The 288,358-nt window shown below is 38.5% G+C and overlaps 5 protein-coding genes and 1 long non-coding RNA gene across 10 annotated transcripts; 2 read left to right on the top strand and 4 right to left on the bottom strand.

Annotated features, from left to right (window-relative positions):
* Window positions 1-75,839: 75,839 nt before the first annotated feature.
* LOC308062984 lies at window positions 75,840-123,632 on the bottom strand. The gene is made up of 4 exons (XR_013927782.1): window positions 122,705-123,632; window positions 121,210-121,346; window positions 88,298-109,121; window positions 75,840-88,261 (listed from the first exon to the last, which is right to left on the bottom strand). It is a non-coding gene; the product is annotated as an uncharacterized lncRNA (long non-coding RNA).
* A 439-nt stretch (window positions 123,633-124,071) lies between these two features.
* On the top strand, window positions 124,072-135,290 carry CTSO (cathepsin O). Of its 2 annotated transcripts, XM_080385311.1 has the most exons (8): window positions 124,080-124,422; window positions 125,446-125,551; window positions 126,690-126,823; window positions 128,025-128,192; window positions 129,694-129,815; window positions 131,036-131,199; window positions 131,659-131,751; window positions 133,383-135,290. In XM_080385311.1, the coding sequence occupies exons 1-8, from the start codon at window positions 124,159-124,161 to the stop codon at window positions 133,415-133,417; spliced, it is 1,086 nt and encodes a 361-aa protein (XP_080241437.1). In that variant the 5' UTR covers window positions 124,080-124,158; the 3' UTR covers window positions 133,418-135,290. The 2 variants fall into 2 exon arrangements, with proteins under 2 accessions (XP_080241438.1, XP_080241437.1); XM_080385312.1 differs by lacking the exon at window positions 128,025-128,192 and having other exon boundaries at window positions 124,072-124,422.
* A 135-nt stretch (window positions 135,291-135,425) lies between these two features.
* Window positions 135,426-159,584, bottom strand: TDO2 (tryptophan 2,3-dioxygenase; the record flags this gene model as incomplete). Its single annotated transcript, XM_080373796.1, has 12 exons — window positions 135,426-136,140; window positions 137,358-137,448; window positions 138,104-138,183; window positions 138,714-138,771; window positions 138,887-138,998; window positions 139,926-140,033; window positions 141,655-141,841; window positions 143,501-143,628; window positions 145,361-145,431; window positions 146,268-146,358; window positions 147,503-147,665; window positions 159,382-159,584. The coding sequence occupies 12 exons, from the start codon at window positions 159,582-159,584 to the stop codon at window positions 135,987-135,989; spliced, it is 1,446 nt and encodes a 481-aa protein (XP_080229922.1). The 3' UTR covers window positions 135,426-135,986.
* A 381-nt stretch (window positions 159,585-159,965) lies between these two features.
* On the top strand, window positions 159,966-190,790 carry ASIC5 (acid sensing ion channel subunit family member 5; the record flags this gene model as incomplete). The annotated part of the gene is made up of 10 exons (XM_080364716.1): window positions 159,966-159,981; window positions 160,620-160,926; window positions 162,883-163,114; window positions 164,204-164,323; window positions 165,294-165,443; window positions 166,020-166,167; window positions 167,734-167,790; window positions 169,935-170,103; window positions 172,854-172,945; window positions 173,564-190,790. The coding sequence occupies 10 exons, from the start codon at window positions 159,966-159,968 to the stop codon at window positions 173,761-173,763; spliced, it is 1,491 nt and encodes a 496-aa protein (XP_080220842.1). The 3' UTR covers window positions 173,764-190,790.
* On the bottom strand, window positions 189,995-229,692 carry GUCY1B1 (guanylate cyclase 1 soluble subunit beta 1). 2 transcript variants are annotated; one of them, XM_080385252.1, is made up of 14 exons: window positions 229,588-229,669; window positions 229,184-229,257; window positions 213,279-213,379; window positions 212,187-212,305; window positions 207,232-207,429; window positions 203,422-203,652; window positions 201,875-201,991; window positions 200,906-201,039; window positions 199,907-200,104; window positions 197,363-197,600; window positions 196,357-196,497; window positions 195,061-195,215; window positions 194,621-194,747; window positions 189,995-191,292 (listed from the first exon to the last, which is right to left on the bottom strand). In XM_080385252.1, exons 1-14 carry the CDS (start codon window positions 229,588-229,590, stop codon window positions 191,269-191,271), a joined length of 1,860 nt encoding a protein of 619 aa, XP_080241378.1. In that variant the 5' UTR covers window positions 229,591-229,669; the 3' UTR covers window positions 189,995-191,268. The 2 variants fall into 2 exon arrangements, with proteins under 2 accessions (XP_080241378.1, XP_080241379.1); XM_080385253.1 differs by lacking the exon at window positions 229,184-229,257 and having other exon boundaries at window positions 229,588-229,692.
* Window positions 229,693-236,361: 6,669 nt separating this feature from the next.
* GUCY1A1 (guanylate cyclase 1 soluble subunit alpha 1) lies at window positions 236,362-284,911 on the bottom strand. 3 transcript variants are annotated; one of them, XM_080385231.1, is made up of 9 exons: window positions 272,910-273,277; window positions 250,886-251,297; window positions 247,986-248,047; window positions 246,316-246,374; window positions 244,552-245,261; window positions 242,569-243,054; window positions 241,908-242,051; window positions 239,603-239,757; window positions 236,362-237,365 (listed from the first exon to the last, which is right to left on the bottom strand). In XM_080385231.1, exons 2-9 carry the CDS (start codon window positions 251,132-251,134, stop codon window positions 237,164-237,166), a joined length of 2,067 nt encoding a protein of 688 aa, XP_080241357.1. In that variant the 5' UTR covers window positions 251,135-251,297; window positions 272,910-273,277; the 3' UTR covers window positions 236,362-237,163. The 3 variants fall into 3 exon arrangements, 1 of the variants encoding a protein (XP_080241357.1); XR_013927760.1 differs by lacking the exon at window positions 236,362-237,365 and having other exon boundaries at window positions 239,619-240,047; window positions 240,498-242,051; window positions 272,910-284,911; XR_013927761.1 differs by lacking the exon at window positions 236,362-237,365 and having other exon boundaries at window positions 239,633-239,757; window positions 239,931-242,051; window positions 272,910-284,911.
* Between the last annotated feature and the right edge of the window lie 3,447 nt (window positions 284,912-288,358).

Below are 288,358 nucleotides of genomic sequence, written 5' to 3'. Positions count from 1 at the left end.
ACAGACCTCCTTATCTCCTAGGGAGAAAAAAAAAATTGACATATCTTGGGTTATTTCAGTACAGATCTGGGGTGTCTTTTGAAGCTTTGGGGGCTGGTTCCTTTTTTAAAGTTTTGCCATATTCATAGTGTGTGTTAGTGTGCTACACCTAGACCTATTGTTATGGACTGCAATACTGACAAAAAGGAGTTCACCTCTGTTTCTGAGATGTCAAAATAAACAGAACTCAACAGCAGAGAAAAAAAAAAACCTGCAAACACATGTACATGGCTATACCCTATGTAACATTTTTCCTTTCCTGATTGCAGACATACGATGCTTATCTAATATGTGCAAACGGATTTGTTACCATTGAGAGCTATGAGAGGCATTCTTTCAAAAATCCGAATTGATATATACGTATTTACCAATATTTTTATTTATTTAAACCAATGACATAATTGTCACAATAATAATTTTTTAAAGGAGTCTAACAGATAATTATATTTGCTAACTTAACAAATAGGTTCTCACATTTGCTAGCACTATGGGATTGCTTTATATATTACAGCTCATTCTGGAAGATTTTTGTTCTAGGTTCTTTTGAGGTCTGTGTTACTGTCAAGAGCCAAGAGCTCTGAGAGCTGTTGCCAGCTCTATGTGGTTTGTTTAAAACAATAATGGAGTTGCCTAGCAACATCACATCACACATTTGGTACCCTACAGTATCTCACATTCCTAACTACTCTGCACATCCTCACAACTTAAAGGGACACTGTCATCTTAATAACCTTACATGAAAAGTGGACTTACTTCTCTGTCCCCCATAATTAGATATATGAGGTGAGACAAGGAATATTGAGCTTATTTTTAAAAGAAATGACTTGAACTCTGTTTGCAGCAATTTTTTATTTTTATCCCAAATCAGCAATATCTGTTATCACCTGTGGCCAAATTGAAGTTTGGCTTAAAAACGATTTAGTAAAAAGCAAACTTTTCTAAAGAGTTTTACCTTACTAACACAGATCTTACAAAATTAAAACTTTTTCTCTGTGTACACACAATTCCCATCACAAACATGATAGCCATCTCCAAACTCTTCATAAAATATGGATTTACTGTCAGAAATTCATTAGCTATTATTGCTGTTAGGCATTTGTAATAAGGCTGTAAGACAGACTTTGTAGGGCCTTCAGACTTCATCTGATGTCATAGATGGTTTAGGGTCCTTTGCTTATAAGATCAGCAGCCCTAATGTGGGAAAAGGTCTCAACCTGATCTTATATACTGTATATATGAAACATTTCTGCAACAGCCAAAGAGAAATAAAGATTTCTGATACTTCAGTATTGCTTTACCTTTGAGAATGATATGACAAGTAAAACATTAGCAATCTTTCCTATTTGAAAAGTTCTGAAAACTTGGATTTGTGTATACTGGGGGGGGGGGGGGTGGGGTGGATTTTTTTTTTTTTTCCAATGAGATTTTAAGATTAGGTCTGTAAACATTTTCGGCATTGATCAAGTAACTTTAACTCTCGAGCATACCACTTTGAAATGTCTCATTGAATATTCCATAGTGAAACAACATGGTCATCCTTACTGTGCAGCTGGTCTCTAGGCTGACCTTTATGCTAGTCTTTACATACAGTGGCACTCCTGTGGTTCCAATTGTTGAGCATTTTTTCCTATTTTTCCTCATTCATTCCCCTTCTTTTCTCCTTTTATTAATTTATCTATTTTCACCCTTTACCTTATACTCTCTTGTACTTCCATCAATAAAAACTGGAGGGCATGTGTGCATTATGAGTTTACTAGAAACTCAACACTTGCCTAACTCTGGGTTTATTCAAAAGCCTTATTACTAAAAGCCTACTTGTTACTATTTTAGCAAAGCTGAGGCTAGTAACGCTTTGGAAATCTCTCTCTCAGAATAAGCAGTACATCCTTTCCTGGAGACTGTTTAGACTATTCAGTACCTCATTAAGTCACAACACATTATAGTAATACAGATTCCTTTAATTTTGAATACATTATCTGACATATTTAAGGGTTTTCTTCAAAACAGGAACTCCACTGAAATTAATGGCTTGCCATGATCTGTTTCATTTTAATTAATTGGAAATGTGTCTTAAAAAATCCCCTGTTATTGGAAAGAAATTCCTGAACAGTTCTAAGAGAAGGTCTTTGAAGAGAATCCAGAACAAAAACATTAAAGTGGAAAGGTATTAAGAAAAACAAAAAGGAGTAATGAGTAAGAAAGTTAAAAGAGGTGAGGAAGACAGCTCTACTCAAAAGAGAGGTGAAACAAGATACTGTAGATGAAAGATAAAAAAAAATACAGTGAAATAGAAAATGGAATATGTAAGTCATCATGAACATCACCTCTACCTTTTTTTCTAGCACATATTTCCATATTTTTTGGTTTTAGTTTTTTGTGCTTTTGTTTTTTAACTGCTGCAAAAGCACCAGAGAGGGCAAAAATGCACAGGATAGCCTTCAAAGCTAATAAACATACTGTCAGGCATGTTAAAGTATTTTCTTCTTTTTTCCATCCAGCATTACATGGTGAAAGCTCTTAATGCATATAATGGTAAAGTTTCATTTGCTTACAACAGAGAATTCAAATAGATGTACAAACAATGCAAAATTATGTAAATGTATATGCAAAATGTTGCAGCCCTCGGGCATCTGGAGAGTGGCCAGTACAATATTCAATCTGTTACTGTTCAAAACTTAATAGAGACTCCCTAAAAGAGAACAGAACAATTGTATAGACAGAAACACACACACACACACACACACAAGTTTGTGAAGCTGGGGGTCATTGTATTTCAATGTGTAACGCTGTTTGAGGAAACACTTGGTTCCAGAGGTTTATGGTCTTCAGCTATGATTTGGGATCAATTGAATCAAAGGGTATAGCTACACAAGCTCACTGTTTACCAGCTAGCTAAGGTATGGATTTAAAACATACTATCTGTCTCGGTATGTGCAAGAAATACCCTACTTTCACTATGAGGTACATTGTGCCACTTTCATGGCTTTTTCATGAATTGTAACTTTTTTTTTTTCCTACATATAAAATCACACATCTAATAACTTTTCTTATGATATTTCAAGTACATCAGACCTCAATATTTGTATTAATTTTTCTACAACTTGCATGCAACTTTAGGTACTGATTTTGCAATTTTACACTAATAGCCAAAATGCAGAGATAGTAAAGAAAGTAAGAGACTTGCTGTCACTTCTACATATCAAAGTCCCTTTCACTTGTTCAAACGATTCAATATCAATAACTTGGCTGGTAATAGGGATTTGGAGTTTGTCTCTTTTTAAATAATCATTGACATGAGAATGTAAAATGGCATTTCCTAGAACAATATATAATTGGCAAATAATGAGCTAAGACTGCTGAGAAACAGGACGAAGAAAGCCAACTGAAGAACTGCTTGGTTTTCTTAAAGACTTTTTCCACACCAGAGGTCTGGAAAGCAAGACTTGCTGCTACTAAGGAGCAGTCATAGTTCCATGGAATACCTCCAAGAAACAGCAGCTATGTTCCTCACCGTTGCCACAAAACCAGCAAGCCTCCCCTGTAGATCTCCCCTCAGATCTATATTTTGGATCTGCCTCTTTCCTCTTCACCTTTGCTTTCTGTCATACTAGCCAGGGCCTAATCTCTTTTCCTTAGGGCAACAATACTCAACTTTGTAAGCAGGCTGCTGAGGACCATGTAATTACAATGTCAGTTCCTCTACAGATAACATCAGTATGAGGAAAATGTCAAGATTCAAACTGTCACCCCATGGCATACATGAAGAGTTAATTCTGTAGAAAGATTATTCCAGAATCAAACATGATTCTGTTCAGTCTCTGACCATCCACCTCTTATATTTTCCCAATAAAATTTAACCAGTGGGTTTCACTACACTACGTATGAAAATTACCAGTTTCAAATACTAGAATTAAAGATATCACAGGATTTGCAAAGAGTTTGCAAAAATCCCAGCCAAAACGTAGCTCCAAACACTAATATCTGCTCTGCATTTCAGCCTACTCCACAGTAATTACATTGCAAGGTGTGCTCATGTCCAAGTTAGGATTTTTCCTTATGATGTCCAAAAAAGGGGAACAAAAATAAAATAAAATAAAAAAAAAAGGAAAGAAAAAAAGTGTTTCAGTTGTAACAGCAGCTCAAATGCTTGTGAAACTTAGAATACCTTTTTGCTTGAAAAAAAGAGAAATATTTGCAAAGAAGCCAAGGAGAAAGAAGGAAAAAAATTGTTCTAGCATATCAAATTTTATGAAATTTCTTCCTCTCTCTAGGTTTTTTTTGTTGTTTTTGTTTGGTTGTTTTTGGTTTGGTTTTTTTTTTTTTTTTTTAGGAGCTGTTATTGGAAGCCATCAAAGTGAAGTAGCCTTCAAAAAAGAAAAGACTGCTAAAAAATTGTTGGCAATCTGTTTTTTTTTCCAACCATTATCAGCTTCTACAAAAAGTATCATTCAAGCTCCTTAAACGTAACCATGGCACTATTGGATGGCTGCTCTGAGAACTACTGCCATGACTCCCTTCTTGTGCTCCCACTGTCCGATGCTGGATCAGAACCAGCTGTGATTCATAAAGGTTCAAAGGTCTTACCTGAATTAATGAGCAGAGGCTTGTTTCTGATCTGTCATTTGAGCTACTTGGTAAATGAACAACACAAATAGATTACTTTTTTTTTTTTCAGGTAGGCCACTTAATTCTGCAGTTATAGGACACATTTATTGGTGCATATAGGACAAGTATATGGTTTGTATCTAGACTCAGATTCACAACCTATTCAATGGCCAGAAGAATTTGGATCCAAGTACTTGATTCCAAGCAATCTCACTTTCACAGGCAATTATTAGAGTTATAGCAATGCAACATAATAAAGCAAAATTAATACAAGAATGTACACCTGCAAATACAAGAGTGGGTAAAGCTTGTCACATATATAATTCACAACAATTTTGTCTCTAGATGGACACATTCTGTAATACTATGGATCCTATATCCTTTCTCCTCTTCTTACTGATCAAAAATAATGCTATGAATAATAATTCTTACTTATAGCCTCATTAATGAGTTATAAAGAATGGAAAAATCAAGGCAATCTATTTATTTTAATTCCTAGAAAGGTGAGTGAGTTTCAGGAAGCAATACTGAAACTAAATAAAAGAAACTAAAGACCCATCACTTCTAAAAATAGCCATTTTCCAAATTAATTATAAATACAAGGAGACACAATTAAACCTGTTACTTAATTTTCAAGGTCTGAGGGCAGGAATATAATCTGGAAAATAATGGCAGAAGTCTGCTTATGTTCATATGATAAAGAAGCATTTGGGAGTGAGGAATTATATCACACTATATCAAATTAGGTCAGTAAAATGAATCCAGATGGCAGGAGATGAGGAAATAACTGAAGCTTTTGAAGCACAACGTCATGTAAAAGCGTCATGGATGCTCAGCAAGTACATAAATATCATTGAGGATGGCAACAATTGCTACTTCAGATGACACAGAAAAACTATCAGCATATTTAGCTATGTATCAAAGCTAATTGCATGGCATCTGGAGAACACAATGATGTGAGGAAAGAAAGGAAAGAGTTAAAACCAATGCAAAATTCAAGACTGATTCTGAAAGAAGGTAAAAAAATGACAAGAAGAGGTAGAAGTAGCAATGACAAATGGGTTCATGTCACAGACAGGAAAATTCAATGATAAAACATAAGACTAGACAAGCTGCAGAGTAAGAAAATACCAGCAGTTTTCCCTAGCCAATCCGTTATATAAAGCCTAAAACTGTATCCCTCCTACTGATGCCTTATTCAGCTCCTTCTTAAACTTTAGCAACGACAAACTCCATCCCCTTCAGCAACTAGCCACTTCTTCTCATCAGTTTTTCTTAAATATTTTTTCTTCTTTAACTTAACAAATTATGTGGGATTCTGAATATAGGATGGAAAGTAAATAACTGTAAGAAGCACATACTTAAATGGATTTTGGGGGATCCCCTCTCCTCCCTTCAAAATCCCTTTGATTCTATAACTCCCACAAGGGGCTGCTTAGCCACAGAAGTGCCCGGATTTTTAGATCTTATGATTTTTACTTCAAAGCTTCCCAGAGCCTATAATTATGTTTCTGAGCACACCCCAAGCTGCCGCAACCTTGGTAGGGTTGAGTAGCTCCAAGACTACCTTGCATACAAATCCATTCAATTTGTATTTATTTATTAATTAAAACAACACTGCTCATTTACCAAGCTGAACCTGTCCCATTACATTGAAAAGAAACGAACCTAGCTGCACTCGAGAGAGATTCTGCATCCTGGTGGACATTTACCTATGCAGCAACTCATACTCTAAAGGTTCTGTTCCCCATTTGATATGTTGGTTAATCTTTGTAAAGCATGTAAGACAGGAAAATGGCAGATATCACAATTTTAGTCAGAAAAAGGGAATTAAGCCAAGTCTGCCATTAATTTCTCCCCCCCCCCCCCCCCCCCCCCAGTCAGGATAGCTGCAGAATTAGCACATTTCTTTTTTGAAAACATAATCAATCCTGTTCAGCTTTCTGAAAGGAAGTTTGTGGTAGCTAGCCTGACTAGAGGGAAAGCTTTTCCTTCACCTCTGAATAAGGTTTTAAAATTATTTTTTTTTCTTCACGTTTCCTTTTAGTTGGCTCTAGGTGTAGGAATGAAAACTTTCAGTGGCTTGGTTTGTTGGCTGCTTTGGATCCCACTATGTTTCACTTAGTCTTTCATATCTAGATGGGAGCCTCTTTGTTCCACACAGCATTCCTAATACCCATGCATACTTCCAAATCTTAAGCTTCTGATCTTAACTTCTCAGTGTCAGAACAGCAGCGTATCATGTTTGATCAGGATTAATAATTGTCACTATAGGTGCATAAAACTTTACATAAAGAATTCTGGAAAGTCCTCAAAAGCAGTAACCAGTGGGGCTATGTATAATGATTTTTTGGTTTTATTTTGTTTTGCACATCTATTATCCTTTGTTAATTCACTTATAAACCAAACTTACGACTGTGAAGAAATAAAATTTAAGGATAAAGAATAGGCTTACACTGCTTCTACAATCACTGAAAAGCTTGGGAGGACTGCATTTACTGCAGTGAGAACTGATCTTTCCCTCTGGAGCAGACTGGTGTGAATGAAAGCCATTAGGCAACTGGCAAGAAATAAAGTGTAGAGATTAATATTCCATGCCCCCAATGCTGGCACCTGATCAAGCTGTGAGGTTTAATAATTTATGCTTGGCAAATGTACATTTCTTGCTTTGAAACTCCCTTTGAAATATAGGACATTTCACGTGAAGGCCAATAGTATTTATTGGGATGGAAAGAATGAAACAATCAAGCAGAAACAAAGTCACAAGCAGCAAAAAAATCACAAAGCATCAGTGACTTCGGTTACTTCTCCAGTGAAGTCAGTATGGTCTAAAAGCAGCCAGTGTTACAGATGAGAGTAACAGGGGAGGTATCCTGAAAGATTTTATTCTGTTGTAATATGACACAGTAAACAGAGGGAGTAACTTCTTCCCTGCAAGCTTTAGGGTTTTTTGAAGAATACAGCCGAGCTCATTTGCTAATACAAACAGAATTCAGAGGCTGTCACCAAGAATTCAAGAGACTGCCAGCAGTACCGTTTTAGAAGAGCATATTGGATGGTGTAGTTAAGAACAGCTTAAGTGGGCGATTAGAAGCTTAACAGAGATGATCCCTATTTGAATAGGTGCCCTGATTCAGATAGATCTGCAGTAGATCTTGAGCGATTTAGACACTCCTGAATGGAGAACTGCACTGCTTTCAGCGCTACTCAGAAAAGGCAGATTTCCACTTAAGTGCTTGAAATGTACAAATACCAATCAGGTGCTTAAAAGCTCAAAGACATTTATATGCAGCCACCTAAATAAAACTTTGTGTACCTAGATGATACTGGTGGAAGCCTTTCATTCTGTGTCATCTGTGATCCATTCTGGGGCTCACTTAAGGTCTCTCTCAGCTGCGCTGTTCTACCATGCGTGCTGCGGCACGGATGGCAAACTCTTCAGTGTAACTGGGTCTGTGGGTATCCACATGGTTAGTCTATTCGGTTATACCGTAAACAATGCACTTTGTTTTTTTCCAGGGACTGGTTATAAAGCTTTATAAAGTTATAAAGCATTTGCTGATGCTATTTAAAAGCACCAGGATGAATTGCTTTGCTGACGCATATAAGGAACTTCAGTTGATTGAAGCTCATCCTCTATTGATTAACTTCTCTCTATACAATACCTGGGAAGTTTTGCATAATGTGACATAGTTGACCTAGTTTTCAGACACACAAATCCACTCCTGATCACTAGCATATTCATTTGACTGTGCGCTGAGGCTGCTCCAATTTGACAGCAGTCAGGATCAGTAGCAGCACTAATGAATTCCTCAAAAAAAAAAAGATACAGAAGGTAAGTTGTTTTGGTTTACATATATAGAAGTAAGTTAATATACACTGACAAATTCTGCCTTTTTCTTCACATATTTTGACAACACAAAACTGATGGCACATTTGGATTGATATATTCACCTTCAAATGCTGCTCAATATAACATCAACGGTAACATCGCAGGAACTTTCAGAAAAGTTAAGTTTCCTGAAGTTGGTGGCAAAATTGCAGTTGACTTCAGCAGAGACACAGTTACACTAACACTTGGTCTTTACGGGGGAAAAAATAAAATCTCAGATCCAAAAAGTCATACAGGCACTGCAGCAGAATCCAGAGCCCTGTGATAGTTACTTAGTCCTTTTGTACAGCGTGTAAGAGTATTTCAAACCCTGGGCAAGGAGTCAGCTACAGTTGTTACATTAGGCACAGAGCTGCCTTCACCTAGGTATCAGAAACCAAGGAAAACCAGAGAATAACTCAAACCCCACCTTTTTCCAAGTCTCTTTTTTTCCTGAAGCTGCTGTAAGCTGTAGGGTGACAACACTGTCACCATTTTCCAATGAAATCCAAACCTTGCACCATTTCCAAACTTCAAGAGAGAGCATGACACTGTAACCTAGCATGTAACTCTGTCTGTGAAAGTTGGAGTATGCCTTTAAATTCCTAATTTTCTCAGCATCTCTCTCAACAGTTGAATCAATTAAAATCAACATCAATTGACTGATTAGACAACATAGCTATACATTTTTACCTAAAATAAAAATACAAAAAAAAAAAAATAAAAAAAATCAAACTGCCTCTTGCCCTCCTCCTCCCCATCAGGCTACATGTGTCATTAAGGCAAAAAATACACAAGGTTTAAGTCCCTCTTTAGCATGAATTTTTCCTGCCATGATCTGGATTTGGCATCAGACATGATAAGGACTTGAATATGGAAATCTATGATGAAAAACCAGGCTACCATCTACCTTTCTCACACTCCCTTTTCAAAATAAAAACACACCTAGCAAGCACATTTTAACAAAATAGTATATTCTAGCAAAGCCGTATTTCCCTGGAAACATACATCTGAGATGGACAGATAAATATAATCCAAATATTAAAAACATAGACTTTTTTTTTCATAAAGGCAGCAAATAAACTGATAATCTATTTTCTATTAACTATTACTTCTTTCAGTGTTTCCATCAAGACAAAGATAAACCCTCACCTGTATTTTTCTATAGTACCTAAAGGTAAAACACCTATTGTAAGCCTGTCTTCCTTGCATTGACTAATACCAAATTCATAACAGTCTAACTGCCTCAATGCATATTTAGATTTAATCTGTCTACTGTTGGCTCACTCTAAACATACAATAGCTATAAATATAAAATAGCTACCTCTTAGGACTGATACATTTTCATACTTTAAAAGAAACAACATTTATTTTCAAAGTCAAATTAATATAAAAAGGTGTATCATCTAGATGATCTTCAGAGGTCCCATCCAACCTGAATGATTGGATGATTGCATAAATTTGGTTTCTCAAATTATTTTTCTCGAATAGAGAGTTTCACAACTGTGCAGTATTTACTCTAGGACAGTAGAATCATTTTTATTTTAAGTTTGTATTAACGTGCAAGGTTAATATTTGTGACTGTGCTTCGCAGACAAGTAAGACAATGAAGACTAAAGTAAGCAAAAAGCGAAATAAAAGGAAGAAAAGGAAAACCAGTGACTGAACAATATAATCAGTTATTTCAAGGACAGATCACAAACCTTTCAAGGAATGGCTATATTTTGGAAAGAATTCCCAGCTCTTCACTTTGGTGAGATTTTTAGAGTAAGGTGTTGGACGTATATACTTTGATGAACAAGGGATGATTAGATAGTAAAAAGATGGTCAGCAAGGTACCAACACATTAGCCACACCATTCTGTGTTTTTATGTCACAAAAAGTTAAAATAAACATGCAGAGAACATAGACAAGGACATTCCTTAAGAACTTTTTGGTGACATAATGAGTGAAGAGGTAGTTGAAGGATAAATGGTGAGACAGAAGGAAGGACTATGCGATTAACAAAATAAAACAGAAAAACCCTCTATAATTTGTTTGAATACTAAATCGTGTAAATAAAAAACTGCAAAAGGAAACAGGTCTCTGCACATGTTCATTTAGAGTACATTGCCGAACATCAATCTGCAGCTCTAATGTAACAGGATTTTCATAATAATTTAAGGTTCCTGAAACAGCAAGGGCCTAAAAGGAGACTATTCAGGACAGTCTCTTAAATATCATAGTATTTATTTTAGCAAAGATATCACATCCTCTTTATTCTCCTCTTATAGCGTCCCATGCATAGTTTTCTCTCAGAATGTCATTTCATTTACTCCTTTGAGGGCCACAGAACTTAGTATTTAAATGCTAGATCAAGCAGTATAAGTCCTTCCCACTGCCAGGAAGGATTGCACCCTACAATATACATATGCCCTCAAACATATGCTTCCAAAGGCAGCAATTCTTAGCTGAGGGACAAAAAATTTGGAAGATCAAGACAAATGTCCCTTCAGGAGAATCGAAGAAGCCGAAACTGTACATGATTTCATACACTGTCACACCGTTATGCGTTCTTCAAAAAATATTTTACCTACCAGAAAAAGACTTTAAATCTCTGAATTTTTATTTCCCAGACTATCCAAAGACACAACAGAAAACAGGAGGCATAATGAATATGAAACTTTTTTCTGACATTTCCCGATTTCTACCTGCAAAGAACGGGGCCTCAGGTTTCTTCAGACAATATGACACAGTGCCTAAGAACAGATGCTGAAATACTATTATCATTATCGGTACTGTTATTTACTTCCCTGGTGAAAGGCCAAGTTTGCTGCTGTTACTGGCGTTGGCAGAATATATGGATTTCAAACACACAAACCAATTTGAAATTATGCTTGCAGCACATAAATTTTGAATGATGCTGCTGTTTAAAATGGTTCTCATAGCCAGGTTGTAGCATCTCACTTGCCACAGAGAGTGCTGAAGTATTTCATCTTCTGGACTGAAAATTCCAACCACTCAAACAAAGCTTTTTTTAATTTAAAAATGCACTCTGCATATATATATAGATAGATATGTATTCAACCATAATACATGCATTTCCCGGCCATGAACAGAAACTGTAGGCACGTTTCAATTTTCTATTTAAAAACAGTAAATGAAAATCAAATGTTCTAAATTTTGAATTTCTGAGTTCTGAATTTCCAATTTCTTAAATTTTCTAAATAAAATTGAGAGCCAGGTTCCTTTCTGAATGACATTTTTGTGATTTTTGAGCTGCAGTCAACATGGGCTACTCTGGCTGTCTTTTTATGATAAAAAATGTTCACAAATGCTCATTTGTTCCCAGAAATGTCAAGAATGTGCTCTAACTGTAAACACAGTTACTCTGGGATCTGTACACCACAAAAAGATAACACTACTGATAGACATCTATAATTTCTGGGCTGTACTTGAGTTCTTTGTACGTGCTGGCTAGAGAACAACTGTTTCACAGTAATTTCAGTCACTGTCAGGTAACAATGTTTATCTGTACCAATATTTGAGGATTTTTTTTTCTATATCCCTGGAAAACTTTGGATGGATATGCACATGAAGAAATGAGTGCTTTATTTTTTTCAAAATTATTCAGATGAAGCTGATAGAATCAAAATCTCCCTACCCTATGAAATGCCATTTACTGTCTGGGAGATATTTCATATTCATACATAAACATCTAAGGGACATGACGTCTGGTCATCTGACAATAAATGCATTCAAACATTTCATGATGACAGAGGGGGTAAGTTAGAACGTATTTTATAGGAAAATGAGTATGATAACTACTGTCACTGAGAGTTCAATAGAACAAACAGAACTAAAACAGAATTAAGACTTAATTGCTAAAGCAAATGATGCCATTTTTTATTATGCAGTATACTCCTATTTGCTTTTTAAGGGATATCATGCCACTGTTTCACTCATAGTTCTACTGCCAAGTTTTAATTAGCCACTGTTCTGAGAAAAGCTGGCAAAGAGAATTCTAAACTTAATTTACCACTTTAAACAAGTGAGTGAATTCAACATATTGGCCAACTCATTAGCAAAACTTCTGTCCTATAACAGACATACACTGTGTGTGCAATTAAATTTAGCATTAAATAAATGAAGTATCATGGTGTGCCAGATTTAAAGTTTTAAATTCCCTTCATTCATACTAGATATTAACAAAATGCAAGTAAATGCTCAACAACAAAATCACAGTTTTAATGAACTGCATCAAGACCTTTCTAAAAGAAAAGGTCCATTAGCAATTAGTTTGTAATTGCGTATCTCCATGTCATCTTAATTAGTAGCAGATAATAATTTTTGTTTCAGCCTATTAATTTCTCAGCATGAATGATTCTGGTTTATACTGCTTCAAGATAACTCAGTATTACCTCCTTCAGATTAGTTATAATTTAGTTCTTTAATCACAGTGCATTGCTCCAGCCAGTAGCAATCTCAAGAGAACTAACCATCATACTATAGTTGTGTTACATTAAAGTACACTTTGAAGGTGTGCTGTAATTTTTTCTGATATTTTGTTGAATATCTGAATCATATTATACATTGTGAGTCTAACTGAACAGTTCTCATTAAATGAATAACAGAAGAGTAATAACTATTAAGTGCTACTAAAGATGAATGGCATAATAATCACTAAAATTCCACTTGCCTTTTGGCTTGTTAACATACTATATACAGTGGAATGGTCAGGTTGCCTTTAAAAATTGTAGCTATAGGAAGCCATGGATAAGTAAGGAATTCTCTAAAGAATCAAAAATTTCTGAAGATAATTTAGTTAAGTGAATGTGGTTTCAAACTCGACTTAAATTTTAGATGCTAGAAGCAGTAAAGGTGATACTGGATAAATACAGATAAGGATTTGGGTGACCAAATTTTTTTGCTTTAATAAAATTAACCTGACAGATTATTACTACTCTCTTTCAAGAGACCACCCCTCCTACATATTTCTGTACTTTAATCAGAGTTCCACCAAATTGCTTATTAGAAAATTTTATATTTTACCTTGGTTCAGCAATGAGTGTCACTGCTGTATTGAATTACACAACATGAGCATCCAAGCTCATGACAGCACCAAAGTACTTCAAAAAGGAAAAAAACTCCAACCAACCACCAAACTGTAAACGTTCATCCAGGGAACACCAGTACAGCAGCAAGGGATGCTGGGGATATGGGATATAGTATACAGTAAGCGTAACAGTTCTGCACAGCCTCAGAAGAGTGAATAGTGCACGTGCACGCATCCTTCTGTGCCAGTACAGGAAAGGAAAAGTGCAGTTTTGGAAGGGATAAAATTTACCTCCTCTGCCTCAACTCATTTGCAGAAGTCATTCACTGCAACTTGTAGAACAGTTCTCACATAAAATACTGAGTTGTACCAAAAGTAGGTGATGTGAGTAGAGGAACCAGTTTGGCTACTTTAGTCTCCCCTTGACAGTATCATTGGAACAGCAAAAGATAATGCAGATGGGAACAAGTTACAGGGCTTTTTGCACCAAATGCTACAGCAGGAGTGTTGAAAGAGGCACTCACAAGGGAAGTGTAAAGAACCACAGTTCCCACAGGCTTGAGGAAGAGCTAGTGGACTCAACAGAAGCAAATCTGTATTTTGATGATGCTGACATAGATGAGTACTTTGCTATTTCCACCCTCCTTTGTCTTCCTTCTAAAACCCAGGTCAAAGAAGGAATAGGAAATTCCTGGAATTCAATCTAAACTCTGTCAAAACAAGACAATAGATTTTTCATGCAATGGAGCTAGTATTTAACCTTAGGGATTGAAAACACGTAGTGTTTACTTTCCTCTACATTCCTTCTCTCTGCAGGAGCAAAATAACGTCCAAGGAGAACACCCTTGATTTCTGTAACAACTGTTTACCATAATGCTAGTAGTTAGGTATGATTTAGCCCACTGTAAACAACACTGTAAGACTAGAGATTAAATCTCATTTATTAAAAACAGTATTTAAACTCTCTATACACTTTACTGATAAGACCTCTACTAGAAAACTGCATGTATTGCATCTAAGCAGATACATTAGAAAGGTTTTAAAACAAAGCACTGCAGAACTACCTGTGGAAAACAAACATGGAGCAGGGTCAGCATTCTGATGTACAGGAAGAAAAGCAACCGTATGCATGCCAGTGATGACATAAATATATAAGTGAAAGAGAATTCAATTAGAACAAAATGTTCTCATACACAGACTTACCGGTAACACTGTGAAGTTTAGTAAAACAGCAGCAAAACACTTCAGTGTTACCCAAAGAATTACTGTAAGCAACCGAAACCTGAGGAAATTATCTTCATAAATGGCACTGAAGAGTAATCTTGGCATTCATCAAAAAAAGGGAATGGATATGAAATTTGTCCTGCTGGTAGAGAGGAAGAAAATTATCTTCTAGACTTTCTTTACAATTCCCAGCTACCTGCTACTCCAAGCTCCACTGCTATGTAATAAAGAGTCCACATTTGAACCTCCCACCTATTACAACCAGCAATAACAATGATTTAGGTCTCAGTGTGCTTTTCATTGCAGCCTTTTATAAAAAGACTTCTGAGTAACGTGATCCTGGTGTTATAAATACAAAACTAACACACAAGTGACTTGCAGCACTTTGATGACAGAAGACAGGGGTACAGCTAGCACTCGTTTCCTCAGTTCCCATCACGTAACAAGAATATCAGACTGTGTTTCGGATTAGGTTTATGACAAACACATATTGACAGGCCACGAATCAAAAGTTTTATTGCTCAGTGCATATATCTGTGTATTTGGATCCAGGAAGCCTAAATCTTTAATGACAGTTAATGTTGTTTTCACACAGCTGATGGCACCTTATCCAGGAATGCCAATTTTTTCCATAGCACACAGACACAGCATATTTTCCTGAAAGCATAGGACAACCAAAACATACTTTTTCTTCTCAAGTAAAACCTTTGACATTAATTACTATGATTCTGTTATGAGATAGCCTGCTGTAGCATTTGACAAAGAGCAAGCTTTTCTCTAGAACAGCTAATAGTGATTGGGCTTTCATATTAACCAAGTCACCAGCAATTCCATTCAGTATTTCAGTATATAATGAATTTATGTTCTAGAAGATAAAATACTCTGAGCAAATGCACAAGGCTCAGAAAACTATCTTAAAAGCTATTTCCATTGTGGCCAGTGGAAACGGAAGATACAAGACAATGCTGACTTTCTTTTTTAGCTAAGAGACTGGGATGAGCAGGTTTCACTGACAGCCGAGGGAAGTGTTCAACACTGCTTCTTTCAGACCGTTGGAAAGCATGGCTGTGTCCCTTAGGTTCACTCCTTGTTTTGCTGAGCTTCAGGGACAAATGCAAGAATTACTATGTAATTACCAGTTGATGTGTGGGACAGGTAACTGATTGAGATCCTTTGTACTTGGAAACAAGACACCGAGGTCCCTCCTCCCCAAGCAGTGCTCAATCTATGCACAATATGAGACAAAATATAGACTGCAAACTGTAAGAAGTGTTTCCAGCATGCTAAGTAAAATAAGAGTCCTCAAATTATATACCCCCCTATTAAAATCAAGACTACATTTTCTGCATTTCCCTGACTATGGCTGGGAACTCATGAACTCCAGCAACGTTCCTCTTATGCTGTCCTATGAAGCTTGAGATGTCCAGCAAGACAAATTATGACATCCACGGCACCCCAAAGCTCCCTGGTGGTTCTGTCTTTTGTAACAAGACTTAGCCTGGAATGCAGTTGCCACAGCAAAAGTCCTTCTTCCCCACAGGGCACTCACTGATCCTTACAGCACTGGCTTCCATGGGTGCCTGTGTTGTGCTGAATGTAGCCCATTCCCCAATTTTGCCCCACTTCTGAGGTCTGGGCTGACCCAGCTGCAACTACCTCGGCTGTAGTGTACAGAAAGAACAAAGTGTCATGCCTTGCTATGCTTCCCCAGGTAAAACATCTAGTTAAGGTGAATAATAACCACCGAGAACCTTCTCTGTGAGTTACAAATTGTGTTTCTCCCACACACGGACAGTTAAACTTCTAAAGTGTTTGGGGATTTCTGGAGCTGAAAAGCACTGAAAGTGTCAAATCTTATAGTCCTCAGCCAGCCACAACTGCCATTAGTGACAGCTTTGAGAAGAACTTTTCCTAAACAAAAATAACAGATCTTTTTCATAACAAATGCATGTCATTTTTGCTTATTTTCGGTTCAGTAAGAATTTGCAAAAATTCCCTAATAACTGAAGGGGGTGGGGGGGGTGGGCGGTGGGGGGGGTGGGGGCTAGAGGGGTGGGAAGATAAGAGAAATCTGTTCTGAATCTAAGATAAATCAGTGGTAATGCAAGGTAGAACAAATACCTGCCTTTATTACCCGAATAAAGTTATAAACTTGGAAGCCTTGCTCAAATTAATTAAATTCAAGTGCCACAAAATTTGTGATATGCAAAGTTTGGAGACTTGCCCAGTTGTCTAGAGCACTCTCAACATAAGCATTCAGGTTGGAACGTAATGCTACCATAGATTTAAAAACAAACAATAAAGACAACAACTTATTTCACCATCAGCTGAATCTTTGTAGATTTCAGTAGAAGAACAAGTGGGCCATGTAGATAATGATTTTATAATTGAATATATTCTTAGAATATTTGTTTCTACATAGAATGTGATCTTATTTTTTAACTGATGAAATTACCTGTAGCTATTGCCTTACTTAGAAATTCTATGCAAGATCTCACATCGTTTGGATCACAAAACAGTGATTAAATCAAAGCCCTTCATTATATTACCTTCCCCACAAAAGGAAACATGCCCACTCTCCATAAAAATAATTCTTCATCCAGGACTAATAAACATAAGATTTGTAACAGCAGAAACAAGATTTTTGTTATGAAAAAACTGGACCCAAAATAAATAGGAATTTATAATGGTCACACTAAAACTTTAAACCATCAATGAGTGTGACATGACCCAGCTATCAGTTGAACCAAAGCCACAGTAGAATACCCAGTGCCCTTCTTCTCTTTGCTATGAAATCATGAACAAAGATTAATACTGAAGCAAACAGACTGATGGGGAAAGGGGGAATGAGCTCCTGATCCACAGTAACTGAACAGGAGACAATCTGCCAGCAGACTTCCTTCAAAGGGCTTCAGCTCAACAGCTTCCTCCAGTTTCTACTGAAAAAGTTATTGTATATCGAAGGCCACAAACAGAAGAATAAATGTATTTTTGATGTATCAGAAATGTTTTGACATGGGTTCTAAATAAACCATGTAAAACAAATACAAAGCCGTACAAAAAAACTTGCCTGGTTTAATGTTTCATTACAAACTGGGAACTCAGCCCACGTTCACTGAAAGGTTCACAAACTTTTTGTATGAACTCGAGCCAAGCTACTTTATAGTTTCACATCAAAACCAGTCTGAATTTGCAGGTTTTGCACGGTTTCAGTGTGAAATTGGGTGAAAACAGTATTTTGCTTGGAGTTCTGTGATCCAGCTTAATCCAAACTACCAAGTTTTGCACAGATATGAATGGCACCTCTTTTTCAGCTCATAAGCAATATCACACTAAGCAAATATCAAGGAAAGGGTTCAGAAGTCTTGTGGTCTTTAAAAAATCTGTATTCATTAAGCTCTGAAACAGTTCAGTTGAAACCGGTGCAAGTATATTTTGTGAACAGTGCTACTTAAGCTGTAGTGTTACTTTCATAGACTTTGCTTAAATGGCTTGGAAAAGAACTTAAGCTGAATTATATAAGGATTTTTTTACACCTAACTCAGTATAATTTTTACACACACACCCCCTGATCAAAATAAAAGTTTCGAAAGTTAGCTAAATTAATATAACTTCTTACAGACAAGACAAGAATACAAGGGAACGGTAAGACTAGAATGAAGAAGGTGTGACACATCAATTCTCTAGTGCTTAGTACGTTGCGTGGATACACCTATTAAGAAAGGATTGTAAAAACGGCAGTCCAATTTTAATAAATCAAAAGGGCAGGACTTTCTGGCCTTTTATAATTTTGCCTGAAGAGAACATAAATGCAAAATTCAGGATAGGAAAGACTGGGCTTCATGCTCACAAGATTACATGTTTCAAATTCTGGTAATCTACAAAGCAGTATTCTAAAACCATTTCATGGATACAGGAAGAGCAATACCAGTTTAAAAAATGAAAAAGCTAACAGATTTGATCCAACTGATTCAAAAAAATCCAAAACAGCGTTACTACTGAGACTGCAGGAAAACAATGCTTCTCAGACTGAGTTCACATGCAAAATCTGAACATGCGATAGGCGGTATAAGGGGAACAGAGGTCATAAGATTTAGGTTATTTACTAACTTCAGATTTTAGCTGACAAGACAGACCATTGCCCCTTAAGAAGTATGTAAAGGGCTACGCTGTATTGGGACAGGGGAATGAGTTAGGTAAGAACTTCAGTCTGTCATCTGGAGTTAAGAATGCAACTTTTTCTTCATTGCAGTGAAGATTATACAACCTCCTCCTCTCTCTTCACTTTAAACATACCAGGAAGACTGTTAGTCTAGCCAATACTTGGCCAGCCCTAAGTGAAGAAAATGACATTAAAATAATGCTTTTCAATGGAAACTACTGGAATTAAATATAATGATAACTGCCTTAGAACTAGAATTACATATATTTGTTTTCTTGTCTTTGATGCAGATACATAGCAAAATATTACTAATTCCTCAAGGCTTGTAAGGTTATATATTTAGCACTACCAGCCAGTAATTAATTACAATCATCAGTGCACATGATGACAACAAGATTACCCAAATTTACAAGTTAATTAATCAAAATATTGTTGTCTCTTCATTTAAGGTTTTTTGTAGAAAAGTTACCAAGAGAGGAAAAACTATTGCTCCATTTGCCTGGAAAGGAGAGGGAGAGAGAAAAACGGGATAACACAAAAGGGAATTAAAATTATCCTTAGTATTAATAGAAACCATATTGCTTACACCTGACAGAGAAAACAGAAATCAGCACCAGATTGCTGGCATGCCAAGAAATTAATTTACATGGAGGTTAAATTAATGCTCCTTCTTGACCAATTGAACCTGCCAGGCACGTTTGAAGAGTCAATACAGCATCAACCAAAGAAACACTTAAGAGAACCATAGGAGTGCAGCCCCTGTTCGCTAGTGGTGTCTGTGACTTGGCATGATGCCTGCTAGCACCGCTGTGCACAAGGAATTTGCAAGTTGAAGAGTTTACTAGTAAGCTTTGCAAGATATAACAACCATTAATGAAAACAGTAACTTTAAAAAGAGACAGTTTAATCTCCTATAGAAAATAGTAGATTTAATGGTGAATGGTGCATAACTTACAAGAGTAAGATATTGGTGCTTAAGAAGCAACCCTCGTACTATAAGGCTGGACGCTATTAAAATTAATGGATGGATGTGTGATTGCGCCAGCTTAAAAAAAGGCTGTTATATCAGAAAAGACTTATGTAGAAAATACTTTGTATCAAAGACTGTACTTCAGCCAGTCAAAAATCTCCAACTTGTCTACTGTGTCTCCTAACAACAGTCACTCATTTCAGCTGCAACACCTTTCACTGCTTTTAGGGGTAGACATTACCAGCTGGAGAATAAAATAAAATAAGACAAAAAGAACAAAAAGAGAACTGGCTTATGAATCCTCCCAAGATAATTATTTTCAATAACATTTTATTCTTTCATTCAGACAGAACCACTTCTTAGTTCTTAGCTTTTTTAGTCTGGTACAACAATACAGCATTCTTTACCAGCTGTGGTTAAAATGAGAGAGACATACTCATCAGTATAGCATTTATTGGAAATTAAAGGATCAGTTCGAAAGTGGGCTCAATAAATGTAATTTTCTACTGTATATGAAAACTGCTTTCATCAACTTAATGTACATGCAACTCCTATGTTTGCAATTACTTAGAAACACTGGAATTCTTCATTATTATTATATGTGCTCAAAACCACAATTAACCCTTTTTCTACTAAACTACAGACCATCAAACAGTAGTAACACTCCTGACTGGGCAGAGTACAAAGCCTTCTTTCATGTTGAGACCCATCTTGAAAACAAAAAAAATCCCCAACCCTGAAACATGCAAAATATGTAAATGTGTGTGTTCAGATAAACTTTTCTAAATTGCTTATTTCTGAACTGTAGCTGGTTTTCCCTTAAAACATCTACATTTTTCCCTTTAGAAATTGTATAAAACATTTCATTATTTCTGTACTTTTTAGCCAATTATAAAATGCAGTGGAACAAAATAACACAGCATGATTATGTCCCAGGCTTTTTACTGCCTGCTTAAACATGAGAATAATACAGATATTAGACAAAACAGAAAAACGCATTTTACTTCTCTTTGGTAGGCTTATGTAGGACATAACTATTCCCAAGCACTTTTTTAAATAAGAACAAAGAACAGATTCTGTCCACCCTCTCACCTCACAGTAAAGAGTTTGCTAAGGTCCCAGAGCATATACACAAGTATCTACAACATGATATACGTGTCTGGCCTTAGGGCTCATCTCCTGGTAATACATGTGGAAAGATTTTAGGTTTTGGAAAGTATTTGTGGTTCTGACGTAGAGTCACTACAAAGAAGTGAACTACAACGTATTTCTACAATGTTCTGTGCTTCTGTCCTCCAGTGCTGCCTAGAGAGATACTCAGGATACTTTGTTAGGTTTCCACCAAGAGATGACATGTAAAATTAAATGTCTCATTTTCCTGATAAGGAACCTTAGTCTGCTACTTCAGAATTTCATTTTCAGCTCTCCACACCCTTGATCTTAACAGATATTATTCCTAATAATGTGTGTGCATTGTTTCATGCTGAGATTTATCAGTGTTAACATTAGTCAAAAAGGATACTGAAAGTCAAAATCATTGATTTGTTTAGGTTGGAAAAGACCTTTAGATAGAGTCTAACCATTAACCCAGGACTGCCAAATCTGCCCTAATCCATGTCCCTAAATGCCACATCTACATGTCTTTTAAAATACCTCCAGGGATGGTGACTCAATCATGTCCCCAGGCTGCCTGTTCCAATGCTTGACCGCCCTTTAGATGAAGAATTTTTTCCTAAAATCCAATCTAAACCTCCCCTGGCACAACTTGAGGCCATTTCCTCTTGTCCTATCACTTGCAACTCAGGGGAAGAGACTAATACCCATCTCGCTACCACCCTCTTTCAGGTAGTATGAAGTAAATGATGTAAAATCTATCCCAAATAATACAATAAAAATATATGATCGTTGATTCTAACGTGTATTAACTAATACATTCGCCATTTTGCCTCCATAGTGCTTCCAATACTCATGCAACTGAAATTTGTGACTTTTTGTCAGATATATTGGTATTATGGCAAAAAAAGGGAAATCATAAAAGCTATCTAAGTTTCTTCCACCACAAGCCTCTAAGAGTACAAAAAAAAAAAAAAAAAAAAAAAGAACATTTACTCTTTTAATCAGGATGTCATAAAGAATGTATTCTCTGTACCTGTTTGTACAACCAAATTATGGTTTCTGAAGCCAAGCTGCTCTCAGATCTATTGGTGGAACAAAGCACTTCCTATAAACCATCAGTGACAGGACTGAGCCCAAAGGTTAATCAATTAACTAAAGTGATTAAGGCTTGCAAATCCATAGATATAAACATTTTGTAAAGATAAAGCTAATCTCATCCTGACACCTCCAATTAGAAACAACAAGAACTCAACAAATGGAAAAACCATCACCTCTTGCTCCCTGCTTTCCACCCACACAGTTAGCTAGCATTCCCACAGAGTTACTGCCTTTTTCAGGATTTACAGATGAGACTCACAGAATCAGCATCAAGATCTAGTTTATATTCGCATACCACACAGTCTTATAACATAACAATATTCAAACCCTGAAAATAGGATGGATGTATTTGAAGTTGCTCACAGAACTCCCACATGATCTAATTCACCTTCCCAAATGCCTTTGCACAAGTAGCCTTGAAGTTCTCTGAAAGAAAGAACAAGCACATTGCCAAGACAGATCCGACACAGTCATCTGGGTCATCTAAATGGCTTTTGACAAGTTCCCGTAAAACTAGATGTTAAGGAATCTAAGTATCCATGAAATAATGAGGAGGTCCATGCACGGACAATTACTTGCCTAAAACTCAGGGAACAGAGGCTGGGAATAAAAAGTTAAAAGTGGTGAAAAGAAGAAAACTTATACTTTACATAAATGACTGGGGTGGAAGGGGGAGGAAGGGGGAGTGAGGAAAAGTCTGAATAGCAAGGTGCCAAAGTTACCAAGAATAATACGTTATTTTGAGTAGAAAACATTATGAAAAATTGCAGAAAAGCCTTGCTGGATGGAGTGACTAGACAGCTAAATTCAATACTGGCAACTGTATATTGGATATACATTATGCAAAACTGTGCTAAACCCACATATAAAAGAATGGGATGTAAGTTGATGTAATGGGATGTAAGGTTATAATTGACTGTTTTCTGAAAATTTCAGCTTACTGTTCAACAGCAATCAAAAGGAAGCTGAAGTATGAATTACAGTTACAAATACAAAAATAAAATATGACTACCATCATACAGTCTGTAGTTTGCCATAGCTTCAACACACTGCACAAGCCTAGGCTACGTATCTTGAAAAAATGATACAGAATTGGAAAAGGACAATAACATACAGAGCTGCTTTAGTGATAAAGTTTAGATAAAAAAATCATTACTAATGTCTACAAAATCATGAGTAACATACAGAGAGTAGATTGGATCTGATTTTTCACTACCTCTCCAAATACAAATCTAAAAATGCATCAAAACCAACACCAGATGTACAGGATGCAGAGCTGACAAAAAAAGGTAGCTCATCATATGGTGTTCAGTTAAATGGAAGTCTTCCTGGTCAGGAACAATTTTCTATATTATATGGTATAGGTGTGAAGGAGCTACTAACTTTAGATTATTTCCTTTACTCTTGGTTCATATGCCATGCACTTGTGTGTCACATGATGTACTTTTTATCCCTGTACCTGCTTTGCTCCCCATTTAGATGGCATCTTCCCCTACAAGGCCAGCAATTGTCAGGATCAAGCTTTAAGTCTGGGCTTATTGCAGCCTAGTTCTCTACCCTGGATACCGATCACAAGCACTTTTCTGTTTATCAGTTGTATCATATTCGCAGAGAACATTTCCATGGCACTTTGCCTATGAACAGTTTGGTCCATTGGTTTTTGCTTACAGGAACATCCCTATTCCAATGAATATGGATATGATGAATATCATATTCCCTCTGTTTTCTCATCAAAACAAAACAAAAACAAATAAAAATAAAAAAAAAAACCAAGGGAGAGGGGGAAATGAGCTCATGGCTTGCTGCCCACCCCTTGCTGCCATCCATGCACTGAGATGTACTCAGACAGCTCTGCAGAACGAAGGAAAGGTATTTCTGGTGAAACACTGTGATCGGTTTCCCTGGTACTGTATGCTCTGAAAATCAAACCTCACTTCTAAAGTCTGTAGTGTGAGAGATATTCTGGCTGATATATATATTATAGGAAGGTTGGTTCACTGGAAAAAAAAAAAAAGTTTACAGTGACAAAACCAAGAACATAGGTAATTTTTTACTATATTATTGTGCAGCTCTGTTTTTACAATTTTACTTGGAAGTTGTCAGACAAGGAAAACATGAGAAACACTCAGATTACTTCTGCTTAGGGACATGGGAAGAAGAAAATCCATTTCCTAACATCAAGTCAAAGAACTGAATGTTGTAGATGTCTGTGGAGGCAAAAAGCTGTCATCTCTTCCCTCCTCCAATGGAGAGAACAGCAGTGCGGCTCCTTCCACAAAATGTAGAGACTCTAAGACCCTATACTGGGACATGACCAGGATAACTGCAGAAGTAGAAATTTAGCCTGCCCTTGAACATCTCTCTAGCCAAAGTTGAGCACATTTCAAACAGAAAGACTGCACACAGCCAGCCTACATGCAGTGGTTCTTCATAGCACTGAATGGCTTCTATAAATGTCATTTCTACAAAACAGAAACTGAGTAAGGATGGAAAAAGAAGAGTTTGGGCTTTTGTATTTCCATTAAAGCGTACCATCAATATAAGCAGTTAAGGATTGTTTCTTATCCAGTAGGTTTTTTCCCTTTATTTGCTTCTATAATAGTTTCTAATTTTTTTTGTTGTTGTTTTTTGGCTAAGTAACCAAGGGCTGTAAGAATTTTCATGCTACAAACCACAACTTCCACAATGCACATTCACAGTTTACATGCCTTGCTGTCAGAGTCAATAAACCCAGAAACAAGGGATAAAAAATGGCACTATCCTGTTTGATCTCTCCATAACAGTGATTCCAGCAGGGGACTTTTCACATGCACACCTACAGAGAGTTTTACTTCACAACTCTTGAGTTGTCAAAGTACAGGAAGTGCAAGAGCCTCTCTCAGAGGACTGAAACACACACAGATGCATGTCTTTGTAGTCTTATAATCACATTGTGATGATAAACCACACCAGAGATACATAACGCTTTTTTCACATTCCGGCAAACTGAAAGTTCTGTGTAATTGCTGCTGAGATGTTCCCTTTAAACACAGTTGCAAAAGAACTTGGTTCTGCGGTGCATTTGCCACAAATGTTTCAATACCATGAATTCTCTCAATTACTAGCTTCCTAAAATTAAAGTGCAAGGAAACTGCTAAGGATTTGGGTTCTTTGGTTTTTAGGTAATATATCTAGACTGCAGCAAGGTTTCCACTTTTTTTTTTTTTTTTTTTTTTTCACTGTATCATTTCAAACAATTATCCAGAACTAGACACTGCACCATCTGGAAGGCAGTTTGCCTAATTAGTGCTCCCTTGCCTGTGGCATTCATGTATCATGTGTTTTGTGATAAGTGTTCACAACTGGATTTTATGTGCATAGTACCTAGGAGGATTGTTTTACACTTGTATCATTTAAGTTTGTAAGGTCTATTAGAATGAAGGCCAGCCTGATGAATTATAAATTTCTTAACACAGTTTAGTCTTAATGTCCCAAATTTTGAAAAGAAATGCATGCCCAAAAGGTTCCTTCCTCTTGCTTTTTCTGTGTTGAAATGTAATGGTAGTTTTATAAAATAGGCAGAACGGGTAGGTAGAATTAAAAGATTTACTATAGTTTTTAATATTCTCATTTTGATCAAGGAAGTTCCCACAATGCTACAGATCTATCTATATTTCTAACAATACCTAACAGCTCTAAATAGATACCTAGATTTACGTATAATATGTATATATTTATAAACCAGGTAACTGTATATATGGGCTCTAGTTATTGGTATTATTATTTTAACCAAATATTTTAAGCCTCAGTATCTAAGACAGTGGAGTGAACTCATCCCAAGCAAGCTGGTACCACCCGAAGACAGTGCAGTTCTGGATTTTAAGGGAAAAGGACATGCTTCCTCCCATGTTTCAGTTTTATGCTTGACAAAATTCGTAGGGAAAAAGAAAGTTAAGGAAAATGAAAGTGAGCCTTTGCAGAGAGTTCAGACAACTATCCTTGGCTCTAATGTATAAACTGTTCGTCATTTATCTTCCTTGAGCTCTTGTTACCAAAACAATTTTCAAGTAACAGAGCATTACTAGAAGTATAATTCTGTTTTTTAAAGTAAGCTGGAAAATTTGGAGGCATGTTTTTACTGGTGTTTTCCAGTTCAATATTTTATGGAGATGGCTTGATATTGATGAGTTTTCCCAGAAAAAAAAACCAGTCAGCAGAATCCTGCCTTGCTTTTTTTTAGCTTGCTGGGTTCCTCGGCAGCTGCATTCCTACAGTCTGCAGCTCCATGCCAAAAGCTGTCACAGGGTCAGGCTTCCCGTATCCACGGCTGCAGAGGCAGCCTGCTAGACCGTCCTGGGGTTTCAGTCCCTCTTATGTTCCAACATATTTAGCTTTCATTACTAATGCATGCCTTGATGAACATTCAAGCTTAAGGCACAATTGTGACTCTTTGAACATTTTCACACAAGCAGGTGAAAGGAAATGTGATCTAGTCACATGGCAGTCCAGCAGGCAGAAAAGCATATTCCATAATGACAAAAACCAAAAGCATAAAAAACATTGACCATTGTCCTACCTCATGATTTACTCATAATTTCTTCCAGGTGTACCGAAATCATTGTATGGATTCCTCCGGGAGCAATGGAGAGCCATGTACCATACTGCTGCTCTCTGAAATGGTCAGACCACAAACAAGCTCCAGAGACATCTCACCTGTGCCCTAGCCTTTAAGTCTTGGGGGGGGTGGGGGGGGGTGGGGTGGAGCCCAAACACTGAAAAGAAAAATTTACACTACTTCAAATGTCCAACAAACCAAATTCAGACTTGACTTCACTTTCATATAACCAGCGTCTCCTGTTACAGGAATCTTTTCTTTACTGCTATGTTCTCTACTAGTTTCTCATTCACATCCATGATATTGTTTCTTCTCTCACTTTCTTGATTTCTTCTGTGCTTTCCCTTGTGCATGAATCATTTCTCCAAGAACATCACAGTTGCTTCATAGTTGCTTCTTTGCTGTTCTTAGCCACAGTTCTCCCATATGGCAAATCTCTTTTCTTCAGCCCTCTTTGGTTCCAGCTCTCCAGCTGACGGTTGTTTTTCCTAAATACTCATCTAGGAAGCTAAAGATGTTTCCAACACATGGTCCACAAATGTGCTTTGGTACTGTGCTGCTAAGTGCTGAAAGATACACAGGATCCACTAGGCAGCCTTTGCATATTCACACAAGGCTGTAGCACTGACACAGAAAAGTTCCCTGATATGAAAATTTAGGATGCCTAGGCATACTAAAACATTAACACATTCCATTTAAGTCCCTGAAAACCACCACACTACTGAGGTGTTCTCTGTTTCCCTTTTTCTTGGACATCCAGTCCCAACTGTTCAGATCATCACAGGTGTCCCTTACAATCTCCAGAGAACCACTACCAAGGGTTTGCCAGTAAATCTCCCTCTTTCCTGCAAACATGCACGAGAACATAAAATACAAAGGATAATACTTGAGCAACAATGGAGTTCTCAGTGGTACTATAATTCTATCTTCTCCGTTCCACATATTTATGTATTGATCTCACTCAAAGACTCTTTAAGAAAATAGTTTATCCGCTGATTTCTCTACCAAGTAAGTTTTACTAATTTGGGTACTGAAGTAATAAAATAACAAAATTATTTACTTTATAGTACAGAGCTTGGACTTCAGATTATTTGTAAACATTCAACTCGCCTAATTATAATGTAGTAAAGGTTAAATCAAAAAATTTGTATCCCCTAATTTTCAGCACTGGTGCTCTGTTCCCGTAAGTGCTTGATGTTCCCATAAAACGCCCTGGTCCTCTAAGTATTGTACTCTATAGCCTAACAATAACAAATGTACCTAACAGGTCTTTCTCATGACATTTTTACTCAACGTTCCCATTCCTTTCTTATAACTACTTAGAAACTTTAAGCACCTACAAAGGACCTAATAAAACTCTTTCAACTTAAAAGTGCAACGGTTAATGAAGTTCCAGAAAGCCATGGTGTTTAATCTTTTCAGTGTGATGAATGTGGAGTTTGACCAGAAACCGCAACTTAAACACTAAGGCTTTTTTGTACCCTTTAAGAATTCTTCTTTTCTCCACCACCCCCCTTTCTGTAATTCTCCCAATTATGATAGTTTGATGACTTTTTCCATGTGTTTTTGTCTTTTGCCATTTAGGGAGACTGAGACAACCAGGTACCTGGACCTACTAACCACTTCGTTGAATTCCTAGCTCTGACGGCACGGAAACTCAGCTTTTTCAACTCCAGAAAAAAGAGAATTTCCTATTCTGTTACAAGTGGATCAGTATTAGCAATACGGGTCCCATGAAACCCAGGAAACACGCTTTGTCACCAGCACAACATGGATTATGCATATCAACACCATCTAGCTATGTTCAGAGCACTTGAGCCCCAAAATCTACAAATAAGGAGTATCTTACTGTGAATGTGTTGAAATGTATCCGCTTCTCAAAAAAGTATCTAACATGATAAAAATAGCACTGCTGTATCTGTAAGGTCTGTCTCACTCTTTCTGCAGTCTTAAAGGGCCAGTCATTGCACTTTTCCTCTCCTGCAGCAATTTATACAACTAGACTATTAATCCAGAGCACTGCACAGATACCTGGTCAATTGACAGTCTGTACAGGCATACACAAACAAAGTGGGAGAGGGAGGAACACATCTTTGATTCACACCTCTGGCTCAGGAGATATTCTGTTGGAAACAGTTATGAAGATGTGACAGGCAATAGATGTCTTAAAATCATATTACATTCATACCATACAACAAATACAAGCATAAACTATAATAAACTTGAGAATTTTCAGCATCATGAATCTACAAGCAAGGGAATATTAGTATACTAGGGACTATGTGAAAAACTATTTAAAGCATATTAAGAAATATACTTAACAGCCTATGCCAACTTTGATATGCTATGAAAGGACAATGTGCTCTTATTTATTTAATGTACTTATAGTTAAAAAAACAAAACAAAACAAAAAAAAACAAAAAAAAAAACCCACATCACCAAAAATAGGCTTAGGTTGATTTAGCAAGTGCAGTTTAAAGAAGTTTAGAATCTTAAAATTCAAGGAGGTAAAGCTGGGAAAAAGACACAATGCACAGAAAGTGGCTTAGGAAGGTTATGGCTTGCACAATATACTTTTTCTACAGTTACTTTTCTTCAAGAGTTTTTTTAATAAAAAATATTTTAAATTATGCCATTACTCTTAGGCTTACATGCTTGTGACTTTTTAGATTTTGTTTGGGTTTTCTTTGCAAAGCTTTTCTACTTCCAAAGTTACTCTGTTAAGGGAGGGGGTTTCATCATAAAATTTGACATTATCTTTCACATTGTTGTCAAAGTAAAGAGCTAGTCTTGTACTTTTGGAGAGGTTTTGTTTTATTTTGAAGTCCTGAAATTCCATCTAATAGGTGAAGGTTTTCAGCAATTCACCCAGAAACATTTCCACTCAAAAGCTAGAATGCTATGCATGGAACAGAAGGAAGAAGATAACCTTAAAATACTAAAATTTTAACATAGTAAAACTAAAGAAAGGACCTTAAACTTCAGCAGACTAAATTTAAAAATCTAGTTAGGAAAGTAAAAAAAAAAATATTAGTTTGAGGAGCGACTAGATACAGGAATCAAAACTAGTTCTAAATCCTTCTTCACACACTTCCGAAAGAGCCTGCTAAAATGTCCGTAACACCAATTGATATTCATAGTATAAAGTCAGTACTGGGAAAGGGCAAGATTATTGCAAAGAAGCTATGTGAACTCTTTGAATCGGTTCTCTGAGGAAGAAACTGCGGAGATCCAAAGTTCTATAGAAGAGAGTACACACAGACCAAGTAGAGGGCAGCAGACCGCCAGAGCCAGACAGCACTCACTGGGAGCTTTAACAGAACTCAGTGATGAAATACCAAAGCTACCTACATACCGTCTGCTATATATGCATGTACACCTATCAGTACAGAAACACAGACAAGAGCAGAGATGGAGGGGTTGCTTCCCCTCTAAGATCACAAGTCACCAGAATTTTGGCTAGGTGGAGCTCAGTGTCCTCCTTATTATAGGGGAATCTCACAGGCAACCTTCTTTAGGATCTTAACACAGGAGGAGTAGCACATCTCGGCTTTTCTTTCCAGTCAGCTCCCACAGATTGCCCCAGTCTTCCCCCTGTTTCTGTCTCCGGGAAAAATATCAGAATGGTGCCAGAGCTTCCCAGTCCTTGGTCCCCGCCTTTCACTCCTCATCACATTGCCTGCTTCGAAGTCATTAGCTGCATCCACATACACAAACACAGCACAAGGCTCTTCTGCACCAAACATTAATATTGCAGAAAACCGTAATCCCTTGCCCTTTTTATTCCAGCCTTAATATTCTTCCAAAGCTCTGTTAAAAGTCATTTTATTACGTTAGAATTCCCCTAACTCTTTGAGCTGTCCTTTTCATGTACTATATGCCAGTCAATATTTAAATAATTAACTAACACCAATTCCTGTATTTCTTTGTAAAGGAGTAGTACAATGTAGTCCTGATAAAACTATGGGAATGATACACAAATCATGCGCGTGCTTCTCAGGGTGGCTGGTCATAGTTATTAGATTATATATTGCGAAAAAATATATGCATACATACACACAAAACTGTCTTTTAAATCATGTATCTGGTTTTAAGCAACAAATTTTCAGAAAATTTCTGGTGTTCAGTAGGCTTCTAAGCATTGAGCACTTAAGATTTTTTTTTATTAATAATAATATCCTAATAGTGAGTATTTTTCATTGGGAGGAAACAAAAACAATTTTCTTGCTTCTTCAGCAGTTACAAAACATTACTCTCAGTAGAGGAAGGAAAGAACAAATCCTAGGATATAAGTGGCCATGCAAAAAATTATAGCAGCTGTATAGTTGGTACTTTGAGATTTGACAGCAAGGAGACACTCAAGGACAGAGTTATTTGTTGTACACATAATGGCAAAGTTAAGGTCCCCAAGCAGAACACAGCATCCTGAAATTGCAATATTGTAAGCATGAGAAAAAGAAAACAAACAGGGCAAGGCAAGTACAAATTTCGCACACACAGAAGCTACTAGCCTCTTCTATATAAATATCTTCTATATTTACTTCACAAATATTGTAGAAAACTGTAATGCATTATTCTTCAGATTCCAGCCTTGGTATTCTTCCAAAGGTCTGATGAAAATATTTTTGTTACTTCATATATTCTTTAGCCTTCTTTGCTTTCAGTTATCCTCTGCTTAAGCTATATTACCAGCCACCAGTTAAACAAATCACAATTTTTTTTATGTCTCTTAGCTGAATGATGAGGTTTAACACACACACAAAAAAATAATTAAAAATAATTGCATTTCAATGCACACTTACAGCTGCATGTAAGCAGGCCTGGTCAATACACTTGTCCAGCTGTGCCCTGCACCTGATCAGTCTAATCTGTTCCGCCTTCTCATTAAACTTCATTGCTAACTTTTCCTGGGTGCGAAACATTTTGTTCTGTGGGCTTGTGTGTCTGTATGTGGCATGTTTGGGCCTATCAGAAATATGCACACAGCTTTGCTGCTGGCTCAGCCTGGTGACACGTTGCTGCAGGAGTCTTGCTGCTGTCGAACTATGAGGTTCTTACAGCTCCCCAGAGCATCCCATATCAGGCCATGGAACTCCCATTGACGGTCCAGCTATCTACACCTTTTAGTGCAAAAAGGTCAACAATTGTGTGTCAATAGAAACAGAAATACAATGGTCACATTTCCTGGGAAAGGCTGTATTTCAGTCATTAATTTAAATTTTGCTACATATTATGAAAAACGTCAAGGATCCTTCATTAAGAAGGCATCACACATATGTAAATCTCAAAATTGTTGCTTTGAATCAGGTATAGATGCTCAGGGAAATGTTATACTGGAATAAAGATGCTCAATTTCTTCTTGCTGTGGAATTTGGATTTCATTGCGGGCAGGGTAAGTATTTCAATAAGGAGAAAGGACTTACAAGATCCATGAAATATACCTAATACATATATACATAACTAATATATATAGTTTGTATTTTTTTCAAATCAGCTCTATATCAGGAGTACACTTGAAGTAAAATTTAACTTGTAATCTTTATATTTTTGCAAATGCACTGCTCAGTTTAAAATGCTGCCTTCACTGACAGTTGCTTTGCAAGCAGCTGGAGTCCACTCAGGAGTCCATGAAGAGTAGAAAAATATACTACCTGATTTACTGCCTTCACTGAAAGATCGTAAGACAAATTAGGTTTTCCAATTACCTTCAGGGATAGCAGTGACATTTGCTGTTATCCTTTAAGCACTTAGAGGATATGAAGAACAGAGAAGTCAATAATCAGTAGTAGCTATGCCATCCAATATCTAATTACCAGTGCAGTATTTAGAAGTACCATGCTACTTTCTTTTCTAAATTTGCCATATAATGGCAGATTGTATAGGCTTTTAAATTTTAGGGGGTTGCCATTAAGGGGAAAAGAAAAGCACTTCCTGAAATTAAATAAAATTTCCTGCATTTAAAAGTACTTTCTGAAACACAGATCCAGAACACTGAATATTTTCCTGCTGCTAAGAACTGGGTGAGACCTCCTGAATCATCTGTGCTCTTGTTTTCTACAGAATTTTCCAGTTCTTTTTAGAACATGGTAGAACAACTCTCCCCAGAAATTCTTTTTTGCCTTTCTTCTTGGAGTGAATTAAGAAAAAACCCAAACCAACAGCTCAAACCCCAAAAACAACCAAACAGAAAATCCAACCCCAAACCACTGTTCAGAAACACTGGAAAAAAGGGACGCCATAACAATGCCCATCAGAACTCCTCGAGCAGTATTCTCCTCAAGAGAATTACACAGCCTCAACAGTTTCATGAAGAATAGGAAATGCATGTTAATTTTACCCCTCTCATCCTTCCACCCCAAAATACCAGGTAAATGGAAGCTAAACTAGAAAACTCATGAGCAAAATCAGAATAATGTATCAATATAAGTTTGGTGTCTCTTAACTGCTTCCAATATTTTAAAATACAAAGAAGGCTAGAAGCAAGTAATAGTCACATTTCCCTAATACTCTAAAAGTTATTTGATTCTTGGTTATGATATGCTAAATTTCTTGTTTAAAGTTCAATTTATAGATTAAAGGTGTTTTCTTTCTTAGACTTCAGGCACTATTGTTGGTAGTAATAGTATGCCAAGTATCTAGCAAAAGAGAAATCAAAGTACTTAGAGTGGAAGAGGCTGAGATAGAAACATTGGTTGGAAATGCTTCAGGTTAATTTTGAAAGGTCCTGATATTATAGTAATGTATTAGAGTTATATCGTAATATTCATTTCTGAAAGCATCAACTTTGCTGTGATTTCTGTGCAATTAGGAAGCTTTAGGAAGCTTATTAACTACAGATACAGTCACTGAGTATTAAACATTTTACTAAACTCTACTGGGCTGCCAAGTGACATAATAATACAGCAAGATTTATCATTTACATACATAATCTACAACAATTTAATAAAAATAAGTGTAAGTCTTCCTGATTTCTCACTAGGTACCTGTAAAAGGAGAAACAATAGCAACCTTTTGTTTTCAGACAGTGCTTTGTAATACCTTACAAACATGGATTTATTTGCCTTCTGCATGTCTGAAAGTTACATTTTCAGTAACAAGTAGAAATGTTTTTGACATCCCGAGGTGTAAACAGAATCACCTCTGGGTTAGGATAAATTTTGGTATTAATCTGAGTTGAGCATAGGTATTAGAACTCAAAAATCAATTGTCTAATTTATCAAACTGATAATCTTCCTCCCTTCTATGAGGATGGGTTCTTAGCTGGCACGCAATGTCATGTTCACAGTATGGAAAAACATTTAAATTGAAGAAGAATTTCTAAAGGGACCTAAAAATTTATAGCATCTTCCATGCGTTAGTGAGGAGTATTACATTCAATAAATTACAGACAATCACCTGGAGTAATTATTTTGACCTCCCAACAAGAACCACCAATATTTAAGTGTGGTTTTAAGAAACCAAATACATGATTGCCACTTCTTTACTTACTTGTCACAGATAAACACTAACAATTTATTCTACAGCAGCTGATGAAACCACTGGTCCCCACTAGACCACCTGCCTGATATCGCATCACAGTAGAAAAGAATTGCTGAAAGAATCTGCAGCATGAAGGCAGGCTGCTCAGAGCTACGGCAAAACCCCTGAGGTTCTAACAGCTCCTTTTCCTTCCTTTCTCTCACTACACAGCTCTACTATGTAAGGAGGAAGGTCCCCAAAAGTTAATGACATATTTCTGTTACTATTCGGTTCAAGATCTAAAGGGACTATAAAATTCTTTTTCCAACTCTGGCTGGAACCACAGTCAGACACATCCAGAAAGCGAGTCCCTCGTAGCCTCTGGGAATATTCACGGTCAAATTATTAATGTGAAGGAGTGATAATTCTTTCAGAGATTACTTAACGCCATTTACAGTGGTGTTTAATGAGATGTGTGTTTTAACCCAAATCAATTTGAATACTCTTTAGGATGTGCATTTACATTATTCATACTTTGAATATTTTTTTCCATTCCTACTTTGTAATGATCATATCAGGAACTCTAGTTAGACGCCTAACAGAGTGAACGATACAGCTGGCAAAGGCGTATCCGTCTGCTCCCACCCTGTGAGACACGTACTAGAAGAACGCGAGGGGAGGCCAGTTTAGCCTCAGTAATCTGTATGCAGCACACACCAGCCACAAGATCTAGCGTCACAGCCAGTTTGTTGGCGAAGGATTATCAGACTGTATATCCTCTATCAGGAAATGCATCAAATAAATCCTCACGCTAATTATGGAAATATGTCATCGGACTCAGAATTCTTGTTTCTAGCTGCTAACTCTTCCACAGAGTCAATCTTAAAGATGTATGCAGCAGCTTCTCTACCTGCCTAAGTTTGTTTGCATCTCTGAATGGCTAATTCACGTGAGAACGGAAAGCGAGAGTGCCATTCTTTGACAATAATGTCTTAGAGCATTTAGCTCATCTTCTGAGTTCATCACACTGCAGACTGCTTACCCTACTCGCACAAAGAATTATAATAAAAGTATGAGAAAATAACAAGAACAGTGTTCCACAAATGGATACCTTGTATTTTCACTTTTTAGCTAGTATTATTGTAGCTTTGTTATTATCTACTCAAAAATATACCAGGACTATGTGATTTTGGTATCTTTGCAGAAGTCATTAATTGAACTAAAACGATTTAAAAAAAAATGCTTTATTGCTTTCATTTAATGGCTTCCCAGCTACAGACTATCACACATTCTCAAGTATGCTGGATCTGTTACCAAGTTCTGCAGCAGCCTGAGTCCAAAGAGAGATCCTGAACTGGATCAGACTACGTCCCTTCTAGGCACAGTATGTATTTATAGTAGACAGGTATTTTTTGGTGACAGTGCAAAGTGCTCCTCCAAATAAACTCCCCTAATACCAAGATAAAAAAACATTGTGGACTGTGCCCTTACCCTTAATTTTTTGGGGAAATCAGTGCCCATGTAGCAGAACAGCTGCTTCCGGTAAAAAAAAAAAAAAAAAAAAAAAAAAAAAAATCATCTCTTCCTATGCAGTGCAGAATCCAGATGTAAGAAATGGTCTGAGTCTGAGCTCTGACACTCTTAAAATGAGGTCATGAGAATCAAAAGCATGAGTTTCTTCATCTTCATAGCTGAAAGCTATACTGTTTATATTCATTGCGTACATTTAATTGGCACTTTGTTGTTGCTAATGGAGATGGTTATACTGCAGACTATGGTTCCAGAACCAAAATAAATATATTTATGCTCTGCATTTAACATTTTCTTTATTGGATTCAGGATATTCTGGGATAACCCCCCTGACATTCAATTAGCACACAGGTACTCTACCCTGGACTTTGTTCAGAGAACATTGCAGGGAATGGGGGCATGTGACAGGGGGTAGAGTGCCTACACCTTTTGTTTTCTTGCTTTACAATTATTTTTCTACTTACATGATCAAAACTTTAACTATATAGGACGACGTAAATTGCAGACAGTCCTTTCTCTACTCTGCCTAAACAGGAAGGCTTATAGGAATTTACTGTTACTATTATTAATAACGGTAATAACAATATCCATTACAGCACAGAAATGGAAACAAAATGTAACAAAAGGCATCTGCAAACTATGTTTAAAGATTGCAAATTATACGAATAGTCGATGAGCTGAAGCAAGCTGACGGAACACATACTAAGAAATTTAAGTTACCTTGTTCTATAAACACTAAAGAAGAGTGCTTTCCTGGCAATAACTCTATTGCAGGTTTCTCTAACTAGTCACTTTACAACATTCTTCATGTGATTAACTTTTTTTTTAAACCTGGATTTGTTTTTTTCTGGACTTTTAAATCCAGATTTTATCTTATCCCCAAGTCATTAGTATCTCTTCAGTCCCTTCACCAAAAGACAAATGAAAACTTCAAACAGTTACACATTTGAAAAGGAAGACACACAAGAAGATGCATGAAAACCATTTGGGTCTTTGCTGCTATATCAATTTTTCGTGCAAGGTTTTCTGATACAAAGATGATCAGCCGCCCTGTGCAAGGGCCTAGGACAGACAAATGAGCAGACAAAACTGAAGTCCTCCCTGTCATGAAGAAATGCATGTCTCTAACAATGAAGAAATAGTCATAATGATAAAAGAACTCTCTCCTTATTGTATTATATCATGTGTACTTGTTGTTAAAGTCACACACATTTGATACATCCACTTAAAAGCTGTTTTATAACTTATGCTCATCTTCTGGGCTTTATAGGTTTAAATGACCCTCTGAAGTTACAGAGCTCTGGTGAAAATATTCATCAGATTTTCATGAAAGTATTTGCATTTTCTCTGAAAGCGGTCTAAAAATCAACACCTTAAAGCATCTGAAAACATTTCTAAGTAATCATATATAGTCTCAAGAATAAAAAATACCACCTGTGAAGTTTTCCTTAGTTCAGAAATTAAGGTCTACTTCTCACCAGTTAAGAACAAGAAGTGAAACTGCAGTTGTTAGCCAAGTGGTTAAGTGTAGGAGGAGGAACTGTCTCAGTTCACAAGCCATATCCTCTGGTGGTTCAGAAAGAGACTGAATTTTCAATAGCAACAAACATAACTGTATCATCTTAAGTTGCACAAGATCAATCCCCTCCTCATCCATCAAATTTCATCCTCCTATGGAGCAGTACTGAAAAGAAGGGCATAATGATAAAGAAAACATTTTTTTCCCATTACACTAATACTTCCTATTCTAAAGTCTGTTAGAAAACCAAATAGCAAAAAATCTTTTCTCTTTATGCCACTGGCCTTTTATCCAGGGTCCATGAGGGAACCTGTTATAACTCTGATTCTCCAGGCTGGCTCCTTTCCTGATAAAACTTAGAGCAGCTGCTTTGACACCTTTACACTGGCTTTTGTATTCTTAGATTGCTATCAATCAGCTTAACTAAGGGGATCTACATTCACATCACTACAGAAGTATTACACACTTTTACATGGCAGTCCTTAACAAATATACAGCTGTCATTCTTCTACCCCAATTACTCTGTAATACAGCACTCTACATTTACTTTTAAACTGATTAAAATTGCTAATTAATAAATCTTCATATTTGGCTACAACAATATTTGTTCTTAAAGATCTGATTATTTCTGTTTTTTTAAAAATTGTCTATGCATGCCCATTTTCAATTCTCTTCGCATCAGGTCCATCCAGAAACAACAGTCCTGATAGCAACATTAAAAGGAGATCGACGATGGTATTAAATGTAGAGCAAGAAGTTTTCTCTTTCCATACCATATTTTCAATGTTCTATTTATATTAAGTTTTCTATCTAGCATATGACTTTGTCCTTTCTAGACATTTCCAACCCACTCAATAGCACCTGATTATCAGAAACAAGTCTATCTACCCATCACAGTGATATTACTCATTTACAAATGATGACATGGTTGAAAATTAAAAGATGCTGCCACCTAATAAAGGCAAAAAAATTACTATAAGAAAGCATATCTTCTGCATTAGGAAGACAAAACATCCAATCTTTTCTTGGGGATCAACAACAAGGGTGGGGGAATCAGTTTCAAGAAGGAAATTTAAAAAAATAAAATTGATAAAGGTAATAAAGGAAGTTTAACGAGGTCCATTTCACTCCTCCTTGTACCCTACATAGGTATCTTAGGCATGTTGGATATGTTAGAGAACTACATAATGCTATTACAAAACCACATACGATGAAGACTCACATCATTATAGGATACTGACTTTCCAGAGACAGACTGTAGAATAATCATGGATATGTTAGGTAAGAGATTTATTTTTTTTTTTTTTTTTTATGAAATAGACACGGAGAAAACATGACAAAGGTTGAGAAAACAGCTTATGAAAATTATCCCTATTCTGAGCAGAAACAGTTATTATAGAGAACACTGGAGCAAGAAAGAGCGCATACAAACTGCCTATTGGAAGAATATTTCTAACCATTAAAAAGTCAGGTTTGGGAACAGGCTCCAACTCACAGTGCTGGGGGTAGGAAGTGGGTGAAACAGAGGGAAACATCTACCATTTTCATTGAAAGCTGCTGTGAAAGGGTGCAATTGTGGTCTGAAACCCATGGCCTCCAGCAGCTCTTAGAGCACTTCTGTGTAGTCAACTAATACTGAAATGGATGACTGTTTTCTGCTCTTCTCTGAAGCACTCACTGGCTTAGGAAGCATTTAATAATAGAAACAAAACCTTTCCTCCATTCTGTAGTTGCTCTGTATCTGAAAAAATATTGCTATTGCATTACCAATCCAATCTTTTTATGCACCATTACCCTCTTCTTCTAATAGCATTCTAACAGGCTAACTTGAATGAAACAGAAATTGTTAGATTGGGCATTTTCATTTATAAAAGCTATTGCTTGAAATCAAAACAGAAAAATATTAGGCAGGGAATGGTACAAGGAATGCAAGGAAATATACACCAGAGTGTCCTACTGATTTCTTTTTGTTCATATGCACTCTTCATTAGAATGTCAGCATTAATATTTACCTCATAACACACTTTTTTTTTTCTTTCTACAGCAGTGTTTTCTTCCTTTTTGTAAAAACACAACACTTTCAAAAAGAAGGGAATTTCAGAAACGTGGGTGGAAAGATTAGATTTTGTCAGCAAAATCACAAAAATTCTGTTTAGTACTATACAAAAGTTGTCTAATGGACAATAAGCATTATGTTTCCTTCATATTTCACTGCTACTGTGCTTCAAGCACACATAGGGAAAACAGTTGCAGTAAGAGAAGAACACACTACGGCTATGATGAAGAAGATGTTCCTTAGTAATACAAGGTAAAGATAGACCATTGTGATAACTAGAAAGGGTAAGAAATTATTTACATTACTTATAAGACGTCAGGGGGAAAAAAAAGTCACCTGAAATGCCAAAAAAACCCCACTATACAATAATAATTTACCCCAATTTTTTTTTAACATCTATACATTCTGGTCAATGCAGAAACAAACTGCATTCATTTTTTTTTCTTTAGATTTATACTAAATACAGATTTAAATTATATCTATCTAAATCTTAAAGAAGAGCAAAGATGATAACAAGCTCACAAGTGGTCTTTTCCTTTAGAGAAAGATGACTTATTTCAGAGCCTATAGCACAACTAGTTAGGAAATAAAACATTTTCATGCACAGAAATGCACATCTCACAGCAAATGCGATACTTTCATTTGTTCTGTTCATATAAACGCACACATAGATTAAATTATTTTGACCAGAATTACCTTGCAGCTGAGCCTATGGACATACAGTAGGTACACGTGAATTAATAAATGCAATATCCATCAGCTTTCTCTAAAAAATTTCACTTAAGATAAATAAGACTCCATGGTTGCAAACAAAACATTTTAAAACCCACTGCCATGGCCAGGCAATTCTCCACCGTAACACTTACCCACATGGATTTAACCACTGATAACTATGAAGCAACTACTTCTTTTTGAGAGAATTAATGGAAGTCTAATTTAAGCAAAGACTACAGGGCGACTCAGTAAAACCAAGCATTGAACCTAGGTATCTATCCTCCTCAATAATTTCTTTAAAACAAAATAGATCAAATGTAGGTGCTTCACAATTTTTGGAAATAGGTACAATTTTTTTCAACAGTCACAGAGACCACCCGAGTCAAAGTACAAAATTCTACTATGGGTTTAGAAATTAAAACAGGCTAACTCACAACTATCCACTTTCTTTCCATTAAAAAAATCCAGGGTGAATACTCTTCTTCAACTAGATAGATTAAGTTATCTTTCTCCTGATATTGACTAATATGTAAAGAAGAAAACCAGAATACTAAAAACAGACTTACATGGGTACATGTTTTGCCAGACATTCAAAGAATGCCTGCAAGAACTGTTGCTCTTCTGTAGAGGGAATCTTTGCCACCAAGATCAAAATATTTTCTACCCTTTGAATTGATGGAGTCATGGCTCAACAGTCTTCAATGGAAACCCACTAAGATATCATCTGCCTTATTAACACATTCCCTTCACCTTGATATAACATCTATAGACCTGGAACAAAGTCACGAGCAATGCCCGAAGGATCTGGAGGAATTCATTACACCTAGTTTCTGTGTATTAAGACCTGCGTATTCCTCAGCCTTCCCGTTAACATCCTCTCAGTCCTGCCCTTTGCTCTTTTCCACTAATATTACATCTGTGAGATACAGAGTGGGAAGCCCTGGCATAAACCCAAGAGTTGTGATCAAGCTGAAGTAATGTCCCTGAATTCTAGGACCTACAGATACTAATGTGTGTTCAGAAAAGATGGCATGCCATCATTTTGAATGAGACATGGCTGGTATCCCCAGCCCAGAGTCCTGCCTCATTTGTCATCAACAACATTATCAGGAGCACATATAGGCATGGTTAGCCACCCACACTCTTTTAAACATAATTATGTTGAAAAAGATTTGACATACATGCATGAAGCTGCATGTTCTAGAACAGCGTTTCAGTAGCCACAACTTTTAAATTTACATGCTTACTGCCAGTACTACACAGATGAACTCACACAAAAAAAAAAAAAAAAAAAAAAAAAAAAAAGAAAACAAAACCCAAACAACCCAAAACCTAACCATTGCTGAAAATGCAATTTAAGAATGTCCTGTCATACTCAGAATTTATGTGAATAACCACTGGTTGTATCTCTTTTGTCACATATAACAGAATGGAGTATTTGTTTGAATACAATAAAATACCAAAGCTGTTAAATGGATTAGTGGAAAGAGGTAATTACAGAGTGCTATGATATTTTTCCCCATAATAAAATTTATTCATTTTAGGCTTATCAATAAGCCTATAGTTAAAGTGTAGGTATCTAGTCTAGATTGGCACAGAATGATAGAGAATGTTCCTGTGCATACAACAGTACAGCTATTAAAATTCCATGAAAGTCCATAAGGCTTGCATAAATAATTCTCAATGCAATAAGCTCTGAGGGAAAAGGGAAGTGCATTGTTCCTCCTGAACCCCCCACTTTTTTTTTTTAACACAGCATGCCATGGAAGAAACTGTGATATTCCCTGGGCTGTAAAATGCTTCTTTTGTTTCCTACGTATCACAGAAGCAATTTCTCAACAGAAAGTAGGTCGGCAACAGAGTTGTTCTTGGTTTTAAGGGAAATGAAGAAATGTATCTTAAGGGAACCTGGCACTCTACTGGATTGGGTTTGGGTTTTTTTGTTTGTTTCTATACCTGACAGCATATGAATATAGAAGGAAACTTAAAGTTACCCACATTGAGCTGTACTTCTTCCTAAGTAAAACAAGTATAAAAGGAAAGATGAAAAACCAAAAAACAGAGACTGCTCTCTTTCTTAAAATTCTCGCTATGAGATGTTAACTTATTCTTAGTAAGAATAAAATGTAGAATAGGAATAGAACCTTCCTACAAAAAAACCTTCTTGTGCAATCTATGTTTTTTCATTAAAATAAGTGTTTCACACCTTTTACAGATTTTAAATCCCATTTGAAAAATTAAAAAAAGAAAACAAACCACCACACCTAAGCATCCCTTAGCAGCAGCAAGATCTTTCAGATCTGAACCTAATGCTTTGAACATGTTCTATTTTATAGTGCTTTTTAGTTTAAGAACAATATGAATGAGATGTGGCTTGGAATTAATTAGTTTTAAATATGAAATTGACTGGTTTCAGAAACTTTTTTTCTTAATATTATATGGCAGAAATATAAATAGTTATTGCTTTTGTTCTTCAAAAATTCCACATTAAATATTCTTAACTGAGTTTAGGGGCTGCTATTTCAGCTGCCAGTATCATAATACAGACGCATATTTTCATCATCCGGAATTCTTGGTATTCTGTAATCTCCAGGAGTAAAATCACTGGGAAAACTTCTACATGGAGAAGCATCCTTGCAGTGCCCTAAAATATGGTGGTAAATTTATCAGTTGGCTGGCAAATCAACACAAACATCTTTTGTGACCAGTCATTGGGTTCCCACCCCCTGCCAAGCTCTCTTCATTTTAAAATGGCTTTAAGTACTTAGGGTAAAAGAAGAAAATTAAAAGCTGCTGTATAAATGTAGAACTTGCTTAGAAAAGTAAAAAGCTGACAACTGGTATGCAAGTTACCAAAACAATTACCATTTGCTTTGACAAACACCTTTTTTAGTCTGCTTATTTTCTCTGATCATCAGAAAAGTAAAAATAAATGCTTTGTGACATTTCAGCAGTGCAAATGTTATAGGAAATTTAAAAAGGGTGAGAAGCTTTAAATCAATAAATAGTTAGCAATAAATGTTAGCACATGTTTATATTTCTACAAAATATTTTACTTTGATCCTCTCTATCCTTCTTCAATCACTTATTCAAGAGCTGCATTTATTATTCTAAGTTACAAAATTCTCTTTTAATATTACATTTATTTTTCTAACTTAAGGATGAACAGTAGTATTCAAGGGTTCTCTTGATCAGTTATTCTGAGAAAATTGATTTTTGCACTATGGCAGGAACAGTAAGACAACACACCAGTTATTTCTAACAGCTATGTTTTCCAAAATATGAATCACAGAAAGGAGGAAAAACTATTTTTGCTTGATGAAGCCAAGTACAGAAACAACATCTCAAACCTTAAGTGTTGATAAACTCGAAGTGATTTAAATGGCATTCATTAAGGTGTTTTAGGGGGGGGGGTTCCATTTTTTGTCTTTTCCTCAATAGTCCCTCTCTCCCAGAGAGGAAATCAAATATCACGTGCTCACCTGAAATTGAGCAAACTATGAAAACTACTTTATTCCTTTCCAACCTCTTTTATTCTGAGACAAGATGATTGCCACTTTACATTTTGGCCAACCTGCACATTTTGTTTCCTCTCAATAGTGTGGATTTGGGAGCAAAACTTAAAAACTCCCAAAAGAAATTCTTTAGATTTGGCCTGAAATCAAGAATCAGGAAGACAAGCTCTCCCTGACCACAGCAAAATCCTCCTGTTGCACATGAGATAGAATATCAGTGTTAAAATTTGGTGCTAAGAATTACAAGAGCAAAAGGCTTTGTAGTACACAGTGTAACTAATGCATCTTCTAGCAGCCAGAAGTCTGATTCCACTCTGAGGCCAATGGGGACCTTCTTAAAGTGGAGAAGATTTACATCCTAATAGTCAGATTTGACTCAGTAGCTTCCTTCAGAAAACTGTTCTTCAGGTATCATGTAGTATGAGAAGCAAAAGCTCTGAAGCCAAACTTTTTCATTCTTTACTGCTTCAGAATGTCCCTTCTACACAGCAGTAAGAGGAGTGGAACCGTTACAGCCCCAAAGCCCGCCTGTGAACTCTGAGGGCTGAGGCCCCACGGCCTGCCAGACTATTAAATTGCATATAACATATACATTATTTAATTTTAATAAGGTAATCTGCATGGAAAGAGAGGCAACAATACAGAAGCATGTGCAAAGCAGCATTTATTCTGTTGTGGTTTTAGCCAAAAGACTAAGAGAAAATGTATTCTCTGAAGACATTTGCTAATGGAAGAAATATTATAACCTAAATTCAGGACCAAAATGGAAACATTAAACCACTAGGTATGGAATCAGATACAGCTGAAAAGTTGTATAATTCTTCCCTACAGTAAATGGCAAATTTTCCAACATTAGAACAAAATATTATGTAAATATTAGAATTATAAAAATATTTCAGATAAAATCTCTAGTTAAGAAACAGTCCCGATATCCCTTACAAAAAACTGTTCTTCAGCTTTTTCATCCTGCAGTCTGTGTTAAGTCTTCTAGAGCTGGTGTGATAAGTAGAATCAGGTAAACTAGCAAATACAGGAGGGTCTCCTAAAAAGACAAAACCAAACAAGGAAAAAAACCCAACCAAACAGGCTATTGTGCAATACTTTGTCATATTGACAACGTACACTGTTTACTTCGGCAGACCAAACACAAATTAACATGAGAAAAATGGTAGAGATAAATAGGCAAATTGATGTGAGCTTCCTTCAGGTTTAGAAATGCAGTAAACTCTTCATTAAGTCCAAAACAGCAGTGGAACATCTTGGAATTTCAAGGTCTTACATGCATGTAGAAGCACTCAAGACCCCACAAGCACCAGAGGTTTCTGAAATCTTTTTACCTGTTTAAAAAAAATCTACCCTTTGCACCAATACCTGGAACAATGCCTCTTGGTAGATCTGGCAGCTACTCTTTTCACTCCAAAAATCATTTGGTGTCCAGAAACTTGGCAATCTTTACCTACATCTCCTGAAGGGCTTAATTTTCTAGCCATGCTCTCTGAGCTTATCTAGCATATAAAGTTCAAGCCAAAACATTCAGGAAAATGAGACGGTGACCACCTTCTAACAACCTGGCCAAAAAGTACAAGTCAAACTCTACACTTCTTCAACATGGGGAGATAAAACAATTGTTCCCGTAATCCCAAAGAATGATCCAATTATGAAACTATGGGGTATTTCCTTCATTTGAAACTGGTCTGCCATGCATCTAGCAGTATCAAACTCAGGAGACCAGAAGGGCAGGTAAGAGCGATCCTCATACCACTGCCCGGTGGTCAGGAGGGATAAGGAAGCCCACATTCCACATTCCCAGGCTGGTTTGCATATTTTACATTGCTGGTTTGCATATTTTACATTGCACAGCATCTAGAAATAGAAATATATAGATAAAACTGAAGAAATCCACATAATACTAGCTCAAACCACAGGATTCTGCCCTTTTTGTCAAGCAGGGATCAAAGAGAAGCATACCCTAGCTTGTGAAGCTGTGGCCATCAGCCAGTTACATGAGCAAGAAAAGGTTATTCCAGAAACAATGATGAAAGGGAGAGCAACTGCCTCTGTGACTGGGCAGCAGGTGAGAAAGATGGATTTCGCACCTTCAGCCAGGCTGTTTATTTTCTTCCAGCTTTAGCTTTTGATATCATCTTTCCACGAAAAAGAAAGACTTGAACGGACTTTAAATATTTTTTTTGTTTTTACAATTTCTGATTGTAGAGCACGAATACTGTCGTAGCAATAGGACTGCCTAAAAATAGTTAATTTTAATGTTTTACTGAAGAACTGCATTATTTTCTTTTCTTTTTAAATAAAATGATAGAAATAGGCATATAAATAATTTTAATGTACCAGAAGTTTGCTGAAAATATTAAAACAAACTACAAGCTTTTTCTTAAGTCCTGTCAAACTCAAGAGGAAAATTTTAATGGTTTTAACTATGAAGGCCAGCTTCACAAACTAAGAGACAAAGTGTTTCCAAACAAGATCCAAAGTACAGCACCATATCCCAACCCATTGATACTTCCTTGTCCTTTGACAGTGGTAGGGTGGGATGCTTCGGTTCCTTAGATCAAAGCCTAAAATTCTAGACATCCTATACTGCTGCTTTATCACCAGATTCACAGCGTATGAGGTCCTGAAAGCATCAGTTTCAGGATAATTTAATATTTACTAATCCAGTGAGAATATCACTTTGTAGCTAGACTATTTTAAGACTGTCTGCCTTTCCACAGCTATTGCCAGTACATGAACAGCAACCCCCAAAACATCAACTCACTCCCTGGTGTTTTCCCAAGTAAGTTCGTTCTGAGCACACTGCATTGCTTGTGACCCCAGACATAAAGGCATGTTTCTTGTGATTCTTATTAGACCTTAAGCTTCAGAAACAACCATCAAAACCCATCAAAACTTGATGATTTTACTTACACCCACCAGAAAAAGCCAAACCAAAAGCCACACCTAAGAAACCCCAAAGCCATCCACTACGCTCTGCCTTCAAGGAAGGTGTATGCTGTGGGACATCCCCCAGCCTTGGTCCCTCAATTCCCAGGGGGAGAGCATGCCTGGGAGATGTCACGCTTCCTTCCAGCCAAATCCTCACATCCTTCATGTGGTATCAGGGTTTGGAGGGGAAGGGGCTGTAAGAGAGAAAATGATGCGCAGTTAAGACCCTCCCTTACATGCAAGAGGGATGCAATGCAGCATGCACCTGTGCCAGAGCAATGCTTCCAGGCACTGCTGTTGAGACAGCCACAGTAGCCAGAGACATAAGTGACTTCACCTTAAAGAAAAGAAGATGGTGGAAACGAAGACCACCTTTGTAAATGCCACCAACTGAAAGTTCTATTTAGAAACTGAACTACTCCTTAGTATGTCAGCCTTGTGAAGTCTGCACATGGTTAATCATAATCTCAATCAAACGCAAGCTATTAACTTCTAAGATGAGCAGGACTGGGCCCGTTACTGATGAGTCACATTTCTTTGGCTAATATTTGAAGGTGATTGCATGAAATGCTTTTATTTTTCTTGTCTCCCTTAAAGCTTGGTCTGCATGTTTCTGAGTAACCATTCAAAAATGTTTTTTCTTTTCATATGTAGATTTTAAGTACAGATGTAAAAAAGATTACTTCCTCAAAAGCCCCTATGAAAATAAAAAATATAAGATGATGAGTTCTTACAGTTTCCTTTCAACTCTAGTATCTCAGCAATGAAATAGAATTTTTAAGAAAGTAGATAAAGCAAAAATATTTCCATGCCACGACAGGATGATTATAAGCTACATCTAGAACATGTTTAATTATTACATTTTGATTCCTGTTGGAGTTTCTTTCTAATCAAAAATCTGGAAAATAAAATCATATCATCCTGTCATGATAATTGTGGTTCCATTTCTGAATTCAGATTAGATGTTGAATATTTCCAACAAAAAAATATACACAACTTCCAAAGCTCCTTCAGCTATATTGATTACATGTTAAGTAATGTTCAATTCCCACTCTAAATTTTTTGCTATAAAACTGTTTTCAGTGATTACTACTGAAATCCACATTTCCATTTCATCCCCACATAGAACAGACACATCTTCATCAACAGAGTTTAAGCTGTAATATCAGGTGCTGAAATTTTTTATCCAAACTTAAAATTTTAATATATGTTAAATCCAATCAGTTACAAATCAATATTCTTTGCTTCATCCTACCACCACATAGGAAAGTAATGAGTTTCTTTGAAGAAATGCTGAAGGAAGGAATTTGTACATATGTATTAATGAAACCCCTGGAGAATTCCAAGTATTGGTGAAAAGAGTTTACCACTTTACCTCTCTGCCTGAGCCACTCCCAGCTAGGGACTTGGGGGTGAAGGGAGGAAAAATGACGTGTTTTCTGCAAACGGTTTAATCCACAGAAGTAGTAGTATCTTGTTCTTGAATATTGGTACAAGAACTTGTAACCATCAGAGCTCAAGCAGATGATTGAGGACTTGAGTCAGAAACTAACGCGAGACAAAAATGCAAATAAGACGTTCTGGGGGCATGAGAGCCGTCCAAAATATCTCACACACATAGCTTTCTAAGAATATGCAGCCCTGCAGGAGATGCTTATATAACTTGATTATAAAGAAAAAAAAAATTTACACTTGAACTAAAGTGTGCACCACACAGATTCAGAACAGTAGAAGTCTTAACCTGGGATCATTTAACTTTCTATTTGTCGTCTTCTTTCATTTCCTTAGACATCAATCCACTAACTGATATTTCTACCTCTGAATTTATATGAACTTTGCATCTCTGAATGTAACAAAAACTAAAGAACATTGACAGCAAATCTCAACATAATCTGTAACCCTACTATTACTTGTATTTTCATGCCCCGTCTCTTTATTTCCAGTATTATACAATCACATTTGGACTTGAAGCAAAGAAATGGTAGATAAAGATTTTTTTAATGGCCTGAATGATGGCAATTGATTTAAGTTACACTAGAGGAGAATTTGGAAATAAAACATATGTCAGAATGGATCCTAAATCTGGACCAAAATAACCCTAGTAAGACAAGTATTAACTGGTAGTTAATTGTAATGGGAACTTTTATGCCATGGGTTCTGAATTTGCCCACAGCAGAGCTCTACATTAAACACTTGCATTTTCTGTTTCAAACAGAAAATCTTCCAAACAAATTGCTAAAATAAACCATGCCAGTGGAGGAATTGCATGCATTATATTTAAGAGTTTTTTTGTAGGATTGTTAGTATACCAAGATTTTGATGGAGTTGCTTCACATTTCAACAGTGAAATGCATCTCTTGGAACGCTCCCTCATTAAAAGCCATATCAACTGTTCCATACTTCTTCCATAAGGCAAATCAGTGTGTAATTTGATGTAAGCTTTCCTGATGGTTGTCATTTTGGCCCTTTCATAAATAGCATAAAGAGAGGCAGACAAGAAAATTCTCTCTGCTATAAAAGTAACATGAGACACATATACATATTGTATATGTAAACAGACATACATGCATATGGGACTATAGTACTTCTAAGTGTTACTTAAAGTTGTGAAATGAAGAAATGTCCGTGGGATTTTCCTTTAGCAATAACAGAATCTAAATTTTAGCTTAAAAACACTAGAAGGGTCAAACTTCTGTCACAACAATTTATATCCAAAACACCATCCATTCCTTAAGTAGCTACCCAGTATTAACAACTGTAAGGGATTAATTGCTATATGTGACAGTAGAACATGATATTTATGCCCACGATGAAATAAAACAGAGCAGTGACTAAGCCAAGACAGAAAACATTGAATCTGCAAAAATTTACTAATATCCAAAAATTCATACACTTAAGAACATGGATGCTGGCTATCTCAGAGAGAGAAAAGGTTAGCAAAGAATTCCTAGAACAAAGCAAAAGTCCTTCTGCCATTAAAAACAGAAATGAAAATTAAAAGATTAGTTGATCTCTGTGGTATTCAAACTGCTTGAATTATTTCTACATGCAGATAAAAGACAAAGCTGTTAATTATACAGCAAAGCAACTTATTAAAAAAAAAACAACAAAAACAACAAAACAAAACAACAACAAAAAAACCCAAACAACCAACCAAAACCCAAACCAAATCAAAACAAAAACCCCAAAACCAACAACAACAAAAACAGCCCAGGGAGATTAGGAATTACTATAGAAAATAAAAACTGAGGCTTACGGATTCACTTCACAGGAATTCAGAACACCTTGAACCTTGATAAAGGTCCTTCTTTCTCTAGTGACTTTGTTTTCCTCTATTGCTTTTCTTAAAACTAAAGTAAATTGTGTTTAGAAGAGATGCTAATGCAATGCAATCCTGAGTTTGGATTAAAAGGGTACAACCCTACACTAACATTAGGAAAGATTAAAGACTATCCATGCATAACTAAATGTATGGTACTGGGAGCGACACTAATGTGACTACTGTAGAAAAATAACCAATTAGAATGCTCCTCAAATTATTTTTTTAAAAAAGTAATATAGATCACCATATCTAATAATATTACTGTGAAAAAGCTTCAATACAGGGTTTACCATAACTGAATTCGGGGGGGGGGGGGGGGGGGGGGGAGGGGTGAAGAAGAAAAAGGCCATTGTCATGTAATAATAAGGTAGCAATTAAAAAGTTAAAACTGTTTTACTTGCTGCATTCTAGTCAGGTCTGTGACAAAAGGATGTTACTTTAAGTCTGGTAGTTTGCATCTTGCACTTTAGAGATTCTGAAGTTTGTTCAGTTAACATTGTGTGAATGCCGTCATAAAGTGAGTCATCAAAACCTGTTATTCTCATACCCTAGGATGTTCCTTAGAGAAAAATTGAAGTAGACTTATAATACTGATCCAATTACTCCAAAGGAAGGTTATCTTCTGAATTGAAATTCAGAATTAAATACAGCAAATACAGTGAGCAATGAAGTCATTAAACTCCTAAGGACAGCTGTTCAATTGCTTTAGGCATAGTGTGACAGTAACAAAATGAAATGACACAATTCAGAAAGAAATATTTCACTGTATGAATAATGCAGCCCTTAAAGATTAAAATCAACAACAGAAATTAAAAGAAAAGCCATAACATACTACAGACAGAACAGCTTTGTACACCAGGTTGTTGTAACACATTTGCAATGTTTTGAAAAATCGTCCAAGAAATAATAAAAAAAATTAGAAACCAAATGCAATTATCAAAACCAAGGCAAATCTCCAAAAATCACACACAAAAAAGCCTAACTTAGAAGACTATTTCAGGTGCAGTTTGTAATGAGATTAGCTCTGGCTTATTGAAGAGAATGGATGCAAACATGATATTCAAGTTGTCAGAAGATAATTCGCTTTACTTACAAAAATGTTCAAAAATTATGAAAGAGGTAGAGGAATGCTATTCCCATAAACACACATATATGCAACACAAACAACTTCCACTGGCCTTACTATGAGAGGTGAGTGGCAGGGGATAATTGAGTTAATTTCCTTTAAACATTCTCTTTTTGAATGTGATTCAAAATACAAACTACCAGCACGGGCATTATTTTCGGTACATACTGAGTGGCAAAGATGAGGTCAAGAGAGACACTAGTTCTCTTCATAACACTTGCATGGGCAAAACCAATTTCTATAACAACATAAGATTAGCAAAAGAATAATGACATGACAACTATTGTTCTGAAACTGTTAGGTTAGATTTGCTTACTGGTAAAGACCACAAAGAATACTGGAATACAAGTATTCTTGTATCAGTGCATCTGATTTTAAAGCTAGTGAACATCCTTGATTAAAACTGTAGTCAGTGAAGTCTAAGATTATACAAAAGCAGAAAATATTAATTCCTGCAAATGCACTTACAACTACTCGACGAGTCCATACCAATTAAACAGCAGTTAAACTAAGTTTTCAGAGCAAGTGTGTGTTTGAACACCAGACTTAGATGATTTGTTTCGTTACCTAAAGCACTGTAATTATAAAACAATCCCACTTTATTCATACATAACTTTCATGTCTACAACGTACACACTTTTATAAAAAATAGTTTAATACATATAGATCTGTAATGTCAAGACATCAAGTGTCACCAATGGCACAGAAATCCCTGTATTCTAAGTCATTGACTGTTCTGCCTGAAGATGCATGCAAGTCTAAACAGAAATATTTTGGTTCTGAAAAGCAACTATACAAATCCACGAGTCATTTTAAGTCATGATGAAGTTTTGTAATTAGGTCCAACTTGAGTAACAGAAATGCAAAAGAACATAGATTAATACTGTGCAAGAAAATAGGCTTTTCAATCTACATTTTAATGAAAATCATGAAGGTTGACATGAAATCATGAGGCTATTGGGTCCAACCTAGATATAAAGTTAGAATTTTCTACTATACAAGTTAAACACTCAAAAATATGTAAATATTACAACTACAGTTTAATTTTTTTCGACATAAAATGGAAACCAAGAGGTCATTCTCTTCTTACTATCTAGACAACACCTGTATTGGCATTATGTTAGAAACTTACAGTTTTCTGTTTATGTCAGGTTAGAAAAACGCTTAGCATAAAGGAATGCACTAAAAAAAAAAGGATTCCTTCACCTCACCACCCCACCCCTCCTTATTATCCTCAGTGTGTCATAAAAGCAAGGTTACTTTTTCTGGAAATTGTCTTTGAGGGCAAAAAAAAAGGTAGGCTTAATGCTTTATCACAACTATAACAATTTCTTAACACAAGCCAAAAGCCATGACATCTTTCTTAATTCAAGGTGTTAAACTTCAGAAACTAGATACAATTCCCTGGGTTTTATTGTAAGGGGTTTACGCTGAGCTCCCATAAAACCTCTCAAACAAGAGAGGAAAAAAAGGACCAACATTCATTTCAGAACCTGCAATAATTCAAAGAATTTACTCAGCAGGGTCTTCTCAGCGTAAACAGAAACAGTCCTGAAATTATATCAAATTTAATCTTAATATATTGTGTTAAACTCTGACAAGTTCCGTCAAGGATTTCAGATTCGGCAGGCTTTAATGTTTTCCTCAGATAGCACATTCCAGAATAATGCCAGTCGTAAGTATTTTTTCAAGCGCTGCGCTCACCGAACTCTTTCTTTGACACTGCCCATGGCAGCACCCATGACTAAAACCACACAAGAAACACCTGGGCAAAATATTCTGATTTTCATACTCCCCTCAAAACCACTACTGTACAACTGTATTTGGTGTAACCGTGAAACACAAACGTCTCTAAAGCCCCACTGATACATTTGTCAGCTACCTACCTTGCCTGCTGATCTATAAAAGCTCACCAAATCACAAAATGAAATAGAAGAAGTCAAAGGAAGAATGTCAGCAGATAGGACCACTACCTATAGGCTTCTTCCTGATTGTGCATTACCTCCAGCACTGCTCTGGCTTCTTGTCAGCTTCTCCAAAGGTTTACTCGTCAAACAAATGCCTCCTGGAAAAATAGGCTGCTAGCAGGCCTTTTTTCTTCAAAGGTATGCTGAATGCATTAGTTCTGATACGTAAAAAGCTATGGGCAGTACTGTTTCTACAACCCAAGGGTATACTATGATATGCAAATTAGGTTTTTTAAAGGATATCCAAAACTTCTGAATACAAAGGCTGTTGTCATACCCCTTCAAATCCTGAATGATACTCCACTTCATCTCACTTCTGTTCTTCTACTGCAAATAAATGCAGTTCTACTTCTGCTTATATCTACCACGACGACTATATTTACGGCCTTGGTCCACCATACGAGCCTAGCACAGCATGACTTTCCAATGTGAATACTTTCAGAACAAAGAGCAAGAGCAATAAGACCCAAAGAACAAACAAAAAGCCCCAAAATACCACTCTAACAGAACTTAGAGAAAGCATCATCATTAGCCTATCCTCCAACAATTTTTAATGCTAAATGAAAAATACTTGGTTTTTTCATTGCAGAGATGGAATGACATTATGCAATCTTGCCAAAGCAAAAAGATAATCCCATGTCATAACATGTAATTAAAACCACATGGTTCCCATAGGAACAGATCAGGCAAACAAATAATTTGGTGATGGGCATAGCAAAAGAGCATGAACAACACTGGGTAACTCAATGCTCAATAAATGTTATCTTGATTGTAAAGGCAAGGTTTCCAGAACTTTCAAATAGTGTAAAGATATTATGAGAACATCCTGACTGACAGAAAAAAATAATCGATAAGTGGCTTTTTTTCAGAATTACTTTAGAAAAATTTCATTATGTGTGTGATGCACAATTAAACAACTACAGATGTATTAAAACACTTTTAGTAGAGAATTCATTTTACATGGTTGTTTGGCTTTTTTTCCCACAGATCCTCCTTCAAAGACATGTATTCTGGAAAATCAGTTCACAGAACGGTATTCTGTATAGGATCTCTTCTACACAGGTGGTATCTGCTCAGCACATCTCAGATTAACTGTGCACCCACTCTATGGGCACAAAGTTCAGTACTTTCAGATATTCTACTTTCTGCAAGCATTGTAATTACTCATCCAGCACATATTCATCTAAACAAGTACAGTTGACATTTGTAGTTTGCCACAACATGCTGAAATCCCAGGAAAATGTTTCATGTTCATTCTTTCTGAAAATTATCTGGAGGAGGCAGTTGGTTGGGACCACAGGATTCAAAGGGAGGAAGGATAAGACAACTCCAGGAAAACATGGCTGTCATTTATATTTCAATTTTCTAATCATGTCAGTCTCTTAACATTATTAAACTATTCCTTTTAAGATTTCTTTAGACCACCATACAACATTGCTGGAAACCAGTGCTGCTCTAATAAACTAAAACATGACAGACAAAGATTTAAAAAAATGGGGTTATGTTTTGAGCATTTTATTCATTACTTTATCTGGACTCATAAAATACCAGTAAAGGCTGAAAAATGCAAGTGAGTCTGCAGTTCATAAATTTTATGGATTCTTTCCTGATGACATATCTTTGTCTGACAGAAGGGGAGCAGTATCTTTGTGAAAATAGGTTATCCACCTACACAGTTCTGGCAGAAAGACTGAAGAGTACAGCAAGCCCTTCTCAGGAAATGTTAGCATTAGTATGCTTTTCAGATATTCAAACCCTGTTGGATTTATGAACTTAGCCTTATTAGCCTGTTAGAAGCTTATTCAGCTCACCATCTTCCTTCTGCCATGGTTTTCTGATCACTTCTGCTGAGAGGATAACAAAAGTTATTTCTGACACCACCAGCCACTCCAATCTAAGCTTAGCTGAGCTGAAGCTGCCAGCTAGAACTGGTGTAAGAGAAGAAAGAGCATGGACTGAAAATGGCAGTTTGATTTTTAAATGCTGATATCCACAGTCCTTCTGAAAAGCTGAGCAGAAAGACAGAAAGTGCAGTTCTACAGCAAAAAACGAGAAGTCAGATGGGACAGGGATAGGAGGTTTATTTTGTACTCATCTTAATACTTCAGAACTCAACCCCTGAAATTTAGAAGCTTACCTATAAAACAGAAGAAGCATCCATAGAGGCATCCTAAATGGTACCACAATAAAGTCCCATGCAATCCAGTCCTGACAACTGGTAAGTCTGTGTCCAGTCACTTCTGAGTCTCATACCAAGCCCAAATTCATCCTCATCAATTTGGGATAAACTGACAAAACTAGTCTCCAAGTTCCAGCTAGCCTCCAATCAGTTTCAGGTAATTTTACGTATTGCTATAAGGAATTATCTTCCCTTTCTCAGAACAGACCTGAACCATTCAAAAATCATCAACAGCATGTGAGACCAGAACTGAAAACTGCTCAGAAACCCAACTCAGAGCACCTGAAAGTCATAGAAAACTCAGGGGTAAAGCAAGGCCACAGCTGCAGTGCTGACTGCACAGCCAAAGAATAGAAAACACCTGGGACTCCAGTTAACAGAGGATTCTAACAGCTGTTTTCATCAAGGATAATAAACATGCCCCTAAATACTCTGAAAAACACTAGGTAAGACAACCAACGCTCTAAGCCACTCAGACTAATTCCACAACCAAAGGTTTAACGCCTCCTCTGAGCAAGCTCATCGGGGGTGTGTGTGTAAAAATCTGAAAACATCATAATTTTCAGTCCTTTCCATTCAAATTTCAGGCCAAGGCATAATTTTTGTTATATCAGTCCACAACCTTTATTATTAAGAAGTAATATAGGATTATGAAATTCACTTTACCATTCAAGAACCTGACAAAACCACACAAGTTTTACATCAAAGGCATAATAATAAATATAAACCTTCCACTACAAAGCAGCTTTTCTTCAACTTCTTTATAGATGAACCTATAAAACTCTATCATGCAATCATATTATTTCTTCTAAATGCTGAGGAAGCAGAAGTTAGAGTTCATTTTTATGACATTTATGGTTTGATTTTTGATAACAAAGATAATAGATACAGAATTCCCATTATTTATTTTCTTTCTAAGGGTAAGATCTTCTAAATTAGCTAAGTATTGGGTATGCTTAACCAGGACTCAGATAGTCCAGGAGTAATCTGGGAAAAGGGAGGAAACAGTTTCTGTGAATAAACAGAGTAAGAAATTTTTTTTTCAAAAGATTATGTCAGAACTTCTCTTTTTTTCAAATAAAGCAAAATATAATATAGGCTTAGGGAAAACTGAGTTATTTCATCCAGCTGGAAATACTTTTATTCCAGTAATTGTTAATAACAAGAACTAGACCTAGTATTTAAGTGGAATTATCATTTATATCACTAAGATACGAATTAATGTTGGTGGTGGTTTTGACCAGTATATTCCAATGGCTAAGGTTACTCACCTCGTGAATTTTCTCTCTAGCTGAATCAATACATATATTGGAAGCTCATCCTAAAAAAAAGTTCTAAGTAACAGGTAAAAAAATAAAATATTTTGAAGGCAATGGGATTATAGGGACCAGTTCTCCCTAGTAAAAGCATCCATTTTTAACACGCAACTAAAGCGTCTGTTGAACCCAAGATTTGCACTTCAAAAAGGGAATTTGTCACCAGTTTTGCCCATGATCTCCAAGACCCCTTGCCCCTAGTCTAACCCCAAGTAATTAAAACGTTGTTTTAGAGTGCTGAAGTGCTTCACCATTCAAGAATGTTTATTTTCCATTTTTGTGCCAGCCAAAGCTAATTTGACCCAACTTTAATAATACTGCTGGCAATTAGAACCTGCATTTTTAAGTGAGTAAAAGTCTTGCCAAAACAGATGTCACCCAACTTAGTAAAGAATATTGGCTTCAAAATGTGAATCCTCTTCAATAGTACATAGGGTACCAGTGTGGCACTATGTATCCAGTCCATCAGACAGTCAGTCCCATGGTCGTGCTTCCCAATTCAGATTATATATGCTGTTCAGGGCCAAATTTAATTTCTTCTTACTTCAAGTAAATGCCATCCTTGGTTGAAATTGAGACCACCTGGATTTTTTAATTTTTTTTAACTCAAAATTAACTACAAACAGGTCATTTGTTACACCTGTTAAGAGAGAGGCTTGGCCAGATCTCTCTCAGTCTGGAGCAAGAAACATTTTAAATGCATGATATAGTTAACTTTTAAAGAATAATGATACCCCAAATCAAAGAGAAAATACAAGAGGGAAATGATTGTCACTTCCACAAATCCAGCTACAATAGACATTCATGGTATTTAAACTGATAGGTAAAAGACGACTAGAATAAATGAGTACTTGTAGGTTTCCCTCATTTTCCTTAAATGTGCCACCAATGTTTACTTTAGAGTATTCCTGTTTAACTAAACTTCACAATAAACTGACTTTGTTCATCTATGAGATGTATGCATTTCTTCATGCTGAAATGACCTCATGTCACTATTGTGTATTTAGCGATAAGAAGGTCTCATTCCAGCAACAAAGCCATATGGAATACATTACTCAAAGGCCTATTAAGTATAAAACATTCAGCATTTATTTACCACATTGCGAGAACAGAGTCCTTAAAAGGTTATTTAGACTACAGCAGAGAGACTAAAATATACCCAGCATCCCACTGACTTGACAGCCTGCCATAACTCTCTTGAATAGTCTTAATTAGAACACAATGCGCGCGCATACACACTCTCTTCTGGGAAAACATTCCCAATTACAAAAAGCCACAACAAGAATAGCACTGCTTTTGACAGCCGGTATGCGCATATTGTGATAATCCTGCTGGATACCTACTGGAAGTGAAAGGTATGCATCTTCCTGGATCCCTGAAAGGTAATGTCAGACTGAATGAAGATCAGCATTGTAGGTCTGTCCACCTGTGTAACACACTGCTGACTCCAGCTTTTGCTGAGGCGGGGGGGAAGACTGCTTGCCATTTTTCTTTGCCAATATAACCCATACATCTATTCAAATCAGAAAGATCTGGGGGAAGAAAAGAAAATGTTTTTCAGGTCTTCAACTCCATTTAAAATATAACAGCTCCACCTTGAGGCAGGACCCAGCGAACGTTAGCAGAAGATGTGGTTAAGCTGAAGATGTGTTAAAGCATACAGTCAGCCCCAACCACCTCAAACACAGATCGACATCTCCCAGTGTCCCTTCCCCCTTACCTTCTTAGCATAAAAAGAACGCATGTGTGTAAATTTGTGCATGTGTTTAGAGAGATTTACTGCCAAAAATTAAATGTATATCAAATAAACACCAATTTTAATGAGCAGCTCCCATGGATGACACAATTCAACCATAAGGAGCCCTGACAGAAGTACTCCTTCGGCAGCAGGAAGCATTCAAGTTTCTCTTTGAGTAGTGCACACAATCAAATTTCAGACCATTGATGTCTTCATTACTGTATTCTTCCTAAATAGGCGGTAAAAAGATGAATACATTTCAATCTTTCATTTGTTCATTTGAATCAATATTCAAATATTTTCAGATAATCAACAATTTCAATATGTTGCCAAGCATTGCTAGTAAGTAATCTGCTCTTCAAGTGTTAATGGAATTATTTATTCTTAAATAGGTTCTTTTAAAAACTTAAGGACAAAATACCACCTTGCATATTTTTCAGGCTACTTCAGGAGTTTTATTTTTAAGTGACAACACAACAGCATTTAGAACCTTTCTAATAAATCCAAATTATGCCCATTAGATCGGGAAGTCAAGACAGGCATAACCAAGCTCTGTAGCATGTAACTGGATGATGATCAGGGTACTGAGCCAGATTTGCTATGGCACTCGTAATAGATTTGGTTAAAGACTACCGGTAAGTGGGAAAAGTATTTGCACCAGGAAAGCAGAATGAGCTGTACCTGTAGAAGAAAATGATGATACAAAAATGGGGAAAAATTCATCATCAACGTAGTTCACAGCTATAAAGAGGGCACATGAGTCGTCAACTTGAGTAAGGAGTGGAATTAACCATTTGTGCTGGTTCTGGCTGGGATGGAGTTAGTTTTCTTCATAGTAGCTGGTATGGGGCTACGTTTTGGATTTGTGCTGGAAACAGTGTTGGTAACAGGGATGTTTTAGTCATTGCTGAACAGCACTTGCACAGACTCGAGGCCTTTTCTGCTTCTCACCCCACCCCACCAATGAGTAGGTGGCTGGGGGGTGCAAGGAGTTTGAAGGGGACACCGCCGGGACAGCTGGCCCCGACTGGTCAAAGGGATGACCACATGATGCCATGCCCAGCATATAAAGCTGGTGGAAGGAGGAAGGTGGGCACATTCAGAGTGATGGTGTTTGTCTACCCAAGTAACCGTTACGCATGATGGAGCCCAGCTTTGCTGGAGACGGCTGAACACCCACCTGCCGGTGGGAAGGGGTGAATTAATTCCTTGTTTTCGTTTGCTTGTGTGCACAGCTTTTGCTTTACTTATAAAACCATCTTTATCTCAGCCCATGGTTTTCTCACTTTTACCCTTCTGACTCATTCTCCCAACCCAATGGAAAGGAGCGAGTGAGTGGCTGTGTGGTGCTTAGTTGCTGGGTAGGGTTAAACCACAACACTGTTCTGGAAAAACAGAAAGAAAAAGTACTGGGGACTGGCAGCAGGATAAATTTGAAAACACATTAAGAAAGTTACTGTGCAGCTGTGATACAAAAGAGATTAAAAGAGGATGAAATTCTGTCTTTAGGTGAATGAGAGTTCTACCATTAAGATTTAAGGAAACAGTCTCACCTTTGAGATACATGGATGACTCGTTCTCTTTATTCTCAAGTGTATAGCAAATCTTGTCATGGCCTTACCAGCATTGCTACAAGCTCTCTAAGTCTGTAAGTAAGTATTGTAAAACAATCAACCCAATTTATAAATCAATTTTATCTAATAACCATTGAAACCAATAAGGAGGTTCATTAAAAAGCCCGTTGGCTAGTTCCAAGATGACCAGAATATGAAAGAAGCTTTCAACTTGGATAGACAGGAGATTGTTCACTAATGTTTCTTTTAAGTGAAGATTAACATACAAAACATATTCCAAATCTCTTAATCATTGATAGCCCAAACTATGACTCTTCACAAAAGCTGCAGGGTAAGCCTATCAACTTTCTTTGCCAAATTACTTAATTTCTAACTTTATTAAGGGAAACACCACGTTATCATGATGTGAAAATGCAGTACAAAAATAAGCATTTAGTTTTATTTTTAAATTCAGTCAGCATCTATAATTTGCAATGCTATCCCTTTTATGGTTTATTAAAATAAGTGTTAGTGAAACATAATTCTATACAGCTGAACAACCTCATATAAATTTATGAGTGCAACAGATGTTTCTACTGGCTCATTTAGACTGCTTCTCCTTACATTCCCCTCAGCTGATGAGGTGCCCTTCTATGTTACAAGGAATTCCTTTTACATCACAGTGGTACAGCTGGTTAAAAACACCATCTGCACTCGTAAATGCCTGGATTGTATTTACCCACACTATACAGAACTTGAGAATGCCTACTGAAAGGGAGATGAAGTTTTGCATTATATTGAATGACATTTGCACACATCCAATTGTTAAGTCCTTACATACTGTTTATGCTGTCAGAGTCAGTCAAAGTAGAATTTTACCAGCATTTGTTTTGTGGTGGCCGTTTGGACCAACACATGCTCAACCTGTGATTTAACTATTTTTTTTCTAATGAACGTAGCTTGCTTGTGCTGACGGGCATATCACTGTAGCGCTCATAAGCAAAAAGAAGAAGTCTATCCTCTTAAAATCCAGTAATTTATTTTTTTTAAAGCAGTTACATTGGTAAATCCTGTTAATAAGAGTGTAGTAATTCATATATAAAGTTATCCCTCTTGCCACAGTGCAGCAAAGACCTAACCCATACACTGGGTTCCCACTGCCTGGCAAACAGCATTCACAGCTTACTTCTACAAATAGGTTTTCAGAGCTCTGTTCCTCACAAGGCTCAATTAACTCCACTGTTAACCATGCAACTATTTCAATAGTACCGCCAGTTAGCCAAAACATTAAATTCTATTTCAACTTACCTCTACACCCACAGTACTTACTACTTTGAACTACTTCAGCTCCTCTTACTAAAATAGATCAAATAATACATTTCTACTTGACTGCATGAGCCTAAGTGCTTGCTTTCTCACAAATATTAAGCTTTTTTTTCCCCCTCTCAAAACTCATTTACTTTGGCAAACATTATAGCCAGTAAAATCACTTTGGTATCATTTACATGAGGAAAAAATGTTTATAGTAGTTGCACTGAAACACTATACAAAATTTAGAAGACATTCAAACATATTTTTATTGATCTGATATTCATTTGTTATTGATCAAGAGACAGCACTTGAATCTTTAAACTAATCTCTAGCCTGAAAGCAGCTTTACTTACATTTTAAGGAAGAACCAACTCATCTAAGAAAATCTGATATATATAATTTTACCCTTACTGTTACAAACAGATTAGCAGTTGTTTACATGTACCATTCACACTATCATTTTAGGCATTAACAATCTGCCACAAGAAGAGTAGATAAAGCGAGATGTTCAGAAGCTTGCTGCAGAACATAATGTTCTCTGACAACTAATACCCATCGCTCATGTCACAAAATATCACCGTGTTTTGAAGCATTACTATGTTGTTTACCTTTTTGTAAATATTACATCTGTTCTGCAGCTTCTGCAGATGTAAAAAAGCCAAACCTTACACGTCATAATTAAAAAAAAAACCCACAACATTATGTGGTTCTTCTGTTCAAATGTAATACTGAGTCATTTCAAAGCTGTTCTGGACTCACAGGTCTATATTTCAGTTTTAATTCACTAGAGTTATTAAAATTCCCAGAAAGAACCTAGCTTTACTTCTATAAATGAAAAAGAATTTTAAAAACACAACCTGTGGATGATTAGATGATTCACCTTTGCAATAATAGTCATTTCTGAAGGAAACACATGTTTCTAGGAGCTCTATTATATCTCTGGAAGTTAATAATACAACTATCACAGAGAAATCCAACTTCAGGAGAATCCACATACCCACAGTTTAGTTTGCTGGTTTATGCATTTTTTTTAACAACTAACTGTACTGAAGTTAGAACCTTCAAGGCTAGAACATTGTTTCACACTGAAGAGTCATTTTTATACTACTTAAGTAAATTGGGAGTACTAGTTTGTCAGTTTAGAAGGACTTTACTTTCCATCCTGCTCCACTAATGGGAGACTTTATTAATCAAAAGCATGACATGTAGAAGCAGAGGGAATAAATATGTATCAATAAGACATCTTCTTTCAGAAACTACTAGCAGCTATAGCAACATTTTTTTGTTTGCCTTTGTTTAATAGCAGAGATTAATTTGGAAATCATTATAGGAAGAGAAAGAAATTTATTGCAGTAATTAAACATTTAAAATTTTTTTAAAAAAAGCTTCTGGAGAAGGCTTGTAGAGGTTTATTTTTACCAGCTGGTGCACTTCATGTAACTTCTGAGTCCACACAGAACCTTAGAGCTGTGCTCTGGTCACTGCTGGTCACTCACTTGAGCTACTACATGATTTAGTGTCAAGTCATAGAGGGAGAAGAAAACAACTATCACATCTGTTATGAGTTGCACGCCTCAGTCAAAAAAATGTGTCCTTGGACGGGGAATTACAGTAGTTTTGTTAATTCTAGGAGTCTGATCTACTTAAATAAGTACCATTGGTGAGTAAGTGTCTGACAAAACTATCAAAACAAAGCAGAGCTAACATTAACATTTACAGTAGTGTCAAGATGTTGAGTCTACCCGTCGGATGGTAGTCTTGGCTAAGATGGATGCTTAAAACAAACCTACTTGTTCCCCAACCCCTTTCTTGGGGGTTCAAGCAATCTACCTCTGAGCCAAGAACTGCCTGTCCCATACAACAATCATACCTTGCATTTAATTTCAGTCATCGAGAGAAAGCAGACTACACTCCTGTTACAAAGCAGTTTCACAGTCAGCTTTTATTTGTCAGATTTGTTTCCAGCACAAATCCTCCTTTCCAGAAATCAAGTGTTCAGAAAAAAACTTACAGAAAATAAATACAAGATTTCCAGCAAATCTTTCATTGTCATAATTGTCAGTATACAGAACAATTCCACTGAAAATACGGATTTGATACTTAGGTGGCACAGATTTGACGCTGTCTTGTCCATCTCTCCATAAATATAGCTGATGGTTTTATTTAGCAATGTTCCTTATGTACTGACAGCTTGCTTATTATTTTGGGGACGCTGATATTATTCATAATAGTAACAGAATAAGGAAGAAATTTTTCTTTCATTTTCCTTTTAAGACATACTATTTCACATACAGAACTAAATTCCGAGATTATAAGAGGAAGATTGCCCAGTTCTGAAGTATTTTAACAGCTGGAATTCAGGCCACAGATGTACCACGTGTTCAGAGGCTTGTATGGTAAACTTAATACACAGGTGAAACCTTTAAAACAATTCCAATTGTCCCAAATTTAAGATTCTCTTCACACATAACTAACAAAATTCACTCTCTGATCATGTTTATGTAATAAGCTTACAAACTGTCATTAAATAATGCAACAGAGTCTCTTTCTGGGTCTGCTAACAGACTGAATAAAGCTATCAGTCTCATTACCACATTAAAGCTAAAACCTAATTATGACACACTGAAGAATTAGGTTCTAATCCCTGAAAATTCTACTCTAAGTGTGCAAAATGAAGTCAGCACAATGCAGTAGAACACAGGATGCGAAACAGGACAGATCTTCTAAACTGGAGTATTTAATTATACAGATGGTATTCAGACGAACAGCAACTTAAAAAAAAAATGTGGCCAAGAAAATAATTCCATCACATTTCATGAGAACCTTCCCATGCATCCTCAAAGGCTGTAAAATCTGATCACCTTTTTGCTAAGTGTGTTTTCTTTTAAATCCAGGAGAATGCTGCAGCAGAATTAGGATGGGAGATCAGTCTTATTTTTAAATATCTTACTAATTCCACTTAAGGACAGTACAATAAAAATAAAACTGAAATTCTGCTTGCAGCTTTTGTCTCGTTAGTTCCAGATTTAAATGTAGAGTTAATTAGTTAGGGTTTTGAAGTCTTGAAACAGTAAACTAAGTTTAAAAAGAAAAAATAAAATCAGAAAATACATTTCTCTGAGAGCGATCATAATATAAAAGGACCTTGCTCTAATATTCTGCATTTAAAACATTACTAAAATATTAATATTAATAACACAGCACTACAGGAAGAATAATCACTGAATAATATTGAATAATATTTTAATATTTATCATGTGCCTTGGGGTATTATTTAAAGCCTCTGTAAGAGACAAACAGTCTGAAGAAGAACATGTACATCCTTACTGAAGGAGTAGAACCCGAGCAAAATCACTGTGGATATCCAGGCAAGCAGTCACCTGCTGCCATCACGCTAGAAAAGAACAGTTACCTTGGCAACTGCTGCATCTCCTGCTACACCGGGTTACCCCGAGACAAAAACATGGTCTTAGGAGAGAGCTGTGGATGCCATGTGGGTTTTACATTTTCATCGGCAATATCCTCAGGGATATCACAGCAGACTTACAAAGCAATCGCTAATTCTTAATTAGACAGAAAATAAAATCATTTTCATCCTATGAAATGGAATTACATCCAGATACAGTCTCCCTCTTACTTAATAACATGGACCATAAAATTTGTAGAAAGGGTTTTAATTTGTTACCTTGGTATTAAAAATATACAAATAAACTATACACTCTAGAGCACAAACAATCCACAGAAAGAAGGGAAGGGGTTCAGTGACTTTAGAACACGTGCCTTCCACACACTGCAACATCCCATGGACTGAAGACGTTCTTGGCATTCTTTACATAGACCTTGTGTGTAGGCAGAATATATCTGCTTGCTTGGCCTGCCCTGTAGCTACAGAACCTTCCACTATGTTTTCCAGGCAGCAAGATAAAGTTTAACCAGCTCTGCTCTTCCTGCAGCCAGCACCTTCCTGACACACTCCAAGGTACCCAGAGGGAACTCTGGCCAGCCTGAGGTCCTCCTACCCCCTTGCTCCTTCCTCTGCCTGCACCCCAGTTACATACACCAACCGCTGAGCTTTCCCACCACATCAGGTATTCTAGCCATTTTCACAGCAAATGAAACATCACCCAGCAGGGTAATACAGCTCTTACATTTGTAGGCACTACATGAAAAGTTCAACTTTCTCAACTAGAGACCCTTTTTTGGACAGATATCACTTTAGCACGTGCACTTGAAATACAGATTTGAAGTACTGGTGCTCCTAAAATGAGGAAATAAAGCAGGCTGATCTAAACTCAAACTCCATCGCTTATTGATAATAATTTGGGAGGGGGGGATGCATTTACAGATACTCTTCCATCACTACCAACATGTCTGTATGTGAACTGTGAAACATCATCCCAACTAGTTAGCTCAAATCACCTAAGCTTCTTTTGCCCAGTTAGAGAAGAATAAAGCCTCTCAAATTTAATTTATATAAGGGAAAACTATTAAAACAGATCCTTTGGAGACTGATGTAATACCATCCATATTTTATAAAAAATATAGATGGTTACTATGTATTTTACACTTTCCATAGAATTGTATAGAATCGTATCACAAGTACTATAGGATACTACCTGTGGCATCACTTACTAACTGCATCACACATGCACATCAAATACAAGCTAGAACTGTTGAGATTTTAGAGTTTTGTAAAACATATTTGTTCTACTACTAAATTATGCAAGACTTTTCCCAAAGGACAACAATACACATATATAGTCCGACCTAAAATTAAGAAACTATGAAGAACATTTAAAAATGGTCTCAAAAGGTCACAACTATTATGAAAAGAAAAAATTAACATTTTTGGCATAGTAAGTATCTGTACTTCCATGCATACTATGTATTACATTATAACACCGGCATCCAGAAGCCTAATTAAAATTTCCATTCTAAACTTGAAGGCAAGGATTTGACATTTTGACAGAGTTTAAGAAATTGATTTAAATAACAGTTCCTAAAAAATATGGAAAACAGCAGCTGCTTCTATTCTTAAACAAATGAACGTGTTTGTATATCAACGTTTTTCAAAACAAAAAAGAAGGGAAAAAAACGCCAACAACTTATAGGGGCAGATACAGGGTACTTAAAGCAGAATTGTTAAGACAATGAGGTTGTGGAACATCAAGAATTATATTACAGGACAAAAATCATCTAGTCAAATTCTTGGGTAACCATTCTCCCACTGAATGACCAAAAATTTCCCATTTTTTGATGATATAGAAAATAGCTTTTGTACCTGGAATCTGTCAATGCTGTCAACTAAGTCTTTATCTGATGGACATGGCTTGAAATACTTTCTGTTTAAGGTCTGAAGATACACTTTGGACGTAAAAGTATTTCAGTAATTTTGTCTGTGAATCTATTCATTTGACAGGCTGCATCAGTGCTATTCAAGTTATTTCATCCTCATTTTTTCCTAGTTAATTAGAATCTCAGCCTAAAACTATTTAAACTCATCTTAAGAAAAAAACCAAACTACTAAACCAAACCAAACCTAAAACCCCTCAACCCTTTCACCATATGAGTACAGCAAAAACTAGAGTTGGTGGATGAATCTGAATGTTTTTTGTTTCGTTTTAGACACTGTCTTGCATATATACATTTTAGATCTAGAGACCTTAACTACTATTTTCCATTTATACAGTATAACATAATCATCTAAGTGTCTCTGAAATCATATGTAACCTAGCCTAAAGTAAGGTTTCTCTTACCTTCCTACTTGACCATTACACACTCTTTTCATCAGATCACCATACAGAACCTTAAAAAAAGGGAGTAAGAAACACAATTTTCCAGGAGACTGTTACAAGTCAGTGTATCATCATCTTTCAGGATCTTGCCTAGATGTCAGAAATCCTAGTTTCTTGATTACCACTGATTTGAAATAGGGATACAGTTCTCCCACGTCCTAAGTTACAGACCTACTTTTTGGCTATTTCTACGTAAACCTTTGTTTGTTCCATTTTCAGTCTTGTTCTACTTTATATAAATAGCAGACTTCAAAACATTGTTCTTTGTTCAGGAAAAAAAAAACACTTTATTATGTTTTCTGTGGTTTATTGATAGTTTTCTGGTTTTCTTTTATTCTATGGATAAAGTACCAAAGAAATTAATGATTCATGCAATTCCATTAATAGGGAGGTAATTTCCAGTGTTATTACATACTACTTTTATTATTACTCTTACACTGGCTTTATTCTTCTGTTTATACTAGAAAAACCACTGAAAATAGCAGCCACTCTGTTTTATAGTACTGCCACGCAGTAATGTAGCTGGAGACAGGATAATATCCCCTGCCCAAGCTGGTAAGAGGTGAAACAGAAAATCAAAGCTTTTATAGCCTGTGAGCAGAAATAATTGCCAGTTTCTCTTTACATCCTGTAGCCTTGTGTTTCAGTGTAGTTAGAGACTTCAGCATCTCTTGTACTGTCCTGCCAATCTTTGCTGGAACCTTGGTGAGCTGACAGCTACTGCAGGAGGCCAAGCCATCACCAAGTGAGGTCAAAAGCAGACTTTTTTTGAACTATTCTTTCCAACAAAGACTTAGAATTTTAAGTAGATATTCTTCATGCAACAAAATTGGAGGATCAAGAAGTAAACTTTGCACTACTTGTAACAGCAAGGCTATATTTGAAAGTATCATTAACAACAGTTTAATTTCATATTACTATGACTTACTAGGAGCACATTAAAGTTTGTATTAATGCTTTTACTTAGAACTGGATATTATTGGTATTTCACTAATTGTAAAACCCTCCTAACTCCATATGTGTGCTCCTAGTGTACAGACATAACTTCAGAGAAAGGGGGTCACCATCACAAAGGATTAAAAATTAGGGATGTGAGTTAACAACTGTGTATTTTATCTTTCTATACTTTTTGAGTTAAAGAGGACTGTTTGTTTACATACCAAATTTAGATTACTAATCTGACTTGTTTCACCAGGTTTTTCAAGTACCTTACCTTTATTTTTTTATACTACATGCTTTGGCTTTCTTTGAAAGAATACACCTACTTCTTGGTTTTGGAATTTTTTTTATATAGATTTTGATATAATTTAGATTATTCAAAATATTGCAGTTGTCTAACAGTCAGGTGGGATTTCCCAAACTACAGTGAGGACACACAATACAGGAATCATGCCTTTAATAGTAGCTTTTCTCCTATAGTGCTCTAAAAATCTAATGCATGCACTTTACACACATTAGCATAGTTATGCCTAATTTACAGGCAGGTTAACCACAGCACACAGAGATGAAGCACCTGTCTCATCACTATTCTGTCATTAGACCAAGAGCGAAGAGAAGCTACATACCCTGTATGCCAATCCGATACTTTACTAAGCCATACTTCCTCCAATTGTAATACTATTAGATGCTCCATTTCACAAAATCATTGATGCCAGAGAATTCAAAATCAAATGTAAAGTCATTACATACAAATGATACCACAAAACTCAATTTAAACTTCATTTAAGTAAGAAAATAGCTGACAACTGGAGCCATCAAGTCTGATGTGTCTTTTAATCTCAAAAAAACACATGAAATAATCAGTAATCCAGCCTTAGGACTACTGCTACATTAATGTAATCAATGAAGGATACAGATATCTCTAGTAGTGACAAGAACTAAGAACACTGAAGTGCAAGACTGCAGAACTAAAAAGTATACAGTAATTCATTAAATTAACTAACACACAAGTGTTGAAGGCTGAAAGAACATGATTAAGAGTCCATGGAATGATAAGCAGCATTTAAAAGAGAAAAACTAAGTCCTTTATTACTACAGCATAAAGCAAGGACAGCATGATATTACTAGTGCAATTATACATTCCTAAACACTTTGAAGAAGTTCTGAAACTGTTTTAGCAACCAATGAAACATATAGGACCTGTATATAGTAAGGTATGATCAACTAGCAAACTATAAAAAATTGTTTTCTTACTAGTTTTGTTTTGGTTTTAACAATAATCTAGTAACCACTAATTTTGGTAAATATTATTTTGTTAACTGTGGGTCATTCAGTCTTCTCTTAGTTATTTCATGCTGCATGTTTCCCAGTCATCCTTCTCTAGTGTTGCTATTACGCTAGTATCAAGCTGCTCTTTCTACCAATTTATACATTTTATAATCAACCCCATTTCACAGCTTGTATATCCTAAAGCCTATGATCAACCTCTTCTGTGGTGTATATTTCTATTTCCATACCCTTTAGCTTTGACTCTTTGAAACTCCCATCTAAATATCTCAAGTCAATGGCTTCAGAATATGACTTTCACAATTCAAAAGGCCGCTGATTATTACACACAAAGTGCTTATTAATCACAAAGCATTAGCACATTCAGGTGTTCCTATTTGTTTCCCCCCATGCCTGATCTCCTAAACTAATTACATTCCTTGCAAGCTTGAGATAAACTACATTTGTTATTAGTCACCTCTGGTAAGAAGTAAAACGTATGCCCTTTCCTTGTGTATTTCCTTTGATAGCTTTGTGTGCTCTTTAAATAGCACCAGCCTATCAAGAAAGGAGCCTAGCTTTGGTGGCAGCAGTGCTTCAAAATCATCAACAGAAAACAGCTCTTTTTCCTTATAAACCAGGAGTTGTTTCTTGAAAAACCTATTAACTCAAACAGTTTTGAACTTCAGTCAGTTTTACAGCATTCCTCAGTTTCCCTATCTCTTACACAGATTTCTGTGTGACTGCTCTCTGACACCACAGTTCAATTAAAAACATACCTCTAAGCTAAAGAAAAGTATACTTCTAAACCTGAAGCAACGTTATTAATATTTTTGATAGGTTTAAAGTTCATTATTTTCAGGCTATTTGCAGCTTTTAAAAAACACTATTGTTCAAACTCCATATAAATCTAATTTACGCTAAAACCACTGATACTTGATGCAGGATGTTTTCTTTTTCCCTGTTCTCATTCCCCTGTCCCACAGGCTCTCCCAGATATCTATACTTGTACAGCATTTATTCCGCATAAAATCATGTGACACACTTTTAAGGGCAGCTCTTAGCAAGAATGAAGGCTTACTCTAATTTTGACAGTTTTCAAAAACCTGGAGAACATAATTTTAGGAAGAAGTCAAGATAGTTATTTCTCTCTTGCTGAGAGGGTTCAAATAATGAGAATCTTTCCTTCTCAAGCATTAATCAGTTTCTTCTCTTACTCAAGACTTCAAGTAACAATTCTGTTTGGGACACTAATAATCTCCACAATAGCCAATTATAGTATCACCGAAGTATAACTGTTTAGTGAATAATAAAGCAGTCTATTTGAGCTCCTGCAGTCCTGTGCTCATTCTAATATTTCTGGTAATTACGGAAGATAAATAGTTAGAAGGCCAGTTCCTACATCTTAGAGCAGTTTCCAGGTTTTGGACACAAACACTGTTAGTTGTGCTGGCACTCTTAGCCTCAGTGCAGAGAACCGAGAGTTATTTTACCTATGCTTAAAAAAATGCATGTTCAGCACAGTTCTGGGATACAAAGGAATGCTGTCAGAAGGTCTGATTTATGCTGACTGTGCACTAGCTTGCTGGGATTCTCACTCAAGTTTAGATTAAAACAACAAAAAACCCCAAAACTCTGATGTCACTAAGAAAAAGAACAAAATGTAATAGTCATAAATATTTTTTATTTCATATTTCAATTTTTAAGCAAGAAGAAGTCAACATATATTTAAGGCAAATACCACAAAAAGTTCTAAGCTGACATGTTATGGGGAGGGAAAAAACAAACTAACACACACACAAAAAAAACCGTTTCAACAACAAACCAGCGTCCAGCTGTTTTCTTTCAATACCTAAGTCTTGTGCAGCATTAGGGTCATTTGACCAATGTAAGACATTTGAAATGTTGCTTGGTTTCCACTACCACCTTCACTTATGGATCGACGATGTTTATCAGATAGAGCATGAGTCTCACAGGTGAATACTGATATGGGATTTTAATCAAAATCTGACCAGATTCCATCCTAAATTGTGCTGAAATAGTCACTTAATGTTCTAAACAGAAACAGAAGCAGTGTAATTACCTTGTAGTAACCACTTCTTCCAACACTATACCTAAACCGAAGCTATTAATATGAAATCCCTCCATTATTCCCCAGAAAAAATGCTTGGGCTACTACACCAGATTCTGCAGGTCATTATCACAGCTCTGCATCTTGGAAACATTAACCAGTAAAAGAAAAAAAGATGGTGATTGATATTAAAATCTACCATTTTGAGAATAAAGTTTCAAAATAGATTGCAGGGCTTGGGTCACACCCAGTAGTTCTACCAGATTTCAGCAACTGATTCATAGTGTCACCGACATATTCACTGGACAGGAACTGAAAAAGGACAGGTTGTCCTCTTCTCCATTTTGGCTCATTGAGGAATTTTTGCTGATCAGAATGTTGAACCCAGTCCAATGTTTTAATTGCTTTAATGCTAGAAATACTAAACTATTCCTCCTTGCACCATATATTTCAGCTGTGAACCTGTTAACACTGGAATCACAACCTGGTGCCTCGTATCACAGTCTGGCTGAAGCAAAAATACAATGTTAATTATTTTCTACTTATTTTTCAAAACACATGGGTTTTCAGGCCACAGTTGAAACAAGGAGTTCTCAGAGGCACAAAACACAGTGCTTTTCCTCCACTTACTGTCTCCTTAAATCTTTCTACGCTGCCTTAAATTAAGGTGTGATATAGAAAGGATGCCCAGATGTTGATGACACCTGGACAAGGCATGACACTGTGTATGTAGGCAGCACTTGGAAGAATACTCTGTGAAGTATACTGAATCACAAGTGAATCACCAGTGAATCACAAACTCCCCCAAAATCCAAATGCCAATCACCACACTGCTTCCGCAATGTTTTGTGAGGACTTCCATTGTCTCTTTTTCATTGCTGATGTGCCTACGTGAAAGCCTTAAGCCCATACTATATTAAAGCCTTAGATCTGTAACAGTAAGCTGTATACACCATGTAACATCAAAGTTCCCCAGCACCATGACGAGAAGGAGCAGTACAAATAGAATCCAAAACAAAACTGTTTATTGTGACAACTGACTGAAAGTCTTTGAGACCATCCACGCAAATCATTAATGTCGGTGTTACATATTACTTGCTGCACAATAAGACTTTAATAAACTATTAAAGTAAACCTGCCCATCAAGCATGACCACCTCAGCTTATTGTCATTACAGCTCACAGTTTCTTTTCTCTTTTGGTTTTTGGTTGGGTTTTTTTGGAAAGTTTTGGTTTTGTTGGGTTTTGGGATTTTTTTGAGGGGTGGGGGCGGGGTTTTTTTGGAGGAAGCAGGAGTGTTACCCTTAAAAAAAAGAGAGAAAGAGGAAAAACAGTTACTTGGACTAGGTTTACACCTCTTTGTCTCTCAGTCTCCTTTTCCAATGACTACATTTATCTTGAATCCATTTTTCACATTAACAATTTAACAGAATTGGCACCTTCCCAACGAAGAGCCAGAGGTGTATCCATGATGTGCAAAAAAGAAGAGCTCAGTCCAGGTCCATGTATGCTGCACTGGATGTCCAAATACCTATGCACCAAAACAGCTAAACTCTTATGAAATTGAACATTTCTCTCACTTTAACTCTATGTGAAGTTCAATTCAGTATTCAGTGAAACTTAAGAACTTAAAATATCACTAACACACAAAAACCAGTAACAGCAAATAAATGGAATCTAATACATTTGATTTCAAACAAAGCAGAAAGTTTCACAAAGAAATAGAAAACTTGGAGAAGTGCCTTACTTTAAGACTCTGCAAGCATATTTTTATTATAATTGATTCTTCTTGAAAATAATGCTCAGTGTTAGAAAGCATATTTCCAACCTTTTCTACAATATGACTCCATTTCTTTAAGTGCCATAGGTAGAATACATCTGCAGTGTTAGTATTTAACTGTAAGTGGATGATATTTATGCAGCTAGTATATTTTTTGTTTTGTTTTGACATATATATTACCTCAAAGGACAACATTGCCTTTGGAAATTCTGTATCAGATTGAGCTAATTGAACTTTTGAAGGCATGGTAATCTTTTCATGAATCAGCAGTGTTGGTTATGACTTTGAAGGGGTAATGTATCATAGAAATTGATTGTTTTTTTCAGCCTCAGTGAAAAGGAACCAAGTTGTCTGAGAAAATAAATTAACTTTAAGCAAACGTGACCCCTAGAAGTATCATCTCTAAAAGCCTCACTCCCACAATGTGTGTACACACACACACTTTGGAGATGGCTTGTCTTTATGAATAAGACTAAAGTCCATAGAATCATTTAGGTTTCAAAAGACCTTTGAGATCGAGTCCAATCGTCAACACAAGACTACAAAGTCCATCGCTAAACTATGTGCCTAAGCACCACATCTATGCATTTTGTAAACACCTCCAGGGATGGCGAGTCCCCCGGGCAGCCTGTTCCAATGCTTGAACACACTTTCAGTGAAGAAGATTTTCCTAATACCCAATCTGAACCTTCACTGGTGCAACTTGAGGTTGTTTCCTCTTGTCCTATCACTTGTTATCCAGGAGAAGAGACCTACCCCCACCTGCCTACAGCCTCCTTTCAAGGAATCCTAGAGAAGAATGAAGTTCCCCCTGAGCCTCCTCCTCTCCAGGCTGAACACCCCGGTTCCCTCAGCCGCCCCTGCCAAGACTTGTGCTCCAGACCCCCCACCAGCCTCGCTGCCCGTCCCTGGACACGCTCCAGCACCTCCCTGTCCCTCTTGCAGCGAGGGGCCCAAACCTGAACTCGGTACCTGAGGTGCGGCCTCACCAGTGCCGAGCGCAGGGGGACGGTCACTGCCCTTGCCCCGCTGGCCACACCGTTTCAGACACCAGCCAGGACGCTGCCGGCCTTCCTGGCCACCTGGGCACCCTGCTGGCTCCTGCCCAGCCGGCTGCCAGCCAGCACCCCCAGGCCCTTTCCCCCCAGGCCCTGCCCAGCCGCTCTCCCCCAGCCTGTAGCGCTGCGGGGGGTTGCTGTGACCCAAGGGCAGGGCCCGGCACTGAGCCTGGTGGAACCTCGTACAGTGGCCTCGGCCCATCGGTGCAGCCTGCCCAGACCCTCTGCAGAGCCTCCTGCCCTCAGGCCGACCAACACTCCCGCCCAGCTGGGGGACATCTGCAAACTGGCTGAGGCTGCGCTCCATCCCCTCAGCCAGGCCCTCCATAAAGACACTGAACGGGCCCCAGCACGGAGCCCTGGGGACACCGCGTGTGACCGGCCACCAGCTGGGTGTAACTCCATTTACTATCACCCAGCCAGCTTTTTACCCAGCATGAGCAGCCAGTTTCTCCAGGAAAACAGTTTCAAAGGCTTTACCAAGGTCCAAGTAGAAAACATCCACAGCCTTTCCCTCATCCAAGGGATGAGTCATCTTGGTGTAGAAGGAGACCAGGTTTGTCAAGCAGTACCTGCCTTTCATAAACCCAGGCTGGCTGGGCCTCATCCCTCGGTTGTCCTGCACGTGCTGCACGACGGCACTCAGGATGACCTGCTCCATAACCTTCCCTGGCACCGAGGTCAGGCTGACAGGCCTGTAGTTTCCCAGATCCTCCTTCTTGTAGGTAGGCATCATGTTGGGTAACCTCCAGTCTGCTGGGACCTCCCCAGTTAGCCAGGACTGTTGATGAACTGTGCAGAGTGGCTTGGCGAGCTCCTCCACCAGCTCCCTCAGTACCCTCGGTGGATCCCATCTGGCCCCACGGACTTGTCTGTGCCAAAGTGGAGCAGCAGGTCACTAACTGTTTCCTCCGGGGCTGCGGGGACTTCACCCTGCTCCCTGCCCCTGTCCTCCAGCTCCGGGGGTGAGTACCCGGAGCGTAACTGGTCTTGCTATTGAAGACCGAGACAAAGAAAGTATCAAGTACCTCAGCCTTTTCCTCATTCTTTGTGGCAGTGTTCCCCCCTGCATCCAATAAAGGATGCAGATTCTCCTTATCCCTCCTTTTGTTGCTAATGTATTTACAGAAACATTTTTTGTTATCTTTTACAGCAGTGGCCAGCCTGAGTTCTAGCTGGGCTTTCACCTCTATAATCTTTGCCCAAGTTTATGAGTAAGACTTAAGTTTACTGCTTTTATTGAATATCTCAAGCTAACAATATTTGAAGAAATAGAACAATATATTACAATATATACATTATATACTCAAGGTAGATCATTTACTCTAGATTAATCATTGCTCTGGAGATTCTCTGGTGAAAAGAATAGTGGAATTTTAATCTAATTACTAGTAAATTTATAAAGTTTCTTATTTAGAGGCCATTAATCTAAATCCAGGTCATGTGAAGTAGCAAACAAGCACTTAATACAGTTTTCTATCTGAAAAGAATTGGTATTCTTAGAAAGGAACCATGGAGAAGTAACAAATCTGCTTCTTCTATAAACAATACAGTCTACCTCAGTAACTGCCTCTAAAAGAGTCCACAGTACGTAAAGAAAAGCAGGTTTTTGTCTGCTGTTCGACACTATTAATGTGAATTTTCTAAAGAGGTACACGCTAAAGAAAAAGTTGAAAATAACTGATCAAGAATAAAACCTTTCTACTGGATATTTATAAGTGGTTTTTGCATGCAGGAAGAACGTGAGTTGTTACAGCAGCCCCAAATCTCCCAACTATGTGGGAGGGATGTGAGCAGGGAAAGAGTTTCTGGAAGACCGTAAAAAAAAAAAAAACCCTAAAGGAAAAAAAAAAAAAAAACCAAAAAAAAAAACAACAAAGAAACAAAAATAAATACCCACCACCCTCAACAAACAATTGAAAGGACTCCTGCTTTGAAGATTTGATTTGTGTTTCAATAAAGTGTCTCAACAAAGAAACAAAAATAAATACCCACCACCCTCAACAAACAATTGAAAGGACTCCTGCTTTGAAGATTTGATTTGTGTTTCAATAAAGTGTCTGTCTGTTCTAAATGGACTTTGTCTTGAAGTACGAGTTGAAGAACAGGACACTTCAGAATTGCCAAATCCCTTCATCCAGTTTTGCCTGGTTTTTTCTGCTCCAACAATTATTCAGTTGTTCATGGCACAGTGGAACAGTTTCAATAGAAGGATGGAAATTGCCTCTAAAGAAATTAGCCAGTCTCTAACTCTGACATTCACCTATGTAGAAAACGTACGAGAAACTCCCTCACACTCAGAAAGACAGTGGATTTCAGACTACCATACCTTAACAAAATGGAGTTATGTTATGGAATGAAAGGTATCCAAGTACATGCCTGTGCTGTGTCAAAATATTGGCTTATTGAATGTAGCCTCTCTCAATAAATTGTTGGAGGATCCTTTTCTGAGGATCTGAAGTAGGCTTGAACACAAAATAGGTACCGAGTCATTTAACTGGGATGCAATGGAGGCAAACTTTTTGTATATGCTTAGATGCTAGAAAATTTTAACTGAAGGCAAGTTAGGCACCTCCATGTCAGGGAGTAATTGGGCACTCCAGCCCACAGCTAGGACCTAAGCCCTTTTGAGGCTCTGATCTAAGAAAGTATGCTATTTCACTGTATATTAACTTGATACAGAAGGTTAAGCTTTCTATGGCATACAACACCAACATATTAAATCATGTATTCTACCTGTACTACAGGAAAAGATTACTTTAAAGTTTATTTGGAATCAAATACAAATGTCTACTGGGACCAAGTCCTGATTCCTTGTATTTCAGGGAGAACTGGCCAAAGCCAAAATAATTACAAATTAATATCCTCATTTTATGGTTCAACTTGGCATATGAATTTGCCTTTTACATTTGCTAAAAAGGCAAGTGTTATTAGAAGTAAACAATGGACTTTTCTGTAAAAACAATCTGAAAGTTATCATCAGGAACAACCTACTGGAAAATAAATAGACAATCTGGATGTAAAGCAACACTTGATTATTTCTAATAATTCACACTTAAATAACAAGGATAACCTTTCCTGAAACAAATATTTAATTTAAGCTTACAAAAAGAAGACAATATGCTGTCACCACACAGGCTCATCACTTAGTAATTGGCATGCTTCTAGAAGATATACTTGCAAGCCTCAATACAGGAAATTTCCTTAGAATCACACTGGAGCATAAGCTGAGAAAACAATACTATCAAAGATCTCTGTCCACATGTCTTACTGTCTAAATTAATCTCTCTCCACAATAATAATTAACTCTCCTTTTGAAAGTGAATATTAATGAAGGGAAAATATTGAAAAATACATTAGCTATTTGGCTTAAAGCTTATGTACTGCAGTATACGTTTTCTAAATGAAGCATCAGTGTCTCCTTCTGTTACACTGACACCCAACCACACTTCAGCAAAATTCTGCTTGCCGTAGCAGCAGGGTGCTGCAACAGTGAACACAATTCCATGCACGTTGTATGAGGGCAAGATGCCATCAGTTACAGATTGCTAAAGTTATTCCTGGAAAGGAAGGAGAGGGAGAACCTGAATGAAGCAAAACAATGACTGATACCAAACTGAGATAATTAGCCAGCCAAAAAACTCTACAAACTTATGACGAGCACTTAATAGGAGGTGATGTAGATTACAGCAACATAAGCCTTCAAATTATCTCATAACAGCTCTCAGCAAAAGTGCCTGTAAGTCTTCAGGACTAAGTTATTTAATGCAAAGGCAGTGCCAGAGTCTCTGCACCCTGCATAGTTAATTGCAACATAGACAATCTGCCCATGAAGAAACAAGTGTTCCGAGTAGGTTGTTTCCTTCAAACTTTCCTTTTTCTCCTTTCTGACTTTATTGAATATAGCTATACTAGACCAGACATACACAGCATTTAAGCCTGGAACCTACTGATGCCTGTCATATTGACAGTAACATGAGTGACTGTAGGTATTTCACAGCAAAATATTTTTCTTGATCATCACACTATGTAATTGGAGAAACAGTCAATATTCAATTACATCTTTCATTAAGTAGCAAGTTTCTTCTGATCACCTGTTTCTTTGTTGTCTTGTCCTATCGTCAAGAAATACCCTCTTGAGAAAAGTTATCCTCATTTGAGTAGAAACTATTTTTACTGCTAGTGCTAGAACTTAATAAAGCTAGCATGTGATTTACTCTTGCAGATAATCACAATCTTCTCTTTTTCCTGTGCTGTCATAGACCTTTCTCACATTTCACATTTGAATGTCAGGATGTCTTTCATTGGTTTATTAAGGGACTTAATTAAAAGATAGTTTGATTCTCTCATCCTGTCTTTTAACCTCCCATTTATACTCCTCCCCACAGAGCAAGAAACATATGCATTAAGTGTTTTATTACAGTATACATTTGGGCTAGGAGTAAATTCCCATAACCAGGAGGCTATTGACAAGAACTTTGGGGGGAATTAGAAAAGGAATTAAGAAACTCAAAGTATTTTCTAACCTTTAAGTAAAACTCCTGCCAAGAATGGGCAACACTTCATCCGATCAGTTAAAAGACAGTATCCTGAAGTTGTTATAATGCATATAAAGTAAGAAAAAGAAAACAAACAAGCCACATCACCCAAAAATGCAACACCTTCAAACCACCCAAAAAACCCAACCAAACAAAAAAGACAAAAAACCCCAAAACACACCCCAAAAAAACCAACCCCCCCAAAAAAAAAAAAAAAAAAAAAAAAAACACAAAACAAAACCCACAACAACAACAAAAATCCCAAACACCAGCATCACCACTCCAAATAGAAACACAACACACTGGACTGAGAAAAAGATAGTGCACACACAGCAAAATCAAAATGAGGGACCAGGGTTAAGCAGAAGTCAAATTAATTTCCCCTGAATTTTAGGCTACCTTTGCTTTTATATTTTAATGGATCTTTAAAGCGACAATTGGAGCCTACTGCCCTCGCTGCATGAATCCTAAACATGTGTTTGACTGGGAAATGATTTTCTTTTAGCCAAAATACAGAACAGTGATTGGAGACAGCAGTACAGATAAGCAGCTTGTTCTGCTGTAAATACTCTCTCAGTTTGCTGCTGCTGTTCTCAGAGTGGACTGACACCACTCTGAGGGAAAGGTTTTCTTTGGGGAAAAAATAAAATCCTAAGCTTCTAGCACAAGTGAAATAAGTGGGTTTTTTTCTATCAAACCAAATCTAAATAGGTTGTCTAAAAAAAGAAAAAAGATCATCTGGTGAACTGCAGAGTCTTTAGCAATACAAGCTTTCACAGAAGAGAAACAGAAGTGAAAAATTGTAAAGTGCATCATTTAAATCAGGCTATATGAAATGATTCTTATTGGTACTTACTGGAAGTTTACATGGACATTTTCAGTTAATACAATCAGCCAGGCACTGTTCCATTTTAAATGGACAGAAAAAAGGATGCCGGCCAGTTTTGCATATTATAATCCTAATATTAAGATCACGTATGATGTCCTGCAGAGGACAAAGTTGGAAAAGAGGTATTTAATAATCTCATAGTAAGAAAGAAAAGGCAATGGGTCCCTGGTCTTCCACTTCCTAAGGGCTCGGAAGGCTTCAGTCTGTTTCCTGGCACAACTTCTACTGAGCAGCTCAGTCACTTTCTGGGTAGAAAAGCTTCATCCTTTTCCCCTTAATTTTCTAATAAACAGCCTCCATAATGAACTGTCCTGAACTGCATGGAAAGAATTTAGCCAAATGATTTCTCAACATAATTATCTGTTTAGAGCTACCTGTTCAGGTATAGAACAGAAGTGTTTCTTTATCTTTAAGAGTTTGACTTATTTTACTGAAAGATAAACAAGCATTTCCAATAAAGCCAAGCTGTTCAGACTCCTCTATTTTTTATCTATGTTCCTTTCTCAGTATTTGCTGAGGAAAACAGAAATTGAAGTATTCCTTGTAATATTCTAAATAAAGGAAATATAAAATCTCAGGATTCCTCATATTTCCCAATTACATAATACTTTAGTTTGATGAGACCTTGATAAGCGTTATAAAAAAAGGTGCTAGTTTAATCAAAAAAAAAACCAACAACAAACAACATGAGTAAAACTGCTTGACTAGAATTAAGAATGTAAAAAATATTCCACTGTGTCATCCCATGCTCCATCCAGCAAAAGTCTGTCTCAGACTTTGGCACTCCACAACTTCCTGGAGCAAGAAATTCTTAAATGTCTACCTGCTGCATCAAAAAGTATTTTCTTTTGTATGTTTTAAACTGACTTCCTAGAGGTTTCAGGGACTGCTCCTTAGTTCCAGAACTGTGGAATTTGGTGAGTAGGAGTTTTGCTTGCTGTCACCTTCATCCTAAGCTACAATCTTTATGATTTTGTAGACCTTGACCATATACCCTTTTAGCCTTTTCTTACCGCACTGAAGTCACCCTCATAATGGTTAGTATTCCATCTCTCCCATAAATTTCCAAGATGAAGTAGCCTGGATCATACTCCCCAGGCACCCACCACCACCACCCCACCCCACTCCCCCAGCCTTGAAAACATCATGAATTTCTGAAACACCATGAAGTTATGACTTATGCAATAAAACTGAAAGATAGGTAAACTCTTGCACACTTGATGACGATGTGAGCTTTTCCATTCCAGCCATGTTACAAAATCTGCCAGTGAAACAGACACACCATGTGAAATTAAATTCTGTATTTGTTAAATAAGCAAAGGTGGTTTTTTTCCTCCACAGAGATGAAAATATATTTGTTTCTATGCCAGGTGCTATAGTGAAAGAAGATATTATATGTTAAAATTTCATCTTGAAGTTCAAGATGTAGTTGAACTTGTTTTTAAAATGTGATACTCACTGAAGTCACATGAGACCACTTCTTCCTTGAAGTGAAATGTAGAAGCGCTTACATCTTCATTATGCACAACAGTTCTGTATGCATCATACATGCAAAATCTACAAAATCAGGTAATTCCATCATTTTGGGGGACTGAGAGAATATAACAGTTGGAGAATAAAGGACAATCTTCTTTACAGACAGTATATACACAGGACTCTTAGATACTACATTTGTTCATCTGAAACAGTTTAGACAGATCTTTATAGACAGATTTGCTCCATACTATAAAAGTAACTATCTCGCCTCAGTATGAATTTTAATATAAACTAAAATATATAAGAGTAAGTCTGAGAAGATTAATACTAACAGCCTGCTTTTTCAGAATACAGCATATGAATTTACAGCACATTCAGCATAAGGTCAAAATAACAATAGATTTTTCTAAAAGATTAAAAGTTGCCAAACACTCTCATAAAATATCATTAACACCTGCAATTAGTCTTAGGGTTTGGCAACAAAGAAAGCGTAAAGCTGCTAAGTAAGGCTGATAAAGGGGCTGCCAAAGCAAGGGGTGGGATCCAGAAAATTCTCCTTAGAAGTCCTGCTCTTGGGTTAAGGCTCAGATGAGTGCCTAGAGTTAGGGTTGAGAAGGGTAGATCCTAGAGCTGCAGCATAAATAGGGCTAAAAGGCCTGCCAAACACAGGGGAAGGCTGCCAAAAGAAATTTCCCCTGCAAAACCCTCTCTCTGGATCACGGCTGTTGGTCCCGGATAAAGAGACTTACCTGAGGACCAAGGGTTAGGGCTGGCAGAGAGGCTGACAGAGAGACCCTACAGCTACAGCACGTACCGGGCCAGAAGGGGCTGCCGAAGTTAAGCGCAGCTGCCCAGTGAAATCTTCCCTGACAACTTCTTCCTCTGGGTGATGCCTGTTGGTCTCAGGTTTAGGTTAAGGTTCAACTGAGGGCACTGGCTGTGAGACAGGTAAGGCCCAGGACCTACAAATAATATTCGTGTCACTACTTTTGTCACAATTTTGTTGCTCATTTTCTAATAAGCTGTACACTCATAGATGCTTCTGAGAAAGACTGGTCTTACCATCATAATGTGATTCTATACATTACTGTACTAATCTCAGTTCTGGCAGAATTTTTCTATTGTTCCCTTGAACCTTCGGTGACATTTCAGTTTTGCTAAAAGACCTTTCCACATAAAAATGAACAAGCCCATTCACAATCCATACTTGAGGGATCAGTAACCTTGGACTATGTTCCCCTATATACCTGCATTGTTCTCAAGACCTGCAAAGTTTTTTTCCCTAGACTTTCTTACTTGGGAAAGAGCTAAGATCAGAAGGAAAAGAAAACCTCCAATGAATCTGAACTAGCTGCCAGTTAATTGTTTTAATATAAAGTTTCAAAAGATCTGATTCTTAAGAGACACTTCTATTATTCTCTGCCTTCTGTCTCTGTAGACTGGGAATAATTCCCAGAGAATGTGAACCCAAATCAGGCTGAAAATAAAAGAATATACTATTATATCCACAACTAGGCTAAACCACAAAGAATAAATGAGATCAGGAAAGCAATGCCCTGCCAGCTGACATTTTACGAAACCTGTACAGAGGGCAACAACCTCCTACTCATTAATTCTTGTACCTTTTACAAGCAATTCATTTAATATAAGGACTCATAATTAGAATTCTAATCAACATAGATTTCCTCTACATGGATATTGATGGATCAGAGCAGACCAATGAAGCCAGTAAAGTCTCTCTTTTTACTTCCCTTAACATCTGGATTGTCAATATGTGAAAAAGCTTAGGAAGTTCACATTTCTCATTTTTCTAACAGACCTTGTGTTTATTATTAAAAATACCTCTGACATCTTGAAATGCTTAAGGAAATGCTGCTTCTGGTGGAACAGAATATTTTCCGAGACTTGACACAACAGTAAGAGATATATGGGAAGTCTAACAAAAGATCACTTATGAAAATATGCCTAGAAAACTTAAACAATTATAACTATTTCAAGGTGCATTAATGTATTTATATAAGCTAGTTTCTATTCTCAAGTAGAATTACACTTACAATTGGTGTCATCATCTGGTGGCCTGTCATCTGCTTTATACAGCGCATACATATATGTACATACATATGTACATTAAAAACAGTGGCCACATGCATACAAATATAAAAAAATAACACCATTCAGGACAATAGGGAAGACACAAAAAGGTTAAGTTATATACAACTGATACTTCCTCTTGGCAAGCTTCCAATTTCAAAATAACATCAGTATTTCCTGTGTTTTTTACTATTTATTGTGATTCTTTTACTATCTGGAATGTGATTATTTAAACATACATACCATTTCTTACACATAAAACCTGAATGTAAATCAGTAATGCAAATCATCATAGATTAACTAAAAATTTCAAAATTTTTTATCATTGACTGCCTTATTTTTTCACCAGTTGTCAGCTGTATTTTATACTTTTCATCTTTCAAAACACTGAAGTCATCTGCCATTTTAAACATTTTCTGCCTTTCGTAAATTCACTGCTTTACGTTCAATTTTCTAGCATGCATTCAGCATACTATACTTCAAATTCTTGTGCAAATGATAGAAGCTAGGAGTATTGTGAAGATAAATCAGAAAAATCAGCACAAATTATATGTCTTAAAACTCTGCTCCTACTTACACCATATTTAAGTATATTTACATAGATAGCCATAGAGTCTGGACTTTTAACGTAGAGTTCTTGAAATGCATGGCTACGTGATATGACCATTAATTTGTTTACACCTGCCTGCCTTAATACACAGGCTTTTATTTTAGAACTTAATGTAGAGTTCTGCAAGGCCAGATTTAGGATCCACGCAAAACAGATGAGAAATTAGCTCCCCAAGAAATCAACCTCCCTACACAGATTCTCAATAAATTACAATAACCTTAAAACAATAAATAGCATTTTTATTCTATCTTACTTTGAGAGTTTATCAGCTGTTGAAACATTTGCTATCAACAGACCTTTCTACCTTCTCCTAGCAGAAGGCTTTTGTATTTTCATTAAAATGTCTTTCAGCAGTTCAGGAAGGGTAAAATAACCCTGTACTTGGGTTTAATGGCAACCATCAAGATTCTGTGTCAAAGTGCTACTGAAAAATCACAGCAAATAATCTCCAAGAAAATAACCTTGTTCATGTTGTGATCTATTGCATATTATCCTTTCTTCTGTGATAAAAATCACACTAAAAGATGAAACTGAATCATGACACAGAGTAAGGTCACATTCTCACAATAAATAGCAGGGGGTGGCATGGGGCAGGGAGACACACAACAAACCAACATCTCAAAAGACTTTTGAAGTGAAAGGAAAAATCTCATTAAAAGAACAGCACCCACTGACTCTCAATGACAAAGGTGTTAAAAGCATTTAAAAAAATCTTGTTCTTCAAAGTGAATGACAGGTTCAACTTACAGTTTCAATTCCTCAACAGAAAGGAAAAAGAAATCTGTATTTTTGATCTAGCTGAACTTTCTTACTAAGCAAAATAAAATTTTCATTACAATGATGCCTGCTTACATTTCTGATGTCTGTCAGAGTATTTATTATAAGCCCTTATTCATAGGAGTTTGATTTTGTATTTTAGCAAAAAATGGTCTGATTTTCCACAAAAAGCTTGAATTTGGGATATTTAAACCATACGTGGATTAAATTACTTCAAGTTAAGATATGTAAGTGCACAGCACGTCTCATGTACTTCACAGTCACTTGTTTTTAGGTTGACCAACTCATCCATTCTTCTTGACAGGCAGCCTTCCCTTTTACTTTTATCCCTGTTCCTATGACTTCCTCCACTGAAGCGTGCCAGTTTTCTGCCGTTAAAAAAGCTTTCCTCTGGACTCCACAGTTGTTTCCATTATAGGGAAGGAAAGTTATCATTAAAGAAGCAGTGATCCTGCACACCTTGGGGATGCACACCTCCACCAGAAATCTGGACCAATGGAATAGCTAAATGGCTACACCCATAAAAGAACTTGTATACACATACTTCACGGCTGGCAAGGTAACAGGTACCTTGGATCCATCTCAACACATCTGTCTAAGAGCAGCAGCAAAACCAAATCAGACAATAGCCTTGGTCCCTTTCCAGTTTCATTCTCCCTGCTTCCCTAGAAGATTCATAATGAGAGCAACAGTACTTTTAGAAAAAGACAGTGGCAGCATATCAGAGGGAAAAGAGCTAAAGAAGTGCCAGTGGTAACATCAGTTAAGCATTTGGGGGGGTTGGGGGGTTGGGTTTTTTTAGGATATAGTGGTTTCTTCTTTCATACAAAAGAATTAAAGTTGGCATATGTATTTGTAGTCTTCAAGATTGACTGAAAGTACGTTCTTGCTACAGATGATTTTCCATTCCCTAACCCAATGTACAAACATGTAAGAAATTTTACATTCCTGATAACTTTTGCTAATAGCTGATTGATAAGACATTTTCTCCCACTGATAAGACAATACATTTGTAACTTGGAAGTGGGTTACAAGTTGGCAAGAAACAGAATAATAAAAAAAAAATCACTACTGCATGAAGTGAATGAACTTCATAATTACATTCCTAATTAGGACATGAGTCAACTACCACTGTTCTTTCTGGTACCTTTGAGATGGAAAAACATCGATGTAATACACAAATTAAATATTAAAAAGATCCGATCAAAATTATTACACAGATCTGAAAATTTTATATAGGATTTGAATTAGCTATCTACATTTAATCTTTTAACAGTTTATTTTCATCACTATTTAAAATCAAACCCTCCAGGCTGCTCAAATGCTCATTATTTATGTCAGATTATTAAACATAACCCTCCAAAATTGTATCTTTAATCCTAGAGATGTTAAAAAACTTTAGATACTATCTTGCACTGCAACATCATGGAAGATTATGCAAGCCATAATTATTATTTTTTTCCTTGTTCTAATATATTTACTCATACAAAGAAAATATTCTACAGGCTCTTGATTTTTTCAACTTCAGCCTCCAATTTTGGTGAATTTACACTAAAACAAAGTAATTCCAAACACCATATAGGGCAAGTCACTCATGTTGTCATTCTCCAAATCTTGCAGGATGGACCAATAAAAACAATTAATAGGAATAAGGGTTGCATGATGAGCTATGACTAGACATCTCCATTATAATTAAATATTCTTCTATGTCCAAACATCTTGGTGACTTACCACCACTGTTGCCTTTGCAATTTATCTAGCTTTGTTTCCATTCACTAGCATCACCTTCATGCTCACCTTTTTCCTGTATTAGCTGCAGAATTTATTGTACTTTTGAAATGAACAAATGAAATTAAAAAACCCACTATAGATTTTAAGATTAGCAAGACACACATAAGAAAGGGAAGTGCAATTACAGATGTGAAAATGTGTTCTAAGGGAGAATGCCCACAGGCAGTAGTTCAGTATCTTGCAAGATCTATTAGGTGCAGTAATAGCACTGTCACCAGCCTGTAACTCCTGTGTTCTTCAGTTGCTTCATTGTACTGCACAATAGGCAACAGAATAACTCACTAACCCAAAACGTGCCTGCAAGACTGTGCTAACAGCTTTGCCCAAAAAGGGAGGGGGGCATCATTCTTTATCAAAATTTAAGTGTTGCTCATTACGCATATACAACATGTGGTTCATATGCTATATTTCATATAAAATAGAAATTGTTTCTTAAAGTAGTAATATTGTTATTGGTGTAATAGAACTTAGCTCATTAGCTCCATGTTAATGAATGAAGATTGATTCCAGGAACTTCTTATTTACCACAGTTCATACACCACTATACCACACTAGATTACATACCCTTAGAAATATTCATATTTCTTGGTTAACTGCTCCTTAATGTATCCAAAAAACATACTTGAGAGCTAGACTGAAAATGAAACACTTAAAGTCTGCTACATGTAGAACTGATTTAGTAGCTACACTTGATCTACTATATTTAAATCCTCTATGCTGCACTTTTTCTCTGATGCTTTTTTGGTTTAATTTATCATTTATAGAATGTTTAATTCAAATGGCAAAGAAATAAACATATCCAAGGCCTTGTTCCTAACCACTTATCTCTATGCCTGAAAGAGATTGTTTCAACATTTCTCACAGACCATTCCTCTATTTTCGCATCTCTCTCCATAGCTAAAAGAATCCATTGCCAAATTGGTTTTAAAATGCGGTTTCATTAATCCTTTCCTCAGACATATTAAAAAAATATTAGATCTACCTATGGGCCATATATCTCTGACAGCCAGGCTTCAAAGTACTTCTATATTCAACATTCCGGTTCCTATCCCAGTTGAGACATGAGGATTAAACATTCTGACTAGAAAACAGCATATGTCATTCCCTTGAAGCTTGGGTCTACTCATGTCATATTGGGCTATGTCATAAAACTAAAAGGAACAGGAAGGAATGTGACATTAAAAATAAGACAGTGCAGGCACTATGCTATTAAGCCATTCTAATATTTCTTCCAATAAAACTTCACTGAAATCTGGTTAAACTGAGATACTCTCATTGGAGATTCTAAATATACACAGGCATTAGAAGAGAAATAATCACAGAGTTCTTGCTCTAGGGATTTCATACATGCAGGCCTCATGAAGCACTAGTATAAGCTGAGTAAATGCATCCACCTCTGGACAATTAATGTGTAATAAGACTCGAGATTGTGATTTTTTTGAATTGAATTATTAGTACATGATTTCCTTCACTCACAATCCCTTCTGCTAGAGTGTGGTTAATCATATTACCACCTTGGCTTTAGTTACATCATACTGCAAAATGCAGTTCAAGTACTGTGTTCAGAACAACTGTCGGAAGGGTAGTGGAAAAGAGATGCTTCACATACAAACACTGTTAACAGAACATAAAAGCTGATTCTAGGTCAGTAATACAGTTAATAGAGTTAAAAAGGTAAACGTGAAAGATACAGGTCAGATATTTAAATTTTAAAGGTATTGCTGCTTTTATACACAACTGTTTCTTGCTTAACAGCAAAGATTCATTCTTTTAGATAGGCTTATCAGTTGCAGGACCACGACTTTCCTAAAATACCCATTTCTACTGCAGTGCCAAGTAAAAGATTCTCAGTGGCTCAGAGACATGTCTGAATGACAAGACACTGCTAGAAATTTTAGACTGAACTACAACAACAACAACAACAAAAATCAGTATTCACATTCTGAAGTAAAAACATCTATAGCAAAATTTCCTGGTTTTCCTTGTGCCTAGGACTTTATCCCAGGAATAGAAATTAAATGCAAAGACATGGAGAAACTATGAATCTCAGATAAAGGGTAAAAGGCCAACTATACCCTCCAGACCCTCAAAATGCTTTTATTTCTGTTTCCAACATACACCACAGCTCCTCTGAAATTACTCTCTAGCATAATAGCTTGACAAACTCAAATTTCACGCACTTGGGAAGTTATTCAGCCTTCGTATTCCTTAGGTTGTGCCAAGCTTGGTGACTCACAGAGTCAGCATGGATTCATTCACTAACGGTAAATCATGCCTGACCAACCTGATTGTCTTTTATGATAAAATGACTGGATTTGTGGGAGGGGAGAGCAATGGATGTCCTTTATCCCAACAAGGCTCTCAGCGCTGTTTCCCACAACATCCTCTCCTAGGACCTGTCATGTTTAACATCTTTGTCAATGGTCTTGAAGAGGCAGGGTGCTTAGTCATCAAGTTTTCAGATTGCACAAAACTAAAGAGGGCACTGCCAGTCAATATGCAAGGGCAGCTGTCCTGCGAGGAGAGGCTGAGGGTCCAATACTTGTTCAGCTGACAGGAGGGACAGCTTTGGGGATACCCAACAGCAGCACCCCAGTGCCCATGGCAAGATTACCAACAAGACGTAGCTACAACATGTCCATAGCAGGAGGTTGAAAGGTAACAGGCAAACTGAAGACAACCCACTACCTATAAGGAAAGACACTTTTTCACCATTCAGACAGTCAGTGGAACAGGCTGCCCAAAGAGGCTCTGCAGCCTCCAACCTTTGAAGCTTTCAGGATCCAGCTGGACCAAGTCCTGAGCAGCCTGGGCTGGTCTCAGGACTGACCCTGAACACCAGGTTGGACTAGAAACCTCCCAAGATCCCTTCCAAACTGAATTATTCTACGATTCTATTAAATCAGTATTCAGTGGATCACTTGTATGCATGTTCCACTACAGGTGGCAGCTTACAAAATGTCCTACAGATGAATATGATTATCAGTATGAATATAAATCAGGTATCGTTATACTACAAAGAATAATACAGACAAAACATAGTCCAAAGCATTTTAGATTTCTTAGAATCCACTACAAAGAACAAGAGAAGCTAGAAAACAGACTTCCAAAGGGAGAAATTTTTGAACTCCAGTCTTTCTATACCCATTCATTTTTAATGAGTCACCACGAAAAATTAAAAAGGTGCTTAAATTTTATATCCCACATTCTACTTTCTACTGTTAAACAAAATGATTTTTCCCTCTTTTTAAACTGAATATAAAGGTTCATAGCTGCTATAAAAACTTAGTTTTGTCATCTAACCATAACTGTAATACACTAAATGCCTGCTGGGAAGTACAAAACTTTCCAACAGACTGAAACAATTACAGGTCAGCTTGGCTCTCCTTCCCCTCCCCTTTCCCCACCAAATCATTCTCCATACATTGCAGAAGGGTTCTCAGAGAGATGAATTACACTTTTTTCTTAAATAAAGGGTATCGAGGCAGCAGCAAGTCTTGTAAGGTCTCATGTGTTTGGTCTATTTGCAAAATGCCTGACATAGGGGCTTAATGTCATACTTGAGATAGGGAACATGGGACATCCACGGGAGTCTCCCTTTGGGAAAAGCCCATAAACCCAAGCTGTTTGACAACCCAGGTGGGGAATGCACTGTGTCTTTAACAGTTAACAGCGTCTCTGTGCACGTTGCTCATGGCATTACCACTGTAACATTTTGTTTTAATAAAGGCTTTTGTGACTGGAACTAGATGCGTATGTTCTCACTTACTTGATGTCTGGTGGAGCTATCAGCTCATTACCATTCACTACCTCCCTTAAATCACTCCCTTAGGTATAAAACCCATCAGACTTATTTCCATTCAAAATTACAAGTAATATAAGGCAATGGTTTAGAAATCTGTGAGAGGGGAGGGGAAACTTGCCTTTAATCTGTGATTATAGCAAGGAGTGTGAATATGAACTATGGAACACTTTGAAGGAATGCTGTTTTAGAGAGATCAATCCTTAGTTTTACTGGCTATAGAAAACAACAGTTAAGCATTGCAGTGAAGGGGGGGGGGGGGGGGGCTGTTAAACAGGGAAGTCTTTCTTCTCCCTGGTACTCTGGACAACAATAACAGTCAATGTTTATTTGCAACAAATTAATTGAATTACTTTCAACACTTACATGTAGAAGCTGGAACTTCATATTAAGGTTAAGTGAACAGGTCACAAAACACACCTCAAAAACATATCTCACATGAAGTCTGCCCGTGTTTAAACACCGTAACAAAATAGTTGCCCTTAACTGCAGAGATTAAGGAAAAAACATTGCTTTTTGACAGATTTATCATTGATTGCTAGAAACATTAGAGGGTGCTCAATCCATTGAATTCTTCAGGCATTTACTTTAAGTACATGTTTAAAGTCTAATTGAAAGTGCTGAGATTATTCTTATGTAGAAAATCAATCATATGTTCACTGTACACGGCTTTCAAGTTCTTCTAAAAAAAAAATTAAATATGCTGGGCACCTAACTGAACTTGGAATTTGAGATTTCAAACAAGATAGTATGCCTCTTGTATACTGAACTGAACTGAACAGCACTGAACATTTTCCCACATAACTAGTATATCAGTAATTCATTCAATCGACATAGTCCTACTAGTAAAAGGACTACAGGCACACATCATGCTTAAAAGTCACCACTCGCCAGTGTGAGTCTGACCACTGGGAATCTGTGAAGTACTGGGACCTCAAACGTGCTCCTAGGACTGACTGGACTGACAGGTAAGGTGAACGTGGGAGATACATGTCTATGTACACACATGCTGCAAAGGCAGCAACACATCACTAGTAGCAGATGTGAGAGATTTGTCAGGAGACTTAGTCACATACTTATGACAGCATTTTAAAACACAAAGGTGGCATTTTACAATGATTTTACAGACTTACTCTAAGCTTTGTACTGCCACTTTATATGATCTCTGCGCTTGAAATAGGCACATGTATCTCCATTAGATTTTCCTGCAAGGTGAAAGAGATGAATGAGTAAAGAAAATGCATTACAGCAAGGCATTAGGCTAGCCTGTCCTCGAGGAATCTGGGGATAGCTGAAGCTGCTGTAACCTCTGCTTTAATTTTTGAGGTGAGATACAAATGCACATGCACTGTGTAAACAAGTCTTTATTTTGATCCATGTCAATACTTACCAGATGCAAGGAGATCAAGGAAATACTCTCTGAGGCTACTGTTGTGGCCAAGTCTAATCTCCCAAGAGACTGTCTGAGAAATCAAATGCTTATGTTCATAAAACAAATGAGCTTGTGTGAACTTTTTCCTACTACCTGCAGAATTTAACTGCTATGCAACTCTCAGCCACTCATACTACAAACTGAATACCGTTCCACCTTTAATTTCCACCCTTAAAATAATATCTAATTTTTCCTGTGGCTATTTAAGTCAAAATAACATAATTCAGCACGTTTGCAACGCATTACCATATTTATTAAGAATAATGGAGTGACTGGTGTTTTCTGAACGCTTATTTCACATAGTCCAGAAGTCAAACAGGCTTCTCTATGCAGTGAGCTAAAAAAAGACCCAAGGCAACAACAACAGAATCCCCACCACACTGCAACTTTCAACCCTCTGCTAATTTCTACACCAGTTCCATAAACCAGCATTGACTCACAGGCTTAATCATTTACCAGAGTCACATGCTTAGAACCATCTCTAGGTTAGCCAGCGGGGGACAATGTAAGGGACTTGGATAACCAAGCACAGCAAAGATCAAAGCTTATGTGATCCCTGTGTGCATGGTCCCAACATATAGCAGGGAAGCCAGCAAGGTAAGAAGCAACTTAGACAACAGTACAACCTTTGCGCAAATAATAAACATTTTTTATTTTAGCATTTTTACTTGGTAATTGCTTAATGGACCACTTTGTTTTACTTTCTATGTGAAGAATGATATCTGAATAATAAAAGGCAACTTTAAAAATGGAGTACTACATATTCACATTATTGTTCCATGGGCAAGTTAAACACAATTTTAACAGAAACTGAACACAGAAGTGCCAAGTTCTGGTTTCAAAGAAGGGACAATGATCTTGAAACACATACAGAATAACACACTAGAAAATAAGAAGAAATTCACTAAATTCCTTTATCACCCGATTTTGTGCATGGGATTAAGGATTTCAAAAATCCGACTTGCTAGCATTGAAGTATACAGCTATTATAGTTCTATTTCTCAGCAGGGAGCCAAGGTTCAACTTAGCTTTAGCAGACACACACCTGTTTGAGTGACTGGCATTCAAAATGCCTGTTCAACTGGAGCTTGTACAATAGTTTGCTTTACAAACCATTCCCTTTCCTCTCCACACACACAAAACACATCATGGGGATAAATGGGGAAAAGCAGCTATAACACAGTTGAAAACAAAATATTTGCAGGTCAAGTATTACCTGAACTTTCCACTGCAGCACAATCACAGGACTTTTTCATTCTAACTGTGCTCATTTTCAAAGAAATACTTTCTGAAAACAATCATGATAGTTCCCTCAGTTACAAACAACAGAAAACTAAGTTGCTGTTTGTTGTAAAACAGTATCAGGTCACCCCCTAATTCACTGTGTTTTCAAAAGGAATGAGAAGATTTATCTAATAAGGAAAACACAATACTGACTAAAGATAGAGAACTGCAAATAAGATAGGGGATGCTCTAAGTTGGTTTCATGAAATCAAATACCCTGAGTAGTCTTTCAATAAAAGTCTATGTGTTCTCAAGAAGTTCTGTATCTATAGTCTTCAATCAATACTAGAGTTGCTCTCTTTGCCATGTGAGGAGGCAAGTGTTCTTCACCTCTACAAGAGCCCTGTTTGCAAACAACATCTATGAGCTACAAGAGCTGTTTCAGTATGCAGCCTCTCAAACCGTACTTCTCCAAAAGGGATCCTACAATGCATTATACCTGATAAGAGTTTTGAACCCACATGCCAAATTTGCTTAAGGGATTTCTCATCAATATGTTGTTATCATGAGCCTGCTCTGATCATTCCTCCATCAGCTCCACCCTCAATCCAGACATTGCTCTTATTGTATTATTAGCACTAACATATTAGCAACGTGCATTTTCAGTTGACATGCAGCTATGCGATTACAAGACATCATTTCATGCAAGCTGACTTGACATCGTGCACTAGAATGATTATCCAGGACTCCCACCATAGAAGACTGGCCACTGAATAGAAGTCCAGCATTTTCCTACTGTAGCCCTCTGGCTTCTCAGTATGGCTGTTTATAATAGCAATTGGCTGCCAAAGTTTTGTTCTGTGCAGGCCTGACATTAGAAATGTCATTTTAAGTTTGTACCAGCAGATAAAATGTCATCAGGTCTGGATTTAGGGATGCAAATAGTAATAGCCCACCTAGTTGTGCAATTACTGAGGAATTTTGTGCTCACTGCACACATGGAATATTTTCCTAAAGAGAAAAGAATGACAATTAATGGACTATAAAGATACTAGCATCTCAAATGACCATGAAGGGGGAGAAAACAGTGGCTTAAGGATAAAAGTCTGATTGTCCAGAAAAAGAGACAGGACTCACTTCTCCTATGTGATGTGGCTCCAGTAATGAATACACACATATTTAGATCAAGTATTATTCATGGATGTCTGCATTGTCCTGACCTGTACAAAGACCCTAATGGTTAAATATTTTGAGGAAAGTAAATCTTTCACTTGAAGGAATAAATAACGAAAATAAATTGTTCACCTTTGAATTGCATGTTTTGCCATAAAAAATATTTTCCTTTCTCACCATAACAGGAGAAGGATGAAAATATACTAATCCACAGACAGACTAGAATGAAATCATGCTGTACCATTGAAACCAAGATGGTTTTCACAACTCTCAAAAATCCCAGAGACTAGATTCCACAAAGAAAAGAAAAGCAAAAGAAAAAAAAATCACTCTGAAAGGCACAAACATTTCTACATTGGCAGCTAGGTAAGAGAGTCTAAAGGAATATAAATACAGAGATCCTAAATACTCCCATAACCTCACAACTTCAAAGTAAATTTGGGAGATTCTGCAACAAATACAGACATGACATTTAAGTGATATGTTAAACCTACCCAACTTGCAGATTATGTAAAAGAGTTAGCACATTTGAACTATACTCCAAACGCTGTTACAAATGCAAATATTCCTTCCCTGCAATCACATCCACTGTCAGGTATAATGAAGAAGATCAGGCACCATAGATGATCTTTAGAATAATAAACAGTATGGTAACATTGGTCTGTGTAAGACGTTGCCCAGATTATTAATAAACCATTCTTATTCTATAATATTTATTGCAAGAAGATGCATACACTAGAAAATCTTTAGTAAGTTATGAAACTGCATTGTAAGTTAACTATTTTTTCTCTTTAACCTTGTTTCCCAAGTAATAGTAATATATCCCACATTTCAGCATAAATTTCTCAGTCTTTCTAGTCATAGATCTCTTTTTTTGCATTTATATAGAAAAAGGAGCCAGACAATCAGCAACAAATATAGTTTTGATAGAACTCCAGAAGTATCTGAGACTGCAGTAAGACTGCCACAGCAGTTTTATTCATCAGAATTACGCTCATCGCACAGGTCCTTCAGGAGACCATCTCTTTCCCCATACAGTTCAAATCTAGACATTAGAAACTTCACAGGTGGCTTATGGGGCATTCCTTGCTCTTATACCTGTATTTTCAAGAAGGTAGGTGTTGCCTTCCATTCTTCAGGTTTGGCCAAGGAACATCTCTTTATGGATCAAAACCCACTGATACAGCTTTGCTAGTTTTTCCTTCCACTGTTGTTCCCTTCCTTATCTATCATTCTGCAAAGAACTGTTAACAGCAGTAGCTCTAAACCAACAATCCACCACCCCTTCCTCCCAAAAAGCAGAATGTTATTTACAGGTGCCAAGAGAGTGGTGCTTGTGGGCACCAAGTGCTCTAAAGCCTCAGATCTCTCCCCAGAACCTCTGTTCTGCAGCACCTTCTCTTCCTTTATCTACCCTCCCCAACCTATCCCAGATCAAAAACTTGGGACCTAAATACCCTATCACTCCCCACAACTTGTCTCCATCCTGCCCCAGGTTTCATTTCTTTCCTCCCAAAGAAGTATGCCTACCAGTATCTTTTGTTCCTTTTTTTTTTCCTGATTTTATTAACATTTTTTCTCCAAATGCACTTATAGATTTGAGATAACCACTGCAACACTTTAAAAAGCTGCTGCCAACTTTGCTATCTTGCCTGAAACCAGAGACACGACTATCATTTTCCTAAAGGTCACTCCTACAAGAAATCCACAACGCATCATAATCATATCTAGCTTATGTAGGAAAGTACAAAAATATTGCTTATACCTATTTTACAGGAAAATATAAAGATATGTTACAGAAAGAATTGTTTCTGTATCACCAACAGCTGTAGGCAGAAATAATTCCCAGTGAGTGTATAGAAGTGTCCACAGAAAAAATAGTTCATATGAAAGAACAAGTCCTCATATTTTTAGACCATTTTCCCATGCAATTTTAAAATGCCGGCTGTAGGTTTTCTTTATTCCTTTTAAACCAGCTGAATTATTTTGGCACAGCAACAACAAACCAATAATTTCTAAAAAGTGAATTAGGCTGTGTGTTGCATCAGCGTGAAGCTTTGAGCCAGAGCAAGGCAACTTTAGGTGGCGTAAGACTTGGGAGGGATTATATGCAAATTTGGTCTCTGGACCACAGTCTCTGTGCTCCATCAACTGAATTCACTGCCTTCTTTGAAGACGGCTGTACTGTAAACCAAAATCCAGAGGAAAGTTAATCGGACAAGTTTCTGGCTGGAGGGGAAACACACTCCACCATGAGGGCAACAGCTGGGGTGTAAGCAATTAATGAACAGTGCATTACCACACATATGGATTCTGAGGAACTATCACTGTATACTCTGACATGGCTAATGGTGAGCCTCAACCTCCACACACACCACACATCCCCAGTTAAGAGACCCTGTGGTCTCATCACGCTTTCCCTGTGGCAGCCTTTTGCACCAACACATACGGAGCCATGACCAATCTGTTCCTTTTGACTTCTGTGCTTCCAAGGGAGTCCTTAGATTCACAGCTACACCACCCAGCTTCCATCTCCAACAAAACAGTACCACAACAAGGCTTTCACGCTCCAACCGAGTTGCCTCTCTGTGCAGTTATTCAAGTAGCAGCAAGGAGCATTACCTGACATAAAAGCAACAGTGAAGAGTTTGAAAAAAATGTCACCTAACAAACAAAAGGAATCCAATTCTAACCTTTGACTAACACTGGGCAGTATCAACAAAAGCAGAATCACATAATAATAGGTAAAAACATTACTTAATCATCAAATCCAGTCATCACTAGCAGCCTGTACACAAGCCAAAGCCTCAGCTACAGCCAAGGTGTACAACCAGCCAGGATCACTGCACAGATGAGGAGCGCAGACAGCTACCCCAACGGAGGCATCCCTAGGGCAGGGGAGCTCTAGCTCTCCTACAGGCTTCCTGTAACTCAAAGTTATTTGAATAAATATTATCATCCCATTGTAATAGTATCACTTTTATGACAAAACAGGCTAGTATTAAAAAGAAGTATTAAACTGTATTAAAATTAAACTATGTGAAAAACACTTAGCGACCGTTTGACTTGGAACCATATTTTTACTGCTTTTTGGATCTCGTTAGCTGGGCACATAACAGAACAGAATCTAGCCTAGCATACACCTGAGGAACTAAAACAGACACACAGAACATACATCACTGTCAGATCTACCAATGCTACTTCAGCAAAATTCAGACAACACATCCCAGGGATAAGCAAACAAGAAAACAACCTACAGCTACAAATTCCTACATCAAATATCTACAGTCATTGTTAATTGGTCTCTGTATTCATGAAGGACAGAAGATGGAGTGTCAACACCTGCAAGATCTTGACTTACAATGCACCAGTGTTCATAGTTTTGCACCAAGGATCTGTTTTCTTTTCCAGACAAATTTCTGTTCTATATCCTCCTCTGGTCTGTAGCATTGGAGAGAAACATTCCTTTTATCAGAAGCTTTTACAAAGCGATGTTAGTAATCCTGTCTGTAAACACCATTTAATTGCACAGGGGCTGTCTGTTTTAAATTTACACTGAGTTCCAGCAACTTACTCCTGTCGATGTACAGCCCTTTTCTAAGCTGACCTTGGGGTAAAATTTCAAAGCCAAGAAAAGAAGAAAGTAACAAAAAACCATTCACAATTTACACCTATGAAGTGTTAGTTTACATTTAGATTTTAAAATGTTGATTTTAAGACTCTTGCACAAGAATTACATTTAAGAATCATGCCTCAAATACAATTAGAGTCTGAAAAGCTACTACAAAGATACTCTTTTTTCCATCTTAGCTGATAACTGCTTAAGAGATAAAAGAAATATTTTATACTTCTGGGCTGCTCAACCATGAAGAAAAAAAGATGTTTACAGTCACATGAAAACCTCTTACTCTGCAGTGTCTTTGTAAGATTTCATATAGGAACTATTTTTTTGTTATTATTATTTTCAGCCTTTATTTTTTAGGGAAAAGCAGTCAATTTTTCTAAAATTTATGAAAGCAAAATTCAGTTCTGAATTTTGCCTGTGGAAGTAGGGATAGGGGAAGGGAGCTAATTCACAAACTTCTGATTGCACCTGTCCTCAGAATTATGAGGGTGGAGTGTATTGTTACACATTTTATTTTATTCAAGCAAAGGGTGGTTTGCTTGCAAGTGTAAAAGAAAAAGGGCAAAATAAGAAGTCATACTCTTTTGCATATAAGAAGAATCCTTGATCCTGAAAATTTAAACAGTACCCTAGCATCAATTAAAGAAGGCTGAGAGATGGACAGTGTAGAATTAGTGACCAGTTAATTGGTTCATTGCAGGATGCTCACATCAAGCTTCTGCATGCTGTAGCTGTGACTCACTGCACTTCTTCCCCAATTTCCTACTTGCTCAAACTTGAATGACAAAAAGGAGTTTAAACAGCAGAGTATAAAAATGTGTGCTTATACCAGTATCCAAGTCTTTTTCTTAATCATCTAACAGACAATTTTCTGTAACTATTTTTATTTCTAGATTTCATTTTCTAGTGTCACCATACCTTTTAAGTTTTATATCTCTGAAATTCAAGCCTCCTGCTCCGTGGCCTGTGGAAAAGCAGGTCCTTGCACTGTTGAGCTGTGCTGCCAGGCAGCAGGAGGTTCACACGCAGCAGGTGCTTCCCCCATGCAAAAACCAACATGGAGTCTAAACCGCAGGCACATTCAGTGCCCTGGACATGTGCTCTTACCCAGGCTGTGTAGAACGTGGTCACCACAGCAAAGCTAACGGGGGCAGCCAAGGCCTTCGGAGAGCCCTAGAGGTCTGGACCTCCAAGCACTCCCTGACACTTCTGTTTGCAGATGCTGAAGTATTTTAAATGAATTTGACTAGTCCCACAGTACTTGAGTTAACAAAAAGGAAACTATTAAACCAATCCATCCTAGAACTGCAAAGGTTAGGTCCAGTAAGTAAAACAGAGCACGGATGATGAATAGCAAAGGATATACATGATACCAGCAATATTAATTTTTTTATAATAGATAGTTTCATCAATCACTTTTATCATACTTTCTCTCCTAGATCAAATTTAGACAAAGGAAAGCAAATCAAAGAATATTTTTAATCAGTGTTTTAACTACATGACTAATGACTTATTTAAAACAAACATTTGTTCTGATGAAAGAAAATCTCATTATTTTTAAAAGCTGCCTTATCCTACTAGATTACTCCATTTAATAGGAAGGTAAATTAATCAATAGACCATATAAAACACATTTATCTTACAATTTTTGCATTAAAAAAATCTTGTTATAGGTTGATGCTGACTAAACATCTAGTAATGAAACAGCTACACAGTAGTTTCAGTTAAAAATCAGAAACAGTTTGTTTTGCAACATAAAGGATAACAAAAATATAGTTTGCATATCAAATGAACTTTACAGTAAAGTACACAAGTATTAAAATGCTGTCCAGGATTACAAAGCTGGATTACAACCTCACTAGTCATTAAGAGTTCAGTTAACACAGGGACCATTTAATTTTACCACTGCAGCATACCTAATGAATACTCTAATGCAACATCATTTTCCCTTGAACAGTGGCTTTCTGCACACATGAATATGTTTGTAGGAATGCTTTTGCCAATGTAGCTAGTACTTCAGAGAGAAAGGAAATTGCATCCTTAACGATGTTACCATCACAGAAATTTCAGTTAAGTGCAAAGCAGGCTAGGGAGTCAATTGAAGGTCAGGCCAGTTACAGGTCAAGTTCCTTGGAAGAACAGGGTTCTGAAGTTTAATTATTTTCAGGGAGAACTCTGCTGATGGGTCACTACCGTGATTTTATAGCTGACAACACTCATGGAGAGAAAACATTTTCAAGGCTGAAGTGGCTATGGACCACTGGAAAAAGTGGGGGGAAAAGTAATGCTAGAAGTTGTTGAGGTGTATTTCTAAGCTCACCATTTAGAAACCTAACAGTACTTGCGTGACTGATAAATAAAGCAGCCTAATGCATCTCACTCTCAAAAGCTGTCGAAATACACACAAAACCACAATGTTATACAAGAGACTACAGAGTGTTTGAAGAAACACCGATTGTAATAGTAATCTAGAAGTTCAACTTCGTTCCATTGGCAGAATGACTAGAGACTCTGCCCCTTCAAATCAGTATTGTAATGGACTGGAGAGGTAGCTGGTTTATAAAACATCCAGTGATCCATGCTTTTCTCACACATACTGCTGCTGGGCCTCATCTCCATTGTATTTAAATCCTCCTTCTTACTGCCTGAAAAGCCTATAATCCTTTACAATGTTTCAAGAATGCCTAACTCTCTGAAATAAAGAAATACAAATCTTCCCCAAATAAAAAAAAATGTAAAGTGCTTTAAAAAAATAAAGCTTGGACTTTCTTCCACCATAAAAGTTAACACAACTCTTCATAAGGTTCTAAAGCTTGTTCCTAAGATCATATAAAAATTGTTTGGACGTTTTTATATATACTCCTGACTGTGCTATTCAGGACTCAAAGAATTTTACTCTGAACATTTGAGTCAGAGCAGTAAGTTGAATCCTCCAGCTCTGGTAAGCAAAGGAACTAAACCTGAAATCAAGTTGTCACTAATAACTTTCATTACAAAGAATCAGTGCATTTTCCAAGAATCTCACTATTTTAAACCTGTATACGTTACACAGCAGTACAACTGCTCTACTTACTCAGATTTGGAAATACAAAGAGCTTTCAGAATACTTACTGTTTTTAAAGGCTGAACATGTATAACAATGTATAGCACAATGGAATACTCTTGAAAAAAAGTGGCATGCTGCTCAGTTGCCATTTACCAATTCACCTATTAACACAGAATTAAAAATGAGGAGAATGAAAACTGCAATCAGCTGTTTTGTCTGAAGACAGACTTCAGAGCCATCCATATAGATTTACTGCTAACAAAACTTAAAGCAATTAGGAAGCCAGAATCAATTACAGTGTTGTAACCTCACTGATCTACTGTGGAATACGTAAGACCATATGGGCACCTTCACACAGTGTGCATACAAACTTTTCTTTTCCATAGAGAAGGTGAAAGACTGAGAAAGGGGAAACGCGCTTTGAAAGTACCGAAAGTACTCATTCCATTCGCTTGTTCCTCAGTAAGAGATAAGACTTGTACTGCTCTTGTTCATAAAGTTTAAACACAAAAAAATGGGATACAGAGTTGGGAGTCAGTCCACAGCCAACTTTTACTTTCTCACCAATGTATCTTCCACATACGAATCAATTAGGAAGTCTTTTCAAAGTACTAACAAAAAAAAACCCTCGCTTCCTCCACTTTCATAATCATAGGAAATACATTAATAATGTTTAATTTCAACTAAGTAAAGCTCCCAATCTGGAGCTTCGCAGCCCTTGCTTGCATCCACAAGGTACTATTTTTGTATTCAGGTCAGAAATCTGTTTGCCATCTATATGCACTGATTAGTTAGTGGTCAATAAGATGCAAGATATATTCAAGTATGCAAATCAAGTATTTGCCCAAATACTAAGGGCTCAATTAAGCATGGCCACCTGAAATGTGTCCTTTATGGGCTACACTTCAGACGACGTTTGTATTAGTTTTCACCATCTCAGGGCATCATCATTTAAGTTACTATTAGAAAGTTATTACATTGATTTTGGACAAGTACTGCACTACTTTTGGTAAAACATAACAAGGACTGTTACTAGCAATAGGAGCTATTTTCACTGGTTTAGGTTTCTCTTATTTGCTGGTTTGTATGCAACAATCTGGATTGGGACAGGATGATTTATTCTTGAGTTACAACCTTTTCAGAGACAGAAAACTGTCAAGAGAGAAATTCAACAAATAAGCAAAACCAGGAAAGATATGAATACTGAAGTTAACATTACTGAACCACATGTACCCTTTACTTCACTCCTAGACCTCTTGTAAAGTCAAAGTTATATTCATAAAACAATTGGTTCCTTGTACATTCATGCTATAAACAGCAGGCAAAACTCACTGCTGAGACCACACAATAGTTTACTGATGTGGGGAAATTATGTTTGTGGGAGCTGAGAGGGACTACAAACAGGCTAAGAGTTTATTCTTTCATTATGGCCTTTACACCATCAACACGACAATTTTTTTCCAAGGATTTCTAAAAACATCTGACTTAGCTCCCTTTTTGAGAACACAAAACATCTACAGGCATGACAGATGACTGTGCATCAATAGAAGTCATGTGTGGCAGTCTCCTGCCAGGACTTAAGAACAGCTAGCAGAGAAAATGCATCCAAAGTCAGAGCTATATACATCCTTGAACATTCCTGCTCCTTCAACCAAGCAAAACTTACTCTACCATAAGGCAGTTATTCAGGTAAAAACAAAACTTCATGCACAGAAACACAGCATTTAATCCACTATTTTCTCCCTTTTCCTCCTTCGGCACTAGTACTAACATGAAACCAGAAATTCTTCAGTGGGTTAGCTTTAGGAGAACATTATTTATTTATTTATTTACCTCCATCTGCTGTTTTCAGAAATTCTATACAAAGCAATATAATGTTACACATAATCACAGTTGAAATTAATGGAAGGCCAACAATGGGAAATGCATGTTTACAAAGCACACTATTTAAACATTGACAACTGATACTGATTTTCATGTAAAAATAGTAAACAATAGCAAAGTTGAAAACATTCTGAGTTCCTTAATGGCGACACAGCCATGCAGCTCAAGACAATCCATCTTTTTTTTTTTTTTTAAGTAAGTGCATACATGTTTGTACAGTTCCTTTCTTTTAGTCTTTTTAACAAGAAGGAGGCAGAGTTTTAAGCAGATGTCATATTTATAACCTACAGATCTTCCTATTTTTTTGTTATTAATAACTTTATCACAGGGAAAAAACAAACTATTCCTGTAAAGGAATGATGCCTTCCCTGGTGTACTGGGTCTGGCTAGGTGCCACATGGCCCATATGGTGCTGTATTTTGCTCTTGTGATTAAACCAATGTTGTTAGCTCACCAGTGTTCTGGCTTGCACAGCACTGTGGTTTTATTTTTGCCACTCTGCCCACCACAGTGAGTAGGCCAGAGGTGTCCCAGAAGTTGGGAGGAGACACAGTTGGGACAGCAGACCCAAACTGACCAAAGTGGCATTCCCTACAACATGATGTTGTGCTCAGGAATAAAAGCCCAGGGAAAGGAGGAGGAAGTGGGTTGTGGTTATGTCTTTCATCTTCCCAAGTAACCATTATGCATGCTAAGGCTCTGCTTTCCAGGAAGCAGCTGGATATCTGCCTGCCAATGCCAAATGGCAAATAAAATTCCTAATTTTGCTCTGCTTGCACGTGCAGCTTTGCTGTTTCATCTCAGCCCAGGAGTTCTCAGCTTTTGCTCTTCAATTCTCTCCCCCATCCCACTGTGGGGGGGAGTAAGCTACTGGCTGGTGGGTGCTTAGCTGCTGGCTAGGGTCAGCCCATTACACCTGGGCACACTCAAATATGCTGTTTTCACAATTACACTGCCTGTGTTTCTATTTATATTTGAGAATTTTGAATAAAGAAGACAGATTGTGACATTTCTGTTCCCTTTTTTCTAACATGCTCATTGCAGTTTAAAGGTCATGGATGAAGATACAATTTCAAATCTGAAAAAAAATTAGAGAAGTATCTCAAAGAATCATGAAACATTCATACCGCCTACTCTCAGCTACTTAACAAACAATCAACTCTGTAAAGTCATTGTACCCAACAACTGATTAAGACAGCTGATGAAAATTGTCTAGTGCAGATAGTATGAATAACTCCGAAGCATATAGTACTTTATACACTATGAATCCTTTAGAATTTAACAGAATTATTAATGAACAACTGAGAGCAAATATATGTAGATATGTGAAAATTTGCAAAACTGGACCTAAGACTGTGAAGCTGTGATCTAAAGCTTGTGTTTGATGAACGTTGAGGAAAACACTAGAAGTAATTACTTCTAGTGATAGGTGAAAAGTACTTACTGGCCATAAGTAACTTAATTTCTTTATACTCCTTTCATATAAATTACTCTTGAAAGCCAAATTCTCTAGTGTATATATATTTGAACAAATTGTAGCATGATAACATGAATTAGTTTCATACTGTTCTACAACTTTAAGAAATAAATACGGGCATACTTTGAACTATTTTATATTTCCAAATAAATCAATATAGCTGGGGGAACGATTTGCCAAAAAGAGTTATTTTTGACAATCTTTGCAACAGAAGGGACTAAAGTTCTGGGACACAAATTCTCAGTTAAGTATCCACAAAAGATATTTCATAATATGCAAGTGAACAAAAGTGTTACAGATTCTGACAGTTTAGAAACAAGGACACTGAGAATTTTAAGAATATTTCAGTCCAAGATATATAAACAAACTATTTGCTTTCCCTTGTCAAAGCAGTTATCAGTTGGCTACACAGATACACAATCAGGCACACAGGCAGCAATCTGTACAAAGTACAAAATAGGCTATTAGTGAAAACACAAGCAAACAAACAAATAGAACGGGTGGGTTGAATTACCAGATGGACACACACTTCATATATGAACAATTCTACTGCTCTCTGAGCAGCTCATGTTGAAAAGCTCCCTCTAAATTACAATAGTTTCTCTTTTTCTGTCAACTCATACAAGGACAAAAAGAATATAATATTAGTATTCATACTGGTTACAAGATAAACTGTTCATTACATCAGATGACAGTGTGATAACCTGTTCACTAACACAGGTTTAATTACTTTGCTACAGTAAGTCAATTAATTTTGTCCCTTTTCTCATTTAGTTTTCCTCATCTTTATTAGAAATCCCATCACAAGTAAAATGACGTGGATATGACTGTCATCTCCATGATGAATACCACTACCTTCAACTCTCTTCAGAAAGTTAGGAAGCAAATAATTAGGGGGGCGGGGGGAACCAGTCATCTTTCTTTTAGCTATTCCCTGCTTTGATTTTAACTAGTATGAAAAAATAGCAACTGAATCTAAGATGTGCATATGAATGGTGAATAAATAGTTCAGAGAATTTAATCTCTGTAGTTTTAAACAACAATTTAAGTAATCCTGTTATTGACAAAATGTGCTATTATTATTATTCAGATGAGCATTAGAAAGTATTAAGTTGAATTTATATGCAAGAAATTCATCACTTCGTAACATACGAATCTGGTAACAATTTCACTGAGACTGAGTCTTCACCAAGAAAGGTATGAGCACAAAAGTTGTCCTCTCCTGTGAGAAGAGGTAGCAAACAGATGGGGAGATTTATGCACCTCTCAGTCCACTACTGAATAAATTCATATGGAGTGTGCCTTGCCTGCCTGAAAAGGACAAAACCCATGTATTCTAATTCAAACCTCACATTTTAATCCACAAATGGAGACAGGTTTCAAGATCCTTACAAATTTTTAAGTGCTATTAATACCTTACCACCTCAAAAAAAACCACTAACAGCAGAACACCTTGTCACAACTGTCTTATCACAAATTTCAATGCAAGACAGAGCAATAAACTCCAACTGGTCTTTTGTACTACCAGAAAATAGGTGAACTTCAACAGTAGCGAACAATAAAGTCAATAGGGCTCCAGTCTGGGGGCAAAAAACCTTTAGTTTCCTATACAGCTACATGCTAGGAGTTCTGGGGAGTCACTGCTAGTGAGAACATGTTACCTAATTCATAGTCAGGGGCTGACAACAGACAAGAACAGATCTTCTAGTATTCCAGTGAAGGGCAAGACTTCCTGTCTGCATGCTACATTAACAAGAAAATCACATTTTGTGTGTGCTAGAAAACATAATGTTTTAATTGGAATTCACATACATGAAATACAGAGCTCGTACCACATATGTGAAATGTCAGCGCACACATAACCTGAATACTATAAAAGTAGACAATAGAGAGAAATGCCTCAAAATATGTCTACTGTTTCCACTTCATCTGGAAATTGCATATGTATTTGCCATCTCACCTTGTGGCAGAGGCTGAAGAAGTTTGAAGGGATACACTGATATACAGCAGTCCTCCCAAATATATCCAGTGTTAGAAATAAATTTTCTCTCTCATGGCTGTCTGGAGAGAAAGAGCTGTTGGCTGGAACAACACTGACTGAACATTTTTTCATTCTAGCGCACTCTGATAAATAAAGGCTACATTTGACTGAGGTAGGAATGAGTTTCCACAACCAATTGAAATATCCCCTCATGGCAAACCTCTTGCTGAATAGTATCTTTGAGTAAAATTTTCTACCACTTCCAGCAGACTATGAAATTAGAAACATAGATTAAAATGGGTTGAAAAGCTCTCAGCAGATCATCAAGTTTAAGCCATGTATGATTAGCTGAGGTTGTCTGCTCGAGTTTTGAGTATCTTCAAAGACTGAAATTACACAACTCTGGGTAACCAGTTCTAATGTCTGACCATTCTCAATGTAAAATAGTTTTCCTACTATTTAACCAGATTTACCTCATTGCAACTTCTTTCTGATCCCTCTTGTTCTATCACTGCATGCCTACCAGAGGAGTCTTGCTTCATCTTCTCTGTAACCACCCATCAGACAGCTCAGGACAGCAATAAGATCTTCCCTTGTCCTTATTCAGGCTAAAAAAAAAAAAAAATCTATCAGCCTCTCCTTGTAGCATCCCAATGGCCTTTCTCCAGACTCACTCCAGTATATCAATGTATTTTTTATACTGGGGAGCCCAAAACTGAACACAGCATTTCAGATACAGTCTCACAAGTGCCAAAGAGAGGGAAATAACCACCTCCCTCAGCCTGCTATTGATGTCCTTGCTATTACATCCTAGATAATTTTCTGCAAAGTTTCAGGTCTCCAGACTGCACTGTTGTAGTTTGATTCCTGTAGATAACAAACCCATCTCCAGTGCCTATGTTTTTAAGAGCATCAGAGCTACATCTCATACTTGAGCCATTCATACTGTCATACCTCTTCACAGCCAACCAGGCTAGTTCTGTTTATTGCTCTACTCTAGCATAAAATGGAAGCACAAAAGGCCAACTAAACTTTTTAACAAGCCAAGGAAGAACCTCGATTTTCAACCAAGGCCAAGACAATGCCGGTAGAAAGCAAAGTTACCATGTATCACCTCAAAAATTCTGGGTTCTGTACATGCTGGTAGGAAGCTAGGGTGCTATAGGTCAACTCTCAAATGCTGTAAGGTTACGCCAACCTGAGAAACCTTGTACCATCACCTTACCACCATTTAATAAGTATTTGGGGCTTTTTTTGAACATGCTATAATTTACTTCCTCTTTTCATTCTTCCGGTCCTTTGATATGTGATGTACAGAAAGCAATATTTCTTACTTTTATTTTGCGTCAGAAAAATAATTTATTTCGTGCTATTAAGTGTCTGATCACTAAATTAAGTCACATTATTCTGCAGAAGAAAGTGTTGGAAGTAGTACTTCATTATGAGCAGATATCAAATCTCTGTTTCTTTTGTTTTGCACTGCCTACCTCAATGCACATATCACTGTATCTGTAAGCAGAAGTTGGAATGATATATAATATAATGTACTGGCAATTTTGTTTCAGAAAATAAAGGTAAGATGGAAAGTATTTGATGCTGTAATTTCCTGGTGTAGCTGAATGACCATACCAGCCTGGTATCAAAACTGAATGCCTAATTCTCTACTCCTTTACAGCCTATGTGTTCCCATACATCTGTAAACAATGGGAGTGAAACACTACTGTTTGAGTGGGATATGCTTCCTGCTCTTAGCAAAGATAGAAATCTGTCAAGTGCCCCAAGGAGAGTTTCCTGAGATCTTGATCTCTATTTGTTCCAGCCATTATTCTTGAAACTGATTTTTAGTGCTAAAACAGAACTTTTTGTGACCATAACTGAGCTTTGATGAAGACTTAGTAAAATGATCCTAAGGCAGCACTGGGGAATAATCGCAATAATAAACTACAGACACATCAACTATTGAAAGACAGCAGAATGGTCACATGGGCACTGTCTCCTGTTTCTTATCTACACTTCTACTAATGCATTTAAAAAGGAGAAACACATCACTTTTGTAACTGCCATTTTATACCTGTGTCTAAGTTAATATAAGTTCTGCTTTACCTATGATATGTTACAGAATCACACATAGGACGACAGAAAATCCCTCCACCGAATACTCTGAAATGCATTACAGACTGGTGATATATACATAAGGAGTTCAGAAGACAGTTCCAGGAGAAACAGCAACAGTATGCAGATACAGAATCATAGAATATCCTGAGCTGCAAGAGACACACAAGGACTATCGAATCCAACTTCTGAATACACACAGGGCAACCTCAAAGTTAAACCATATATCTAAGAGCACTGTCCCAACACTTCTTTAACACCAACAGGCTTGGGGCCATAACCCCTGCCCTGGGGATCTTGTTCCAGTGCTTGACCACCCTCTCAGTGAATAACTTTTTCCTAATCGCCAATCTGAACTTCCCCTCACACAGCTTTAAGCCATTTCCTTGCCTGTCATTTTTTACAAACACACACACTACACCTATTTTACATATTATGAAGCACCTACTAAATGCCAGCTGTTTCTGTTTCAATATCTGCTTTAGTTAACAGGGCTCTACAGATAATCACATTTTAAGGAAGTTAAATACTCTCTATGGCTTTCTTGTTACTTCCACCTTCTTTTAACTTAAATATTTCTATTCCAACACCACAAAAAGTTAATGAGATTACAGCAGTGGTTAAGGCATTCATTTCTATGGTGTTGATTTAATGAAAAGAAACAATTTTAAGAACTGCAGCACTGAAAAGGTAATACAAAACATTTGTGCAGACACTGCTGTACTGCCAGCCTATGCTTATGCCAGACAGCTGCCCTTATGGAGGGAGGTATAGACTTAGCAACCCTATTCACAGCCTCAGAATAAGCAGAACAAGACTGAGCGAAACAGAGGAATGTGGAAAGGGATAATGGAGATGTTTAAAAAACACATAGATGCAGTGCTTAGTGACGTGGTTCAGTGATAGACTTGGCAGTCCTAGGTTAGTTGGACTTTGTAATCTCAAAGGTCTTTTCCAACCTAAATGATTCTATGATTTTATGGGACAGTATCTGAAATATGATACTCCAGACTGCTGAGTCAGGAGAGTCTTCAGAGTCCTAACTTTCACAGAATTTTGTGGGTCAGCAGGTGGCACAGGTAATAACAAAAGCAGACATAACTGACGTTGTGGGGGCATAGATAACTCTCATCAACAATCATACTTACTTGTGAGACTGAGGAACTACAACTGAAAATAGCGCCTTCTGTCAGTTCTTAGTCCGTACTCGTTACTCCATCAGTCTCTGAAATCTATTCCCACTTAACAGGAAGGAAACTGAAGCTGAGAGTTTGAGTTGCCACTCTAAACTTAAGATTTTGCTTCTTGAAAAAGGTCTAATGTAGACCTAGGATAGGAAAGGACAAGTCAGTTTGAGTTAAACCTGAAGTTCGGATGTTAAGGTTACCACCTTAATATAAGAAACACTGTCACAAAACTCAATTGCTGATTACAGAAACTGGGTAAAGCCAGCTTTTGTAGGGCTCAGAGAGGGAAGAGGGATGACCCCATAAGATCAGAATCAAAATTTAAAAGTCTTGGGGGTTTAGTTTGGTGGTTGACTTCCCCTCCTCCGGGCTGATCAAGCAAGGCTCTCTGTTTTAACAGAGAAATTTGTGAAAAATTAAGTTTTTGCTCCATAGAGGTAGAATACTGAAAACAATCAAACGTGATTCACCGACTGTCAGTACAAGCGTTTTTTTTAACTTTCCTATAAGCAAGTTCAAGTCATATCAGCCAGAAAGGGTTAGCAATTTTATTCTCAGTCTTGCTAGAGTACAAAAAATCCTCCACAAAACAGGTGCTTCCATCATTTAATTACTGCTAGCCTGAAAATGCCTTCTAGTTTGAACATGAACATTGAGTTAAATGGGGAAAAAGGACTAGGTAACATACAGTACCCCACCTGCTGTAGCCCTCCAGGTAGGTTAACTGTGTTCAGGAAAGCTAACAGGTAACAGCACAAATATAATAAAACCTTTTTGTTGACTTTTCAACAGCTACCCATTGGAACCACCCTTTAAACTGCTGCATTCTTACATGGTGCAGTGCGTTATCATGGAAGAAAAAGTACTGGAAAATAAGATTAAGATATCATAGCATTATTCCCTGGTATTAAGTTATATTTGAATCCACTGACTCACTGGCCAAACAGTTACACAGAAATCATTTTAATGAGCACCTCTATTCCACACATAGTATTATGCACCAGCAGAATACCACTTCCAGCCCTGCTACTGCATGAGTTGGGCATACATCGTACTAGACACTACTTCTAGTGTGTAGTGTCTAGTACTAGAACTTTCCAAAGTCATATGCTATAAGATTAAGGTTTAAATTAATCCTTGACAATTTAAGGACAAATACATGCCACCCTTCTGCAGTTTATTCTTCTTGATACCTTCTATTGATGTATTTTGCACCCAACCTCCTGTTGCATACAAAGAGCCTGTTTGGCTCTTGCTAGGAGATATATTTAAAACAGTTTCCAGAAGAGCAGATCTTGAAAGTTCATATCACCTCTACACCCATAAATTTTGGTGAAGTTAGCCGTGATTTCATATTCTAGCCACAGATTTTTACAGTAAAATTTTTGCTCACATTTTTAGCATGTTGCTCAACTGTGCTGCACTGCAAGATCTCTAAGAACTCATTATCATTTCCACAGACCCACAGGGTTTGACAGATTAAAATATGATGCAAGAAAAAGCCATGCACCCTCGCAAATACTTTCACATTGAGTAGTTCTTTTGGCATTAAATCAGTGAGTACTGACTCTCTGTCTTGGTAACTGCAACTGAGAAAACGCAGGTAATTCCCACCACGTTCTGGTTTCAACTGGGATAGTTAATTTTCTTCTCAGTAAATGATGCACGGCTGTGCTTTGGATTTGGTGTGAGAACTATGTTGATTGCACATGGATGTTTTTAGTTGTTGCTGGGTGATGTTTATACCAAGTCAAGGACTTTTCATTTCTCAGGCCCTGCCAGCGGGAGGGCTGGAGGGGCATGGGACACCTGGAGGGGACATGGGACACTGGGAGGGGACACAGCCAGGGCAGCTGACCTGGACTAGCCAAAGGGATATTCCATACCGTATGATGTCATTCTCAGTATATGTAAGATGGGGGAAGAAGGAAGCAAGCAGGGGACAGTGGCATTAGTAACCGTTCCGTGAGATGGAGCCCTCTGTCCTGCAGATGGCTGACCACCTGCCTGCTGACGGGAAGCAGCTAATGAATTCCTTGTTCTGCTTTGCCTGCACATGTGGCTTTTGCTTTACATTTTAAACTGTCTTTACCTCAGCCCATGAGTCATCTCACTGTTACCCTTTCCCCCATCCCACTGTGGGGGCAGTGAGTGAGCGGCTGTGTGGGGCTTGGCTGCCGGCGGGGTTAAACCACAACACACCCACCACCACCCCCCCCCCCCAGCATCTCAGGGGGCAGGAGGAGGGAGAAACCTGTTATAATAAATAAACCTGAATAAATTTTAACTAACATATATTCCCTCACAAATGAGTGTGAAGCAATTTGTAAAATACTGCTAAAAACATCTCAATTGCTGTATTTCAATTCTATAAAAGGCCTTTTTTGTGATGAACATGCACCTCAGGTGAAATTACTGTAATTCAAGCTTATAACTTCAGGCAATTATAATTATGTGTATAAAGTAGGTATACATTCTATAATAAAAAATTGTCATTTGTGTTTAAGACTGTACTGTGTTAATTACATACATATGCATATGCCACTCCTGTATCTTCAAACTTTTTTCCACTCAAAAAAATGTTTCTTCTATGACTAGATACTATTTTATTAATTATTTTATTAAGTCCTCTATCGCTAGTTTAGATTGGGAAAGGAGTATCATGGGGCCAGTACAAGCTGGCACGGATTGGTCAGAAGCAAGAGCATCCCTGGGGAACGACAGCATCTCTGCACTGCTTTCTCCTGTGGCACTTTTTTTCTGGAGAACTTCTTGCTCACAGAAGGAATATATACCTAACGCCTCCATACTACCCAAGATACTATGTTATCAGCCGGGCACCTTCAGCTACTGGATAATGAGAGTTAGCCGACAGTTGATGAAATTATATACTGTTCAAGTTCTCTTCTAAGAACTTTACTTTTGATCCTTTTTGGTTTATAGTTCCATTAGTCTATGGTAAATCAATTCCACAGTAAATCATTTGTTAGTCTTTGTGTTTAGAAAAGATGTAAAAGTCCTCAGGACTAGAAATGGATGATAAAGAGATAAAGGTTTTTCACAGGCTTTAAATCATGATTTTCAAAAGTTCCACTCAAACAGCTATGTACGAAGACTCTTTAAGGTCAAATTTTGTTATCCAGTCCCCACTCTAATGTCCTCCTTAAACGATCATACATAAACAAAATCTTGTGACTCTCTCCTTCAAATTAACTCTTTAACACAATGAAGCTATTGCAACGCTTTATACCCCTCTATGGGATTTTATCACACCACAGGACTATTGGTAAGTATTTGCAGTGCAGAAAAGTAAAATTGCTCACAGTACTTTCAAAAGCGGTAACTGAAATATTATAAATAGTTCATTAAGTAGCTTTTAATCAGATTAAAACTATTCAGCAAAGGAACGTTTTTTGTCCATAACTCACCGACTCATATATATTAATTGTTCTCCTTCTTGAAATAATAAGAGGTAGAAGGTGCACTTAATTCTTGGACAAAACCCTCAAAGAGCGAGGTGAAGATAAATCACTTACAAACAGCATTTATAAAACCAGTGCCAGTGAGGCTTCTTTGTTTATTCAAAGGCTGTTAGAAAACATATTACTAATGTTAATTTGATAGACCATACTTACCCAAAAATAAATCTAAGTCATTTCTGGACCACCACAATTAATCAAGTTAACTTACTACATGGGAAGAATTTCTTAATTGCCCCCACAGTAATTTATTTCAAATGAAAGTGAAAAGAAATCAGAAATTAATCATCCTTTTCAATTATTTCTTTCCCAACTTAGTGGGACTGCTTAACTTAAAGATTTTGTTCCTACTAGTAAAACAGAAGACTGCTCAGTGAAGTCCACTGAACACCCAATTTAGTACCATGTTTTGGTTAGTGATACAGTTGCTGCCCTGACATTTTCATTTTCAAAACAGTTACAAGAATCAAATCGAACTGGCAAGAACTAAGTTGCAAGTCAAAATTTGAGTCATCTCTGATGAAAAATCAGTATTCAAGTGCTAAGCTTGTATTCAAACCATTTTATCGTTCTTCTTTACAATTAAAGAAACTACTTCAACAGTCTGTACTTTGATGCTTCAATGAACCAAATGCATTTGTAGGAATATTTCACTTGGCAAGCAATGGAGACATTTTTAGATTTTTATCATCTTGTTAGACTCTCTTCCTAGTCCTCAGAGGTAGTAATTCAAACACGGCAGGATTAACCAAGAAAGAAGCAGTCAGAGAATAAAACCCACTTAAGGGTTTTTTAATGAATTTAAGGAAGTCTAACCAGGCAAGCCAGAGGGGTGTGTGACTTACCAATGACTTATCAAGTTTCCATGCTGCAGTAGCTCTTCCTATCCTGGTTAGACACTGTATCACACTTTAAGAAAGATGTATGCTTCAATTTATAGCAAACAGACCAGATGCTGATCTTTGCCTTCATATTTGATTTGCAAGACATTGGGAAAAAAAAAAACACCTTTCCTTTCCAAGATGATTAGAAAAAAAGGTAATCAAAACACTACAGACTAATGGGATATTCTTCTAATTACCAAGGAAAACATAGCACATTGCATTGCATACTTTGCTTTCAAGAGAGATGGTATTAAGCTTGTCTTAACTTTGCAGACCTTAAAAGGGTCAACACTAAAAATGAAAAATCTATTAGGAACATGAGAAAGTATCGGCCATTTGTTTCAAAGTCCAAACAAAATAATGAACATCTCCATTTTCATCTGCGTTTCACCTGATACCTCTTGAGTAGAGGATGGCTGTACTAGCTGCTCCCACAGGTGGCTGCCAAGCCTGCAGTCAGCCCTGGCTGCTGTGGAATTTAACTGGGACTCTTGAAAGGGCCATAGCCTCAGAAATCTCTCTCCCTTCAGAGCATTTGGATCCATCAAAAAAGTATTTCTTGATGCATAAAAAGGGATAAATTCACCCCATGCTAACAGGTCCACTTGCTTTCCTGCAGTGCACTGGACAAACAGCCACGCCGAGCCTACCGGGAATCACGACTCTGTGGCCGTTTCCCTGGCCGTGCTTCCTCACATTGCCTCCCTGCCCAAGCTGGCTACCTCTGTTGCCCCCCACCAGCTGCATGACCCAGAGAATACCTTTGACTACACAGAATCCCACTCAGAACAGAAGAATGAGAATTATTAAATTCCCTTGAATAAAGGTAAAACAAAAGAGCAAAATTAACCCAAATCTACACAGATTTAAAATCAAGGATCTTTGAATAAAGTTCTACAGCTGTGAGACCAACCTTAAAGAAAAGTGCACACCTCACCTTTTGATAAGCATATTATTTTTGCTTCATAACCCGCCTACCACATGGCAAAGAGGAGTTCACAGGTTATAGCTAGGGCACTGTGGTTGCAGGGTCCAGCTAAATGTACCCCTCTTTATAAAGAAAGAAGAAATCTGCCAGTAATTCAAATGCAGCACTGACCCACACCCAGCACTGTTTAAGGCAGACTATGCCTGTGTAATTAGCAAGGGCAGAGTGTAATCTGGCAGGCCTGCTGGGGAAAACGAGTTCCTGAAAGCTCTGAAACTGGGCTTAAGTAAGCACCTTGTGCCCCAACAGTTAGTTTCCATTTTAATTGCACACATTTTACCGTAACATTGGCTCCAAATTACAATAAATTGTTAAGGCAAATAACATAGCTTTTTGAATAAATAAAATAGCTATTTAATTGCTAGGGCCAGCCAGTTTGCGCTTTAAATACAGACCATGTTTCAGGTAATGCATATTCCTCCTAATGCTGGACCACAAAGGTCCATAATAACAAACTACTAAGCACTCGTTACTGCTCATTTACTTCTGCAGTCAACAAATGTGAAATCTAATTTGGTAGCAGTATATACTCTCTTTGCATTCATTTTGGCTGGGAATAAATGGTGGTGTTGGCTGAAAAAATTCCTCTTCTGATCATCAAAGTGAAGTACATCAGTTTAAGAATCATATTCTAAACACATCCTCGATTCTCCTCAGCTCAAACTATACATCACTGAATTTCACTAAGTTTTCAGTCATCTCAAAATTCTTGAGCATGAATAACTCCATGAGACAAACTGTGTTTCAAGCATAGAAAACATTAAAATTGTTGCAACATGTTCACCATCAACCAAAAGCAGCAGTACATCTGGTGTTGGCTCTAGCCTGGTAGCAAGGTTACAACTCCTTTAGCCACCCCAGAGACAAATTCTGTTCAAGTTAAAAGGAAAAATAAGCATCTCAACCTCAAAATAAAAATGCTATGCATCCATACATGGTAACCTGTCAATAAAGAGCCGTGCTCTACTCCAGAGAAAACAGCAGTCCATCACAAACAATAAGCAGAACTAGTTGCTTCTCTGTCAGAGAAGTCAGAGCGTGTACCTATCTCACACATTCACGTCTGTCCACGAGTATCATGCCTAAACTCGCCAGTAGCGACTACACAAGCACACAAAAAACCTAGTTAAGATGCTACATTTCACCAATAGTATTACAACCCAGACATACCAATAACTTTGTACACACACCTAGACAATATTGACAGGTTTAAATTTAAAGAGATACAACATAGCTTTCACAGTTTTAGCTTGAGCATCATCTACATACATATTTATTTCTTCAGACAATATGTTCCCTTAAGAATTACCTCAACCTATTTAACAAAAGTAATTTAAAAATATGTTGCAGCAATGTTGTTAATTTTCACTGAGACATAGTCATTAAATCTCTCACATCTAATAAGTAAGGATTAGTTTCCCTCAAATTCTACCACATTGTAGTTTTACACTCTTCAGATACTCGGCTATGGCAACAAATGCTGTGTACATGGCTAGCCTGGTAATTAAAATGCATTAGAAAAAAATTAAGACAAAAATTAAAATGTCAAATGCTGTTTTTAAAAGCAGAATGTACTTCTTGAGTACTATATAAAGAATGATATTTTCAATGATCTCTAGGATAAAGGGCTTCAAATTGAACAAACTCTCAATCTCCCAAGGAAAAGTTGAGACACATGAAAATTTTCCTTCTTAGAAAGTAACATGTAACACTTGCCATGATCAGGATTTTCAAAAGAAATTCCCTCTCCAGTTCTCCTTTGTGCTCAGCTACATCTGAGAAGTTACGAGGTATAGACCAGGGAATCTTAAGCGCATTATTAAGAAACTGCTTTATAAAAATACGACCAATAAAGCTTCTACTTCCCGGGAACATTAGAAAAGCAGTGCAGTATCCTCATGAAACAGAATAAGCCAGACTTGGAAGTATCCTTTTAAAACTAGGATTAAAAAGCTAAAAGTAATCTGTCATGTTTTAAATTACCCCCAATACAATAAATACTTGAGCAATTAAGGAAACACTGTTTCTTTGTGCAACAGTTCCTGACATCATCTAAATTTTTCAAAACAACATAATTAAGTCGTCTGGGAAACTCCACTTGCACTGCCATGTATGGTCTTACACAGGAGGCTGACACTATTGGTTTATAAGAGGAAAACTAGAAGCTGTAACAGGATTTTTCTCTTCCCCCTGACAAGCTGTAGATAAAAGTTCAAGGTCCATAACCAAGATAAATATACAAGGCTCAACTGTGCTCACCATGGCATTAATTTTGCACCAGTATAATTCCACACTCGCTTAAATGGGGCTCCCCCTGCTTGACACTATCTAAACCCACCGCTGGGCCCAGAGAATAGTAGTGGAATGATACTTTTGTTTATAGTCTTAAGAAAAGAATCAGCTTAATTTAACATAATTTCAAATAAATGTTGACTGTTAAAATAACATTCCAAGTCCAAAAATTACATAAACAACTATAAGCCCAGCACTGATTTGCTTAACTGACACTTAATTTTCCTATGATCCCCAACTTCCAAATATGCTCAAATTCTGATTCATAAAATGATTAATTTTTGTAAAAGGAAACCTATATGAACCCTAAAGTATTTTGTCTTTCTGCATAATAAAAGCATTTTTGCCTCTTTCTTGGCTCCAGATTTTTAATAAGCATAATAACTGTATATGATGCATTCCTACTGCACTTTTTTCTTCCCAAATAGCAAAATCAGTTCTTACAACTGAACAGCAAATAGCCCAGAATAAGGAAGGGATTAGAATGGAAAAACAATCATGGAGTCACAGAAATAAAAGTCAAGGATCCTTATCTGTCATCCAGTTCATTTCCTTGTCCTTCAGCAAGTGAACTTTTCCAACATGTCCCTTATAAATATTCAGCGCATATCTTTGCTAGCAGCTCCATGCTTTGAAACACATTCTATTTTAACTTAAAATATTTGTAAGTATTCAATACTTATTAGTATTTACTGTTTGATCATGTTTGCATATACAAATGCACATACACATCCTAACCGACACCTGCAGAAGGTTTCATTATCAAGAAAAAAGCCAACAAGCAAACAGATACTAGAATAACACAATAAAGTTTAAAATGGACAGAAGTAAAATGATCAAAAATGTAATAGCTCAAGCATTGCTCTTTGAGTTAAAAACACTGCATAGATAGGCAAACTGAAATGAGACAAAGATAGGAATTCCCTAGGTGTGTTTGCAGTACCACTCAGGATCTGAGGACTAAAATACCAGGACAATGACATAGCACTGATGCACTGGCTGTAGATGCTGGCTGAAGATGACAACCATGGCAGGTTACATGCTCCCTATAGTAACAAAAGAGGAAGACAAGGGCACAGTCCTAGTCCTCATTTTTTCCCCAAATCTGTTTTCCTGCATACTAATCCTCCCATTCACAACAGGCAGCTGGGTCCTACCCTCCTAGTTTATAAAAGCTGTAAGACTTCAGAAAAGCTTAGCACCTTCAGCAGCACGTACGGAAATGGTGACAACACAGGGGTGAATTGCACACAAGCAGCAGTGGGGAATACAGGAAAGTCACTCCTCTTGCATAAAAGCTTGCTGTTAGAACAATACCTAAAGCAACAAAAAAAAAACCCAACACAAAACCAAAAAAAAAAAAAATAATTAACCTTCCACCAAAACTTCAACACAATAAAAACAGTATTTCTTCTTGCAATGACTTTACTTTCTGCCCCACCTTAACAGCATGTGGCACATTAACAACAAAATCTGAGCTAGACTGAAGTCAGCTGCTGATGCAAAACAGACCTCCTATTTCTGTGTACAGGTTAGTCATGAACACAGACCTCATGCCTGAGGTGCAAATCTGACCTTGGTTTTACACTGCTGACCTTCCCACAAAAAGCACTGGAAATCTATGGATATAGAACACAACAGGGACAAGGTATAATTTCAATAGTGGTATAATCATAGCAGTAATAGTCACAACTGATTTTCATCAATGTGATTGGAAAAATCAGTCCTTTTAAGTTCCACAGTAAAACAGAAGTGGAAGGCATCGTATACAGAACACAGAGAATATAGGGTTGGGCTAGATTCAACAGCAGTTGTGAGTTTATATATATATATACATATATATAAAACACTGGAGAAAGTCAGTAACTACATCCTCCAAAAAGTAGTGCAAAACTCTATTTAGGATATAAATACCTGGATTATTCCTGAATGGTACTTTCTTCTTTGTTTCTCATTTTACTTAAATTTGGCAAGTCCTTCTACCAACAGAGTCACTGATGAATTCACGAAGTAATTAACGAAGGATGTACAAACAAATTAACTAGAGGTTTTACAGAAATTTGTAAAGTGGATTCTGCAAAACAATATTAATTGTACTTACAAACACTTTGTCCACCTCCCATTATGGTCAAAACCATTTGATAGAAGAAACAGGAACAACTAAAGTGAATCTAAGTTTATCAATGCTTGTGCCCTTAAACCAGGCTGCACCCAATAGATCCTGAATTTCTTCCTGAAAAGCTGACCACTTACCCCACTTTCTAGGGATAATTAAATCTCTAAAAGAAAAAAAGTTAACAGGAAAGTAAGATTTGAAAGACCTGGATCTGAGAATTTCTCTCAGCTGAGAATACTTAATGTCAAGTTATTATCCATACTGGCAATTGGGAATGGCAATGAGGACAGAAAATTAGAAATGGCACGGCCACCATTCTAAATGCCAATTCTCATCTCCCTAAAACTGTCAAGACTTCTTTACTTCAGTCTCACTCAGAAAGGATGTTGCTCCTAACCATATCTTTCTGCATTTTCAAATTTTGATTCACCATTTGATTTGAATTATTAGCTCCACTCCCAGCCTTCTTCATTCATAATTCATCTCCTACTGACAAGACTGAAGAAAAAAAAATAAAGAGCTAGAGACTTACTGGTGTTCAGGATATTCAACTGAGATACAGAAGAGTCAGGTCTGAAGAAGCAGGTCCTACAGTTCTTACATCATTTGCAAAGAAAGATAGCTCTACCAGGAGAGACCTCATGGTCAACACAGTTGTTTATCACAATCTAGCTAAGGCAATTCCTTGCACAGCTTGGTTACTCCTGCAAACCCAACTATTACCATGTGTAATTTTCCCTGCTTCTCACAAACTTCAAAGTCTACCTCGGGGCTCAGAAAAGACAACTTTGGAATGCTAGCTACAGAAACACCGCTTACTTACCCTCACATTGGCTTAAACAGGACCAGATTGCATCCCCAGATTGCAACTGTCACTTGCATTTTAATAATTGTTACCAGTGCAACTATATTAGCAAACAACACCTCTGCAAGGTCTTAAAATAAATCAATCCTTAGACTTAGCCTGAAATAATTTTCCCCCCAAGACTTTTTAAGAAAAGGCGCTCAGCTCCACCTGCTGCCAGATTTAGATTATTTCTCTCTGAGACCAAGGACTACACTACACAAAGGGACCTATTTTCTATTTGTTAAACATTGTATATGCATGCAAAAGGCAGAAGTCCAAACTGCTGTTATGTAGATACCTATCAAAGTGAAAGGCATCCCCTCTCCCCACAGGTCCATTAGCACACCTCGTTACTGCCCTTAGCAGCAGCAGTACCCATCCTTGGAAGACCTGTCTTCAACTCAGAACTAATTTATTCTATTTTGCCATTGTTTGCTACAATAAATATAAACATAACATAGAGGCCAAAGGACACTGAAGCTAAGCTGCCTAACAAGAGTCAATTAACTATTTCACACAGCTATGCAAAGATCACTGGGGGGGGGAAGCCAGTATACTAAATATTAAGATGCTCTCTCACTCTGACCCTGTAGTACTATGAAAATCCACCCACTAATTATACTGCTATAAGTTACAAGTAATTTGAGAAATGGGTGTTTTGCATTTGATGAGAAACAAATCCTCTTAATAAAGGAATAGGTTCTTTTAAAGAAAAACACTTTACAATGAGTTTAGAGATTCCTAAATATATATTCATTATTGCTTCTTCCTTTCGTATGCACCGTTTGGACTCATGAAGTGCTTCTAATGAGTAGCCAGAATAATAAAGAGATATGTAAAATGCCATTAAAATATATTTAAAAATAAATGTTTTAAAATATAAAATTCTAAACCAGATCTTCTGAAAAAAATCTTGCAATAGAAACAAAGTGTACCCATGCATAAAAAGATTCTAATCACCTGTCTTGCGTGACCTGTATGGCTTACCTGTGTCAATGAAACAATACAAATCGACATCAATAAAATCTTTAAAAAAACCAACCAACCAGTCAAAAAAAACCCCACAACCTTTACCCCCTATTCCTTTTTATAGGCCTGATTCTGATATTTTTACCAGTGTAATTTCTTTTATCTTAATGAAGCAAAACTAGATTTACACTGGAGTAATTTAAAAGAGAACAGGGACTGTGTGCCTATAGACAGAGCTCTCCATGCATTTTGGTGGGATTGTGTTCATCTAAGGACAAGTACGAAATGCTTTAATAGCATGGTAGTTCAGTGGAAAAATAAAGCATTCTGAAACACTTTGGCTGTCAGTCGCCTACCTTTTGCTGTCTGTTACATTTCTATTCTCCCTGAGCCAGTCATCAGAGGAGACACTGACTTTTTTAACACTCTCCCCTTGAACAAGATAAATTGGCCCACCTACACAGTGCAGAGAGGGCAAATCCAGAAGAAACACACTTTTTCCTCTTGCTATGCTGTACAGAATTTTTAATGCAAATCAGTCTGGTATATTTCCTCCTATTTTGGAAAAATAGGTATATTTTGTTTGTTTATTTGGTGTTTGTTTATTTATTTTAATTAAAATAACAAATAAAACCGCATGGTTTTGCAACTACCTTTCCAGAAGTCCTCTGCTGCCCTCATGTGTTTCACAGGAAAAGTAACTCTTGAAGTCTGCATAAAAAATAAAATCGCTCCTCCAAGCACAACAGCTTCTCTGGTTATGGACGAGACATAGTCCATGGAATAATAACTGAAAAATAACAGAAAATGTATCTTTTTTTCCAGTAAAGCTAAGTTGACTGGTTTAGCATTTAATTACTATATAACAAAATAAGAAAATTTATTCAGTTGGAGATAATCATCATTTCCAAGCAATAGATTTCAAAGCTAGCATACTTTTAGTATTTAGTGAAAGCTGATAATGTTAGCCTGGTGGAAAAACACTTTATTTCAAAACTTACTTTTTGTCAAAGCTAATTTCAGTTGCTTATGCTGACTGGCAAAGTAACTTCTTTCCTGTTCCATTATACTATACTGTACAGAATAAAATCACGTGACAGTTGCACTAAGGCTCCTGTTACTTGTGATCAGTACATCCAAGGTGTGGTCCCCATACTGAGCTTTCCTTTGACACTCCCACCAGCCGCTGCCCTGCACTTGTCCTGAGGGTCTCAGTGCCCAGAGTCACAGTTTGATGGACTTTGCCTCAGGATTTGGCTGCTGAGGTTCAGACCACCCTTTAAAAGGTTTCACCATTCACTTCCTGTGTTATTGTCTTAATCCTATCCAGTCCCTACACTGCTCCTAGACCTCATGATGTCAATACAAGTTTGTAATAAGTTGTAGTAATATCTCTTATGGCAATGCTGGGTTTACAATGATAAAACATATCAGGATAACCAATAAAATCTGCCCTGTTATCAAGCTCTTTCATACTCTGGCTAAAAGCCATGAATAGCCCTCCCATACCAAAAGTGGTGACAGATCAGCCAGTCCCCCAACAGTCATTCCACAGGAGGGGGAAGGCAAAGGTAGAGATGGATCATGATTCCCACATTTGTTCAACCCTATACATGAGCTATTGGGTGGGATCAGATCATAAACTTTCATTTATACTGCCTGAACTACCATGATTGATCAATCGTTAATCTACATCCCACCATATGAATGCCTTTAAAATGCCTCAACTTCTCAGTAACGACAGTATGTTAAACTCTCCCTTCTCTACACAGAACTCTAGGCTATAAAGCAGAATAATCCATTTTTCTTTCCATCATTAAGAAAATGTACCTGCACGGTAAGTGTTCTGCAAATAAACACCAATGCTCCATTATCAGCAGGGTGGACTGGAAAGAACTGTTGCCATCCCATAACTAAAGTACTGAGGGTTGTTCTCCCTTCCCCGACAGGTAACAGCTCTGGTACAGTAGTCTCATTTTAGAAAAGTGAGGGTTTTTTTGTAAAATTGCTTTATATTTGTTCAATTTTTTAAAAAACAGTAAATGCAGCATGAGGACAGCCAACACCAGAACACTTTTGCCATCCTGGTGACAGAAAAGAGCAAAACACCATTTTATGTGAAGGGGGGAAGAGGGGTTAAACGCTTACCTAACACAGAAGACTCTGTAGTGCTGCTGATTAAAGTTATTCAAATCCTTCTCCAGTCACCACCGGGGAGATGCCAGGCATCAGTCACGCACTCAGATTGCTGAAGCTACCTGTACCTCCCAAAAAAACAGGCAGCCTTACCATCCCAGAGAGGAATGCTAACAAAAAATCCAGTTCTCAGAAGTCAGCGCGCCTGGGGGGTGACAGGGCAGCGAGGTGTGCAGGTCACCCAGTGGGGCTGCCCTCACCCACCCTCCCACCCACCTCAGGCATCAGTTTAACCCCCTGTCTTTTACTTGCCAGCTCTGTATGCACCTACTGTTACAAGTTACAGATACACGGATCTCCTGGGTTTCATACAGCATCGTTTCTCTTTCAAACTTACATTATTAGATAAAAATGCTGCAAAAAGAACACACTGGCACAATCCTCCACCTCACCCTTTACAAAGCCCATACTCCAACACGAGTTTGGTGTTACACAACACAACAATGGCAGCACAAAAACTTCACAAGTGTAACTTAAAATTTCAGCACAAGGGAAGCCTCGTGTTTTCCAAACACGGCGCTGTGAGGATCGCTACCAGCACCACAGGGCAGGGCACCGCGCTGTGGTAACGGGATGGTCGGGAGAAAAGCAACGGAGACAACCCAAACACAGAGTGGGTTTAAAGAAACGTTCTGCTTAACTGTGTAAAAATACCTGGTGATGGAAATTAACAAAAAGGACTGTGTTAACTGACACTGGAGTTTTAAACGCCAAGCACTAACCTGCTTGCTCGAGTACCTGCAGATGACTGGTCTGTAAGGAAAACCATGAGCCACCCGAAGCCCACACAGGTTTCCCTCAAATCTTTTCTGCAACACAAACCAGTCGCGCCGGGCACCAGCGGCTGCGGGCACTGGGTGTGTAACACGGGGTAGCCCTTCCCTCCCCACCAATGCTCCCCTCGCTAAAGCTCTGTTTCTGCCGCCCCAAAGCAGCCAGGGCGCCTTCCCCTTCCCGCTGGCTGCCTGGTTTGCCGGTACCAACCAGCTTCCCTCTCGGTGAAGGCCTGCCGTTAACCTCTAACCCACGAGTTAACGCCCGGCGCCTCTTCCCGCCTCATCCGCTGCCCTGCGCGCCTCCCCGCGCCCCGCCCGCAGCACGGTTTCCCGCGCGCCGCGCCACACCGCACGCCGGGCGGCGGGAGCCCGCGGGCAGCACCGGCCCCAGCGCCGGCGGGAGCGCGACCAGCCCTCGCAGGCGGCGCGACAGGCGCCGCTGCCGGGCGGCCACCATTTCGCGCCGCGGCACCCCGCGCCCGCCTGCCCCAGACCCGCTGCGGGGGGAGGCTGGGGGCTGCCTCTGGCCGCAGGCTGGGAGGAGAGGAGGCGTCAGCCCCCTTTGCCCCACGACAGCAGCCCGGCCCACAGGCGCCGGGTGGGGAAGCGCCCCCGAGGCCCCACCCCGCCATGACAGGGCGGTCAGGGGAGGGGCGCCGCCCGGGGAGCCGGCAGGGAGCGGTTCTCGCTGCCCGGCGCGGCATGGCGGGGAGCGGCGCTGGCCCCCGCCTCCCCCTGAGGGTGCTGGCGCTTCTTTGCTGCCTGCTGCGGGCCGGCACCTGCGCCCTCCTGCCGCCGGCAGGCACCCGGCCCGGGGAGGAGGGCGGCGGCAGTCAGGGCCGCCCTCCGTGGGACGGAAGCGGCCGGGAGAAGGAAGCGGCGGCGGCCCTCCGGGTAGGTGTCCCTGCCCGCGCGGACACTGCGGGCTCCGCCGGAGGAGGAGGAGGGGTGTGAGGTGCCGCCGCTAAGCGGGTGGCTGGCGGGCGGAGGAAGGTGGCACGGCACAGCCCCGGAGCGCCGCCACCCGCTCCGGCGTCCGTTGCAGTTTCGTTTTCCTCGGCCCTGCCCGCTGGGCTTCCCCTGAACCGCCGCCCGGGGGTGGCCGCTGCCCCCCGCCCCTTCCCCGCGCCGGCGCCAGGTGGCAGCCTGGGGCCGCGGCGGTGGCGGAGGCGGAGGCGGGCCCAGCCCTCCCGCGCCCCCGGCTCCGGCCGCTCGGCGGTGGCCGCTGGGGCTGTTTCGCAGGGGATCGGGGCGGCCCCGCCCCCGGCAGTGCCCCCCTTTCCCCCCGGGGCGGCCCGGGCGGTGCTGCCCGCACGCACTCGCTCAGCGCTGCGGTGAAGTCTGCGTAAAAAAGTGGCGTTAAGCGTCTTTAGGCTTCGTGTCGAACTTTGTCTGCAGCAGAGGGGGGTGGGGGGGTCCCATTGTCTTGCTTTTGTAGGTCAAACCCATGGTTTCCAGAGATCTAGGATTCCTGCTAACTTATAGGTTAATTTTTAAATGTCTCTAGGCCGTTATACTGCCCTTTTGCTTTATGAGGAGGTGAAGCGATACAGGGTTCGCTCTCACATAAGATTTATAAGTCTCTCTGAACCACAAGGTTTGTTGTGCTGCTGGAAGAGGCCATCAGATGGCTTGGACACAATTTCTTCTTGGCTTGGCTGGTTCGGCTGTCTCATACCATTTTTTTACTGTCTGTGCACTTAACATTAAATGCTTATTCGGTGTCTTTCTTGGAGTTGAAATCTGTCTAATGGCATTTATATTGGTTTGCTGGGAATCCACGGTGGATCTGAGGGGAGCAGCTGTCTTGTTACCCAGGTTCATGTTTACTGGTGCAAACCTCTTATTTCTCTGCTCTTATGGTTTTGTCACTACTGCTAAGTTAATAATGCCCACTAATATTTCTTTTTCCTTCAGGAAAGTGCTAAAAGAATTAGGTTACTGAATTCATCATCAAAAGATAATACAACTGCTTTCTATGGAATAAATCAGTTTTCTCACCTGTTTCCTGAAGAGTTCAAAGGTACATTTTCTGGCTGCTGCTATTGCCTTTTCTTTTATTTTTCTTTTTTTTACCCAGAACCTTGTGTCTTTCACATTTATGGATTGTCCCAGTGCTGATAGTAAGCTAGTTTACAATGTCTGGCACCAAACTGTAAGTACTTTGGAAGAATACAGCAATCGTTTCCTGGGGTGCACCAAGCCCAGCACAGCTAGCCGGCTGAGGAAGGGATGGGCCCACCCTGCACTGCACTCACCTCAAATACTGTCTGTAGTTTTGGGCACCTCAGTATAAGGACATCACATGGTTGGACTCAATGATCTTAAGGATCTTTTCCAACCTAAATGATTCTAGGAGTCTGATCCTGTGTTTCTCTGGTCTTGCAATGTTGAATTGCCCAGAGCCTGAATGCGATTTAATACATACACTATTCCTTCTCCTTCCTTTCTTCTTATTCCTTCTCACAGGATCTTAAAGCCTTCTTCATTTGCAACAGTTTTAAAACTGGAAAATACACAAGGTTCTCAAGTACACCCCCAAGACGAAACTGACTACAATCCAAACAATGCTTTAAGGTCCCTGGCTGTACTAGGATAGCCATGACTTTCAGGAGCAATATGACACAATTTTTTTTTACAAAGTAAATTATCCTAGTCTTCCCTTCTTGCTGTTCAAGTCTGCTCTTAATTCTATTCATTGAGGGATTTTGCACCTTTTTAAATTTTAAATAATTAAGCAGCTTTTTTTAGTGAAAAACTAGCAATTTGCTTGTCTTTCGGAATCTATACGTTATTCTCTTATTTTTCTCTTTTTGCTTGACTAAAATAAAGTCATATTTTTCAGTAAGTAAAATGTAGAAAAATTTCAAACAAGATTTGTTTTATGGAATGGTTATTGATCAGCTAGTAAATCTTCATGCTTTGTACATACATTCATTGCCTACTTGAGATATTTCTGTTCTTTCTAGAACTCTAGGAATATTTACATTCATTCTGGAGTACAATGAGTATTTTGAAATACATTAGTTTTCTATGTGTTTGGGAATGTGATGTAATCTCATGATTGTAACTACAGATCAAAGTTTCCTCTTGGGTTTCTAGTAAAACAGTAGTTTGTGGGGTTTTCTTAGTAGATTTATAGATGTTTGTATTTTGTTTAGCTATTTACTTAAGAAGCATACCTCGCAAACTTCCCAGATACGTGAAATTGCCAAAGGGAGAGGAAAAACCTTTGCCAAAGAAGTTTGACTGGAGGGATAAGAAAGTCATTGCAGAAGTGAGAAATCAGCAGACAGTAAGTCCTGGTGTTTTCCTTTTGTGATTCTCAAGCACTGCTCAGAGGCAGTTTCAGCAGGTAAGTTGCAGAGCACAGTGAGGGTTTTGGAAGGGACCAGCACTGCCTCAAGACTCCTTGGAGAGCTGGCACAAGCATGGCCCGCTGAACATATGCAAAGTCACATCACATTTTATGCAAAATGGGATTAGACTTAAACGCATGAGGTGTAACTGTTGTGCATTTAGAAATTACACAGTTATAAACGGTGTGCAATACGTTTTTTTGATCTAGTTAACTAAATCTGCAAATATTTTGCTCAATGTGTATTTTGTGTTTTCCTGAAGAGACTGAGCTAAGTTCAGTACCTGGCGTCATCCCCCAGTTTCACCTGGATGTGTATAGATCCTTTGCTGTTGTTTTCTGTCATGATTGAATGCCCGTGGCTGGTCACCACCTACATCTTTACCATTGAACACCTCGGGGGATGCATTCATGGTAGGAAGATAACCAGACCCCACAGGATTACAGTTTATCCCAAAGTGACTATGGTCACTGGTAAGAAACAAACAAGCTGATAAATACCCAGTGACTTTCCTTTCTGTGCTTCACACAGTGTGACCTGGACCTTACCTAGGAATAAATTCAGCTTCCTATTTTAAGTGCCGCAGTTTAAAGAGCCTAGAACTGCAGTATAGATTCTGTTTAAGAATTTTGTTTTATGTTTATTTTCAGTTTACTGTTTCTTAAACTGTCATCTAATACATTTCTAAAGAATTCTTCAGACTGTGCAGCATTATAGACTGTCCTTAAGTGCATCCTTTTCAAAAACTTACTGTTTAATGCGGTTTAAAAATTATTGAATCCTGAGACCAAATCCTTCTTTAAGAAAATAAATATCTCACAGCAAAAAGCATCTTCAGATGCTGTCATAAAGGCCAAAAATTAATTTGGAAGGAATCCTTAAAATGCGACACCGATAATGCAGTTCTAGCTTTCAGAAAGTACGGGGGGTGGGGGGTGGGGGGAGGGAAACAGTTCATTTTAAATGGCTGCTTAAATTTCTGTATTATTGCCTTAAAAACAAAGTTCAAGAAAAATGTAGTAAACGAGCATTAGAGAAGACCCTTTCAACTTTTTTTTTTTTTTTCCCTTTTCATATGAGGCTTCAAAATCAAACCTGACTTTTGTTTTTCCCCCGTTTACTTTCTCTTTGTACCAGTGTGGAGGCTGCTGGGCTTTCAGCGTTGTGGGTAGTATAGAGTCTGCCTATGCAATTAAAGGAAATAACCTGGAAGAACTCAGCATACAGCAGGTTATTGACTGTTCATACAATAATTATGGCTGCAGCGGGGGATCCACTGTTAGTGCTTTGAGTTGGCTGAACCAGGTTTGAAACTTTTCATAAATCTCAAACCCTTTCTTAGCTTTCCTGTTACCATTCCTGTTTACTGGGAAAAAATGATGGGGAAAGTGCAGTGTAAGGTCGTATGATTTTATTTTTTATTTTTTTTTATGTATGGGTGTGCAGGTATATATATATACACATATGCATGTGTTTGCGTATGTATGTGTGCTTATTTATTTAACCTAGAGTCAAGCAGTTCAAGCAGAATTGAAATTTGATTGGAATTTTATGGTCTATATATGTTTTTGTGAATAACAAATCAACCCATAGGGGTTGAAAGTAACGTTCCTTGAAACCTACAGTATTGCCACTGAATTAAATCAGAACTGAGACATACAGTGCCAGTGTAGGAGGAGCCATTTATCCATGTGTCGTTTTGTGGATTTAAGTGTCCAGTTTAACCACCAGCATTTGGGGAAGAGGAGGGATGTTAAGATAATTCTGCTTTCAAATTTCTGTGGTTCCTGTTGCAAACACTAAAATCATGCCACAAGTGTGGAGAACCTCAGAATAAAATTCACTGCTTTTACCATTGTTTCACTCGCAACCCAAAGCAATGAAAACACAGACATAGTTTCTACTTTAGTTGTAGCTAGCATTCATGAAAAATGCAAAATGTACGTTACTATACATCAGCAGAAACATTTTAGTATCTTTAAAAAGCACTCTAGGACAACAGTTTGAGTATAGGAATATTAAAAGAATTCCACAGTTATTTAAGTTTTTAAAAAGAAATTATTTTTTTCTTTTAAGAAACTGTAATTATGCTGAAGGGTCATATAACTGTGGCTAATAACAGTCTAGATACTTGTTTAATTTGCATTTCAAGAAAGACTGAGGATATTCATCTAGATTCATCTGAAGCAAAATTCGCTTTTGCTTGACCACAGAGGAGCTACAAATGAATTGGACTGGAGAAGACACTGTCATAAACAGACTGTGCTGCAGAAGACAAGAAAAGTATAAAATGTTGATGCAATAGCTTTGTAGCTGGACTTGGAACTGTGGCAGCCGTTATAATATGTTTTATACCCGTGTGAGGATTTGATGCCAATAACAGAATTTGACTTAATTTCAGTATTTTATATAACTGTCCTTGGGATACTTGTAGTCTTGAACTGTCCCAAGGAGAGGGTAATTTTGTGTGTGGGTGTCATTTGAAGGGAAAGAATAGTCATTCATTAAATGAATGCAGTCTCTGTGTCTTGAAACTGATGAGATTGCTCATAAGGCTAGTTTAAACCAGAGACCTTGTAAATTTCATTCATTTTTTAAGACTTGTGAATCCCTTCTGAAGCTTTCTCCACAAACAAGGAAACTAAAGATAGCAAATACCGTATTTCCCAGCATAACATTCTTATTTCTAATCTTGCCCAGAGCACACTGACTTTTGAGTGAGTTCTGTGGTCGTTTTCAATGTATTTTGAGCTTTTTAGTGTTAAAGTCAAATGTGTTATATTCTCATTCATTTATCTTCTTGCAGACAAAAGTAAAACTCGTGAGAGATTCAGAATATACTTTCAAAGCTCAGACAGGACTGTGCCATTATTTTGGTCACTCAGATTTTGGAGTTTCAATAACGGGATTTGCTGCATATGACTTCAGGTAGCTGCTATTGATTCTTTTTATTTGCTGTACTTTTCCTTCTGCATTCAGTAACTGTGAAATAAGCTAGAGCCAATAGTGCATTGACCGGCCAAAGGTTATGAAGTTGATTGCATCAGTTGTGTAGCTGTGTACTGGATAAGAATTAACACATAACATTTTTGAGAGTTAAGGTTTGCCACAATGAATCTGCTCAACCCTGTCATCATTAAGCCTATTTGAACTAGAAAGCTTAAGTCTGTGTCTTCAGATTATGTCTTTTACATTGGCTATGTTTAAACTGGAACGTTTAGTCACTTAAAATTTTTAATATATTCTAAGTGAACATTACACTGCTAAAGTATCAGAAATGGTAAATCCTACCCATAGTAAGTGGAATTTGTTGATAAAAGTTAGGAAGTATTCAGTTATTTCAGTATTCATTCATTTGTATACCCATCTGCATCCTCCTCCAGTCCATAACTTTACAAACAGTGCTGTCAACTGAATTTTGTAAAGACAGCTGGTAACTTTTTAGGTTTCTGTACCAAGAAAGTTTGTTTCTGATTTTTATTAGCACAATACAGCTGCATACTGAACTTAAAGACAGGAAATACAGTTTTGACTAGGAATTGAATTACTGCCAGATATAAATAACTAAAATCAATTACAGCTTTGCCAGTCTGTATTTGCCAAATTCAGTTATTGCACATATCATGCAGTGATAAAGATTTCCTGTTCCATTATATTACATAAGTAAAACCATATGACGATGCTAATGGTAGATATCCCATAGTGGTAATGTCTTATGTTTTGTAATGTTTGAGATACGTATTTTAGTGTATTATTAGGTATAAGAGGTACTTCTGCATGTTTGAAAAAAAGAGTGGGAAGTAATAATACAGGCTAATGGTTTGTCCAAAGCTGTTTTTAATCGAGAGGAGTGATTTGTATAAAAGGTATGTAGTGCTCACCATTGCCCACTGACTTTACCCAGAAACCTGCTTCTTTTCAATAGGATCATATCTTTGGATCTGCACCTTTCCCATAGTCTTTGTGCCCTATATTTATGTTACTGTATTGTATTATATGAAATATGTATTTATTGATGTATGTTATGTGGTGTGTAGAACTCAAGAGGAAACAGTTTAATTATTTCATTTTAGATTACCACCTCTCAGATTGCTTTAGTGTGCTTAAGTACTTAAGTAACTAGGCATTATCAATCACTTCTTTCACAGCGGTCAAGAAGAAGAAATGATGAGGATGCTTGTTAACTGGGGCCCTTTGGCAGTAACAGTAGATGCAGTTAGCTGGCAGGATTATCTTGGTGGGATCATACAATATCACTGCTCCAGTGGAAGAGCAAATCACGCTGTTCTTATCACTGGTTTTGACAGAACAGGTGCGTTTCCATCAACTGAACTTCAAATCAGTAGTTTTTTGTCTTTCTTCTCTTATTTGCAACTTGCCTCCTGTAGGGCAAATTATTAAAATCCAGGACTGGGTGTTCTGTTAAAATCTGTTTGGTTTGGTGTCATATCGGTTCTGGAAATGCAGCCTGATCGCAGGAGGAAAACTCTTCTTGTCTGGCCTCCTTCACTTCTGTGGGACTTCATGTCCTTGTAAAGGCAAGAACATATCTGTGTTTCTTTACACTAGCAGAGGATATATCCAGTCTGTTCAACTCTGGAATATTAGCTCTGTCCTCTGTGTGCACAACAGTAGGTTTCACTGTACTACATCGTCAAACTGTCAGAAATGACGAGATATTAAAATAGTAATTAACGCTGTAGAATGTTAGATGTTTTTTACGCTTCCCAAATCTTGGGTGGTCGCTCATTGATGAAAATTTCTCTTCCAGGTAGCATCCCTTACTGGATTGTACAGAACTCTTGGGGGCCTACATGGGGAATAGATGGCTATGTTCGTGTTAAGATAGGCGACAATATCTGTGGTAAGTCTGACAAAAAAATATTTCAAGTGATAAAGGCCACATGCTGGGATATGTTTCTTCATGTACTTAAAGTGATCTAGTGGGATCCTGAGAGAGGAAATACAAGGGATTGCTGTGTTTTAAAAGAGGTTAGATGAGTCCAGTAAATAAAGTGGTTGCCGGTTCAACCAAGCCATATATTTGAATGCTTGAAAAAACTATGCAAAGATAAAGCTGGATACGGCACAACCAATAAAGCGCTATTGTACCTTACCATATAGAGGTGATAGCATTGTAAAGCGCACGGTCACGTATCGTGGTTGGAGGTTAGTGCTGTTGCTATCCTCAGTACAGGTAAAACAAACCGATCTGGAAAGTGGATCTGCCTCTGCTTGGGAATCGTGTACCCTGCTTGTGGCTTTTCTTGCAGGGCAGAGGTATAACTTTTAGTGCTACTTCCACCTGCCCTCTTTACCATTTGCATGAGATTTTTCTTGGTGTTTGAGGGGGTTATGTAGTGTTAAATACCCAGTGTCTTCTAAATTGCTGGATATGGAGGTAAGGTAGGTGAAGCTCCTGTTTACCAGCAAAGATTGCTGAGCCAAATTGCTGGGATCGGACTACCAGGTAGTGTGGTGTGTGTCCATTGAATTTTTGTCTGTTAGATTAACACTGGAGGTCTTCTGTTGGCTTTTCCTTCCGCGTAGGTTTCAAAGTAGCTCTCAGTCATTGTAAAAGGTGTTAAGATGATGTAAGCCATCTGCAAATAAGAATAGATAATACTGCATTTGCCTGCACTCGGTAAAGATCAGGACAATGTATCCCATCATAGCTTTTCCATGTTGCTGAAACTTTTGTTCTGACTGTTGTTGTATAAACACACTATTTGCAAAGAGAAGTTTAGAAGTAGTGCTAATTAAAGCAACTCAATTGTAGAGGTGGTCAGGAAGAACAGATGTGTTATTTTCAATATCTCATCTTTCAAAAAGCAGGCTCTTGCACATTTTCTGTAGCATGCCATCCAAGAACATCCTGCAAAGGCCAGTAGTTTCTCTCTTTACCCCATAGATGATGTCTTCTGGTTTATAGGTGCTGTGACACCACTTTGGAGGGTGTAAGAGCCATCACCCTTTGATACCTTCCCAGGCTGTTGTCAGACTTGGCTTTCAGTGCTGGAAAGAGTACAGTACAAAAAGAACTGAGCATGAATAAAAGCCTAGTTCATTCTGTGTTTGTATATATGTACAAAAATGTGTCGTGTAATAGGATTTGTGATCTCTAGTCTCTTGGTGAGCTTTCAAAGCTGCATAGCTTCATATTGTCTGTACATTGCTAATGCATGTGATTAGAAAGGAAGAGGATATCAAAGTTTAGAGGGCTTTTCAGTGCCGAGATTGGACCAATGCTGAGTCCTCAGAAAGGATGTAAAGTTTTGAACATGAAAGCGGAGGGAGGAGGAGAGTTGATCTCAGCTATAAACAGTGTCAGGCAAGGGAGAAATAAAAGGACTGCAGCTGATTCCCTGCCTGCCCCCAGCAGTTCACCGACTGTCATGGCATAGATGGCATTATATGAATTCTGAAAACTTATTTCTGGCAAGTTTCCACTTCCAGTATTTATTAATTTTTTTATTATTATTATTTCATTTGTAGGTATAGCAGATACAGTTTCATCAGTATTTGTTTGACACTTAATGGCCAAAGACCACAATAATGGTTTGGACACACACTGCATATGAAGATTTACTTGAAAACAACATTTTCTGAGATAAGAAATTGCTGTAAAGGCAATTCCTGCTTTTAGGCAATACAGGGACGGGCTGGCTGGAGTTTTTTAAAGTATTTTTATTTGGAATGTGTGTTGCACGTCAAATCTCTCATGGAATAAGAAGACTCAGAATCAACTGCAGAGTATGCAAAAAGAAGTTACAAAGATGGACTGAAACTGTGAGTGTGAACTCCATCCAGGTGTTGAATACTACTCCATAAAATAAATGTGACAAGAAAAGAAGTGATGACAGATGATAAGGAATTTGGATCCAATAATCAATAGAATGACAGTGTATAATTGAAATGCTTTGAATATAAGAAGGATCATGATTAGGTCTGCTTTTATTGGACAGTAGGAAGAAAATACTTCCTGTTATTCTTTGATACTTGGCTTTTCTAGCACCTCTGACAGACACAGCCTCCTTTTTGTTAAATCTTACTTTTTCTCTAAAGTTAGAAGAATAGAGGAGGGAAACGCCTAGTCAAATGTTTCCTGAGCAGCCAGTGTCTCTGAAGTGCTGCGGTCCTTCAATTTTAGTCTTTAGACCTTTATTAGGTAAATGTAACTTCAGAGCTTTTCAGAGCACGTTTTGGAAGGTGCCTGGAATGTCAGTGTCTTCTGCATTCATTTGTTAGATGGGTAGAAAAGTAAGAAGTAACTGTATTTAGGCATATGGAGGCAGTTCTAGTGATTTAATGTTGTGTCTTCTGGCAGGATGTATGTGTTTGCAAATCAGCTTTTCCGTGCTCTGAGAGCTGTACCAGTTCTGTACCTTCTGCCTTCTCTACTTCACGGCTAACAGTGAAGCCAGTTGCAAAGCAGAAATTAAAAACCTCCCTTATTACAGAAAAAAAGTGTCAGGGTGCAATTTGTTAATATATATTTGCCACCTTTACAAAGTCAGCAATTAAAGAATATTCCAAACTGAGTCAGGGTTAAATTTCTCTACATTAATTGAATTAATAGGTGGGACTTGCTGAGAATCGAAAAAGGGTGCCAGATTTGCTGACTTGTAAAACTGCCTTTGCAGGCAAATGTAACTGAAATTCACAACCAAACGTAATTCTAAAATGCTCTGAATCTTTCATCTGGAATGCTTTACCTGACTCTTTTAGGAAACATTGCTAGGATACGTATTGAAACAGTTCTGCAATTTTTGCACTAAATTAGCTCTACCATGTTAACAGATCGTTGTGTTATAATCTTTTTTTATGACAAATGCAATGAATGGTCATAACTGTCTATTGTAAGTATTGCCATTTTAGTCCTCCTGCTTCTAAGTGTTAATATTTTAAATGAAACTTAGACCAAGTGCAATGGTCTCACTACTTCAGGTTCTGCTACTTATTGCATTTACTGCAGATTAACAAAAGAGGAAGTCTTCTGTAGTTTTGCTGTCTCCTGTAGAATGGCCTTCCCTTAACAGTCTACAAACAACAAATAGTGCACTTCCATAACTGGAAAACAATAGCCAACATTCCTAATAGGCGTTGCTAAGGACAATGTTATTAAAGTAGTATCAAACACAGATGTCCCACCAGTGGTTTTGAGGTGGTACTACCCCAGGTGTAAGTACCTAAAGTGCTAAGATACAGAACAACTCACCAGAAGTTAAGGCCTACAGCGTATGTCCCTTCCAAGGGAAACATTTAAAAAGCCAAAAGTCAATCTAATAAGAAGACAACTTTATCGATATTGTATAGACAAATTTGTCTCGCTTTTATTATATATCAATTTTACCCTTATTTCAATGATATTTTGAATAAAAAAAACTTTAAATGCCCATGAAACTGTTGTTTGAACTTCATGCTTGTGTTAGAAGACAACTTAACAAAAGATGAGCTTTAATACTGCTTTATTTGAAGTGCAAAGTGAGTACTTAATGTTAAGAACAGCAGATACATTTCTATGGAAGGGAGGAAATATGTTACATGTTATCATATGTAACACATAGACAATAACATAGTTCTTGATGGGTGTAGAAGTTCAAGATGCTTGGGTTTTTATAGAATCAAGACTTAATTTTTTAAATCTCACTTTTGAAACTCTTAACCCAGAATTCCTTTCGAAATGCCACTAGAGCTCAGAAACTAATAGTCTTCTACAGGTGATGAGGCTAATTACATGCTCAACTAGAGGGAAATTAATAATAACCATTAGACAAACAAACAAATAGATAAATATGTACAAATAAGACATGATTGTGGTAGTTCTGTGTAATTTGCTCCCTCTCTCTCTGTAGGTTTTACGAAGCCAACTAAGACTTGAATTGGGGTATAATTTTAGTTTTAATATAGGCTAACTCAATACAGATTATTTTTTCTACAAACAATTAAGTTTCTTCCACAAGCGGATCATACTATTCACATAGCTTTCATACATAAATATGTATTTACACACCCACACTCAGTGAGAATAGCTGTTGTATTTGAGGGATGGCACCAGTTGAGGTGAAAGTTCTGAAGCAACCAGCCTCAAAAGGCAGGCTAGTCAGAGTCGTCGCTGCTAAAATAGGAGCTGTCGCAGTATTCTGCTGTGTAAAGGAATTTATGAATGGTTGGGTTCATCTTTGGTATCCAGTGTCTTGGAACTAGAAAAGTTGAAAGATTGAACAAATCCACAAACACTTTGTATCTGTCACTGAAAAAGACAATCAGGACAATTAATACGGTGATACTGGCATAGAAGGCCATAATTTCAAAATCCTCAGGAATCATTCCATCTTTTTTTACTTATTTAATAAGGTTCCTGCACCAACCCTCCTCCTGACCGTTCTGGAGTAAGAATCCAATCCTGACTGTTCCTAGGGCATAGCAGGTTATGACTTAAAAAGGAAATACAGTTGCTACAGTCACATTGTTCTGAAAATGCAGAGTATGTAGGCTGTAGTCTCTAGACCTCCACTCTTGTGGTAGATACAAAATAGAATTTACCTAGGAAGAATGTCAACCTGAAATTAAGGAAGAGTGAGAAGGCTCGCTGAAAAAGACAGCGAACATTTAATCTTCAAATTGAATCTAACCGTCTGCTTTCTATTCCACCCTCTGTTAATAATGGTTGTGATGGGAATTGTTGCCCACAGCCGCATGTGGCAGTCACCAGCTATCCATGGTTTCTGTCTGAAAACAAACTTCAAAGAAGGTTCTCTTAGGAGAAGGTGCTCAAAGTATCCTTGTGCTTTTTGATACAATGTGGTTCAGGACTGTCAGGACATAGTTGCAGTTCAAAGGCTTGAACTGTCTAGCTGAGTCCTCACATTTTGTATAAAAAGTTCTACCTGTTCAAAGAGTTTGGTGCTGAGCCCCCAACCACCCCTTTTAAGTTCCTTTTCTGCTTCATCCAACAGAAGAAAACACGTTTCTGATTGTTGTCTGCACAGCTTGAGGGTATTAATTACTACCAGCTTTAAGAATATATTCAATCCTAAACTGAAGCACCTTAGGTTGTATGATTAGAGGTCCTGCTAAGGAATAAAAAAACTGTCACAGCTGCGCAGCAGACGGGACTCGCTTCCAGCCTGTATCACCTCATTAACTTGGGCTCGCTTGCATGCAAACTAAAGAATGCAGGATTAATGTTATTGCCATTACAGTGACACCTGGACCTCTTGACGGAGAATTATATGTGGCACTTTGCGCGAGCAATCAAAAGGAGTTCTGTTTGCCCTAGAAGGTTTGGAATTTACATATGTCAACCCAATAAATACACGTACAGCATCCAGGAGGAAATGCCAGAGTCCCCAAAGAGAAACAACAGCCCCTCAGGCCTTCAGCGAGTGGCATGAAATCTGTCTCTTAGCATTAGGGTCTCTGTGAACCGCCTTATTGCAGGCAGTGGGGGAAACAAGTTGTCCTTACCTCACCGTTGAACGCAAATAGTGGTAGCCTGACGAGCCTCCGGTGCCAGCCTTGCTGCCAATCATTCTGTGCACCATGCAGACATGGTTATCTAAGTCATACAGGGAGGAAAATCGGGGCATAAGTTCGGTGTCAAGGTACAACCAAAGGGTCACATCAAGGTGCATCACTGAAATACTAGTTTTCAGTAAATATGATCATACAGAGGTCTTTACAGAGAGACAGAACTACTGGGTCTTCATCAATGCAGCACTCTGAGCTAAATGCAGGAAACATACTTCAAAATGAAAAAAACCCACTCTTCAGTCAACTAATATAAAACAATTGTTGCTACAGAATGAATACGCTAACGCTTATACATTATTATGCTCTGTTAATACAGAATACATTCATTTATGAATGTCTATATAGGGAAGGAGCAGAAGGAGTGTTTGCATTTGAAGAGATGTCATGATGGCATTTTGGGAGACGCTGGAAAATATATACCTGTCCTTTAAATAAAATTGTTCACCTAACTTATATCATGTCATGGAAGTAATAGCTGTACCTGTGTATCTAATGATCACTGAAGGAGCTGTTGATCTTTCCTCTTGGCTGAAGTACAAACAAAAAAAAGTCATTGCTAAAGGACGAACTCAGGAGCTCAGTTCTAAAACTCTGGGTGTACCTTGTCTAAAGGAGTGTGAAACAGAACGATTTACTTGCATCTAAAAGAGAGAATGTCACAGTCAGAAAGTGGAACTTACATCTCCATTTGGTCATGAGAACATCTATATCCATAAGGGAGGTAAGAAGCTGAAAGGGAACCTGGAAACGAGGCTCCTCCCTTGGAAAATGAAAGAAAAGAGAATGAGACCTCTTATGAGATGTGGTGTTTTTCAAACTACTGCTACACCAGTGCATAATGGTGACTTAATGTATATTTTTCCTAAATTGGTATTGAAGCGTCAGTAGACAGAATTCTAACAGACGTCTCTGCCGTGTGAGACCTGTTCTGTGCCTTTTCCCTCATACTTGGATAAATATTTTAAATCTTTCTAGGACACTCTGTAGAACAGTTCGATCAAGGCATTTACTAGTTACAACCTGAGAAGCAGCAGCTGGTCAGACACACACTGGCTGCTCAGGGAGGCCACGTAACCTCCACCCTTGAAGATGCTCAAAACTCAACTGGACGCAGCCCTCAGCAGCCCAGTCTGACCTTCAAGTTGGATCTAACTGGTCTGGGGGTTTGTGGAGGGCTGGACACAAATACTTTCCAAGTCCTGTTCCAACCTAAATCAACCTGTGCTGCAGTCCTTAACCTCCACCACTCCTGCTGACAGTCAGCGTTAAAGATACACCTTCTAGCATTACCTGTAGAAGTAGATCATTAAGGCACCCTTCAGTGCTTTGTAAGACAGTCGTCTTTCTCCTGCAAAACACAAGTGTCCTTAGTTTGTTACTGATTCTTCTGCAAATTTAATGCTATTGTGTGATTGTATATATCAGATAAAAAGTGCATAGTGACATACATTCATTCAATCTACCTTTACTAAGCAGGTGTTCATGGCGTTTTTCATCAAATAACGAAAGTAATACATCTTTCTGCTTTTGGAGTTCAGATAAGTCATCATCTTTTTCTTCTGATTCTGGTTTGGCCTTTGATATTTCAAACAAAAACGGGTTTTAGAATTCAATAGGGAAAACTGAGCACTTGAATGACCCATGATGTAACTTATTTTCATGATAATACTCTCTATATTTACATCGTAAATGTAAGAACTGTATTTTCAAACAAGATAGACAAGTCCTTTAAAAAACACTACCACAAAATGTACAATTAAGTAGCTGTCAACACAATTCAGATGAACGAATGCTCAAGCAAACTGGCAGCTTATCACTTCTCTTTTGATCTAGAGGCCTTAAAAACACTTAATCTTCATTTGTTTGAAGTCTGATTATTTTTTTTTCAAGGCAAAAAGAAGACATCCTTGTAAATAAAAAAAGTTTATGTAAGTTAGAAAGTTGTAAACAGGTGTTCTCAGGAAATAGATTAATTCTTACATTATGGGGTTTTTTCCATTTAAAATGTACTTAAAACTATAGGTCTTAGAATATTTGGGGATTTTCTTGTGCTTATTTGCCAGTGTAATTCAAATGATCATATAGCAGCAAATTGCCACACACTTAAATAGAACTGGGTTCTTTATAGTTAGACACTGCATACTCACAGCTCAGGGGCCCAAGCTTTGTGTTTACTCTGAACTGTAGATGCAAGTACTAACTACAGCTAAAGTTGTAGTTTCAGTAAAATCAGTTTCAACCCTTCCATTGATACTGTCCCTTCCCTTCTGCATTCAAAATCATCCATGTATCTCACATGCTTTAAACCATCTTAGATGTCAAATTAGAAACTTATTCAGATTTCATGAAAACTGCAATTTTTTTCTGCTTTTTGCAGACAGAGGCTGCTGAAGATTAAGTAGAACAAGTTAGAACCTGTGTGGGCCAAAAGTCAAATTTATGTCAGGATGTCGTTTTGGCAGCTGTCACTGTTTATAGATAGATCAAGAGTACATTATATACCTGCACCAAGGCAAATTCCTCTTCTAGACCTTTTAAAACATTCACTTCAAATTGTCCCCAGAAATCAAATCCTTCTGCATCGAGTCCTGGAGTTCTTTCCAGCCATGCCTTTAATAATAATAATGATGTGTTCAAACATTAACAATGCAACCGCATTACTGTAGAATTACTAGTTACAGCAACATGAATTAAACTGCTACAGTTGTTCTAGTTTCATATCCTGCAGAGGTGCTTATTGTTGGCGTAAGCACATCCGCATAGATGATTTATACCTGTGTAACAGTGCTGTGCAAACACAGCCACAGGTTCCAGGCTAAACGACCAGTGTTGGAAGACAAAAGCTGTCACATTCTGAGTTATCTTTAAAACCAGCTCCCTTGCAGATACAGGAAAACACTCTTAATCCACATATATAGGATAACTGTACAGATAAATCTCAGAAGGAAGATACAGAACCATTATGAAACTGGGTTTTATCCTGTCAAACAGGCTGAATACTGATCAAGCAGTCTGTCATGCCCTTCCACCACAATATGTGATGGTACAAGACAAATTTACTTGGCAGTTAGCAAAGCTTTCTCTTTCATTTCTTTGTAATAATGGGAATGAAATTAGTAGGGAAAAATACTAGGTATCGTTATGGCAAACTCCCTTTGGAGATCACTTAATTTAGCTCCTTCTCATCTGAAAGATACAAGAGCATGAAGTTCTAATGAATGTTGAAAACCTAGAGAAATGTCTTACATATACTGTATCAGATGTCATTAGACAAACGGATAGGGCTAATAGGAGTGGATGCTTTTACTGAGGTTTATAATCCATTATTCTTTAGAAAGTTCCATTAATTTTGCATATGAACATGGCAAGGGAGTTAGAGAAATTACTGAGTCATTCATAATTATGAGGCAAAGTCATTAAATCAAGGTAAGTTGTGGATAACTGGCTAGCTGAAAAAAGGTCTCATAGACATAGTCCAGCTGGCTGGACAAAAATGCACATCGCTCTCAGCTTATCTGAAGTAAAGCAAAATACACTGTCTTTGGCTGTTTTTGTTACACAATAACAGGAAGATTTCGGTGGGAAAAGAATGTTGCAGGTGGGAACGGATAACTACAGAAGAGAAACGGGTGGACTTGGTATTTAGGCAACTAACCAATAATGAGCTTAACTTTTGTAATATGTATGAGCTAATTATAGGAAGGCATAAAAGGTGACTGTAAGAGACAATAAAGGAAGTCTGCTGATCACTCATATTGAGTGACTGTGTCTTCCCTCCGTCGCGACAGTAAGTGGTAATGAAACATTTGTTAAACATCTTTTCCATTTTGGGTTGTCATTTTTCCTTTTCTTTTTTTTTTAACCTTTCTGATAGCCATCATTAACAGTGGAAATATTGTTAAAGTTTTCTTTTAAAATGGGTTTGTGGTCATGGAAAACAATGCAAATGAAACAGTACATTTATATACTTAGCTCATACTTCCACAATGCAGTTTACTAGTTTTAACAGTCAGACTTTCCTAGACAAGAGGAAATGCTGTGAAAAATTAGTCAGTTTACTGATGACTAACTCTTTCATATAAAGTTTGGTAAGAATCCAAAACGCAATTGACTGAGAAATTGCCAGCATGCTTGCATCTCTCAAGGAGGAACAGTTTGTCACTGACACCAGTGAAGGACATTCCGGGGAGCTGGGGGAAAACGAAGCAAGGTCTAAGATAAACACTGTTACCTCCACAAGTTGCAATAGCGTTGGTTCTTGCTCTGATTTCAGCAGTAGTTCATAATCCTGTCCCTTGAAGTTATCACGATAATGCCTTCTGTTATAGGGCACTCTCAGACTTTGGGGAACACCAATTTTGTTCTCCAGCATGCGAAACTGCAGGCTCTGAAAACCCGAAGCTGGGCTTAGGTAGTATCTTGGGGCAGAAGAAAAGATAGGAAAGTGCAGGATATTATTTTACAATGATGACATTCTCTGGTTCTCAACAAAATAAAATAATACATATTTCATATTTGAAGAATATCAAATAGCTATCTGATCATTTTTTATATGATTGCAGCTAAGAAAAGAAAATACCCAAGTGATTCTAATGCAACTACAATGTATGTATAACATACTCTAATTTTCCAGCTATATATTGCTTGTGTATACACAGATGTATACACACACTTATTTTTGTACTGTGTTTTAAAAAGGCAGCTTTGCATGTGTGATGTACAGGAGGAAACATTACTGAATTATCATTTCCTTTCCAGACAGAATAAGCAGCTTCACCCCAAACAGTTATTACAAATATTTCCATGCCATTAAAGTGCCAATGAATGGGTTTTAAATAGACTTGTTATACAGAATAATTGCTATGTACACAGTGGAATAATGCTCAGAAAAATATTTAGTGGGTTTCGTTTGTGGGATTTGTTAATAGAGTTCTTCAGAGTTAAATGGTGTGACCACACTGAAAAAAATATTAATAAAAGTAATTTGAAATGGCACTTCACTAGATAATTGTAATGCACTTTGAATTGCAAATATAAGATTTGGCAGAAACAGATCATTGATTTGATCTTATCTTTGCTTATCAAATGGCAGTAGTTGAAAAGCAGAAGCAAGAATGCATCAAAACAGATGACTGCCCAGTGGATTTCCCCTGCTGTAGCATAACGCTAGATAATACAGATGTTTCAAACTTCCAAGAGAAGCAAAATTGTAGTTTCACATGCCTTATAGTTAGGGAACATTCAAAGACAGAAAGGAAAGGGTACTAAAACAGTGCAGAAGTGGATGGGATGCTGGATGGCACTGAGGTCAGGAGTCAGATGAGTGACACAAGCAGAACAAGAAAAGGAAGGCAGACGGTGGATGAAGCTGTCACGCATGGTAGTGTAGTGGAAGATCCTAGCTGGAGTGAGGGAAGAAATAGAAATGCCATGGGAGAAGCGAGCCAAGCCAAGGGATCCCAAGAAAAGCCTGGGCAGAAGGCAGAAGAGGTACCGACCATCCAGCCCAGCAATACGCTGGGCAGCTGCTGCAGAGCAGAGGTTGTTGGGGAGAGAAGAGGAGGTGGCGGTGCTTCCTTCAGGCCCGCGAAGCCTGCAGCACTGCAAAGCCACTGAGAACCCGGAGCAGGGAAACACTGTGCAAACCCAGCGCGCTGAAACACCTGCCCCACAGCCTACGGGGAGCACGCTTCTCTCACCCAGGCGCTGTACGATTTGCCACAGCACACGGCTGCTACCGCGCAGTTTCAAGTAAATTGTTAACAGAACCGTGAGCCATTTCTATATTGTTTCTATCGTTTCACCTTTTTGCTCTGAAACCATTCAGCCGCAGCACACACAAACACCAACAATTAACTTGTACTTCATTGCAGAGCACGCTGGGCTGGCACTCACGCTCACCTTGCCGTAGCTGACCCTCATGCTGCAATGTCACTGGTGCCTCGCTAAGGCACACTCTCACCTTGCCGAGTGCTGCATGTGCTACAACCAGCCAGCACGTGTAAAAAACCCACAGTCAGGTCTAAGGCTGGGAATACCAGCCTGTGGATTCCTGTGGAGGAAGAGTGAGTTTTTACCTGAAATCAAAGAAATCCAATGCAGTCATTGTTTCCAAAACTGAGAATTGTTCCACAAGTAATTTCAGAATCATTGAAATTCTGTTCATTCGAGTAATAACCTTCAGCATGTTCCTCTCATCTCTTACCTGTAGAAAAAATAAAGACCATAACCAGACAGAATGGTGTTCTTTTTATATCCTACTTATTTATTTGGGGTCTTTTCACTGTCGTACACATTCCCAAGTCCTTTCCACATGAAAAGCATAGCAGCAGAATCTCACACTGAATAGAGAGCCCTGGTTTTAACTGAAAACTGAAACTATAATTTTCAAAGACAGAAATCTGGTTTTCTCTGATGATACATTACAACTAGGCCTAATATATAGATTTTTTTTTCTTTCCTACATTTTTGACTGAAATAGAAATCACCACAAGAAATTAAACTCTAAACTAAAATTATTTAGATCATGATCATTTCCGATGATCGCAACATGATTTTAATGGTATATATGCCATCAGATAATTATACTGTGCTTTCTATTTTAATCACTTCTATAACCATTTCTATTATTGTGAAGGAACAAGTCATAAGGCTTGGAAAGAACTTAAAATTTGAGAGGCGGAGTATTGAGAAGTACATCAGGAGACCATATTTCAAAAGATGTTCATCAGAGATGTGCGTTAGCAAGCAGAGGAAAACAGAGAAGACTGCATCTGGTGGGAAATAGAAAATATTAAATGGAAGACACAGGAACTGCCTTCTGGCTAAGCTGAACACTTTGCCTGCAGAGGAGTCTGCTAAAATTCCTATTAGTTTAAATTGGTTGAAACTTCTGTCTAAGACCTGGACATGTAACCTGAAAATATCAAACTACAAAAATGAAAGATGGTAACCATTTCCTTAATCGCCTGGCTCTATACTTAACCTTTACATTGACATTTCAAATTCTGATTATAAGCAAAGTTTCTCTTTTCACAAAAATAAATAATGAAAAATTATTCTACTTAAGAACGGATTTGGATCAGTTATTATTCAATAATAATGTTCAACTAAAAAGCCAACAAAATTATGAATGTGGAGGACCACTGAGGACATTTTCACTGGACATTATGATAAAAAGGTTCCTTCTTTCAGTGTGGTTTAGTTTCAAATTTTCTTCATATACACATGCTCACGATGTTATTTGAGGTATTTCTCAAACTACACACAGTCAGCCTTTTTCTGTGGCTGTCATATCAAGTCAGGAATTTTCCTTTGTCTCTATTTTTGAGGTGCGTTTAGCTTTGGACAGATGTTTAGAGATGTTCAAAATATTCCTCTTATATTTGTCAGTTTCAGAAATTCTTAGACAACTGTACACTGTGATTTTGATTATCGCTTTTCTGTTGGATATAATGAAACGCAACTACCAAAAAGTGTTTTCCTTTCATATAGCAGATACTGGATGGAAAGACATAATATGTAGACTTCAAAAAAAAAACTAAGCAAAGGCAGAAGTGCCTTTTCAACATAAAAATGCCTGTGAGCCCTCTGGTTTTCAGTTTTGCCTCTGAGCATGCTTTTTTTGCAGAACACTCCCAAGTTACGTTTCTGTATTTATCCAGTACGAGCAGAATATGAGAGCATTTTGGCCACTGAAATCCACCTTGGAGAGTGATCTACAGAAAAGGCAGCTTTCAGGAAGAAATAAGATTTTGCCGATCAAATGTCTGTACTATCAGGGTATAAGAGCCACTCAGCCAAATTTTATTGTGGATTTTTTTTATGGTGTTTTTTTTAAAAAAGAGTAAACTCAAATATTTATCAGGCTGGAAGGCAGGAGGCAAAAGAAAGAGAGGGCTGCATTTTCCCAAGATTAATATTTGCTTTTAACTTACGTGGCCATTCTGAAAGATCCCCCGCACAGAGTCCAGTTCCCACAGAATCTGCTTAAACCAAAGTTCATAAGCTACAACATGAAAGGCACTGTTAGCAGTAACTTCAACATTGCTTTGTTTATTCTTCGTAGCATGGAAGAGGTAAACTTCTTACATTTTGAATTGAAACGAATAGCCTACATTTACACTGCTGGTGTACAAATAGATGCTGATACACAAATGTATTGCCTGTTATAGTATGCTGCCCTGTACCTAAACCATTACATGAAATAATCTAGCATATCGAGAGCGCTGACAGAATTTTTTAAAGCATGTTTTTTTACATCAGATATCTGATGTACAGAATATTCATTACAAAAGAAAAGAGGAAAGAGAAAATTTGGATCTGATACTCCAATAAGAGCTAGCTCTAGAGCTGCTTAAAATCTTTCCCTGTCAGTAACAGGAAAATATCATCAGGCCAGAGCCCGCAAAACACACGAGTATCAGCAGTTAGGAAGGACCCAACCAGTATGCTGGCTTCTAGACAGGCTCTGGATGGTTAAAATTGAATTTTAGTTTCAGAGAAGGCACAAGCCAATGCACAAAATTTGCCACAATAAACTGCGTAGCAGCCTGTTACTCAGAGGGGAATGAATTTTTCCACCTTAATTTCCCTAGAAACAGAACCATCTGAATCTTGGCTTAACAAATACAAAGGTTATACTTATGGCTTCATAAGCATACAGTTGATTACAGACTTACAAATTATATAGGGATATATACGAATATAAATGCAGATGAAAGACAGAGCAATTGTAGCGAATATGTCTAAAATCAAAACAAATCGTGTACTGCATGGTTCAGCACTGAATAACTCCCTTTGGGAAAAATGCTGCTCAGCCACCCCAAACTCCCGACTGCTTACCTTGATGTGTCACAATGAAAAGGTGCTCGTCATGGATTTTGTTTCCTCTCTTCTCACTCTGAAGTTCCTGAGCATTCAATATTTTGTTCAGCTTAAAAATAAAGATAAGACTGTTCTATAAAGCTCTCAATTCTGATATTAATAATGGTAGTCCTATTGTGTAGAGCTAATATTTAAGGAAAATATTTTAATAAATAAATATATATATATGTATGTTTCATATTTCAGGTTGTATGAGAAGTTAGACTAAATGATCTCAGGTGTCACTTTTACTTTTTATTTCAACGAAAAAAAAATCTTTCCCAAAATCGAACATGTAAATATACCTCAAATAATAAAGTTTGGGAAACCATTTTAAGGGTCTCTTTAATTATTTTTTAAAAGATAAAATAAAATATCCAGCATGTTTCTAGTTCTTACATCTATACTGATGTAATCCATGGAAGTGGACTTATAGTAAAATTCTGTGTAGTCGCGTAATCACATCTGCACAAGAGCTCTGATTTGAGGCTGTACTAGTTAGTTCTGGCATTACTGATTTTTTTATTGAGTCAAATTTACAATCTAATCATAGTTGTTTTAAAAGAAACTTTTGCAAGATTCCACATAGTATGTCAACAAGTCAGTCTGCTGTTCACAAGCACAGAGTAATTCCACTCACTTCAGTTCTTGCCATCACCAAAAAAAAAAAAAAAAAAAAAAAAAGTCTGGATTCTTTTATTACTTAGGGCATTTTATTTTTACTCATTTCTTAATTACTTCTAGCTGTTGCAGTTTTTTGTTTGGGAGTTCTTTTGTGTGTGTGTGTGTGTCCCAGTCATCATCCATCCCCCTAGATTTCTGCAACATATCTTTCCAGCCAAATATTCTGGGCTTTCATGCAATAATTAATAGTAATAATTCACATAGCCTGCTGACCTGGAGAAATTGCCAAGTGGTGATTGTCAGACCAAAGAAAGCCTTTTGCCGTGCACCACCCCACAGTTTAAGTTTACCCGTATGAATGATTCCCTACCAAAACCCTCAAAATGCCCAGCTTCCCTGCGGTTTGAGAAGCCATCCCACATCCACCTGCACCATCCCAGCTGGGACAGGCATCTGTGCCCGTGACCACACGTGGGGAGTTCAGAGGGGAGCAGCTTAGGCTGGCTGGCTGCGGGGCGTCAGTCCCAGCTCCTGGCTCAAGGCTTACGAGTGATCAGGGCAGTAAACATGAAATCCTCACTGAAACTTACTTGTAGGTAGTCTCCATAGACAAGTCCACCTTTGCTGGCTTTATTTATCCCTTCTTGTGATTTATCATCTTTTTCGTCTTCCAAAGATAGCTTGTTAAAATTAAATCTAAGAAAAAAAATAAGGAAACATATAAACCGTTTAATTAAAGAACTGTGACTATACCTGCCTTTTTTCTAACAGATGCATCTACAACTCCAATGATACTTTGTTTTGAGAAAACCGAGGCACTAATGTGGGCTTTGGAGAAAAACTGTACACCTGAAATACCTCGTCCCAGTAATGGCTGGTAGCATTACATCAAGGTCATGACATAACAAGAGCTCAGACAAGTCCTTGGTACAACCCCTTTTCCTTCAGCAATAGCTACAACTATTTGTTGAGAATCGTTAATTCTTCTCTAAGAATTTGTATTTTACATTTAACATGATATCATTTGAACTGACATTACGAAGCAAAGCACAGAGATGAGGAACTCACAGATAATTGTTCCCCGCAAAGGGGCACTCGCTCATGATGCCAGGACCCACGCTCGCCGAGCTGCCCGCCAGGGAATATGCTCCGTTGGTGTTCTCAAACCTGCTGCAGCCGCCTATATGTAACCTTACCTCACTGCCCAGGCCAGCCCCCAGGTCCCCCTCCCCAGCCCTCAGCCCATCCCCGTGATTCAATAAGTACAGAAACTGTTGTATCACAAAGGTCAGTAAGTTCATGTCCTGCTGGCTCTCCAGGTTTGGGTTGTTTGTTTGTTTGTTTTTTCAATCAGTCAAATACGAAAATCAGTCAAGACAAATAGCTGGCATACTTGCTTTGTCCTATAGCAAAGTTTTTTGTGGTTTTTACTGCAAGATTTCTACCAGTTGCTTCTTTGGAGACCAAAGCTGGTGTAAGGGGTGAGTCAGTGAGAGGTCTGTGTGTGAGGAAAAAGGCAATATTTAATAAATTCAGGAATTGTTAAAGTAGGTTTTTAACTTGCAGACCCTTATATAAAGATATCAAGGTACGTTTAATTTTTTCAAGAATGAAACATGGAAAAGGGAAGGGGAAGGGAAGGAGAACATACTTCTATGGCAGGCTGAATAAGTCTTGTAAGAGATTTGAAGTAATACACATACTTTCAAAAAATGCACAGAGATTAAATAAAAGAACTAAAAATAATCATGTACCTCATGCTGTTTTTCCAGTGGTTTAATTCATGACAATTTCTTAATTTTATTTCTTCATGCAAAAGTTTCACTCTCATTTGTTGACAAATGTTACTCAATTCTACTTAATCGTCACCTTAACACACTATGAAGTAACATGTAACTAGTGTGCATTTCTTTCCTGCCTGCCAGCCTTTTCTGAAAAAAAAAAGGTGAATGCTCTCAGTTTTACTGCAAACAAAACTACAGGGCCCCTGTGACCCTCGGCCATTTGCTTTCTGCAAGACTTAGTGGTGTCTGTGTGGTGGTTTCAGCTGCTGTAGTCACTTCAGTGTAGCTGGCTCATAAAAAATGCATATGCAGTGCATGGGTGATGGGATGTGTACCTGCTCAGCCAGATGCCGTATGTCAGGCTATACAAATATTAGCTTAAAACTAAGCTGAGACACAAGAAAGTAGGACTCCACTGAGGCAACCCATCAAGCAAGGTCAAGGTGCTCTTCCTTCACAGCGTGAAACCTGACAGAGGAAAATAATCCTTTCACCACACGCAGCTATACATCTGCTTGGGATGCAGGCAAGAAGAGATGAAAGCGAAGACTGTGCACTGGCACATATAAATTAAACAAACGTTGAAAATTTTGTTTTTCACCATCCCATTTGCACTTGAACAGTTTATTTACAAATGTAATAATCTCTCGCATGCGTAGATTTCAAAGGCACGGACAAGGAAGGTTTATCTTGGCTTTTCTATACACCTTCACCTGAAACATCCAGTCTGAGACTCCACAGTGAAATCAAACTGTTACCTTTTCTTATGGCACAAGCAAAGGAAGAACGTGAACCCAGTAAAAATATGGACAACTGAAAATTATTGTATTCTCAACCTCACCAAAGAAGTCAATCTGTTTTCTTCTGCAGTTTTAGTTTCTTCTGTGGGACACAGAGAAGAATAACCTTCCAGAGCAGTGATCTCTGACTTGCAACCTTTACATTGCCTACCCAGCAGGCAAAGGACTTTGAAGTATCAGAGCCCTTTCAAACTCTGCTTAAAACATTAACTCCCTATTTGGGAAGTAATATTACCCTTAATCGGTCCAGGGTTACCGAACTCAAATCCAGCTGAGGTTACTACCTGAATGAAGCACTCTACAAACTCCCCTTAGGATTCAGCAACAGACAAGTTTCAGTCAATCAAATAAATCAGCCAGACTACAATGATTTAGAAAGTTATTTCGATTATTTCAAACATATTCAAACTCTCTGTTTAGAGACCTCATAGCCGATTGGTTCAAAAGAACTTCCATCCTAAAACCCACCAGCCTAGTAACACTTGTGAAACTTGAAAATCCAAATTAAACATTTCCACTAGTCATCACTCTTGCTTGGTCACCACGTTCACTTTCTCTGTTAAACCCTCCTGTGCTGGTGCATTTAGAAAGCTTGGCTGCCCCCAGGACTTTCCTGTTGGGAGAACATTCCCAAGTGTCTCCAAGTCCTTTATCATTAATATCTGCCTTTCCATCAGTTCCTCTTGTGTTTCACTAGCAACCAAGAACCTTGTGATACACATGAAAGGATTCAAAACCATGATCCTCCAAATCTTCAAAAAGCTACAAATACATTGGAAAAAAGAAACACAAGCAGTTTGTTTCAAGCCCACCCTTGGGCAGGATCTGTAGACTGACCATTTCCTGAAAAACCGGGTAATATTATGGATAATATCATCCTTGCAACGATTCATTGAAGGAAATTTAATCTCACAGTAGCTGAGTTCTGCTTTCTAACCATTCCAACTACAACAGACCTCAAACTATCCAAGATCACTGGATAAAAACGTCTTAATGAGGACTTAAAAACCCTTGAAATAAAACCAGTAGCCAGTACAGAACTAGTATTCATTCCTCTTACTGGCTAGCTTTGTCTGACATCAGTAAGGAACCACAGCTGTGTAATGACCTTGGTACTGGAAAAGATTTTAAAATGTGACTTGTACTACTGATTATGAAATTGTCTGTTGGCAGCGTAGATGTTAGCATGGATTAAAAGAGCCCTCAGGTTTGGGTCAGCTCAGAGCCTTAAACCCTGGTGTGGCTGTGGACACCCTTAGAAATAAACATGCATGTGCCATGCTGCTCAGATTTGGGGCTCACTGTAGGGACCTGATTTTTCTTTGAGTGGTCTGAGTATCAGGCCCTTTATGGTGTGACAGAGATTTTACAGCTACGGTGCCATCTCTTTACAGTAGCTTAATCATAAATTAGTCTTGATGAAAAAAAGGTCTTCCATGTGACTATAACCGAAAGCAAAACGTAAGCTTAACTTTAACTGATGGTATTACTTCTTTCTCAGAATGCACCATCATTTGCCTTTTTCATGCTGAACCCTCAGAACCACGTAGAAGCAGATGTAACCACACACACAACTTGCTGTTCATGCTGTGGATAACTGAGCAAGGCCATGTGAAAACAAACTGTGTGTGCGACCTTGAGCTTTTATTTAGTTATTTGTTTATTTACTTTTAAAGCATGAAAGTCAGATAGAATTCTGTTCGTCCCAGAAACATATCAGAGGACTCTAACCTTCAGCAGACAGTGAGAATGTTCTGTTTCAAGACTGGGCTGAATACAAAAACAAACAGTTAAACACAGTAGAAAAAAACCCCACAGCTTCCCAGAACTGCACATTGTGCCCATCATGACGAGCTGTCAGGGCCTTCATGACCAAGCACAGGAATTGTTAAGCATCCTTCTTAATCCACCTTCGTCCCCTTTCTGTTCACTTTCCCTTCCCCATGTGGACATGGGGTGCCTGGGGCAGCTTTGCTCATCTCAGCCACAACAGGGCTGCAGAGCAGAGACCAACTGAACTTAGCTGGGCTGAGAATGATTCACATGGGCAAAGAGGAGACTCCCTCTAGCCTGGCCAAGGGGAGGATGAGTGTAAAGCAGAGGTAGCCTGTAGCGTATTTCGTAGACAGAGCTGGAGCCAAGATCTTGCATGTTCTTACCGTGTGGGTCTAAAATATTAATATGATGAGAACAGGCTAAGTAAGAATGACCTCCTATGTATTGTCATGAACCCAACAAGAGTCTTCTCTCCTACTAAATTACAAGTGACCTGTTCACCCAAGCTGAATCTCAAGATATCCTACATTAAATCACTTATGGAAAAGAAAAAATGCACACATGAATGGTTTGGACAGTGTCACCCATTCTTCTGCTCAAACCCTCATACTGATTACAAAATCATCACAGATCAATTTGTTTTTCCAATGTTCATTAACTTGAACAAAGAGATTGGAGACCTTCTGGCCACAAACAAGTGACGCTTGAAGCTTCCCAACACGTCCCAGAATTACAGACTAGTTTTCCAGCACAGGTGGCTTCTACCTATATAACAGTGGCTGCAGCGAGTTGTATAAAAGATCCATGTAATCATGCCATGCTGGAGAGTTTCTCCCACAAAGTAGCAGATGTCTTGGGAAGAGTTATTAAAACAAAACAATCAAACATTTAAAAAGAAACCTAAACCCCAAAAAACTGAAAAGGAAGCTTACAGTGAGATAATTTCCCCAGTATATCTGTGTAACTTTTGAATGTTGATAGTCCAGGACTTCCTAAGATACCTGTGTCCTTGCATTTAGTACTTGTTCTGTGAATCCACAACCTGCAGCAAGGATGAGTGCTTCCCTGTGCTAGTTTCAAATTTCTTGCCAAGTAATCGAGTAATTCTGTTTGGTACTAAGTCATGGTTTATACACAGTACGGATCTTACTGTACTATACAGTCCCAGTCACCCTTTTCTGCACTTTTTCAGATCCTGTTGTGAACTTTTAGAGATGAAGTATTAAAAACGTGAATATTTTTTCGATGTCTAGATGCAAGCATTGTTAGTTCCGTAAAATTAGAGTGGTGAAAGAATTTTTCTCTTGGACAACAAACCCCCAACTATAATAGTGAAATGCAGTACAGCAGCTATTGGTAGGTTTTTGTTGACAATGTGTAACTCAGACAGCTCAGGTGAAGCACCCAGTAACCTAAGACAGAATCTCACTGTGCCGCTGCTACGCAAGCAATGAACAAAAATCCCTTCCCAGTCAATTTAATAATAAGCAAGAGATAGACAGGTGAATAAAGACACAAAAGGAAGGTGAAGAGGGGAAGATAAATTCAGCACCAAAACATGTCCCTTGTTCAAATCAGTGTTTCGTGATTTTCAAAACTGGACTCATTATTTAACTAGCATCTGAAATTACCAGTTTGTTTTAAGAAGAATAAAATTTAGTGACTCAAGGCTAAAACAAACAAGCTTAAAGTTGATGCAATATTAATAATCCAATCAGACATTTGCACCTGGGGGAGGAACAGAGCTCAAGGTCTTGCAGACTACAAACAAAAAGAAGAGATAGTGATGCAAGGATTATTTTTTTTTTTGCATATTGTATTTGTTCTACTCTTAAACACAAAGAACTGTGTCGTCACTTCTCAGCATACCTTTAACTTCCATTTGTTTCACATGTCCCAGCACAATCCCCTCCCTGCTTTCCATCATTTCTGGCTCAGCAGAATGCAGCCAAATTTCTTTTCTTTCACATTTCCCAGTATCTGACCCTGTCAAGGCGATTAACAAATCTCCTGCCCCAAGCTTTGCTTAAAGAGGAACTCTTCTTCGATTACCACCAGCTCCTCCTACACCTCTATTTTCTAAATATACAGCTGATTGTGCTTTCACAGGTTGCCTGCGAGCTGTATTCTGACGATGAAGCAGCCTGCTCTTTGAGTTGTCACAGAGGAACAATTTGTCTTCCTTATGTTCTGACTGATAATCATTTTCCAAGTACAGAGAAAATGTCCTTTCACTGTTATTGCCAAAACTTTCTTCTTTCATCAATGAAATGTATCCATATCAGCCAAAATTAAAAACTTCGGAAAAACAACATCTCTTCAATACATGCCATGGAGTTTTCCTAAGGCAAACCTGTCCTCTTTTCATGCCTTGCAGCCACATACTGCGAGGTGCAATTCCTCAGCGTAGGAAGGTGTTGTGTTTCCTCCTAAACACCTGAACCCTGTTTACCGGTCAGGTACAGTGAAGTCAAACTCTGGAGCCAGAAGCTTCTATGCCTCAATTCGTGGTGCTGTTCACTCTGTGGTACAGCTGGTTAACATGTGCACAGGGCTAGTTCGGGACAAACGCTAACAACAGTTTGCTTATCTGATGCTATTCTGTATTATCATTAATGGCTTGGGCGATGGATTAGGTTGTACACTTCTTAAATGACAAATGAGAACAGCGTGGGTGGTATAACAGCATGCTGGCAGAGAGTGGCTAGAATTCATAATTATCTTAATGCACTGGAGTAAATAATGTGCAGCTTTACTGATGCAAAGAATAGTACTTCTGAACTTCAGCTGTGATAACCAAACTAGCAAGGAAGAAATTCTTTACAAATTATCTGTATGTTTCAGTTATTCAAAAATAACATGTTAAGCAACAAAAGGCAAAACTGTGAAAAGAACAGATTTTATATTGGAGATTTTAAACTGAAACATTCTACACGGCATGGAAACTCTCCTTTCCAACCAGCATCAGAAAGAATTTGCTGTGTTATGGCCTGGGCACCAAGAAAGATGGAAGAGCCCTTGGAAAGGGCTCAGAAGAGAATGGCAAGAACGAATGTTTGATGCAGAAAATATGGTCCCTTAAGAGAGATGGAAAGAATTATACTTGACCTGTAAAACTAAAAGAAGGTTGTGGGGGAAAAGTGATAAATACCTTTCCTTCAAAGGGAAGAGCAATAAGCCATTTTCCATGTACAAGAGGATGGGAAAAGGAGTAACCCATTTAAATTATGGCGGGATAACACAGACATCAGGGAAAAAATAAACCAATCTCTAGTATCTGTAGAATGCTAGAAAACATTGATAAGAGCTTTTAATTTCTCCAGTCATACCTGATTCTTCCTCAAAGCAGAGACAGACCTAATGAGTTCTCAAACGCTCTTTGAGCTCCTTCTTCTGCAGTTCGCCCCCAAGCTCCTTCCCCCACTGCTGGATCCACTGGCATACCTGCTTTGAAGAAAGGAGCAAGACAAATGCTTGCATATACAATTAGTTACCATTTTCCACATATCCCAGCATTTGCCATGAACTGGCAATAACAATGCATTGTAACAGTCCAGACAGTGATCACTTCTTTTTTTTCTGCTCTGTTTTTCCTTTTTTGCTAATATTTTTTTAATGAATTGAGTATAAATATTTGCAGTCTGCTATATTAGCAAATGTGTCACTTGCTCTGTCTTAAAAGGAGATGGTATTTGAGATGCTTCCATTAGGAAAGACAGCTAAGCAAAACATTATTAGAAGTATTAATATTGATAAAGCGCTTACAGAGCCCCATGAAATGAAACAGAAGTTGGAAAGACTTTAACATTTTCTGAAAAGAAAAAAAACCTGTCCAATGAAAGCTAAGTATGCACTGAATACGTATTTGTGTGTGTGTGTGTACTTTCTCCCAACAGCCCGTAAGAATGCCTACAGGACATTTTGCTGCAACTAGGCTGTACAGGAATAACTTTATCAGAAACACATTATCTATTTTGCTCAGCAAACAGCTATGTAGTTATGCTGGCTGCAGCATTTTTATTTATTTTTTTTTAAATTTAGCATCATAAAAGAAGAACTGAATAGCACTGAGGATTGACTTCAAATAACATTTTGAGTAGAAAATTTACAGTATGTACGAATACAAGAAATTGTGACCACCTCTGTCATCGGTTGGCTTTCCAAACATTTATTGCATTAAGTATTAGGGAATGTGCTCTTTAGATAACCAGATTCCCACTGCAAGGAGTAAGCAGAGCAATCAAACTCCTGTGACCAGTTATAGTCTGAAAGCTCTTTGTGCAAGCCGTTTGGGAAAGACGGTTACAAAGTGGTTGGTCTTCGCCCCCTAGTGTTTGCTTAAGAATTAATGTCAAACAACCATAAAAGAAAGAAAATTTTAAAAACTAATTCCTTCTGTAAAACCCAACCAGAGAACACACGCCATGTTTGTCTAAAGTATTAGATAAACATATTTTTTTTTGTAAGATTGCAATTCACATAATTTAAAAAAAAACAAAAATACAGTAAGATGAATCATATTTGCTGTGTAGAGAGCAACTTACAGTTTGTACTTCGTTGTAAGCATATAGCAGTATAAAAGACCAACATAATTTGCTTTAAGAACTCCAGCAACTCAAGCCAGAGGAATTGTCTGCATCCTGTGAATGGGAGTGGTTTGCATTAATAGGACTGATCTTAGGTGTGGATGTTATATACAGATGTTGCAAACCAGATTACTGTTAAATCCTTCATTGCTTGAGTGAATGCAAGTGCTGTGCAAAGCTTGCCCTGGCTGAGAGCCTCATCTGTGTGGCAAAAGTGAATACGGAAATTTTCTGCTTGTCACACAGGCATGATTAAATGGAGTTCAGTGCTTTACCTTGCTGCTCGTAGCACTAACATCACGGCCAGAAAACAACTACAGTGAGGTACTGAGGGGCCAAGCTAACACACCTGATAACCCAAGAACACTGTGGGCCATCAGCTGGACCGTTGCCAAGAGAGTGAATGAAAGAAGCAGATCAGAGAGGGAATGTGAAGTGGGGTTTTTTATTATTTTTTTTCCTAAAGCATTAATCAAGCACATCCCAGGTCTGAATCTTCTACTATTTTTATTGCCTTTTATTAGGTGCTTGGTTCTTTCCTTGAAACAAGTTTGAAACAAGATCATACCACACATGTAACACAAAAGCAGTCTCTCTCCTTTTTCATAGCTACTGGCAGGATTGACCCTGCATGCATTTTTAACCACGCCCACAGGCTTAGTTCTCAGGAATAACAGCTCATTTTTGCTAAAGCCCACAAGAACATGAAATCTGGAAATAATTATGAAGACAGCTATTCCAAGTGTGGATGAACTGCATCCTGCTGCTGGTGGGAACCTAGTGGCAGACATTTATTACCCGACAGAGCAGGGAGGGCTTCTTAACTACTTAAAGATAATCTGTTCAGTTCTGAACAGAGCAGTACGTTAATGAAGATAATTGGTCTTTCTAAAATAAAAGGAAAAAAAATGAAAGAAATTTACAACGTGATGCAACACACAAGATAAGCCTGCATTTGTACTATTACTAGCATAGTATGTACTTGAAATGTATATAAATATGTACATTTGATCCTGCCATAAAAATAATCTCTTTTATGTTGCAGACCATGTTATTTAAAAGACAAAACATAGCAACCCTGGCAGGTAAATTGCCCATCAATTAAATGTGTCATCAAGTATCACCTCCCATTTAGTTTTCTATAAAAGCCATTACCTAGCAATGATCACAGTGATAAGGCAGCTTGTTACCCACTTCTTCCTTTCTGAAATAAGCAGAGCCTCATGGACCAGCTTGGGAGATTCATTCAATCAGATGCTAAAGGTATGTGGCTAAACATATTAGAGTGCTTTACCAAGAGTTTTGTTACATTTTGATAGGTTTTTTTCAGGACTGACAACCAAAAAGAGAAAATCTGTCTCCTTTCTCTTGAAACCTTGTCCAAAAAGAGCAGTACTGTACATTTCAAATACAAAGAAGGGAGAGGTGAGTAAAGCTTGTAAACAAAAATCGTAGAGTGACTTAAGAAGTGAGGAAAATTCTCTAGCTATTGGTCCTTTGTGCATTTAGAATAAAGCTAACACAGTTTTTACTAGGTAATTAATTGTCTGAATGATACCATACATTAATGGTTTTTAGATTAAGGCAAAGAGGAAATCACAAATCTGTCTAGATTAACTAACCACTGCACAGACGTCACATATAACCTTCCTGAAATAATTCTTTTCAGGTTAGAGCTCTGGCTGAAGATGAGCTATTTTTTAAAAAGCTATTCCTTCTTAATATGTTCACTAATGAAAATCCAATCACAATTAAACATTGGGAATACAAAAATAAAAATGTTGTACCTTTGTACCTTATTTCTGCTATGCAAGAGCTTAGCTTCCAGTTCTTCCCACTGTGTCCTGTTACATCTTTTTCCCCACTAGATTAAAGGAGCCTAATACTATTATCTACCAGTTCCCTATACAAGTAGTTAGAGATCATGACCACTTACCTGCTGATTGAAGTTCAAACCCCTTTAAATTCAATTTACAGTGTTAACATTAACGATAGTGTGACTTTCTGATGTTTTTACATAAGCTTATAATAGTATGTCCCTAGCAATATATCCCTGGTTATACATGCAGGGAAGTAATTTCTTCTTTAATAACTGGAAAATCAGGTGTACCTGACTGATCATGACTGTTCTCTGGGCTTCTCCAGGAATCAGTGTTCCCTGAGGCAAAGCCCACCCTGAACATATGAGCTACCTTACGAGCTCCTGTGTGTTCTGTATTTGGCTCCAGACAAGTGGTTTGCTCCTGGACATGGATTCCTCTCATTTAGTTACCTCCTTGCTTTTTTACTTATCCATCTTCTACTCTTTGGAACTTCTATAAATATTGGTATTATTCACATTTTGACAAAAATATTTTTTATTGTAGTGCCTACATTAAATGTACTTTGTATTGCTACTAAACAAACATAGTGTTCTCGAGACTTTATTGTCTAACACGCTAAGGTCTTGCAGGACCTTACTGTCTATCTAGCAGCATCTTGGATACCCTAATTCACTTACAGCTAGTTCAGCTGTGCTGGTTACACAGCCTTAGTCCAGATACACACAGCCTAAGTTTTGCACAGCATAGGATGAAGGGTTAATTATTTGTAATCCCACACCAGCCCATTATTGTGGTGTATTATTTTACTATTTGTTAACTGAGACCTGGAATAACCATTCTATCATTAATTGTATGTCACTGGAATATACCTGTTCCTCATAAACAGACAAAATCCCAAAATACATGGTGGGTCCCGACTTACAAGTTTCATACCATTTTCCAATCTACCACGTGAGAAATTTCACACCAGAAATATACCACCTGACCCTATGTAGCATAGTTAATCTTTTTTCTTTCTATTTTTTTTTTTTTTAATTATAGCATTTTTGTGGAATCTGCAAATAGAATAAGGATTCTTAAAGACACTCACCTAATAGTGCTAATTCCTCTGGTGAAAGATGGCCATGAAAGCAGCAGTATGATATTAGATAATCTTGTGCATTAACAGCAAAACGTTCGCAATCAGATAAAACATCATGTATACTTACTGTAGTAGCTATGCAGAAGAGCTCAAATACAGTTTGGCTACTTATTTGCATAGATTTTAAGTTACACTTCTGCTGATTAAGCTAACTAGTCTTTTTTGATAGCAATGGCCTTCTATGCTATCATTCTTTTCCCTAGCACAGCGTGTATAGGAGGAGTAAACACACACAGCATTTTCCCTGGAGAAAAGGGTCTGACCTGCTTGTGGTCTCTCCTTGGAGCCTACGGGCAGCTGGTGCAGATGCGCTAGGAGTGTACTTTGCTCCGGTGTTATGCGGGGAGCAGGCAAAGTGCTTGTTCCACTGCACACGCGCTGGTGGGAGAGCAGCCTACAGCAACACCAGGAACCCACTCACTCCAGCAGGCTGCAAAAAAGCACACAGGGCTGAACAGCTTTGCGATGGGATCCAACAGTCACTAGAGCTAGGAGCGAAACTTTGGGTTTTCCAGCAGAAAACTCCTTGATGATAAAAAGGGGTCACAGTAAATCATACCAGTATTGATCAAAGTTCTTCCACAGATCTTTAAAGAACACGACAAATTTCTCCCCCTTCAGAAATGGTCTGAAATCCAGCACCATCTGGGATTTCATTAGCAACTGGGCAGAGACCACGGCAACATCCCAGAGCGCTGCTGTGGTCACAATAGCTTCAGCAGATGATCTTAACATCCCTTTGCTGCTTTGTCCAACTGTCATAGCCCCAAGTAAATCAGCCTTCTAAAGGGGTGATTTTCTTCCTACCATGCATGCCACACTGTTACATCTATTTGTTGGTTAAAAAACAGAACTGGGGAAGCATTTAGTTGCTGTTAAACACTGATCTAAGTAATACATTTTCAGATCCTAATTATTGTTGTCTCACAAAGTTTCTTTGATTTACTGTTCTTCTGGACTTCCTTAATGACAGAATGAAGTAGCAGATAATAATCTGTAAATGAAGCACTTTGCAGAGAGACTGGTCCAATTATGATTAGATACAGGAAAGGTCTTACTAAGTTTCCCTCATTTGGATGTTTTAAGAGAGAACATTCTGTTCAAATCCATGCTCAAAAGATCATTCAGCAGCAAGCTAAGGAAATGACTACATTTCCAGGTATAGATTATATTCGTTACAGTTATAGCTCTTAAACTTGGATTTAAAAATGTTTTGATTCAGTTTTATTAACATCAGTTTGTAGAAAACAGGGGGTACCTGAAAAATAAAAACCATTCCTGATTCCTGGAATCAGACAAAAAAAAAAAAAAAAAAAAAAAAGTAGTTTTCCTTTTGAACCTGTAACCTTTCAAATTTTATCCAGAAACTTTTAACAGTGACATTCCCTTTCATATCATTCCCTTTTTACCATATTTCTCAGAGCAAGTATGAAGACCAGGCCTTAATGGGATGTTACTGTGAAAATCAGATGCTTAGCATTTTACAACAGGTTTGCTGCAACCTGAGGTTTTAAATCACTGAGGCATGTCAAAATCCAATCTTTTCCACAGGAGTGGAACTAATTTTTTATCTTAATGTGCTTAAAAAATGGCAAGATACAGTTTGTTCTTAGGTAGCACTGAGCTGATCTTTTAGCATCCAACTCTTCCATCCCCAGAAGTTCACTACTTAGAGAATTTATCATTAAAGAGAAATTTTACAACTGCTTTCCAATATCAAAATTACGTGGTTTCCTTTCTTAAGTGCCATTTAAATGCTAATTTTAAAAATGCGATTTCACTTTGTTTCATATTAAGGAATATTGGAAAAGATACGATTGTACTTAATAAAGAAACTGCTGCCCCGTTTGGAAGACAGAAGGAAGTATCATCAGGAGTTTGCCTCATCTACTTCATTTCATGGAGTTCATAACATCGTTCAGACGCAGAGCAAGACGCGTAAAGTGCTGTGGCTATTAGTAGTCACAGGCTGTCTTGCCATTGTTATTTGGCAAATCTGCAGTCGCTTCATCTATTACTTCAGCTGGCCAACCACAACTACAGTGGTGGTTCAGTATGTGGAAAATGTCAAATTCCCTGCTGTGACTTTTTGCAACTTGAACAGGTAAAAGTTATGTTTGTTGTTCGCTCCTGAGAGGCAACACCTCTTTATCTGAAAGCAGTCAGGTTCCGCAATTTGTTTGAACAAATCACATAAAACAAGGGAAATATGGCTCTGAGGGGCACGTCTTCCACACCACCACATGAGATCTACATGAAGAGGAAAATATGAGAATCAAGGAAGGGAGGTGGCTTTTTTAACCTTCTCCTTCCTTCAGATGAGCAACTGCATTACAGATTTTTCAGTTTCAAAACATAAATTAGAGTAGAAAAACCTCTCCGGTGGTGGTGGTCTATGTATAAGTGTTGCTTCTACAGCATAACTAAGGGACAGTCATCACTCACATCTGAGTTAAATATAAAAAAACAAGACTTGCAAATAGATTCAAATACAAACCTCATCCACATGTAGAAATACTAGGCAAAGTAGGTACTTTTTTTAGAGGTGCTCAGCCTTTCCAGCTCCAGCTGATGTCAGTGGGATTTGCAGGAGGGAAGCGTTTGGTTTGCTCGGAAATCATGTATGTAAGCAGGAACTTCACTACAGATTTCTACATTTGAAGACAATGGCCAAGATCTGAATCAACGCAGCCACTTTGAAAACAACAGAACAAACCTACGGCCTGATTTTTAGACCAAATATGTAATATAGAAACAGGTTTAGAACTAAAGAACATTTACCCACATTGTTTCCTCAGGAATTGCAAGCTTTTTGTCTTCTACCTTTCGCTCACAGAAGAAGCCCAAATCTCAAATACCTGGAGCTGTTCCGCCTCACCGTGCCTCCTTCCCATTGCCCTGCATAAAGCCCTCCTGGGTGCGCTGCCGCTGGAAGTCCCTCTTGATTACTGGGGGCTGTGTGTTATAAAAACACCTCACTTCTTTTAACTAGAGTGGCAGCACATTGTAAGTAGCCAGCTACTGAGCATGGCACTTGTCTAAGCGACAGTTTGCTGCCCTATCCATCTGTTGCTCATGCTGTGCTTATCCTTCTCTCCCACTTTTAGTAACCAGGCTTTTTTTTGTTTGTTTGTTTTGTTGTTGTTGCTGGCAGGACAAAGAGGCACAGATCTACAGCTACATTTATTTTTTGACTCAAATTCAGTTGTGAAAAGTTGTTCCCACCAACCACCCTTAAGTTGCATCATTAAGATCTATTATACTAATACATTGATATGTTTTTTTTAAAATAGGACTACATAAAATGGCAATTATAAAGAACATGGTAGTGTAGTTTCATTTGTGCTCATTCTCTTTTCAAACTTATAACTGTTCTTTAAACCTTTACTGCAATAAAAGGCTTCAATGCTGTATGTCAGGAAAGCATCTCCAATGCCTCATCCTGTTTTTGAGGCTTTTCAAGTGGTTTCTAGGAGTAAGGATCACCCGTGGTTTATACTGCTGTGTGACCAGCCACAGAGCTCACAGGAAAGTAGACTATCTCTACACTGAGGTGTAGGACCTTAGAAAAGCAGGTATATGAGATTACTGCAAATGCACTTAGAAATCAATTTTCTAAATGATGAAAGACTGCTCTTTCAAAAGGAACAGCTCCTCCCAGTTAGCTTCCCCCATTTAAATGCAGTTGTTCAGCTTGTCATCAGTTCTACAGATCTGGTTGTTGGCTTATGCAGATGGCTGATCTACTCCAATTTGGGGGGGGTTATTTTTTTAATAAACAACCACACACAATAGAAACGTTTCCAGTATGACTGACCAGAATAACCATGGGAAGGAAGGTGTCCATCTTTGGTTTTCAGATATGGAGAATACCTTCCTAGAAATAGAGACTATATTGTTTATTCATGTGGTAGAGATTGAAGTGCAATGTGGTGGGCAACACACCTATAGTTTGCGAGTAGACAACAAATCATGTTATAGATTTGGCAATAGCAGCCTTGAGATCAGTCCTATAACTCTGCAGAACTCCAAACGATTTTTTTCTCCTTCCCACTGACAGGTTTCAAGCTCATGCAGTAAGCAACCTCAAAATAATTTTTTTTATTTGGAACATTGTGTCTGGAGTTCTCCAAAAATTTGCTAAGGAAGATAAATATTCTCGAGAGCTAAATGATTTCCTTCTTGGGAACCAGAACTTCAGCATCAAAGAGTTTACAAGGAAAAATGGGTTTTATCTGAACAGCACCACATTGCTAGAATGTGAATTTTTTGGAAAGCCATGTTACCCACAGGTAAATAAGTTTAATTTACTATAACAGTAGCATGGAGGGGAAGGAGATGTATTCTTACCACACCTAGCTTTCCCAGCTACTCCCCCTGTTTTCTTACAGTCAGCCAATGGAGAAAAAAAGTCCTGCTCTAAATTACCCTGAGGACCTTGATTCTCCCACTGACTGCAGAGACAGCCTGCTGGACTCCCTGAGCTGTAAAATGGGATTTCAGTCTAAATTGCTCTCTGTCTAGTGCCACTTCTGCACAGATAGCAGCCTTTGAAAGCTCTCATAACTCCAGGCTGTATCTAACAACCTTTTCCATAAGTGGCCCACAACAAAGGTCAGTTTAAAGAGAGCTTTTTGCTTGACATGATCGCATCATTTTGTTCGTGAGGCCAAGAATATGGACAGGCAGGGTACCTATATGCAGACTCAACAGGAATTTTAAATAACGAGGTGAAAATAGCCCATCTTTGAGAATTTCAGACAACAGCCAAAGAATAAGATAGTCCCAGTTTTGAGTCGATTCTTTCATAGAGCAGTTCTCAACTTAAGTAGAAAACATTAACAGAAAAGTCAGGCCTATATTCTTTCAGATTAATCCAACCTTTAGATATGATGTAGGTTCTAAAATTAGGTATTGGAGAGTTCTCTTCACTGAAAGACACTAGCGCTAATAACTAAGGCAATGAGATGCAGTCATATTAAACGATGAGATGGCTTTGGGAAAATGTGCAAATATTGTATTCCATATGTAACATGACATTTAGTTTTGAAACAGTCTTCACTAAACATCTGGAAAAATTAAAGCTGGGTTTGAATATGTAATTTCTATGTAATGTAACAGGTACAGAAAAACAACAGGACCTCATTAAATGATACTGAGCAGCTCATAGGTACTAACAAACTGAATTTTCTCCTTTAAACTTCATTTTCTGTAGAAAGTCATTAAATCCTTTTGAATATTCCCATCAATCACCACTTTTCTAACTGTAATATTTGGCACTGCCTTTGGAGGGGGGGAACAACGACCAAACCAACAAAACCCAACTCCAGTTAAATTGGTATTTCTCTCAATTTAATCTTCCCTATTTTCCCTTATTGAAGGATTTTGAACATGTTTTCACTGAATACGGGAACTGCTTTACCTTTAATCACAACGATCTTCCAGCAAGAAGAGTAAGTTTGTCTGGAAGAGGCTTACATTTGCTTTTTGACATCCAACAGGTACAGCTACCCTAATGATTATAAACAACAAATCGTGCAATAACTTACAGATGAGTGGAGGTGTTTTGTTTTGGCTTTGGTTTTTTGTTTGGTTGGTTTTACACAGACCTTCAGAATTTTAAAATTCTGTATCAAGACTATTTCTGAGTGAGAGGGTATTTTAAAGGGAAGATCTCATACAGATTTAAAAAGTCAGAATTATTATTGGCTCTGTCCCCAGATAAATAGTTCTAAAAGTTGGGAGTATATGTGTGTATATATACAGTTCACCTGCAACTGAAACATGTCATCAGAGCAGTAATTTAATTTTATACAAGCCCTTCAGAATAATATAATTTCATTTTAATAAAAGGCCTGGTAGGGAAGGTCATGTGATGCCAATTTCTTAGTAATACTGAATTTTGGTTGCAGGAGCAGCTGTAGGTGCTCAATACCAGCTAAGATCTGGTCTTTGCAATATAAATAGTCTCTAACCTTATTAGAACTGTCATTGACCGACAAACACCAGAAAACTCAGGGAATATCACCTTGTGAGATTGGGGAAGAAAACTAAAATCTAGGATGATAAATGACTTGGACATTCACTTTTGTTCTCTAGGAATTATGAGACAGTAGTGACACTTTCTGGAGTGACTAACGGAAAGTTTGTTGAAATATGATGGGTAGTTGCAAGTAAAAGGAACAAATACCCACATTATGAGTAAATGTTCATCTATGCCTTCTTGCTTTTGAAATTAGATGGCAGAAGGAATAAAAAACCTGAAAGTTTATAGTAACTGGAAGGAAACCCACAGAGGTAATCAGCAAAGGAAAGTCAAGTCAGTTTGCTTCTATACTTTTCTGTAAATTGCCAAAAATATGACTAGATATACAAGACCAAATTAAAAAGCATAGTATCATTGTAAATATAGCTAAAGCTTCAGATGCCAAACAAAGCCAAAACTATCTCATATAATTCTTTCTGTATCAGGAACAATTCACTGATGAACCTGCTCTTGGTTACACTGATGCTGGTATAACTTTTGTTATCCATTCACCCAAAGAGCTTCCACGCTTTGATGGTTTAGGTTTATTAACACCAGTGGGCATGCATGCACAGGTCGCAATCCGCCAGCTGAAGGTAAGGACTTTCTCCATGAAGTGGAAATATCGGTCTTTACTGTCTCTAATTCTCTTCTGAAACATGAGAATTAATTAGATGTTTAGGAAATCTAAAATATTTATCATGCCAAAGTGACTCCTAAAAATATTTTTTTCCTCCAGACACACACAAAAAAAAATTCTGCAGGCTTGGGGGGGGGGATGTCATTGGTCTTCATAATCTGTATCTATTAGAGTCAGCCTTTCTTTCCCAACATTCTACAATCTCGCTGACATATAATGATATAAAGACACTGCAGCATTTCCCCACCAACACAGTCTGTTACCATTAAGGTTATCTCTGATTCCTAGTGGAATCTAAGTGGAGTGGACTCCTCTTCAGTGCTAGGCTGTCTGATCACATCCTACCTTTGTTGTGAGAGAGATGAGATTCTTTTATAATCCCAGAAACATGAACTGTAATTCCTCCAATTAAATCAGAATGTTACTGCTTTTGTCTTCAGCAGGCTTCCTTCAGCATTTTAAAGTGTGAGAAAATAATATCAAATAAAAAAGAGACCAAAACAATGTATTTTCTGTTATTATTGTCCTACAGTCAATTATCCAAGAATACCCATGGGGAGAGTGCAATCCTGATCTAAAGCTTCAGTACCACAAGATTTATACTACTAATGGATGCTTGCAGGAATGCAAAGCCCAGTACATACAGGACTGGTGTGGCTGCTTGCCATTCATTCTTCCAGGTATTTCTCAGGAATATCATCATACTATCCACTGATCATCTTACTAGGAGACCTCACCTGTTACTGAACCAAAAAGGAGACGGGGCACATGCTTGAGGGTTACCTACAACTGGAATTAATTAAGATTATATAAATTTGTCTTCTTTTTCTTTTTGTAATTCGGAGAAAAGCAGCCAGATATTCAGTCAGCTCTAGACCTAGCATCTGTGTCATTGGCTATTCTTAGGATAGACACCAAGAAACTTGAAAGAAAAGATTATGCCTCAGGTCTGTGAGACAAGTCTAGCCTTCAACCTGACTTCCTAAACAGCTGGAAGTAAATCCAGAAGTCATAGATTTCCCACATCTACCCCCCAAAAAATACTTTGTGGTGTTTAGCAGCCACAGTAAGACTGATTATTTGAAGACAGAAATCAGGGTCCTCCACATGAACCATGGAAAGACTCTGGCACCAGAAGAGGGCTCTGCAAAAGCCAAAAGGCTGCGTGGAGCCATCAAATCAGCCTGAAATGCAGAGTACAGGTGTATGCTGTAATGCTCCCCTCAAGATTCCAGGCATCTTCATCACTCTAGAAATGTAAAGCAGTAACGCTGAGCCCTGACCAGTATCCTTCCTCCCACCTCTTCAGCATTAAAAAAAACCCCACCCAAAAAACACCAAAAAAACCAAAAAAACAACCACACACACAAAAATAGTCACCTCTTTCTGAAGGCAAAGCTGGAACCCAAATCTGCTCTCAAAGCTCATTTTTTTTCACTATTAGTGAGCAAGAAAGTCATTGTTACACCTGCACTTTCTGACTCAATGTATTTTTAAATATACCCAAGCAAAGTAGGATGTTTTCCACTAAGGGAGATGCATTAATGAGTAATCTCTAGCCTGTTTGACCACCTCTTGGAAAGGAGGTTGGAAATTTCCTCTAAACTCTCATGGAAAGGGGATTGAGAAGGAAATTAAGTCTAGGTCTCCCATATGCAGGGTGACAGCTTCATACAGTCACAGATAAAGGAGGGCAATGTCTTCTTTAGCTGTGTGCTAAAACATTAAGGAATATTTCCATGCAAAGGAAAAACTTGGGGTGAAACTGAGACCATCTGAAAGCTTAAAATTTTGCTGTTAGTTCAAGGTGCTATCTTACCCCTTAGGTCTCCAAACAACTCTTGCACGAAGATCAAAACTTTTGCTGAAACACACGGGGTAGTATATAATCATATAGCCCATCTACCCTACTTTGTTTTTTCATTTCCACTAGGAAAACCAGAAATTCCTGGCTTTAGCAAGCTGACACAAAGAATGAGCCACAAGCTCAAAGGCAGTTCTGGCTGGCACACGTAATAAAGATGTTTGCTCCAGTAGCAAGCCTCCTGCCTTGTTCCATTATCCTTTTTTCACTATGTACCCCTTTTGGTGTTTGTAGCTGCACTGCGCCCATCTGAATTGATTTCTCAGTAGTCTAATGATAGACAAGAAGCAGCTTTGATGACATTACATTTCAGTTTAGTACAAACAGAACTAAGGGTCAGATTGTTAATTGACGTTCCTAAAGTTTGTTGTTTATTTTTAAGGAAATGGAACAGAATGTGATTTGCAGAAGTTTTACAATTGCGTTTATCCGGCAGTCTGTAAGTAATAACTTTATATTCATACTTTCTAAGTCAATTCCAAATAGTAGACAATATCTAGCTATCAAACAAATATCATCAAACAAAATACTGAAAGTAGCACTAGAATGGAGTATGTCCCAGTCCATTTAATATTCAGAAAACAAAGAGAAGGCAGTGCATTAAAGAGATGCCAATTTAAAAAAAATAAAACAACATAAGAACTCGTTTTAGTAATAAAAAATGTTTTAAAATGGGAGAACATGAAATAAATCTGTTTTCAGTTATCAGGCCTCTGGCTTGCATTTTTCCATCTTCATGGTATCATCCTTCTAGCTCCAATGTTGTATTCTTCTTGTTTGTGATAAAAAAAATGAACAGCACAGTAATAACAGGTTTGCTAACTGATAGAAAACATAATTCAAAATTGCTGGACTTGAACGTTTTATCTTTTCAAAAGTAAAATGAATTATATATTTTCAAAGCGCTCCAAATGCAATTCATTTCCATAAGCAAATAACCTGCACACAGTCAAGATGAGACCTGTAAGTCACTACAACAGGCTTTCTGGAAATGGTAATCTTCAAATGGTAATCTAAGAAGTAATTTCTCATGAACTTTAGGAAGCCTCCTTTTTAATTGTTTTGGATTCTGCTATGTAAAGTGACTCTCCTTTCCCAAAGAAATGGATGATTAAGATACCAAGTAGAGTAACAAGTTTTGGAGAGTCTGTGCGGGGATTTATTTCTGTTTTGATCAGGCATGTGCAACATTCAGGCAAGATCTACTACCATGAACAACAGCTGTTTCTTTTTCCTGTGGCCCTTGTGAAATAGATTCCACTAAGTTTGCATTCTTATATAATCATGAGCTTTGATAGCCTGTCATGGTGCAAGTACATCTATTATTTTACTTCATGGATATTTTTGACCAAGTTTCAAAGAAACCACTGAGCAATGGACAAAAACAACCCCTAAGTCCTATCAAGGATGGGTAGGATTCAGAGCTGGACCCCAGAAGGAACTGGCATCATAGTCCATGGTGAATCTGGCTTGCAGGGGTCTGGTTCCCAGGACCCTGAGTTAGGTGCTAAGTCTCCTTCTAGGCGCAGGAGAGATTGGACATCTGATAACAAAATTTCAGATGATAGCACACTGCTCTGCAGGACCCTCCGCTGAGAGCGTTTATTTTAGGAACTCTAAAGGCTGGTTATCCAGAATGAAATCCACAGCCCCAGCACCCCTGGAGAGTACCTCAAATCATTAACTAACAGACTAAGGTATCTCCTTCTCGGCAGTTTGCAGAAGCAAGAAGCCCACATGCCAAGGGAAAAGACACAACACCCACCACCACACCAGGACAAATAAAGCATCACAAACAGGAGATTATGGTACTTGTCTGAAACCAGATGGATTTGGGTGATGGTTGATGTTTTAGGAAATATTTATGCCTTAACATTTTTCTTCTACATTAATTTTCTCCAGCTCTCCCAGATCTCTATAATGATTTCTTTCTGTTAGAGCCTCAGCAGAAGAATGGCTCCCCACTGTCATGAGCAGACAGACCTGCAGAATTTTTTGACTTCTCTATAATATTTGAAAAAAACAAAGCTGTCCCTAAGCCCTTTTAGCTGTTTTAAGCCCAATTATGAAGTGGCAGGCATGGGTTAAGGTAAAGCGAACTTAGCTTACCAAGATTTTTATGTAGTTATCAGATGATAGTAAATTACAACTGGTATTGCTGCAGAACATGCTTCTGTACACTGAAATGAGCTAGGCAGACATCAAGGCACCAAGACCTAGGATTATATACCGAAGTGTGCAATCAGAAAGCTAGCACAAAACATGGAAGATCTTCTGCTGTCCTACTCTTTAACTGTGAATGAGAAATAATAAGCGCATAACCCCCTAACAAAGGCAGAAGGACTTGCAGGTGCTGAATACCTGAAAAAAAAGTCATTAAAAAAAATCTCAATCCTTAGAACTGTGCACCAGTTTCCCAAATGTCAGTTATTTATAACTGAGAAGTATCCACTTTTGTCAGGATAACCAACCCATACATTTATCTGTCAGTTAAAAGTAATTTTCTAAGTTTTTTTTAAAAAGATTTTTAAACTGCGTTCTTTTTTAGAAATATTATGTTGATTCTCTCTCCTGAAATTTCAGATGATATAGAGAAAAAAGGATTATGTACAGCAGGAACCCACAATTCCACTTGCCCTGCCCCATGTGAAGAAACAGATTATCCTACCACTGTCACCTATTCAAGTTTTGGAGGAGAAAAAGCCATAAAATACTTTTCTGCAAAACTGAAGAAAAGCCCAGAATACATTAGGTAATCTTCCTTAATTATTGTCTAATAAAGAAATAAGCAATTACTTTTAAGTGTGCTAATAGAGTGTTTGACGTAAATATGACATTTTAAAAAGATATTCTTATGTGTGATATTGATAGCGTTGTCTGTGAGATAAAATAACCTTAGGTAAAATTGGTTAAGATACATACATATTCATATCTATATCTATAAAATACACTTACTTACATCTAAGACTTGTGGATAACAGAATAGCTACTGCAGTTAAAAACTACTGTTCTCAATTACCTTCTGCCATAGATTTCTTCTGACAAAGTTTTTTTGATCACTTTTACAATTAAGAATAAAGAGCAGAGTTATTAAACCTATCAACAATCCCTGTGAGCGATCCATCCAATAAAGGAGACAAATCTTCACCCTTCCACAACTGGAGTCAACGAACAGCCTAAATAGGTGCTATAAATAGCTGTGCTTTCTCTCAGCCCATTCCCAAAGGAAGTTTCATAAGCACTGATGTTTTATTGTAGCAATAATGTCATAAATTTAATAATATTTTCTATTGTTAGTAGAATTCACTAACACCGTTTATATTACAAAATTTATTTAGAAAATATTTGATACACTATTAATTCCCATGAGGTAGCAAAAGAGTGAAATACCGTGGTTGCGTCTTTGTGACTGAAAACACTGCACAGCAAAAGTAGGTCTATACCGAAGAGACTTTCTAGTGTGAAAACATGTCTCAACAGTATTGCCTGCACCTTTTGTCCAGGAAGCGGTGTTAGAACTTCAGCTGCGCAGAGCTGTGTCATGCAGTAGTAGCACCAAGCTGACATAAACGGCATACTTTAAAATTAATAGAAGAGATATCATATATGCTTATGCTTTAATAGAGCATATGTGCCTTACTGTTACAATACAACAAATCAATACCAGATTTCCTTGCAAACACAACATTATATATCCCAAAATAGAAGGATTTCCATACTTTTTTGCTAGAAAGATACAATCTAGTTGTCAAAGAGCATTTAATACAGTTTGAATTACAATGAATTGCCTCTTGCTCATAGACATAGAGGTTAGCAATACAAATAAGTAATAAGATGGCGCTACATGAACTCATAGTATCCACAACATCAAAATATGTTTATAAAGAACCATAGAAAATTTGGCTAATGAATATCTATGAGTACTTCATTGTTTCAGACACTTTAGTTTTTTCACTCTTGAAGCTATCAGTCTGCAAATGCTTGCATATGTTTTTATGTGAACAGGAACTATACTAATCATAGAATAGTTTGGGTTGGAAGGAACCTTTAAAGGTCATCTAATCCAATCTCCCTACAACAAGCAGGGACATCTTCAACTAGATCGCATTGCTCAGAGCCCCATCCAACCTGACCTTGAATGTTTCCAGGGATGGGGCACCTACCACCTCTCCGGGCAGCCTGTTCCAGTGTTTCACCACCCTCATTGTGAAACATTTCTTCCTTAGATCTACTCTGAATCTACCCTCTTCTAGTTCAAAACCATTACCCCTTGCCCAACCACTATAGGCCCTATTAAAACGTCTGTCCCCAGTGAAGATTATTAAAATTAAACCTGTTGTTATATGCAAAAGATATTAATCTATTGAGGACGTTTTATCTTTGGTCATTATTTTATTGTCTGTAAACATCATGCGCAATCCAGTAATTATTCAATTAAGCAAATGAAAATACAGAACATGCCCCTGTTACCAAGTCTTAACCAATAGGAACCCTGCCCATGTATTAACGAGTACATATTCCAAACTATAAAACATAAAGATCTATTGATTTCTGAAGATATAAGAAGGGAAAAGTTAAATATTTATTAGATAGATCCGCTAGCAACTCGATGACAATGATAGGAGGTCTTATTAACTGAAGTTATGAAAAAAATATTCTTTTTAGTACTCAGTGCTACCTGAGTTTTAGAATTATCACCTAAAGAGATAGAAGTGATTATTTTCTATAGCACATATTTCATTTTCATGAATATTGTTAACGAGCTCATCACTGTCAACCCAAAAGTCTAGAACTTTTCACACTTCTGAAAAATAATCGGTACTTTTATTCTTAAAGGTCACAACATTAAGTGTGCAATTGGGTTTTGTGTGGTTTATGCCACACCATTATGTTGATATTCTCTTCAGGAGTTAAGGAGACTCTGTAGACATGATATAATAACTATGAGCTCTTTACTCACACTGAATCATTCCACAGGTCTTGCTCCAACTGAGATTTACCTACTCTTCCACTTTTGCAGCAGGCAAGAATATAATTAGGTAAGCAAGGCTATTAGCACAGAATAGAACTAAACACCTGAATACAGCGCAAGAGCTCTTCTGCACAAACATGCTCGCTGAAATAAGCACAATTAAATATGCAGTTGCACATAATCAAGAGTGGTAGACTAGACTTCCAAGCACAGTATCTGTTGTAGGTCAGATACTCAAGCTTATCTCTGTGATCCTTAAAAGGTACAAGCGTCTCGCAGTACATGTCTAGGATTACTTTCTCAGCATAGCCTGAAGATCTACTCTGATAAGCTCCTGTTGTAACTGCTGTTATTTGGACAGTCCATCCAACTGTTTTTCAGTCCATCCAACTTATTTTGGTAACTCTCATCTAATTATTCTTTAAAAGACACCATCACTCTCTCTGAACTTGGTTCTTGCTGATAAATGTTGGCAAAAACGAACAGTGCTCCTGATCACCTCGAGTAATACTGTATGTAATTGTCGTTAGGCAGAACCTTGTGCGTATTGACATTAAATATCATGATCTGAGCTACAAAATAACACAGCAGCAGAAGGCCTTGACTATATCAGAGTTGCTTGGTAAGTGAATGTTTAATATTTATTTATTGCTGATTAATTATTAATCTTAAAAAGACCTCACACAAACAGACTTTTTTTTTTGTTCTCTCCCCTCCTGCGTCATAGCCCATATGGGCTTCTAAACAAAAAGCAATACCTTTTATTTTATTATGGTAATAACCATGTCTGCCTCACAGCCATTTTTGATAGTCTCCTGTCATTCCATCAAAGAACCTGCAGTATGGACAGCAGCAGAAAATAACAATTAAGTTTGGCACTAGTTTACAGCTATATCACGCGTAGGACTGTAAGAATAGGGAAGTTTATGGGATTTAGAGGGGAGGGGGAAAACACGGAGAGGAGAAGCAAGGAAACAGTTAAAAAGGCATAGAAGCAGAAAATATTTTAAGTATCTGTTCCACAGTAGGATGTGTTGTGTTGTACTTGCTTTATTTAGAATTTTAAGAAACACATTAGTCTTCTCCAATAAACATTCTTAAGAATATTAATTCTGTTTTCTTAAAGTGATGAGTTATGTATATTGAATGTATTTAACACTTGAACCCAGCAGGGCCTCGTTTACTTGCTAGACTAAACCAAATGCTTAGGATGACGTATGTTTATTTCCTTCTATTACAGCTGATGTAGGTGGCCAGCTTGGATTGTTTTGTGGTGCCAGTATGATTACAATCATAGAACTGCTCGAATATATTTTTACTAACTTCTGTTGGGTGTGCATCTTTCTTCTATTGAAAGCTCCTGAAATGCCTCAATGGAACAACCCATCCCAGAACCAACCAACACACAAGGAAAAAAAGAAGGGAATACAAGAATGTTAGTGGCTTGTAGGAGCACAAAATTAATTGTTTCTGCAGCTTCCCTTCCTTTTCAAAATACAATGGAGACAGTAATACTTTGCATTGCTCCCTTCCCTGCACTCATTCTTCCTGCTTCTTTTTTTGCCTAGAACTATTTAACTGTGCTAAGTAACTTTAAAGAGTGAACTTTGCAAAGTTTCACTTCCTTTCTCATGTAAAGAAAAATGTAATCTTTACCTAAAATCTTACTGTAACAAATTCCCTTTTTTTAAAATAGCATAGCAAGTGATGCTACCATACAACATAATCCAGCATTTCTGAGCCAGTTTTTATCTTCTGGATTTTGAGTGAGGAGAAATTATATGCATATCAAAAGAACACACACGTTTCTTAACCACCATAAAGGCAGAGCACTGCTGTGATGAAAAAGCAGATTCCTTATTAACAAGGAAATCTTTGCTAGTAGGTTACCACTATTACATGTTCAATTGAAGGATAACATAGCTTTATCTACCAGAATCAGGAGCATTCCTAGTAACAGTAACTTCTACAGTGTGTATCTGTTTGTCTGAAACATCCAAAAATAAGTCTCATGAGCCTGCCAACTGCTATAGAGAACCATAGGGCATCTTAGTGGGTGGCTAGTGGGTAAACATAGGCCAAGTTCAGTGTTTAATGTCATGGAAGTTGGTAATAAAGACTACAGGTTTCACCTAGGTCTTACCAAAAAAAAAAAAAAATAATCCATGAGAGTTAAGAATTTTGTGGCTTTAATGTTCAGAAAAGCTTCTGTGCTTTCCTATGTCTGTATGGGCCTATGGAACAGTAGTGGTAAACTTATGAGTTTTATGTTTTTAAAGAAGACTTCAGTGATTAAAAAACCACAACTTTCAAAGATGTGTAATCGTGTAGTATAAATAAACACTCACACACACTAAAGCTCATAGAACAGGAAGAGTGCACTCGAGGGGGGCCTTGCATACTTTTTACTACATCTTAGTAAACAACAAAATCACTTTAAAATGTGAGTTAATAGGATAGGATAATTTCACTTTATACAATGAAATTAGACGTGTATCTTTAATACACTTCTTTCTCCAGAGTGGGCCCCTGAATACAGTTCTGAACAAATCCATGGCTGCCCAAGTCTCCTGCCACAGTCTTTCAATCAGAGCTTTTGATGCACTTGGAGGTGCCACACAGTCTGGACGGAAACACATTAGGAGAGGTAGAAAACAGTCTTGTAAAATTAGCCTTGGGCACATCTTTTAAGACTACGTGATAAAGGATAATCCTGATGACTTCTATTCAGTACTTCCTACTAGTAATAGGTAACTTCATCTTAAAACTTATAGCTGTCTAGAGCTCAGACTAGCACCGTATAGACTTTGCTAATCAAAATATTTTTACATTAGAAAGCTCACAAAGGCTACAACATTATACCTTCTTAACCACTGCTCTCCAGTGGGTGCCTGGGCTCTGCAGCCCTCAGACTGCCCGGGAGCGTGCTGCTGCACACTTAGGGAATGTCAGTGCTGTGCCTAGAACTCCAGGTGAGCCATCAGCCATAGCCATGCTCTAGAGCTCACACTGTTCTTCCATACTCAAGTTCAGTGGCTAATAATAGATTAGTTTCTATGAAGAAAGTAGTAAGTGTACTTACTAAGCGGCCAAGCCCTTAATGTTAGACATCAAGTAATGAAAATGCTACTATTTGGCCATCAGTGGCAACAGCTTCCCTTCAGTGTAAGCCCTAGGATAAGTAAGTCAAGAAATACGGGACATGGTTTTGCTTCCTAGAAAGTGATGTCTCCGTTTTACTCGTCAATAACTGCAGGCTTGAGACCTTAAGGTTAATTTAAAGCTATTTTTGCTCCATTCTTTTTTATTGGTCATTACATGGACTTGCCCCGCCCCAACCCCCCACTGTTACCAAGGGCACACGTTTGGAACAGCAGCTGTACCAACAGGTCTACCTAACCCCCCGTCAGAGGTGCGCATCGACCAGCGCGGGGGAAAAATGGAAAGAACAGAACAAACATACTGCAATATTTCTCTGAAGATTTCTCCCAACCTCAAACACTCTATAGCTCTGGAATTCTTGAGCCAGAAGAAATTATGTTTTTTTGGAAGCGGGAACCAGGTATTATCTGGCTTCTGAATAAAAAGAGCAGCAGGGGAAAGATTAGACATAGCGATCTAACAGGCCTTGTATTTCAGAGATCAAAGTGTTTTGGAGCTATCAATCACAATGATTTTTTGTGTGTTTGCTTCTACCAATAAGGGCTAAATAAAACAAAATTAATATTGCAATAACTGAACAAAATAGAACTGGTATTGTTTCTGCTGTGCCAAAAGTTCAAGTGAAGCAGAGAACGTACAAAAAAACCACTCAGCAAAAAAAAGCCACTTCTTAGGAAGGGAATGTATTTGTATCTTTGCTTAGGTTAACAAGACTAAAACGACTTTGCTTTCTCCACTGACTTCAGACAAGGACAACTGAAATCACTGCATGATTATGGATTCTTCTAACGCAAGTGGCAGAAGGAGCTCTGAAAAAAATGCACAAACTGGTGTTTTGCCCAAGGTCAAGCAACAAACTGATGTGAGGGGTTTTTTGCAGCAATGGCTTGTGATGAGATTATATAAAGCAACTGATTCCCCAGCACAGCTAAATATAGCAAGTGCACTGTGCAGTAGAGCAGAAATAAGGGTGCTTTTGTATTTTGATGTATGACTACTGTTCTGTTAAGGCAACAGAATTTTGAAAAATTTTAAGAAAATATTCAGCTTTACTGGATAGTTAAAGATGGTGCGTGTATAAGGGCAGCAGAAGCAACCTATTTTAACGGTTTTATCAGATAGTCTCCCAATTTAGCATTACTTTGCTTCTTAATTGTTTGCTTTTCCTTTTCACAAGTGCACATCCATGCTTCAAGTACAGATATCAGCAAGCTTTTCCCATGCTAATTGTTTGATTCTAAAATGTTAATCTCAACAATTAAAATAATTACATGATTGGGAAAGCCCCCTTGGGCACCTTCCAAATCCCTGCCTGATGTGCAGAGGTGCAACACAGAATGTTACAGCTAGAAACACATTAGCCTGAAGATGACACCCTCCAACCAGCCCAAAACAGTAGTGTTGCACAACAAATAATACAAAAATGGGACATTTTTAAATGCATTCTGCAGAAGTCATTAGATTTTATTTAACACTGTAGAGAATATCATGCTGTTGCATGTATTTTCTGAAGAATGGAGGAAGGCAATCAGGTTGTGCGAATAACAACCTGGTTTTGGTTGCTCTGGATTTTATGTCCAGAGAGGATTGTTGCATGCTCTTACACACTGTATTCATTTTCACACCCTTGGGCAGCGGATCAGAGCATCAAAGTAGCTCCTGATACAAGGAAGACAGCTTTAGAATCTATCAGGGAACCTGCTGGGACAGTTTGGGGTGGGGGGAGGTTGGAGATTGTGAAAGACTTGCATCAAATCCTTTGACAGGTTTCTTCAGCTCATTTCCTTTCTTCTGTATGTGGAAGACATCTCTAAAGGAGTGCCAGAAAGTAAGGCTTTATTCAAGGAGAAATTGCAACTTTGGACAAAGAGCTCAGGAAACAGGCCTGGCCCTTGCTTATTTGGTAAAGCAAAATGAACAGAGAGTGGCCTGTACAGGAGAAGGCTTTAGATCAGACTTTTACAGATTAGATTAATTCATTGCAGCATCTTGCCAGTAGATGCCCCACTTACCTCGGGCTTTTGGTCACAAGCCTTCACGCGTGAGTGGAGTTGATTTCTCAGCATCTGTTATGGAATCACTCAGTATAACTTTAATCAGATTATTTCCCTCTGATTAGTGATGTATGAGCTGGCGAAGTATTTCAAACAAGTTGCTGGCAAACCCGACATTTACTTAGCCTGAAGTAAGTGACAGTATCTTTGCCACAGAATGTATAGATTAATTTCTGAGGTAAACCAGCAAAAATATACAGCCATCCCTATTCTGCACCAAAATAAGCAGATCAAACTATCTCCTAAGGAGCTTATATGAGCCAGCTGATCTACTGTTGCTTAAGAAAGCGTTGGTTAAGGTAAAATAGGAATGTCCTTAATCCTCACCAATTCTTTAGGCTGAAACTACACAGGAAAACAGGAATTTCCCTATGCAGTCACTCAGGTTGGAAGGTAGCTAGCTGTGTCCGCCCTCCAGCCCTAGCACAAGGGTGTGCACTGTACGTGAATCTGGTGTTGGCAAAACTTCAGGAAAGCAGTCTTCCTCACCCAGGCAGTACCCCATGGCAGCATGATACAGCACCTCGGTTTCCTACAGCTCCTTTCCAGTTTAGCACTGCTCTGGGGTTGTTGCTTCATGTTTTGGAAATCCAAGGACCATCACACGATCCTAAAAAATCCCAGACCAAGGTAAACCACAATGGTTCACTCATGCCACTTGTCAGAGTACACAGTGCTTTAGAAGCATATGTCCCTTACTATGCTATAAACGTTGGTACATCTGGTCACTGTAACTGTATCCCCAGTTACCTTCCCAGGGCGACAGTTGGTGTGCTTATTAAACTCAGGATTCAAGAAGTCTCTCCAAACTCATATTGTAGTAATTACTTACAGCAATGCTGAAACATGACTGGGTTATAAACGATGAGCTCTGTATGTGAATGGGATACTGCTGTAGATCCAGAGCTAGCACCACATCTTGTTGACGCTGCTTATGCCCATCCTGGTTAACCCTCTTGCAGTGTAAGTCCTTTTATCCACCAGAAGACACTCGGCTCTGCTGACTCCTCACAAAAAGCAAAGCCACCACAAGAAGGAGGGAACGTCGTTTAGAAAAGAAAAACTCCAAATAGCTCTTCCCACTGCACGCACAGCTGACATCCAAACCAGGGCTCCCTACCCATCTCCTATCCCAGGATAGAGGCTCTCAGTGATGCTTTTAAAAACCTCTTTTGGGATCAGGAGTGCTTTTACAAAACCGTAGCAGGGAGAGAGAGCTCCACACACATGCAGCTGTTCCTTCCAGACTGAAATACTAAAGCCTTTCTACCTCTAGAAAACCATGTCATTTTGCAACATGAAGCCTTAACCAGTGCATATCTAGCTTTGCCTTGCTAATTGTGGGGCTTGCTTTCAAAAGAACGATCACGAGCCTTAGAAAACTTGGTAATACTTCCAGTACACTTCAGGATCCTTGATGAAAATAAGATTTGTAGTCTACATGATAATTGTCAGTATTTCTGCTTACTTTGTGACACTTTCAAAGCCACTCCCAACCTAGCCAGTTGTTTTGAGTTAGTGATGAAGACCTAGACTAACACAGGTTGCCTCACTTGTGGGTCTCAATCCAAGCACAGCATTGGGTTCCCTTACCTACTTCTACCTTTTTAAGACCTGGCAAACAGGCTTTGAAAGCAGGTTTGATGACCATATATTTGACCATTGCAGACATACCCGTCACATGCTTAAAGACTTCATTTCAAAACCATGAATCAACTGAAGATAGGAAGTGGGAAGAGTTACAAGAAGGAAGACTTTCATACACAAGCTGTGAAAAATGTGGGCTTCTCAGGACTGCACACATGCCATAGAACATGCCAAAATTGTTCATTAAAAACCAAAATTTGCTTCTGGTGTTGTTCAACTCAGCCCATCTGCCTCCCACAATGATTCAATTCTTAGTGCCGTTTCCGTAACAGATACTCCCAATAACTTTAGCTAAGAATTTTAATATAACCTCTTTTCCTGGGGTAACCAACAGGTCTTTGTGTACAGTAGTGACCAAAGAAAACAATTATAAAGCCTTCTATGACTCCTGGCTAACAGGACTAGCCCTGGAATATCTTCCTGTTGTCACCTAGCCTGCTACGTTTGTAACCCTGATGAATCCTTTAACATTCCTTGCCACTGTCTGTAGGACTAATATTACTTGTTACAGAATTGATCCAGAGATCAGTGGAAATTTTCCCACTTAAAAATGCCAAACAACTTCAGACCAAGCCCATGTAAATTTACAGTTCACTTGTAGATTGTGCATGCTCTAGTCTGGAAGTGTTACATCACATCTTCGTCCTTTCCTGCACTCTGAATAAGTGGAATTTTGGCATTTCATGTTTGGTGGGGTTTTTTTGGTTTTTTTTTTGTTTTTGTGTTTTGTTTTTTTTTTAGTTTAAACTTCTGAGCAACTTATGAATAAAAGTGGCAAACAACACCGCATGTGAAACAAACCAGATATGAGGGGAAAAAACCCACCCCAAATATTTAACTGCAGAAACATCACAAAATATCTGGTTTAAGATGAATTATACGAAGCTGTTCACTGTTGACACATGAAAATCTAACGAACAGTAACAAGTAGAAAAGGAAAAAAAGGAGAAAAGGCAAAACTGTTACTAAGAGATCTACACAATTCTAAAAAAATCTGAGAGAAACAAGGTCACATCATGCATTACAACACCATAATTTAGAAACTTCATTTTTCCTGAAGAGCAAGCTGCCAGTTGCTCTTTATTTTCCAGTATTCCACTTCAGACAAGGACTTCACCATGTGTAGCTCTTCACAAGATGTGGACCCTATTCCAAAGGACCTTCAGCCTTAGAAAACTGTTAATTATCCATCTCATCCATCAACTCAAAGCACCAAATTCAAAATGCCAAAATGTTTTGGGATGCCACTTTAAATTGTCAAATGGGAAAGCAGGGTAGGTAGGCAATGGCTATTACCTGTTCCCTCATCCCGACTGCTTGCAAAGAAAGCTTCGATGTCTTAACATTGAACAAATGGCCTAAATAGTGAGCAGACAACTGCACTGCAGTGATGGGCATGACTGTCCTCAAGCCTCCCTTGAGGGGACGCATGTTCACACCTGGTATGTGAAGAAGCAGGGGCAGCAATGTTTTTGAATTGTGTTGAACAGCCCAGCTACTTGCTACCCAGTTATTTTGATGATATCTTTGTGTTTGCTCCAGCAAACACTCACCCACATAAGCTCTGCTGGGGACACTAGCAAATATTGGATTATGAGGTTTATAGCTAAATTTGGAGATAATCTATTCACTCTTTACTGCTGATACATGACTGAATTCTCTCTAGCTGGCATCGCCAGTTTCTGCATATCCCATGAGAAGTTTTCAGTACAATAGGCCCACAAGAATCTTTTGGCAGAAAAAAAACCTGTCTAGAAATCAAGAACAGTATAAGCAAATTAATAACCACATTCAATCCCAAAGATACATCCAATCGGGGTAACGATCTCTCTGGGGAAGAGAAAGGGGTAGTTTCCAAGATTAGAACAGAGTATTTCTTGTGACACTTTGAGGAGAGGTATGCTTCATATCTCTGAGGAAAATCCGAAGGCCTGAGGAACCAAACCATTCGTGTGCTAAGGAAAATCCTAGACATTTACCTTCTTTCTTAACTTTTGTGTCTTTCATAACATCAGAGAGGAAATATACCTTCTAAATGCAGAACCTGCTGCTGAGTTTGCACTCAGCAAGGCGTTAGGCTCTGTTAATTAACCCTTACAGGAGCTTTTCATCACTCTCACAGTTTAAAGTCAACAAATATATTTCAGAATTCAGCTGCATAATTCTGGCATTGTTCCCTCAATAGAGCAAAGAGCATAAACACATCCACAAACTGATCAGTCATTTACATGATCTCAAGACCAGCCCTTGGGTGCCCTGCAAGGAAAACATGCAACAATCACTTATCAATATGTATTTCATTAACAACAAAATCTTATGCAATGGTGGTTAAAGCTAGCCAAATTCCGGAGGGCTGCACCAAGGACAAGGCTCGACTACTTCTTTTTCAGTCTTCCTACCTGGATTTAAAAACACTAGGTTACCCAAGGTCTCTCTACCTTCAAATAATCAGCTGAAAGAGGTTGAGGGTTATTTTGTGAGATTGTTCAGCCATCAGGACAGAACAGCTGCCCTGCTGAGAAAGCTACAAAAGGCAAGGATTTATATCATGTGTTCTGACTGCATGCATTTGGCTATGTAATACAAACAACCCATTAACAAAATAAATCATATACAGGACTTGTTAATTAAAATTAGTGCATCATTCACATACATCAAGAAATCATTATTTGCCTTAAGGAGCACAAAGGACGACAGAACAGACAACAGATGCCAGGCAGCTCTCAGATTCATAAAACAATTCCTTTGGCCATACTTACAGAATCAGTTAGTAGTCAACATTTACCCCTCTTTTTCTTGTTAAAAGTGAAAAAGCAGCAACATTGCTTTGTACTGTTCCTTTTGGTGCTGATGGGAAGAAAGCCCTTGGCAGGGACCATAACCTCTGTTATCTTGCACATCAGATTCCCTCACCCATGTCCCCTGCACCCACAAACTCACACTCCCTCTGCTGCAGGGCAAGGCAGGTGCATCTCAGGTAGCGCTGCTTATGCAAGTGCCCGGACAACCACAAGAGCCCAAGCAAGGCCTAACACTCAGCACCATCTCCTTTGCCTTGAAGCCTCCCAATTATCTGTTCCACCTGCCCCTGTAAGGTGGAAAGAGGCATCAATGAAAAAGCCACAGCAGTGCTTAAAGCTGTTCCCTGATTGAGCTATGTGCTGGTGGATTGGGACCGTTCCTTTCATCACCTAATTTCCTGCTCAGGTCCCTATTTCCTGATTGCTAGTAAATTGTTTTGCACCAAGCCATGCACTGATAGAATTCACCCACTTGCGTATCAGTCAGAAGAAAGCTGCTTTTTGTTTTTCCATGGGCAAGGAGTTCTCCAGCACTTGTTTGTTATTTAGGAGCAGGAGACATTCCAACCTGACCTAGCTATGGTGGTTAGTAATGCTAATGATTTATAGATATTTTCAAGTTTGGTGAGCAAGTAAAGTAATTCTGATAAATGTAATGTAAAGTTCGCATTTGCATTATTGAGATGCACAGAAGGGAAAGGGAATTGTTACAGAAACAGATGAGGGAAAGAAGCAATGACTGTTAAACATCAGTCCATGCCGTTTATCCACATCCTCATAATTAAAGGTTGTGCAGTAGTTTGAAGATGGTAGAACAGAAGTATCAGACTTAGGGGCTTCTGGCATACTCCAGATAGGAGCCAGTCTGGAAAAAAATATGATGTTGATTTTTCTTTTTTTGCAAGTGTTTTCAATCCTGTCTCCAACTCAGAAACACCTTCAGTAACACTTGTTTTAATATAACTTCTTCTGTATATTCACCAGAAGGCTGTGGTCAAAACTAACATAAGGCACAGAAACAGATGTTTAAAATGGATTACCCTGCATCGGGAGCGATACTGCTGGTCAGCAGGAACTGGAAACTCCTAGCAAAGAAATGAGGGCTTCATGGCAGAAGCCACTCTTGAAGTGCTGACGAGCTCTTTCTAACAACTAATTCCATTAACAGACTGGATTAATGCACCATGGTAATGCCCTAAAATAACATCATCTTGCAGCAATGTTGCAGTTGCCACAAGTCTCCAGGTTCACAGGGGGCAATAAAATCAGCCACTATGCAAGTGGAAATTACACAAAAATTTGTCTATGAGAAACTATCAATGAAATATGAAATGTTTAGAAAGATGTGGAAACATAGTAACTTTGGCTTGTAAGTCTTAAACAATTAAAACAAATAATTACCTTTTAAAATAGGAACTGCTTTGTATCAAGTTTTTTGGTTGATTCTAGGATACTTTTCTTGTAAGAGCTTCCTGTAAATGTAGTTATGGGAATACCATGCCCTGCTTGGGGAAAAGTTTAACTCATTTATCTTGAATTGAAGCTGTTAAATAATGCGGGTGTGTTACATATTCCTTAACAGAAAAGTTCAACTAATGTCTGAAGTCCAAAGCAGAGTTAGAATTCATCAAGAAGGGAAAGGCTCCTGATTTTCTTCAGGGTGGTGGGGGCAGGCAGGGGTAAGATGAGAATTCAGTACTTTAGTAAAAACAAAGCCAATGAACCAAAAGGATGGACAGTGTCCCTTGAGACATATGCAGCACAGTTTGGGGACCATTCCCCCAGGAAATAAGGTTCAAGTGAAAACTGAGGTTGAGACTTTCAGAGAGGTAAAGATCCAATCGTTAAACCAGCACTTCTGTCCAGGGAGCCTCTTTTCAGCCTTATAAAATAAGCAATGACAGTTAATATATCTAATTCTGTTATTTGACAAATTATTACATGTTGAAGGAAGCAAATGCTTTCAAAAATAAGTATTTTCCTATATAACAAAATTGACCTTTCTTTTCCTCCAGTGACCAAAGCAAAGCAGCAGTTATTTCCACAGTCTTCCTTAGGAGGAAAATTGAGTACCTCAGGAAAGCAAGTTTTTCCAACAGCTGCTGACTTTAGATTTTGCTGTCTGTACACCACGCTTGCTACTCCACAGACGGTACACAAATGGGTGCACAGTCAAAGGTGCCTGTTCGGTCAGTAATTCTTCATCTTTTAAACAGGAGTACTGCAGGCACAGCAGAGAGCTAACTGCCTGCTACTCAGGAGAAAGCCACCAACTAGCAAGATGACCCCCCGTGCTTCTTCCCTAACAAATACCTGCAAGATCCTGCTACCTCCAACCTAAAGCAAGCCCCCAGAACCCAGGGTAAGCCCCTTGCCTCCAGACTGATGGCGAGCTGCTTCTCTGTGCCCTTTTGCCAGGATGGTGACAGCAGGGGAGGTTGACAAGACCCTGGAGGTGCACAGTCCTGCAGCCACAGCAAGCTCATTGCCCCTTCCCTGGCTGGCAGCAGACTCTCTGCCCTGTGATTGCAGATCAGACTTCTGGACGTCTCTTCTGGGTGTCTACACAGTGCTGGGACAGAAACACTCACCAGCATCAGGTCACCTCCCAAGGGCCTTACTCACAACCTGCTCATGAATCCATACTTCCAGAGGCACTGCCCTCTTTCAGAAAGGGAAGAGACTTAGTGTGCCATCTGTGCGTGTCACCAACCCCACAGGGGTCAACATTTTGAAGCTGCACACTTGGTAGGTCGGCATGATCTCCTGCCCCCCTTCCTCCTTTTCTGAGTGAGGGTTTATCAAGGTTAGGTCATTTGGAGCGTGATGGAGGAAGGGCAATCAAGCATTTGCAGTCAGAGCTACAACAAACAGGTTCTCTTTGATTAATTTTAGCTTCTCTTCCTCCTCATTCCTGCAAAACATCTGCAGTCTCATGAATTATCTCCAGCCATAATCTATCTGTGGAAGCGAATTATCCCTACGGCCTGTCTGATTGTTTAATTCAGAATTTACTGGCTGCCTTCAATGAGAGTTTTGCTTGGGTATTAGTTGCGCACTCTTAGATCCCGTAACACGGCTAACAGGACTGCAGTCCCCGCTCTCGGGAGAGGTGATGGCCCAAGACAATGCCACCCAGCCAGAAGGGCCCAGAGAGACAGCCCCCACCCGACAGGAGCCCTGTGCGAGGTGCCTGTGTCCATGTCATGGCCTCACAAAAGTAACTCAGCAGCAAACACGCAGATCATCATTAGCTCTCTTTGCAGGAAAGCTTTATCTTCTGAGCATGCATAAACAGAAAATAAACATTAAAACACGAGAGGGTAAAACTATCCAGTTCACAGTACCTTCTTCTACAGATTTCAATTTAAAAAAAAAAAAAAAACAACAACAAAAACCAAACCAAACAGACACATTTCTTCTTCAGGCAGCTCCTGTCCTACCCTGCCCTTGACACTGTCCATGTCATTCTTGCTGGGGTCACGGCCAAGCAAGGCCCCACTATCGCTTCTTCCCAACGCTAAAGCACGTGATACTTTCCCCCTAACTAGTTTTGAGTTGCCGCCCAAGAAAACTTACTCTTCCCGCTAAAAATTAACTAGCAACAAAAGAGAAGCCCAGACAAATTGAGCAAATGTCTTGCAAAAATGTTTCTGACCGTGTTGCAGTGCTTCAGCAGACGGCATCCATGGGCAGACTGAGCATGGACCCAGCACCGGCCCAGAGCAGCTGCGGTCCTGGCTGTATCAACAAAAGCCTCATCCCTTTTGCAGGACTAATGCGAATTCAGAAACCCACCTCATTGCTTCCCTGCAAGTTTTGATTCAGAGAAGGTCAGATTTCCTTTTCTAAAGTATGTCCTGATTTGTTACGATTTTACAAAGCAAATTGAAATTTTTTTTCAGATGAAGAGCATTTTACCCAGGTGGTATTACAGTCGGACATGCAGGTACCTCTCCTGTGGTTTTGTTTTCTTTTCCAGGGCACTATCTTATTATATGTAGAAAAAGGATGCCTCTTGATCATGGAAGATGGGGGAAGTAAGTCTTTGCTCTCGCACTGGAGGACACCAGAACTCGGGCGCTGCAGTGCTCTAACACAGCGCCTCTGCCTGCTTCACTGCCGTTACCCCAGGGTGGCACCCAGCGTCAGGTCTGATTCTGAGACCTATAGGCAGGATCATACACAAAGCAACCCCTATGGTTTTATGCTGTCAGCCTTGCCGAGCTGTCAAAACCTGACACAACAGTCTAATATACCCTTTCTGCTTTCTTTGAGACCATTGCAACATTCTACATAGACTGCCTGGTGTTGTAGCAACAGGGGAGAAAATATTAGCACCCTGCAGCACTTAATTAGAAAACATGACATCATCTGACACAGAACAGCATCTTCTATTACACAAGAAGGAACATAAAACGCACAGACTGGCAGCTGTGCCCGTGAAGAGCCACCCAGTCAGATTTATTGGCTGCCTAGTGCGTGATCTCCCATGTTGCAGCAGCTCTTCCTTTTGCAGGTTCGTTCTGAACAATTAATTGGAGTTTTTAGCCTGTTGAGGCCAGAAATTAAGAAAGCATAATGAGAAAAGGAATCAGTGGCATTTTGAAGTGTTGGGTTCACTTTGGCTTTTTTTTTGATAGGCCACGGCACTCAGTCTGAGTATTTCCTACTGCTGCAGTGCTGCGGTGCCACGAAAAACCTGGTCCAAAGGCAGGGAACTATCACAGTTAAAACGTGACATAGCTGGGAATGCAAGAGACAGTGGAGATTGTGTCCAGCTGTGTTTTTCAACTGAAAATACACGTCAACATTTACCCACAGATACCACAGTGGGAAAATGAATCATACCCAGTAAAGAGTATGCAAAAAATCTGTCCTAGGACAAATATTTCATAAACAAAGGTTGACTTTTTCTTGGCATCTCCATGATAAAACGAAATTAATTACAGCTTAAATACTGACATCTCCAGTTTAAAAATGAATACACAGCAAACCTTAAATTTACACAGTATGAGGACAAACGAGAAAACGACGTTTGTTTGCAATCTGAGACACTCGATCATTTGACTTGGAGCTCCAGTGTTCCCTCCTGTCCCTAGCTGAATCCTTCCCTGCCAGTAATTGTGCTCCCAAGATGGCTCATACATTTTGTGTTAAATAGAAAAGGACTGCAGGGAGAAGGACTCGAGAGTAATTACCCAAACCCCACACAGTGCCTTCATCAGGATTACTGCAGGATTATTGTACTTTTGTACAGGCCTCATACGAGTGTCTTTTTTGCTGGACACAGGCCAAGCTGCAAGCAAAGAAGAAAGGCGGCCTACACATGTATCTATATTTGTGTGTGTATTTATATAACCTGAGGGGTAGGATGATGTGGGAAAGGAAGGCTTTGTGAAAAGGCATGTATCTTCACTTTGTGAGCAAGTTTCTTATCCTCCAGATGATTACGTAATTGCCCACAAACACACCCATAGCGTGGCAGAAGGCAACACTTTGGTTTCTGGTACAGGCTGTTAAATCTCGGAATGATTCACTATGCTCTCTGTAGAAAAAGGATATTTACTCTTCAGCCTCCTAGCACAGTTTTTTTAAAAAATCAGATTGTTTCTGAATGCTTTGCATATGAAAATCACCATTTGACTCGCACAAAACATCTGAAAGTAAGAAGACATAATCTGCTTTCTTTTCTTTCCAGCAACCTTACACACAGTGTTTAGGACTTGTGAGAATTAGATGTGCATTTCTTCGCAATTAGTACATTGCATATTTCAGTAAGATTTATGAAGGTGGTTTGATTTTTCACTCAGTTCATCATAACACTATGCTCATACTGACACAGGGGCTGACGCCAGCAACAGAGGTTTACTTCTTACCTGAAAACTATGGCCGTGTAGTTTCAGTGTGGATATTTTGTTGTTTGGTTTTTATTTTTAAACAAAGGCTCAAGGACTTAATTGGTGTCCAGCTCAGGATTATGATTAACACCAGCTAGGAACTGCGAACACTTTCAGTCTTTTGTCTGCACTCAGCTAAATTCTGTCCTTTTAATCACAAGTCAGTTGTTTGAGCACTAGGCAGGATACCCAGCTTATCAAAGTGTAAAATCAACTCTGGAAGGCTAGAATGACCCCAAGAACCTGGGATATAAAAAACACACGGGCTTTAGGCCAGAGGTGTCCAGGATATGAACAGAGAAAAACAAATGTGTGCTAGCATTGGCTGACCGCTGCAAATTCACAGACCCTCATCACACAAAATTGCTTCTCTTGAAAAGTACAATTGTATTGTACCACAGAATTTGTACCAGATGCTATTTATATATTGAAATTCTCATAATAATCTCTTAAAAAAAACCCCAAAACCAATAACAAAGGCAACGTCTAACTTTTCAGAAACATCATGGAGCTAAAACCAGCAGTATTCCACCTCTGCTCTTCCTATGTATTGAAGTTAAGCCAGTTTTGACAGAATTCCACATGGGGCAGGTCAATGAAGACATCAGCATCTAAAAATATGGGCCACATTATCAAATGGCCTCATTGGTTGTGGAAGTCTTTATAATGTAACTTCTAAAGACTGACAGTGTGCACTTAATAAGCTTGTCTCAAGATTTACTGAAGCCTGTGAGAGTCCTTCTGCTCTTTTCAAGCCTCGTATTAGGGAAAAAAAAAAAAAAAAAAAGAAAAAGTGTATTATCCAAGAAACATTAGCAACAATCCAACTACTCAGCCTGGCACTATGAAAGCCAACCACAGTTGTATTAGAGTAGCAGAGTTCCCTGCATGGCTACAGCCTCACTTAACAATGCACAGAAACCCAAATTCTTTTGAATATCTGAATTCAAAGGAAAGCATACACTCCAGGAGATTACAAACAGCTAAGCATTCCATAATTTGCAATTTCATTGCTGCTTTCCCCTTTCTTCTCTTTGTTTCAACTTTTTTTTACAAAAAAACCTAAAATAAACCAGATGCATTTGTAAACAGACTTTGGTAATTACTCTGCCTCATGTTTCTGCTAGAGAGCTGCTACTGAAAAAATAGATCACTGCAGTTAAATAGAAGAGGCGACAGAGCACACACAAAAGAACTAAACAGAACTGCATAAGGTTTTACTGTTATCTGAGAATAATATTTAACCAAAGTATAGTTTTAGTAGCTGCAAGTGGCATTTAAGTGAAGACCAGTTCTAGTAATAAAAATGGTGAAGTGCCTAAATCATACTGGTTTCCTTGAAGTAAAAAGCTCTTATATGAACACAATATATGAGCTATTATTTTAGTGCTTTAAGAAATTGGTTATGTTACAAAGTAGCTTAACAGGAGGTTTAACAGTCTGAAATGATCAAGAAGGTAAAATATAAACTCAATTTTCTGGCATGCCATCTTCCATCATGAAGCATAATACAGAAACTTCAGTTACTTCACAGCCATTTGCGTGAATTATGTCAATGCACAACCACAGCTGTCACAAACCCCACGCCTTTAGAAGTCACCATGAAAGTTTTGGTAAGCTCGATCAACTTCAAGTGCAAATTGCTGTTGTGTACCTATTAGAGCGAGGGCAATCTCTCATGGAGAGCTGGGACGTGTTGCTGTCCGACAGTGAGGCGATGGAAAGGAACGCATGTGGTTTCCCATCTTCATTTCCCATTCCTAAAGCTTTGGTTGGTAATGTACATCCTGCTCAAAGTGGATGCCTAATAATTTTTGATTGTTAAATACTGTCCAGTCCAAGAGTTTCAAGGGAATGTATACATTTTTGTGAACTTGTCTACTATTTTCACAGCATTAATCTACACATTTTGAACACTCCTTTAATCTGAGGATGCAAGCCATTAATCTGAATGTGGTAGACTCTTAGATATTTGCAAACATTAGAACAATTACTTGATAAATTATTTAAACTTGGACTTCAAATTATGGACTGGAGAACCATACTTGTTTGCATCAAACAATAAAATACAGCTTTCACCAAAAAGAAAATCCAAGATTTCCGTAAGTCAGTGGAAAAAATAATTTATTGCAATTTCTTTTGCACATTAACATGAAACATTTACACATATATATTCTGTGCTGATAAGGTATACTAGATATAGACAATTTTTATACACAAAGTAATTGCACTATCCTATTTTATAATGCAAATATTCAGAAATTATCAGTCAGGTAAGAACAGATATTATTCACATAAAAATGCACTGTATGTTGAAGTTATGGAAAGTCTATGCATCTGAAACCTTGTCCACTTCTACTAACTGTACCAGCTGATAAAAGATACTATGTTCCCTTACAAGCTTTACATCCCTTAATTACGCCAGGAGACCTAGAATATTATCAGGTCCTCCCAAGGAATAAAATAGTATCATTTCTGAAAATTAGAGAAATCAAATCAAAAGGCAACCATGACAACCACATCTCGGCAGCACACCTTTCAATTCTGGGGACTCCATCACAAAAGAATCAAAGCACTACAGGTGGTTGAAAATTGTCCAGCAATCTGTTATTAACGTGACAATTTAGTTAATATAAATCAATGAGAAATACATTCCAAGTGAACAGCATTTCAGTAGAAGTACATTGGCACATGCTTCAAACAGCAGTATCAGACAAACTGCCCCTTTTCAATACAGCATATGTTTACATAGTGTCTACAAAGGGAAAATGCAGGATGATATCAAAAGAGGAACCTTTTAAAGTGTTATTCACAAAATGAATGGGATACATGGTAATAGCAGGGCTAAATCTGATAAACAACATTTATACAGTAATTTTCATAATGCTGCTTCAGATATTATTTTTAAAAATAGTTCTTTAGGTTCATTACTCTGCCCAACAACCAAAATACCTATCTTTCCAGAAATGCCACTGATTCACATAACCACTATACTTCAGAGATGAAGATGAAGATGTGAAGCATCAGATCAAAGTGGTTAGTTGTGGCGTGCATACTACAAAATTTTATTCATTATCTGGTGGTAGGAAGGGCTACATGTACATGACTGACGTGCAAAAACGCATATCAAAAAAAAGGAAAGCTTGAAATACATGCTCACAGCAGAGATAACACCACCAAACATTAAGGGGAAAAAATAGCAAGCAAGCCTGGAGGAAAATGGTGAGTATGATTTCAGGAGTAGGGCAAAAAACAATGGTACTGCACACAGCAATGGGAGGTATGACGTGAAATAGCATCCATAACTCAACCTTACTGCCTGGCACCCTATTTGGAGACAGTACTGCGCCCTATCCAGCGTCCTCTTCCTCTTCCCTCAGCTCAGAAAGCATCTTGCTTTGTTTCCTTGAGTGCATGCAAGTAGAATTTGAGAAGTAAGGTATTTTCTTTGAAGAAACAACATGGTGGGTCAACGCAGTGACAAAATACATTTTACAACTTGCAACCAGTATCAGTAAATAACAGAAATAATAAAACACAGCATAGGTAACGCACATATTTCTTCTGTATTTGTGGTATGTAGGAACATAACAATTCCTACATTCCCTGATGAACTACTTGCTCTGACCAAGATATTTTAACATGTTCCCATCAGTAATGTGGGGACATGGCAGAAGAGAAAGGTATTTGGAAGTGGGGAATAATGGAAGTTGCAGTCAGACACATGAGGGTCTCTGCAATCTTTATTTTTTAAAACAAATCTGTTTTCAAGAGAGGAGCTACAGCTGAACCTCTGTTAAAATAATAATGATATAGTAATAATTAATCTTGTGCAAACAACTGGATGCAAAATGAGTAACAGGTCACAGTTGCTTTTGTTCTATGTATATTTCTGATGCAATCCTAATTTTTGGTGTAGTGATATCATGGAAGAGATATTTTAACTTGAAAAAAGTAAAGCAGCAGCACTCCAAACACCACTGACTCTTGTAAATCAGGTCTTTCTCAGAAGTAACTGCTGCTCATGGTGACTGATATTAGACATGCCAACTCAGGAACCAAGTTTGAGGCATGCTGAGCTGCTCCAACCCTATCATTTTCTACAGGCCTAGCAGAGAGATGGCATATTTTAAGCCTTGGTTTCACATCTCTATGCCATGTATGCTATGTAAATATTTTGTCCTCTTTCCTCACCATGTATTAATTACTGGGCTTCAGGGTAAAATACTATGCTGACAGATTTGCAAATGCTGAGCTAATCATTCCCTGAGGGATATAATGAAAAGGAGAATATATCACTGACGTGAATCCATCCCAGATTTAAAGATACTGGGGACAGAAAACTTCACAGTAAAAGAATAATCAGCAGAAGTATCTGCAGGATGATTTAAGAAGTATTTTCGTGTTTACTTCTATAAGCCACTTCTTGCAATATTCTGGAGTGACCTTTCAGGAAATTTACCATACAGTTTCTGAATATATGTTAACATGCCATACTCATTGTTATGAACAGTCCCCTTGAAATTAACAGCACTGCAATTAGCATGGGTATGTGTTTGAAAGGTCAGAGAAAATAAGATTTTGCAAAAAAACCCCAAGACTACACCTTTGCCTAAAGCAAAGCGATTACTCTACGGTAATCAAACATAAAAAATTGGTTATCCGATTTCTGCTTTCGATTACAGCTATTATGTACAGCCTATAAAGTGCCAGAAGTAACATGAAGAGTACCTTTACAAGACAAAGAGAAACTTCAATCAAGTTCAGAAAATCTTAAAGGAGTAAAACTCAGTGCATTTTTGTGTATGGACAGACAAAATTATGCAGAGAGTGAAAAAGAATTAAAAGATTAGAGGATTATATTCTTTCACTTTTCATAATCACCCCTGACCAAATGACAGTTCCAATCACCACATGAATGTATCTTTCTAGTCTCCTCCCAAACTTGGTACAATTTAGAAGAAATACCTGTGAAGGGACAAGTCCTTCTAGCTATAAGAATTACATGTATATCTGATTTTCAGAATCAGCAAAAAATAAACACACACACATTTTGAGTGTGCTTAAACTGTGAGTCTTAAGTGCTCTTGAAAATCAGGCTGACAGTATTTGTGTCCGGTTTATTCCTACCCCCTAGTCCCTCTACACAAAGCCTGATTACTAGATAACAGTATCAGCAAGTACCTCTCAGGACTGCTGTGAGGATTAAGAAAACCCACTGTTGTACAAGATCTCTAAAAGGAAAGTGCAATATTTAAAATTCTAAACTATCTGAACCCTATATTCATATTAAACGGGTGACGGTGAAACAAGGAAAATACCCACCTGACTCGGTACCCCTCTGAAATTTTACATTTAAAATTACAATGTGCCCTGCTACAAATAATAGGACATAATTTATAACGCAAAAAAAGTGAAAGGTGTTTAATTAAATACATTTTAAATACAACTATAGATTTGAAAGAATGGTAGCTGTGTGAAATTGTAGGTAATCTTGACACAGAATAAAAATAGAAAAGTATTATCAAAATTTATTACCAGAATATGTAAGTAATACATACTACGATACAGATTTTAGCAGAGTTCAAGTACAGGCTCTCCCTTGAAGTTTAATACTGGGAGTTACCATTAAGAAGTCAGTATTCATATACTTGGGTACCAGTGGTAATAAATCTGGATTAGATCTCCTGAAGAGCCCAAACAGTTTAACAGCCCAAATTTAATTTCAGAAGCACATGAATATTCAGATGCATAATTAGTTTCCTGTGACTTAGAAAAATTATCTCAGCCAACGTAACTGATGACATTATTTTAGTCAGTATATTTTTAGATTAAACCTCGTTAGCTTAAACCTCTTCCATTTTATATTACTTCAGGACAAAAGTCAAGCTATGTAAATTATTTTTACCCTTTTTTCTCCCTGTTGGCAATGGTGTAATGTATGCACCTGCTCAACTATAGCAAATCAGCTGGCATACTGTAATCTGATTCAGCGTCTGAGTTTGTAGCACACTCGTGAGTCTAGATCTCACTGGCTTTTAATGGGATTTTGGTTAATACACGCCCAGACTTCTGAAATTGATGCATAAGCTTAAAGACTCACTCAGTGCTTGAAGAGCTTTACCCTACATCATTTTGAGAAGAGGATTTAGGCCTGTTTGTCAATTAGAAGAATCAGTTTTCACCCTGTATATTTCTAAAGCAACACCTCTATCATGCAGCAGTCTCCAAAGAAGCAGATCCATCTGGGGTTAACGGACCACCACACATATCAGGTGTGAACCTGTCTGCAAGTAGTTGCTGGACTATTGCCTAACTATCTGAAGGCACATTCATCCACCCACTGTAAGAAAGCACATGGTGAATTCTGAAGTGCTGATAACTCGACATATCAGCTAAACAGAAACAGCCATTATATTGCAAAATCTACTACAGTGGAGAAATACGTAAGAAAAGGGAGATATAAATATTTAAACACTTGGCATTCCCTCAAGCACTTTTTAAAGTACAAAAGTGTTCTTTCAGGGACTGCAAAAACTGCAAAGACAAATAATCAAGGACTTTAACGTGCTGTCAAGATAATAAATGCATTAATGAAATAGTGTTGTACAAAACTTCATTTTTTCTAGGGAACGTTTAGTTTTCCAAATGCAAATGGATCTCAGTGGTTTAGATAAAATTTGTCATGTTTATACCTTGTTTAAAAGAAAAATTACACTCTGGTTAGTCATACCTCTGTCTCTGTACTCTTTCTGGACAAAAACCAAACCTGCATTGGTTCTTTTTTACCCTTCATAGAAACTGGACCTCTGTACTCCAGGTGGAACTGAGGATCTGAATTTTCTGGTGTCATAAGACACCTGAAATTGAAAAAGAAACATGTAAATTTATGTACTATGCATGCATGCCACACATTATATAAAATATTAAAGATGCTACAGATATGTGAGCAAATTACAAAAGTAAAATCTATCTCTGTATCTTTATTATATTTGCATAACAATAACAGTATATCATAATGCAGTCTGCCATACATTTTCTTGAGGATTCGCATACTTAAATAATGTGTTGCAGGAGTCCTGTCACTTTCAACTCCCAACGACACTTTCATGTTATGCTGACAAAGTGATTTCTTGTAAGATGTCAACACCAATAAAACACTTCATCACTCACCTGTAAGTATATTCAGAGACATTGATCTTTCCCTTTTCTCCAGTAGTTTCTGTTCTGCTTGTTAAATTGACAGTATTTCCAAAGAGACAGTAACGTGGCATCCTTTGGCCTATAACACCTGTGACTACCTCACCAGTGTGGATTCCTATTGTTATCTTGAGAGAGAAAAAAAATGAAGTTTGAGTATTCAAAATCAATGTAACTAATCTGATGCCTCTGACTAAATACAGATATTATGCCATGCCTATCTACTAGAGTTTATTTTTTCAGTGTGCACTCCTGCTTCTTCAAAACCTTGCCTTTTGTGTTTCATGTTACTGTTTTTTTTTTATTGTAGTGCAGTGTCATGACTCTCCCTCCCACATGAAAGAATAAACTCCATATTTTTCCCGCATGCATCATGCCATGCTGCTATTACATACTGTGAAATTAAAAAAAAGGGGAAAGAGGCATACTCTGCAGGTCTGTGTTTAATGAGTGCTCAGAAGATGCAGAAATGGATAGTTTAGGTCAAGGAAAAAAGGCATTTATCAAAGGAAACGTCATGGTATTTTACATTTAAAAACTCAGAGATTGGACAGGGGTTTGGGGAAGCTCATTCCTACAGTTACTGTAACGCTCCAAATCAAACCTTCTTGCTTCTTTGCCCAGTGACAAAGTCCAGAGCTCTAAGCTAGGTGTCAGACCAGTAACATTCATGTAAATAGAAATATGCATCACACTCGTTACTAATTTTGCTCTCCTAGCCTTCTGACGAGGACAGGTCAATGCAGCCTCCCCAGTTCTGTATTAATGCCCCAACATCTTCATAAAATCCCGCAATGAGTGAACTTCCACTAATACACATTTTTGCCAGTAATCACTGCCATAACTGCTTATTTTTATGTCTTTTTAATGCAATATTTTCTTGTGCTGACATGAGGATCTGAAGCGTCATCAAAAATATCAGTGAGGGAATATTATTGTTCTTTTCACTGAGATGAAGAAGGCTCAACAAATTGTACTTGATGCACAATGGGAATTTGTTGATTAGATTGAAACGATTGGAAAACAGACATAAATGATGTGGACCTAATTTAATCCTTTAAAAGGTTAAACACAATAATTAGATTTTAAGGTCTGAGAACTGTACATGTCACATCTACATGTGACTTCATTTTTGCAGATATCAATCTCAAAATCTAACAATAACAAAGCTTGCAAGGACTAGGACATGAACATAACCATATTTCAAAGCATTACCATTTTATCATATCAAAGAATGGGCTCTTCATTCAAGCCCACACATTCACTAACCTGTACAGGCTCACCATCCACTTGAACTTGGCCTGCTATTTCCATCATATCCAAAGCCAGGTGGCAGATAGAACGTGCATGATGAATGCAAGGCTCTGGTAGACCACTCACGGTCATATACTTGTCCCCAACTGTTTCCACCTATCAAGATATACATTTTTCAACTACTTTATTATCACAGGCTTTAGAGTACAAGAATGGAAGTAGTGCTTCTTTCAAGACTGCTTGTCTTTTCAAATAGTTTCCCTTCACTTTCATTCAAATCACCTTAATTCCCGTCACATCTGTTTGTTACTGAAAAGAATGTATTTTATGTCCAAAACGTAACAAATCAAAATGACACTGTGAGTGTGTGAACTGGAGCCCTCTCTTCTGGGGTCTTCCGAATTTCTGTAGAAACTGAGCACTATGTTTGTCTTGGCTCAGACCCTTGATTCAGTTGGCACAGGACATAAAACTGATTTCTATTAAAAGCTAGGAATGAATCTTAAACATATAAACACAGAAGAATTCACCTGTCTATATATATGGGATATATATATCTATCTCTTTCTACCTATCTACCTGCTACCAGCCACGTCTGCAACTACACCTCATTCCTAATGAAGGACTGAAATGCATGTTGAGTAACTGAACAGTAAATTAAAACTTACAACCAGGACAACCCAGGTATATGACTGAAAAACTTAAAACACAGGGTCAGCAGAACCACAAACTGCTTGTGTAAGTGTTCGTATCTGCTAAATATGGAAGTAGACACATATATCCACCTAACAGGTGACTGTGCAGAAATCCTGCTGAGAACTAAAGCCCTTTGTGTTCCTTCATGCATTTAGAAATAAACAACATACTCTTCTTCAGCTAAGTAATATCAAGTAACACAGTTCAGACTGAGAACAGAACTAGTTTTTTAAAAAAGCCTAAAATCCAAAAGATGGAAAAGAGTGACATGATAGTAAATTATAAAGAAGTCACAGCTTAAATACTTTTAAAATCTTCTGCTTACCTTATAAACAAATGGATTTCTTCGTGAATCAGTCAGAATATCAAATCTTGTGTAAAGATCATTTAAAAGATTAACAATCTTCATGGCTCCCTCTCCAGAGGCATGTTTACTACAGAAGGCATTGAATCCAACAATGCCACTGAAAAGAATGGTCACATTGTCATACCGCTTCGCTGGAACGGGACGCTTGTGTCTCAGCTCATTTGCCACGGATGGTGGTAGAACAGAGTACAGTAATCTAAATGTGTAAGAAAAGAAAGGCACAAGGAAAACAGAAAGAACATGGAAAAGGTCTTTACACCAGCACTCTTCAAATATTTACTTGGTATCTCCTATAGGGTTTATAACACACTCACATCATCAAAGAGCAATATGCAAGATGTTTACTGAAAAGTGTATTATGTGGGACACAGGAACTGATCTACATCAGTGTACCTAAAGCCACGACATTTCAAACACATATTAATGCAGATAAGATGCCAACAAAATGAAGTATATATTACTAATTCTTCTGATGTGATCTGTTACTTGCTTGGATCGTTTTTTTTATTATTGCTTAAGTATTTCTTTCCTATCCTCAGTTCATATAATCTGGTTTTGCTCACAAAACCATAGAAAATACAAAAAAGGCAACGAAGGCATCAGTTTCCCACCTTTGATCAATTCATGTGTTGCTAAATGCTTCCTTTTCTGTTGAGAATGTTGCTTTTAGGGTTTATTGCATTTTTTTTTAATAATAGACTACATGACATATTAACATTTGCTCATATTACACATTATGCAGATAAAATCCAAATCACTCACACAGAGTTTTCACCCTATTCTTATGTGTATTCCTTCAACTTTCTAATGGCCATCTTAAGGTGCATTTCCCTCCTTACACAGCAAAGATTCACAAAAATTGAGCATCATTTGGTACACAGCCTCCTGCACAAATCCTCATTAGTTGCATTTTTGGCAAGTTCACTACTGCATGCGTTATAATTAGTGAATACTTTCGGCACATGACACAGCAATTGACACTGTTCCAGTGGCTGCCAAGAAGGCTAGAATTCCTGAAGATAAAATGATTTCTACAAAACAAGTCAATAAGAATGAACAGAAAAAATATTTTTAGACTCCTTGTCTCTCTGACTCTTCTGTCCATCCCTTTCAAGTCTTTTTACAACAATTTCCATTACTCTACTACAGGAAAAATAATCTGTCAATAGAATTCATAGCACAGCAAATGTTAATTCTACTACTACAGAAGTATAATCCACAAGAAAAATCTATTACAGTGATGGGAACTATGTTTTATAAAGGAGAGTCAGCCACCATTCTTCCCCTCTACTCCACTCTCAAGAGACCCCACCTGGACTACTACTTCCAGCTCTGGGGCCCCCAGTATAAAAAGGACATGGACCTGTTGGAGGAGTCCAGAGGACCATGAAGATGATCTCCTATGAAGACAGGCTGAGAGAGCTGGGGGGTCAGCCTGGAGGAGAAGGCTCCAGGGGGACCTTCTAGCAGCTGCCAGTGCCTGAAGGGGCTACAGGAAAGCTGGGGAGGGACGTTGTACAGGGGCCTGCAGTGACGGGACAAGGGGGAACGGCTTTAAACTGAAAGAGAGGAGATTCAGACTAGAGACTAGGAAAAAATTCTTCCCTGTGAGGGTGGTGAGGCACTGGAACAGGTTGCCCAGAGCAGCTGTGGCTGCCCCATCCCTGGACGTGCTCAAGGCCAGGCTGGACGGGGCTGGGAGCAACCTGGGCTGGTGGAAGGTGTCCCTGCCCATGGCAGGGGGGTTGGGACTAGTGATCTGTAAGGTCTCTTCCAACCCAAACCATTCTATTGTTCTATTCTATGACTCTATGATCAACCTCACGCTGCTTGTCACACAAAGTTTTGTTTAATTTATTTGCCAGTAGTCCTACAGCTCAGCTATATAGAGACTAATATATATATGTATTATATAGACAGATAATATAAAACTATATATACACTAATGCTATGAATTTGATTTTATAGTTACCTGTAGAAATGGATTTGGGGCTATCTAGATAATATTACTATCTAGATATAAGTACAATAATAAACTGTGTGCATTGGGCCCCAAATCGATTTCTACAGGTAACTATAAAACCAATTTCATAACATTAGCCTATTGCAAAACGTCACCACTACACAGACTATTTTCAAGGCTTATAGGGTATGTTTTTCTGTTCTATTAACCTGTGAGCATGGTACGTGTAAGAAAGTCTGCAACACTACTGTTTTAGGTAATTCAAAAAGTAAAAAGGATTGTCAGTTTACTTCTCATAACTTTCCTTGTCAGGGAGGGAGCCAATAAAACACCTGTGCATGTAACAGCCTAGACTGCAGATGACATTTGACAATCTAAATAAAGAAATACCCTCTCAGGCGTTAAAGTGTTCCTTCTTGACTCCAAAATTATCGACCCTGAATATCTCCTCCCAAGATTCTGTTATTTTTTTAAGAAGGTAGCTATAAATAATATATCGCTGTGGCTGCTTCAGATCAAAATCAGGATTTGGTTCTTACGTGTCTGTCTTTTTCTTTTCATCTTCCAGTGCACGCAGCGTGTGCTGCAGTCTGTCAGTGAGGATCTCAAGCTCCTGAGTCAGTTTATATTCCTCTCTGAACTGTTCTCCCAAAAGAACCAGATCACGGGTCGCATCATGCAATGGAATATCACTCAAATATAAACCTCTTCTGGTTAAGTCATCCAAGTTCATCACACTGCAACGTGGAGAAATAAATAATAACATGGGTACAATTAAACTTGCCAAAGGAGCATTTAAAACTCAAATGAAGCTGCTGAATAACAGAAGGATTATGCTTCTGAACTTGTGATGAGCTGTACAACATGACCATTCTATGAACTACCTCATTTGTGTTCATTCATGTTAACACATGGCTCTTGATTTCGCATTTAAATAAAGACTTCACACTGATAAGTTCCATGAACGTACCGAATGTACATACTTCAGTACACACAGAAAAGTGAGATTACGTTAAATTAGCCTCTTCCCCTTCTGCCTTCATCCACTCTCTCCCTTTTACACAGGAGATTAACATAACTGTGTAATCTGATGTGTTAGCTCAACATGCTCTCAGCTAAAGCAGCCCTCCACTCAGCCCCCATTCCAGCCACTTCTTTATAATCATCACTGCTCTACTACATTAAGACTACTGCAAAAATGTATGAATCTGCATAGGAAATCAAATCATTGTGACATTTCTTAGCACTCTCACAGTAAGAAACAAAGGACAAAACTTGCCAAAAATAGTGGAATCGGGAGAAATTCCCATTTGTACAAAGTGGGCCAGAGCATCCCTATGTTTACATTGAATTACTTAATAATCAGTCAAGCTCTGATGTTTAAATGCTTCTCCTTCTTTTAGTATAAACACATCAAAATCAATGAAGTCAATACTTGAACCAATTCATTGCTGTAGCACTACTGTCGCAAAGTGTTCTTAAAATCAGTAATTGTAAAATAAAAATCAGTATTATAGAAGTCTTCAGGTTTCAAGTACCTTGGCGAACAAAGAAAGAGAATGCTGTCTGCTTCAGGCAAGTAGATCATTTGCCCTTTCAGGCGTAAGCAGCTGATTTCTGTGCCAGTCAGCTCATCTTCACACTCCAGCTTTTCCACATCCAACAGCCCCTCCTGGTGATGAAAAGTCACAATTATATAAGGGCAACAGTACATGTGTTACACACCAGGCCATGTACTAAGAGCCTTTACTACGAAGGCAGTCAGAATGTTTAATTGGAGTTACAGCCTACATTAAAACTTGATTAATTTCTCAGTTGAACATCATATACTACCCTTATTTTAATACTATGATTTGCTGCCTCAGAGATATAAAGCACAGTTACATTCTTGTTCATAACTGCTTAGTTTTTTCCGTGTCATTTCTTAACAGTAGTCTGACCAAAGTATTGCCTATTGCCTATTCTATGACGTTCTATCTATGCCTGGCAGCATCTCTAATAAATCTTATTTATTATTTATTTATTATGGTTTCTCTCAGCTAAAGTCTCCAATAAATAAACAGGCTCCTTGACACAGTAGGTGCTATTCTACATGCTGCATTCGTTCACCACCTGCCTCCTCTCCTGCCCTCTCTAGAGAAAAGGAGACAGAACTATGCATGAACACAGGGGTTCAAGCAAGAACACATTTCAGTTTTGTCTCCCATATCGTTATGAAACAAAAGTAAATGTATGAAAATACAAAAATTACTTTTGTACAAGTATATAATGGGTTGGCCCTTACAAAGAAAGCGTCAGACATGAAGTATCTGTACTTCACCATTCCCATGAAGCATTCTACTTAACCGCTCCACATGAATTCACACCTGTGACTTTTTCTTGGCTCATGACTCAAAAGGGATACCGAGCATACTACTGAATTGTCTCTGAAGATTTCTGAGCTTTCAGCACTTCTTATCTCTCCAAAGCATACTTAAAGAAAAGCCAGGTGAATATTGTCTGTTTACCTTGGTTCTCAGCACAAAGACTGTATTGATATGTGAAAGGATCCCATGGAAACTAATATCTATATGAGGCCGGACCAAGGAGAAGACTGACAACAGACTGCAATTTCCTGGCTGCAGCTAGAATAAAAAAAGAAAAGAAAACAAAACAACAACAACAACAAAACCACAAAAAAAGAAAAACAAAAGATTGTTATGTTTTATAATAAAATAAAAATATACAAGGAGTAATTACATTCAGTTTGCTTAGATGGCAGTACTGAATGGAAGAGAATATATACTTTATGCATTTCTCCGTTAACACACATGGCTTTTAAATCAAGGATTTCACAACAGAAGTATATTGACTTTAAAATGCAATTCCAGTCTGCAAGATGACTTTGTAAAATTGTGTTGGACTATCACATTTGTTATCTGTCAAACCATTCTCACGCTACAGTAAAAAAAAAGCTTTCCAGTGTTTTCCTCCCAAGTGACCTCCTTCAAACTCCCCTCTCAATAAGCCAAGTTCTCTAAAGCATCAACTTTGATAGTCAGGATTCTGATAACCATCCTCAGGAGGCTGAATCAGTTCAGCGAATGCCCTTGGGAACATTCTGACAGTTACTTACTCTTTTTTCAAACCTTTCTGCAAAATTCAGAGAGAAATCACCAAAAACAATTTGCAGGAAAAAGCTAACATAAAACTGCATTTTGAAAGTATGTCAACGATTCAGAAGCAACATGGTATGTGCAACATCAGCCTACATAATTGTAATAATGATTTGATGTCTTCAGCTTCTTATCTTTTGCTTCTCTCATTACTGCTTTTCCCTGTTTGTTGCTTATTTTTAGAAACACTGTCAGCTCTTTCAGGCAAGAACTGAGGTATCCTGTTCATATACACAATATGTGACATTAAACAGACCTCTGAGTACCTTTTCACTGTAAATAACTTAATGCAGCAGCTGCATTAAGTTCAGAAGTCATATACATATATATATATATCACATAGTTTGGGTCATCTGAGTTAATACTGATGCTTTTGATGTACAAGCCGAGAAAGCATGCTACAATTTGTGTTATTCTGCCCTTCAGTTATTATGCATCTGACAGCATTACTGTCAGGTAACAGATACAGACTACGTACCTGCTGCTACGCTATATAGTAGTATGGGCAAGACCATTTCCTGAACGGCAGGCCAAGCTGCACTGATGGTTTCACACCCACTTTACAGAGTTATCTGCCACTTGCATAGCAAATGTATCTTGGAGAAAGAACCACGTATCAAGCCAACACCTGAATTGAAGGGGGTGATCAGATTTTCTCTGCTCAAGCTTATTCTCTTTGTGAACATGACCATAAGGAACAAAGCTGTTGCAGAATTAGGGCTGTTTTCACAGTCCTTTTTCAAACAAGAGGAGCATAATGTAGTAAGTATTATACAGTTACATAGGAATGCTGTTTGGACAGAGAATCCTAAATCTGTTTTGTTGATCTTTAAAATAAAACTGTGAAACGTCAACTATTAGGAATCTCTATGACTATTCACGCATTAGAATCATCTAACCTGTGGAAGGACTCTGTAGATAGCATTGCCACACTGCGTGACCACCAGATCTCTGTCAAATATTATGTGGAAAGGAAAGGCCTTGCAGAAAGTATAGGGACTGATGCGAGACTCTTGGGTACCGTTTTCTTCAAATCTGTCAAGGTCTTCATAGTAGTCCTCTTCTTTAGATTCTTTCTCCTCAATTAAAAATTGAATGTGGTCACATTCCTCATTTCTCTGCTGAATAACCTAGAAAAATGAAGGAAAAAATGAAAAACAGAGAACTCTGCTACTCAATAACTGGAATGCTACTATGAAGATGGGAGTACATTTACATTAGAAAGATGAATTCAAGAATGGTACCTGCATCTTGAAAAATACTAAAGTATTTCTGATTTTAGAGAGTCTTTATAATTCCAGGTGAGTAACTATGTCTTTGCTTAGCCACAGTTGCTCTTTCAAGATCATCCAAATATAATTTATAAAGCATGAGTGAAATGCACATCCTGAAATCAGGGGTCAAGGTTCAGGTTATGCTTGCTTGTACTGGTACTTGCCAGAAGACAGGACACAGAATTCTCTCCCCTTGAATGAACCTGAGGCAAGACTTGAATTACAAAGACCACTCGAATCCCTATTTTGATGAAAGCTCTTTGCAAAGTCTATTAACACAACAGCAAACAGTGCTGACGAGAGGATCGGCATGGCACAACCAGCCAGGTGGATCAAGCTGATGTTTGAACATACAGCCTTTACACGTTCAAGCAGATTACAAGACTAGGACCAACAGATAAAACTAAATGCAATGACAATCTTCTCCAAGCTGCATTCCATATAAAATGAAATCACAGCAAAACCAGCGTCATCTGCATCAGTGGAATCTCAAGTAAGTGTCTTGAATATAGCATTTCACACTTCAGTAATCTTACTCAAAGTTAGTAAAAAAACCCCCAAAATTAGTAGGGATTACTTTATTTGCAGTGAGAGTCATGTATTGCAGTATAATTAAAGCTAATAACTAACAGAATAACATAATTTACCTTGAGAGGCCAAATTCACCTTTTCTCAAGCTTAATTAGATTTAATGACTGGAACAGAACAATTCTATTTACACAGTATTGTTTAGTGGCAACTTTCTGGAACATGTTGCACCTGATTCTACTTTCATTTAGTCTGATCCTAAAGCCACTGAAGCAAAAAAAAGACTTCTTAAAATCTCTAATGCTTCCTGATTCTGCCCTTTACACACAGTCTAACCACAGACATTAACAGTCTCCATAAGAAAACAGAAAGGATATGCACAAACACTGCACTCAATTCCTAAGATGTTTAGTTTATTAAATATTTCTCCACCACAGCTGTCAGCCATGCTAGCTGATGGCTTGGGGATGCTGATAACTTTATTTAGCTCCTATAATAATGGAGAAGTTTAAAACAACAAAACAGTATTTTATTGTTAAACAATGCCTAATTAAGAAGGTAGTGTTCCTTTATCTCCTATTTGACTATTCATTGAAAGGAGAGAGGCTTCTCTGGAGGACAATTCAGAGCAGGAGCCTGATTTAGGTGCTCTATACCATGTGCTGCATTAATTTTCTCTTTCTGTTGCATAAGTAGGTAACTTAGAGACAGATCAGCCTACTAAATTTACCAGCTAATGTAGGTACCTAAAGCTGGATGTATGAACAAGTTCAAATATTAATAGTGATAAACCCTAATTTCCTCAAGAAGCTGTGTTGCTAACCCATATGGCAGCATGTGACAAAGAGAAATGGGCAATTATGAGTTAAAAAAAAAAAAAAAAAAAAAGAGGTAAACCTTGGAAAGAGTATGCGGCAGTCATTTGAGGAAAACAGGTGATGTGCGTTTGTCTAGGAAAATGGAATGTAGTAGACGGAAACCCAGCTTTCCTCTGAATTCAGGGTTTAAAGGTTCTGCATGTCTTCCTCATCTTTTAACCATAATCTCTGAAATTGTGAGAGACTGTGGCCATGCTGAGGATTAAAAGAACACAGCTGGAGTCTAGGTTCTTACTTCCTACCACTCATGCACACTCCCACAGGTTTTGTTTTATTGCTACTAATATTGTGGCCAGGGATAGTTGAGATTATACACAGTAACCTTTTCCAAATTATGCAGAATTATCACTAGAATTGATCTATGCTTCCAGATCATTTCCAGTCTTGGATCTTACTTCAAAGAGTTCCTCTTGCCACAACTGGAAAAAAAAATGCCTGCTTTGGATGAAAAGCTTTTATTTTGGCAAAGCAGTCCTAAAATTCATCTTCGAAGATCTAATAATTTTTAAGGAAATGTTCATATTAACAGCACATCACCTTCCAGAGATATTAATATTATAAACTAATGACCATCTTCGTCACTACATACTAGTATTCTGTAGACCAACCTGCACCTGTACTTACATGATTTTTTCCTGCTACCATGCAGCACCTAACAGGTTTTTCATCACTTCCCATTTTGTTCCATGTATTAGAAATGAATCAATAGAAAAAACCTCAAGCGTTGGTTAAAAAAAACCCCAACCACCCTATAAAAACAGGACTCTACACGCTTCAAGACATTAAGCTAAGTTTGAAACATGACACCACAGATCCTACAACCTTGCACACTGATGAAGTCAGTCATCGCACACAATGTGCTATTTTCTTAACTTTATAGATTAGAACTGTGTCAGTAACGGTGCACAGCTGCAAGTTTCCCAGGCATCTTCAAGTTCATTTGCAAAACTATTTTTGACCAGACTCCAGGGCATCTAGAAAAGTCTGCTGTATTAGTGCACCACATTAGTGCAGAAAATGAAAGACAGGCCAAACACATGGAAATGAGTCAGATCTACAAGACAGCCACAACATCAGCTGCACAATCCTGGTAAATCTGATATGCTGTGGACGTAGCTGGTTTACTGAATTTGATTCCCGTCGTTCATGCACAGACCCTTATTAGCTAACCCCTCTCCACGTTAAGCAAGATACCAATTCAACCTTAAATAGCTTCTCACTGGATATACAAGTTCATGATGTCTTTTCTGCTTACATCATTTATGCACTATCTTCCTATCTCATGATTACACCCATCTTGTCAGCTCTGATTTTATACTATTACATAGGCAAGGCCTTATCAATTAAATCATTCTGTTGGTCTGTATGGACACAAACTAGAAGCTTCTTTCCCATTTCACAAGTGACTTAGCACACACGACACTATGTAAACTCTGTGACTGAAGAACATTTTTCCACTTCTGAGGCTGTAGGCGTCTATCCAGCCACACTCCCACACAATGATAGTCCGAGACCCACAAACACATCCAGGTTCTGGGAAGGACCCGGCATGCGGACTGGGAGGAAAACACTACGCGCCAGCCAGGCCCCATCAATGCACATCAGCCTCCCAATCTGCACATAGATGAAGAATCTAGGACACAGAGACAAAATGCCCATGTTCTCACAGAACAAAGTAGACAGTAAGAAATATATGCCAAATATAAAATAAAGTGGAAAAAAGCACCCCAAATAACCCAGTATCTAACTTCTGTACATCTTGTCTCCTTCTTTGAATAAAGGGATATTGTTCTGAACTGTTCCCAATTGGGTCTGTTTGCAAATTCTTGCGGGACTTCTCAGCACACAGCTGACGTTTCCTTAAAGCAACACAAATGATCATGGGTCTCCCTGAGTCAGTGCTGATGCCACTGCTTCACAAAGGACAGCAACAATGGAAAATGATTGCTTGCCATCACTTCATTTTTTATTTTCGTGATTTTGCCCTAATGACACAAACTTCCAATGTGTACATCCCTTCAGATATTACCTTCATATCTATTTCTGTACCGTGGATCTGCTGAGCTACAGTTTTGATGATTCCAATGACAATATCCTGGAGACCTTCTCTTTCCGAATAGTAATGCAGAATGAGTCCCTTCCCCTTCTCCGCATCAGTGCATCTAAAGGAAGGGGCTCGCATACCTGGGTAAATAGTAGCAAGGTGGTCATGCAAAGCATCCAGGTTCTGGAAGAAGAAATTAAAAACACTGTTGTAAGACATTTACTTATTAGTTCTGAAGAAAATTAGCATATATTGTAATCTGAACATCCCCTTTCTCCTACTGCTCACATTCACTGTGCAAATGCCTTATTATTTGTAGAACTGCCATCATAGCAGGCTTTTCAGGTAGCTTGCAATGTTCTTTCCATCTACTGTGGCAATATGTGGACAATGAACGGAATCAAAATTAGCACTATTAAAAATTACCCCAGATAGTAAGAATTCATGCTTGAATATGTTGTATTTTGAAACACTGATAATTAAAGACCTTGTGTGTGTTTCTTAATCCTGTAATCTCATTCACTTTCATCCCTTCCAATTCTAGACCCTATAATCTCTTCAGATGTGAATTTAGGTGTGAAATACAAATAAGCATGTCTGAATAAACACGTATCTTTTTCCTTATTCTCAATGAAACAGCCTAGTTCTGACATCATAACAGTCAACCCAAGTTTACAGGGCCTGACAACACTTCAGATTTTAAAGTTTTAAATGACTGAAAGATCAACCTTAAATACATATTTTCTTTGAGAATACTTTTAAAAATCCACAGAATACATAGAATTTATCACATCTGCTGTAATAATGTTTCAGAAAAGGTTATTTAGGAAAGGGAAGAGGTTGCCTATTTTCCTGGACATCTCATATATTTCACCTTAAATCCTGACCAGACAAATTGCTTTCTGAAGAGGAAAGCTAAATGATAAATTGATAGGCTATCTAATAAGGACATTAAAGAGAACGGTGAGATCAAAATCACACTTAGAACACAACACTAGCTTCTACTTCGATTGTGATGCAATTATCAAGGCTCCAGGTTGCTATTTACTGTATTTTTAATACAGAAAGAGCAACCTAGTTTGCTGGATAGTGTTGCAACCCACATAATTATATACCTGTGGTGTAAAATTCATACAGCTCCTTTACTTCTTAAGTTCAGACCATTACTGCATATTTTAAACGTTGTTCTCTCACCCCCACAAGTAACTGCTACCACCAGGCTTTGCATATTGTTTTCTGCCAGCACAAGGTGAAGTGAGGTGAAAATATTTGCAATGTGCTGTCTGGGCCATTCTCTACCTTTCAAGAGCATCTGTCGATCATCAGATTTGTGGAAGCATAATGAACTTGATTTCATGTGAGCTGTGAAGCGCTCAAACAGCTGCCTCTTCTCCTGGGAGGCCTCCAGAGGAAATGAGACTCTTGGAGATGAATTATGCAGGATGCACTCAGCCTGGAACTTCCTCCTTCAGTTTTTCAGTTTGTTTCAAATTCATGTTTCTGTTGCTATACCAACACCTCCAAATTAAAACTTGAAGAAGCAACAATCTAGGAGTCAATTCATTCCAGCTGTTAGTGTGCATTCAACTGCAAAAAAGTATAATGCTTCAAGGCAAATTCTGTAAGATCTTTGCAAGGTTCAAGACAATGAAATTGGGAAAGACTGCTTTGAATGAGTGTGGATGAGAAAAAAGAGCTGACTGGCTCGGAGCGAGTGCCCCACAATCTCCTTGATTGGGTGCAAAACTGCTGTTTCAGTACACATGCCTCAGAAACAGCTGGGATATATCGACCTTTTGGAAAAAACTCTTTAAGGAGATACATGGGAAAAGACAATAATCTTCCAGTTACAGAGTCATCAACACTCGAAGAATTTCAAAAGGACTTACGAGAAATGGCCAATGTCAAGGACAGAAGTTTTTGTAAGATGCTTGTTTAATTATTAACATTTAAGTCTGACGTAAGTGTTGCTAACTGACAGCAGCTCCATTCTGCAAGACCACTTTGCCACCCTGCTACCCCATTACTGCTGACTTTGTCCAAGCAGCATCACAGGTAAGCCCATGTGACATGCCCTTCACTCTTTACTCTCGAATCATCCAGAGTGGGGGACTTGCCCAGGATGTATTGCAGCTGCTTTCCAGTCCCCAACGTGTCTTTTCTCCCTATGCAGACCGATTATGGGGCGAGCAAAGAGCTTATTGTATTCAGAACCTTGCTCCTACATATAGTCAAGAGTAAAGATGGGCTTCCAGATCAAGGAGCTGAAATTACTCCCCGATCCTACCATTTATACATTGTCACTCCCACTTCTATTTTTGTTGTGTTTGATCCATTCTAAACTGATATTGCAGCTTCTGGAAGAATGAATGTGTCTGCTGGGACCAGAGACACTAAGTCTAGAGCTTCAGAGAGCAGTGATCGGCTCCATGGTGAAACACAAAGGGATCACTAGTCAAGAACAAGAAGCAATACTAAATCAGGCAGATTCTGGCCTGTCTAAAAGCAAAAGAGTTTTTTGTGATTGGCACCTGAAATACAAAGATATACTGCTCAGCCCTGTGTAGTACAGAACATCTGGAGACTTTTCTAAAGAGGCATTAGTCCCCTGAAATTTATTGTACTGCAGTTATAAACAACTAAATAGCCATGTAAATGATTCCCTAAATGACAACTAGCCACTACTCTAGCGTTCGATTTTCATTCAGTAGAAAGGTACTGAACACAACATAAAACCACACTTGGGGTTTCTCAGGGGGTACCTTTTTTCACCCTGCTTCTCTGGCGCAGTGTCTTTCAATACGATTTGCCATTTATCCAGGCCTCTTTTTCACAGAAAGTATAAACATTAGATTAAGTTGCAGGATCTTTTTCCTCTTTCATGAAGCTTGAAATACCTGTGTTTCATCTACGAATAAACTAAATTCTCTCTGAGATGTCACAGGAAACAGAATATAAATATGAGATTTATTTTCATATGCTTTAAAAAGCTGCAGCCCTCAATTATTTCGTATATCCTGGACTCAGTACAGATTTGAAGAAGTGCCTCTTATGTATTTTAAGAACCTGAAAAAAGTTTAGTACATTAAACCAAATCTGCACCTATTTTTGTAATAGGTATATAAATCAGTTCCTGACCTAATCCAACTGCTGGAAGATCCAAAAATAATAAATCATGGATAATGTTGATTTTCCATCATAATAAAAAGCTAGAAAGTACAATTCTGGCATGGCTACTCATACATCAGTCCTGTTAAAATCTGCAGAAGTGTATAATAGCCAATGTCATCTGTTAACACCGAAATTCAAACAAAGCAGCTTAAAATACTGTCATTAGAAGAATATAAATGAAAGCTGTTTACACTTTTATAGATGGTTGGTGTGCCCTACTAACGTGTCCAGTCTTTTAATCATCACACATGGTAAGGAATGGAAAGAGAAGTATACTATATGTAAAAGGGCATGAGGGAAAGGAATAGGGAAGCACTGGCCCATCCATGTGTACCCAAAGTGATGAAGCAACGGGCCAGCTACACTTTTTTTTTCCTCCTCCCCTATTTTTGCTCAACCCTAACCACAACTTCAGTACGAGTCATCTTTAAAAATTACCTTTACCTGAAGGCTTGCTTTGAGGACAGCCTGTGAATGAAGCTATGAAATTTAAAGGATGTCACATCCCATAGACAGACAACAGTAAACAGATCACTCATGGTATGCACATGTTGGAGCATATACATACCGCCTGTGTCTGCCCAGCAATTACAGTCCATGGGATTTGTACAAAAAGTCTGGGTTGACCATATCTGGGATGCTCTGGAATAATCCAGGTTTTGGGGCAGGTAGTGAAACACAGAAGTCAATATTCTAATTATCCAGCAAACGATACACTCTGCTTTTTTCACTTACTACTGCTGGAGAGATTTTAAGGAAACAGATGACAAGAGGCTGCTCAATTTCCAGTGAAAAAATCAATAAAGATATGACACTCAGCTTTTGGGCAATCTTCCGTGAAATCTTGATCAGTTCAGTGCTTTTAAGCTTATTACAGCACACAGTTCTCTCCAAGAGTGATATACATCACAAATCTTAAATCCAAGGTGGTTTTTCAAGTGAAAAATTTTCAAGTGACAAAAAAGGAAAGCCCATTTTTTCTACACTTAGAAACCACACTTTAAAGAAGTCACTATGTTTCTTCCATGCTATTGAAAAATTGTTTTCATATTGTTTTGTTTCACAGTGCAGTATCACACAGTTCTGCAGTCAGGAAAGCAAAGAAGCTGACTTAAACGCTGCTGTTCTATCCCACCCTCAGCTCATGAATGAAGGATAATGTCTTAGGGACAAGCTGTGTATGCATCCCAGCTCTGTACATAATGTACAATTAGAATTAACCAGTATCTATAAGTCAAAGATAACTTAGGAGAAGAAATACCCTACAAATCTGAAGACCACATTTTCTGTTAGTATAAACAAGGTAAATCTTTTTACTCTAACACATGCAGACAATTTGAACTGGTGGGTTTTTTTCATGTCTCTTGTACTCCATACTTTTGTTACGCTGTTGAACTCCTGTTCAAAACTTCTCTTTGGAATTTCAAAGGACATTTCCAGATTTATTAATACCTCTGCAACCCCAGGTTACCTGCCTTCTCAATCCTTATTTATGAAATTGAAGAGTCAAGGATGTTTGACAAGAGGAAATTATTACTCTACTGAATAATATATGAACTGAGAGGGAAAGAGAACAACAATGCCAAAACTGCTGAGCAGTGGAAAGCTCTATAGAATACAAACACCAAGGAAGAAAGTTTCCAGACAACTCTCTACAAATAACTGGGAGATTATACAGTACAACCTATATCTCCAAATCTCAATCTAATCTGTTGACTAGACCGTAACTTCTGTCTGGTATCTGAAATAATTCAGCACAAAATTCTTACCTGCAAAAATTCTCTGACATTTGAGCCCAAGACACGTAGAATTGTATCATAACCAGATTCTTGACAAAACACAAAAAACATCTTCCCAAACATTTGAAGAATTTCCCCGGCATTCAGATCTAGTTAAAACAGGAAAATATGATTCAGTCCAAACTGCATTTGACGCACTTTGCTTACTATTTTAGTCTCGTATTCATAAACAAGAAAGACAGTTACCTAAACCCTACCCAGATCCAGTAGGTCAAGGATATGAGAAAAGCAAGATTCAGGGTCCACACAGCAAATTATGAGTATTCAATACAGGAATTTCATTAGGATTTACCAATTACCATTATGACCTTGCTGCATTGTGCATTTTATGCATGTATAGCATTTCAGATTTTCATACAGGTAAGAAATTACTCACTACCTGAAAAGAAAGGAACTCGGTCGTTAGTAGTGCTGACCTCAGGGAAGTCACTTCTGGTTTACAATAGCATGAAACTACGTCTGCTGCTTCAAATCAACATTACTATAGTCATCATAGTCTTATGGGTTCTTGGCTAATTACTGATTCAGAACAAATTCATACCACACTTGGGTCTGCAGATAAAATCACGCTGATAGGTATAATTCTACCTTTTAAATTCCAGACCAGAGCTGCACTGATTGACAATGAATGCAACCCAGATCAATGGCTGATGTGAATGAGATGTGCCCATGCCACAAACATTTCTGTAACTCAGCATGCTTGGTCAGCAAAGAGGTCAAGGACTCATCCATGGGCTGCACTTGCAGCAGTGGTTGAAACCTGGGCGTACCGGCAAGGCAGTATATATTGTTACTTCATGCCTGCTTGTAACACTGACCATGCTCTATGCACCCATGACATGGAATACTTTGGAAGTAATAAAAATCACTTCAAGGAATAAAAGGAATAAAAATATCATAGATAAAGAACAAAAAATCTTTTTTCTGAGATTTTTTTAAAATTCTCTCTTTGATCAATACCTTGTTTTCACTTCCTCTGTGCTATATCCTCTTTCTCTCTCTACGCAGATTTTTTTTGGGGGGGATTATCCTTTTTGTGATCAATGGACCTATATTACTTACTAAGGACCTTGCTTGCAGCCGCAACCAGATCATAGGTTTTGGAGTCATCATAAATTATTCTGACCAGAAACTGTCCTTCTTCATCCAGCTGTGCCTCCTTCCTAAAAAGGAAACAGAATAAAATCTTCTTGGTTGAGGGAGAAGCACGATATTGATAAATTCATATACATTGCTTGGTACTAGTCTTTTAAATATTTAAATACAATAAGTTTGTAGGTTCTATCTTTAAGAAGTTACTTAAGAAAATTAGAAATAAATCTGTTCCATATCTTAGAGTCATACTAAGGTACAATGCAAATATTTCAGACCATGTGTGTTCTGAAAATAATAATTAGCTGTGAGAAAATAAACATATTTTTTCAGTACACAAAGAAGCCTCCCGAAGAAGTTGCTGAACTAATAAAGAAGTTGCATTTTAAAACAGGGGAATATCCAAGGCCAAGATGGGCTCTTTAAACACTTTTTAAGCAAGTATTTTCATTCTTTCCAATTTTGATTACACTTAATTCACAAAAGGCATGGCATGCTTTTAACAACCATTGTACATATCTTCAAAGAGGAATCTAAAATCCAGATATAGGTACCTAATCAAATCCTTTTTTCAGAATTCTGCACATGTTCAGTAGATAGGAAAATAAAAGGATGCTAGGATTTATAAGGCCTTGTTTTTGCATTGCACACCAGTTCTTCATGACTATAGTGTCACCATTTAGCTAAAGCACAATAAAAATACACATTTCTTCACTACGGGAAACAATTCTCACGTCACATACATACTTACTACTGGTGGTAAGTAAAAAATCAAGACAAAATTACTCCTTTGCTTTTCAGGACCATTTATTATTCTCTTCAGCTTGAACTGCTGAAGCCATCAGCACCTTGTGGAAAAGGCAGCACAACTCTGTAAGCTTTTTTTTCTTTTTTTCCTGAGGAAAACAAGTTGATAGTCCTAGGCAATGAACTGTTGTGCCTTCCAAGCCTTGCATTTGACACAAGTGAGTTACTAGGGAGAGCCCACAAGTGCCTTCCTCCCTGTTTTACCCCATGTGCTTAACACAGGAGCCAGGCCACTGGTGCTGCAGTGCTGGCTGAGTCCCAGCTCCTGGGAGAAGGACAAGGAGCACCTTCATGGCCAGACAGACCCCAGGACCCCAAATGGCCACTGCCCCGTGTTGCTGGTGCTGCCGCACACAGAGCATCCTAACGGACACAACCCAGACTCTGCCCTGTAGCAAGTGCAAGTCACATTCTGTATTTGCTCCTCATCCCCTGGCATGTTCTCCTTCAGCAGAGAGAGGGGGACGTGCAGGGGGGCACACTATGGTCCCTGATGAAGCCATGCTCTGTTTGTTGAAGTCCTCATCTGGCAAAAGAGCAGTCTCCCTTCTCAGAACATTTTTTATAATAGCTATTCACCTTCTGCAGTCTAGCCTACAATGACTCTTTACAGAGACAATGTGCTTTGCAGAAATAGTGACAAAAGGGGAGGCATTTGTAGGTACTCATACTCTAACTTACGTGCTTAGAATGTATATTGGCTCAGCAAAGCTAATATAATCATGGCGTCAATAACACCTGTGCAAGTGAAGGGTCACAGCTACCTCATTAAAAAGAAAAGATACTGTTTCATCTAAACACAGCTCCATGCTGCAGAACATCTCAGAAAGACAAAAGAAAGGCAAAAAGGTAGGAAAGCCTAAACGAGAATGACTGAATCACACCCTCTTATGTCACAAGAAAAAAAAAAATTAGTACAGGGAGTTGTTCTTCTGAAAAAGCCTTAGAATTAGTAAAAATATCAAGACAGACAATGAGGCAGTTCTGTATAAAAAACTAAGCACGTCATGCAAATCAAGACATTCATCAACTCAGGACTGAAATAATTATTTTTCTAATGTACAAATGGAAAAGAACCATGATTAAAAACTTATTTACTAGCACCACGACAATGAAGGGCTTTTACCAGAGTAGGATAGAAATGCTCCTTGAAATAAGGTTCAAACACAGTTTAAGAGCCAATATTTCTAACTGCTCTAAATTTCTAATGGTCATCAGAGAAACTATAAACCTATAAGAAGCAGATTATAAATCTACTATGTAAAATCCCACATCCCCTTTTATATCAAAATCTTTGCTCCATCATCATAACATGATCAACCATCAATCAAAACAGAAGTCTTTGACCAAAAATCAAATTCTAATTTTCTAGAGCAGGCAGAATTTATTTTAAAAATTAAATAATACAAAATAAGATATAAAGCCTGCACAACAATTCAAGCATTTACAAGTGTAGTAGAATTACCCAGCCATACAAACAAACATCTTCTGAGTTATTCAAAGGGGAGAGAGGTCTGAGAATTAAGTACTCTTGTTCATCTTAAAACTGGTAGATGGCAAATGGTACTGCTGCTAAGGCCTGATTGCAATCTCATATGGTAGTATTCTATTGACCTAAATTAAATTGTCATTTAACTCTCTAATTAATAAACATCAGTCTTTGATAGTCTGTTCATTTATGAAATGGAAGTCTGGAAACCGTATTTCTTTTCCCCTCTTAATCTTCCTTTAATCTTGCTCATTCTTACTGCTGACCAAAAATTATACTACATTGTTTTCATTTTTAAAAAATATATGTACTTTTTTTATTAATTAATGAAGTCTTGTAACTGCTACTTGAAATATACATTTTTATACTCCATCTAAGAATGGGCATAATGAGCTAAAAACAAGCTAAGCAATTTTCCTAAAGTAATATGACAAGGCTACAGGGGAGGTAAGACTAAACATCTTACATAATTCTACATAAAAGGAACATCATTATGAATGAAAAACATTAATTAACTTAATGAAGGTATTTATTTACATATTCCAAAATATTTTCATACTCCAAAATAGTACTTCTGGTCCTCTTCCCCAGCCATTCTCTGAAAGCTTCAGATCAGCCTGCAGGATATCAAGTCTCATTGAATCCTGAAAACACAAATTCCTTCTTTCCTTCTTTTCCTAACTAGGAGGAGAGCTGGAGTTATTAGTGGGAAACATCGTCTTGAAGCATATGAGATCACTGAGAAACAAGAAGGTAGAGTTCACATTTCTTCAGAACTGAAATTAATATGAGAAAAGAAAACCATCTCGATTCTTTGATTCTCATAATATGACACATAACTGGAAGTCAGATACAGTTTGGGAGGAAGCTTTGCAAAGGGTGAACAAACTTTCCCACATCTCTGATACACACTGTGCTTTTAGTCTCTGTTCTCAGCCAAACCACAACGGATAACACAAACATCTGGAAAAGCAACAAACATCCTCAAAACTACTGCATACTTGCACAATCCAGTAGATACAATTTGTGTGTGTGAGAATTTTCTCTTAAAAATTGACCCAGTTTGATTATGCTGGTATCTCTTTCAAAACTTCTTACATTTCTTTCCAACTACATTGACTGGAACTTTTCCTGTTTCCTTCTATGTGCCAAGCCATGCTTCCCCCCCCCCCCCCCCCCCCTTTTTTTTTTTAATTTGTCTTTAGTTTACTTTCTCAAAGTTTTTCTTCAATGCCTGCAGTTTCTCTAAGCCACCTCTTTTTAAAATCATCACTGGTTATTTCAAGGCCTATTCCATTTAGATTATTGTAGCTATTTTGTTCTTCTCCAGTTTTCTCTAGATCCTTTGGGTCACTTAGTAACCATCTCCTCTGTAGCCTTAATGATGTATTTCCCATTAAAATAACTTCATTGATAAAGTTAGACAAAAAATAGTTCTATTACCAGTCACATTGCATTCCTTGAAAAAATTTTCTGGGGTGAAACTCACTGCTATAAGGCTTCTCTTCCTCAGTATTAGCAGTCTTGCTGGGGATTCCAGCAGTATGGGAAAAGGAACCAGTGGTTGTATTGCAGGCTAATACACCACCACCACCACAAAGTAGTCGTAGCTTTTAGTTATTTTTATTTTAGTAAGACAGAGAAAAATATATTTAAAAAAAAAATGTAATCCAACAAAAGCTAATTTCATTTGGGGAATTTTTTTCTAGAAAATTTGTCAATTCAAATATTTACTCGTGCAGAGGATTACACTCCTCACTCAAAAATATGTGGACAAAAATTTCTTTGCTTGTCCTACAAATATGGCAAATCCCATGACAATGTCTGATCTAAACCTGTGTCAAAAGGTAAAAGGCACTTTTAAAGCTTGCACTTGAAATTCCAGAACACTTTTCTTCCTTTCCAGGAAAACTCCGTCCCCATACCTCTAGGCTCTGTTGTGCTGGTCCATCCCAACTGTTCAGCTAGATGCTGAGCTGAAATATAATTCAGTTAGATATTCGGGTTTCTGTGTTGGTTTTTTTTTCTGGGTGGATCTCCCTGTCTTCTTCATCCCCTGGTCACAGAAGTTGCTGGGTGTACAGAATGTGTAGCCAGAGAGAGTGGCAGAGGACAGGACAGACGGTTCAGTGCAGGCAGCTGAAGCCTGTCCCCCGCCTCCAGGGAGATGGGATGCACCTTCTGAGGCCTTTCTGCCTCCCCCAGTAATCTGGCAGCAGTGAGAACCATCCAAAAGTCTTTCTCTCTGAAATACTTCAGTAGACTTAAGACTGAACGTGATGGCGAAATGCTGCTGTGAGCTTATCCAAAATGGCCAATGCAATGTGAAAACAACTGGGTTTACAGAGGCACCTGTCCTTCCACAAGTCTACAAAACGGCAAGTCCTCTAACAATCTTGTTTCAGAGAGCATAGCATCACTGCTGTCAGCACCAGAACAGCTGACCATGCCATGACCACCAGCAGTCTAGGAAACAGGACAAAGTCATTGAAACGTTCATTCAGGTGAATGGGCAGTCTCTAAATTGTTTCCTCATGGCTGCAGTTTCCTCATCTCATTAGCTGACACCTACCTGATCCACCAAAGCTACCGGCATTTACACGAAGGAACAGGTTCTACAGCTAGGCTGATATGAAGAAATACATGACAGTGCTATGAAAATAGTTACAACTAATACTAAAAGTGAGGCTGCTTTGTCAGCTTTGTGGAGCTGCTCTTGGCTGGCTGTCCATCAACAGCAATTCCTCCGGTGTGACATAGCTGTTCTTAACTCCATAATCTACAAGTACCACGTATGAAAGCAAACCTGCCGGTGTGGGACAATAAGGTATGGCTACAAACCTGAGTATGTGAAATTTAAAAGACCAGAAAACCGCACCTGTTCTCACCTTCCCTCTCCTGGTTGAGAGACGGTTCACGAGCTGGGATTAGAACTGCAATATAACATGGCATCCTTAGATGCAAGGGATTTACATCTGGCTAACCATATTTCATGGAAAACTTCATAATCCATAGCTTTATGAAAAACTGTGGCATTTCCCTTGAAATGTTTTGCTGCAGTCTTTATTCCCAGTTTTTTACCAAATAAAATTATGGCAGTAAGTCAGCATAGCTCTAATGTTTTCTCCAGACCACAGTGTTTGATCACAAAGGTATTAACAGCAATAACATGTTGGTGACTTTCTTAAGGGCTTGACTGGAAATGACCCAAAAGCAACAAGCTCTGGCAAATTTCCAAGCCCTAGTTAGTTCTGTAGTGAAGGAACAGCACTACAGTAGCAAACTTTTAACTTTTGTACAGCCTTTCTTTCAAAACAACTACTTAGTCAAACGTAACAGAATTTACAATTTATGTCTCATTCACATTTCTAGAGAGAAAAGAAGGGTTTACTTTGCTCCCCAGTAAGCTTACATTTAAAACTTTTTTTAAAACCAGGATTTTAATGCTCTTGCCCAAACCGACTCCTGTTGTCAGCATACAGGATGTGGTATTTTGTGGTTCAAAACTTACATCCTATGTTATGCCTGTCCTAACTGCTATGGTCTGGCAGCCCTTTTCTATTTACTCTAATTCTGAATGATTACAGAGCTATTCAAATTGTGGGAAACAAAGATTCTAGCCCAGACTTTTCTAAAATACCTTTGTTTTCCTCCGGAATGTTTGTATTATCCAGGTTAATGTGAGGAAGTTTACATGGGAAAAAAAAAGAACCTCAACCATTGCACAATGGAAAATAGCACAGCTATATAGAGGCCATTTTTCACATACAGGTTTGACCTTGAAATCAATGGAAAAATTCCTATTGAGTAGATCAAAGCAGGATCAAGTCTTTAAGTGGACTTTCCTCCATCAGTCATGCTAGCAGCCCCCAGACTGCTGTTGGTCTAGCAGCACAGCACAGTGTTACAGGTGATACTACACGTGTACAATGGGCCCTTTGAAAATCTTTCCCATTGTGAAACTAGTTTAGTATGTGAAAACACACTACTAACGCTCAAACGTGATGTTAATAATTCACAGAGATGGCTGAAATATCAAGTGTGAACAAACATTCTGACAAAAAAACATTCTTAAAATCAAAATGCATCTTGCACTGCAGATTTTTAAGCCACAGGCCGCATACATTTGTATTTCACATAGACGAAAAAAGTTTCTCTATTTTGATGTAGTAAGGACCTCCTCTACCATCTTTAGAGATTTTACAGACACAGTTGAACAAGATGTCACATCAGGTTGGTTTTACTTATATAGCCCGATCTGCATAACATGGATTTTGCAGTCAGATTGTAGCATTTAAAGGGAACTTGAATAAATCAGAATCAAGAAGGTTGGCTGCTGCTGTCAGAACTTGTTTATTCCTGTGAAGCAGTGCTTGCTATCCTGTCTCTGTAGTAAATCATAAAGCTGTAATAAAAAAAAAAAAAAAAAGAAATTCTTACAGAAAAAGAACCCTTCCCATTTCAGAACTTAGCACATGGTAAATATTGCAAAACGTAATGGATATAAACAGGAAAAAAAGATGGTACAAGACTGCATGGAACAATTACTTTGTACCTTGAAGATGCACAGGCTTCTCTGTGATATAACATTATTATTTAGAACCTGTTGGTGTCACTTTAACAGACCATCTAGTGTCCCCAAAATACAATTGGATCTCTTCCTATCAAAATTCCAGTACGAAGTGCATGCCCTGGGTGTGTCACCTTGAACACACAACAACAGCTAGTTCCAAGACCACCTCTAGGACTTCTTCCATGACAGGTATTGTTTCTGTTGGGACTTTTGCCACCATTGTACTTAACTGTTCTTGGTGTACCATGGATGGAAAAAGTGCTCGTTAAACTGAAGAGACCAGTCAAAACAATCTAATGACAAAATAACACTGCTGCACTTAGGAACCCAGCACGGTTCTGATCTCACTGATAGGAGCACGTCAAGTTTAATTCAGTTCCAAGAGTAACACTATTAAACAGAATTACATGTGTCAGAACTAAAGATGGTATCACTGAAACCAAAATCATTGTCTTTGCATCTCTTTAAAATGGCAAACTCACTGCTCCTTATATAAATTCACAGGTGGTTTGTGTTTTCAAAATACTTCTCATCTTTTTTTCATGTATTTCACAAAGATGCTTTGCTAAAAATTATTAAAAATATTGAACCACTCTTCTCACTCCTCCCAAAAGGAAAAAAAAAAAAACCCAAAAACCAACAACCTAAGACTTCTAGATGTTGTGGATGGGCCAGAGATATTTCAAAATACCCAGCTGGGAAAAACATAAATTATATTAAGTTACAAGATTAAATAAAAATGGGAATCTGTCCAGGAAAATGATGTTCTGGGTAAAGTAAATAGGCATATTTATAGACTTCAGAGTTCTGAGCTATTTCCCAGTTTCACAGGCTGGATATGAGAGTGTTTAATGTAAGTTTTCATAACAAGATAATCCTAGAAGATACAGTTAACAAACGTACAAGTTCTTTGCTACTACTCAAAATACTAAAAATATTATTAAAAATATAAAGCTAGTATTATTTTTGCTTCCTTCTACATAAGTGGACTAAAAGGAACAGTATTTACAAAATACTCTTTAAAGTGTTTCATTTATAAGAGTGAGTGATATGTTTACAACACCTTGTATCCTGGCAAGTCTAAAAGCACTTCCCGGTTCTGGGAAAACTGCAAAGTACCTGAGAGATACTGCAAGAACAATGACAACGTGTCTCACAACATGCCACTACTTCCTTTTAGCCAAGTCTTTTCCAAACAAATTAAAGAATTTGACATCCACACAGTTTAAACTCCTGACCTCCAAGCAGGTCCCTCCACTGTGAGGAACTGAAGGAACAGAAGTGCAGTGTCCTGACCCTACAAGTCTTGTGAAATTAACCTCCAGGCCCATGAAGAATCATCTATTCAGCACCAGTTTTAATAAAACTTTAAAAATACTGCTTCGAATTTTGGAATAATATGAAATAAGGACTTAGAAACATAAACAACAACAAACGTTCCTGCTTAACTCCAGTTTCTAGATAAACACTCATTATTTAGAGGTTATACTGTACTAACGGTTCTCCAAAGTCTCTTTCTGACATCTATTTATAAGTAATCTGCATTTTTTTCAGAACTGTTATGAGATAGATTGAACAGAACACTCCATCTTCAGCACTAGGTAAACCCACACAGTACTAAGGAGAGAGTGAAAAATCAATTTTTATGTTTTTTCACAGACCACTGCAATTAAGTATAACTGAGTACTACACAACCCCAAAAAAGTATGAACTTCCAATCTAAAACTCTAGTGAATCATCTGTTTTTTCATTAGTGTTCATGGTGAGAAAACAATTAAGATAATTAACACAGTATGTCTGCAACATTTTTGAGCACAAAAGAATCAGTAACTTTAGATGAACTGTAAAGCAAGCATTCTTTATAATAAATTAGTTGTGGGCTGGGAAAGGGCAATACCGAGCAAGCTCACAGCAGTTCAGTGAAGTGGGAGAGACAATTCACATGGGACTGATTTCCACCACTGCCATCCACAGCTATACGTGCCTGTGTGGTAAAATCCATAAGCCACTTGTTAGCCACCTGGACTTTTCTGCAGTTCCTGAGAAAAGAAGTACGTAAGAAAGGAACAGGAGAGCCAGGAAACTGATGGGAGAAACCCCAAATATGTTAACAGGATCAAAAACCCCTGAAGTCCTAGCATGTCCAAGCCTACTCTTAGATGTGTAAAAGGAGTTTGTCACCAAGGTTCCCTTGCAACTCAGCCCTTGTTGAAACATACCACAAATAACTAGAAGGCTTTTCTCTCACTTCAGCTACACTTGATAACTAACCGAAATCCCAGACCTCACATTTTGTACAGATCTTTGATTCTTATCTCCTGTTCAGTCTGCATTTTTATTGCCCAGGCCACATTGTGGTTACGTAGATATAACATGCGTACACACATGTGCACACACACATATACACATAGACATATTTATATGCATATATATCTACATATACAAATATAACTTCTCCAAAAACGTTACATTCTAAGCTGACAATTATCCATCTTCTCTCCCAGCAGAAGTGACACTTTTAATACTGTAGACAGATTGGCATAGACTATGATACTGGTTTACATGCTTTGTAAAGGGTTGTCCTATATATAGAAGCTAAGGTCAACTGAAAACTTAGAAAACATGCCATTTTCCAGAATGATTATGACGAAACAAAATTAGTGTCTCATAAAGAGCCACAAGCATTTGACGAGGGATTTTTGTTGCTTTGTGAAAGCATGAAAGATGGACTTAGGTACCGCTTGTAACATCATCAGTGAAGTCTGCTCCAAGCCATGTTCCCCTGCCTCCCCCCAAGGCTGAATGACACAACCTGGCAGTCACCCCCATGAGCCCACAGAACTTGTTCCTTTTCCTCCCGGCTACCGGTTATTTCAGTACTGAGGCCAGATCCTACTCACTTAATGCACAATTATTGCATATTTTATTTTATCCCGTTCCTTGATATATAACCTCAGGCTTGATTTAGGACACAGGTTTCCAATCCAGCTGTGAAGACAGAATTATTCCTTTCTAGCAAGACTTCCTGTGGAATTGATCCCTATACTATTTGCATGCACAAGCATTAATTAGCTCTCTAACAAGGTCATGAGGCCAGTTATACCATTTCCATTCAAAGTGGCAAGACTACCACAGATCAAACAGGTTTCATTGATTTTGGGTGCTAGCTTTGAGACAGGTGGACCTGTTTTTTCAAGGTACTCAGCACTTCTTGTGCTCGAAACCCACCTTCCACGGACTTTACATGCCACCAACATCAGACCTACACATTATCTGAATTCCAACACCTCTTAAGAGTTTACTGTTGCAAGTGTAACAATAGTCTTTTATTACAGCTTTTGTGCATATTTTTCTAAGTTTCTGAAAAGGCAAACTATACTACAGTATGAATTGTTATTATTTCTAAACATTGTCCTAAGCAACAGTAATAGGCCAAAACCTTGATTTTATAGGATCTGTCATCAAAAGTAAATTGTGTTTTGCCATATTAGTAAGAAGAAAATTAGATTTTTGACAAGATGACATTCTGTACTTGTTATTCAGACACAGTAAGTCAAGCTAGTACCTTTATTCTACTACAAAATGGTTTTTATTACTTGCTTTGTTTAAGAAGCATAACAACGGGCAGGTTTTACTATCAAGAAAGTCCCAGGAAACAACGCAAATTTTTTAAAAATTGAGTTATTTCCCCTGTAAAAAAACCTGTAATATATATTCTTAAAGGCAGAGTTGAGTACATTTGCTATTATTTGATTTTATATTATTTACTACTTTGGAATATAACTGCAAATAAAATTAATCAGAATATCATATCCTGTCAGTGAGTTCCTAAGTATCTAAATTCTAGTGAAAATCAGTGGAGGACATCATTAAATGCATAAACGAATAAAAGCATCTACTTCTCCTGACTTAACTAGCCAACGCGCAACAACATGAATGCCTTTGAAAAGTTACCCAACAAACAGGTATTCTTAGATCATCTACATTTTACTCCAAAAGCCTCACTGAGTATCTAAAGTCTGACCTACGTTAACTTCTACCGATATGATGCAGTAGGTTTTGTGTGTTTAGTTTTGTTAAGGCAAACGATAGCCCTGCAGTTCATTTCACTCCCGCAAACTGTAGAGTGTTCTCTACCACTTAAGTCAAACCCAATTTGAAACTGAGGAGAGAAGCCTTCCACTTATATTGCACCAGAATAATTTCTCAACCCTCAGGGTTTCACCATTTTAACCCTAACAGTACAGTTACAGAAAACAAATTCTGATCACTCAACTAGCCTGAGGCCTTGGTAGGTGAGAATGTGTAAAGTCTGGGGGAGAACAACAATAATTTCCTTCCACATAGGACAAGCAATTGACTATCACTCCTCCTTTGTGTGCACTTTGAGAGCATTGGGGCCATGTAACGTTTGTGCTACCCTGCAGGCTCCCTGGATTCTTGGCATTTAAGAGCCTGTGTGGACAGTATGTGCCAGCTTTAACCCACAAAAGCAGGACAAATAAAGGGCAAAGGCAGGATGATGCCTTAATTCTACACTAAGCATTGAGCACCAGGAAAACAAAGACAATTACTTGCTTTCTGCATCCACGCTAATGTACAGCCAGCAAAGGATACGTGGGTCTTGAGGCACAAAATGCCTGTTTTGCTACTGTGCAAGTTTCGACACAGATATTATTTTCTAGAATCCATTAAAAAGTAGTTTGACCTCCAGATAGTTACTTTTTGCAAATACAGAATTCCTGTTCTAGTTTGCCCATGCTCATCAGGCTACACATGTTCTTGTGGAAACTTCTACCATAGAAACAGAAGGAAGATGAAGACTGCAGTTGACTGACTGCCATTTCATTTCCCAAAATTGTATCTTTCACATACCTCTGTGGGAAAAATACTGATTTATTCTACAGTCTTGCAATGAAGCATTTTAATGCATTTCTTAATGAAATACTTGAGATCTCATTCCTTTTCTTGGCAATTTATTTGAAAGTGCCACAGTTTGAACATCTATCCTGGCCTAAATTCAGATTTAGGAGCCCATGGGAAAACCCTGTATTCATTTAATCAAACACAGAGGGATACTGTTGGGAAAGAGAGGATAAATGCCTATTTACATACTTCCTGCTGACAACATTGCTCTAGCTCCCAAATATTATCCTGGAGATGTTTCAAGAAGACATCCTTGTTAACATTCGTTACAAAATTAAACTTTTCAAGCTGCTGAATGGAGTGCACAGATTTTCACATATATTGGCTGTTCAGCTCAGCCAAGTGTGACACCTGTTGCAGAAGAGCTCAGATTTTATCATGATAGAAGTCCCTTTTGAAAACACGTAACCACACACCTATTTAAATATGCCCACCACAAAAACATACCAGAGAAGACAGAACTTCATAAGTCTTGGATTTTTCTTTTTTTTTTTTTTAAATGTGGGTAGTCTCTCTTGTTTTGGACAGGTACATAGACAGTAATTCCATGCATACTACCTAAAAGAAACAAATTTTGGGGAATTTATGGCTGAGAAAATTAATAAAGGCTCCATAAATCAAGATTACTTTTCACCACTCATATGCCAGCTTTCTTCACCTTATTTTGAATTCAGCCTATTTGGGATCAACAGTGTTGTTTCAGAAATAGATGGCCTTGAACTGTTTAGGTTTTAAGCATTTTAATTCTAGTTCTTCAGGAAAACGAAGACGTATTTCCATCGAGCTGACAAAAATTATATTCAGTAAAATTTCAAAGTACATACTTTATTTTTCCATGAGCTTAGTGCCTCATTGTAAAGGTTGCCTGATGTGTAAAAAAGAAGTCTGTTGTTTAGTTACATTCTGTTTTAAAAATGGATGAAAAACCCATGGCGTCTAACTTTCCCAGAATTCCACTCTGGGACATTTGAAAACAAAATCAGTATGTATCTTTTTCAGATAGATTGGATTTTCACAAGAATGTTGAAAAATGAATGAAATAGCAGAAACAGATACTTGAAATCATCACCCTGACTCAGGTAAGAGTAAGCGATGGCAATGAAACCACCACTCTCATAAAAGTATAAAATTCAACTATCTGGTCTCCCAAATTCTGTATTTAAGAATTTCACACAGTGTCACTTTTGACTGAAGAAGCCAGAGAAGACAAGAGTCTTCATGCTGCAAATGAAGCATACCCTTTCAGTTCAGTATTTAACTTTTCTGAACATACTTTTTTGAAGAATGACCTGGTTTCATTATTTTGGATTATTCAATTCTATGTTTTCTTTTCACTTCTATAAACATTAACTCCAAGTTCAGCCACTAGCATTTGGGAATCACTCAGCAATCACAACCCAGAGGTCTGCAATGCTCATTTACATCTTCTGCAATGACTTCAGGGAGAACAGAACAGCTGTATGTGATCAGCTCAACATGCAAAAAAAAACCAAAGCAGAGGCTTTCCTGCTTCACAGAAATGCTTAAGTTGTTGCAAATTCAACCACACAGTGCAAAGCACCTCTCACTTTTTTTTAAACAGCCAAAGACTGTTGACTTCAACAATTACTCCTCCAAAACAATCACGGGTGATTCAACTGATTCAACCCACCATGCCACAACACTGGTCTGTATCTTCCCGTGTTTTCCTAAACGATTAACAGTTCTAACAAAGCCTTCGCAAGAAGTCTGTATTTGGTAAATATAAGTTTTTGGTAAATATAATATTTTTGGTAAAATATCTAACCTCTTCCATATCTCTGTAGGTGCACCATAGGAACTTAAAGTACCAAAAAGAATAAGCATTTAGTGGCTCTCAGTTGACCCTGTACCAACTCCTAAATCAGCACCACTATATCTATGTTCCAGTGAGATATACAGGGGTTTGTTTGCTGGTTTCTAAACTCTGTAATACGCTACTTTTAAAGAAAAATCCTGCTGAATAAATACCCTGTTGCAAACACTTTTTGCATAAGGAGCTATGGCAGCTGTTGCATACATTTTGGCTCTTTCTTGCAGATCATGTTCCCCTCTTCTTCCACTCTTGGGTGGTGGTGTGGTAGTATCCTTTCAGAAAGCCATCTTCTCTGTGAATTAATAGCAGAGCCTAGCTGTTGGGCTACTACAAGAAAGAAATGTCTCTCAGCTGAGAAACAGAAACAGGATGTAGCAGCTTCTTGAAGCTTCACAGCTGACCTTAGCGAAGTATTTTGTATCTTTCCATTAAATTTCCCAAAAATGTTAAATGAGTAATACTCCCCATCGGTTTTAGTTACCTTCAGTATACTAATAGGTGTGCATCAAATCTTAAGAGATAGGATGCATCAGGGATTATGGCCGGGTTCTCACTGTCTGCAGTATGATCGTGTACTTGAAGAAGAAACTTTGTATCTTCTCAGATGGATTAATCTTAAATAGAAATTCTGTTAAGTGGGTAATCTGGACAAAAACGGACCATAATACTCAAAGACATCTTGGTAAGGGTTGGCACACCAGGAAAGAGTGAACATTCTGTATTATATTCATATATATATATTTTATTATAATTTTCACGGAAAATGACCAATGTGTTTAAATAAGGTATGTAAGAAAAATAAACTTGTATAACTCACAACTTACAGTACAAAACTATGTGGCATTCACTGAAGACTCACCTATGCAATCCACAGAACTGCATTTGCAAAGCATAATTTATAAAGTAACTGTCAGGAATCACTGGAACAGTGAATGTCTGCTGAACCAGAACTGTGGACTCTCCGTCTCTGGTGTTTTTAAAGACTCAGCTAGACAAAAGTCACAGCTGAACCTTGATCTAGTGCTGCTAACCTGGTTAGAACAAAGACTGGACTAGATGACCTCCAGAGGTCCCTTCCTACCAATGTTTCCATGATTCTCTGATTTCACGGTACTGTGTAAGATTACCACATTTTCAATGAATGGATTAATGAAAAAAACTGTCACGGTCACAAAAATTTCACTGTCAAGTGAAGTCCTTTAACTCCAAAAATTGTATTAGGACAATGGCAAGACAGCTATAGTGACATATTAAAATTGGCCCCAAATAAATGGGAGAGTAGTGTAAAAGGCGGCATCCCACTGAAAGATGACTACCTTCTCCAAACTGGATAATACAGTGCTCCCTTAAAACATACAATATCAAGAGATTATATTAAACTCTTTCTTCTGACTACATAGTTACACGAAGACCTACAAAGTAAGCTTACAACTCTGTAAGCATTTATGGCTTTTAAAAATATATTTCTTGTAGTTCTGCCCAAGTATCCAACCCACCATATTTATGGTAAATAGAATATTGTTTGCACTACCCATTTCAAACTTTTTGTGCGATCTCACATTTAATCAGTTTAAAGTGAAGACAGTCATCTCCTTGGAAAAATGTTATACTGCCAGACAAGCAAGGGCTGGACACAAGAAGTCAGGTTCAACAGCCCAAAATCATTCTTATATGTATCTCTCTATAGCCGTGACTTTTAATTGCAAGCTGCGTACATTACCAAAACCTTACACTCGTTTTAGATAGTTTACTAGGTAAAAATTACCAAAACCTTACACTCGTTTTAGACAGTTTACTAGGTAAAAACTGTATTGCAGTTCCTCAGGAGCGCACAGAGAGTGAACTGTCGCATGGTTCACCTGGTGGTCTGACCCAAGGAAGGGCTCCCCCGGTTTCTGGGACGTTTTGCCTGCAGATGATTTCTGCCGCACGCGCTGTATAACGGAGGGGGCCGCAGGGACGGATGCCATCCCCGCTGCAGCTCCGGGAACCGGTGAGCGCGAGCAAGGCGTCTCTCTGCGGCGTGACAGGCCCCGTGCGGGACGAAACGCGGGGAGAGCCGTGGTAAGGGCCGTGCCCCGGCCGAGAGCCGCCTCCCGCAGACCGCTGCCACCAGCCACGGCGACACATGCCGGGCGGCCCCGCGGCGGCCATCGGGGCGCGCCAGGCTGTGCCCGCCCTGCCCGGTCCCCGCCGGCGGCGCCCCCCGGCCCCGCGGAGGGACACGCACAGTCACACGCACTTACTTGATGTCCTCCCAGACGGCGGGGCCGTAGTTGCGGATGACGAGCAGCTCCAGGGCGTGATTGACGAAGCCGTACTGCGGGCAGGGCGCGGCGGCGGCACGGTCAGGCACCGGGCGGGGGAGCCCCTTCCACCGCCCCGCAGCACCCCACGCTTCCCCACCGCCCCGCTCTCACCCCGGTGCCGCTCACCCCGGCGGGAGCAACCGTCGCCTCACACCTCCCCCATCTCCCCCCACACCAGCGGGCCGGGACCCGGCTCCCCTTAGGGCTCCCTCTGCCTAAGCGGGTTCAGCCCCTTCCCTTCCCTCCCACCACGGACCCGGACCCGGCCAGCCCGGCCCGGACCAGACGCCCTCCATCAGCCCCGCTCCCCCGGGTAGGGAGGGCGGCCCGGGGGAGCTCACCATGATGCCGCCGCCGCCGCGGAGCAGCAGATGGGACCCGATTGCCTCACCACCTCCCCCAGCCGCCACCGCCCCGAGTAGCATCCACCGACAGCCAATGGCGAGCGCGGCCGCCACTCCAGTATCCAATGGGGATCGCCGTCGCCACGCTTTCCTCCAATCGGAGGCGGAGGCGGGACTGCGGTGGCCGGGGGATGCGGGGGCTGGGAACGCGGCCGTGGGAGCGGCGGGAGCGAGAGCCGGGGACAACCGCGCCCGCGGAGCGGCCTGGGCGGCGCTGCCTGCGCCCCGCCGGGAGCGGGGGCCGGGGGCGGGTTGGGCTGCGCTGCCCTGGGGGCTCCGGGAGCGGGCTGGGCTCCCTGCGCGCACCGGCGGCTGGCCCTGCCCCTCCTCCTCAGGTGCTGAGGCGGTGGCCGGCGGGATAACGGTGTCTGCTGCCGCCCCAGGCCGGCGTGCGTTGGGGGCGGGCAGGCCGGGGGAACGCACACAGCCCCTTCGGGGTGGTTTGTTCCCGCTGCTCGCCGTAGCCGGTAACCCTTTGAACCTCTTACAGTTTCCCACGCATCGGATGGGATTTTCCAGACGCCTTTCTCCAGCTGGAGTCGCTTGGGACTGGCCTGACACGGGTTGGGAGGTGAATCGAGGTGTGCGGCGGGCCCCAGGGCTGGGCAGGCCCCGGCGTGTGCCTTGTGGGCCCCGGTGCCCGTGCCTTCGCTGGAACAGAACGGATTCCTCGGTTGTTTCGTGTCCCAGTGGAGCCGCTTAGCTTTTAGGACTATAAATACGCCCTAAAAATTGAATAATCTGAGGGACAGCGCAGTCACAGACATTTTGGTCACTGCGCATTCATCGTTCAAAGGCTAGTGAAGTTAAAAGCATAGCAATGCTTGCAGTAATTCTGTGTGTGTTGTTGGGGGCCTTGTCACCAGCCAAGGTGAATAAACACTGCACTGTATCAGTAACCTGCTACATACGGATTCTTAAAGACTTCTCCAAGTAAGGTATGACCCTTACAACGGGAGTTTTGGGCAGATGGCTGCTGACAGCATGCCAAGGACAGCTGAGAAAGGACTGTTGCGTGGTCTCATCGCACACCTATAAAGTAGTTTTGAGGATACAAAATGTCAAGGAAGTCCTGACTCCCCATCCCAGGCAGGAAACAAGAAGACTGTATTGAAAGTCAGCCTTAACAGCATCCCCATTTTTCGTAAATTTCAAGGGAGTCCACTCACCCTGTATGTGGGGTAAACCCTCATGCTCATAACATGATACTAGAGAGATTACATAACATTATTTTTGGATAACGTTTTTTGGAAAGTAGATTATCCTGGCAATTTTGTGTACCTGAGTGACACTTTTTCAAAAGCACTGATATGTACAAAGGTCAAAATTGCTTTTTTCTGATTTGGTTCAGGTTTGGTAGGTTGCATTTGCAGGCTGTTCTTGCATTTAAGCCATTGTAATGCAAGCAGAAGCTCTAGCATCTGAAGTGAGGTTTGTAAAATATGAACTGAAAACAGCATGAGCACAGTTAAAGCAGACAATGATTGATTTACTTTTCTAAAACAGGTATCCTCTTTTAAAAATTTGGAAGATTTATATAATTCAACAAAGTGATTTGCTGAGAGGGATCAGTCTCTGACAAAGTATGTGTTAGACTAAGCTGTTAATACTGGGCTATGTTTTCAAAGCCTAACCCCTCAGCATCGGGACTGTTATATCACATGCATTGTGCACATCACACCTATTTGGACTGTAACTGATACACTTCCATAAAGCCTACAGCTTCCTCACTATAGCACACAGTCTCATTCCCATCTGGGAACCCTCATGCACGAGGTGCAGCTCATGACCTGCTGCCCAGCTGTTTTTGGTATTCTGGAGTGGAAGTGAAGCTGTAGCACTAGCCACAACTGGGATGTATATGGAATGCTGGTGTGAAAGGAGCTTTTTAGAAAGCATTTTATGTAGCTGAAATCGTACAAGGCAGCTTCTCCACTTTGCGTCCCCCCAAACATGTTTCTCAGGAGGACTTTCCTGCACTGGCCATCAGAAAGCCAGAAGAGTTGCAGTCAGTGATTAAAGGAGAAAAAGTACTGCTGTACCTTTTAAGGGCATGTTTCTTCCTGACTTGAGATGCTAACTTCATCTGGCAATTCTTGTTGAGATCCATGAAAGCAAAAAGTATCATAGGATCCTTTTATGCTGTATGAAAGGACAGTTGCTGAGACAATAATTTTGGGAAAACCACTAGCTAGCCAAGAACATCTACATTCAGTTCAGTATGGTTTGTGTTAATACACGAGCACTATAAAACAAAGTATTTTAATAAGTTGCATTTTTTACTTTTGACAGTTTATATTGTTACGGTAATCCTGATTAAAAATACTGCCTTATATGGTATTGCTGGGTTTTACTTGCTGAAGGTGGAGTTGCTTTCCTGACATCAAACTGAATTTTGGGTATTTTCTAGTTACCTGTTCCAAATCATAATGGTCTGAGACTTGACATTTGGGATTGTCATAATAATACTCCTCAGGGGGAGAAATACGCTCTTTAAGATCACTTCAGCAAGAATCATTATTACTACTGTACCACTATACACTATTGGTGTTGACAAGCTACGACTAAAACAGCCCTCAATATGTCAGTGCTGTTCTGTAATGCAATAACCTGTGTGAATTTGAGAAATTCTGTGGGGTCTCTTGCATCCTTCTGTAAGGGGAATATAAACTTAGCAATGCAGAAAAAAACTAATCGTGTGTCCAAATCTTCCCTACAGCTTACGCTATCAGTGGAAAGACTCCTGCTGATTTTTGTAGGGTTCTAGTCCAAAGCCCCTGGGAATGTTATTGTCCTCAATATTTCTTTAGCAGGTTTTGTTTGGTCTGAAAAAATTCGAAAAAGTGGACGTGTATCTATGACTTAATCTGCCGCTTTTCATATCCTTGGGACGTTGCTGAATGTTTTCCTCCAGGTTATTTCCCATTACACGCTGTGTGTGCAGGATACTCATATAAACATGGCATTTGTTGGTGTAGTGGCACAAGAATTTGTGACTTTGTACTTTTTAGAAGTCAGGAAACAATTTCAGCACAGATCTTCAAAGGAGGACTTATAATGGAGCTGCAAAGTAATGTGCTCATTTCTATTTATATTAGGAAACCACTGGCTCAACTTTACTGTTAGCATCAAAAATCTACTGAAGCTGATGAGACACACAACTTTAAAAGGTTGTTTATTTTGTTTTTGATTCTTTCTGTTTATTATTTCTTTGACTGGCTCTCCAGCTTCATGTTCCAGCCTAACTGCGTATTTAACATTCAGATCCTACTGTTTGTGCTCAGAGGAGTACATATCTTAAACTGTTGCGTCTCGACATAGCAGAGGTTCCAGAACCACTGATTGCCTTCCATCTTTTATTTGTGCTTCAGTACCAGAGCAATGCTGAGTACAACAGGGAGTTTTATGCTCTCCCTTTGCTCTACAGAAAAGGACTGTCAGTGAACTCATGCAAATGGGATTGGAAAATCAATCAAACAAACAAGCAAAACAAAACAAACAACAAAACCCCTTATATCTGATTATTTCCTTCCTATGCAGTTGTAAGCAGCCATAACATCAGAGGTGGTTTTATAGGTCTCTAAAGACACTTGTGGCACCCATCTTGAAGATTTTAGAGGTGGAAAAGTCCTACCGTTCATTTCAGAAACAGCCTCAGAGTTAAATTCAGCTCCTGCCAAGCTGGCTTGATAAACTGGAGCAGGGCCTTGAAAGCAACACAGTCCCTTGTACGCTATATGGCAAATAGCCACAAAAATTATTGCTGTCACAGGAAGCAAAAACTCCCCTTCCACTGCTTTTGCAGAACAATAAGCAGGCATAAAAAATGGTAGCAGCTAGAATGGTCTGCTAGATTATAGGACGGGTGGGGTTTGTAAAAGGGTCCTCTTGCCAAGAGTCAAGAGAAGTTCCCCTTAATTCTGATAGCTTTCAGCTGGAAATATTGAGTTTGCCTCCTGTACTATCTGTTGCAGCTGTTTCTGCAGAGAATGCAGAAGAAAATGATGGGAGAAATAAACTGGGTTTGAGGGAGATCTGGATTTTTCCTTTGTAAGACTTCACAAGAAAAAGTAGATCTGTCCTGGGGCTCTGTTATCTGTTCACTATTTTGCCAGTTTCTGTGAGTTCGTTTCCTTTGTTTTTGCACAGTAAGTAGTTCAGAGAAAGAATCATCTCCATACTAATTGCACTTCCTCCGACTCCAGCAACGAGACTTCTTTTCCAGCATCTCCCTGAAATCTTACCAGGTCTTGCCTGAATGAAATAAAATCAGTGGAAGTCTTTTGCTATAGCTTTCACTTTAGCTATGTCAGTTCAAAGGACTCACTTTTTATTTATTTCAAGGGCCATTTACACCTCTTTGGCAAAGAAATCGCAGTGTGATAAAAATGTATCTTCCATCACATAGTGTAAATGTGAACAGGAATCAGCCCCACAGAATTTTCATGAAATAATAATATAAAAATTCACATAATAACAAAACTGTTTCTGGTTATACTACTAAAGTATTTGTATATTTATATAGATAGCATTGCATGGTCTCTAAAGACTTTCACAATATCATACAACATAATACTATACAAGACATCAGCTTAAAAACAACTGCTTTATTTCCTTGCAAAATCTCCCAGTATTATATCAGTTAAACTTCCTTCCTTGTGTTTATCTCAACAATTTGCGTATTGGATTTCTGTTTCCTTTTTTTCCATTAGCTTTAGTTTAAGTGAAAAGATTAGTTAAAAAGTGAAAAAACTATTTCAAGTCCAAATGAAAAGATTAATTAAAAATAATTGTCCCTTTTTAAATACACATTCATTCAGCAAAAAAACTTAAAACAGAGGAACAGCTTCAGTGAGACCTAAATTCTTAAGTTATGCTCAAAGCTAAATGTAGACTCGTGGGTTTTTCTGCAGAACACGTCTGAAAACAAGTACATTTTAAAGTACCTTCTTGAATCATTGTCTTAAAATATGTGCCTAAATCCTATTTATTCCTCTGAGATTCAAGCGTATTTCTTTGTGAACTAAAGCTGAAGTAGATGTGGGAACATTTTGAAATTTTCAGGCAAAAAATTAGTGAAATAAGAATTCTACAGCAATTCTATCCTAGCTGGTAATGTAGCTTAGGGTGTATTATAAAAAGAAAATAAAAGAGTTCTAGAAAGCAACATTGAAAGATCAATTTGATCTGTGACAAGAACTTTGGCCTAGGGTGTGTTTTATTTCACAGAGATACACTTAGGAACGTGTCAGGAACTGCCATGATGAACATCCATGACAGATTTGTATGAAATCTGGCTTTGAGAATGGTCATCGTCCAGTCCAGCAATAGTTCTTTCCTAGGGATAAAAGGAAATTCACTCCTAAGAATTTTTCCCATTGCACAGATAGGGAAAAAGAAATCCTTTTTACTTAAAAGCCTTTTTTAAAAAAAATATTTTATTTTAACATTCAACAGATAACAAGGATGGATAGATTCCTACTGACTTCAGTCATTACTGGCTTAATATCATGAGTCTACTGAGGAGTCAGTAGACAAATACTCCCACAGTTTTAAATGCAGGAGCACCCACATGGGACTGCTACTAGGCCCTGGGTATTTATGTCAATTGAAGAGAATTTTCCAACCAAAATAATATTACAAAGATCAGTGGCCAAGATTCACATAGTTCTTGTTTCCTTGAAACACTGCTGTTAAAAATGTTACGTATGCTTGCATATGTGCGTGTGTATATATGGCACATGCAAGAGAGAGATGTGTGTAACATGTGGGAAGAATTTCAGGTGCCATTTTTGTGACACAGAATTATTTCTAAGCATCTTGGATGGATATTGGAGATCTCAAGCAATAGCAGGATTCAATATTTCAAGTTTTGTTCAAATGCTGCTAACAGGAAATCTGAATTCAAATATGCTTTTAAAAGATTCTTAGAACTAGTCCCTTATGAGAATTTTCCCAAGGCTCTGACGGTACATGTTCTGTATGAGTTTCTACTGCAAAATAGGAGGATAAAACAGCATACCCAGCTGCTGAATGAACCAGTCAAGTTCAGAAAACGAACAGAATGGCACCTCGGTCTAATGTAATTGCTCCCTGTAAACATTGAGAGAGCAAAATCCAATTCAGTGGCAAGTAGCCTGAAGAAAGACTTTTATGGCTTGATGTGCTGAACCCCAAGAGTTTCAGAGGTTAGGATAATAACCAATACTGCGTGACACTACTGGAAATATTTGTACGTATGTAAGCAGTGCAGTTCTCTCAGCCTGCATTTGGGATCAAACTGTGTGGCACAGAGAAATTTCTGTGCAGATGGATCTAGTTGGAGAGGCAGAATCCTAACCACAGGATTTACTATAACTCGTAACTATATTCTTCCAGTTCTAGAGGCAGACCCTTGAGAGTTCTCCACTCACGTTTCACCACCCACAATAGAAAAGCTGGTACTGTAGTAACGTTAATACTGCGTATATGTGTTTGTATGTTGTGAAGCATTTCTGTTCACCTGTAGATTCCCTTGGCAACTTTAAAGTGAGTATACCATAGGCATTTCACCAACATGTCCTACCCACGTTGCTGTCCCTGAAAAAGGATCACAGCTTTAAACTGGTGTGCTTCTGTTCCTGTTTTATACAGTCTGACTGGAATTTCCTTTGGAGCAAACACTTCAAAGCATGTTTTATTACACTTCTTTTAAAACATTTCAGATTTAAATGACAACAAAAAGAAAACATTTATTGCTCTAATACATAATAGCAAGTGGATATTACTGTTTTTGTAAAGTATTTAAAAAAAAACAAGAACTTGATTATTGTTTGATGATTACAGAGACTTTAGCATGTGATTATACAGTGCTTTAATCTGTATTTGTTTTATACACAAAATAAAGTACATGAAAGAGTAAGCAGCAAACTCTGCTACGTTTATGTGCATTAGCTACAACTAACAGCCTGATCCAGAAGATGCTGAGCACCCTCAACACACTGAGTCAGTGTTGTTAGCAAATGGTCAGCAGCTTCTAGGATGGGGCCCAAAGGATGTACTGGAAGGAGTATGAGATAGCAATGACGATATTTTAATGGATATTTTCTTATGGAATCACTAAGAAAATATTCTTAATAGTCATTGATAAGCACCAGCTCACAACACTGCATGTGGCTGCATCACTTGCACATTACATTTCCTGACACACGACATGTAAAATACATCTAGAATCCTCAGCACACAGAGAACCGAGAGAGTAGTTACATAGCACTTACAAATCACCACAAGGAAAATGTATTTTTTAGTAGCATTTTCAACAGTGAAGTTGCAACACTGTTTTAGTGCCTATGTTCCTTATGCAAAGGAAAAATAAAAAGTAGTCAGTGACATACTTCCTGAAATTTTAATACTGGCTTTCAGGTGTTAACAATCTAAAGTGCTTTCATGTTTCATACATTTTTAAAAATTTCCCATTTATACAAAAAAATCAGAATATTTATAAATTTATTCTATACACTTGTGAATGTACAATTTAGTCTGTTCCTGTTTCCTCACCCAAAAAATTGGCATTGCCATCTCCCAAATCTCTCTTTTGAAACCAAGTCTGTGAGTTTGTTCCTTGAATATAAGCATCCAGAAAATAGCAAATTCCAGGGATATCACTGGGAAAATTTGGTGGAAGCTCTTCTCTTGAGCGAGGTGTGAACACAAAACCTGGATACTCCTTTAACAACCTAGAACAAAAATGAATCATCTTGATTAAAAATGAATCAGTCACTAATTGTTACTACAAGTACAGACATTCAATGATTCTTCATGCACAGCAGGGCAGAATCTAATGTAATATTTATGTTATTTACTTAAAATATAAAAGAAATACTGTTCATTTGGTAACCTTGATAACTTGTGCACCAGTGCAAACAAGATTATTGCCTCTCTTTTTTTTGTCGTGTCAATGTTTTGCATGTAGGTGCTATGTTTATTGTAAATGTTTTCAAAAATCATTTAGTACTGAAAGCTAGCTCACACTAGCACACGAAACCGTAATTAACGTTCTAATTAATGAAATACCAAAAAGCTTATTAACTGAACTATTCAGATCCTCTTACCAATTCTACTAATTTGCTTTTTCACACATGTGTTCACTAAACTTAGTGGTCTTCCATATCTGAAACACAGATTACTAATCTGTAGGGATAAATACAGATGACTGGCACCTAAGCTTCCAAACAATTACTGCAATATACAGTAATTCTGTAAGGTGCCATAACATTATCAATATGTGTTTAGAATTGGTGTATGCATTAAAAAGAAAAAAAAACACTAAACAAAAAGGAGATTAATACATCATTCACTCAGGGGAAAAAAAGCAAACATACGACAATAATAATAATAGTTTACCCTTTAACCAAATTGCCTATTTTATAGGCACTCAGAGAATTAACTTTTTTTTTCCCCCAGCAGTATAGTCATTTCAAATATTCTCTTGAGATGAATACACAGACATGCAGAAACCTACTTACGCCACACATTATGAGCAAGTCTCGTGTGGACGAAGTGTCTAATGGTTTTAAGAACGGACTGTAGTCAGTATCATTCAAAATTATTTTCCATATGGATATGGAAAAAAAAATATCACTGTTCTTCTGACATACATAAGCCCTGGTGATGCCAGTGCTATCCCTGTATTTGTATAGAGCGCATGATCAAAAAGGTTATTACTGTGTGCCCTAATACCTGTGCTACTTTTCTCTAAAACACCTCTATGGGACAATCTAAAGCGTGGCACCCTGTGGATCGCAGAGTGCAGTCTGCAGGGGCTGTCAGAATCCTGTCCCACATCCTCTGGCTGACCTTGGATGCAGAACCTTGCCCCAGGGCAGTATCAGACACACGGCAGTGGGTACAAGCCGAGTAGGAACAACTGACCGTCCAGGCTACGCTGAGGGTAGCAAAGCTTCCTTGAAAGGAAAAAAAAAATTATATCCATATTTCTGGTTATTTTACCTAGCCAGCCATACCACTTTCTACGAGTAGGTTCATGCTCTACAGTTCATTCTTATAAAACTTTTGGCCACTGTGGGAGAAACAATAGTCACTGTCAGCTCCGTGGCATCAAATTCAGTCGAGCTGGAGTTCAGATGTAGACTGAATTGTTACCATCAAATTCAAAATGTTTTCCTATTATTTTTCCTGGCACCTAAAAGCACTATACTTGGCCATGAACATGCTGCAAGGTGAATTTTAAGTACAATTACACAAATAATACAAAGAGAGGATCGGGTTCAGAGGACAAATGAGAGATATTGTATTTCCTGTAGGAGAGACTGCTTGCAAGCTGTCTGCAAAATCACGTCGTACACATCACCAAAAATGTGCCCTGAGTGGATAAATAGTACAGCCTGTGTTTCATACTAAAAGGTTTAAACCGAGCTGGGATCAAGATCTATATAAATTAAACAGCTGGTGTGGTTGGTTCATTGCAACCTATTCATTCATCTCCCCTAACCAAAAGAGAACAAAGATGTACATAGGGTGAGGTTTAACCATTCTGCAGATAGTTAGGTTGCTATTTTCAATGGTACCTGCAGCCAGTTTGGCATCCATTCACACTGAAAACCACACAGCTCCAAGAGGAGCCAACTATATGAGGGAGAAAAACAAACAAACAAAAACCCCAGACAAACAAAGAGGTATACAACTGCAGGACAAGAAGAAAAACTGGTCCAGACAGTCCATTTATTTTAAATGTAACATCTGAAAAATAAATAGCAGCTGTTCTGTTTGGCCCTTTTTTCTTGCTGCTGCTGGTTGCATTCTGACTAAAAATAACCACCAGCAGTCAGATAAAAAGAGAACGAGGAAAATAAACAGCCGTACTTCAGACGGGGAAAAAGAACCAAACAGGAAGATAATGAACTATTACAGTAACTACTTCAGGTGGACATTGTATAGATATGAAGCACTGTACCTGTAAGTTGTTGGGCTGACATTTATTTTTCTAGGTATACTGCAAGATTCAAACTTATTGGCAAGGGTTACATTATTTCCAAAAAGGCAATAACGAGGCATTTTAACCCCAACAACTCCAGCAAAGACAGATCCAGAATGAAGGCCAATACGCATCTTAAATAAAAGATAGAAAACAGCATTATTAGGTTAGTCAGTTTTACAAATTCTTCCTCTGTTAAAAAAAATGAAATAATGAGCTACTAATCTAAATTGAGTTAGTACAGTCTCCTTAAAATGTCTGTGTTCTGGTCATCACTGCTTGCGGAGAGGAAATAGCTGAAGTTTACCTTGCTTTGCATTTATAGTAATTCTTCATCTGCTATGACTGTGATAATTCTGGTCCCTGTGGCAGTAAATTGATCTAGAAACATCAGCAGGAGTTACTATGACACTCGGATACTTTCCTGGGAGGAATTACATGACACAACGTTGTTAAGACTGGTGACAGTCAATGAACACTACTTGCTTTGCTGTTAAGGTCAGAAGACAAGTCTTAGTGAATAGCAAAGACAATATGTATATGCTGTAGTTCCAACTGAACCGTATTGACAAGGTCACAGAGTAAATCCTAATCCCAAAAAATTATAATTGATCAAAGAATGCAGCAGTTGAAACATTTTGATACCTCTTCTTTGTTACTCGTATTCAGATTTTTGAGTTTTGCTTAGCTAGTGCTGCTTTCTATGTTCCTTCCCTCCCCCCCCCTTTTTTTTTTTAATTTGAGATGTGTTCTTTTTCTTATGTGCATTATTATACATACATAGACATGTTTTCTTCAGAATAGCACTCTGGCACAATAATGGGATGGTGTTGGGAAGCTAGCATCTCTACTATGTGTGCTACTCTTCACGTACCAAGAGAATATCCTATCATTACGAAGAAGTCACCATTTCTAATGTTGAGTGGAAAAGCAGAAAAGCCTGCAACAAAAGAAAAATCCACCCACACAGCAAAGATGGCTAAAATATGAACATCAATACACAAGTCTGATTTAAAATGGTTTGCAGTCACAATTTTTTCTTTGACAATCAATATATAAAATGACAGTAGACTGTGTGACGTATTTGTTGCTTTGCAAAACAGCCAACGCTTTCACGAAGAATTTCATTAAAATAGAAGCAAGCTTTCATTAAAAATAGATTGTTTTCTTCTAAGAAGCTTCTAGCTCATACTTATACAAGTTTTTTCTCTCTGCTTTAAAATTACTTTTTAAAATGTAATAGCGTTCTTCATTCAAAATTATAGAGGCAGCATTTGTGTGGAAATTATAAACATGTTATAATACTGTCAAGATGTTTCCAGATTTTTTTAAGTGTAATTTAATTTGATATTGTGAAATATAAAAAGTATAACATTTATTTGTAATATAATACTGCTGTTCTCTGTGATAGATGTGGAGCATGTAATCCTCTTAATAACCATTTTCTTTTTCTTGGAATACAAATATTCCTTAATCTAAAATCAAAGAACTCCGAAGTTTTCTAAAGGACCAGATGAACAGATACCTGTTAAAAATGAGCAAATGAAAGACATAATGAACTGAGACACCTGTATTAAAAATAAAAGGACCGCATTCCAAGACATCTGAACTTAGCAGAAGGTCTACGTCATTTGTCATGCACACAGGCCTTTCTCTTTTTTTTTTCTCAGCGGGAGGTAAACCTGCATGAATAGTTCAGTACATGTACAAGTCCTCACTGAAGGGAAGCCATAAATATAACTACCACTGAATCTAACAGTGGCTTTGACAGCTTTAACACCATTATCTTCTGGTAGTGGTTCAGTATCTGACTGTAAGACAAGAACAGCAACAATCATTTAAAGATGTGTGGATTACTGCAATCAGAATGCGTCTTTGATGATTTGTATTTATACCTGTTACCTCAAAAGACTTAGATGTTCTCACTGGGTTTAATTTTGAGAGAGGATTAGTCTCCTTATTAGAAAACGTTAACAGAATATTCCACGCTACTGTTAAATGTATTGCTACTGAGACAAAAACTGTGGCATGTCAGTGCACACGTGTTGATTTGACGGCATTTCAGTCTTTCGGGTTGACTTTCAGATCTCTTTCATCTTTACCTCTCTACAAAACTCTCATTCATAGCACTACAAAGGTCAGCTTCTCCAGCCATACAAACTTGATTTCCCCAACTTGCCTGAGTTAATGCAACGATGCAAGATTTTCTTGAGACAAAAGCCCCAAGGGCAAAACAAACAGAAACACCCACTTTAACCATATAAAATACAATAAAATATATGACCTTGATAGGCTCTCCATGGGGAGACACCACCTCATCTGACAGCTCCATCATCTTCAGGGCCATCAATGCTATTTGAACAGCATGTGTTTCGCTTTCTTTGTGTAAACCTCCAGCGACACAGTAGGCATCTCCAATAGTCTCAACCTAAAACAGGCATATTTGTTCCTTACTGTTAAGACTGTTTGACATACAAAAGGATAGTTTGTGACTATAGTAAGAACTGTACCGACATATTGACTGAATCTTATCTGTCCTGCTAAATTATTTAAGTCCTGGGCAAATCCTGCAGTATCATTCAAAAGGAAAAATTGCACAACTTTATTTATGGCGGGCCATGATGCTAAAAGACTTTTCCCTGCCCACCTACCATCAGGCACTCATAGCTACATTGAACACCTATTTACTACAGATTCACAACACGGTCATTGAAATTAATTTTTAAAATTAACTCTTAAGTTTTGATGGGCTTCTCCCTTGCCCGAATGAATGGCTGATTCTGTTGATCTTTTTTTTGTTTGTTTTTTGATTTACTTTAATATGTCTTTCTTATAATGAAGATTTAGGGCAAAATAATTTTTAGACTTCTATTATCCTCTGTCCCATTTAGTCTTCATTTCCATTCCTGCTCCAGAACCCCACAGAAATGCAATAAATTGTGTACCTTGTAGACATCTAGCTCTCCACATTGGTAATCAAAGCGAGTATAAAGCTCATTAAGCATGGTGATAACCTGCATAGGTGAGCATTGGGAACAGATGGCAGTGAATCCAACAATGTCAGAGAAAAGCATTGTGACATTATTAAATTTCTTGGCTTGCACAACTTGTCCCTGCCACAGCTGCTGAGCAACCTCTCCAGGAAAAATGGAAAACAGAAGATCTACGGTCTTCTTCTTTTCTTCTTCAAGTGCTTGATGGGCCTGCTCGAGGGTTGCTTTTAGCTTTCCTAACCTCTTCTTCAGTCCATCCTGAGCTCTGGCCTGCTCTCCTATCAGGACAACATCTCTCAAGGCATTGTGAATGGGAATATCTGAGAGGTACAATCCACGTCCTGTAAAATCTTCTAGTCTATCCACACAAGGAGATCCCAAGAACAGGATGGCACTGGACTCAAAAATGTAGATCATCTGGCCTTTAAGGTCCATCACCTGAAACAGTTAAAGAAGCAAGAATTCATGCAAAACCTGCATGAGGATGATTTAGAAGCCAGAAGTTTTAGAGGAAATACATTCTGCTGAAACACAGGAAAATCAGATCAGTCCACAGTCTTTTCATTTTCATTTAGTTGCCTAAGAGAAAACATGGGGTGCTAAATCATAGAGCCACCAAATAAGTTTATTCGGCTTGAGCCTTCTGGTACAAAAGTTAGACCACAACTTAAGGATAAACTAATGATGTTAGAGTATCAGGATCAGTTTTAGCTTAGGAAGAAATGAAAAACAAAAAGAATTTTCTGCATTTTCATCTATTGATAAAATGTTACTGACGATAGTGGCCTATGAACTTCTGCTAATAACTCTAGTGTTTAGTTCATGCACCACTTTCTAAAATAAAGTGATAAAATCTGCTTCAATTTTATTATAGGATGTCCAGTACTCACTGCAATTTAAAATTAAAGGCATAAATGGAAGAAATATCCCATTTTAATAATTAAAAAAAGCAAAGTATTTTGTATGAAGTATTTTTATGTCCCTTCTGAATTCACTTGTGCAACGTGCAAGGTGCTGCAGTGCTCCGCTTAACATTGCTTTGAAAGACCATTTTTTAAAGAAAACCTGTTACTTGCAAATAGAGATTCGTGTATGTTAAGTATATGCAAAAAAGCAAAGCGCAGTCTACTACCCCTTGTAATCATTAAACTGTTGCCTAGCACAGAAACAGATCTGAGATGAAGTAGCTAATCAGTGCTACACTTTTTCACACTTCATTATTAACTAGGCAAAACCTTTATTGAAGTTCTTGGAGCGCTGAGTCTGAACTGGTGATTTATCCTGGAGTGCCCCAGGTGTACATAAACTGGACTTCAGCTAGAGCTAGTGATGAATAAAAGCAATCATTGGATATTCCATGTTTTTTACTGTCCCGGGTCATTTGCCACACACCCCAGCAAAGGTAGTGAGTAATCCCATCAGCTAAAACTATGTGCAACCTTCGGCAACTGCATTTGATGAAAACATCAGAATATCAAAGATACCAAAACATCAAAGATAGGAAAGGCTGAATGAGCATAACGAATGGCTACTTCTTACCCCAAATCCCAGAGCTGTTGTTCCCACATGACTGAGGGGTACTTTAGTAAAGCTTTCCCTGCCACTGTCCTTGTGTTGGAGATGCCCTTATTCTCAACAGCATGGCATGTCATTGGCTTTATCTCAGTTTACTGAGTTTATCTCAATATTTCAAACTTTTTTTTAAATAAAATCAAGTTAACAGTCAGGTTTTACTTGTGTAGAAGTCCTAAAGCAGAATATTGCCTGAATATTGGCTTCAGAATCTGAACTACATGAGTGCCTTCAATAAATCATTATTATTCAGTTGTATTATTAGATGTTGAAAGGTAGACCATGAAAAGTGCACCATGTTTTGTAGCTATTTTAACTCTAACAAATTCCTCACAGAAGTAATGATTATAGAAAGTCTCTTACCATGGATGATTTCATATCAGTATTATCCCATCTTCTGACTCGTACAGTAAACTGCATATTTAGCATTGTCATTATTCCACTAAAAGTGCAGCTTACTTTGGGGGTAAGAATCTCAAAATACTCTTCAAAATTGGGCTTCGCTTGAAATTCTCTCCTGGTCAAAAGTCTTCTTATCCCATTTCCAATTTGAAGAACTGACATATCCTTGTCAAACATAAAATGAAATGGGAAAGTCTTACAGAACACAGAGGCAGGAATCACAAGTGAAGACTGTGGTTTACATGGAGATAAGGAAGGTTTTGCACTTTTGACTTGTATAGAGTACAGCAAATAAGGCTGGTTAGCAAACTCAGTGCAGTCATTATGGAAACAAGGAGGCATGAGCATCACTTCCACCTCGGTTTCATACAAAATATGAGCTGCTGCTTTAATAATGCCAGACAGAATAAGACTTGTGATTTTCTGCGGAAAGAAATAATACACATTTAAGAAGTCCTGATCTTTCTCAAGGCATAATATGGAGGCATCTTCAAGTCTGTCCTTCTTTCCTGCTTCTTGGCTGTGGCCACTCTGCCTCAGCAGAGTAGTGAAACTGTTCAAGAAGTCCTTAAGGGTTCCTCCAATAACCCCTAATATGTGTTCATCCTCTTCATAGCATATTTTGAATAGCTCTTCACCAAGAGATTCCTGTAGAGACTCCACGGGAACACCTGCATGGAACCACATTTTAGTCAGAACTGCACTCATCACACAGAGGCTAACCTCCACTTTTTTTTTATCCTAGACCAATCTGAATTATCAATATCCTTCCCTGACCCAGCCCTGACACCTGAAGGCCCTCTCCTACAGGAGTCTTGCTGTAACCAAAGGCATATTCGTGGTGCCTGGAAAACAGGCAGACAATAGGTTGCAGTCTGGAAAGATCCCAGAATCAGTGTTCTTTGTAGAGATGGAGCCAGAATGAATGCACGTTTTGGCACAGGATTTAATCCAATTCCTCTAGCTTGATATAAAGAAATAAAAGAAGAATTTTAAAACTTAAAATAAGAATACAAGGTAAGAATAGAACAGGATCTGTGCACACATGCAGATACAACTGCTATGCCTGATCCAGTAAATTCAATGGCCCTAGGAATATTCTGGGATGCCGAGGCCAACTGGCACAGAACAGCTCGTACCTTTGCTAGTAGATTTGTTTTAACAGGACAGCTGCAAGCAGACTGTTGGGAATGTTCCAGCTCTCCAACCATTACTGCGAATAATTTGGGAAAGTGTTATCTGTCACAGGTCAGCTGTGTGCCAGGACCAGCTTAACAGTTCAAGTGCACAGAAGACCATGTTTCAGGTCCTGGAAATGTTAATTTGCTATTATAGATGTAGCCAGAGAGTTCTGTATTGCAAGTTATAGCAGTTCTCTTCAGACAGACTACAGTCCTTCAGAAGATGACAAGGAGCAAACAGTTTTTCATGAGTATAAAACTGTACCTCACTACATAATGTATGTTAGAACTCCCTCTAGATGTTGGATCTTAGGGCTGGGTGATTCTGTGGCAGCTCAGGCTTGAGAAACTCTTCTCTTTAGCTCAAATTTTGACACTCTGAACTGTTAGTGTCAGAGATCACTGTTTAGCCTCTGGTCAGTATCACTGCAGCCCTTGCACAGGGAAAATATTTTTTAGTAACTAGATTAATTTATATATACATACATTAGCTTATATATATAACTTAGAAATACTTTAAATATATATTATTAAGCAAGTTTACCTGCTGCATTAGCATGATCACTGATTATTTTTTCAAAATCTTCTCTATCCCCAGCTTTTCTGTAAAGAACATAAAAATATAAATAAAACCCCTGAAAAATCAAGATAAGCATGGCAAAAATAGTAACTAACAGAAGTTACCTACCCTATCTTTAATGTGTACAGACCAAGTTTTGCTGATCAAATAGGCAGTTTTTCATTAACTCAAAAGAGGGTCTTGGTAGGATCTTACGTTATCTTGTGCATTTGCGCTAAATTAAAGTTTTAGTGGTCTGAGCTCAGATTATGGATTGAGGCCAAATGCTATTGCCTGTCATTGATTAAAAACTCTTATGTTGCAACAGTTCCATTTTTGTTTGGTCTGGGTTTTTTGCTTGAAGCCATAACTGAATTTCATAATATATAATAACTGTATAATATAATTGGACTTTATATTCAAGCATTTATTGGAATTACATTGCATTAAATTCAAAAGAGGTGAGAAAGTATTTCTGTTTTGAGAGGAAATACCGATAAGAAATAGTGACTTCAAAATCACTTGTTTCTCAGCAGTAATCCAGATTCTGTGACACAAAACTGCAGCCCTCTGAGTTCTCTGAGGTCAATAAATGTCAACCTGAATGTCCAACCCAAAATGATGAGAAAGACACGTAGCTTAGATTAAATTCCATATACGCAATAAGCTTTTGATACATGCTTTCTGAATTTCTTCATTTGAAATACTTAGATGTATTTACATACAAAAGCAATACATTTAGATCTGGCTTACATTTGCATTATTACATCATTCAGAATATGATAATTTTTTGTTTCAAACTAATATGCCAGGATGCAACACATAATTAAAGATAAGGAAAATATTCATATCAATAAGCCAGTCAGCAGTTGCAACGCACATCTGACTAGCTATCTTTGGTTCGGTTGATGCTGCTTTGAAATTATCAAGTATCAATTAAAAGATACATTGCAATTATCTATTCTTATCATGGTGAGCAACAGTGTAGTTTCCAACTTCATTATTTTTCTCCACTGTTGAAAGAAGATCTAAAATAAGGGACATATTTTTTCAGATGCATTCAATAAATCGAATCCTCACTGTACAATGAGATGCTAAGAAATCCTTGCTCCCTACAAGGGTCAAATGATTAATATTGTGTTAGTACTAAAGAATGATGAAAATCAAGCTGAGTTCCTTGGAAACAGAAAGCAGAAGCCAAGTGAGCCCAAGACAACACGTATGTCAGTACCTGTAGTGTATGATCATCCACTGTACCAAAAGCCAGATTATTTTGTATAATACTAACCGTTTGCATCTTAAAAACACCAGGCTATATCCATGTACAATTATATCTACCTTTCTAGCTATGCCTGAGTACTCTCTGAGTTCCTCCAAAAGACTTGCTCATTTTAAACAGTCCTTGCCTGTTTCCCCGCACAAACAGCTAAATGTGCCCACTAAGTCAACTTCGTTATTTAAATATTTGCAGATATGTTAAAATAAACTAAATCATTATTAACTTACGTTACCTTAAATGTTACACACCAATTTGACAAGATAATTGAAAACAGATTCCAGAAGTCCCGATTCTCAATCACCACCCCAGTCCTTATGAACTGTCTGCAAAACATTTTTGCTGAGAAGTTAGTTGCAAACCCATTACACATACGTACCTGGCTTCTTTTATTCTATATTTTGCAAGTGTTCTCTGAACTGCCAGATTTAGCCTTTCAAACTGGGGAAGGAAAAAAAGGTATATTGATTAAAATGTCATTGCTGAACATTTAATCATGAGAAGAAAATTTTTATACAGATAATTACTTTGCTGTCCTTGGGACTTTTTTCAAGATGATGTAGTTGTTAGAAACAGCATGTCATTTCTGTGTTTGGGATTTAGTTTATGTTGATGTCTTCAGCTCCAGTACCACTATATTTAAGCCCCGTAGCTCATGTGTGCCAGTGGTTGGGCATTTTAAATATAGTGATGTGCGTTACTTCCAGTTTTTCAGAAGGCAATAAAGCCAGTGCTGCTAAGAAATAAGTATAACTAATCCAACTTCCTATTATTACCCATCCCCTCCCCCTAAAAAACACCCTGCCATGGATACAAAATGTAGAAAGAAATCTTTTCAGTTTAAAATACATTCTCCTAACAGAAAAAGCCAGTTATATTATGTATTATGCATAGAACAAACGAGTATAAAGTGGCTCTTCTGCCAAGTAACTTTTCGTGGATATTAAGACTTAATATTTTTTTTCCAGACAATTTTCAGAAGTGTCAAGATTGAAACTGCAAAAGGTAACAGAGTTTCAAATGCAGCTATGAAAGAATCCATATAGCATTCCGTGCTTCGGATTACCTCTTTTTCTGTTTTCAAGACTATAGCATTTCAAGACAATGTTAAAACCCTTTATTTTTTATTTGTAGAAAAAGAAGAATTTTGGCTACGTGTGCTGCAAACCCAAATCTCCTCTAGATGAAAATCTAGCACTGTAGATAAGCTGTGTAAAAGGACTCCATAATAAAATAAACTATCATAAAGATTTACCTCCATTTACCTCAATCCTGTGGTTCCATATCTTTCTGTAGTTCCTAATTGGAACAATTACACTTTCCAAACAAGCATATTTCAGACTGTTGGGGCCAGTAAAGCTCTCTTAGGTATAAAGACTGATCATTTGAAACCCAAACGTCCCAAAAAGAACAGTGCTAAACTGCTATGACGGAATTTGGCTGTGGGGCTTGCTGTGGTCTGCCTTGTCTTTGGTTCTCACTCCTTGAAGAAACCAGCATTTTCTGTGGCATCTTTTACTTTTTTTATTCGCAAAAGGAAATTTTGCACACTCAAAGAAAATATCAGGTGAAAGAAAGGCGATACATTCTGGAGACTTTTTTCAAGCAAAAATCTAAATTGAGGAACTGTTTATGTATGAACACAATGTAAATTACACCTGTGTATAAACTGGTACAGGAAGTGGAACACAATCCAATTCATTACTTATCTCCAAACAATGTCCTGTATTTTGCTGTAAACACCCAAAGAAGCAAATAAAACAATCACTACGTTATATCTCAAATTTAATCAGAAGTTTTTTCTGGATGCACTATGTCCTGGACTTCCATGCAAAACTCACTCTTTTCATGAGGAGCTCATGAAGCAGTCGGGGTCACGATGCAGCCCGCTGTTTTGGAGTTTCCAATTTGAAAGAAGATGGTATAATTGCTGATGGTTAAGTAAGGCACTATCAAGTATCTGAGCAATGTGAAATACATTTTTAAGCAAGCAAAACCTTTCTAAGGAGAACAAGGATTGGGAAGATGCTTAGGTCTGGACCCCAAATTAGCAAGAGAACAGACTACTATACCTTGGACAAAGCTCCAATGAATATTACTTGAATAACTGTAAATAATAGTGGAAAAATACCTGGAACTTCAGTAGCTCCTGGGGTACCTGGTCATAATATCCTTGATGGTACCAAGTTTTTGCCCCAGCTGATGAACTAGCCTATCATGATTACATAATAGGCAGCTGCATACATTTATACCACTCTTTAGAGAAAAACCGTACCAGTTATCTATTTAAAAATCCCTCCAACAACTATACACTAGTGACTTCACGACACCATAGAAAGGGTGCTTTGCCAGATCATTCTTGAGTTAAAAGACCTTTCCTTTATATATTTGAAGATCAGTTTAAAGGGATGAGTTTCTTCTGTGTAATGCAGCAGAGGTAAAAAGGGGGTCTATCAAAACCTCAGAATTTTAGCAAAAGGTTAATAGATGAAGAGTTGTGAAAACAGATCTGCAAATAGATTTAACAAAACTCTAGCACTTTTAGTAAAGTACACTGAATGTCCAAGTAGTAGAACTGTAATGAAATGACTACACAGAGTTGGCCATTTGCCATTTGTAGTCCCAATATATACCAGCCAGTTCGTTCACATTTCCCACAGAATTTGAAGCAAGCCCAAGTGTTGAATGTTATGGAGCTGCATTTTTCATGTTTTTTTTTTTTTTACAGAGATAAACCATGGTATTCACCTCCAGTGAAGCAAACCACTGTGAATGCCCTGTACCTGTTTTCACTTGAGTTAAGCACAGACATAAGAACACCTTTGCGGTAAATGCAGACAGTAATGTTTTCTAAAATAGTGTGGCAGAAGGTTAGCATCACAGCAGATGAGAATAGCTATTTTAATTTTTTTGTGATAACGAGTAATGCACTTGGCAATATGGATTCAGTTAGGTGAACAGATGAGATGACCACATTATTTACACAATTAGGTAACAAGGCAGAGTTGCTCTAATTGTATCTTTATGTAAAAAATACGTACAGAAATACAGGAATTTAAAAGGAACAATTAAAATGATCAGTGGGAGGCTGCAAATACAAGACAAAAACATCAATTCAGAAGGAATGGAAGAGGATGAAAGGAGGATTTAAACTATACAGAACTACGTAAGAACACAAACTTTGAAGTTTAAAGGCGCACATCCAAAGGCTGGCATAAAATGTTTTTTAACGTTTATAATTAAAGGCTATTAAAGTATTATTATGCAGTATCTGTTTACCTCAGGAAAGATTAGTTTGCAGATGCTTTCAGTCAACGTGTGCAGGTACACTCTACTTCTGCTCGTTTTCCTTTGTGGCAGGTTTCCTTGAGCATCTTTTTCATGGACTTCTTTGCAGATGGGCAAAGCTGCTTTAGAGCTGTTTTCTGTGCAATCCTTGTCATGTTCCTCAGGGATGTGACTTGGAGTCAGTAAGGAGAAAGGACATTCCCCTGTGATCTTCAAGTCTTTCAGTTTTGTACAGAACATACTGTACAAAGTTTCCCTCTTGAGAATAAGAGTACTTGGCTGTGAGTTTAATAGCTCTTTTCTGTTTATTAGCAAGAGCAGGAGATGCCAGAATAGTAGACAGGGCAACCACTGTGGAAGATTACTGGTAGCTATAAATCACCACAGGAACAAATATGTGCCCCTACAAAACAAGAAGAAAGATAAAATAATTTAAAATATTTAAATAATAATTTATTTTCTCTTTTAAATTCCTGTGACATGCCAGGTTTATCATATGTGCATTAAAATAATGGCTTTTCTAGGACTTTGCTCCGGAAAGCACATGTGCCATTTTAAGCATGTAATCCCTACTGACTTCAGTGCTTCAGGTAATTAAAAGTTACATGCATGGTTAAGTTCTTGGCTAAATTGGGGGTCTAGTGATTAAAGCAGAGGCGTTGTTTTATCTGGTACGTCTTTGGTCACATTGATGGATGAGGTTTCTGAAAAAGTAGAAAGCAGAATTATAATCAGAAAACCTTTTTACTCTTCATAAGCAGCTATTAAAAGCCACCTGATACAGCACAATGAACCTGACTTGTTACGGATACTTGCATCTCAATTTACTTGATGATCCCTTTTGTGACAGAGAGGTATATGACTGAAGTTACTACTCGCCCTCCTGGAACAGCAGACCACCCGAGACCAAAGGTCCATGCCTCGTGTACAAGCTACTGGCTGGTGACAACTAAGATCATGGCATTTTGACCACTGACTTATATCTGTTATATATATATATATACACAAGACCATAACTGAACTTGCTTGGAAACACCAAGGGATTTTTATGCTTTTAAAGGGGATATCTTTCAAACAACAGATTTTAAAAAAAAAAAAAGGGGGGGGGGGGGGGGGGGGGGCTGAACTTTTCATTTTAATAATCATTCCATTTGTTACATTTATTTCAGTTAGACTTAAACTGAAAAAGGCTTTTCGCTTAAGGGCTTCATTTTCTATTGACTGTATCTCATTGCATTGGATCCTCTTATCCTCATAATAATACTTTAAACCAAGGTAAACCTTGAGAGCTTTTGGTGACTCTGGAAGCAGCTGAAGTATCACATTTGTCTCTCTGGAGATACAGGACAATAACGATTTCTTTCAGGCATACTACGGCTTTAATCAGCCTGTGTAGCACACCGCTTATTTCTGCCCCTGGGACACCCAAAGGGCTTTTAGGGTCACACAGCAACTGTACCAGGGTTAAAAATAACTAATTCCTTGATACAGGTTATCAGCTGCTTCTTTTTGAAACTCTTTGAATGAATGGCACAGCAGGGCAGCGCTGCAGACCCAGCACACGTGGCGTGGCCGAGAGGAGAAACGGGCTGGCCTGGCTGCTGCTGGGAAAAAAAATATATTTGGCAGAAAAGGCCCTTTCAAAGTATGCTGTAATATCGATGTGTCAGGCCAGCTTCTAGGAGACATCTATCAAAATTATTAAAGCATTATTTTAAGAATCAAAAACCACAATGCTAAGAACAAGAGGCTGAAGAATGTTTACATAACGTTCTATATTTCAGTTTTTACATAGAAACTCATTTGTTTCTACTGCCTGGACATCAGTAATGCTTTATGTTTTATTGCTGAATACTGTTGTGTAGCAAATGAGGTGGTGAAAAACTTCAAGCAAGAACCACACTCTCAATACAGAAATATACTTAATAATTTTCTTTATAATGTCAGCATTTTTACATACATGTACAAGTATTTTTATTCAGGAGTCGTTATATAACCTTGCATTACTTTACAAAAAATGCAGAAAATAAATACCTTTTCTGTAGTTAGACTGATCTGTGTACTGAAATAAACTGTTAAGAAAAATAGTAAAATTAATATATATGTGCACCACTACCAAAGGATAAAAAAATTTAAGGCTTTGGCATATATTACATATAAACTCACATGCTTTGCTGAATTTGTCCCTTAAATTTCAAGATAAATCTTGAAATTATAGAATAGTAATACTAAAACATTTTAAATCAAGTATACCAGCATTTTGGAAAGAAAAAAAAAACTCTGAAATATATTTTGTGAAAAAAATGTGTAATAAAACATTTAAAACATCTCCCAGTGAATGTAATACTGCATTTATATGTGCTGCTATTTAAAAAAAAAAAAAAAAGTTGCTTTCTCTGTGAAGACTGTAAGACTGAATTAGGGGTTAAATTACATACCAACAGATATTTACTGCATTTGCACTAAACTAAGAACAGGGGAGGTGAATGACCTTCAGCAGTTACCAGTGGATTTGATGCGGGGTTTTTCTCCCTGCTGGTGAAACTGTTTTCTGTTTCTAGAAGACAATCAGGAATTATTTGCCAGTTCACTTCCATGCTAGCATTTTGTATTTTAATTAAATTACATTTGATAGGGTAGAAAAAATATCCAGGCAGGTAGAATCAGCTCTGTGAAGGAAGTGATGCCATTATTTTACCCTGGAAAACCTGAAGTCTCCGCAAGCTGCCAAGTGGGAAGGAGAGGTCCCAGAAGATGGTCACGTTCCCAGACTTATTCGGGGGTAAAAGGGGCACTGATGTGAAGATCCCTGAGCCGACAAAGCTGCTGGGCATGCAGCTACCATGTCTGCAGCTTCTTCTTGTGATGCAGCCTGCCATCCTTTGTGCTGCACAACACCCACACGCAGCCTCCTCCTGCCCTGGTGGGGCTGGAATCTGTGCCTTTGCTCTGAACACGACCTTAGGGTCCTGCCAATTGCTATTTAGGACAAAATCATCATTGATTTCAAGATCTATGATGTTTCTAGTAATAATGATGTTGTACAAAACCAGTATCATTAATGTGCACATCTTTAAATTCCAAATAATGACAGTTCCTAACGAAAGCTTCCTGCAGAGCTATTTTCTGGGTAATGGGTAACCTGAAGTTCTTGTTTTCCCAGAAACAAATGGGATGGTCCTTTGGTAACATATATCCCAGTTCAAAACCTACATCAACTTAATAGGCATAACAATTTTCAAGCAGTGGCCAATTCAAAACTCTTTGTGACTTCTGCAATGACAAGACCTCCTAAATCACATCTTTAAAAAAACAAAGCAGAAAACCTAATTCCATGACACTTCAGAGGGCTCAAACACTGAAAAAAACCCAAGCATGTACTAGGTCTTCTTTTATTAAAACATCAGGTTTGCATCTGGTATCCTAAGTGCGTCTCACACTTAGTATAACTAAAGTTCAGGAAAAAAAATAAAAATCTATTGTCTTACAGGAAAACCTGTCTCACTCAACCGGCGATTAGACAGTGGTTTTAAAGGTCTGACGGGAGAAAGGTGATGAATCACCAGTGTAGAGTTTACAGAAGGCGTTTCAGCAGTATAATAAGCCTTAAAAATGTATGAGCAAGGTGATGGCACACATCATAGGCTAAGTCAAACATCTGCAGATGTGTTTCAAGAATGAGGAACACCAGCCCTCCCATTGTTCACAATGTTTAAAGACATTTTCCGACCATAACAAAAAATAAGGGATGTGAGGAAACATGGGAAAAGTTTCTGGGTTTAATTCCTCTCCAAACATGCTTTGAGAGAGCTCATCCCAGGGGAGCAGCAGTGCTTCATGTGAGTTCTTCATCTCTGACATATTAATTGATGTCATATTTACCTCGGGAAGCAAACTGAAAATTAAAATTGAATAATCTGCTGTGAGATCAAACTACAAGCAACCAATTTATTTTGTGCCTGGCTGAATGCAGCATGGCACTGTGCCACTCAGAAAAATGAAGATGAATTTACATAGTATTGTCATAGGAGCAGAATAACTTCACAGTGCTCAAAATGCTTTGTGCAAACATTTCATTGTATATTTACATCTATACTTGTCTTGCAGCCAAAATGCCTTCCTGTATGCTTATTTGTATCAGCTGCTTCTGAATACTTCTCTGCTAAAACATTTCCTTGACAGTGCCATGAAATACAGTGCAATGCATCAATCATACAGTAAAAACCGCTAATATTCACAAGAATTAAGCAATGCCACTTGGTAACAGTAGTTAAAGGTAGTTTATAACCTTAGCTTATTGACATGGCACAAAAATTAGAAGCCACATTAAATACTTTCGTCTTACTACAAGCAGAGCCCCTTGCTCATAGTAGGGCAGAATATGGTGTTACACTATAATGTCACTTTTTTTTAATCACACCTATCACTTTGCTAGGTGAACAGCCGCGTGTTGAGCAAGAATTTTTTTTAAAAAAAATAAATTAGTTTGTTTTGCAGCAGTCAGAAGACACCACTGACTGGATCTAACTTTCTCCAGCACAAGAGTGACTGCAGCGCTTGCAGGAGCCCGGCGTGGTCCGAGTGCTGCTGCCTCAACAGAAGCAGCTGTGACCTTCTGCCTTGCCCTTCGGTAAAACGATGGAGGCTGTGCAGTTCCCACACAGCTCCAGTCTCTGTGTGATGCCTTTTGCCCCTCACCAGTCAGCACGCCTCTGCCCACAGCAAGGCAGGGACTGGGACTGTTAGGCACAGGCAAAACACAGGCAGCTTCTAGCAAGGCAGGGTGGCACCCACCACCCCGAGCAGCAGCAGCTCACTGCGGATTCAGCTGTCGTGCCTGTGCACAGGCAAACACGGGGAAAATAACGAAATCCTATCAGTTTGTCTTATTAATCTGAAAGTGCAAGATGTGTACTTCGTTTTTTCTCCTTCAAGTGCTGTGTGTAGCAACAGAATCAAAGCCCTGGTGATGTGTCCGTTTCCAAGGATTTTAAGGAGGCTTCTAAGACAGAGAGAATTGCTCAGGTCCACCTCAATGTATAAGTTAATATTTTAAGAAGTCAAAGGAAGCATTTACTAGTCTTATTAAATCCTGTACAAATAAGTAAGCTTTGGCTGCTTCACTGTCAACTTAAAACATGCTCAGAGTGCCCACACTTTCAAAGCATTAATTTGTTTGGGTATTGCTTTGGAAAGCACAAGATGGAACTAACCGGAGGAGACAGGCAAATCTGCTTCCAGATTTCTAAGTGGTAGTGAGTCATACCTATCAGAAAACTGCTAATTGCTGGCTTAGGTCGAGGACATCTTGGAAAAGATGTGTCCTTGTGAAGAGGAGTGAGATGTTTTCCTGCATGTCCCCAGTCAGAGACTAACCCATCAACTGAAATTTGAGGATGCCTCATTTTTCCCTTTCCAGTAATTTGGTCTGTTGTTAGCACAGTAAATACATTTGCTAACCAATCTGGGGATAACTGTGTCATTACATAAGAATAATTTTAAAACTGTATCATGTGTAACTTGCATATTAGGTAAAGTACACAGTAGGGATAGGATTTATAAATCTCCAGCAGCAACAGAAATGTAATTAAAATATTACTCAGGTCGAATTGCATAAAGAATATAACTCTATAAAAAGAAAATTGCAAAGGCAAGGACTTGAGCTCTAGGAAATCCCAAATATAGGTGATCAATCCTAAATCATTACCACCCTTGTGTGGATATGGGTTTTACTTACACTACAAAGTAGTAACTTTTTTTCCAGCAGGATTCTAGGCTCTTTCACAGCACAGGGTTTTGCTACTTGAGCAAAGGCAGTAACTGATGAAAAGGTTATTACCCTCTCTGTGGATCAGGATGAGACATGATATTGGAGAGTGAACGTCGCAATAATGAACTGGTACCCAAGAAATTACCAGATTCAGCAATCTCAAATTCCAGTCTAGCTCTCAAAAGGAAAACGCTTTGTCAGGCATTAACTTTCCTGCTTGTTCCCCAAAACATCCACCCTTGTTTCTGACAAGCCATCCCTAGTTCTGACCTGTCCGTACCCCACAGCCCTTTAGAGTAGTCTGACAATATTTTCCCCAAAGCACGAACTGCCGTTGTGTGCCGTGCAAGCCCGGTTCCAGTGCCCTTACTGCCAGAGCTAGCGTGTTCGGGGCTATTTCTGAGAAGCACACTTAAACCTTTTCTGCCAGGCACAGCAAACTTTTGGTAGTAAGGAAATACCACAACACAACACAGCACTTACAGTGATTACCAAGCCAAGTACAAGGTGGTAAGGCAGCTATGATAAAATACGCGTCATAGCAACCAATTATTATTTTAACAGTCCAGACATTTTAGGAAATCCCAATTCCGTGTCATAATTCATCCCAGCAACTGTCCTGCATGACTGCTCAGGGCAAGCTAAAAATCTGGACCTTGCTTACAAGAATGACTCTCTCCCCACATAATGTGGAATTTCCTCGCCTCTCTACTTTTTTTTCTTTATGAAATGTTTTAAGAAACAGAGAAACACAATCAAGTTTTCCCTCTGTGCTCCAAGTCGAATGGATTGTGATCTGTGTTGCTGCAACATCAGACAGCTACCAAGCCAGGAGATCAAGAAAATAATTACCTTTGTTTTCTGAGAAGAGAATGTTACCTCCTTTTCCATCTTGTCCCTATTGTAATCAGCAGACAATCAGTTTCATGGAATACATAAGTAAACTTCAGAACTGCTGATATGTCTCATTTTAAAGTCATCATGAGACAGATTTCTGCTGCTTGAAAAGTTTAGCATTCGTGCAGTAACACCAAGCTCTACAGCTTGATATGAAACCAGTGTTCTCCAAGACAGGGGAAAACCCTGGTTTTAAAGCAGCACTGAATTTCTAATAGTGACTGTGTGACTGATTCATTTCCCTGTAATGGTGTGAAGCAAATCCCTGGACACAAATGTAGCCCTGGGAGAAGCCCAGACTCCACATGCGAAAGTTATATTGCAGCCACATCTCTGGTTTCAATTAAAGGCACAGGGGGAACCCTAATTACTGTGCCCGTGTTCTGGCATGTAGCTAAAGGAAGGACTGGTTCCCAAATGTTCCTTATGAAATATATATTTGCCATTTTAAGTATCACATGTACTTTCATAGGGTAAATATTTTTCCTATGTTAGCACCAAATAACAGGGAGGCATGCTGAGAAGATAGCGTGGGAAAAATATTCTCCTCCTGCGCGTCAAACCCAATGTGTGCAAATAGCCCAGCGGGCGGCCCCCCCGTGCCCAGCACCCCGTTCCCCCCTCATGCACTCAAGAAACCCCAAATAGAGGTGATTTCTGTAGCCCTTGGCCATGGCACATCCTCGCACCCTCACCCCTGGTCCGAAGGGTGGCTTGTACCACCAGCTAAGCAGCTCACGATGAGGACACTGCCCCCGAAAACCCCCGCCCTGATGGGCATTTTTCCTGAGACAGAGCTAGAGACTCCCTAATGGTAGAAATAACCTGCTGTAGGTAACCACAAGACATTATTTAACTTGGTTTGGGTGGGGTTTTTTTTGAGAAATACTGATATTGAACCAAATAGCTGATGATACCTTAAGTGATCCGGGTACCCAGATGAGGAAGCAATCGCAACAGAGGTGCTGCAGTGAGGACAAGCAAAAGCAAGACCAACACAAAGTGTCTGGCAACTGTTCTCACACTTTAAAAGAATAAATTTTAAATTTAGCATTTAATCTGCATTTGCAGCCTGTGAAAGTACAATATTTCATGAAAAACATTAAGAGGAAAACTAAGAAATACATTTACATCTTCAGAACTCTTTCTTTTCAATAATTAAAACTTGCCCTGAGGACAGGCAGTGCTTATGACAGCCAGCAGGAGTTAAACGTAAAGATCAAAATCTTGACCACAGCAGATGGAGTGTGAATTAGAAGTCACAAATGGAGAAGCGCTTGGTTCTAGAATATGAAGTAACTGTTAATTGTTATGTTTACTGATTTTTCCCAAATACCTACTTACAGCTGAATCTTTCAAGCTTGCCAATGCATATAACTTTACTTATTTAACTGAACCTCCAACTCCAGATGCCTGCAAACTCTGATTTTTTAGTTCATGGTTCAAAAATTCTTTTAGGAACAAAGAGAGTAAAAAAACAATTGTAATAATTCTGTAATAAGAGCAAAATCTAACAACTTTTTACCTCATGCTATTTTTTACTGAAATCTTTAACCAGTGTTCATGACTTAGCCAGGATTGCTGCATCATTCATAATAAATGAAACCATAAACTATTTAAGAATTCCAAATTTGTAATGCATGAAGTAACTTCTCATTTGAGAACCATGGTCTAGATTAACTGTGAAGCATCTTCAGAGATGATAAAATAATTCTCCTACATCTTCAGAAACACTTATCTTGCCGAGACTTGTGGGTAACTGTTTATGCCAGTGACTCATAGGTTTGCATAAATACTATTACTGTTATTTTCCCAAAGATACTGGAGCATGGTAGAGCAATATAAGACATTGATTGTAGTGTCTTATGAAAGTGCATATGGTTAAATATTCCCTTTGTGTTCACAGCTTTAAATTATAATGAACAGCAAGGTCTATAAATAAAAGTACTTAAAGTTTTATAGATAAAAGTACTAAAAGTTTCCCTGAACTGTATAGATCTTAGAGAACTGTTTGAAAACTAGGTCTGTAGAAAGCAAAGTGTTCCATTAGTAGACTTCAACTGCAGAGTTTTCTGACTGAATATTTGCCACCTGCCACTTCTGTTTACAATGCCTACAAAATCATTTTCACACTGAAAATCACTGACAACCACCTTTCATAGTCATAGTTCAGCGCTCAGGCCAACTCCCACTGAAGTCAATAGCAGGATTCTGGACGCAGCAGGAATAAGACTAAACCTAACAGGTCTGTGACTGTTGTCCCAGAAATACGGATTTGCATGTTTTCTTATTTTTGAAGCAAAATATGGCCTTGGCTTTTTTTCATTTGGGGTTTTCACCGGTGGGTGTGCAGATGTGATGGTAAACACAGCACTGAGGTCACTTGAGATTCTGGAGAAGTTAAAAACTGTGCATGGGAAGCCAGTAACAGGAACTTCTCATTAGTGAAAACGGTTTATCCTGCAGCAGCGAGGTCATGTCCTTGTAATTTTTCTGATAGGGAAAAAAATTTATTGATTGAAGAGGTGTATTCAATCAGAACAGATGGTTGAGAAGGTATTTTCACAGCTATCGTGCAGCTACTGATTCTGCTTTAGCTATGGCCCATGGCAAAGGATGCAGCTCTGAAGAAGAGGAGAAATCAGCTATTTTCCCAATTGTTCCCTTCCACGGTATCTGCAGGCCAAGGACCAGCAGGCACCTTCCTTTCTGACTAAATGCTTACAGATGGCTTTGGCTACAAAGCGTGTTTAAAAGAACTGAAATCTGTGACTTGGCCATGTGCACTGTACCTTCAGTACACTAGTACACACTAGGACCTTAATTTTTATTTGTAAAATAAAAATTGTCATTTTTCATACAATGTACGGGCAGTTATAATTATTCACAGCCCACCCCTTTCAAAATCTGCTATTCTAAAAAAGATCTGAGTATGCAAAAGCAGTGGACCTTACCTTTGAAAAGCCCAGTTTCAAAGGCTATCAGCACACCCGGTGAGCCTGGATGCTCTAGGAATACATTACAATACTAATTTCCCTGTTGAGTCTATCACTTAGATCTTTTTTAATACTCTTCTGAAAAATACAGTAGATATACGTTTAAAGCTGAGAAAGGTAGGTAAATATGGTAAACGTGTGAATTTATATCATCTTTAAAAACACAGGCTGCTTCTTTCACTAAAATGGTGAAGCAATGTAAAGAAGAGATGTTTTGTGAAATACTGTGGTTGCACTTGTGGTATTAAGAGAAATTAATGTTGTTTAATTAATCACAGTAAATATGCACTTAATGACTAACACTAGCCTGCTGTTAGTATATACCATCTCTGTAATACAACTAAAAATTAAAGAAATAAAGATGTAGATTTTGGCTTACTGTAGAATGTTTGATCCGTGACGCTTGTTAACTGTCTCCAGTGGAAGCTGGAATTATCGCGGCTACTGATCTTTCAAATCCTCCCGTTCCATTTATTCTACTATTTTTTTAAGCATGTGAAAGAAATCAAATTGCAGAGTGTTTCTCAGATTACTTTTGCACAGGAAAGGTCAGCACATGCAAAGCAGCAGGGAGAAGGTGGCAAAGCAGAACTGACTCGGAGGTAACCGCCGTGCTCACCACATACTCCATGTGGAGCTTCCCCTTGGCCTTGGTGGCGGTTTGTTGTTAAAGACTAAGGTGACAACGTGGCCCTGCAGAAAAATCAGCTGAAAATATTTATGGGTTATTTAGCTCTGAGACATCTATTTTGAAACAAAAGGAATGCATGGGACAGACTCTAGCAGAAATCTAGGTTATTCAAATCTAGAAATGTGAGACCCTTCACAAAGAAATTTCTCAAGTCAGTATTAAACTGTAGCTTCTTGTTTTAATAATATTTTCAGTGAAAATCAGAAGATCATTGAGCCACTGATCACGATGCAAAGAAAAACACATGACGTTTATGCTACTTTTCCAAACCTTCAGCAGTGCTAAACAGCAGAGAAAAGACCCATTCTGACAGCTACAAAATGTTACCAAATAGTAGCAGCCTTGGTCAGTGCTGCTCTCCCAGTTGTAACAGCTGCATTTGGAAAGATGTAGCAGGTTTCAAAGCACGCATTATACTGATTCAAGTGCATTAGCTGTTGAATTGCAGCTTTTTGTAACAATATCAAAGTTGAATATTAAATCCCACAAATAGTGTCATCCAGCTTTTTTGAAACTAGTATCTGCTTCAGTCCTGGCTGTTCTAGTGCCAGAGTGCTGGGCACGGACTGGCACAGGAACATATGCGTGGCTTGAAACGCTTGTAAATTCTGTTGAAATTCACTGATTACTTCTGTGGCAAGCATTTCAGATTATCAGAGATTAAACAGGTTAAGAGATTTGGAGGAATGGAAATCCAAGCAAGGGTCAACAAGGAACACAGTGCAGAACCTCTCATCGGATGTACCAGCCACTGGCCTCTAATCCGAGGTACAAATTCAGGGTTTAAATACAGAGGTAAATCAAATGTATTTTAACCATAAGGGTTCTCCTGCTATTTTATCCCACAAACTTCTGTGACTTTTTGGGCAAGGCCCTCAGGTCTTTCTCTCATCAGGAAAATGCAGATATTTTTTTCCATAAAACACGGGAGATGATTTTACCAGAGGACTTGGATTTTCCAAATGTCTAGAATCATACGGAAAATTCTTAGCAAAGAACATACTTGTCATCCAAACTAATATGCTTCTGTGATACAAAGCATATGTGTGTATGAACCACGGGGTAATCTTCCTGGAGTTACTCTAGGTGGAGCATCTAGAACTGTCCACAGCTCTCTATCTCACACCTGTATAACTGCCTGCAGTGATGTTAACATCGCGGTATTCTTACCAAAGCCTGAAAGATCAAAGCTCTGCTCCATTTCTTAGGTAGCATAGTTCTTCTCATTTATCACAATAACTGCCGTTCTCTATTAAGTGAGAGATAAAAAGGAGGCAAGGGAGATACAAACAAAATAAAGGAGCAGGGAAAAAGAAACAGAAGAAAGCAGAGAGGGAAGCCTACAGAAGGACAGAAGAATTAAAAGATCCATAAGGAAGAAGGAAAACATGGGCAATTGAACAAAATAATTTGCAAAGGTACAGACAGTTCTCATATTGATATATTACTTTTTCTCTACTACAAATCTACTGGAGTATGGTGGGTACTTATGCAAATAATTTTTCTGTAAACTGCCAGTATGAAATGATAATTTCAAAGAGCTTTTCAGCAATATTCCAGATTTTAGGGGAATTTTGTTGTGTGATAGTTACAGCTTGTGTTTCAACCAACTGATTGTTATATATATTACTCTCTGTTGCACTGCTAGGGAAGGATACGTGTTTATCACCCTGATTTGGCTGCCAAGACCCAATTTCTAGTTTCGGTGTTTTGCTTCACCAGCACCTATTGGGAGGCAGGGAGCGACATCCCTTGTTTTGCTGCGTTGTTTAGTGAAGCTATCCTATGTTAATAAAGAAGTAAACACTTTCTACACTTGGACATTTCAAAAGTTATTTCCTAGTATTTTGTTTTAAATGACACCGATTTACAAGTTAAAGGCCAGACACACATTGTTTAAGATTTCATAGCTTGATGTTTTGTTTTTTTTTAAAGATATTTCACTTCTCTCTTGGAATGTCTATAAGGAACCTCTTTCCCCTCTCCATTGGGCCTTCTGACATACCAGTTAGGGCTGCACATGCATCCGAGATGCCAGGACAGAAGCACGACTGCCCTGGCTTCCTTGCCCGCCCTGCCCTGCGTTCCAGGGTGGCAGCACACAAGTAAGTGCACTGGTGCAGCCAGGGTCAGTGACCGCGAGCCAGACCCCTCTCCCACCGTGCCACCACAACGGGTGAGCAACTGTACGGGCACCCAGTTCCCAGTTCAAGGTGTGGCAGTGCTGGGAGCCTCTGGGTTTCAGTCCTCCGGCAAAACGATTAAGGAACACAGTTTGAGGGTCTCGCTCTAGAGGCCAGGATCCCCCCAGAGAGCAGCAGCTACAGAGAAGCAGCAGCGGGGGCGTGCGGACACGGCAGCCCACCGACGGGCACTGTGTGCTGCTCACCCCGGAGCGGCAGGTCAGGACCGCAGGGTATCTCAGCTGCGTTACCTCTACTGAGGTGACCAGCTCATCGCAATTTACTTCACTGAGAGCCAAAACGAATATCACATGCCATTGATAAACATCTTTGTCCCAACACTTCAGCTTGTGAAGTGATGAACGACCCAAATACCGTAAAGTTTGCTTTTAGCGTGGGAGCTGCCCCACACCAAGGGCCCCTCAAGTACTGTTTCCTACCAAAATGTTGAGAACAACCACTCTGTGTGTGCCGTTTTCTAAGTCTGTAAAATGGGCATCCACCACTGAACAGCTTTTTGTTTTTTTTTCTTCATTATACTAAGAAATCATCTTCATTCCAAAAAAAGGAGCCAGATAAGAGGACATCTCCATCCTGCTACATTGCATACTGGTGCCATGAATAGTGGCTCCAAGCCAGCACAGAACAGCTCAGCTGTTTCAGACATGAAAGGGCAGAAAGCTGGACAGTGAACTGTGGGAGAAAACTGAAAAATTAACCAAAATCAAATTCCAGCCCTAGCAAGTCCATATGTACTTAGAGGAGTACTTCAAACAGGTTTCGAATGTCGTTTTTATATTTTCCTCAAAATAAATGCTCCTTTGACTGGAAAGTTACATTTATCATTAACTGGGTTCTTGATAAAAGAAATCTCATAACAAATAACAGGTTCCACCTCTGTGTTTATCTGCTTATCTTCTCTTATCCAGATAAGAGGACGTCTCCAACTTGCTTTTTTTTTTTTGTTTTGTTTTTAAACCAAAAAGAGGATGCTACATAGCAAGTTCCCTCTTTTTCTAGAAATACATGAAATTCCATGATGAAAAGGCTGAGAGACCATGTGTATAGCTGGGGAAGAGGGAGGGAACAAGACGCAGGAATTCCCAGAAGATAACACCAGAGATCTAAGTTTAAGGATAAAGGAAGGTGGCATTTCCTCCATGAAAAATTTCCTGCCAAGATGAAGAAAACATTTTTTTAAGCCTTTTGGCATGCTGGAGCATCCAGCAGCACCACGAATCATCAGAGTGTACACCCTCAGCAGGTAAAAAACCACAACAAGGAAAGCAAGTCTACTGCACCATGTGTAGTCTTCTTACACAGGGTTGGAAACATTCACCATTTCTGCTTACGGTGCAGGTGATGCTGAAAATTCAAAACACTTGTTTTAAATATTTGTACCTGGCAAGTTCCAACGAGACAAAAGCGCTAACTTTACAAGTATCCTGACACTGCAGAAATGAAGTTCTCACAGTACCACAAGTATCTCTGCAGTATATTCATGTTGTAAACCTTTGCTCTGGGTTTTCAATTCTGTTTATTACCAGCATCTAAATCCCACCGTGCCCATACTATATTAAACTGACAACAGGATTGCATTCCTAAGTAATGCAGCTTCTTTGTTAAGAGACAGAGTACCAACCCTAAGTTTAGCATTACAGATCTTAATGTGTTTACTTATATTTTACTAAAGATTATGAATGTTTTTCATGATTGTAGAGTAACAGTTGGAAAAGAAAATAGTGAGGATATGTTACATAAAAACTTGCACAGAAAACCTTTTATGGCATATTTATTCCAGCATCAGATAGGTCAGCCATTTACAGTACAGTACATTACAGCAACTGCAAGAAAATCTGGGGGTTTTTAAATGCATCAACCCCATTAGATGCTTTTGTGCCACTGCTGCTCTCGTTTCGATTTCTTATTTTTTTCCCTGTTCCAATTTATTGCTAGCTAAAATCTGCCCAAAACATGGGCAGAGATGGATGTTCTTTTTTAGCTTTTGCTACATGTAAATCATAATCCTGTATTCCATCAGTGCTCCTGGTTCTTCACCGCTTCAAAGCCTATTTGAAAAGATACTTTTACCTTTTAATTCCCCTTTATTGTTTAAACCTATCTTTGCTTAGAACTTAGTGTTGCTTAGAAATGCAAATTACTTTCAAGGAGAAACTGGAAGGAAGATAGCATGAAACCATATTTTATATATTATATTAAGCTACCATTTAAAATGGTTTTACTAGTGCCAGTCACTCATCTTCTAAGAGCATAATCATTGTCATGATGCCCACCACGATCTCACGCATGGTATAGCTGCATACTTCAAACCTCGACTAAGCCGTGACTCTGTTGGTTCTAAAATTTACCAGTTATGGTCAACGACTTCTTCCACATACAGTTCACCATCATCTGCTGCATCTCCCACACATCTGGAGCATGTGACATGCAAAGTAAGTCCAGAGCTGATCTAAGTTGAGACTGATTTTCAGACCAGCTGTAGATTTTCAGCGTCACACTACACACGTAGCCTCATGAGCCCATTAAAATGCCTAACTGCTTACTGGAAGCCAAGTCTCCTCTACGCTGTGTCACTTCCACCACGCAACTGAATGTTTTTGTCTGGGAAGGGAACTATTTCATTATCTTTTAGCACTCATGTAGGCCACCACTCAGTCAGTGAGATTGATACTTGGTCAACATGTGAAAATTCTCGTGGAGCCTTTGCTTAGACTCAAATACTGGCGTTTACACCCCGGTCTGGTCAGTTCATCCTTGAGCAGGTTGCTCAGCACAGAAATTGTGCCAATGTTATCTCGCATTCTTCTTTTTCTCCATCACTGTTGCTAGATGTATTGTTTATTTTAAGTTTCCAGAAGGCCCAAAATAAGATCAGGGCCGTACACAAATATACAATAAAAAGCTGATGTTTGATCAGAAGGGGTTGCCTTTGAATAGCTCAGACAGGAGAATGGAGTATGAAAGGAGGTGTTACGATGCCTCTTTTAGATGTGGGGAAATCAGGCACACTGGAGATCGGACTGCAGCTGAGCTAAGTGTATCCAGATCTCTTTAACAGAGTTACACAAGTATTTTTGTCCATGAGTTTAGTAGATCTGAGTGATTTACAAAACTCAGGTCAAACCTTATAAAAATTTGCAGACAGATTTTAAAAAATAAATATGGGATCAAAACACTTGCACATTTCTACAAGTGAAATGCAAATAGATTTTGCAGGTAGGGTTCAGAAAAGGGTGTAGGTGCTATATATAAAAGTAGAACAAGGAAGGTATCCTCACCTGATAGCTTCATGCCTAACACACACCAGGTTTAACTTCATTCTCTCATTTCTGAAGACTGTACTTGCTTATAGGAAAGGCATTCCCTCTTGGCTGGTTTCAGTAATAACATGCAACCTGTTTGGGAACCTTTCACTGCATCAAAATAAGCATTTAATTCAATCCAACATTACTTGTAATTATTCCTGTCATTATTTCCTGAAGTTTTTGAGGAAAAATAAAATAGTTTCACGTTGTCTAAAAGCCCTGATAAGTTTCTTAAGCCACAAGACTGTCCTTCCCTTCATACCATTCTTCCCATGTGGAAATTCTAACATCCTATCTCTAAATATGCTTTGTGAGTTCTATGGACTAATGGCTATATTTTCACCAAAATTTGAACCATTTATCAATCCACCAAATGTTTTTCTCAACATGAGGCAAGTGGTTTTGCACTCTCAGCTTGCCAGTGCAAACAGACAGCTATGAAGACAATTTTGGCAAAAAGGAAAAAAAAAAAATTTTAAAAAATTAAAGTTAGATTGATGCACACTTTCTTCAAAGACATGGAAATTTTGCCATTTTTAGCAGTGCTATTTAAAACAGGGACTGCAGTGAGTATTTTAGGCTCCAGGGTGCCTGCAGCCAGGACTAGGGAGCCACCAGCTATTAATACAAGCAGGTACCCCTCCCTATTAACCAGAAAACAGCAAGTGGGTATACTGCTTTGTGTTTTCAAATCATGGAAATAATTATGAGCAAATACAAAATCCCAATTTTTCCATGCAACAAACTGGAAATCTTGCTGAGGTGTTCCTCCATTGTAGTCAGGCTTTTACTAATGCTCTTTCATGTGTGAAGAGTTTCTGTATTTGCTGAGGAGGGAAATCAGCTTTCCCTGAACAACTTTTGTCAGTCTCCATCTGTATCAAGCGCCAAGTGAAATGAAAGGTTAAAATAAAATTAAACACACATTTACCTTGGTCAGCATTAGAAAGGCAATCATCACTGTACAACACACCCCTTTCTCACACACCATGGAGAAACCTGTTTCTGGGATCCCAAAAATAACTGTGCTATTACTTATTAAAAGTGGAGAGCTGAGCAGCAAATACTGTATGTGGCATCATGGAAAACTTAAGTTTTACTGCACCCTCTGGAATCGACAATGTTCTAGAATTACACCAAGTGGATTCCCACAAAATATAGTTTCACCAAAGGAGTGATATATTTATGTTCTGAATACCTTAGAATGGGGCTGAGGAAGAGAGTCACTTAATGAATGTATTTTTCTTTCAATTTCTGTTTGTGGAGGAGAAAATAATTAAAGGATTTTAGGACTTCACCTTCTAGTAAGAAATTTTTACTCACACTGAAACAATCGGATGACTTGCCCGGGTTATTCCCTGCAACCCTCTCATACCAATAGCTGTCTAAGGGCTAGATTCCACAATGCTTGATAACATCTTTGGAACTGGTTCCAGCCTCCTCCATGACGATGCACACACCCTAGATCACACTCCCCACAATTAAAGCACTCTTCCCGAGCCACTGTATGGCTGACCTATTTTCTATATGGCCTCAGCCGAAACAATCAATGGGCATAGCCATGCGTAAAGTGCAAGGCACAGTCGAACAGCCCCAGGAGAGGGTTTCAGACAGCTTTGTGCCCCATAGCCCCATGCTGGGGTCCAAGTCTTCATGCCTTTTTCACTGTGCCCTAGGGCAGAGAGAAAGTGGCCTTGGCACTCCAGCAGGGACAGCACAGCGTCCTGTCCCGCTCAGACAGACACATATGCACAAGAGGTACGGACAGGAGGTCTCGTCACAGAAATATCCTCTCAGAAATAATGCACGAGGTCACAGCTCGGTTATCATCCAGGCCTCGCGTGCTCCTTGTAAGAAATCATCCTACTGGTGCTGACTTGCACAAGGCTTGTTTGAATACTTCTGCTAGCAGAGCACCGTCCTCTTGGAACAGCAACTCCTAGTATGAATGTGGAAGAAGGAAATCAATTCACAAGTTGGCCTTTAAGTAACACAAAGGAACTAATTGAAGGAGTTGGAGCAGTAAAATCAAGAATAATGTCTACCACAACACCGCTGAGCTCAAGGAGCAGGGAGGGTGCCTAATGCTCCGGCGAGGGTCTGAGCTGCGGAACCGGGCACTTCAATCAAATCATAACATGAGTTAAAATACTCTGCAGTTAAACGTGAAAGCAGTAATATTCTTAGCAAGGGCACTGATTCCACTTAACAGAACTATCACATGATAGAAAATGCAATGAAAAATAAGTAGAAGTGAGTCTCACAAAAGACTGCTCTGATGGGGTGGGATTCTCTCAAAGGCTGAAGGTCTGTGGAAGGCCTAAAGCTCAAATTTACTTGGGGCCTGAAGCCACAAACAGGACTTGGCGACGTCTCTCTACGGTAAAGTAAAATTAACCCCTAGAGAATGTATTTGCTCTGACTTCAGTCATGAAGCAGCAGAACAACTGACAGCAGTGAAACCTGCACCCCTGTGAAAGGGGAGCAGATGTCAGCTTGCTCCAGACTCTGCCATCCACACAAATAACTAAGCATCCCGTGTGAGCTACAAGCCATAAACCAGGAGCCAAAATGACACGAAAGCACTAGCCCCGACCTAAGAGTGGCATCACCTGAGTAGGACAACCAAAAAACCCAGAAGAACAGCATATTGCTAAGTAAGTTGCAGTCAATACCTGTGTTAGAAGTAAAAGACTTCATTAGAGATATTAACATAGTCTTTTTGATTGTTTCATAGCAGGTGGATCTATAAGCAAAAACCTTACAAAAACCTGCACTCTCTTAACAAATTTTGTTGCCTTTATTACAAATCATGAGCTAGAAGCCGTAGTGCATTTATGCACATGCTTAGATCCTATCAGAAATTTAGAATTAAATAGATACTAACATTCTGTCCTGTGTTGCTTTCTTGAACAAAGCTTATGCCCTGAACACTAACTTAAAAATATAATATCTGTTCAATGATAAACTTGAATATCCACTCCTGGTACAACTAGTCATGCAAGACTTGCTGAATATATATCATATATGTTAGAACTGTATCTCAGATGCTCAAAACGTGCAGAAAAGAATATTCAAAGTATGTCAAATTTGGCTTAATTTAAATTTCAAATGCTAATAATCTGAAATGCAATGCTAAGCATCTAAATAAATGTCGTGAATTTTAATAAACCACAGACAATAAAGGTCTTTAAAAATGAAATAGTACAAAATGTGCAAGGAATTCTAGCAAAGAAACTAATGGCAGCTCTCCATGGCTCCATTTTCATTTGCTAATAAAATGTGCAAGCTGAGAAATAATGTTTTCTGAATACCATTACAACAAAATTCATTCAAACACACCCTGAGGCTTCCAATAACTATTTTAAGTTGTCTTTTTACCCAGACTGACTTTTTCTTAAATGAGTAAGTTTGTATCAGAAAAGGAAACTTGCTGCATGTCTACGGAGTGGATACAAAATACAGGCAGTACCTTCTAATAAATATTTTCTTGTTGATAATTTAGAAGGTTGTGTCTGCTTCCTTAGATTACTGTGGTGCTTTGTTATTTTTTTTTAAACTAAGATACAATTTACCACATATTTTTGTTCAACAACAACTTTCAGTTAAGAGGAAAACAACTGTATTTGCTACAAACTCTACCTTGACTTCCTGGATTCTTATTTTGAGCCTCTCTCTCCCCCTCTCTCTCTTTTAGAATTTCAAACAGATGGCATTTATCTTCATAATGGCTGTGATATTTTGCCTTCTATTACATGACATAACCAGATTTTGACTGCTACTGATATTTTGAGCATTAGATTTTATTATAAACTCTTACTTATGTTTTGATTTCACTATGGGATCTGTTTTGAAACAGACTGTCACAGAATGCTTAAAAACATTTTTTAAAGAAAGCATTAATCAGAATAAGACAAACATACAAGACTCAGTACTTACTTTTATGGACACAACATTAAAGACTAACCTTGACTTCTCATTTTTAATGGTTCATTGAAAACTTAATTGAATAATTTAAGCAAATACCCAGTAAGTGAACCAGGGGGAGAAGGGATGGTGAGCCATTTTATTGATAATGTCAAAAAAGGGTAAGAAACTCACTGCAGAAAAACTAAATCACTTACTTTCTCCTCCAATGTTTGCCTCACGATCTTACACTGTCGTGATTCACAATAGCTGCAAGCTACGTAACTCCCCAGAAAAAAAAAAAAATACAACCAAGAGATCTCAAGATGCGATTTCCTTCTTTCTCCTCTCCTGCTTTTCCTGCCTGCTTTACACCGGCATGATTTCAGCAGTTGCTCTTCTCTTCTGAGAACGTGAAGCATAAAGTCTTTTATTTCACTGTTACAGCATTCCCTATGCTTCCTCACAATCACCTAGTTCATTTAAGGTTCTTGCTATTGGCAAAGCAAAGAGAACAGTCATCACAGCTGCAGAATGTATGGCCATACGTAGCACCCCAGAGCAACACAATCCAAGGAAGAAACTTCTCTACAATAAAGAGAACTTCCCATGCTGGCATTTGTAACACATTTGCATGCATTCTCTGGTTGCTTAAATTGCTTAACTTCTCTGATTAATTATGTAAAATAGTTTGTTACCAGAATCTCTTTCCAGCATGAGCATGAACCTTTTGTTCCTAACCCTAGAAAAGCAGCAGACCTGTTTATGCGATTTGAAGTGTATGCTTCCTTGCACCTACTTTCTGTAGTTTGGAAACAATCTTAATCATAACTACATGAAAAGGGAGTTGGCTGCACTGGGAGTTTTGTCTTGGGAAAAACTGTAAGATTAGACCATTTCCAAATAAGTCAAACATTTTGTTCTATTCACAGAAAGATAATTAAAGCCTTAACACTTGTTACGCAAAGTCACTCTGTTACATTATTCTGTAATTCTGTATTCAGAGGCTTCACAATGGAAAACTGGAGTGGATAAGAATTTCTTTTTTCCTGCTAATATTTCACCCATTGAAAAGCATTACCATTTCCCTTTAGACCAGCCTGGACACAGCACCGTGTCACCCACAGGCCGGTGAAGGTGCACAGCCCAAACACAGTATCACGAGCAGTGCATTGCACCACCACACTTGGTTTTAGCAATACTGCCTTGCTCAGGACTTTTTTCCTGTTAATTCACCCTTCGAACGTAGAACTCACCCTTTGAACTCAGAAAGTCATCTCAGTACAGACACAGACTAAGTGACCAGTTGCTAAAATAGAGCCATTTTAGGAGCAGCATTACATCAAGCTTGAGAGAATACGTAAGATGCTTTACATACAAGAAAAACTTTTCAAGTGTCTCGTGTTTATACTAAAGATAATTTTACAAAGGGACTGCTAGGCCTAGGCGAGTAATGGTAGCTGAACCTTAGCCACAGAAACAACTCCACCCACTCAGAAAGGGAATTACAAGCCTAAAGTACTGGGAAAAAAACAAACACCCCCACCCCACACACAGAGAAAGAATAGTGGAGCTAAGAAAACCGACCAAAAAAGTAAAAAAGTAAACTGCCAGTCATAATGAATATGACACAGCTTGTGGTTTCATTTATTCTTCCTAGGAAAAAAAAAAAAAAGAAAGAAAGAAAGAAAGAAAAAAAGAATTGGAATAGCAAATGCAAAAATGAAGTTATTGTTAGAGCATCGAGCATGTGATTAAATGCCGGTTTTGTGTCTAACTCATGCAGTGCAACGGTGCTAATTACTGTGAAAACCCGGTAAGAAGCCTCACCCAGGTGTAATGCAGTAAATCGAGCCTGAATGGGTTTAATTAGCTCGACGGGCACCAGCAGCAGCGAATTCTTAGAAAGCCGAGGATGCACACAGGCCGCCGACGTGCCCCTGGCGGCTGCTGCCCCTGGCGGCTGAAGCCCCCGGCCCGCTCCCCACCCCGTTATCTCGCCCGAGGCCGCACCTGGCCGGGGGCACGGCGCCAGCGGGGCTCGGGGTGCCGAGGGCTCCCCGCGACACCACCGCCCGCCGCCCGCTCCCGGGGCTCAGCCCCGCACCGCACGGCCGGGCAGGGCCCGACACCGCCCCGGCCCCCCAGCCCCGCTCCCCGCGGGCACGGCCGGGCGCCCCGTCCCAGCGCTGTCCAGGGTCCCCGCCGCGCCGCTCCGCTCCGCGCCCCGGGCGCCACTCACTCACCATGGCGGGGGCCGCCGCGGCCGCGCAGCCCCACCGAGGGCTCTGGGCAAGCGCCGTGCGCTCCCCGCCGCCGCCAAGGTGTATTTGGGGAGCGGGCGCGGCGCGGCGGCGGGGCCGCCCGGGCGGGCGGGGGCGCGGCGGGAGGGGCCTCCCCGCGGGCCCAATCAGGGCCGGGGCGGGCGGCACCGGGGGCGGTGGCCGGACCGGGGGAGGGGGCGGCACTGGGGACGGCAGCGGTACCGGGGGAGGCGCGCTGCCCCCGCTGGCACGGCGCGCCCCTTGCGCGGCCACGGGTCTTCCGCGGGGCTTGGCGGAGGAGCGCTGCGACGGAGGGCCGGCGGTGCCCGGCCGTGCCCGGTGCGACGGAGGGCCGGCGGTGCCCGGCCGTGCCCGGTGCGGCGGAGGGCCGGCGGTGCCCGGCCGCCGTGCGCCTCCCCCCGTCTCCGTGCGGCGCCGCGCGGTTCGGATGTCGGGCAGCGCCGGTTTGCGCAGAGCCAGCAGCCGCCGTGTGCGGCTTGCGAGCCGGTGTCACCAGGGGTGGCAAGGGGCTGTGGTGACTCGTGTGTCCCCCCAAGCATTCCTCCGCCCGCCCTGCCAGCCTGTGCTACCGCATTCGTTTTACTCACACTTTACTGCGGCTTTGGTTTACTTGTTGCTGGTGCTACTATGCACCATTTGCAAGATACTCATTGTTCCTGCAGCTTTGGGGTGCGACTGTTGAAACCAATAGCTAAGCAATGGCAGAAGGGGAACGGCACCTTCCCCAATTGGCACAGAAAACAAGAATCGTTCAAAAAACTTCAGAATATTGGACAGCCAAGTTCAATTTAGAACACTAATTCATAAAACACTTTTGCTAGCATTGCCCAGGTCTGAAATCATACTCTTGATTCTTGTGTGCCACCATTGAAACAGAGCAACTCCACAATTTTTAAATCTTCATGAACGCCATAGCGCATTCATCATACTCTCAGTGTGAAAACAGTGGTTGGTGTTTGGAAGCCCAGGGTCAGAAACAATTATCTTGTAGGACAATTAACAGTGACTGACCTCACAGCAGGATTAGCTGCCTTGTCAAGCCACATGGCAGCGAACAGATTTCACCAAAAGAAACAGCTTTTGTGAGCTGGGGGATGAGTTTGGAGCAGCACCATACGTACCTACACAGCAAGAGATGAACGGGTGTAATTTCTCGTAGCTCGCTGTTGTAGCTTCACAAACTGGTGAGGGAGAGAGGGTTGAAATCAACCAAAACAAAAGCAGCACATCTGCAAGTGGTTTTGAACAGACCAGCTCTACATGAGCTAGGTTATCAAAGCTCCAGGTGTGACTGTTTTGTTGCCTCCTTGCCTGCCAGAAGTGAAAAACGATTTAATAAATACATCTGCTTCACACCATGCATCCCTCCCTGCCGTGACAGAAGAAGAGAAACCTGTCACCTAAAGAACTGATGAATTTCTTCAACCACCGGTTAGTCAGCTGAAAATAATCTGCCAAAGCCCATTTTGTTGACATTTCTGAAGTTGTTGACAAGCAACGTGAAACTTAATCAAGTGCTAAATAGTCTAGGACACTACACATCTCATAAAAGTATTGTATTAATAGAAAATGTATTGGCGCAGCCTCTTGCCTACAGAAACAATGCTTAGTCTCAAGGCAAGGCACGATCTTGCTAATGCTTGCCCTCACCTGCAAACTAGCCAAATTCTTGCTGCTCAGCCTTACTTTTCTTGCCTCAGGGAACCAGCTTTTTCTGTAAAAGCCAAACCAGCTTCTGAGACACCAATGTAAATGAATTCCATTATCAAGTTCCTGTGCCGAAAAGGAGTAAGAGCCGCTTATTTCAGGGTGGGCTGTGCAAATTTAGATATGATGATCACTGCGGTGTAAAGCTGCTGGGCCCAGTGTGACAAACTAATGCTAGGCAAGAAAGGTGAATTTGGACATTTGGTGAGCGACGGGATCATCAGCACCAAAAGGTCTCCCAGACTTCTTGAAAAGCCACTGTTTGTCCCTATCACACCTATCGCTGTGTGCCTACAAGTAATGACTTGCAAAATTGCACCAAATAAAGAAAGCACTTAGGAGTAAGACATTTGCAGTGATTAATTGGAAGACGAAAATAGTATTTCAAATTTTATTAATTAAAATAGTAATATAAGGCAGTATTCATTTCACTTTAGCCATTGAAATGTTAGTTCTCTAAACAAAATTAATTAGATAAATTTCTTCCGTAAGATGCTACAAATACTAAAAAGATATCATGTTTCCATCAAGAAACACTTATGTCCCACTTAAAAATGGCTACATTTTATTCAGTTTCTTCTTTACATTAAAGGTCTCTTTTATTAACCAATAAAATAGCAAGATTATATTATATGTAATGATGCTAAGATATATGTATATATACATAGGCATGATATATACAAGGGCATGATAATTCAGAGCAAAATTAGCACTCCTAAACTGCCATTTACTGGCATCTGCTGTATTTAAATCAAGTTTGCCAAATCAGATGTCTTCAAAGAAGCACCTCTCAAATTTATCATCTCCCCCATGGCAACTGACATTTCTGAAAATGCAGAAAGCTGCAGCCCCGAGCTGTGGTGCCGCGCAACAGATGGCTCAGCCCTGATGGCTTCAGGCACCAGCCCCGTGGGACTGGAGGTGCTGGCAGATCACAGGACTGCAGAAACATGGAGGCTGGAAAGCACATCTGGACCTCAGGTAGTCCAACCCTGCTGCTCAAAGCAGAGCCACCTTGCGCAGGACAGCATCCAGTTGGGTTTTCAGTACCTTCAAGGGTAAGGACTCCAAAACCTCTGTAGGCAAGGTATTGTTTGAAAACCCTCGCAGCAAAAAACTTTGGGGTTTTTTTTGTGTTGAAATGGAATTTCCTGTATTTCACTTTGTGCCCACAGCTTCCCATCTTCTCACAGGATGCCACTGCAAAGAGTCCAGCTCCCTATTCTTTCCTTTCCCATCAGGTATTTATACACATGGATAAGGCCTCCCTGAGCCTCCTCTCCTATGGGCTGCAACAGTCACAGCTGTCTCCACCTCTCCTCGCAGGCCAGGTGCTGCTGTACCTTAATCACCTAGGCAGCCCTTTGCTGGGCTTGCTGCAGTAAGCCCACGTCTCCCTGGTGCTGGGGAGCCCCGACCTAAACCCAGCACTCAGACATGTTTCACCAGTGCTGAGCAGAAGGGAAGCGTTACCTCCCTCCAGCTGCTGGCTGTGGTCTTCCTAACACAGTCATATAATGTTTATTGCTGCCCAAATGATATTATTTGCATTTATCACTGGCACTAGAAACAGCATTGTTGCACCTGTGCGGTGCTCCACTTCAGACCTTTGGCTGTCGTACTGTGACCATTTAGGTTTTCAGCTTTTCAATTCCATCTGGTCAACCAGAGACCTCATGGACTTGCTGGCTCAGTTCACCTCTAGCTGGTGGATTACTGAACAAGGGGGTGATGGGGCTATGCTGTGCGTCTTTTTTCAAGATATGGGCAAACAATTCTTCCCTTAAGTATAATGCCTGGCTTTGCAGCTTTGATATTTTTTTTTTCATCATGTTTCTCGTTTGTAATTGTAATTTCCACTCCACTCCATAATGATACCTGTTCAGTATTGCCATTCAATGATATTTATTGGAGACTCACATGAGGAATACATTAGCTTTTCATTCCAGTGCAGAGGAGGTGCACATGACACAGAAAGGTGACAGTCACCTGATCCATGGCACTAGTAATCAAATTAGGTTTTACAGAGCAAGAAATGACAATCATTCCTGAAGGCAGATGAGAATTTCAAAAACCTGAAAAAAATTGTTATCATACACTTGATCTTCTAATGAGCTACCTAAGATCAAAGCGCCAAAAGGTGTGCTGCCAGCTGAAGAGTTAATTTAATTTTGCACTATCTAAAATACATCTGAACTGAAATTAACTGTGGGTTTTGGATGCCTCTGCCACCTAGTTAGCATTCTTTTATTGCTTCACTTGTTCTTGCTATAGGGAGTTGAAAACACTGTGGAAAACACGACCACTGATGTGCCTGAAAGTGTCTACTGGACCTCTTATAAAAATTCTATCATATTCAGAGGAGGTTTCAGTGATTTATCCACATCTAGCTCAATTTGTCACTTTCTGAACAATGTTAAATCATCTAATTTAGAAATGACTTATCCTTAAGGGTCATAAACACCTTCCTTAGGAACATGTGTCTTGCTGTTTGCAAATATACCACATTTCAAAAGGGTACCAATATCAAAAAGTTTTCTTTTTGCCCTTTCCCACTGAAAGACTCCTTTTCAAATAGTACATATCCTATTTTTACTGTTACACAGCTTTGGTCAGTCAGATCTGAGTATTTATCAGCAGTAATGTCCACACTGTCACCAAGGAAAGTTTTGTGCAGAGTTTCAAGTCTGCCTTGAAGAAGGGTTTTGTTTCAATGAATGAATGAAAGCACAGGTTCCCCATCCTTTCATAGGCTTCATAGACAGGCAAGCAAGCTGTCCTGGAACACAAACTTTCTGAGAATCAAAAGGGTTTTTTTGCTGCTATTGTAAGTTTTCTTGGTAAACTGCTGTTTCCTGAAGGGCAGGCTAGATTTACAGTGTGTCCTCTGACAGTATGCCTGTACCTTGTACAGAAAGACAGTTTTGTAAAGTTCTTATGGTCGTTTACCATGGAAAGCCACAGAAATACTGCAAAGGTACTAACAGCAGTGACAGATAAACAGGAATCACAGCCTTCATCTTCACTGCAGGTGACAGGCAGTCAGGCTTCCTGCGGAAACATCCTCCTGCCAGTTGGATTTGCTTTCTTGCCCAACACTCATATTTTCAGTTGGAAGATGCATGTAATGCTTGTTTGTACCGATCAGGTATTAATAGCTGTTTTTAGGCAGTGATATTTGGCCATAGAACAAATTTGTTTCTTTTCTGGTCATATTTAGGAAGTGCTCGATTTTAAATACAAGTTCCAGCTTGGGTAATTGAGAACTCTTTGCATCCTCCTCTAATTTAAATTGTTATGGCATCCTTCCTGTCCCGAGCAAATTGTTATGAAACATTTGTCCTGCGTTCTACTAAACTTTGGCTGTGCCTATGCTGCGTGATCCGGAATCCTGTTTCAGCTCTCTGCTCCAGGTGTGCGCCCTGACAGCACCCTGACTTTGTCTTGGATGAGCTCTGCAAATGCACGCTATTCCATCCTGCCTTGATTTCCCTTCCAAGGAAGCCTGGGCAGGCCGGCAGGCGGTGGAAAGGCAGCTGCAGAGAGCTCCCTAAGCAACTGCCGAGCACAGGGAATTAGGAGTGCAGGGAGCAAACACCATAATGTGCAAGTTTTAGCCTTTTTTTTGCAATTTAACTTCAGATTAGTGGATTGGTTCCTGCAGATACAGGAATTCAGGTCTAGCAAAAGTTTTGTTATTTCTTGATATATAAGAAACTTGATGTATGAAGATTAGGTCATTCACCTAGTCAATGCATTTTTTACTGCTAGGAAGACACAGCTATATTCGAGGGCGGTGGAAAACTTGTGCTGAGACAATGCAGCCATCCCAAACTGATTTCCCTGCTATTTAAAAGCCTTTCACTGATACTGTAAGTCAGTTATTATACAGAAAAAAAAAATATTTCTAAACTGCTTAGTTTTTAGAAATGTCTGTTTTAAGCGCTGCAGTCCACTGCTGTAATGGCACCCTTTTCTACACAGTCTCTGAATATCAGCTTAATTCAGTTGTTAAAATGGTGTGAGAAGAAAAATCCTGTGCACACGTTGGCAGTCATATCTGAGGCACTCATTTTATCTGTTGTCTTAGCATTATTGAGAATAAGATCAAGTATTATTCTTGTACATAACAGTAGTTCTCATTCAGTATTTAAATTTCTCATCTTCTAAATTAGATAAAATTGCATAACGATGTCATTATAAATATTACTCATTTGCTTTTTGTTAAGGAGATTCTGTTTGCATTGTGTCAAGTACAATGGTTTCCATTCATTTTTCAGATGTTTGGATGCTATGAGAGTGCAAATGAGATACAACTTCCTATACACATAATCTCTCACACTTCTATAGATATTTCATGAAAACATTCTTGTGTGATTTCATGAAGCTTGTCTTTTGGAATTTTTTTTTTACAAACATCTGGATCCACTCTTGTGGGAAACTATCGTGAGCAGTTAAAGGAACTTTATTCCAGAAATCCTTTTTTATCAAAAGAAAACGGACCACGGCACTGAATCATCATCACTGAGAAAGCAAGAGCATTGCTTGCAAATAAAATTAGGTTGACCTCAGTTTTGCAAATGCTGGTTTGTACAGATGAAGGTTGTTCTTTTATTCTGATTACCTACCATGGCAAACGCCTACTGATCATACTGTAAACAAGGTAGGGCTTCTTGCTTTCAGTGTTTGTTCCTGGATCATTTTAGTTTGAAACCTCTCAGCTTGGTTCACATAGAGTTAAAATGAATGTGCTAGAGAGCAAAGGTATTATCATCAACAGAATGTGGCTCTCAGCAGTTACTGAATTCTGGAAAACTTGAATAGGCTCATCAGCAAAGAACTGATTGAAGTTGGCTTTCTAATGCATCATAAAAAGCCTGCAACCCCCACTCCCTGCTCCGCTAAACTGTGTTGCTTAATTTTAGTAAATGCAAATAAATACTGAGCTACAACGACCTCATTAACCTCAATTCATCTAGTCAGAGAAATCATGGCTAGATAATGGAAACCTAGCTCAAAATTCATATGGAGAAAAAAATTATGGTTCATTCTTTTTTCAGGTTATTGTTTTTGAGAAAAATAAAAAAACGCCAGAGAAGGAACCTCTCTCACAGGACTTCTCATGTGGACTGCACACAAGCAGGCAGTCCTATTTTCTTCGCTGGGAGCTCTCAAGCAGATGGGATGAGCACTCTTAAGGAGTTCCCTGTAGTTTTCCTCCTGCCTGTCAGATCTTTCCTTTTTTTTCCCTTTCACTTCCCTGCTCCCTGCTCTCTTCCCCTTTCCACTTCATCCATCCCATTTTTTTCTCTCTTTTACTTCCCAGCAATAGTGCAGGCTGCTGTCAGGTAACTTGCCTCATCTTTCATTGCTTCTTTTTCACTTTTCTTTTCTGGTAAGGAATAACCAGTTTGTTGTAGTGAGATAGAAATGGAGTGGCTTACAGAGAACTGACAAAGGAACTGTCTCCTGCCTCTCTCTGTGCCCACAACAGAGCACTTCCTATGAAATAACACGGGAAAAAGTCATTCCAATAACCTTAGTGAAGCCCAGTGCATTGTGTCAACTGAGTACTGATGGCGTAAGAACAACCACATATTAATTACTTCAAGACTGACTACAGATGAAAGTGTATTGTCACCTGAATTTGGCACATTAAGCTTTGATTTTCTACAAAATAAAATGTAGACTTCTGCCTACCCACCCCCCACCCCACCCCCAAATATATGTGTTTCTTTCCCTTATTCTAAAACTTCCTAAAGTCATTTTTAATATGTCCCATATCTTGGCAGAAACCTTCTGGTTTATGTTAGGCATGAACATTTGTCATTTTCCTTTTCACTTCACACTCATATTCATCACAAAGAACTAGTTCTTTGCAGTGCACATTGTCCTATAACGAGCCTGACACTCCTTTTGTTCTCTAGACCTTTCCATGGAATAAGTCTATGAGTAGATTCTTTGTATAAAATCAGTACAAAGTAACACTCTGCTTTCACTTTTGAATAACTAAATATGATAATAAGACAACAAAAGAAGGGAATCTGAAATTGACTTAATATAATGACTGGAACCAGAAAAAAGGAAAAGAGAAATGAAGCCAAGTTCTGAAAAGCCAGAAGAAGAGCTACCTGGCAAAATATAAAAATATAGGAAAGAAGAATAAAAAAAGTGAATAGTACTAAGAGAGCAACAGCATTTGAGTGATTTTATTCTTTTGCCTGTGAATTTCAAATTCCATACACATTAGCTGTTCTATGAAAATTTCCACTACTCGGTTATACCAGGTGCCACTGCACTTGCTGCAAGATAGTCAAAAGCAAAAATTCGTCCCTGCACTACCTAGGCTTATAGTGTCCAAACTGCTGCTCACAAAGTTAATGGGAAGAAATGAAAAAGCTTCAAAAGTGTGTTTTGATCTTGCCAGTCCTGTAATAACTAGTTTGATATGAAAAAGGTCCTGAAAGTTAGAGCTCTGTGTTAGAGGAGATTTGCACAGCTGGATAATGCATCCGTACAACTGAAGTACAAACACATCCTTCAGCCAGCAGACTAAAAGGCATCCTTCCTCAAACCCTGGAGATCATACACAGCTGTTGTTAGCCTCATCACTTCCCCTAGTACTTCCTTAGTATCACTAGGTTTCATGGGATTTTCTTGAGGTAGCTTCTTAGGTAAAAAATATGAACTAAGAGAGGTGAAAAGTACATTTTATTACGTTTGTAATATTTTCAAATTACATACTTTACAATTACAACCAGGAAAATCAAAAGCACATACGTGGTCTTGCAGACACATGCACCGATGTTCCCTTTCCTCTTGCACACCCAGAAGCTGCCACCAGGATCACCCCGTGACATTTCTTGTAACAGAACCGCACAGCTCCTTCACCTCAAATGAAAAATGGGAGTCTTCACTTTAAAACCTGCTTTTAAAGTGAAATGTGGAGGATGGGAAAACCTTCTATTGGGTATTCCATCAGGGTTGGTTTGTTCACAGTGGGTTTAGGTATCTGGGCAGGTTAACAAGGCTGGGAGGTTGGCTGATCTTCCCCCTAAGGAAATGAGCCCCCTGTATAGCTATCACTGGCAGCATCACCGTGGACCAAGTTCTTTACAAAGCGATGGATTTTTCCATTAGCTAGGCACTATATAAATATCATTGTAGCTTAATTGGTATCATTTGTAGGTGGTATGTGAAAGCTTGTCTCTATAAATGCTTTCCTAACCTCAGAAGTGTATTTAGAAAAAACATAAATATACACCCCAAAACAAACAAAAGCCAAGGCAAGAAAGAAGTGTTGATGTAATTAAAGATAGTTTTATGATCCTGGTCTTTCCTTGTCTCCTTTGGTTTGATTTTTCTGTTGTAAGACTTATTAATTAATAGACCTTTCCAGTGTGTATCCAAATAAGGAAAAATGTTTCAGGACCAAGGAGAAAAGAATCAAAAAGATTGTTTACCTGCCATCCCTTCTAAGGAAAAAGTTTAATTTAGCAAGCTTTAGAATGAAGAATCACTTCAGAGGCTCTGGAGATGGTGGGTCATCTATTTGAATAGCTGCAGACAGGAATGGCAACATGACCTTGACAGTGATTTAATTTTATTTTTTCAGTTTTTAATATGTAGATTAACTTCAAATGTAATTAAGACATAAAATTTTCATTTTTTTCAAATCTACAAGTGCATACATCTTGAATGCCAATTGCCTAAAAAAGACAATAATTCTGCACTTTCTGAAAAAGTTACAGTTCTGGTAAAGAGTGGGCTACTGAAAGCATAGGAGACGAGATATGGGCAGGCAGTATACCATGAACCAGGTGTTAACCTTTCCAAATGGGAAGCCATCAGCTTTACAGATCTACTATTTTTGACTCCTGATATCTCCTCAGCCACAAGCAAGTAATTCTTTGATGAGTATAAATTTTTGCATCCCGGAGCAATAGTGATTTACAAAGTACAAAGCACTGTAACTTCCTGAAAGTCAACATACAGAGCCTAAAGGCTGCTTTAAATTATACTCAGTTTTAACCACCCTATTACAAAATTATAGGAATCAGGGATCAGTGCAAGTATCAGAACTGCCATACTGAAATTATTTTTTACTATTGGCCTACATTGACTTTAAGCACAAAATTTTCTTGTATTGGTATCCAGAATGGCCACATCTTATGCTCAGATCTGAACTGTTTGGAGCTGCTGCTGTTGGAAAGGAGATTTTTGTGTTGGTGGGTTTTGATTTTATACTAAAATAACTAAAACCAGAACTGTTCTAGAATAGGCTGAGAATTTACATCCACTTCTTTTTTTCCCCAGATACTCTATGCTTAATTTGTACCACTTGCTTGCATTTTTAAGTTCTTTGTAACTGCTATGTGAGTTTTCCTAGTTAACATAAGATTGAACGAGGCAACCTTACCAGCCAGCCTACTCGGTGTGGTGGAAATATGTCTAGAATCAGATTACCATTTAAATAGTATATTCCCAACCCTTTCCCATGCTCAGGAAAAAGCCTGACAAAATCTGCTTTTCCTGTTCATATACCATGAACTTCAAGTAGCCAGTTTTTTGTTCCTTTACTGCCCTGCACAGATAGTCAACCCAGTTTCTGACCAAGTGCATAGCAAATGGATTATTTGTAACTGATTATAAATGTTCATGGGTTAAAAAAAAAAAAAAAAAAAAAATCTGCTTGCTGCTTTCAGGAATGAGCTGAAAAACTGAAAAACTGAACATTATCTTTTTTCCTAGCAGCCATAGTTTTAGAATTGCCAAACCCGAGATGTTATTGCATTGCTTCCTTTCTTTTAATCCTAATGTTATCACAGAGCTCACAATAGCACAGAGATCTCAAGATGAGACAATTCATATGCATAGGACATCTAAGCAGGGGTCGAGTTTCCACCATCTGCTTTAATTCTCTTTCAGTTGTGTGTGTGTATCACACAATGAGATACCACTTTTAAAAGGTTACAGAGGGTTCCTCCTAGGTCTGTTCACAAACATGGAGTTTAATGCAGTATTTCAAGAGAACGTCAGTGAAGGAGATCAACACAAGTCTTTTTCACCTAACAAGACTACTGTAAATTTCAAATTTTGGCTCTTCATTGAAGCTTCTAGAGAATTAAAATAGCTAATTGTTATAGCCATCAAATATATTATCTCTTAGTATCCCATGCATTAACAGAAGGTCTTTGAATTTCAGGTAATTGCTGTATTAGTTTAACAAGAAAAGTATTTTAAATAGCATGTTAAATTTTCTTAAATTATTCTTATTGCCTTCCGGTTTTCAAATAAAAAGTAAGACTGAGATGATACCTTTGACTTCAGAATTGCAGCCTAAAAGGAAAACAATCAAATAACAAAACATGGAGAAAGTTTATAATAAACGTTTAGAGGGTGTGTGCCTGCTAATCTCTGAAATTTAAGAAACTTTGTGTATCCTACCTATAAAAGAATACTAGGTTTTATGGAAATTACTGATTACCTAATGTGTGAGTCATGGCTTATGTTTCTGTAAGTAACAGAAATTTTTGATCTGTAGAATCTTTATTAGCAATGGTTCACCAGAAAAAAACCCCAACAATATCAATGTCAGAGCTTTGGTTGAGTTTAAAAGGATATACATTTACTAGAAGGAGAAAAAAGTAGAAATTACATAGAACTGGCAGAAAATGGGAAGTGTGAAAGGGAGGGAGGAGAAGAAATAATTCTGGAGATTTTTAGTTCTATTATTTGATCTCCTCTATTTATTCTGTAAAATATCACCAGCAGAGAAATCATGTATAAAATTTCACAGAAAGAAGAAAGCAAACATACACTAAATACAGATACAATGTGTGGAGTGGATTTATCGTATCTTTTACTTCCTGGTGTAGTTAAACACCTAGATAGACATCTTTTGAAATGGTTTTGAAAAACGGCTGCTTAATAGTTTTATGGCCACTGAACTTCTTGTTCATTAGAAGAGCTCCATATCTAACCTCCTGAGGGAATAGCAGATGGGCAAACTAATTCTTAAAAATGATGAGGGAAATACATTCAGTAGTGTCATAAAAGTTTAGGAAACACAATTGTGTATCTGGGGCAAATCCTGTCTTTTAAACAATGCAGCATGTTGGTGTGATGGCCTGACTGCAACTGCCTCCTTCCAGGCTGGTCCTTTCCCCTCCTGCCCTCCCTGGACTTGGACCTCTCCAGACTTCTACCCATCGGAGGAAAAGTCACCTGATGTACTTCTTTGCTGGCTTTTTACAGAACTTTAAACCAGAACTTGCTTGGTAAATGGCATGTGCTGCTCCTCACTTGTGACACCACCAGCAGCTGTCTCCATAGCAGGTCAGCTTTAGGAGAGCTTGCTTTGTGCTTGTGGTTTAACCCCGCCGGCAGCCAAGCCCCATGCAGCCGCTCGCCCACTGCCCCCATGGTAGGATGGGGGAGAGGGTCGGAAGGGTGGGAGTGAGAACTCCTGGGCTGAGATAAAGACAGTGGAAGAGGTGAAGCAAAAGCCGCGCACTAAAGCAAAGCAGAACAAGGAATTCATTCACTGCTTCCCCTCGGCCGGCAGGTGTTCAGCCATCCCCAGGAAGGCAGGGCTCCGTCACATGTAATGGTGACTTGGGAAGACAAACACCATCACTCTGAACTTCTTCTTCCCCCAGCTTTATGTGCTGGGTGTGACGCCATATGGTCTGGAATACCCCTTGGGTCAGCTGGGGCCGGCTGTCCCGGCTGTGTCCCCCCCAGCTCCTTGCGCCCCCCAGCCTGCTCGCTGGTGGGTGGGTGGGAGGCAGGTGACACCCTGACTCTGTGCAAGTGCTGCTCAGCAGCAGCTAAAACATCCCTGTGTTACCAACACTGTTTCCAGCACAAATCCAACACATAGCCCCATACTGGCTATCTTGAAGAAAATTAACTCTATCCCAGCCCAAACCAGCACATTTGTATTTCCAGATCTCTTCTAATGAAACTCAACTGCTAGAAAATAGGAGTGGACAACATCACTACCAGCTGAATTTCTGCAAGCCACCAGCAAGCACTCTGCAGAACCTCAGTGGTTCCTAGGCTATTGTTTGTGAAATTCTGGCCTGTGAAAAATTTTGTGGTCTGCCTACCTGTTTTGGCAATACTTGTTTGCATTCAATGGCAAGTCTCTTTGGAAGAAGGTATTCCTTACTGTGATGCTTAGAGGAACCCTTGGTGAAGACTGTGCAAAAAGTAAACTGTAATTATAGGAGGCATTGACTAGTCCTGCCAAACCGTTTCTTGCCATGATCACTTCATTGTTTTATTTGGGTGAAAAACTACTGCTTTTCTCTGTTGTTTCTTCTAAAGAAGTAGATGCAAAGTGACAACACTATATTGCATTGCACTACTACACAGCGTATTGTATGTATCTCAGGTTCCAAGCAAAACAATTATTTCCATATGATTTCTGTGTTCCAAAAGGTGATTCACTGTGTCCTGCTCTCATACGCATAGAATTAGAGCAATGTTTACATTTCTTTCACGGATCAGAATGAATATGCACATTGCAATGTTCATAATGAATGAGGGTTTTTTCTGTGTAAAGGAGTATTTTATAGGATTTAATGTAGCTTACTTTATACAAGGAGTTGACAGGCACTGACTAATGCTATTTAACTATCCTGGCCCTGGATGATATCAGAACAATGAATTTATTTGTTATCACAAAGGAAATACTTTTACTTCTGCAGTCCTTAATGTAGATAAACCCTTGAGTTTAGCATGTGAAGTGGTAATTACTTGAACCATATTTGAAGTACTTATGCTCATATGGCTCAGTATTTTGTTAAATGGATTGTATACATGAAGTGCTTTGATATTCCTGATGCAATGTGTAGGTGTGGGTATTTACAGCTATGGCACAGGCTGAGTCATGTCACAACTAAATGCTAACCTTGGCTGATCAGTCTTGGATCACGGAAGACTATGAAGCTCTGGTTCAGAAACGTTCACCTGCTTTCCCATCACTTGTTTCTCTTAACAGGGAGGATGTCTGAACACTATTCATCAGTCAGCATAAACTGTATGGCCATAATTATCTCATAAGACCTCATCTGTAGTCTCTGCATCTGAGAACCAGATACTCTTTAAGAAAGAAAGACATTTTGTCTTATGATATACTGCTTTGGTCTGGATTAAACATTTTCCCAATGTTTTTCTCATGGATATTTGTTAAAAAAAAGACTCAACACAACAAAAACTGTTCAAAAACTGTTGTTCCATTTCTGCAGTTTCAGGTATTTACTTATGAACTTTGTATCTATTTTTCTCACCTCAGCTCAGCTAATTACTTTCCATACTTCAAGACTTACTTAAAAGCGTACTTAAAGACAAACAAAGACTGACACCATTCATCTGTGTTGCCTTCTCTCAGGCAGCTGTTCTGTGCATTGCAGGCACACAAAATGTAGTGTATATAACATATAACTTCTTACTTCCATCTGACTTTTTGGAAAAAAAGAAATTTCATGTAGATACAAAGTGCTACTGCTAATGGACTAGTTCCGCACTCACTTACCATTATCATTATATCCAAAAGAGACTAGCCTAAGAAAGTGAAGAGCAAAACCCTCTTCACAGCACTGAAATGCTAGGTTCAAGGCCAGTCATGACATATATAGATAAGGCAAAGACATAAGTCAACATGTAAATTCAATATCTGCTCTCACTATTTTGTTTCTATTGAATGCCATTGCTCATTGACTTCAATAGTGCTCTTCCCATGATAGATGGATGGAACACGAGATTCATTGGGTTTCTGTTTTAGAAATTTAACTGAAATGAGAAGCATAGGCTGTCAAAGACCCAAGATCTCTGTGCTTGCTCTTATAGACCAGAGTGACTTGCAATGCCCTGCTAGGCATGCAGCCAGTTCTGCAGGCATGAGGCTCACAGGCTGTCTGCTTTTCCCTGAAAGGGGAGGAGTGCCTCCAGAGCTGCAGTTTGGGAACCTCTGTATCTCATTATAGTGCACCCTAAATAGTGAGCATCCAAAGTACTATTAGATTTTTGCATATTTCTGTTGCTGGCAGGAATTCAAGTTGTAAGAGAAAACAAAACTGTAATTATTGGGTCTTTTTCTGCGTCTGCATCCTGGTTTCAGCTGGATGGAGTTAATTATCTTCTCAGGAGCTAGCACGGTGCTGTGTTTTGGCTTTGATGGGAGACTTTGCAGTCCCTCCAGCCCTGCCAGGGATAAGGCTGGATGGGCACAAGGAATTGGGCAGAGACACAGCCAGGGCAGCTGAACCAAACCAGCCAAAGAGGTGTTCCATACCATGGGATGTCATGCTGGTATATATGTACCTGGGGGGTTGACTGGTTGCTGCTTGGGGACGAGCTGGGCATGGACCGGCAGGCAGTGAGCAGTTGCATTGCACACCTCGTGTTCTTTTCCTGCTGGATGTTATTCTTTCCCTCCCCTTTTTCTTATAACTGTTATTGTCATCATCGTTATTATTGTTCTTTCATTTTTATTCTATTTCAATTATTGCATCGTTCTTATCTCAACCCTCGAGTTTTACGTTCCTTTCCAACCCTCTTCCCCATCCCTTGGGGGGAGGGGGAGTGTGCAAGCAGCTGCGTGGTGCTTAATGACCAGCCAGGGTTAAACAATAGTTTGTGAGCACAAACACCTGGTTATGATCACCACAGCTCTTTTGTCATAGAATCATAGA

The sequence above is a fragment of the Falco punctatus genome (genome assembly GCF_963210335.1).
Source record: "Falco punctatus genome assembly, chromosome: 1".
In the NCBI taxonomy this organism is placed as follows: domain Eukaryota; kingdom Metazoa; phylum Chordata; class Aves; order Falconiformes; family Falconidae; genus Falco; species Falco punctatus.
Note: the sequence above shows the minus strand (reverse complement) of the source record. Positions and strands in the feature narration are given on the sequence as shown.

Excerpts from the sequence above, each read along its gene's own strand:
- CTSO (XM_080385311.1), top strand. The coding sequence starts at position 124,159 with ATGACAGGGCGGTCAGGGGAGGGGCGCCGCCCGGGGAGCCGGCAGGGA. Across the intron at positions 124,423-125,445 it reads AAGCGGCGGCGGCCCTCCGG|GAAAGTGCTAAAAGAATTAG; the intron begins GTAGGTGTCCCT and ends TTTTTCCTTCAG. Across the intron at positions 125,552-126,689 it reads GTTTCCTGAAGAGTTCAAAG|CTATTTACTTAAGAAGCATA; the intron begins GTACATTTTCTG and ends TATTTTGTTTAG.
- GUCY1B1 (XM_080385252.1), bottom strand. Across the intron at positions 203,653-207,231 it reads GTACAGAAATAGATATGAAG|GTTATTCAGCAGAGAAATGA; the intron begins GTAATATCTGAA and ends TCATTTTTCTAG. Across the intron at positions 195,216-196,356 it reads TGGATGGTGAGCCTGTACAG|ATAACAATAGGAATCCACAC; the intron begins GTTAGTGAATGT and ends TTCTCTCTCAAG.
- GUCY1A1 (XM_080385231.1), bottom strand. The coding sequence starts at position 251,134 with ATGTTCTGTACAAAACTGAAAGACTTGAAGATCACAGGGGAATGTCCT. Across the intron at positions 246,375-247,985 it reads TATAGAATAAAAGAAGCCAG|AAAAGCTGGGGATAGAGAAG; the intron begins GTACGTATGTGT and ends TGTTCTTTACAG. Across the intron at positions 242,052-242,568 it reads GAGAGCTAGATGTCTACAAG|GTTGAGACTATTGGAGATGC; the intron begins GTACACAATTTA and ends TGCCTGTTTTAG.